Source organism: Pinus tabuliformis, chromosome 3_2 (genome assembly GCF_031772625.1).
Source record: "Pinus tabuliformis cultivar Carrire ecotype Pingquan chromosome 3_2, CPIR1, whole genome shotgun sequence".
Lineage (NCBI taxonomy): Eukaryota > Viridiplantae > Streptophyta > Pinopsida > Pinales > Pinaceae > Pinus > Pinus tabuliformis.
In genome coordinates this window covers 754,984,633-755,272,990 of record NC_142302.1, presented here as the reverse complement: position 1 = coordinate 755,272,990, position 288,358 = coordinate 754,984,633, and the positions used below count along the sequence as shown (strand labels likewise).

General features: G+C 37.4%; 1 long non-coding RNA gene and 3 pseudogenes across 1 annotated transcript; 2 read left to right on the top strand and 2 right to left on the bottom strand.

The window, feature by feature from the left end:
- Positions 1-92,316: 92,316 nt before the first annotated feature.
- LOC149182807 (uncharacterized) lies at positions 92,317-98,003 on the bottom strand (annotated as a pseudogene).
- Positions 98,004-98,031: 28 nt separating this feature from the next.
- Positions 98,032-224,005, bottom strand: LOC149182805 (disease resistance protein Roq1-like; annotated as a pseudogene).
- LOC149182806 (uncharacterized) lies at positions 147,109-182,687 on the top strand (annotated as a pseudogene).
- A 10,327-nt stretch (positions 224,006-234,332) lies between the features above and the next one.
- On the top strand, positions 234,333-235,936 carry LOC149182804 (uncharacterized). Its single transcript, XR_016257159.1, has 3 exons — positions 234,333-234,737; positions 234,843-234,909; positions 235,319-235,936. It is a non-coding gene; the product is annotated as an uncharacterized LOC149182804 (long non-coding RNA).
- Positions 235,937-288,358: the final 52,422 nt, after the last annotated feature.

Here is a 288,358-nt window from a genome sequence, read left to right as displayed (position 1 = left end):
ATTATTTCGAAAATTTGTTTCGCTATTTAACTGATGTAAAAATTAGTTTCGCAGTTTAACAAATATTGAATGTTATACTGTTGGGCTAAAGTAAGATTGTTGAAGTGCCAATGAGCTACTCCATGCATGTTATTCTGTCTACAAGTACTTCAGCTAGCTACTGCATGCATGTTGTTGTGTCTACCAGTCCATATCTGCATGTAATCTGACCTGTGCGCAAAACACCTTGGAGGTATGGCGTGTTGTAGGCCTGTGCGCAGAACATATTGGAGGTATGCACACCAACTAACTGCTTTGGAAAGCATTACCTTTCCATTTAAGTTGATCTAGCAAAGCGCCAGTTCCTTTTTATTTCTACGAACTTCCTCTTCCTATCGCTTCCCTGATCTTAGCCTCCGTATTGACCTGACCTGAACCTCTGGCCGTGAACTGAATTTGATTTCATGCTTGTAGAGAAAGCTAACATGCTTGCATGATTCCAAGATGCTAACGCCTCAAATAATTTATGGCAGTGTTGTGGTTCTTAATTTCCCCCAAAATCTCTGAGCTGCCCCAGCCTGCAGCCTTCTGCAATGACAAATCTAAACCGTGTCTAGTGCTCACCTATAAAGACAATAGATGGGTAGCTCAAGTGCAATGACAACTCTGAACCGTGTCGAGTGTTCACCTACGAAGACAATAGAGGCGAGATAACAACATTAACAATCTTTACCAGATGGAACCATCTTGTAGATTTGTAGTTGAAAGCAATTTGAAAGCAATTTCAAGAAAGCAGCAACGGTGCAAATTTGATTTGTAGGTGAAAGCAACGGTGCAAATTTGTAGGTGAAAGCAATTTCAAGAAAGCAGCAAGGAGTATAGTGTTTCCAGATTTGCAAAGAATGCATATGTACCTAATCTCAATCCACCCAATTGGATTTCTCTTGAAGGGGGGATTGTAATGGTTATAATTATGGGGATTCTTCCTATGTGCCAACTTCAGTCCCCTAAGGATGAATAGAATCACTGAGCTAAGCGTTCATCCAGAGTATCACGCTCTTCTCTTTCTTGACAGAATCACTCTCTCTGATTGACCCAGTTCCGGTGTTGTGGAGGTGTTTATTTCGTTGTGATGTTGTGTCATTTTACGAGCAGAGCAATGACTCCATTTCCCGCCGGTTGGTAGGATTTCATAAGCAGTTCCTCTTACACCCTGGCCAACTCAGAACCAGTCAGTACGCTCATCTGCTACGCTCCCAGCTCAAAGAAGAACCAATATGGTTATGCTAAGCTCATCCTCTTCAAGCTAAAAGAACCAACTATGCTACGCTTCGAGCTTCCTTCATTCAAGATAGACAGAACAACATCATTCCACATGACCAGCATTTCCACACGACCAACAGTAGAACTGGCACTATGGCTCCCCAACCGCTTATCTGCTATGCAAATAGGGAGATCTTCTATTATTCTCATGAGTATGGACTCTGGAATCACCCATTCCCCTAACTACTTACTACACCCATTCCAGGTTTTCATGACAGCCGAGAGAACCTCAGCTCATGCTTCTTGCTACTACAAGTACAAACCAAGCTTCTAAGCCTTTTCACTCAGCTATCCAACATGCAAGATTAATAAAGAATGGTACATGTTAGTGTTGTCTTGCTCTTCAACCACATTTCGATCATGCATTATGATGCGTTATGTTCAACCATGTCTCTGTGGTGCTTGGCTTGTCTCTTGTGGTGGGGCCAAAAACCCGGTTGGCTTGCTTTAGGCTACCTTCGGAACAACTTGGCTTCTTTAGTTTACCGTTCCAAATCCTCCAACATATGTTTAGATACTATTTTGGAAAGATCTGAGGCTTGTCTCTTGTGGTGGGGCCAAAAACCCGGTTGGCTTGCTTTAGGCTACCTTCGGAACAACTTGGCTTCTTTAGTTTACCGTTCCAAATCCTCCAACATATGTTCAGATACTATTTTGGAAAGATCTGAAACTCCATCTTAAGTGATAGAAAGACTGAATAAATGTTCCTGGGGTTCTAGCATATTTTATATTATTTTCTAGTTTAATTAGTTCTAGGAATATTTCTCTACTTAATAAACACTTCCATTCCACTATTTCATCACATCATTTTATTGAAGATGTATGTCACCCTCTTAGAAATCGGGTACCGAAGGGAAGGTTCGCGAGCTTTTACTTGTGTCTTCATCCATGTATCATCAAATTACTTTATAAAACATGCACTTTATAATTAAGCTGATAGATGTCACCCAGTTAGAAATCGGGTAGAGGATATATTCTTTTCATTTGGAGAATATGGTGTGTGACCCCTGAGCCAATTTAATTAAAAATTTATAAACACGTTCACTTTGTAATTGGCCTAGAGAACCGTGGAACCACCATACTCTACACTGATGCAACCACTAATCATTGATCGTATTTTCACTGTTGTCACTAACCTGGAGACCCAGTACAAACCACTCCATATGTTTTACAATCACATGAAGTAAGGCTTGCTTCCCGACTTGCTAGGACGCGAAAGATAGATATAATTTGAAGGCATTCATTCATACGTCGGCGGCGATAGATCTCAATCAGCAGGTATGACACTATATATTTACCTTCAGTGGCAAGGATTCACACCACGAGCAATGGGGGTGGTATATCAAAGTAGGTCAATGCATTCGGTTCGATGTTGTTGTTTTGGCAGACTCATCATCTCTCAATCAATCATCGGTGCTCTTGTCTCACAAAGCATCATCCATCATCGTTGGATGAGTTCGATCAGCTTCGGGTTTGACCATACTAAAAGAAAATGATGCCATCTCACCTATCCGTGTTAAACTTTGTGAAATGGCACTATTCCTCAATAAAACAAAATCACTTTCATGGTTAAGTTGGACCTCATATTATAAAAGGTTTCAAAACCGCGTGTTCCATTTTTCCAACCATCTCGAGGAAGTTGGCCTCTATGGTTGGCCCCGCTACCTCCCAACACCCCACTTCCAAATTTACAACCCTCAGATGAGAGGACACCAAAATTGGTGGGCTTCGCTACATCTCCTTCTGGCACTGGACATGGAACTAGTCCACTCACATCTGCTTTTAACTATTCAATAGTTGAATTGATTTCACTTATGAATGATTCTTCCACTCTTTGTAACTACCTAGTTCCCCGTTAGTGGTTGTCTCTCATCAAACTACCAAACTGGATATGTGTCTATAAATCAAACCCGCCAATGATACTACACACAGCTGGTCGTATGAGAGGAGTTTGCTCTATTTGTGTGGATTAAGAAACCAAGTTAGGATTAATTAGATTGCTTGGTGGGATGGTCAAGAGAAACTGAGCAAAGGCTTGCTTGCCGATTTGCTAGGATGCTTGTCTAAACCTGACAACCATGCAGTCCTCAACCACCTGCTTATTGCGCTTAAAGCAGGGACTAGCTACGGTGTAACCCCTCTTGTTTAGGCAAAGAAACTGACTTTAAGAGGCCCAACACCTTCTTATCTTAGAATCTTAAAAATTTAAGACCGCAATATTTGAAAAATCAACATTTTAGTTAACAAACCTTTTACTGAAGTATATACTTAATTTACCTTTTCATCTCAGTACACATCACCTATGGTTGGTGTAGTGACCCAACTTGAGTTACTAGCATGCTTACGAGACGTGTCTATGATAGCTACATACACATGCATCATAGGCATTGCACTAGTATACATACTAATTTAATTATATAAATGTCTATGTAAGAAAATGAATTAGATTTTAAAAGTATTAATTAATACCTTATTTAAAAAGTAGTACAATAAAATATATTAATTTATTTTATTAATAAAATTTTATGTAAATAATTATTATTACAATGGACAAGATTTATTTTACTTCATAAATCTTTGGACAATTCATGATAAGGTACTTAAAAGAAAATGCTCTTCTTGAGGTCGGTTGAGATGATAAAGTTAAAATTTCATTTAATGTATAATGACCAATTCAAGTAAAAATATCTTAATGGATAAGGTTAAATCTTAAGAATAATGGGAGGAAAGGGAGGTGGGGTTTCTTGGGAGGGAAGAAACCTTCCCTATATAAAAAAAATTGAAAGGAGAAGCGGGGGGAGGAAAATTTAGTTTTTGGGAAAACAGAGGATTGCTTTCACTTATGGAATATAGCGTAGAGAGGAGAAAATATGAAGAATGGTGATAGAAAATCAATATGTTTGAGGGATGAGCTAGGGGCTCGATTTTGAATTGAAAATTGAGAATTTTGAGCTGTTCTTGGAGTTTTAGGCATGGGGCCAATGGACTTCCATTTTGAAGTCCACTGGATCTAGGAACCACATAGGTTGATCCCAGATAGGGAGGGAGGAATTGGTTGGTTTGGTAAACTCGTAGCAACATGGACCGACACCAGATGGGAGTATCAAGGATGTAATTACATTTGATTTGATAGCATTAATCAGATAGAATTTTACAAAAAAATATGTGTCCATTTAGTTTAATCTTAACTTCAATCCTTACATTTGGTATCAGAGCCAGTTCAAACTCTCAGATCTGTTAAGTCTGTTAAGAAGGTTACTTATCTTATTGCTGAAAACTCCACGATAATACATACAGGGTTTCAGGGTCTCATTAGAGGTTCTTATGTTGTTTAATTCAAATATCAGCTAGTGTGAGAATCTGTCACTGTATTGATTTATTATCTGAGATATTTGTCCCTGTAATGATATAACTCATACGTTATGTAATATATGTACACCAAAGAGAAAAAACAAAAAAAATAACAAATCACTGTACAAAAAAAAAAATCATATATATAGTAAGTCAGAACTAGTAATACAAGTTTATTTAAGCTTCATAAAAAATTATGTAAGCCTCCTTGGTATTATTAATGGCACATTGATAGAGACTTTAGAAGATGATTACCTCAGAAAAGAAGCCAAGGTCGGTGATTTGCATCTGATTTAAGTCCTTGCTGATTTGAAGTCCTGAATGAATGGAAGGCCTCACTGACAGGTGTGACTAGACCCACAGCAGATTTGAGTTCATCTTCTGTTCCCAAATTGATATTGACACTTCTAGCAACCTTTGGACCAACATTGTTTGCATCTTATTTACAAATACCATTTTTAGCTGTGTAAGGATAAGCTTCATCAACGTCAAGCCCTTCGTTAAATATGCTCAAATGCTTTGGATGGAAGGCCACCAAGATTTTGTCGTTTCTCCATAAGTAACTTAATTATTGTAAAACTAATTAACATGAAGTTGAGCATCTATTTGAATTTCCAGTAGGATCCACACTTGAATTGACCATTGAAGAGACTTGTATGCTTTCTTCTCTCCATTCTCTAAGTAGAAACAGGAACACCCATTATTTAGGTAAAACATAGATAAAGGTATTCAAACAACGTTGTTCCTCTGCTTCATCTGTGATAGCTTTGTTTGGGGCCTTCTGCGCCATCTCAAAGAGCTCCATGAGCTCCTTTTCCATGACCGTAGATGAGCCCATTGCTCTGCTGCTGCTATTGCCTAAACCTAACCGACAGCCTCAGTATCAAAAACCCTACCAACACTTTTGTTGGCAGCCTTGAAGAAGATTCACCATTGTTATAGCAGTAATAAAGAGTAGTAATGCACCACACCACATGAATTACTCAACCCATATATGACAATCAAAGAATGGGTCACATTGAATTCACGAAATATAAGGTATATGGTCAAATTCTTTTGAGGAAACATTATGGCAGTGTTCGACCAGATCATAACAACTCCCTCAAGTTCATGTTTGCAGTTAGATCGTGGTACAGGCCGCCTGCAATACGCTCACTGTTGGGCTGTCACCAATATTCACAAGAGACGAAGATCAAAGATAACCGTTCCTTTACACTGGAGGATGCACTTGATATGCCGAGATACCAAGTGTTGGGTATTTTTGATGGAAAAAATACCAAAAACCAAGATTCAAACACACAGAGGCAATGCTCTGTTTTACTTTACTCCAGGGTCTTTTGTGCACAGAGAAGCTTAAAAAAAAATTCACTGAGGAACAGAGTATTTCATCATCATAAAAACATTTCTATTAAAAAAAACTGATACAAACTTCATCCTCTTTTACTGAGAGGGATTTACCACTGTAAAATCCTTTTTATATTCACTGCTGTGAAAAACAACTTACTGCTGTAATAAAATTTACATATGCATTCAAAGATGCGCTCCACCATTTTCTTTATACACTGCTGTGTAAAACCACACATGGTTTTTCTTACACCTCTGTTTTACAAAAATGCCACTCAACACATTACAACCCTGTTCTTGTCTTTTTACACACTGCTGTGTGTTTCACCTTTTACTGCACCATCATCCTTTTACGCTGCTGTGAATACATCTCTATATTTCCTCCCTTGTGCCATACACATAATAATAAGTCAACACACAAACATGAACATATTACATACGATTTTTGTATTTTTTAATACATGTCGTAAAAACAACATAGACATCTATTAAAACGTGCCCATACCTATGTTTAAATGCACCATACCTTGACATAAAAAAAACTTAGGTGCTCTACATAAGAAACTTCAATTTTCTACCTACCACTATGACATTTCATTAATTTAAAACGCATGGTCAACCAAAACTTAGATTTACTCCACGCAATGAAATTAATATTTGCCGTATGCAGGTTTGGAGCAGCTTCGGACAATCAACGGATGAAAAAGGTGGAGCAGATCCGACGGTGGATAACGATATCGGAAGGCACTTTGTTGCAGAGCTTTACCACGCGAGAAAATTACATTGGCTTACGTCAGGGGTGAACCACGCGTCAGCTCCAAAATTTCTCGGGTTCAAACATACGGAAAATCCCTTGACGGAAAGCGACCCGAGAACTCTCCGGCGGGTTTGTTGACCGGTTTCTGGCAATGTTTCCAGCTGCGTTGAAATTACATTTTCAACACTCCCCTTTAATTTCAACAGCTGGGCATTCGGTCATACCAAGACACTTTCTCAAAAATTCAAAGCTCTTCTGATCAAGTGGTTTTGTCAAGATGTCTGCAACCTGTTCTTGAGTCCTGCAATGTTCTAGGACAATTTCTCCATTGTTCACCAATTCTCTGATGTAGTGAAACCTTGTATCAATGTGTTTCGTTCTCTTATGAAACACTGAATTCTTTGACAACGCAATAGCTGAGCTATTGTCACAAAAGATCACTGTCGCTTTTGCCTGCTCTTGGCCTAAGCTTCTCAACATTCTTCTCATCCAAACTGCTTGACATGCTGCTGCTGTAGCTGCCACATATTCAGCCTCTGCTGTAGACAATGCTACAATGGACTGCTTCTTAGAAGCCCATGAAATGGCTCCTGAACCCATATTAAAAACATAACCGGAAGTGCTCTTCCGATCATCTACACTTCCAGCCCAATCACTGTCAGTGTATCCAACCAAATCTGAATGTTCTGAGGCATGATATAAAATTCCAAACATTTTGGTACCTTTGACATACCTCAAAATTCTCTTTGCTGCCTGCCAATGTGCCTCCTTTGGCCTCTCCATGAATCTGGAAATTAAACTAACAACATACATAATGTCAGGCCTAGTAGCTGTTAAATACATAAGGCTGCCTACAATACTCTTGTACAAACTAGGATCAAAATCCTTGCTGCTGTCCTCTCTGCTGAGTTTTAATCCCATTACTGTGGGAGTGATGGCTGCCTTGCATTCTTGCATGTTAAATCTGCCCAATACTTGATTTACATATCTTGCTTGAGATATAAAAATTCCTTTTTCATTTTGATCTACTTCTATGCCTAAGAAGTATCTCAACAAACCCATGTCAGTCATTTCAAATTCATCCTTCATGACTGATTTAAAGTTCTCAATAAGATAAGTATCATTTCCAGTGAAAATAACATCATCTACATACAAGACAACAATTAAAATTTTACCATCCTTTTCCTTGATGTAGACTGTGGGTTCTCCTTCACATTTGTCGAATTCATTATCCAATAGATATGAATCTATCCTGCTGTACCATGCTCTTGGCGCTTGCTTCAACCCATAAAGAGCTTTCTTCAATTTGCACACTTTGTGCTCTTCACCTTTCTTCTCATATCCGAGACGCTGTTCCACATAAACCTCTTCCTTTAACACTCCATTTAGGAATGCTGAATTCACGTCCATTTGGTAGACTTTCCATTTGTTTTGTGCTGCTATGGACAGCACTGCTCTCACGGTTTCCATTCTTGCAACCGGTGCGAAAGTCTCCTCATAATCTCTCCCATATTGCTGCTTGTACCCTTTGACAACCAGCCTTGCCTTGTGCCTTTCTATGTTGCCTTCAGCATTGCTCTTGGTCTTATAGACCCATTTCACTCCAATGACTTCTTTGTCTTTTGGTAGCTCAACCAAATCCCATGTTTTGTTTCTCTCTATGGCATTCATCTCCTCATCCATAGCTTCTATCCATTTCCTATCTTTAATTGCATCTTCGAAATGAATAGGATCATCAACATGACAATACAAGGCAAATAAGGAATTCATTCCTTCATCATAAATGTCACTTAGATTTCTAAATTTCTTACCTCTTTCACTTGGTGTGCAAGTGCTTGAAGATGCACTTGAATTTCCTCCTTGTGGTGTGCTTGGAGAAGCACTTTCATTTGTCCTCAATGGTGTCCCTTGTTGTCCTTGTGTTGGCGCTGCTGTTTGGGGATGCATTTCAGCCACCTCCTCTTCATCTTCATCATGAGATAAACAGTTCTTGATATTCACTGTTTTCTCTATGCTTCCATCCCAAGCTTCTTCCTCAATGAATTGAACATCCCTGCTTACAAAGAACTTCTTGGTAGATGGGATGTACAGCCTGTAGGCTTTGGATTCATCATTGTATCCAATGAAGATGCATTTCTCCCCTTTGCTGTCCAACTTCCTCCTTAGCTGATCTAGTATGTGTGCATAGGCCACACACCCAAAAACTCTCATGTGGGTGACTCCTTGCTTTCTCCCACTCCATGCCTCTTCTGGCACTTTGTTCAAGACTGCTTTTGTAGGATACCTGTTCAATATATAAACTGCACAATGTACAGCTTCAGCCCAATACTCATTTGGCAAATGCTTTGCCTTCAACATGCTCCTTGCCATCTCCATGATGGTTCTGTTTTTCCTTTCAGCAACTCCATTTTGCTGCGGAGTGTACCGAGTTGTGAACTGTTTATGTATTCCATTTTCTCTACAAAACTTCAAGAATTCATTTGAGATATACTCACCTCCTCTATCAGTTCTCAATACTTTTATGTGCAGCCCGCTTTGGTTCTCCACAAGTGCTTTGAAATTTTGGAATTTCTCAAAGACTTCACTTTTGTTCTTGAGGAAATATATCCAAGTCTTTCTTGTAAAATCATCAATGAATGTCAAGAAATATAGGCTGCCAGCTAATGATGGAGCTTGCATTGGTCCACACAAATCTGAGTGGATAATCTCTAAGGGTGTCTTTGCTCTTATGCTCTTCCCTGATGGAAAACTTTCTCTGTGTTGTTTTCCCAAAATGCAGCCTTCACATAGGCTGTCCGGTTTCTCTATCAATGGTAATCCCTTTACCATTCCTTTTCTTCTCAATAAGTTTAGACCTCCAAAATTTAGATGCCCGAATCTCAAGTGCCATAACCAGTTCTCATCCTTTGGCACGCTTTGGAAGGCCTCTTGGGTGACTGCTGCCATTTCCCTTTTGTTCTTCATGTCTGCCCTGATCCGGAGAGGGAACATCCTGTTCCTTGTCATCTTCACTTCAACAATGCATCTTTTGCTGGGTGGTATATCCATGATGGTGCATACATCATTTTTAAAGAAAACATTGTACCCCTTATGGACAAGCTGTCCAATACTCAAGAGATTACATCTCATTCCGGGGACATAGTATACATCTGCTATGGTTTTCCTTTCTCCTTGCTTTGAAAATATTTTTACTTCTCCTTTTCCCATAACAGACACTTTACTATCAGTTCCTAGTGTGACTTCTGATTTCACATTTTTATCTAGGGCAGAAAAGAAGGCTATGTTTCCGGTCATATGGTTGCTGCAACCTGAGTCTAAAAACCATATGTCCTCACTATGTGTTTCAGCCATGTTACAAGCTAACAGGACATTTTCTTGACTGTTGTTTTCTCTTGTAACATTTGCATTTTGTCTGCTGTTCTTATCATGTTGTTTCTTTCTACAATCACTAGCATAATGTCCATACTTTTTGCAATAATAGCATTGAACATTAGATTTATCATACCTTTGTCCTTGAGCCTGATACTGATCTCTTTGTTGGCTGCTGCCTTGACCTTGGTTCTGATTTGGATTGCTGCCTCTTCCTTGTGCATTTGATGGGTTGTTCCTTCCACCTCTGTTCTGGCTTCTGCCTCTTCCTCTTCGGTTTCCTCTTCCTTGACCTCTTCCTCTTCCAAAGGACATCTGGGTCTTGAAGGCTTGCTCAAGAGATGAGTTTTCATTCCTACTCAACCTCTGCTCATGTGTTATCAGTGATGCATGTAGCTCATCAACTGAATAGTTTGAGAGATCCTTTGTCTCTTCAATGGTGGTGACTATGGCATCAAACCTTGAGGGTAAGACCCTCAATATTTTCTCCACAATCCTTCTGTCTTCAATGGTTTCTCCATGAGTTCTCATTTGTGTGATTACACCAATCACATGAGTGAAGAATGAGTCAATGTTATCTGACTCCTTCATGCACAGATTCTCAAAATCCTTTCTCAGCAATTGTAGTTTTGCTGTCTTCACTCTCTCCATGCCTTGATAGGCTGTCTTAAGGGTTTCCCATGATTCATTTGCTGTCTTAGCTGCTGCTAACCTTGGAAATATACTCTGGTCTACTGCTAGATACAACAACACACGGGCTTTTGAATCATTCTTCCTATTGCTCTTCAGCAGATCCTTCTCTCCCTGAGTTAATGCATTGAACTCAGTTTCATCTGCTGGTTCTTCAAAACCATCTTCAACTATTTCCCATAAGTCTTGGGAAGCAAGAAAGGCTTTCATAGTTATTGACCAGTAGTCATAGTTCTTCCCATTAAACTGTGGGAGCTGGGTGTTAAACATACCCATACCAGTGCTTGTGCTGGCCATTCCTTGCATTCTTATTTATGCCACTAAATCCTTGACTGTGTGTTTTAAAACAACTGACTGCTTCAACAGTAACAAACAAGATAGCTATGAAAAAATACCTGAATCCTTCGTTGTCTGAGTCTTCTGTCTGCCTGAGAAGTTTTGCTGCAGCAACAACCTTCTCCCTTCAGCTTCTTTGTCACCTTCAAAGAGCCTAAGCCTGCTCCGATACCACTGTTGGGTATTTTTGATGGAAAAAATACCAAAAACCAAGATTCAAACACACAGAGGCAATGCTCTGTTTTACTTTACTCCAGGGTCTTTTGTGCACAGAGAAGCTTAAAAAAAATTTCACTGAGGAACAGAGTATTTCACCATCATAAAAACATTTCTATTAAAAAAAACTGATACAAACTTCATCCTCTTTTACTGAGAGGGATTTACCACTGTAAAATCCTTTTTATATTCACTGCTGTGAAAAACAACTTACTGCTGTAATAAAATTTACATATGCATTCAAAGATGCGCTCCACCATTTTCTTTATACACTGCTGTGTAAAACCACACATGGTTTTTCTTACACCTCTGTTTTACAAAAATGCCACTCAACACATTACAACCCTGTTCTTGTCTTTTTACACACTGCTGTGTGTTTCACCTTTTACTGCACCATCATCCTTTTACGCTGCTGTGAATACATCTCTATATTTCCTCCCGTGTGCCATACACATAATAATAAGTCAACACACAAACATGAACATATTACATACGATTTTTGTATTTTTTAATACATGCCGTAAAAACAACATAGACATCTATTAAAACGTGCCCATACCTATGTTTAAATGCACCATACCTTGACATAAAAAAAACTTACGTGCTCTACATAAGAAACTTCAATTTTCTACCTACCACTATGACGTTTCATTAATTTAAAACGCATGGTCAACCAAAACTTAGATTTACTCCATGCAATGAAATTAATATTTGCCGTATGCAGGTTTGGAGCAGCTTCGGACAATCAACGGATGAAAAAGGTGGAGTAGATCCGACGGTGGATAACGATATCGGAAGGCACTTTGTTGCAGAGCTTTACCACCCGAGAAAATTATGTTGGCTTACGTCAGGGGTGAACCATGCGTCAGCTCCAAAATTTCTCGGGTTCAAACATACGGAAAATCCCTTTGACGGAAAGTGACCCGAGAACTCTCCGGTGGGTTTGTTGACCGGTTTCTGGCAATGTTTCCAGTTGCGTTGAAATTACATTTTCAACACCAAGTCGTCCTAGATAAGCATCCAAATGACAAGGAACCTATTGAATTGAGGAGAATAAAGACCAGCTTTTCTATTAGGCATCACAAGTTTATAGCTGCGGTACCTAATGGAGGTGATTTGATCAAGTAGGATAAAGCAAGGATCGGGTAGATATTACAGATGGCTCAGTGGCGTTTGGTGTTGAACGATGACAATAATAGTTTAAACATATGACGTATGTCAACCACCACCTGTTAAAGATGCCACACAACGATGTATTGATCTGGATTTAAACAAGAACGCAATAGATTACAGAGATAACCATAAAAACAGAGATGAAATAACCATAAACACAGAGATGCAGCGGAAATAATGCTTCATTTCATTAATGGAAAATACTGAAATATGCTTACAACCAGAAATGGAAATAAACCAGCTAGGGCAATGGTAGCTTATCTCTGAGAAGAGATGTGCGGCTACATGCCTCTGAACTGTTCCGAACTGTGTTACAATGAGGCTCGAAGGCCTATTTATTGTTGAGAAACAATGGAAAACCCTTCACATCCCGAAACCTAACCCTAGAAGATGAAACGCCAAATTGTGGGCCCCGTTTGGGTAAATTGGTACATCAATTTCCCGGGGTCGTAACTTTGGCATACGATCTCCGTTTGACGCGTACGATAGCTCGTTAGAAAGATCTATCCGAGTACTACCACTTTGGGAGGCAACATCGGTCCATGGACCCATGTTGCCCCAGAATCCCAAAAAAACGTCGTTTAGGGCCTCAAAACGGCTCCGGAAGTTCAGGACCCGAAAAACTGCTAAAAATAGTAAACTGTGCTACAATTTAGGAAACTGAAAAGACTGAAAGAGACAGTTGTGGGGGTCCAAATGGGTTGGTGGGTGGCCACCAACATCCACCTGGATCATTCCTCCCCCCTTAGGAAGCAATGGTCCCCATTGCGTTGAGTTCCTCCATCTGCTGAACTTGTCCTGCAATCTCTGATGTGTCCAGTGATGGTGGGAAGCATGGTTGACGATGGTCCACATAGAACATTTGGTGCAAGCGAAGGAATGGAGGAATGATGTGCTCCAAAGCATTGTTCCCCATAGCCTTGGTACTGCTGTGAGGACCATGTCGGAGTGATCGGAGCTTCTGATGGGCTCTTGTAAGGTGTTCTTTTTGCAGATGTAACCAAACTTTGTTGCCCACCTGAAACTTATGTGGTACCCCTGTGGGTGAGGAGAAGTTTTTCCTGTGTTCTGTCATGACCGTATCCCTTTTTTGCTGCTGCTGCGTGGAGGAACCCTTTGCAGGGGTCATGGATGTAGCAACGATCTTCCCCTTACTTTGGTAGTGAACCAGACAAATGAATTTCCTGGTCTGTGATATGAGCTTGTTGCCTTTCTTGGTAGTAGTCAAAGATGTGGCGGTAGGTGGGGCTACCTCCGGTATCCTGTATAATGAATTATTCAAAGAAATAATGACAGCACGAGGCCTGGACTCATACACAGCATGTCGCCTCCACAAGTATGGTTGGCCTAATAATACATCACAAACATCCAGAGGTGTAACATCACACAATACCTCATCTGTGAAGGGCTTGATGCTGTAGGGAAGGCGGCACTGCTGGCGAACTTTGAGATCTCGTCCTTCATGAAGCCACCCGATACTGTACGGCTGTGGGTGTGGTGTAGTCGGTAGGCCCAACCGCTTCACGACCTCTGCTGAAACCAGGTTCTTTTGGCTGCCACTGTCGACAATGAATTGCAGCGGCGAACCCTTCACCCACATCTGTGAGTGGAAAAGACGCTCCCCCTCTTCTGGATCTGCAGGTTCATTCTTCTGGATCTTGGCGGTGGCAACAGTGGCACTGGGATCCGCATCAATGATCTGCTTCCCTTTGCCATTACCCTTGTCGGGTTCTAGCTCAGGGTCAGAACATGCATCTGATTCGGAAGCCTTCAACTCGGCCACCAGCGACTGCTTGGTCCGACACTCACTTGTGTTATGAGTGGGACTTTTGTGGAACTCACACCACTTTCCTGTGTCCTTCTTCAGCTTCGTGGTGTTGTTCTTTTCTTGTGGCTTCGATGGGTTGTCTTGGGTCACCCCACCTTGGCTTTGTCCTTTGGGCTTCGGATTTGCAGATCCAAAGTCTCGCTTCTTCTGTTTGAACTTTTGCTCGATTTTGACAGCATATCGGTATGCCGTGCCGAGCGAGGAGATGTTCAAGAACACCATCTCTTCCTGGATGTATCTGTGCAGGCAGCCACGATATTTGAGTACCAGATGCAGCTCAGAATCTTTGATACCCAACTGTGTGCGAAGGGTATGAAAAATGTTTGTGAACTCCGGCACATCTTGGTCTCGTCCCTGCCGCAGTGTGGTCCATTTGATGTATTTGTCCTCATAGCTTCCGACAGGGTAGTACTGCTCCTTGATGGCATCCCGGAAGTCATTCCAAGTGGGTGCGGCTGAAAATAGTGAGCTTGTACTTTCATCCTTCTGCTCGCAGTAGGTTTCCCACCAGTCCTTGACGTGGGGGGCTGCTTTGAGAAGAGCAAAAACAATCTTTTCCCGATTTGAAAATTCATGAACAGAAAAATACCCATCTAGCAGATTTAACCATTTATCTACGGCATCTGCGTCTATTTGACCCTCAAAGATGGGGATTTCAAAATTAACTTGTACCTTGAAGGGTGTGGCATTTCCAGAGTCGTTGTTGGAAGCCGATGCGTCGCCTCTGGGTAGCCGCTGAAGGATCTGCGCAAAGCTATCCATCATCGCGTTCCTTTGCCGCTCGAGTGCTTCTTCGAGCAAGATTTTGATAGGATCTCCTGCCCCCTCGTCTTTCTTCTCATCCGCCATGGGAGGCCGTCGGGATTTGCGAGGCTGGTCTTGCAAAGGTTCGACCAGTTCAAGCCCTAACTCCTTATATCCCAACCTCGTTGGGGACATGCAAAGAAAAACAGAGAAAAAGCAGACCCCTCTGATACCACTGATCCGGATTTAAACAGGAACGCAATAGATTACAGAGATAACCATAAAAACAGAGATGCAATAACCATAAACACAGAGATGCAGTGGAAATAATGCTTCATTTCATTAATGGAAAATACTGAAATATGCTTACAACCAGAAATGGAAATAAACCAGCTAGGGCGATGGTAGCTAATCTCTGAGAAGAGATGTGCGGCTACATGCCTATGAACTGTTCCGAACTGTGTTACAATGAGGTTCGAAGGCCTATTTATTGTTGAGAAACAATGGAAAACCCTTCACATCCCGAAACCTAACCCTAGAAGATGAAACGCCAAATTGTGGGCCCCGTTTGGGTAAATTGGTACATCAATTTCCCGGGGTCGTAACTTTGGCATACGATCTCCGTTTGACGCGTACGATAGCTCGTTAGAAAGATCTATCCGAGTACTACCACTTTGGGAGGCAACATCGGTCCATGAGTCCATGGACCCATGTTGCCCCAGAATCCCAAAAAAACGTCGTTTAGGGCCTCAAAACGGCTCTGGAAGTTCAGGACCCGAAAAACTGCTAAAAATAGTAAACTGTGCTACAATTTAGGAAACTGAAAAGACTGAAAGAGACAATTTTGGGGGTCCAAATGGGTTGGTGGGTGGCCACCAACATCCACCTGGATCATGTATCCTTTTTAAGTCAGCGATACATCTATGCACCCGCAAGTCGACACACGGATTAAAATCCATCGATGAGGTTGGGTTACACCGCCATTCGAGATATTAAAAATTTTGCGGAGATGGTTTACGATGGGTTTAATGTACAGGGTTTTACATCCTTCAGCCTTCGACTCTGCACTGAAAATCCTCCTTACGTATAGCGTTATCCAGTGCTCGGCTCCTTTTCAATTCAAGATGACGGGCGGAATCGTGAATCACCGCTAAAGGGTCTCATAAACTATTTATCGTCGTAGTAGTTGTTTCTTTGAGAGAGTATGTTTCTCGGGTATCCAATAAATCTCCAAACGCGTCGTCGTATCGGGGTCAAGGGGAGGTCAGTTTGCAGATAAAGGTCGACTCGGAGACCAGAAAGATTGTGCATTCATGCTTTAAGACCTTCAGTTGTGGCTCTGCCATTGCTTCGTCTTCTGTCGCAACTGAATGATATCCAATAAATTAATCCAAAGACCGTGGAATGATCATACTCTAGGTACCAGCCCTTCTCCCTATTACCGGAAGAAAATTTCACATGAAAATAGAACTGATTGTTTGACTTCAAGGTCTGTCTTGCCCAAAATTCTCCTTGAACTCTCATTTTTGAAACAATTTAGCAAGCTGGTAATAGAGTTTTGTATCTATTTTTTTGTATTTTTCAATTTGTTTTGCAGCTTGTCTCACAGTTGCAGTACTTCTCTCACAACCTATGGTATCATGGATTTTTCCTGCCCCAATAACATGGATTTGACAACAGTAACATGGATTCATAGGCCTCTTGTTGTGAATTTCTGGACAGATTCCAGTTGTGGATTCAACATACAGTAACCATAGATTGAACTTGCGGTATTGCCAACACGTGATTCTTCACTGATGGAACCTAAACTGCAAGCTTTGCTAGCAATACTGAAAAAATTTGTTTTAGTTTTGCAATGTCTCTGTTTTTGTTTTTGCATATTGCCTTGTTGTGTTCTATGAGACTTAGTGTTCCCAAGACGTTAGTATAATTCAATTGTTGGGAGAGAAGATACAGGAACAATACCAATAGAGCTAGGTTATAATGGAAAAACTTCTTGTCAAAAGGCAACAACAAAATGCATTCCAAGCTAAATTGATGCAAGACATGATATCCATGTTCCAGTCACCAATTACCACACAACAAGAAGCTCTATAACAACACCTACCTCCATCTTGTCGTCAATGCAATACACGATGTATTTTTCCTATTGCTAATGAATGCTTCAAGGTGTACACAAATATCTTAGTCCCAAAATTTGACAGATCCCATAATGGGAAGCGCTAGAGTGATGGCCCCATAGTCTTGAAGCCTCTTTCCAAAGCCTGATCCAATTTGGCTAAAGCTCAAAGGATATTGGTGTTTGAAGTACATATGGAGTACTGCCTCACTTGGTGGCAGACACACTCAATGACCAATAATGAATGACCAAAACCCCTCACAGATTTCATTCTTGACTTCCTGATTAATCCAATTATATATATATAGAGAGAGAGAGAGAGAGAGCATATTTAATAAATGTCATGTTAAATTTACAAAGCTGCTAAAATTATTTTCAGTGCTTACATTAAATTGATATCATGCGCTAGTGTATTTGTAGTGCATAGAACCTGTAAATGACCTTTTAGAAAAAGGCCTTCAACAAGGTTTCTATCATTTAAATAAAGACTACCATTGTGATACCCTACACCACATGATTTGTTTATCACTGCTTGAAAGAGCAGTTGATTGTAGTTTTTCAAATTGGTCCATTGACTTTATAAAAGGATTTGAAAATCCAAAATTCTTTATTGTTTGAGAGAGAGATGGAATGTTCCTTCCTGAGCTCCTTTTCTTGTAAAGAAAAATACAAGAGCTGCTTTTCCTCTAGAATATTGTATGAGCATATCATAGAGGAAATTTTGAAGGCGCTGAGTAGATATAGGATCATCATCAACCATACAAGACACTATAGAAAAAGAACAAAAGTATGAGAGAAAATTCAAAAGTTCAACCAGAATAGAATAAATTAAAAAAAAATACTATATGAAGTATCAGAATGTGTTGTGAACACAGTAAAAGGTAAGATGCAGAACACAGTCAATTGTAATATTCAATTGCTGGATTGTCAAATGAGAAATTTATTCATGTTGCTTACGTCCAATGTGCAACAAATTATATATGCTCAAGCTCAACAACAACAATGGATAGTGAACAATACCTTTTCAAAGAGAGTCATTTTTGGCTGAGGCATATCCTGTCCAGTGAATAATAGTTGTAAGAATGAATAAGATTAGTATTAAAAATAAATAAATAAATAAATAAAAATCAAGAATCGACTTGGATAAGAATCAACTTGATATGTTTTGATAAGAATTCATTTCAGAACATGAAAATGAAAGCATGTTTTAAGGTTGTTGGAGCTGACTGGTTGGATGAATATGATGCACGAAGTTTACAAAAGCTATCAATTTTCATTCTAAGTTATTGTCTAAGCAGTCAACTGTGTTAGGATTGAACAAACTTATCTGCTATAGATTTGAACAAAATTGTTATATATAGGTTTGTTCAAATCTTCTTAATGTATGAACAAAATAGTGGCAGATTTGAAATATCTGCTAAGGGAAATGTTACTGCAAAATCTAGCAGTCTAGTGAAAAGTAAGGTCATTAAGTTTCCAAAGTAAGGTCATTAAGTTTCCATGGCTGGGAAACCCCTGCAGACTTTACCACTATTGATCAGAAATAGGGGAAAAATGGAAACAAATCCCAATACTAGTAGAATGTATTGAAAGTTGGAACAATCATAGAACTTTTTGAGCACCTCTATGAAACATGGTTTGCAACACCAATTACTCATGGGCCTATTGTCGAAATTTACAAGTGGTTTGGAAGTCTTCTTCTCCACCATCTTTTAGTAACTTCCAAATCTCATCTTCTGTAGAGATCCTTTATAAAATCTTGATTCTTTGGAATTTGAATTCAAGATAAACAATGGAACTAAAATATTGTGAATGTCTCAATAGTAAAAACTGCTTGTTAACCTATCCCTTGCTTATATCTTCAAGAAGCCTCAAGCCTTTGTTGAGATTATCTTTTATAGGCTTTTCTTTGGCTGTTATATGCTTTTGTAGGCTGTAAAATTTGCATATCATTGAAACCCTAACTTATAACAACTTTCCTTTAGTTTGTTGGGGGTGGTGAAAGGAGTACTTGAATATCTGTAAATCTTATCTTGGCCTGCAAGGCTTTGCTGAAAGGTTCAATGGTGATAAGCGTTTAATGCTTATGGAAGAATGTAAACTAAGCTGATCTCTCAATCTTTTCAGGTTCATCTATCAATGGATAAGTCTTATCAATACCTCCATCCTCTGTTTCCATACTCATTTTGACTATCTGCATAATATGTCTACAAGTGTCAGTTGCACTTATCCACACATTCCATACTAATTCATTAAACTACTGTTTAAGATGAGGCTTCTAATCCGTGTCAATCTGTGAAGAGCCCAATAAAAGGAGAATGAGAAATGCTTTCCCTCATTTTATATTTAGACTTGTAATAACTCACCTTTTGGAAAGGGAAAGGTTCTATCGAATTAGATTTTTTTTTTTTTAGTTTCTGAGTTTTCACTACATCACTTTCACTCAAATTAGCAATGACAAAATTGTTAAATTTCTTTGATTCTGTCAATTACGAAACCTTCAGATCCTCAACGTTTTGGAGCATAATAATATCAGTACCAAGTGTTTTCTTCCAAACAAACTCATTATCATTCTCCATTTCTACATCTATGACTGCAAACTCCTCTTCCATGACAAATTGAATTTTGGTCAGAGATTTCCATTTGGTAAGCATGTGAGCAGTCTGTAAAAAAATTAAAAAAAAAAAAAAAAAATCCATCAAGAATTGACAATTGTTTGTTCATTGTCATTTCCTAACAATTGTAATCCATCCAGGTGACTCTCCTTTAAACCCTTAATTAAATTCATGTTTAGGAGGATTCTCATTAATGTGAACCAGAGGTTTTAAAACCTCTTGCAATCCAACCTTGTGATGTCTAGTTCAACAATCTCCATGGCATGCATCTCTAGAATAGCTTGACAATTTTTATCCAAAAATGAGCTATAAAAAAAAAAAAATCCTCACGTTTGAGTTCTAAAATTCTATGACTCAGGCATATTGATAACACCTACAAATTCTACTATGCTTTGGATTTATCATTTCTCTGATAATCGAGCCAGCATTTCTCCTAATTCCTCCATAGAAACTTCTTAGAGTTTCACTAAAATTAGTTATTTATTTATTATTAGACATACAATGGCAATCTTTGCAAATATGTTGTTGCGGAAACTTCATCCAGAGCATATGTAACATGCATTCTTACATCATTCTGATTGGATTCATCGAATGACAAATATAAACTATTCTCTCCCCTATGATATGCTTCACTGCATTATCGATGTTAATTTCACTGACCACTGACATTAATGTCCACTGGGTTTTGCACATTCAAAAATAGCATAAAATTGGACTCTGAACAAACTACCTCAGTTACTGCATTCTTACTGTGATCAAAGCACCAAAGGAATGGCACACTCACAGATTCTTCACTATCATCTTGGAACACACTACCTAGTGAGAACCCACATTCTCCAATTGTAATGAAACAAATTCAACGCCAATCTTTAAAATCTTGACCTTGAATTTTTTTTCTTTCTCAATCTCTTCTTCGTCTTTGTTAGCAACTTTTTTAGTCACGCATGGCACATTTGAGCCTACTATTGTTGCTTCCTTGATGTCCTTTCCGAGGTTTTCAATGATGAAGTTTTCCTCCACATTGTGTACTCGGAGTCATTTCAATGTTATTATTCGTTCACTACTTCAACATCCTTGGAATTTCACAACTAACAGCTATACCTATGTTTAACGTTAAGCATGTAGGAATGAAAGCCATAAGTTTCATGCATAATAAATACGCGAAAGAATGATTTCTAATTATTATGCTTAACGTTGCTGGTACATGGATACCTATATAAATCATGGCTTATGTTATGGATGTGATATTTATAATTTTTTTTTTTTTTTTACATATTAACATGAATGATGAATACACTTGACTAGTAGATGTGAAAATGAACTTACAAAGATACTGGTTAGACATAGCCAAGTATGTTATATGAACTCAAAGATCAATATCATAGATGAAAGTTTATTAAAATGCATAGAAAATCATTATCTGAATACAATTGATTTTGAATATATTGATGCATATGTTATAATTTGTGGGCAAATGTTTACATTGCAGATAATATCATTACCAAACCAACTACGTGATGACAAAACTCCAAGAACAATTGAGGTTCAATGAGATTCCATGATAGGGTATTGACCCTAATTCTACTAGGAAGGGTGGAGGTGTTGCCCACCGATGATCCTCCAAAACCTGGAGTCATGGGAGGATTGTGTGAGTCACTCTCCCCTCGATGTGTGATGATGACTGCCGCATGCCTATGAGGAAATCAGGTCAATATAGTCGACGCTGCCATCCTTAGAGTTATGAATGGGTAGGTTAGTATAACTGACGCCATGACATACTCTAGTAGAGGACGGATAAGATGGGAGTGGAGGAGATTAGGAAGGATAGGATGATTTTAGAATATCTTGGGAACCTAGTTGGGACAAGGTACGACTATTAAAGTTGTAAACTTATAGATGTTTAAAAAAAAAAGAAAATTATGGGACATAATCCTTACACAAATTATATTAATCTTTAAATTAATTACTAATATACTATATAAACTCAACTTCAGGACAAAGTTTTCTTTGAAGGAGGGGTGTATGTAGTGACCCAACTTGGGTTATTGATTATTAGCATGCTTACGAGACGTGTGTATGATAGCTACATACACATGCATCACATGCATTGCACTAGTATACATACTAATTTAATTATATAAATGTCTATGTAAGAAAATGAAATAGTTTTTAAAAGTATTAATTAATACCTTATTTAAAAAGTAGTACAATAAAATATATTAATTTATTTTATTAATAAAATTTTATGTAAATAATTATTATTACAATGGACAAGATTTATTTTACTTCATAAATCTTTGGACAATTCATGATAAGGTACTTAAAAGAAAATACTCTTCTCGAAGTCAGTTGAGATGATAAAGTTAAAATCTCATTTAATGTATAATGACCAACTCAAGTAAAAATATCTTAATGGATAAGGTTAAATCTTAAGATTAATTGGAGGAAAGGGAGGTGGGGTTTCTTGGGAGGGAGGAAACCTTCCCTATATAAAAAAAAAATCGAAAGGAGAAGTTGCGGGGGGGAGGAAAAATCCGTTTTTGGGAAAATAGAGGATTGCTTTCACCTTTGGAATATAGTGTAGAGAGGAGAAAATACAGAGAATGGTGATAGAAAATCAATATGTTTGAGGGATGAGCCGGGGGCTCGATTTTGAACTGAAAATTGGGAATTTTGAGCTATTCTTGGAGTTTTGGGCATGGGGGCCAATGGACTTCCATTTCGAAGTCCACTGAATCTGGGAACTGTAAAGGTTGATCCCAGATAGGCAGGAAGGAATCAGTTGGTTTGGTAAACTCAAAGCAACATGAAAAGACACCAGATGGGAGAATTAGGTATGCAATTGCATTTAATTTGATAGAATTAATCAAATAGAATTTTACAAAAAAAATATTTGTCCATTTAGTTGAATCTTAACTTTAGTCCTTACAGTTGGTCTGAAAGAACATTTTTCTTCTTACAGTCAAGATATCATGGATGACCACTGACATGGTTGGACCTAGGACATGTCATAATTTCGTCGATAAGACTCGATGCGTTTTTTCAGGGAAGTATATTTCTGCAAAAATGGCAAGGAAACCAATTAGTTGACTGTGGAACATTGGAAGCATCGAGGCCAATGTTTGGCAATTTTATTTAGTGGAGGTGTACTGTCATGACTGACCATACATGACACGTTGAGTACAGATGACATGTGGTTTGGTTTGCTCGAACCCTTTCTTCTTGTCATCAGGATATAGTGGATGATAACTGGTAGGTTTTAATATGAGGATTTACTCAAGAGTTGTTTATCTGAGATATTTTCGAATATTTGGTGGATTTATGGTAAATTTCAGTTAAAAAATTGTGGTAAAATTTTAATTTGTATTATTTAAATTAATTTTTTAATTGTATATATGGATTTAACACTCTCAAAATCTCATGGGGCACTTCTATTGTGAAGAGTCTACTTATCAAATTTGTGATGTCAATAAATCTTTATCAAATTTTAGACAAATTAAATCTAAAAATAAACCAAATTTTTTTTCAAAAAATCTCACATACAAACAATCAGATTTATTCATAACAACTAATGTAGAAAAAAACTTTTAAAAACACTTAACAATTACACATAGGCATTTTTTTGAATTTTTAATTTATTTTAATATTATAGGATGATTAATTTCAGAAGGGGTAAAACCAATTAGTGGAAGTTACAATGGGAGTGGTGGGCATCTTCATTTAATGAAGCCGTCTTGCTTTGAACCATCTTACTGCGGAATCGCGACATCGACCACGAATTACGGATGGAGTAGAGCTCACATATTTAAAAAGTGTGGATTCATTTGGGCACTTTCCATGAACCTTCTCTTCTCATATTATGGAGAACAAGTGGCATGGATGGACATAATAATGAAAATTAATGTTTTCACAAATATTTTGATGTGACATTGATGATGTGGCATTTGAGCTAAGCAGTTTTCCATAAGGCATTTACTGTCCCTATGGAGGCTGGTTCACCATACATGGCCATATGCAGCCATAGGAATATTTAACAACAATCTGGCAGCCTCCGTGAGATGGTCAAACATTTTCTGGCTTCCAACACCTTCACGGCTCTCCCCTATTTCCCGGTAGCCTCGCAGCTCTAACTCCCGCATTAATGCAGATCGCCTGGATATGTTAATAAAGAATGTCATAGTTAAAAAGAAAATATGTCCATCGAAAACGTGTATGTTTTTAATTATTTAACATAATTTTTTATATATTTTTTAATAATTTAATTTCTAAAATTAATATATATTTTTAAAAGGTTATTTATCAAATATAAAATAATTGTTTATCATCTTAAGTTATAAATTAGGTCACTCGCTACCCCATACATATATATATATATATTGGTTTTTATATTGTATTATTTCTTTCTATATATTTTTATTGATGCATCCAGAGAAATATAATAATATTTGAGAAACTTAAATTCGAAATCTCTATAAAGAATGAAATAGATACCAAGTTACTTTGCACCCAAGTTGTGCATGACCGCTTTTTTAGGAAAGAGCTTTTAATTCATTAGAGTGAATGATCACGTAAAGCATATGGTAGTCTATGTTACATTCAAGTAGAATAAGTCAATATTCGCATTCAATTTTGTGACTGATCTTAAAAAAAGATTTTGCACAAAGATGTTGATTTAGATGATCATTATAATAATATTGGACATCAAATTTAGATTACAAAAATAATCAAAAGCATTTCAAGAAAACAATCGATATGAATAAATATGATGTAAAGGTTGTACTTGATTTACTTGATCAAATTTAATTTTATCATTTTAAAAATCTTATTAATATATATATATGCAAAAGCAAATTTCAATATAATTTTTTCTATATTAAATATTCTTTAGTAGTTTTGTATTATATATATATATATATATATATATATATAACTTAAACCTATTGATGTAAAAATACATCATGCAAAATATATGACACTATTAAATTAACATAATTTGTCACTATACTAAATAGTCATAATCAAATTTAACAAGCACTTAAAAACAACATAATTTTCTAGTCTTGGTTTATTAAAATTATATTGAAGTAGTTACGTATACTTTTCAAGGGTTCTCAAATTCTTGCTATTAAACTTTGAGGCTATATAATAATCACTTTGTGGAGAGGATTTAAACCTAGGTTGGCTTATTCAAACTCCTTGGATTCTTTCTAATTTGATTTTATTTTGACCCTATGTGTTTAGTGTTTGATTTACTTTGGATTTGAGTCCCTTTGTGTATATCCCCCCCGCCCCCTTACCCCCTCTCTCTCTTTATCTCTATCCAACACACACATACATTCCCTAACATCTTGTTAGATGCAACACTTAACAAGTCCTTGAGCTTTGGTAAAAAAATTGGTTATAATGGTCTCTAGTTTTGGTGCTTTGCTACCCTAGGGGATAATTTTGGTTTTTTATAGCCTTTTTTCATTTGTTTCAAGTTTCTTTATCTTAGAATTTGTTTGATTTCATAGTTGAAGTTATTGAATATCAAGATAAACAATAAATATACAAAAAAATTGCAAGCACATGTGAAGGTGATCAATAATACAATGATTGTTCTGAGCAACATTCATGAGTGTTATGCAAGGGGGTTTTAGGGAACTCACTCCAATTTCCAATGTATTTTTTTTTACTTCCCATTATCCTTATTTTTTCTATGACCTAGGATGGTTGTCTTGAGGTCGGATCTCTTTACTTTGTCCCTATTAGAAAGTGTAGCAATAAAGGCTCAATTTGACTTTAGCCTTAGTCAAATTGAGTGAATTGAATTTCCACATCAGTGGGACAACTGGGAGATGGTTATCTAGTTGACATGATTTTTGTCATTCAATTAGATTAGTAAGTTCAATTTATAGGCTTGGATTTTAGTCATGCATGTCTTGACTACTAAATTTTAGCAATCTAGTTAAGTTATTTTTAGTTGTACTCAGTTAACTGAACTTTAATAATTAATAGAGTTAGTTGAAGGTGGAGATCTTAATACCTTTTGAATGATCAACTCTTCCTTGACTTCCTCACCAAGTCCTCTAATCATATGAACTACTTCTTCAACTTTGAGGAAGTAATCAACTATGATTTCATTCTCAGACATCTTCAAGCTTTCAAACCTCATTTTGAACGTCTAAAGTTTTGCTTGCTTCAATTTGTCATCTCCTTCATGACGTTGGTTAAGCTTCTCCCACGTCTCATAAGCAGACTTACAGTGCATAACCATTGCTCGGATACAGTTTTTTTCCATATTCATTTGTGGGGGGAATATCTGGGACATTGTAATTTACTAGTACTGAGGATCAAACATCTATCGCCAAGGACATAAGATATGCCTTTATTCTTAATTTCCAAAAGGCATAATTAGCTCCATCAAAGATTGATGCCCTACTCTAGTAAACTTCTTGATTCTCTTGCCTATTCATAGTTCCTGTAGGATCTACCTTCCAGTGGTTAAATTGTTACTCAAGGAACTTGGCTCTAATACCAATTATTGGAATTAAGGAATTGTTGAGAGGGGTGGTGAAATAGTAATTTAAGAAACGCTTTATTTTATTTTCTTACTATGCTTATAGTTCCTTCTCATGTTCTTTCATTTGTGAAATCATCCATTCATAAAGAAGTAAATCTTATAAACTTTCAGAACACATACTCAAAGAACAATATCATGACCATCATACATTTGACACAATGTTTTCATGTGGAAACCCAGAGGGAAAAAACCACCAATTTTTTGTTTGTTTTATGATGTAATTTAAGCACCAACTTAATTACATTTGTTTGTTTGTGAGCACCCACTCACTGGAGGCACCAACCCCATTTTGTTTAGCAAGAACCAACTTGCCAAGAGGCACCAACCTCTTTTGTTTAGCAAGCACCAACTTTCCTAGAGGCACCAACCTCTTAAGTGTGCAAGCACCAACCTGTCACTGCCACTGTTTTACTATTTCATACAATTTTCATACTGAAAATAAAGGCATACAAATTACAAGTAAAATACCAACTTAATGGTTGTTTGTAGATTCAACTTCTGCACTCTGCTTTCTGAACACTTGTGGTAGTCTTCCTCTTGTTGCCCACTGCAACACTTGCTTTATGCTCTGCTTTCTCTACTTAGGAATCTCCATCGTTTCACCACAACACTACCCTTGCAACACTCCGCTCCAATTCAGAGATCACCGCTCTGCTCTCTCGCAAGAATGCTCACACTCCCCATTAGCTCAATGGAGGTTCACACTTTTGTTCCTATGCTGCTCTTCACTCGATGTAGTCAATGTCATCACCAATTCTACCCATGCATGTACCCCAGTCATGGCACCCCATTCTTCTACTGGTTTATGCAAACTCCAGTTCAATCATTGCATTAAACTCACAAGGATGGGTGACAATAATTTCTCGGTCATACAACTCACTCTCCATGTTTCGTATTAACTCTTAGTCCTCCTTACATATTTCACAGAGGCTCCCCATGCTTCTTTATGGTTCAAAAAGATCTACCTGTAAATCATCATGCAGTGTTTGTTTTGCATTTATTTACAATGTGTGCATGGGAGGTCTTTGGCCATCAACCTTACGGTTCTGCATTCAAAACCACAACTATTGATTCATACATCTTAATGGCACTCTGTACCATCATATAAAAGCTTTTCATCACAGTGCTGTGCAGTGGTCTAACACAATGAAATAGCCAATTGCCAACCTTTGATCAAGTCTGGCCCCTTTTTCATTAGACCCTTCCTATATCTCCACAATAGGACTTGGTTCGGTGACCTAGCGCCAACCATATCAGAGCCTACTATATCGACATTTTTTTCATTTGTGGCCAATGTGCCAGCAACCACAAACATGTGATCGTTTATCTTCAATTTTTAAGCTCATTATGCTCAGATCTTATCGAATACTTCTCACCATAAGAATGAGGGTGGTGACCAGGGTCTTGGCCTTAAGGCGCTAAGACCTCCAGACCCTCGACGGGGGCTATATTTCCTTTGTTATCCCTTTTGCCTTTGGTTGCATGTTTGTTTCAAACATGGGCTCTTAATACCAACGAAGCCCTTTTATCAGGGATTTCTACCTATTTCTCCTTATGCCAACAACCATAAAGCGTCGTTTGTCAATTTCCTATAGGCTCCTCTGCTAAGCCCTAGCCTAAGAATTTCGATAAAGTCGACAACCTAAATTTCAGCGCTAAAAAAAATAATAAAAAAAAATGTGGAATTACGTTGACGTAATGATATTTGCAAAGCGTGTCACGGGTAAGTATGAGGTTAAATCATAAATTTATCTATCATCATCAGTGTATGGTTCGATGAATAATCATGGGTTAAAACCTGTCTCCTCCAAATCGTAATCATTTTTCAAAATCAAAATGATTTCCCTTATCCATTGTTAAACTCATTTGAATTTTGTAAATTCGTATTTCCATTTGTAAGTTTCTTTACTGTGTTGTTTATTTGTTAACAATTGGCAAGATATCATCTCATTTCTCTGTAAGGATCTAGAATCAAATCCCAAGGCTTTCAATTTCTAGCTAAAGACTACGATGGGGAAAGGTGGCAAAGCTAACCGGGATGAGCCCAAAGCTCCAGATTTGTTGGACATATATCCCGATATACAACAACAATTTCGGTAATATGGTTGGAGTGAGTTTTTCCGCCGTTGCACTGACTACCACGATGTTATGGTTTGATCTTTCACTCAAAATTTCGATGGGAACTAGGTGGAAGTCTATGGGATCTCCTTTCTAGTTACAGATAAGCTAATATCAAAGGCCACAACTTTGCTAACAGATGGAGAATGAAATATTAGAAGCCATGTGTTGGTAGGGGTCGATGTGCCCTTCTTTCTAAAGGAGGAATTCAAGAATCACAATTAGAGAACCAGGGTTCAGAGGGATTGGATACAAGACAAATGGCATGGCCTGCTTCTCTTCTCTTAGTAATATTTCACTTGTGAAGGAATATTAAATGGGGTAACTCTTTATCATTTACATTTTCTTGCACATTTAGATGGACAGGTTATAATGAACGATTGTTTCTATCTACTGGAGAGTCTCAGGGATATGGCAACAAATTTCAAAGATAGAACCGATCCTTTTCCCCATTTTACCTACCATAAATTCCTCATTAAATTGTTGATTGAAAACCATTTGGACAAGATAAGGATAACCTAGAGCCACTTCCTATTTTGGGGAACTTTTCAACCTCAACCCCCTAAAAAATGAAGAGGAAGGCCAATGACTGCGAAAAATGGGAAACAAACTCAAGAAAAAGCCCCTGATGAGCCAACAATTAGCCATAAAAACATAAAGGTCCCTTCTACATTCTCTAGCCCTAAAATCCCCAAAGTATACCAAAGAAAGAGTCTCATGCTCAGTAAACCAGACCCTGCATCTCATGTAAACTTAGCTTCTGATATTAGTCCTCCCTAGGTCGTGAGTCCTCCTGTTGAATTCTCCCCTGCAGACACAACTACACCAGAAATTATTTAAGGCAAGGACGTCGAATTTGAGACCCAAGATGAGGAAATACAGTTTGAAACTTTTAAATGCAACAAAATACCCCATACAAGGCCAACAAGCAAATCAAGGTATAAAATTAAATTGAGAAGCAACCTAGATTTAGCCAAGGAGGTGATTGATGTAGATAATATGCCATTGAAGGACCTTATCATCAACAGAAAGAAGATTGTAGGCTCTAAGAAGAGCAGGACAAAGAAACTATAAGAAGAGGTCCTTCAAATACAAGACAAAGTAAGGAACAGAGGTTGGAGAAGGTCGATGTGCTTCTTGAAGCAGCGAAAACCCTTAGCTAGTAGGCTTGGGGTCATTTCGAAATTTTTTATTATGAACTTAAGAAACATCGTTTTAGCCTTTATTGCTAACAACATGCTTAATAACGTTTTTATATGCATCAGAACAGGGAGGAGCTAACATTTAGTCTCTCAACAATTTTTAAAGAAGTAGGGAGCGCTGACATCTTTGTTGTCAGTGAAATTTTGACAAGTGAAAATGTTGGCATTCCAACTATTAGCGAATTCTAAAAACAAGAAGATTGGAAATGTTGATGGTCAATATATCAAGGAAAGCTTCAACCTAGAAAAACACAAAAGTTGACAACAATGGTATGAGTGTTTTTCAACAAAAACCCTGATGGAAAAGAATGACAACACAAAAATAGTTTTTGTGAGGATTCAACTTGTTTGCAAAGGGACCTGTTTGCCAACAAATATTTGGTTTTATTAGTTAGGGACATGTTTCTATTTTCAAGGAAGATATTCTAAATATACTTTTCTTTGCCTATATGATAGCATATATTCTAGCAAATATTTTATTTAAAAAAAAAAATTGTGTAATTAAAAATATTTTCCACATGCATTAAATTAGAATATTTGGATATTTTTGGATTGTTGTAATTAATATTGAGACTATACTCTTGTAATTAACAAAGATTATCTTCAAAAGAGCAAGAAAATTGGGTCAAGAAGGATTTTCTTTTGGGATGGCCTTAAATCTGATATTCAGAAGTTTGTGGTAGAATGTTTGGTTTTCCAACAAAATAAAGTTGAGATAATTAAGACCCCAAGTCTATTACAACCCTTAGCCATTCCAAGTCAGCATTGGGAGTAGGTCTCAATGGATTTTATAATAGTTTTACCCAAGTCTAAAGGAAAGAGTGTCATCATGGTGGTAGTTAATAGACTTACCAAATATGCCGACTGACAACCTAGAATCTTTGGCATCAAAGATTTTGTCATATCAACCTACAAGGTCTCATGCTGCAACAAAGAAAAGGTATGGTTGATGGATTACCTGCTTTTCAGAATGTTCATTTAGATTGTGAGGGATGTGCATTAGGGAAAATGCATAGGGAAGAGCTTCCTTTGAATTCTGATACAAAGGAAAGAGATATTTTGGAGCTTGTGCATACAGATATATGCGGACCTATGCAAACTAGGTCGCTAGGTGGTACATATTGTTTTCTACTCTTTACTCATGATTGCACTAGATTCTCTTAGGTATATTTAATTAGAAATAAGAGTTAGACATTTCAATGCTTTAACGAATTCAAGAATACGGTGGAAAAGCAGACAGGGAAATTCATCAGTATTCTCCGCTTTGATTAAGGGGGAGAATACAAGTTGGGAAAGTTCATGAAATTTTATAGGTATCATGGGATTATTTAATAGTACACAGTACCTCATGCTCTGCAGCCGAATGGAGTTGTTGAATGAAAAAACAGAACCCTTGTGGAGTGCGCACAAAGTATGCTTCAAGGTAAGGGTCTATCTAATGGTTTTTGGGCTGAAGCCATCAACACCGCAGTATACTTGAAAAATGGGAGTCCAAACAAATGTCTCAATTTTAAAACTCCTTTTGAAGCACTTTATGGATATAAGCCTATAGTGAATCACTTAAGGGTTTTTGGGTCCAAATCCTTTGCCCATATTCCAAAGGATGATAATAAGAAGTTAGATCCTAAGGCCACGAAATGCATCTTTGTAGGATATTGCACTAGGTTTAAAGCTTATAAATTGTTTAATCCATTGACTCATAAAGGTTTTGCAAGTCGAGATGTGCTATTTCATGAGTAGGCTAAGGAAGAAAATAAGGAGAATAGCCTTGAAGAGTGGAACATTCCATTGTTGATGGAAGAAACCAGTGAGGACATTCAGCAGCAGGCAGGTGATGTAATCAGTAAGTCGAGCCCATTAAGATCTGAAGTAGAAAGATTTGAGGTGAGTCTCTTACCGAGAAGATCAGGTAGGCAGACTCAACTACCAGCCAGATTGAGAGACTATGATTTAATGTTAAACATTTTAAGTGTTATACAGCCTGCAAATTATAAAGAAGCTAGTTAATCTCATGAGTGGCGCTCTGTAATGAAAGAAGAATTTGAAACTATTATCAGAAATAATACTTGGGAACTAGTTGAATTTTTTGAAGGAAAATCCCCATAGGTTGCAAGTGGCTTTACAAACCTAAATTTAATGCAAATGGGAGCATAAAAAAGTTTAAAGCTAGACTAGTAGCAAAGGGTTATTCACAGAAAGAGGGAATTGACTATGAAGAAACCTTTGCTCTGGTAGCCAAACTGAATACTATTATAATGTTAATTGTTGTAGCTACAGAAATCAATGGAAGCTACACCAATTAGATGTCAAGTATGCATTTTCAAATGGTGATTTAAAGGAAGATGTTTATTTGATGCAGCCTGAAGGGTTTATTAAACAAGGTCAAGAGCATTTAGTTTGTAGATTGAAAAAGGCCCCTTATGGTTTAAAACAGACACCCAAGTCTTGGTACGAGAAAATTGATTCATTTTTCTTACTGCGTGGTTTTCATAGGAATAAGAATGATCTAAATCTATATATAATGGATGATGAAAAAGGGAAGATAATTTTGATTTCTTTATATGTGGATGACATGATTATAACAGGTAATGCAGATCCATTAATCAAATAAATCAAATTGCAGATGTCACGGGTTTTTCAGATGAAAGATATCAGAAGTTTAGATTATTGTCTAGGTTTGGAAGTGTGGAGAGACTCTGGGAAGACTTTCCTTACTCAAGTATGTCAGAGGGCTGCTCAAAAAGTTCAGAATGGAAAAGTGTAAGATAACATCAGTACCTTTGCAGCAGAATGAAAAATTGTGCATTGCCGACAGTTCTAAGGACGCAAATGCTATTTTGTACAGGCATCTAGTTGGTAGTCTGATATATCTGACTACAAGTAGACCAGACTTAGCATACGTTGTTAGTGTGCTAAGCCAATATGTATAAACCTCTTGAAAGTCATTGGGTCGCAACAAAGAGCGTACTGAGGTATCTACATGGTACTAGTGATTATGGTATTTTATACACTAATACATTTGATGTTACTTTAGCAGGTTTTTTAGACTCTAATTGGGCAGTTAACTTGGATGATTGACGATCTTAATCACGAGTTATACATTCAATATTGGATCTGGGGTCATAGCATGGAGCAATAAAAAGCAGAGTAATGTGTCCTTATCTTCAACTAAAGCTGAGTACCAAGCATTATGTGCAGCAACACGTGAAGCTATCTGGTTGAGGAGGCTTCTCCATGATGTAGGAGAAGAGCAGAAAGAAGTGGCTATCATTAATTGTGACAACCAGAGTTCCATCAAGCTGGCGAACAACCCAGTGTTTCATAAGAACATGAAACATGTAGATACTCATTTTCACTTTGTTAGAGAAAAGGCCCAGTCAAAAGAAAATTTTGTTGAATATTGTAAAGCATGTGACAATGTGGTTGATATTTTTACAAAGCCTCTTGGGAAAGTGAAGTTTGAATTGTTTAGGGGGGTGTTAGGACTTCAAGATAATCCTTTCGCCATTAAGGGGGGGGGGGGGTTGAAAATAATTAATATTATATTGTATTAATGGAGAAATGGTTACATGGTTGTAATGTAACTCTTTAAGTTAGGATTAGTTCCTAGGTTATAGGAGTTGGTTCTCACCTCCCTATTCTTTTGAGTTGTATTTGTTGTATTATCTTTGGTTAATTGATTGGGAGAGTATACGCTCCATATTGTGCAGTCTACAAGTGCAACTTGCTCACCTATAAGCTGCTAATTAATTCAATTCATATTTTTCTTTCCAATTTTCTAACACAAATAAAATTATAATATTTTTTTTAGTATATAAATAACTGTTACTTATTTATATAAATATAATTAATCCTTCAAATTAATTCCTTATCTTCTTAATATTAGGAAATTATATAATTATAATTTATCATCAATATTATAAAATTTTATATAACTATAATTTATCATTAATATTATAATTTATTTTTCAAATTATTTAAAATATAAATAAAATTAAAATTTCCTCCCAATAAAAATAAAAACCCCACATTTATTCGATTTCTTTCCCTATCAAAATAATATAAGATGAGGTATTTGACTTCTTTCACTATCAAAATAATATAAGATGATGTAATATTTTGGTATTGAAATATTAAACCATAAATGTATAATTTTTTCGGTCTCCCAAATATCCTCACAATAAACATAAAATCACTCTCATCATTTTGTATGGGCAGAGTCAAAACCCAAGCATAGACAAACATCATGATTGTTTGAAATAGAAACTATAAATTTGTATTCAATTTTAATAATGTGAAGTTCGATGGAAAATTATTAAATCTAAATTAAAATTAAGTGTTCAGACACTTTTAACTTTGTTTATGTATTTAAAATTAATTTTAAATAATGAAAACAATTATTTAAGAAATTTTACTATTAGATTTTAATAAAAATATAAAAAAATATAAATATTTATTTTATTTTAAAAAATATATAATTATATATATAATATAATATAATAATAAACATAAAAAGTTTTTTTTTACTGATCTTAAAACTCAATAAAGTGTAGGACGATCACGGTGAGGATAGCGGAAGGAGCGAAATCGTGAGCGCATACAGGGTTTCTGAGGAACGCGAAGGTTGATCCAAATGGAGCATAGCAGAGGAGGGAGCTCCACTCCCTCCTACAAGGAAGCAATGGCTGGTAGAGGCAAGGCTTCAGTGGGTAATGTCAGAGGCTCTGAAGAAGAAGGAAAAAAAACAATGAGAAGGATTCAGATGGGGCCACAAAGGACAAAGAGGAAGAAGATAAAAGTCAGGGAAAAAGGACAAAAACCAAAAGGGTCAATGCAAACCTAAAACATATACTATTCCGAGGGTTGTATTGAATGATCCTTCTCTGCAGGAGCATAGGGATCATATGGGGACGTATGCCATAATCTGCAAATTCATGGGAATTTGGCCCTCGGAAAAGGCATTACAGACATGGATCAAATACCATTGGAAACCCAAAGGCAGTATTGAACTCCATCTGGGGTCGAAGGGGATTTTTACTGTGGTATTTACTAACATTGAAGATAAAGATAGAATATTTAAAGGAGGACCCTACTTCTTTGCAGCAGCAGGCCTCTATATGAGGTCGCTGAAAATGAACTTCATCCCAGAAAGGGAGACATTCACTTCGGTTCCTGTTTGGGTAAGGCTCTATTCCCTACCGCTCAATTATTGGCAACATGGGTCGCTTGCGGCCATTGGAAATAAGCTAGGGTAATTTATGAAAGCTTCGGAAGCCACTAGAAGGGGAAAATATACTTCCTATGCTAGGATTTGCGTAGAAATGGATCTATCAGGTGCTCTCTCAGATGAATTAATCCTGGAAGTTTTTGATGAGGAATGGGTTCAAATGGTGGATTATGAACATATACCATTCAGATGTCATAGATGCCATGAACATGGGCACCTGATTAGAGACTGCTCTCTTAGTAAAGAAAACAATAACGGAGCACCTAGAACTGAGAAGGATTCTGAAAGTTTTCAAAGAGTGGGTGATAAAGGAAAAGGAGGTAGAAAAGGATCAAAGCAACAGCGCAACGATGGACAGAAGAACAATATGAATAGGTTTCAAATATTGGAAGAAAAGGAAGAAACAGCAAATGAAGACCAAGCATTGGAGGACGGACCTAAGGAAAAAGAGATGGAAGGAAAAGACAATATTACACAAGAGACTAGTAACAGGAAAGAAACCATGAATAGTGAAGCTAAAGTAGAAATGGATCTGGAAATGACCCAAAGTGAAACAGATCTGGAAGAGCATGAACTACAAGAAATTCTAGAAAAGGAACATCTAGATCTGGAAGGGTTCTTGATGCAGGGAACCACGGGAGGGTTAGATTCACTACCCCAAGAGGACTGCAACAGAATACAATAGTTGTTTTTATGGAAGACTCAAGTAGGAGAGTTAGAAACAAGAACAACCACTGAAAAGCTGGAAAATAAAGGAGTGAAAACAATGAAACCATCCCTGGGAGTAGTTCCTATAAATATGGGTAAGAAGAGAGGCCGGAAAAAGCAGAAGGAACTGCTGATGGAATGTGGAAAGCTAATGATAGATTTGGGTAAGATGAAAGACCTAACCAGTTACTCCTTTACAAGTCTTTAATAATGAAATTTACATCTTGGAATATCAGAGGTCTAGGAAGTGGAAGGAAACAAAGAATGCTTAGTCATAGAATGAAACAAGAAATGCCGGACATGATTTTCATACAGGAAACAAAATGTTCCATTCAGAAAATAAGACTCATACACAGTAAATGGCTCATGAGATATGAGTTTCTAGAGGTGAAAGCGGAGAAAACAGCAGGGGTAATTCTCACTCTCTGGAATCCCCAAAGGATTAACATCATGGATGCAAAGGCATCAAGAAATTACCTATCAGTGGTCATTCAACCTGTAGGGGTTTCGGAAACCTTTCTGGTAACAAATGTTTATGGTCCTCAAAAAGTAGAAGATAAACTCAAATTATTAGAAGCCCTTAGCGATTTCAGGAGCAGACAGTTCAGAATGCGTTGGATCTTGGGTGGAGATTTTAACATGATCAAGTCTCTCTCGGAAAAAAAGGAGGTACTAGGGTGCTTAGTAAAGACTCCCTAGCATTTCAATCATTTTCAGACAATATGAATTTGGTTGAGTCTGATTCACACAAAGGCCTTTTTACTTGGAACAATAAAAGAGGGGGGGAGGCGTTGGTAGCGTCTAAGTTAGATAGGTTCATGATATCGGAGGATTTAATGTTGCTAAATAATGAACTCACAGCCAGAGTGCTTCCTTTTGGAGGTTCAGACCATTGGTTGGTTCAGTTAGAAATCAAGGGTATTGATGCTCCCAAGAATAGACCCTTTAGATTTGAAAACATCTGGCTCTCCCACCCAGAATTCATCAGCAACATTGAGAAATGGTGGGCAGAAGACTTGCAAATTCAAGGATCTAGGATGTACATTCTTCATAAAAGATTAAGGCACATCAAGTTTAGACTAAAGGAATGGAACCGGAAGGATTTTGGTAACATTTTTGAGGAAAAGCAATTGGTGGAAATTAAAATCCAAGAACTCAACAAGGCTCTAATCAACGATGGATTTGACAAAGCCAAAAGTGAGAACGCTGATAAATACCATCTAGTTTGGGAAAATTTATGCAAACAAGAGGAAATATTTTGGAGACAGAAATCCAGAATTCAATGGCTCAAGGAAGGAGACAGGAACACCATATTCTTTCATAGATCCACTATGGCCAACAGAGCTCACAACAGAATCTCCATGATTAAAAATGAGAGAGGAGAAATTCAAACCACTCATAAAAATGTAGAAGCCGTTTTGGTCCAACATTTCAGTAATATCACTAAGGAAAACTCTTCAGATAGGGATCAGGCCATAAAGGGAATCACTGGGCATATCCCCAAACTGGTATCCAAAGAGGATAATTTTAACCTCAATAAACCAGTTGAGGTGGAGGAGGTCAGTGAGGTTCTCAAAGAATTGCAGAATGGAAAAGCATCAGGTCCCGATGGTTTCAATGTGGATTTTTTCAAAACATGTTGGCATATTGTTAAAGAGGATATTGTGGTTGTTGTTGAGGACTCCAAGAGAAATAAGACTATCCTAAAAGCTCTCAACACCTCCTTTCTTTCCCTAATTCCCAAACAGGATAGAGCTCAAGCTGCAGATAAGTACAGGCCTATTGCCTTATGTAATGTGGTTTACAAGATAATATCCAAAGTAGTAGCTAACAAACTCAAACCTCTCCTTCCCTTGCTAGTGTTTGAGGAATAGTTAGGTTATGTGGAGGGAAGACAGATTCTAGACAACATTATTTAAGCGCATGAGGCGGTGCACACTCTTACCACCAAAAAAAATGCAAGGATGTTAATGCAACTGGACATTTCCAAGGCGTATGACAAGGTGAATTGGAATTATATCAAGAAGGTTCTCCACGCCTTTGGGTTCAACCATAACTGGGTCAGATGGGTTATGGCGCTGGTATCCTCCTCTAGTTTTTCCATTCTGGTCAATGGATCCCCCTTAGAAATCTTCAATCCCTCTAGAGGCCTCAGGCAGGGAGACCCTCTTTCTCCCTTCCTCTTTATTCTTATGATGGAAGGACTTGGGCGATCCATTAAGCATGCTAAAGATATGGGTTATATTAGGGGTCTTCAAATTTCCGAGAACGGTTTTGTGTTGACCCATCAACAATTTGTGGATGATACCTTACTGCAAGGCGTTCCAATAGTCAAAGAAGCTTTGGCCTACAAACAAATTCTTAAAGATTTTGCACTAGCGTCAGGTATGGAAGTCAACCTCTCTAAATCTAAAATCTTCTTCTTTAGCACTAACATAGCTATCCAAAGAAATATCTCGAGAATTCTTGGATTCCAACGTGAGTCCCTCCCCTCTAAATATTTAGGAATTCCTCTTACTGCCAGACCCATGCTTAAGAGTATTTGGGAACTGGTCCTTAATAAGATGCAGGATAAAGTTAAAAATTGGACCTTCCAGGCCTTGAACCTGGCCAAAAGGTTAGTTCTGACTAAGGCTGTTCTCCAATCCATCCTTGTTTATATGTTATCAGCTCTCCCAGCCCCAAAAGGTGTCTTAGAGAAAATCAGAGACATTCAGAGAAACTTCCTGTGGGGAAAGGAGGAAACAAAAAAAAATGGGCCCTGGTTTCCTGGGATAAAGTATGCAAACCCAAAAGTCAGGGAAGCCTTGGCCTGGAGGATCAAAAAATTCTTTGTAAAACTCTAGGAGCCAAAATCTGGTTGAGATGGGTGCAGGAGCCAAAAGCACAGTGGGCCAAGATATGGAAAGAGAAATATGCCAGCTTGTGGTACTATAATGACCTCATAAGAATGTCTGGAATCATAAAAGGTTAATACATATGGAATAGAGCCTCAGGGAACAAAAGTCTTGTTCAAAATAACAGTTTCAGGGAAATCAGAGCAGGAGATCTTGCTCTTTTTTGGGAGGACAAATGGCAACAGGAACCAACATTGTTAACTGAGAATTTTGTTTGCCTCAAGCAAGTAACAGACGCCCAAGGATTATGCAGAGTTAAGGATTTTTGGGATCTCACGCATACCTCTGAGAAATGGAGAAGCTGGAGAACTATTGATTGTGGAGAGGATAACCCCCTAAAAATAAAAGTAGTGGCTCTTGGGGACTTGCTCAAGCAAAGGATGATCTTGAAAATGGAAGGGCAAGATCAATTGAGATGGGGTAACAACAAGCACGGAGTCTTTAATCTCAAGGAGGCTAAGGGTTATCTTCTAGGGCTGAATTACAGTGTTCCAGACAAGGCCTGGAAGCATCTTTGGAAGCAACAAATATGGATGAAGATCAAGATTTTTATGTGGCTGGTTCATCACAAAAAAATATTGACTTGGGAGAATATTGGAAAAAGGGGAATTATGGGACCCTCCAGATGTCAGCGCTGTGAGGAACAGGAGGAAACGATGGAACATATTCTCAATAGTTGCTCTTATACTTCTTGGTTGTGGGAGTCGTTCTTTTCAGTTTTCCAGCAGTCTCATAGAGACAGAGGAAGTATCACAAAAACCCTAAGTCACTCGAGAAATAATTTCAAGGAGAACGAAGCCCTTAATTTGGGCTGGTCCTTCCCACCCGACTTTATTATCTGGAACATTTGGAAAGAAAGAAGTAAAATAATTTTCAAACATGGTAAGTCCCCAGCAGAAAACCTTCTTGACCTCATCTTGAAACAAATCAGAGAAACAGTTAGATCTACTGTTAGCAATATCCCCTCGAACCCCCCCACGGATGAAGAGCAGAGAATTCTCAAGCAACTGGGAATGCTAGAGATAACTCCTCAAGGCAGAAACAAAAAGGATAAAACCAGGGTTACAGAGAAGGACTACTGGCAACCCCCTCCGAAAGGCTTTCTAAAATTCAACATTGATGGTGCCTCAAAGGGCAATCCAGGAAATGCAGGCTATGGAGGAGTTTTAAGGGATGACGAGGGCAATATTATATTTATCTTCCACTATCATTTAGGCAGAGCTACTAATAACATGGCGGAAGTGATGGCGCTAGAGCAGGGTCTAGAGTCTCTATCTCAGAATCATCTCTCAAATGTCATTATGGAAGCAGACACTGAGATTACCATTAATGTAGCAAAAAGAATCAGTGGTGGTTCCAAGTCGGAGAGAGTCTCGAATCATTGGAAACTTATCCAAGTTTATCAAAGAATACAAATGCATCTAAGAGGCCTTCGAACCATCAACTTCAACCACGTTCGACGTGAGGCTAATAAAATGGCCGACTTACTGGCCAATCATGGAGCAAACAGTGCTGAAGGTGGAATGGCCAAAAAGTGGCATGAAATTCCTCTAAGTCGTGCAAAGGCTATCTGGGAAGAACAAGCTAAGGAGGACAGGGAGGTCACCAGACACCGTGCCGGGTGGAATCCCATGATGGGGTGATGTAGGGGGGTTCCTTCTCAGTCCAGCAGGCAGCACCTAAGATGCAGATTGTCAAGTTCGTACTCATCTCCTCCTGGATCTTCTCGTCCAGGTCTCACTGGTTTTTTGGTGGCCCCCAGGTGGTTTTTTGGTGGTTTTTCAAGTTCGAAGGAATACCTCTAAACTTCCCGAGGTTCCAGGTTCAGAAGACGGAAATTATCAGGCGCAAGAGGAACCCTATTTTATCCGCCAGTCGGTTTGCTCTAAATTTGAGCTCCCTGTACAGGAAACCACCTTCCAAGCGGTTTTACGTTGATCGCACCGCTTTTATGTGGAGATTGGTTTCGGTGAATTCACAGCGATTCCAATCAAGTGTCAACACGTGGCAGAGGGAGTGTTCTGAATACCACCCCTTATCGCACATTAACTCCAGTTCTAGTTGACCAGTGCGAAATCACTCTCACCCATAGATCTTGGTTGTCAATGATCAACGGTTGTTTTTGTTCGTGCTTTTGGTGGGGCTTTGTCGCTTATCTCTAGGGCTATTTGAGCCAAGTGATTTCCCCTAAGCCGTCGATCTTCTTGCTTCTTTTGGACGGTCCCGATTGCCCGGATCTTCAGTGTTCGAGGGGCAAGTTGTGCGTGGTTTCTTCCTTGCGTTATAAGCTTTTTGTTGTAATGCTCATTGGTTTTGCCCTTGATGTCCGAGGCTTTCTTTCTCTATCCTCAACATCGGACTAATGTTTGTAAAAAGTGTACATTAATTTTTGTTCTTTGAAATAGAAGGTTCCACACTTGCTTTAGCAAAAAATAATAATAATAAACATAAATAAATTTAATTTTGATAATAATAAAAAAAATAAAAATAAATAAATAAATTTTATAGGAATGTTATATATGATGCGAATAGAGTTATTATATTATTATTTTTTATTTATTTTGATGTTTTATGAGTAGAAAATTGGAATGAATTTATAGGTAGTGCTTTAGTCTGAAGAATCATTGTCTCAAATTTTTTAAAAGCATTTTGATGCTTTAAATGATTTTTTTTAAGGAAAGTTCATGATCTTATTCAGCAGTGAGATATCTTTCCAATTGTGACATGAAGGGAGTTCTTATGCAAAGTGAGATACCTTTCTAATTGTGACATGAAGGGGGTTCCAATGCAAAGTTTATGCTTCTTGAAAGTTAACCTATAGTGATTTCAACACTAGTTACTCATGGAAAAATGGCTAGCCACATGAACACTATGAAGAAGACTCTAGAAGGGTTGAAGTAGTAGCTCTAATTGAGAGTTGGAGTTAAACCTCTAGTTGACTAGAGGGTCGTGTTATAACCAAGTCACTACAAAGAAAAGAGTTATGTTCATTTTGTTTGTATCTTGTTGCACAATAAAGCATTGGGAGTGGAAGTGAGGGATCATAACAAAGTGGGGTTTGGCTTCCATAATTTCGTTTGTATCTTGTTCCACAATAAAACATTTGGAGTGGGAATGAAAGTGAGACATCATAACAAAGGGGTGGGAGTGAGATTGTAACAAAAGGGGTTCCATAATTTTGTTTGTATCTTGTTCCATAATAAAGCATTTGGAGTGGGAGTGAGATCATAACAAAGGGGTGTTTAGTGTCTCTAGCCATCTATGAGATTCTGCATGGATCATAACAAAGTGGGGTTTAGTGTTTGTAGTTGCCTATGAGACTAGAGACTTATGCCTATCATACCACAAAAGAGGTTCCAAAATTTTGTTTGTATCTTGTTCCACAATAAAGCATTTGAAGTGGGAGTGAGAGATCATAACAAAGGGGTGGGAGTGGGAGATCATAACAAAAGGGGTTCCATAATTTTATTTGTATCTTGTTCCACAATAAAGCATTTGGAGTAGGATTGAGAGATCATAACAAAGGGGTGGGAGCGAGAGGTCATAACAAAAAGGTATCAATTGGTATACACTTTATAGATGCATAAGTTTGGAGACTAAACTCCACACAAACCAATTAATCTACACCTCATAAACACATAAATTTAGTATTATTATATATTGAAACCCTAAATTAAATATATAAATAGAATTAATATTTACTATTCATTGAAAAAAAATGGAAACTTATACATTAAAAAAAATATTCATACCAACTCCCTGGAAAATTTCTCTGGAAATTTTCTAAAATAGCTTAAAATTTGACTTTAAAACTTTTACACATAAAAGGAATTTCTGAAACCAACTCTGTGCGGTTAAAGGATTCGCTAGATATTCAATAACAATGAGTATTAAGCCAACCCTTTGAATTGTGACATTGTTTATTAGAAACGATTATGGTAAATCAAATCCGTTCATACACACCATTCAACTGGAAATGTCGTTAGATGGTTGCAGAGCATGTGTGGTTTCTCAGAGCTATATTATTTATAAAACAACTAAATATAATTGATTGAGTTTTAGGGAAAAGAAGATCATTCTTTCCCAGAAGCACAACAGATCTATACAGATTACAGACTACTACTAGATTTAGTATTGTAATACAGGTAGTCCCTGAATCTGTTCCGGCTGGTCTGCGTTGAATATTGATGCTAGCAAAACTGCTCAATATTCGACTGCAAGAGATCCCAAAGCTTTGGCCGGAACTCGGTAATGGTCTCCAACTTTGGCTTCCAAGACCTGAACGTGCTCAATCTTCGGCAGGACAACTCTCGAACGTCCTCCAAATTTAGCTTCGGCAGGACAAAGTCCTTCAGAGACGAAATATCTTCCACATGGTCGTCCGTTTTCATTTCTGGCGGCAGGGGATGCATGAGGAGGTCTCCAAATACGGGGAGTATTTTGGCGCTGGAGCTGCGTCTGGCTGCAGCTTTCATGGCGGAATTGGCTTTGAATGTGACTGAGGCCATGTCTGTTGCAGAGAGCACAGAATGAAGATTGGTCATTGGCAGAAGAAAATAGAGATGCCCCAAATCCAATTCTTCGTCTGCCGTCAAAGGATTGATCCGACGCCCAATCTGCAGGTCGTTGGCGTGACAGACGAAATGTTCAGGATTGTCCAGCATCAGCTCTGCTGCCTTTATGTGCCGCTTAAGCTTTAAAGAAAAAGGAAGAAACACATCAGGAAGCCAACCTCCCGGGCTTGGGCATTCACGTAACGCTTTGCTCCGCGCTCAAAACTCAAATTTGAAATTTGAAATAGAGGGACTGTTGCCGCGTCTCGAAGGTAAGGCAACAAATATCCAGGCGATGTGCATTAATGCGGGAATCGGAGCTGCCAGATAATAGGGGGGAGCCGTGAAGGTTCGCACTGAGGCTGCCAGATTGCTGTCAAATCTTCCTAGGGCTGCCTATGGTCATGTAGGGTGAACCTAACTTCCATACAAGCTTTTATAAGAGCATTAAATGTCCTATGACAGGCTGGTTAGTTCTTACTTTTGTATTTCCCTGCAATTGTATGTTTTGGAAAAATTGTAACATGTTGCTCTATGTTTGGTGTTTTATAGTTAATTTTTAGTCAATATAATTTTTTATTTTTATTTTTTTTATATGAAAATATAAGTAATTGATATCATATTTTTTTTATATTGGAGGGTTGAAAATATAAGTAATTGATATCATGTTTTTTTATATGGGAGGGTTGATATGTTAATATGATTAGGTCTGAGGGTATGATTTTATAATCATTTTTATTCGGTTAAAAGATTTTTCCCTTCTAAAAGGTAATTGGCAGTGCTTTCATGGCAGACTAACTAATCATTTTTTTAAGACTAACTAATCATTTTTTTTATCGTGTAGGTGACTATTTTCTTTCTTTTTATCTTTTTCCTTCTTTTTTTTTCTAAGAAAACCAATTTAAGGAGGTCAAACATCTTCTTTCACACATTTCCAAGCATACTTTATTTGTTGAGAATTGATTATAAATTTTTGGATTGGATTTTTTTGACAAAATGATAATAAAACATGTGAGTATTGTCGGCTTACCTATTTGGATTGTTAGAGATTTCTGAATTTCCTTTTATGTGAGGAAACCACACACATGGCTCTACTCTTGTTGAGGTTTAAACCTAAGTTGTATCTATGTCTAAACCTCATCCCTACCACTAAACCATAATGTATATATGAATTGATAAAACTTAAACCCCATATAAGACTTCCAAGGAATTCAAACATATCTTGGAAGTTGAATAGGGTAAAAATTAAAAAATCAAGATTTCACTTAACACTTTTAATGAAAGGTATACTTAGTTTACCATTTTAATTGAAATACAATTATTTTTTGCAATTTTTCATCATTGAAAAGCTGTATAAAAATATATCTTTCAACATAAAATTAATTTTTTCTCTTTAAATTTTATTGTTACTTCATGTGTTCTAAAATCACAACACACTCTACAAACATAAAAGTATAGAATTTTTGTAAGATGTATATCAACGATTAGCATTTGTATTCCATTTCATATTTAAATGATAGAGATACTTCCATTTAGTTTTAGAATCAATGACCTTATTATAGGTTGTGCGTGTTGTAAAATCACAATGGACTTTAAGAAGATAAATGTAGAAAATCTATGTAAGTGGCAAGTTCATAATTATTGCTTGCATTACATGTCATATTGAAGAAAGAGACACTCTCATGCAGTGTTAAAATTCGATTATCAAAATCTTGGTCATAGGATGTTTTGGCCATAGTGTGTGTAAAACTTGTTCATTGAAGGGCTCAAGATACCAATGTCTATTTGATACCTAAATGTCATATGCATGAACAAAATTTTGTATCATATGCAATACACATCATAACATATTATCTCACATCATGTATAACACATATCATGGCATGCATTCTTGTCTCATGTACAATAGACATCACAATATATGGTCATGTCTCATGTACAATATATACCATAAACTATGGGTCTCACACATGATGCAAACAATATCCTGCAATTAAACATATCCTATGGTGTGCCTATGTGCTTGTCATTTGCTAAGCATAATCATTCAAGGATGCATAAATTTTGACATGCACATAAATTCCACACTACTTAGAACTCGAATAAACTAGATTTAGCATTATCCCATGTTATAAAAAGTAACTTAAATGTATACATGCATTTTGACATTTGAATAAACTTCAAAATATTTTTAATATGATAAATAACTTGACGCCCAAAGGAGAATACTTCATATCCATTTTGTATGTGATTATTTACCATCATCGTACTTTGATATCATATCAATACCATACATACTTTATCTTAGTATTATCGATTCTTGCTTTGTAATATATCACAGTGTGCTTTTGATGAGGAAGACTATAATAGAAGTTGAAATTAATATCTAATCCAAGCTTTCCAATTTAGATTTAATCCTCAACTAGTTGTAAAAATGCATCATAATGCAAACTCAATTGACGAGTTATTAATGGTAGGATCAGTGGTCTTAAAAGGAAAGAGCTAATGTTGGAATATTCAACCATAGTGGTGGGTGTGAATCAATATTAACAATTTTTAGCTTCAAAAACTTGTAAATACATGACAAATATAAAGCAAAGCACATAAATTTGTGAAGCGCGAGGAGTTTTATGTGGAAGCACAAAGCGAGAGAAAATCACAAAATTATTTTCTTAATATATATAAATAGTACAATAAAATTTATCAACACCAATTGAAAGGAAGCAACAACTACTTGGTTTATTAGCACCAACTGAAAGGAAACAACATCCCTTTGATATATTAGCACCAGCTCCCTAATTTATCAACACTAACTCCCTAGTTTTGTCAGCACCAACTCCCTAATTTATCAACATTAAAGCTTGTACAAGAGTCAATATTAGTAAAAGAAAAATTGTCCTCCTAGGAGTTGCTCCTATGTTCTTCATATGAGCATTCAGTCTGGAAACCACAATTCCAAATGAATGAGTGCTTTGCATGAATACAAGAAGTCTTCTTAACCTTGATTTTGTCTCACATTACGTGGATGTGTGTTATATTCATGAATGTGTATTTGACAGGTATAACGATTGGTTTCAAGTTATGGTTGGATTCGTCAAGGAATTGGAGTCCCTTGAGAGATGATATATGTACGTGTTCAGTTACAAGTGTGCCTAGCACAACAAGGTAAACTAACTGGTGTGTTATATTTATTTATTCATTGAAAATTATGTATTTATGACAGTATGATGCAGAGAATTGCATGGCAAAAGAGACTGCCATGACATATTGAAGAAGGCTTTGGTTGAGATTTCCCTTGGAAGCATTGGGAACCCAAGGACTTGAGTCATGGTGTTTGATGCTAATCTTGTGCTTTCAGTGTCTACTGATTTGTTTGTGCTTGATTTGCAATTTTATTCAATTCTGGTGCATGGTCATGCCAATTTGTTTGTGGTGTCCTATTGCTATTAGTTTTTCATGGTTTTATTCTTGTTTGTTTCTTTTTCTTTCCTTTTATGTTTTGAGGGTCTTGGGAATTGATTCGGGAAGAGGAAAGTTAATGGAGATCGGGGAGAGATGAATGAAACTCAACAGGTAATGTAAGACCCGGAAGAAGCCTAATGCATGTGTAAGGGCACTTGAAGGAAAGGATATGACAGTGGACTGGATTGGTTGGGCCCATTGGTGTAAATGGACAGTGGAAAGATAGCCACTAGAAAGGTAACAGGAAGAAGTAAAGTAAATGGATTTGAGGTGCCAGAGGCCTTGGCTATGTTGGGAACTGTTGTTCTCAATGTTGTGCATGTTGTGTACGAATAAAGGGATTTCTCTTAACATTGAACTTATGATATCTGTTAATTATGTTGTGATCATGATTATGTTGATGTCTATATATGTATACATGTATGTATGTATGCCATTGTCTGACAGGGTCGTCAAGGATCATGATTGTTTTATGCTAATGTTTATATATATATATATATATATATATATCTATATATATATATATATATATATATATATATATATATCTATATCTATATCTATATCTATATATATATATATAGATATATATGCCATTATCTTACAAGGTCGTTAGGGATCATGATTGGTTTATGCTAATGTTTATATGTATATATGTATGTATCTATGTCATTTTCTAACAAGATTGTCAGGAATCATGCTTGTGGAGGGATGATTTCTTATGTAGGTGAATGACATGAAGAGGTTTTTGGTTTATGAGGAAACAAGTGGGAAGAGTATCCCTGACAGGTCTATGAGGTTAGTATCGTGTGGATATGAATTTATATTATGTGCTTATACTATGCCTATATTTATGCTATGGACAAGTTATACTAATTGATACATCATCAGAATGAAAGCAGTGCAATCTACGACATGCTCGGATAGGAATGGATAGTGGAAAGACACTAGAAGAAAGGATGCTTGGTAGAGATGATGTGGTCTTTGGATGTGCAATACTGGTATTGGGTACATGTTGCATATGTGGTGTTGTGTGCATGTTGTACATGCAGTGTTGTGTACGAATTTTTCTATAAATGAGAGGCCTCTCTCCATTATTTGGATCCGATTTTTCAATCGTGTACTTGCTCTAAGAAAGCTCTTATAACTTTCTCTGGTTAATAAAACACGCAGACTTTGGGGTTTCAGACCATGGTGTTCCTCTTTCATATATATGTGGTGCTATGTACATGTTTTGTGTGCATGTTTTACATGTGGTGTTGTCAACATAATTGTACATGTGGTTTTATGTGCATGTGGTGTTGTGTACATGTTGTACATGTGGTGTTTTGTGTAGGTGGTGTTGTGTACACGTCATGCATGTGGCATTGTGTACATGTGGCGATGTGTACAGTTGTGTAGGTGGTGTTGTGTACATGTGGGGTTGTGTATACATTGTGTAGGTGGTGTGGTGTACATGTGGTATTATGTACACATTATGCAGGTAGTGCTATGTACATGTGGTGTTGTGTACATGTTGTAAAAGCAGTGCTATGTACATGTGGTATTGTGTGCTTGTCATACATGTTGTGTTGTGTATATGTGGTACTTTGTTATGTGTATTGTGTAGTCGTTGTGTCGCAAAATGTGTGTTCGTTGTATTGTATGATGTGTACATACATGTATTGTGTGTACACTAGGTGTAGGTGTATGTGATGTGTTGTACAATGTGTATGTGTATGTGTTGTACAACGTGATGGGACAGGCAGGTATCAGATTGTCTCAACCCTTTTTGCTGATATTTAGGGTTGAGGCGGTTTAGTCTCTAGATGCACTTGTTGTTGATATTGAGGGTTGAGGCAGTTTAGTCTTTGGATGCCCTTGTTGTTGATATTGAGGGTTGAGGAGGTTTAGTCTCTGGATTCCCTTGTCGTTGATATTGAGGGTTAAGGTAGTTTAGTCTTTGGATTCCCTTGTTGTTTCTATTGAGGGTTGAGGAAGTTTAGTCTCTGGATTCCCTTGTTGCTAATATTGAGGGAGGAGGCAGTTTATTCTCTGGATTCCCTTGTTTCTTGAAGAGAAGATAAGACATTGGGTGCTAGCTAGGTTTGGCAAACCAAACCAGTGTGTATACGTGGTTAAAGAGAAGAGAAGACATTGGGTGCTTGTCAGGTTTGGCAAACCAAACTAGTGTGTATACGTGGTCAAAGAGAGGAGAAGCCACTGGGTGCTTGGCAGGTTTGGAAACCGATTCAACATGTGTAAGAAAAGGACAAAGAACAAGGGCAAAATAAAATAATCATTTGAAAGATAAGTATTGGTATTTTATTTCAATTTTTTATTATGCATATGATTCTGATTTATGATGGTTACATGTGATCTATGATTCTGATTTATGGTGGTTACATGTGATCCATGATTCTGATTTATGATGGCTACATTTTGAGCTAACTGGATGTGATATGTTTATACATGATGATTTGATTGAAGAGATAATTTGACTTGTTGTGACAGGTAGTAAAAAGAATTGCAAGTGTACCTTATTGACAGGTCATTAATCAGGCATGATTTGAATTTATTTCAATTCCTTTTTAGTCTAATGGAAATTATGTGCTTGGTACAGGAAGGTAGCGAAATACATGGTTTGGGTGGTTGAAACTGATAGCAAGGATTAGCAACAACAACAAAGGAATTGGAACAGGCAACAATATGTTAGTAAGCATTCAAGAGTAGGGCCATTATGGGACACTGGTACCCAATAGTGTCCATTGATTGCCATGGGCATGATATGATCAGTATGATGGTTTTGAGGAAGGGATATGCCTTGATTTTTGGACCTTTCGATGTGAGGAAACCTTGCCAAGGGATGGATCGTCTAGGGAAGGGAATATTGGAGAACTTGGAAGGTGAGTGACTACATGAAAGGGAGTGACTAGATTGCCCAACGGACTGTGTAGTAGAGAAGGGAAGGTCGGGGAATGGATTTGTTTTGTTCATTAGCATTACATATGGAATCAGAAGCACATTAGGATTGTGCCCTGGAACAATGAGTTGGTAGCTGTTCACTTAGAGAAAAAGTAGCGTAATGATCATAGCATTGGACATTGGATGCAGGTTGACTTTGACAGTGGATTTTGGACTTCCTGGGAAGGAGGTGAATCCTAGTACTAATTTTAGGGTGGAGGTTTGAGCGTCTAGATTCCCTTGTCGACTAATGCGAGCACAATATCCTTTTATTTGTTGATTAGAGAAAATGTGCATATGTATATGTGTATATTATTGTAAATATTGTATTGCGCTGGTTTATAAAGCTCCATAAACAATATAGTTATTTGTTGGTTGAAGCAAATGTGCATAAGTATATGTGGTTTTTATTGTAAATATTGTAATGAGTTGTGTTATAAATCTCCAGTAAACAATATGATTGCCATGTTTTTAGCAAGATGTCATTGTAAATACTACAACGAGCTATGTTATAAAGCTCCATGGGTAGTATGTTTTTATTTTCAACGATCTTGCGAGTCATAGGTGTCATAGAACACTGAGGTCGATGTTCCCCCATGATCCGTAAACTGTCGTGGATATTCCACTGGATAGTTCTTCACAACAGATCTGATAATATTATATTAAAAATATGAGATTCTACACTAATATAGTTTTATTTAATTTCTAGATTTGTAGATATCGTTGTAATTAGTGCATGCATATAAAAGTAAATTATGCATAAAAGAAGAGAACGAAAAAATAATCTCACACACATATAAGACACGAGATATTCTCTCTGGGAGACCCTTTTGGGAGAAAACCCAGCTGGAAGGTGAGGCTACTTCACTCTCTTTCTCTGTCTAGAAATATGGATGCATATACAAAGAAGTAATGGATGTGGCCCGTGGGCTACTACAATGCAAAAATCCTCTATGCGTGCTCTACCTCCTATCCCTCTTGGCTATCTTTTCTCATCTGGAATGCCTCTTCCTCCTAGTGGCCCGGTTATAACACAACCCAATAGCCTACTAGTGGGTAAGTTTGACTACATGAACTCTTAACTAGAGTTACAAAAGAGACTCTTCTACATCACAAACACGTGGATAGCCCCTCTTCCATGAATAATGGGGGACGATGCAGTATCCTCCCGAACTATAGGTGTGAAAACAGGAAGGTCAACTTTTGAGTGGCATAACTTTCTCATACGGACTCCGATTGACGTGATTCTTGTGTTGCTGCAAATATTTCCGTGTGTAAAATAGCATAAAAATGTGTGGCACTTGTGAGAAAAAATTTTACCCCCAAAAAACGTCATTTTATGCCTCAAAACGCTCCCGGAAGGTTTCAGGCCCTATTTCACCAATCTAGGTCTCACTGGTAAAAATGGTCTCGTGCGCTGATTCCTCCACTTTTTCCACTCCAAATGCATCGGGATGGATGAAAATAATATAATGATCCAATTCGGATCACCCCAAGGAGGAGGGTTTGTAACAACCTCGGGTTAGATTTCATGTAATAAAGTTAATAAAGGAAAAATAATACCAAGGTCATGAGACACATATTCCAAGATGAATGTTGGGAAAAACATCCTAGTGGGTGTTCATTTAAGTTTATTATGGCTAAGAAAATTTACAAAGGAATTGACAAAGGAAAAGAGGCATTAATTGGCATTTATTTATGAAAATTCAGGAAAATAGGAGAAAAGGGAGATGAAAGGTCACAACTTTGCACAAGAGAAAAATTGAAGGAAAAATAAAGGAAAATGAAGAAAATTGAGGCTTCAATAATAAAAAGGAATATGAGGATCAGTTCATAGTCTTTCGTTAGTTTGGATTTAGAATTATTCTCAAAGAGAGAAGAGCACCAAGAGGAGAAAGCAAACAAGAAAGAAAAGGAAGGCAAAGGAAGGACAAGGAAAGCAACTGACAAGTAAAGAAAAGTTGGATTAAGTAGCTTCAACAGGAATACTTGCAAGTAACAGGTTGCATGTGTGATTTCCTAGCTTGTTTGTGAATGCATGGTATATGCATGTATGTATTTGGATCTCTTGTTGTCTGTGGGATGGGTTTTTCTAGGTGTGACAGTGGTTTCAGGCTTGTCTTTCCATTTCTGAATAACCATGGTGTGATAGGGTTCTTTCATTCGGTTGAAATTTGAATTTTTAGATGTTTTGGAACAGGGTGACGTGGTCTCAGGAAAATTCCCATAGGGCCTAGGAATCCCTAGATCGCTTTTGGTGGGATTGAGATAAATCCAAAGGGTGGAGATAATAAAATTCCTCAAGGTGTTGGTGAAGAAATTCTAAGGCATCCAAGCTTGTTTTGGACCTAGTAATCCCTTGACCAATTTTGGCGAGATTACAATAAAACCTAAGGGTGGAAGTGGCATAATCTCGGGGAAGCCCTAGCTGTTTATGTGCTTCTTGTGGGCCTAGTGATCCCTTGACCTTTTTTGGTGGGAATGAGATAAATCCTGAGGGTGGATGTGGTTTAACCTCTAGGAAGCCTTGTTTGTTTTGTTTCGAGTCTCACATTCATGCTTGGAACATGGCATAGGGGGTTATTGGCTGAAAGAAATATTTGATTCAATGCAATCTATGGTTGGGCGGTATGTGGAAGTCCTGACTTGGTTATCTTTTTCATATGTTAATAATATCCCTTTTCCCATTTTTTTCATGAGTATTTTTACTTGATATTTTGTGGCTTGATGGTTGTTATATCATGAATATTATTCTTGTTATATGTTGGTTATAAGCATGGTTTCATAACAGGTTCTAGCTACGGCTCTTGACATGTTTTGATTAGTTGATGAATGGTTATTGAATGCATGATCTAATAAGTGTTATTGAAACTATTATGAGAGGGCATTAGACCTTCATTATGATTCTTAGATAAGTATCATACCCCTATGTTTAGATATGCTTTCATGACCAGTATATTACATGTTCTCAATATGTTTGACAAAATAACTGTCATGGTTAGGACAGTTTAGGTCATGTTTTTGATCAAGTTTGGTATGGATGTCTTTGTCTTGATGTTGTTTATCATTCTGGAAATTTTCACTGAGTTCTAGACTATGGTATGGAGGCTAACTTGGAATTTAGGCTCAGAATCTGGGACTACACCATATAAATTGAAGAATTTGGGTAATAATCGCAACCTGTTAGGTTTATGCATGCGGTTGGAGGACCTCAACCGTATGGAGGCCTTTTTATGCATGCGGTTAGGAGCCTAGGTGAGAAGAAAGTCATTTCAGCTTAGGATTTAGGCACTAGGAGTGGTTGATTAGCTCATTGGTGTCTTGTAACTCCTGAGGAAGGTCAGTAAGGTTCCATTTTGTTGATTCCACTTCCTTAACGATACTTAGGAGGTTGAGTCATGTCATAGTAGCCCTAAGCTCATGTTTACCCTGGGGGGGGGGGGGCGGTGAAATTGGGTAAATGTGGGAGGGGTGGTTACAATGTATAATTTCTTACTAGTGGTTAACACACGAGTTCTAAATCATAAGTTGATAGAAATAGAGTCATAAAGAAAAAAACATGTGATTTTAACGTGTCCAACCATAAAGGTTTAGACAGAGAGAATGTAAAACAAACATCTCATTTCTCTATCTTCAATGGACCTAAGCACCTAAGAATCCAAAAAAAAATGTCACATAAACTTGAAATTTCAAATGTTTTGAATCAAAACATAGAGAAAAATGTAGTATTCTAAAATATCAAATATAAACCTAAATATTAAAGTTCTCATTTACTAATATCTTTCATCATATAAATATTTTATGATTTATCCATCTTTTATTAATTTTATAAGAAAAATCCTTCCAAATCTTTTTGAAATTATAAACAATAATATTTGAAAAAAGATTATTAATATTGAAATCAATACTAAACATGAAATGAAATTTATTACAAATTTTCTACTTAAATAATTAAATAATTTTCAATTTAAATCTCCTATCCAAATATAAATGCAAAGGCAATACATGTAACCATTAACAAAGAATTAAGAAAGATTAATTAGAATATGTAATTATATAAATGCAAAGGCAATACATGTAACCATTAACAAAGAATTAAGAAAGATTAATTAGAATATGTAATAATATAATTTATTATATAGATGGTATTATTTAATTTTTCTTTCAAAAATATAATTAAAAAAAAATGTAAATTTTAAATATTACATAACTTAATATATGTTTTAATGTGTAACATAATCTTTATTGAATATGGTAAGCTATTTATATATCTCATAGTTACATTATAAAATTTAAAAACAATATATTTATCATATTATGATAAAAAAAATTATTATATTTGTAATTCATAAACTAATATTTGTAAGATTTAATAGTACATTGTAATAAAACAGTTAGATATAAATTGTTATATTACACTACTAAGTGTTGATATTATATATATTTTTTCAAATTTATATTTTGTATTTATAATAATTTAGAAATAAATTTCACAAAAATAATTTAATCATTAATTTTAACTAATCAAAGATAAAAATTTTGAATTATAAAAATAATTTTAATTTTTAGAAAATTTATTTTAATATAATAATTTTTTATTAACCTTATTAAAATTTAAAAAACAAAAAGTCAAAAACCTTTGACCAAAAATGATTACAATATAAATCTATTTATTGGCCGGTATAATAAATATGTTCGGTCGGTCATCTTAGAATTTGATGTTATTATTTTATAGAAGCAGATTAATTTATAAAATAATGAAAAAGGAAAACAAAATTTTAAAAATAAAAATAAAAATAAAATTAATATAGAAGCAGATTAATTTATAAAATAATGAAAAAGGAAAATAAAATTTTAAAAATAAAAATAAAAATAAAATTAATGATGTAAGAAATTTAAAAAATTTAAATTTATTAATTTTATAATTCTAAATAAATGTAGCAATAAAACAATATTCATTTTTATTTAGGTTATTATTTAATTATTTTTAATTTTATCTTGATTTTTTTAATTTTTATAGTTTTAATTATTTTAAATTAAAATTTATTAAAAAAAATTAATTATATAAATGGAAAATTTAAAGTTTTTAAAAGATAGAGAAAACATAAGTTATAATGATATGTAAATCTTTACTATATTATTTATAAAAATAAAATTTAAAATAGAAAAATATACTTTGTTTAAACATTATTTAAGAAATTCTAATTGTATAATTAAATTACAAAGATTAAATTTAGTGGGCATAACGTTGTGGAAACCTTATTCAATAAAAGTACAATTGAGATATTGAAATTTTTTATTTTTCTTTTTTTAAATAAATGTATATTGATTTTTTTTAATGGTAACTAGTGAATTTTTAGTTTCCCAAGAATGTTTTGAGCAAGATCTAAGATCGAAATATAATTGTAGTCACTATTCACCTCAATATTAAGATCTATCTATCTCTGGATCTATCTAATTCTGGATCTATCATGTGCTGAGAGTGATCAAATCCCTTGAGGTGCAAACCTTTCCTCGAATTCTACTCTCCAAAAAGAAGGTTTGCACCTCGAGGGATTTGACTTGTCTCGACACATAGTTAGATGGATCTAGGTTGATCCCAACTAAGGGAAGCAATGCCACATTTTTATATTATCATAATTATGTATATGTTTGAGATAACTTCATACTTTGAAAATTACATTATGTTTTCTTTGCTTCACATGATCGTATCATTATTTTCTTTAATTTAGTTTATGTTGCTTGCCTTGAATGGTTTCTATGTTTGTGTTTGGATTCTTTGAGTGGTTTGTGTGTTTTAGTGATGCAGGACCATCCAGACTTAGCCAACAATGTGATTCTCTGTTCATATGTTGTGGCTAACAAGAGATGAGTTTCATTGACCTGAGTGGTCAAAATGAGTTTTGGTAGAGAGGGTTGGATCTCTCGAATTTATCTTTGCTTTAATTATGCCGTAAGGCATTCCCCTCTGAAATAAATTTCCCAAATTACCATGTGTCTTTGGAGCGTTAGATTAGATGTTAGACAATTAAAATTGTTTATGCCCTTGGATTAATAGTTAGTTAAGAAAGGAAAACAATTAGGGAAAAATACATACAACCTTTGGAACAACACTCTAGTAACAAATCCAGTAATTGATCCATTCATGGTTGATCGAGAGGTAGCCTTTATTGCATGGTAGGCCAGGACCGATTCCCTTTAGTTACCAAATGCATAGAACAAAGAACTTGCAGACGAGTCTTCTAGAGGCATTTCGAAGAATTCCTTGACGATTCCCATAATTCTTTTCATGACCTCCAATATTGAGCAGATTGTGCCTTAGTCTCAGTGCCTTCTTTAAGCTATGCCCATCTTCGGCTTCATTGAGTCGGCCTTTCAATTTTCCTGGGGACAACTGTAGAAATGGCTGGAGGAAAGTCCTCGCAAAGGTCGCAAAATTGACGTATATGGTAGATCGGGAGTGGGAAAGACATCGCTGCTCAAAAGCTTGTGCGGCCAACAAGGTCTAAATAAGTATCCAAGAGAAATGAATCGGACCCAAGCCAGGTTAGTGACATATCACCTTTACACTTTGTGAAAAAAACCCAAATCAGTTTGGTGAGAGATATTAGATTTTTATATGTATGTGTGAACCATACCTAAATGAGGTTGATGGCCAAAATTAAATTTTTGGTCTCTATGTTTGTGTAAATAAAGAAAACACAAATAATGTTGGTGACATATCACTTTGACTCTCCCTGAATAAAACCCAAATAAGTTTGGTGAGAGAGATTATACTTTTATATGTATGTGTGAACCATACCCAAATCAGGTTGATGGCTGATTTTAATTTTTTTCTCTCCATGGTTTTGTAAATAAACCAAACATAAATAAGGTTTGTGACAAAGGTTAGTGTTTGTTGCGTGTATGTGAAATGATTGGTCAATTATCAAATCTTGAAAAGATTTCAAACCCTCTTGTATCATCAAGGTATAACACTATCCACAACTTTTATGATAAGACTTTCATGGTGTTCCTCAGACATATTAATATTTCTAAAGAGAAATTGAATTTTTCTTATTTCCATGTTAGAAAATTTTGTGGAGGTGATTTTAAATTTGGATAGTTGAATTTATATTGGAGTTGCTGGTAATTTTTGAAAAAGTGGAAAAATAATTTTTTTGTTAGTTTTGGGGCTTATATTTGTACGAATCAGTGAGGCCTGCTTCTGAGATCCAGTCTTTCCTTTTGGGACTAGAGGCAAAGAATGTACATTCTTTGCTTTCAAATGCAACTAGTTATCTTTCTCATGGCTAATTAATGGTATCCTTGATTTAGCTCTAATGCCTTTGTTTTTACAAGCCCCTTGTAAATACAAAGATTGCCATTCATAGCCTGCGATAGAAAGAAGAGGCCCTGGGTGTCTAGTATGGAGCCCATAGATAGTTTCCTTCTATGTAAACCTCCAGTTTCCAAAGCCCTATTATTTGTTTTGGGGACTCTATTCGGTGTTCTCAGATTCCTATCTAGTGAACTCCCTTTAATGGAATGAAGCAAGCTTCCTACAAAAGAATACCCAGGGAACAATATTTCATGGGAATAATTTATGGATGCATCTTGATCAGAATTGATTGCACAACAAGAAATTTGGGCTGCCACAGATCCTTATCAAAATAATTAGCCCTTTGATTGTGCTAATAGAGATGTGTATAAATGGAAACACCATTGGAGAATACTTGCACAAAAAAATTGATCTGGAACCATTACCATATGAGGGTGAATTACGACGTTTCCTTTGCAACATTTGGTGCAAATGCTAGTTATTGTAATAATTAGATCACTGTATTATTTTTAGACTAAGAGATAAGTTGTTAGTATAGGTGTGTACTAGAGCTTGAGAATAGGGATTTAATTGTTAGAATAATAAAAATAGAGATTGAGTTGTCAATGCAGTTAGGATAGGATTTGATTCATAAAAGGAAAAAGAATGTAATGACAAAGAGATGAGATGATCGAGAATAGAGTGAGTAAGTGAGAGGTGTGACAGAGATAGGGTTTGAGATTGAAACAAAGGTCAAACAAACTGTTGTAATCGAGCCGAGAGGGCCAAGACTTTGTACTTTCCATTTTGTTGAATAATTGATTGAAGTATGGTGTGGACGCACTGTTCTGGCGCAGAAATTCTCTTATGACTGTGTATCGGCATTCTAGACCCTAATCGGGTATTTTTCTCTATTCATACATTTTATTTATAAATCACAGTCAATTAGTGTTAAGCATTAATATTGAGTTTAAGTGTTAAACCTTTCCTTAAGCGCCTTTATTAAAAGTATGAATTAAGCACATGGATGGTATTGATAAGTGGGAAGCGGTATCTCGCACGCCCTAAAGGCTGTAAACGGTATGCCTAAAATTCTCGTGATTAACCTTAGCGGGCAACACGTTGTTGGGTGTGGAGCCTGATTATCTTCTGTATTCAAAGGTTTCAGCCGGATATATACCCCAGGAAGACTGTACACCCCTCCACGCGGGGGGAACTTGTCCCCCCCGCAGGGGTCGACGGGGGCTAATCCCCCTAGGCTGGGGGATCCAGGGGCCAGCGGTCCCCCAGCGGGGGTTTGGGGGCAGCGCCCCCGAAGCTAAAAATAGATATAAAATTGCCTTGTAAAAGTCTAGTAATTTCTAGTCAATCTAGGCCATTCATTAGGCGGATGATCTGAGGGTAGAAGTTGTGTTTAATTTAGGGTTTTCTGCCCTAGAAGGCAACCCCTCACTATATATGAGGGAATTGTATTGCGTCTATGTACATCTGTATTCTGAGAGGAAGAGAGAGGAGATTGAGAGCGAAGAGGGTGTTACAGCGGATTTACTGTAGGTTGTATCTCTTCAATTTGCTGGATAATATAATAAAAGAAGGACTGGCTATTTCTCCGTGGATGTAGCCCAATTTGGGTGAACCACATATATTTGTGTCTCTCTTGTTTTATGTGTTTTCTGTGTTTATATTTCTGCAATATTTTATGTGTTCCATTGCTCTGTAATATATAATTTCCTAACACACGTAGCACGAGAAAACCAATTTTCTTGTGTGCTCTCGACTTGATATTGGTCGTGCAATATTTCACGTGAGATTACGCGACAGCCATTCGATTGGACGGATCACATCGATGGTGGAGATCGTCCAAGTTAGTTGGTGAGCGGAGGATGCAATATCCATTAGATCTGGAGAAGTGAGATCAACGGCGTGGATTGAAGCACTTGATGAAAGGAGAAGTCAACAAGGTACCGATAGTGATTGGTCAGACAAGCGGGACCCTCAGGGGGAAAATCCATGTACAGAATCTGTTTGTGCGCAGCCGATTGGTTTCAAAGTTAACCAATAGTCGAATTATAGAGTACCACCTCATTTTCGCTAACCTCCTACATCATTTTTGGTATTAGAACACAAATATTAAGTTTTGATACAGTAAACATCCCGCTAAGAGAGAAGGAGGCATAGGTTGGGGGAGACCTGTAGCAAATGCAGTTCTGCTAGATGAGATTCGGAATCTGCGTACATGGATGGAGACAATTGAGACTGCTCAAAGGAGAGCACCTGATGAAGGAGATGTCAGTGCCGCAGAAGAATCTTCTGAGGAAGAAGAAGAGGATGAAAGTGAAGCTACCAAAGTTCTCAAGATATTGGCCAAAGCAAGTGGAAGTCCAAAGGTGGAAATACCTTTGTATGATGGGAATCTCAATGTAGAAGAGTTGATGGACTGGATCAGTTCATTGGATAAGTATTTTAACTACGAGGAGGTTGATGATAAAAAGAATGTGAAATTTTCAGTTACCAGATTGAAGGGTCATGCAGCTATCTGGTGGGATGAACTACAAACATCCAAAGCAAGAAAGGAAAATTCTAAGATTAAACAATGGGATAAAATGGTGAGTAGATTGAAAGCTAAATTTATGCCAAAAGATGATCAGTTAAATCTTTTCAGACAGTTATAGAATTTGAGGCAAAAAGGAATGACTGTCAAAGAATATACATAAGAGTTTTATAAGTTGAATATTAGAGCAGGACATGTAGAGGATGATGTAGAGAAGGTAGCCAGATACATCAATGGGTTGAGGTATGAAATACAGGATGAAATCAGCTTGCTGAGTCTGAAGACAATTGAAGATGCCTATCAAGAAGTTTTAGGCCCCTATACTACTAGCGTAACCCCTTGTTGTTATTAGTACAACCCCCTTATTATATGATTGTACCCATGTAGTCCCCATATTGTTATTATTGTGCCCCATAGAAGCCCACTATTGTTATTATTGTGCCCTTACATTATTATTGTTATGTTGGCTCTGATTATATTATGACCCCTTAGACTCCTATATATAGAAAGGAGGTTTTGTCATTTGCATCATCAAAGAATTGTTCATTTATGTAATGTAAAGGAGGTTGCCCCCTCGAAGAGGCTAAATTCTAAGGCATTGATCTATCTTTTCTATCTTGTTGTGAGTTGGTTTCATAACATTTGGTATCAGAGGATAATCTTTGTTCTAAAAAGTATTTAAGGCTATCATCATCCGTTTTTACCTTGAAGTGTCTTCCCATTAGGTAGGGTCGCCATTTCTTAAGTGCATGTAGTATTGCCAACATTTCCTTCTCATAAATAGCTTTGTGTAAATACTTTCCCTTGATTGAACGACTTTCAAAAGCAATGGGTCTTTCATCTTGCATTAAAACGGCACCAATGGCATTTCCTGAAGCATCAAATTCCACAATAAAGGTTTTTGTGAAGTCTGGTGTAGCTAAGACCGGTGCTTGGAACATTGCCTCTTTAAGATGTTCGAAGGCCTTTGTTGCTTCTAGAGTCCATGAAAATGCATATTTCTTCAATAATGTTGTTAGAGGTGTTGCTATTTTCCCATAATTCTTAACGAACTTGCGATAATACCTGTCAACTCGAGAAATCCTCGCAAATGCTTTATTGATGTGGGGATTTTCCATTCCTTAATGGCTTTAATTTTGCTAGGGTCTACCTTAACTCCTTCATGAGATATAATATGACCTAGATATTCCACCTCTTGTACTCCAAAGAAACATTTGGATCTTTTTGCATATAATTGTTTCTCCTCCAATAGTTGTAGCACCCTGTCAACATGTTCAACATGATCCTTCCAAGACTTGCTATAGATTAGTATATCATCAAAAAATACTAACACAAATTTTCTAAGGAAGGGTTTGAAAATGGAATTCATCAAACCTTGAAATGTAGAAGGTGCATTGGTAAGGCCAAAAGGCATGACCAAAAATTCATAGTGATCCTCATGAGTTCTAAATGTTGTTTTCAGAATGTATTTAGTCTTCATTCTGATTTGATGATATCCTGAACAAAGATCCAACTTGGTGAAGTAAATTGATCCATGCAATTCATCCAATAATTCGTCAATGACAGGAATGGGAAACTTATCTTTAATAGTGATCTTGTTGAGCTCCCTATAATCCGGACACATGCGCCATGATCCATCCTTCTTGTGCACCAATACTATTGGAGCAGAGAAGGAACTTTGGCTAGGTTGAATTATACCAACCTCTAGCATTTCTACAAACATACGTTCAATTTCACTCTTTTGGGAATAGGGATATTTGTACGGCCTGATGTTTGGAGGAACACTTCCTGGAATCAAATGAATAGCATGATCGTGATCACGAATAGGTGGGAGACCTTTGGGAATCTCAAATACCTTGGAATGATTGTCCAAGAATTTTTCGAGATCTAGAGAAATAGATGATTTCGATGTGGAAACATCTAGCGAACATAATTGTGCAATTACACCTCGTTGTTCGTTTTCTAGAAGCTTTGTCATACCGTTAGAGCTGATTATCTTTCCCGGTTTCCCTGCAATACCCCTTAATTCAACTTCATTTTCTTCTGCATAAAATTTCATGAAAAGTTCTTGAAAGTTAAAAGCTATTGTACCCAAGGATTGTAGCCATTGAACTCATAGTACAACATCAACACCTCCCATTGGAATGGAAAGCATTGGGCTATTCAATACATATTCTCCCATGGATAGCTTGATATTATGGCACTTTCCAGAGCAATTTATCGTTCCTCCACTTGCAACCATAACTTGACACTCTGGTGCTAGATATAGGAAGCAATTCAATTCTTTTTCTATCTTATAATGAATAAAATTGTGGGTACTTCCTGAATCAATCAATACTATTGCCTTTTTCTTCTTGATATGTCCTTCCATCTTGATGGTTTGAGGAGTGGTAATTCCAGCCAATGCATTACAAGATATGGTCGGATTCATTTCTTCTTTATCTAGGCTTTGTTCCTGGAGTATATCCTCTTCTTTTGACATTTCTTGTTCCTTTTCTTGTTCCTCTTCACAATCTATGTAGAATAATTTCTTCTCAGCACACTTATGACCTTTAGTGTATTTGCTATCACAACTGTAACAAAGCCCTTTTGCTCTTTTTTCTTCCAATTGTTGTGGTGTCAACCTTATAGGTTGTAGAAGGCTAGGGGCAACAACACTTCCATCTTTATAGTTGTGAGTGGTAGGCTTCCTGGTTGCCATAATTTTTCTTTCCATTTTTCTTGCTAACCTGAATGCCTTCTCCAATGAATCAGGTTCCCAAAGGTGAACATCATGTTGGATATTCTCCTTTAAAGTCCCTATGAACACATCAATCCTATGCTCCTCTGGAATATTTTTTACCCTTATGTTCAATTTTTGGAACTCCTCAATGTGCTCCATCATTGAACCCTTTTCTTTGAGACTTATCAATTGTGCAATTATCAGATACATCAATGGGTTGTCATTGTTTATCTTGATGATATTCTAGTTTTCAATAGAAGCAAAGAAGAACATCTGGAGCATCTTAAGTTGGTTTTAAGAACTTTGTAGAAAGAGAAACTACTGATAAATCTGAAGAAATATAGTTTCATGAAAGAAGAATTAGTCTATTTGGGACTTGTAGTTTCTAAAGAAGGTTTGAAACTAGATCCAGAGAATGTCCAAGCAATTTGGAACTGGCCTCTTCCAAGAAACATATTTGAGGTAAGAATCTTTCATGGTCTTGCAAGTTTTTATAGAAAATTTATCAGGAATTTTAGTCAGATTTGTGCACCAATTATTGAAACAATAAAAGAGACTAATAAGCCATTCAAGTGGACAGAAGCAACATACTGAAATTTTAAGTTGCTGAAGAAGAAATTTACAGAGAAACCAATTTTAGCTTTACCTGATTTTGGAAAAGTTTTTCAAGTTGAAACTGATGCTAGTGGAGTTGCAATTGGAGCATTTTTGAGTCAGGAAAAGAGACCAATAACATACTCTAGTAAGAAACTAAATGAAGCTAAGAATAAATATTCTTCTTATGATAAAGAATTTTATGCTATTGTACAAGCTTTAAAAAAATGGAGACATTGCTACGAAAGGAGTTTGTATTATATTCTGACAATCATGCATTACAGTTCATAAACAACCAACCAAAATTGAACTAGAAATGTGCCAAGTGGGTAGAGTATTTACAGATCTTTGCTTTTGTGATAAAACATACAAGTGGTAAGTTGAATAAAGTTGTTGATGCTCTAAGCAGGGTAAATTTTGTTGTGCAATAATTAAGAGTTGGTGTTGTAGGATTTGAAGAAATGATTGATATGTATAAAGATGATGCAGAATTCAAAGATATTTATGCAGTTGTACAAAATCCAATAGTTCATAATAGAAGCTAGTGGTTGGATTATCTTATCCAAGGAAGTTTACTGTTTAAAGGTAACAAATTGTGCATTACCAAAAGTTCTATGGGGAAAACATAATTAAGGAAAAACACGATGGAGGATTATTTGGTCACTTTGGACAAGGCAAAACCTTTGCTCAGGTAAATTCTTTTTACTATTAGCTAAAGATGCAAACTGATTTTAAGAAATTTGTTGAAAAGTGCAGAATGTGTCAGCATTCTAAAGGGAGAAGCCAAAATACAGGATTGTACCAACCATTGCCAATACCAGACCGACCATGGGATGCAATTAGTATGGATATTGTTTTGGGGTTTGTTGTACCTTAAGAAACCAATTTCCCGGCTGTGTAGAAATTGTGCTTAAGACATTAATGTTTATAATTATTATCACTTGTTTGTCACTTAATTGTATGTTGTATTCTCAAATGAAGGACTTGAAAGAATTGGTTTTAAACCATCAATACTTAGGTGACATGAAAATCTCAGAATGTCATTTGATTGCTAAATATAAATGATGAATGAAGAAAGCTTGAAGAATTCATAAACAATATGTTGTTTTACACAAAATCTACTATTTGTGACACGTTGAGAAGTTAAAGATAATATGATGTCTTACACAGAAACTACTATCTGTAACTTTAGGAGAATTGCAGAGATGGGAACTTCAAGTATAGGAGCGCTCTTTTAAGGGATCTTAACTTCATTTACATAAGCAAATAAAGACCTGTAGTTTCATTACCATACTTAAAGGAAGAAAACATTTGATGACACATAACAGAGAAGTCACAAAATCATACCCAACAATGTATGGAAAACTTCTGATTCTTCATTAATCAATAGTTGTATTAGGAATACAGTGGCCTAACCTCCAGGTTCTCCAAAGTTTGAACCCCTTTTTTCTATAATCTTGCCTCTTTATACATCATAGGATAGTTAATAACTACCCAAAACTGTCAAACTACCTAACTATCCTCTAACTGCTTTGAAGTAAAAATTATTACAAAATATTACATAGAGGGTAAAAGACGCCTCATTCTCAAGAAAATAAAATAACAGGAAGTAACAAAAATTAGAAGGTGATGGTTGTTCGATGTTCGAATCTGTAGCTTGAGCTTGCAGTTATGTTGATGTATCTCTGTGTTGCTCTACCATCCATTAATGGGGTATGAATGATTGAGGAAGAACTTACTCGCTTAGTCATGGAATTTGGTGGGTGACGTGGGCAATTAATAGATGAAAGCAGTGGAAGATGTGGAATGAGCGACGTGGGGCGGAAAGCTTTGGGAGCTCACCGTGGGGGTAAAGAATGTACAGGAGCTTCAACGAGGTTGAACCCCCGCAATAATTTTTGGCCACACATTACGGTCAACCATGCTAACATCACGGTCAACTGCGGGGGTTGAGCTTTAATTAATCTCCATGCTCATTGTCGCCCCGCAACACACCTCAACGTACATATCAAGCTATCGCTTGATCGCGCCTCTTGAACCTGCATGACCTTTAGCATATGGAAAATCTTTGGTTACTGCAAAACTCAAAGAATCAAAACTCTGGTTCATAAACCTATCGCATTCGCCTTTTCAACGCCCCTTTGACTCCCATACGGACCTGATAGGAAACAAAAACTGCCAGTTAATGATTTATCGGATTTGATCTTAAAGATAAAACCTGAGTACTTACCGAACCGATATCCGTCGGTGTCATACAGACACGATAGGAAATAAAACTGCCACTTAATGATTTATCGGTGATCTAGGTGGATGTTGGTGGCCACCCACCTATCCCATTTGGACCCCCACGACTGTCTCTTTTAGTTTTTCAGTTTCCGTAATTGTAGCACAATTTACTATTTTTAGTACTTTTTCGGGTCCTGAACTTTGGGAGCCGTTTTGAGGCCCTAAACGACGTTTTTTGGGAAATCTGGGAGCAACATGCGTCCATGGACCGATGTTTGCTCTTCCCAAAGTTATAGTTCTCAGATAGATCTTTGTAACGAGCTATTGTATGTGTTAAACTGAGATCGGGTGCCAAAGTTACGACCCCGGGAAATTGATGTACCAATTTACCCAACTGGGGTCCACAATTTGGCGTTTCATCTTCTCGGGTTAGGTTTTTGGATGTTAAGGGTTTTCCATTGTTTCTCAACAATAAATAGGCCTTCGAGCCTCATTGTAACACAATTCATAGGCATGTAGCTGCCATATCTCTTCCCAGAGATAAGCTACCATCACCCTAGTTGGTTTATTTCCATTTCTATTTGTAAGCATATTTCAGTATTTTACAGTAATGAAATGAAGTATTATTTCCGATGCATATATATGTTTATGGTTATCTCTGTAATTTTTTGCATTCTTGTTTAAATCTGGATCAATCGGTCTGATTTCAAATATAGAACCTGATTACTTTCCGACCCGATATTCGACCCGATATCCGTCAGATCCCATCTCTTTCGATGGATGGTTGAGATTGGCTCGGAATTCAGCGAATTAAACTGTATTTGATACACCATCGCATACAATCTCCAAATTAAACCCCATTCTAGTTAACTACATGATTGTCGTTGGATCTGTGGCCTGTTGATCAGACAACGCAGATCTTCTTGTGGGTTTATCACTTTCATATTTGATTTTTCTTTCATATTTTTTTATTTTTCTTTCATTTTGTGATAAAGCTGTAAATATAACTTAAATAACAATGGATGCTACAACATCTGGCTCCACCTGCGAATAGTGCTTTTGCCACAGAAGCACTAGAACTACAAATCAGTGCCTTCACCTCGGGCATGGAGTCATATATTGCTTAACCAATTCAAATTCTATGGCATTTGTACACTGAATTCACTCTGTTATCTACAATGATAGGATGTTTATGCTTCAGAACTGGAAGTAATGCTTGAGGTATTTCCCATTGACAGGAAACTGTAGAGTTCCACCATCAAGATTCTCTGTAGTAGTTTTCTTAAGGATTCTCATCAAAGTTTTGTTAGTGGATTCAGCCAATCCATTTCCCTGTGGATGATAAGTCGTTAAATGAGATAAAATAGCATTATGCTTCTGACAAAAGGCAAAAAACTTACTTGAATTGAACACTTGAGCATTATCTGTTATGACTTTGACAGGGCATCTAAGTCTGTTGAACATGCTTTCCTCATATGTCTTGAGATCCTCATAGTACCAAGCCAAACCATCATTGTATTGCCTAAAAAGCTTAATATATCTCTCCTTATAATTAAGTGAAACTTCCTTGAACAATTTAACCAGTGTGGGCTCCTTCTCGGTTCCAATATTATGATCTTGAATCTGTTCATCCTGTGAAAGGAAACCATCACCTATTCCTTCTTTAGAATATACTCTATTAAAGAAGCACTTCCACAACCCTTCTGTTTGCAGCTCTGTATTTACACAGGCTGAAGTAAGCCGCCTCTGGTTATCTTCAGCCAATTCTACATTGTCATGCAACATGAAGCAAGAAAAGTCATCTTTTTCCTGGCTATATATAGGTGAATTACTTGCTCCATTATTTGTGATTGTTCTAATAAATATTGTTTCTCTGTACAACTTCCTTTGTTCCCCACAAAAATTGGTATGATAGCAAAAGAAAAGTGTAGTTTCAAAACACCACCCAATTTAGCCCCCCATGACCTAGATAGTAACATTCCAAACCTAGCAGGGATATCTACTACCACTACATCCATTACCAAACTTTTGGCTGGAATCTGGACTAGTGACACCATCATATCTTTAATGCCCCCCAGACACTTGACTTTATGTGAATCAAAAGAATACAAGTCTCTGTAAGGTCTAGTAACTTGTAGATTTAGTTGTTTCATCACTAATAATGGCATAAGGTTATGTGAGGCTCCTAAATCAAACATACAATTGTGCAAGAGTAAATCATGAACCAATAAAAAAATGTAGAAAGGAGGTGTTGAAGAATCTACCTCCTCCACATGTGAACCAAAAACCACTACTGGTTTATCTTCTTGCAAATTCACAATGTCATTTATATTCACATTTTGAGATGGATTGATAAACTTTGTAATTTCTCTTTGATAAGTTGGTGTTTTGACTAACTCTGCTAGGGGCATTTGAATTCTAATTTTTTCTAATTCATTAGTTAAACTATACACATGACCTTGTTTAGTGTTCTTTTCATCTTCATCTTCACTTCTCTTCATGACTGAAATCTCTTGTGGAATGGAAACAAGTTTTTCTAAAGGAATTTTTTCACTTTTGTCTTGAGAAGGCTCACCTTGAAGCATTTGAGTCTTGCTACGTGTATTCTGCTGCTGCTTTCCTTTATTCATTTTTTTTGCAGGTTATGGTTCTTGTTCTTGTGGAGTCGCCTTTTGTAAGGGAGATGGAACTTGTTGCTCACCTTCATCTTCTTGACTTCTAGATCTTTTCCTTGATCTCAAGTCATATTTCTTATGTAGTTCTGCCTGCATAAAATCAGAAAACCACTTCCAACATTCATCAATTTCATTATCATCATAGATGACATTTGTTTCACTATATTCTCCTCCCTCAACATCTAGTTCATCTTCATCTACTACATACAATGTGAAAATATGGTCATAATGATCCTTGGAATGCTCTGGTACTCCATCAGGATCTGCCTCTACTTACAGTGGTGCTTGGATCTGATCTTGATCTTTTCTCTTCCCCTGTAAAATTTGTAGAGGTTGTCTTCTATATTGAGGATTAATTATTTTGATGTACTTGTCTCTGAGAATTCTTACTCTCTAATTCCAATTTAATCAATTTATTAGACAAATTTCTAATTACATTATTCATATCCTCTAGTGTTTGATCTTGAGAGGATTCTACTTTAGTCTTTCCCTTACCTTGGATAGGTTGTGCATCTAGGGTTTTACCTATAGCTACCAGATTTGCTTCTATCTCTAATGCATCTGTTTGGACCTCATCAAGGGTTGGGGATCTCCTCTCCCTCAATGTGAATCCAAAATTTGACTCAAAATCCCCTGCAAAAGTTAATTTTGCACCAGCAGGATGGGGCTTAATGTCCATTGGAAGACTATTATACAATTTATTGAACCTTCTGATGAATTCAACTACAGTTTCATCATATTTCTTCTTTATAGCATTAAACTCTGTGGGTGAATACCCATGGTCTCTTTTTTCTCCCCATCTCTGGGTGAATAGGCATTCCATCTCTTCCCAAGAAAGAATAGAATTATTAGGAATCCCTTTAAACCATTTTCTTGCTTCTCCATCCAAGGATTGAACAAAAAGTCTTAGAAAAACATCCAGATGTTCAACATTTAGGTTTCCTGCAAAATTAAAAAAATACTGATATATGATTCTCTGTTGTTTGTTCATCCTCCCCTGTGAAACGAGGAAGAATCTTCAAGTATTCTTATGGCATTTGATTCAACTATTGTGGAAATTGAATAGGTACATACCTATTCATCAAAAATGCAGGTGCTGCCATATTTTCTCCTGAATTTACTAAACCTTGATTACCAGCAAATGTGGAACCTGACTAAGGAGTAAATGGAGTGTGCAAAGATGGTAATGTAGTTATAGGTTCAGGTTGAATAACTATAGTAGATAGTGAAAAAGAAACAGATTCTAAAGACTATTCCTGACAATTGGGTTCTTGGAATGAATTGGATGTAGAAGGTGACTCTTGGTCAATAAAAGATGAATGTGAAGGATGTGATGAACTGCTACCTGGTGCAGACTATGTAGGACTTGGTGTAAGTGGAGTTTTATGTCTTCCAACCCTCTTGGAAACTATCCTCTCAGGATCTGAAAGGGCTTGAACTTTCTGTTGTGAGGTATCTGACCTTGTATGGGGTCTCTTTGGAGCCAAAGTTATTGATTTTGTTGAAAACAACAAAATATTTCCTCCTCACTGAACAATAAGAGGAAAATATTGAAAACCCAGTGAAAAGTGTTCTAGTCTTCTCTCCCCGGCAATGGTGCCAATTAATGTTGCACCTTAAGAAACCAATTTCCTGGCTGTGTAAAAATTGTGCTTAAGACATTAATGTTTATAATTATTGACACTTGTTTGTCACTTAATTGTATGTTGTATTCTCAAATGAAGGACCTGAAAGACTTAGTTTTAAACCCTCAATACTTAGGTGACATGAAAATCTCATAATTCCATTTGATTGCTGAATATAAATGATGAATGAAGAAAGCTTGAAGAAGTCATAAACAATATGATGTTTTACATAGAATATACTATCTATAACACTTTGAGAAGTTAGAGATAATATGATGTCTTACATAGAAACTATTATCTGTAACTTTAAGAGAATTGCAGAGATGGGAACTTCAAGTATAGGAGCGCTCTTTTAAGGGATTTTAACTTCATTTACATAAGCAAATAAAGACCTGCAATTTCATTACCATATTTCAAGGAAGAAAACATTTGATGACACATAACGGAGAAGTCACAAAATCATACCCAACAATGTATGGAAAACTTTTGATTCTTCATTAATCAACTGTTGTATCGAGAATACAGTAGCCTAGTCTCCAGGTTCTCCAAAGTTCGAACCCCTTTTTTCTATAATCTTGCCTCTTTATACATCATAGGATAGTTAATAACCACCCAAAACTGTCAAACTACCTAACTATCCTCTAACTTCTTTGAAGTAAAAATTATTACAGAATATTACATAGAGGGTAAAAGACACCTCATTCTCAAGAAAATAAAATAAAAGGAAGTAACGGAAATTAGAAGGTGATGGTTGTTGGTTGTTTGAATCTGTGGCTTGAGCCTCTAGTTATGCTGATGTATCTCCGTGTTTCTCTACCATCCATTAATGGGGTATGAATGATTGAGGAATAACTTACTTGCTTAGTCATGACATCTAGTGGGTGATGTGGGAAATTAACATATGAAAGCAGTGGAAGATGTGGAATGAGCGACATGGGGTGGAAAGCTTTGGGAGCTCACTGCGGGGGTAAAGAATGTACGGGGAGCTTCAACGAGGTTGAACCCTCGCAGTAATTTTTGGCAACACATTGTGGTCAACCATGCTAACGTCACGGTCAATTGCGGGGGTTGAGCTTTAATTAATCTTTGTGCTCATTATTTCCTTGCAGCACACCTCAACGTACTTATCAAGATATCACTTGATCGCGCCTCTTGAACCTGCATGACCTTTAGCATATGGAAAACCTTCAGTTACTGCGGAACTCAAAGAATCGAAACTCTAGTTCATAAACCTATCGCATCCACCTTTTCAACGCCCCTTTGACTCCCATATGGGCCCGATAGGAAATAAAAAGTGTCAGTTAATGATTTATCGGGTCTGATCTTAAAGATAAAACCCGAGTACTTGCTGACCCAATATTCGTCAGCGTCACACAAACTGGATAGGAAATATAACTACCACTTAATGATTTATCGGGTCCAATTTCAAAGATAGAACCTAATTACTTTCTGACCTGATATCCAATCTGATATTCGTCGGATCTCGTCTCTTTCGATGGACGGTTGAGATTAGCCCAGACTTCAGCAAATTAAAATGTATTTGATACGCCATCACGCCAGATCTCTAAAATAAACCCCATTCTAGTTAACTACGAGATTTCCGTTGGATCTATGGCCTGTTGATCGGACGACCCAGATCTTCTCACGGGTTTATCACTTTCATATTTGGTTTTTCTTTCATATTTTTTTTATTTTCATTTCATTTTGTGATAAAACTGAAAATAAAACTTAAATAACAATGGATGCTACAACAGGGTTACCTAGAACTCAAGGAGGAAATGATTCCATTTATGTTGTGGTAGACAGATTTTCTAAAAAGGCACATTTCATTACATGTAAAAAGACTAGTGATGCAACACAAATTGCTAATATTTTTTTTTCAAAGGTTGTAAGGTTACATGGATTGCCTATAAGTATTGTGTCTGATAGGGATACAAAGTTTGTTGGGCATTTCTGGAGAACTCTTTGGAAGAAACTAGGTGCTAACCTTAGTTTTAGTTCAGCATATCACCCTCAAACAGATGGACAGACCGAAGTGGTAAATAGAAGCTTGGGAAACATATTGGGAAGTTTAGTGTATCAAAATCCTAAGCAGTGGGATTTAGCACTTGCTCATGCTAAGTTTGCTTATAATGACACTCCAAACCAAAGTATTGGAATGAGTCCATTTCATATTGTTTTTGGAATGAATCCAAGAGGTGTGTATGAGCTCAGAAATTTGGGTAAACGGTGTTAGCGCTTGAATCTGCCTCAGGCTGAATGAAGGCGAGGTTCAAGGCAACATCAGACCAAGCTCAGCCTCGTAGCTAGCCCTACGAGGACAGGAGAGGGCTCTCTCCAAGTCACACTCAATCAATAAGTAAAGGAAATGGCCTGAGATGACTTACAATGAACTATTTGTCTTAGGCTAGTAAGTGAAAATGAATATAAAGAGTGATTTTTATGAGTGGCTTTGTTTCTGGGATGTTATGGGACCACTGGACCTCAATGAATAGAGAATTTAACATAAAGGCATAGATTGTTTCGTGAGGCAAGGTAGGCGGAAAGCATAGCAATTTAGTTTTAAAATATGGCGGAATGGAGAGATTGATTAAGAAGGTGAAAAGGGCATAGGAGATGAATCCTTTTCAACAGAAGAATGAACACTATACATGAAGTTTTCCTCTAGGTAGAGCAATAAAATTGAATTCTACCTAATCTCATTCGAAAAACTTCACTAGAAATGAATATGAAATGAACTATGAAACATAACAAGATACATATGAAACATAAGAGACACACTTGCTACACTCACAACCACATGAATCTCATGAAATAGAGCTATTGTCTCTCATTAATTCTCTATAAAAATATACAATGTAAAGTTTCTTTCCCATAGTACCCCAGAAGTTACAAGCCAACCAACCCAAATTGCTTTTGCAAATGGTTTGCGTACAATATATAGAATGTGCCATGAAGAGATAGAACGCCCAAGGGTCACAAAATGAAGGTGGAGAGCCAAACATCAGCTATAGGTGCAGCTCCACAAACATGAAAAATGGCTTGGGTGACCCTTTGCCTTCCTTTGCCACTTGTATAACTGACCATATGGAGTGAAAATATTTATAAAACCGTCGCGCTCCTCCTCCTGTGCATCGCACACTTTTCAAGGTGACTTTTGGAGGCCTTCCTGGTGTCCAAATTGAGTGAAGGATATCTCATTGGAAAGATATTTGAGTCTACTTTCAAACCCCACCGGCATTTTTCAATTTGGATTTCATTTGCCTTGTCAAAAATCAAATCTCACAATACTAGTCGAACTATGTCAAATGAGGCTTCCTCAAGGAAGAGTGCTGTTGCGGTCAACTTTTGAATGCCTTCCTCAACCCCAAATTGAGCTCATGATAGCTCATTGGAAAGGTATTTGAGTCTAATTTCCAACCCAATCAGAATTTTTTGATTTGGAGTTCATTTTCCCTGTCAAAAATCAAATCTCCCAAGACTGGTCGAACTGTGCCAAATGAGACTGTCTAAAGGCAGAGTGCTGTTACAGTCAACTTTTGAATGCCTTCCTCAACTTCAAATTGAGCTCATGATAGCTCATTGGAAAGCTACTTGTCTCTAGTTATCGTTTGGATCATCAAGAAAGTCATTTGGCCAACCAAGCTAGGAGAAAATTTGATTTTCCCGAGGTCGCTCCAGAGGTGCATCAATTCTCCCGAGACAATTGTATTTCTGACATTTCTTCAAAACCATGACACCTGTGTAAAAAGTGAAGGAGGTTTTTCTTCCTTGGTCTGTTTTGGACAAAAAAATCTCTCAGTTTTCCCGAATTCATCTTTGATTGCTCAGAAACATCATTTGAGTGAAACATATCCCGATGTGTGGGACAAGGGATTTGCCGAAATGAAGCGAAATGAAGGGGATTGGGAGCTTCTAAATTCTTGAGGAAATTTTGGGAGGTGTGGAGGGATGTTAGGAAGTAAGGGAAAGTGGAATATCAGAAATTGAGTGAGGGGAAGGGGTCCAAAAAGGCAAAACACAGGCCCAACCATAGAAAATTGCCCGGTTGTAGCAAGAAACTAGGGTTTGTGCGAAAATGAGGAATTTGGGGAATCTCAGTGAGGGGAAGTGTTTGATAAGGTATTTTAAGGATAGGGGAAGGTGTATGAACATCAGGATACAAGTTTTTCCCATTATTTGACCATCCAAGAGAAAGTAGCTTCAAAACCTTAGGAGAGGGAAATGAACCTTGCTTAGGCACAACTGAAACATGAACAAGGTGTGAAATGACCCAATGGAATTTGACATGATGATGACAACCTTCTGAATGATGTTAGACTCAACTGAATGGTGACATTGACTGACATCTAGACAACTTTGAAAGGAGTGAAAGCAAACCCTAGACCTAATGCATAGTGACCAAATTTTACTTGAAGACTCACTGAAATGATAAAATTTGACCTTGACACCTTAAAATCACTTGTGTAAGAGCATGTTTGATCACTAGAGGAAGGCTGCAAAGACTGACACTAACAAACGGGAGACAAGAAGTGCAAAAGATGAAGAGTTTGCAGAGCAGATGCAAAGACTACAAGAAGATGTCAAAGACAAATTGTAGGAAATCAGTGGAAAATACAAACAGAGCGCTGATATGAGGAGAGAAAAATAATTCCAAGTGGGAGATCTAGTGATGGTATACTTGAGAAAAGAAAGATTTCCTGTTGGGACTTACAATAAACTAAAGATAAAAAAGATAAGGCCATGCAGAATTGTGAGGAAGTTTTCAACTAATGCTTATGAAATTGAATTTCCAGAAGGGATTGGAATATCACCTATCTTCAATGTGGCATATTTGTATCCATACAAAGAGACAGAGACAAAGCTATAGAAGGAACCTACAGAAGATGAAGTTCAAAATTTAAACTGGGAAGAACAAATGCCAAAGACAGTCAAGAAAGAGGTGGACGCTATTTTGGAGAAAAGAGTATCCAAAAGAACGAGAGGACGGGTTTATTTTTCAGTATCTAGTCAAATGGAAGGGACAACCAGTGGAGGATGCTAGGTGGATAACAACAACAGAATTACAGAAGTATGGAGTAAATCCTGAATTTTGATGAATAATTATTTTCTTCCCCGGGAGTCTGTTGCAAAAGCATCCGGACTTAGCCAACAATGTGATTTTATGTTCACATGTTGTGGCTAACAAGAGATGAGTTACATTGACCTAAGTGGCCAAAATCAGTTTTAGTAGAGAGTGTTGGATCTCTCGAATTTATCTTTGCTTTAATTATTGTAATAATTAGATCACTGTATTATTTTTAGACTAAGAGATAAGTTGTTAATATAGGCGTGTATCAGATCTTGAGAATAGGGATTTAATTGTTAGACTGATAAAAATAGAGATTGAGTTGTCAATGCAGTTACGATAGGATTTGATTCATAAAAGGAAAAAGAATGTAATGACAGAGAGATGAGATGATCAAGAATAGAGTGAGTAAGTGAGAGGTGTGACAGAGATAGGGTTTGAGATTGAAACAGAGGTCAAACAAACTATTGTAATCGATTCGAGAGGGCCAAGACTCTGTAATTTCCATTTTGTTGAATAATTGATTGAAGTGTGGTGTGGACACACTGTTCTGGTGCAAAAATTCTCTTATGACTGTGTATTGGCGTTCTGGACCCTAATCGGGTATTTTTCTCTCTTCATACATTTTATCTATAAATCACAGTCAATTAGTGTTAAGCGTTAATATTGAGTTTAAGCACTAAACCTTTCCTTAAGCGCCTTTATTAAAAGTATGAATTAAGCACGTGGGTGGTATTGATAAGTGGGAAGCGGTATCTCGCACCCCCTAAAGGCTGTAAATGGTATTTCTAAAATTCACGCGATTAAACTTAGCAGGTGACACCTAGCACGGGAAAACCACTTTTCTCGCTCGCTCTTGACCTGATATCAGTTGTGAAATATTTCACGCAAGGTTGCGCGAAAACCGTTCGATTGGACGGGTCACATCAACGGTGGATATCGTCCGGGTAAGTTGGTGAGAGGACGACGCGATATCCGTTGGATCTGGAGAAGTGAGATCAATAGCGTGGATTGAAGCACTTGATAAAAGGAGAAGTCAACAAGGGACCGACAGTGATTTTTCAGACAAGCAAGACCCTTAGGGGGAAAATCCACGCATAGAATTTGTTTGTACGCAGTTGATTGGTTACAAAGTTAACCAGTAGTCGAATCACAGACTACCACCTCATTTTCGTCAACCTCTTGCGTCATTTAGTGTTTGGATTTATATGGTAATGTTTGTGAATGTTACATTTGTTGTGTTATGTTAGTGCCTAAATGTATCTCAGGTTGAAGAAAGGCAGGTTTAGGGTAACATCAAACCACGCTTAACCTGGTAGCTAGCCCTACTAGGTTGGGAGACGACTCTTTCCTTGTCAATCTCAACTAGAATATAGCAACTAGGGCTTGAGATGACTAAAAATAAATGCTGATTTTAGGCTAGGTATATTATGTTAGAGGATTTTGTTTAATTTTGATGATTGGTTGTTGGATCAAATGAAGAAGGCAACTTTGGGTCTGGGAAATCAACTCAGATTTCTAGGAGGTTCTATAGGGCGAGGTAGGTAGGTGTTTTGGCACTTTGAATTGGGTGTGATGGCAAGTCTAAGACCAGTGAGGAGTTGGAGATGGCATGCACAGTTCATGAGTTGTCTTCAAACAGCAGAAAACATTAAAAACTAAATGTACCCTCAAGGCAGAGCACTGAACATTAATGGATTACACCTATTAATCTTGATTCATTTAGTTATGCAGAAAAAATATATGATGGCACATATACACATAAGAAAAACACTAAATACAAAGGGAGAAACAATGCCAAGACACATGACCACAAGAATCCCACAAACTGCTGCAAAACCCTGTTTCATTTCCTTGCCAAACTGCAAAAGTGATTTACAATAGTGCTCAATGCATCCACAAGAGTCCAACCTTGACAAATGACTAAGAAAGTACAATATATAGGCATCAAACCACCTATGCTAGCCATCAGGGGTCGAATCCATGAGTCAAGGAGTTGTTTCAACAACATCTAAACTAGGAACTCGAAAATAGGCAGTGGAACAGCTTGCCTCTAAAACTATGGAAACTGATTCATTCATCCTCAAACCAATTCTAACTGATGTATCTACCCCCTCAAGTCATTTTTCATCATATTTGCATAATAGTACATCATGTTACATCATATTACATCATTAATTTAGCAAAAAGAGAAGAAAAAGTCAACTGACAGCAAACTAAGCAAAATTCTGAGTTTTTAGGCAAAATTAGCAAAAATTTGCCGAATGCGCAGCGTCACTTCAAGGCTGAATTTGGGGGCCTTCCATTTCACCAAATCAGGCCCAAGATAGCTTGTTGGAAAGCTATGTCTGTCTACTTTCTGGAACAACTATAATTTTTGGATTTGGAGTCCATTTGCCCTTCAAAAATCATTTCTCCCAAGATTTGTTCTTGTGGGTCCAAAAAGTGGCAGAGAGGGCAATTTTTAGGTGTTTTTTTCCCATTAGGTGATCCAGATCTCCTCCAAATCTTATGAAACTTTCTGGGTTTCATTATTTTTCCATGAGGAATCCAAAAATGCAAGCTTTTTTGCAAAATACTGAGCAAAATCAATGCGCAGTGCCGGTCTGATGCGCAGTGCCAAGCCTCTAATGCGCACCGCTAGGAAAATTTGCTACAAAAACAGGGTTTTCAACTTCTTTTGCTTGATTTTCCTCCAAATCGCGATTTTAGTTCTTCAAGGATGTTTTGCACAATGAAATGGATGACTAGCATAATTCTACTTTATATATGGATGCACTTTTAAATTTTCCTCATTTCAAACCCACTTCTATAAAGTCTTAGTCACTTTTTCTCAAAAACTCTGTTTTTCATTTGAAGTGTGACTTTTCTTGATCAATTGATGACTGATGCATTCGTACTTTTGTTTTTTTCAGTGGCTGGATTTGGCAAGGTGACCAAGAGCAGCTGCTAAACTTATTACATATAGAAACACTTTAAATTACATTAAATTTGTACATATAATGAAAAAAAAAAGACTCTGTTTTCTAAGCATATCATCAGTGAATTTATGATTCTATGAACTTATAAAACCTCCTCATGTGCCTGTTGACCTTTTATTGAGCTTTGGATGACCATAATGGAAACCCTAGACCTAGTGAGACTAAAACCCTAAAACTGACTTTTGTAAATGAAATGAAACCAAATGACAGTAAATGACCTAAAACATGTGAAAACAAGCTCGTAGCTAAATGTCATGAGGGAAACTAACATGAACCACTACCATCAGTTGATGCATGACCTAATGGAATGTAGCTGATCGGATGGGACACCTAATATGCATGTAAAAATAAAAATTTGATCACTGATGGAGGGATGAAGATACCGACACTAACATTGGCTCCAATGGGGATGGTAGCTCCTGGGAGGTGCCAAGAACCATACATTTCTGGAAAAGCAAATAAGTGCCTTCATCCATTGGGCAATATGGAGTCAATAACTTTAGAACACCAAACAAATACCTCAACTGAAAATTGAATCAACTATGACTCAAACAACTGACACTAAGTAACCAAAGACTGAAACCAAACATTCAGTTTTATAGCCTTCACTTCGGGCCCCAAACTGAATGAATGATGACAGTGCAAAATTTGCAATGAAAGAAATAAAATGGTATGTACAATGACAAAATGTGACAGCAGAAAACTTCTCAAAGATAGTATCGTTTTAGAAGCCGACCATTTACCGGCCCTCCTGGACAATCTTCCCCGTTCATTTCTTTGAGTAGAAAAGCATTTTGACCTCGATATGCAGCAATTCTATATGGTCCCTTCCACAGGTTCTCGAACTTGTCATGCTTGCCTTTATCCTCGTTTCTAGCATCCCACTTTAGCACTATGTCTTCAATCTGAAATTTGTCTACCTTTGCCTTCCGATCATAAATCTTCTTAATTCTCTCTTGCAGCCTGAAGGTATTCTGAAAAACTTCCTCTCTCGTCTGCTGTAAATGGATCATTTGGCTTATTCTCCACTGAAAATGATCTTCCTCGCTGCCAGCTTCCTGCAGAAGTTTAACAATCGGGACTGCGAGAGATGTCGGGAACACCATGTCAATACCATATACAATCTCAAACGGAGACATGCTGATTGACTTCTTTTGACTTACTCTATCCGCCCATAGTGCATTAACCAATTTTTTATGCCAGCTCTTCTTATTGGTTTCCAACATCTTTTTAATGATGTTGACCAATGATTTGTTTGAAGATTCAACCAATTTGTTACCTTACGGATAATATGCAGTGGAATGTCCCAAGGTAATTTTGTATTTGCTACAAAAGTCAATCATCTTTTTGGATTGAAAGCGGCTGCGTTATCTGTAATTAGTTTGTTTGGACAATCGAAACGTGACAAAATATTATTTTCAAGAAACTGAATTATTACCGAGTCTGTAACTTGCCGAGTAGGGATCACCTCAATCCACTTTGTGAAATAATCTATTGCTGTTAAAATCCACTTGTGTTGAGTTGAAGACATGGGATGAATCTCTCCAATAAAATCTAGGCCCCATTGCTGAAACTGTGCATCAAATTCAACCTGCTTGAGAGGTAGAGGCTGCAACTTTCTCCTTCCCTAAAAAATTGGGCATTCATGACAGCTTGTGACAGTTTTATAAACATCAGAAAACAAGGTAGGAAAATAGTACCCTGCTCTCAAAATTTTGTTAGCCGTCGTCTTGCAAAATAAATGACCTTTGTAGTCTCCCTTATGAAAATCACTCATGACTTGTTTTGCTTCCTCTTCGATCAAACAATTTAGCAAAATGCCTCCAGGATCCTTCCAATAAAGTGCATTGTTCAAAATACAAAATCTAGCAGCCTTCAGTTTCAGAGTTCTACCTTTATTTTTAGCCATCCCCGGTGGCGGTGAAAGGTGCTGGAGCACATATACAATATCTAAATACCAAGGAGAATGGAGAAAAATTTCAGATACCTGAATCAACGAACTATCTTCATCTTCTTCAGACATGGCTGCAATTAGGTTTATGTCCAATGCATGTAAATTAGACTCTGCCATCAACTTTGCTAGAGCTTGCCCCTTGATTAGCTTTGTTGGCTTTATCTCCAAGTCGTATTCTAGCAATGCTGCGATCCATTTGCCTCGCCTTCCTTCCGGATCTGTTTGTACCAAAACATATTTGACTGCTGCATTAGGGACATAAGTAGGAATATGAAAATGTAGAATATATACTTGGAAATATTTCAAAGCTTTCACCAAGGCAAGAGCTTGCTTCTCAATAATGCTATATTTCAAGGCTAAGTCTCTTATTGTCCTGCTGAAAAAGGTAATCGGTTTTTCAAGCTAATCTCTTTTCTGCATTAGCACTGTTGCCATAGTATGTTCAGAAGCGAATGAAAATAATATGAAATCCTGTGAATAATTCAGACTAATTAAAATCGGAGCTGAAGAAAGAGCCAACTTTACCAGGTTAAAAGACTTCATGGCTTCTTCGGTCCACTTGACCACACTATCCTTCTTCAACATATTTGTAATTTCCCTCAAGTGTTCAGCTAGATTAGGCACAAAATGATGCAAGAATTTCATCTTACCGTTAAATTCTTGGACCTCTTTCTTATTACGAGGAAAATCTATTTTCTGAATAGCTTCCACTCTAGCAAGATCGATGCAGATTCCTTCTTTTGATATTATGTGACCAAGAAGCTTCCCCTCATCCATGGAAAACAAGCTCTTTTTGGGATTGAGTGATATTCCATATTTTCTGCAACGATGAAATTTTTTTTCAGATGGTAAAGATGCTCCTCATCTGAATTTTAAAAGACAGTCAAATCATCAAGATACACTACTAAAAACACATCTTTTTCATTTGCGAAGGTGATGTCCATGGTCTGCTGGAATGTTGCTGCAGCATTCTTTAAACTGAATGACATCTTGGCATAGTGGAATGTCCCCCACGGAGTGGTGAATGTCTTGTCCTTGTCATCTTCATGAACCAAAATTTGATTGTAGCCGGAATACCCATCGAGCAACGACATACGGGATGCCCCAACTACTCTTTGGAGTATGTGGTCCATTTTCAGCAATGGGTAATTATCTTTCAATGACACTTTATTCAAATTTCTGAAATCTATGCACAATCTAATCTCACCTGTCTTCTTCTGCACAGGTACCAAATTGGCGATCCAATCTGAAAATCTAATTGGAATGATTATACCAGCCTTGTACAATCAATTCACCTCCTTCTCTATTGATGTCAACAACTTCAGATTTATCCTTCTCAACTTTTGGTGAAATGGCTTCTGATTTGGCTTAATTCGAATGATATGTTGAATTATACTTTTGTCGTACTCCTTCAAATCTGTATAGTCCCATGCAAATACATCAGAAAATGAAGACAATAAACTAGTGTATTTAGCTTTACCTAAGGAGGTAATGCCTTTGACAACTTCACCATCTTTTGATTTTCTGCTGTTCTGATATTTACATCTTCAACACCCTTCTTGGTTGGCACTAAGCTTGGCTTCCGAGCTACATCATCTTGATCAAATAATTCCTCTAAAGGTATAAGGCGTTTAGGAATGACATTATCTTTCAACTGTAAGACTTCCATCTGATTTACCTCCATTTCTGGTTCACCATCATCTTGCTCACCATCTATAGAAGTGTCTTTATATTTGCCTTCATTTTGCAGAAAATCTTCAATCTCTTTGTCGTCCTGAAACACCTACCAATATCTTAGATTATTAGGGATAGCTAGGCAATGCTTCACATGAATTTCAAACTTATTGTTTGAATTCATTGGGATCTTTAAGTTACTTGCAGCTGTAGCAAGAGAATCTGCAATAACATTTTGTGTACAAGGGACACATGTCAAAGTATGATCTGGAAACAACCTCAAAATATCTAAAACTGCATTACTGTAAGCTTGCATTCGAGGATGTTTGGCTTGGTATTCACCCTTGACTTGTTTGATTACTAATTCGGAGTCACCATAAACTGAAATTCTCTTTGCATTCAACTTCTTGAGTATTTTCAAGCCTAAATCAGTGCCTCATACTCGGCTTCATTATTGGAACAATCAAAAGCCAATTTATATGAACAAATTATTACATTATTTGGGACTTTATTTGGTAGGAAAATAGGGCTATGTATCCAAATCCCAATTCCTCCACCATCCTTACCTACTGCTCCATCAAAATCCATACTCCACAAACCGGCCTCTTCCTCCAAGTGCTGAAAGTCTGCCTGCTCTTCTACCTTTGGCTGTTGTCCATCAATTTTCTGCTATTGGCGGAATGTAGATTGTTCAGCAGTACTTTCAAGCCTTTATCTCTCTTGATCAAGTACTGCCCTGAAACTTTCTGTTTTCTCTGGAATATCTTCGACTTCAACTAGTTGACTATTTACATCATTAAAACCACTATCAGAATAAAGAACAAAAGATTCTAAATCTGTATGTACATAAGTAATCAGATGATTCAAAGGTTTCTCCTTGCTTGTGATCATATACTTCATCTTTTTCTCCCTATATAATTTTCTCAACTGACCAAACACGGAAATAGTGGCATAGGAGAAATCTAACTGCAATGTCCCTTTGAGTTTTGCACCCCATGACCTAGATAAAAGCATGCCAAACCTAGGTGGAATGTCGGCCACAACTACATCCATGAGAACATTCTTTGCTAGAATCTGATCTAAAGTCACAACCAAATCCTTAATGAGACCAATACATCTGACCCTACCGGAATCAAAGGAATAAAGATCATGATACTTGTGAGTAATGTCCAAACCCAATTTTTTCCATAATTACCTTTGGCATCAAGTTGTGAGATGCTCCTAAATCAAACATGGCATTATGCAAGACATAATCATGCAATCTAAGGCTAATGTAAAACGGGGCTACTTCACTATCTTCATATTGATCTTCTAATGCCGGACCAAAAATAAGCTCGGGTTGGTCATCTTCCACATTAACCATATCAGATAGGGGATCTACATTCAAAATCTTTGACACTTGACTCTTATAACTGCTATTCTTCATTAATTCAGTCAGAGGTATCGACACTTTTAACTTAGAAATCTCATTCTCTAAGCTAAAGGCTGTAGTTTTATCTACCTCTTTGATTGAAGGATCCTTATTTTCAGACTTTTCCTTTGTTGCACTTGGCTTATTTGACTTCTCGTTCGCAGATTGTACTTTGCTGGAAGTAGGATTTGCTGGCTCCTTTCCTTTTTTCTGAACATTTGGAGAATCATTCTTTGGTTGTGTTACTTCCTTCTGCTTTTGAATTGGATTGATTGGTACATCCCTGCTCCTGAGTGAATACTGTCTTTGTTGCGCTGTTAGTGCATTCATATATCCTCTCTGATATTCATTTGATTCTTCCTCCAAAATTGTTTCATTGGCTAGTATAAAATCCTCATCTTTCTGTACAGTCGAGCTTTCTGAATATTCTTCATCCTCCATGATATAAATAGGCAAACCATCTGCTGTAAAAAAGTGATTCTCCTCTCCTATTGGATTCTCATCATCCTTTGACTTCGGGCCATGCACATAGTTCTGCTATAAAGGTGTCTTGACTTGTTGCTGTGCTAATTGATGTTGCACTCTTTTCTCCCGCTGTTTAATCCTGAACTGTGGCTGCTGGTGACCATGGAAATTTGGATTTCTGATTTGTGCCTTGGGCTTATCTGCAATTGTGAGTCTATCAAACATTTTCTCAATTTTATGAAGCAAATGATCAGAGGAAGATGATTATTCCTTTATGGTAACTTTCTTCTTGATCTTTGTCCTAGATCTCTTAGCTAGCAGATTTGCCTCCACACTCACTGCAATTTTCTGCATATCCTCCAATGTAGTAGGGTCTCGTTCTCTCAATTGGTATGCCATGTCGGGATCAAAACCATCGGGGAATTTGATCAAAGCCAACCCCATTGGAGGCTTGATATCAGCTGGAATAGCATTATAGACAGTATTGAATCTTACACAATAATCCTGGACACTTTCACCAACATTCCTCTTTATATTTTCATACTTGGAAAGAATTTGGAGTGGATTGTTCTTTACCTCCCAATGATCTAGAAATTGTCTCTGAAGAACCTGCATTGTATTGATAGTTCCCGCGGGTATTTCTCTGAACCACTTTCGTACCTCGCCTCCAAAACTTTGCACAAATAATCGCATGGTCACATTCTCTTCATCTATCTCATGAAGATCAAAGAAGTCACTCATCCTATCAACATGTTGTTGCACTGTGATACCTTGGGTAGCATCAAACAATGGAATTTTACTTTGGTAATCAACAGGCATAGCATCCACGTTCTGTGGCAAAACGAAAGGTGCATATCTGGCAACCATTGCTCGAGGTGGATTGGAAACTGGCCTTGGAGAAGCAGGAGGATTTATAACAACCTCGACAGTCGATGCTATGGGTGTATGAGGTGTCGTAGGAGGTGAAGAAATGGTAGATGTCTAAGGTGTTGAAGGGGGAGAAGAGATAGCAGATCTTTGATCAGATATGGTGGGTTGCATGGGAAGGGTGGGGATAAAAGGAGGTTTAGTAGGAATTTCAAAACTAGACAAAAAAACAGATGAACCAAGAGTAGCAGATGCAGATTCTAAGAGTTCAGGAATATTAGTAGCCACAATAGATGTTTGAAGTGAATTCAAAATATAAGCATCAATTGATCTATTTGCTCTTTCAGTTTCAAGATATTGGACAAATTCCAGATTTAAAAAAATATCACCAATTGCACTTTCAGATTTAGTTTCAAACAAATATAGACCAAAATGTTCATCAAACAGGAGATCTTCGAGGTATTGAAAAATGACTGGGCATGAATGAGGTCTGAAAACCGGTGTTGGACTCAAAGAAATTTCTTGTCTGAAAATTCTTGGAATGAGATTTGGCTTTTCATACATGGGAGGAGGATCACGATTAGGATTTTCCTTGGTGTATCGTCTGGAAGCTAGTGTGTTGAATTGTCCTCAAAATTCAAATGGACATTACAATCTTTTCAGCCTACTGAATTCTAAACCTATCATCCAAAGTCTAGAATTGTTTTTAATATACTGGGGTAATCTTTTTCACTTTCTTCCCTAGTGGAGTCGCTATTATGTTAGGGCCTAAATCTACCTCAGGCTGAAGAAAGGCAGGTCTAGGGTAACATCAAACCACGCTTAACCTGGTAGCTAGCCCTACCAGGTCGGGAGAGGGATCTCTCCTTGTCAATCTCAACTAGAATATAACAACTAGGGCTTGAGATGACTGAAAATAAATGTTGATTTTAGGCTAGGTATATTAGGTCAGAGGATTTTGTTTAATTTTGATGATTGGTTACTGGATCAAATGAAGAAGGCAGCTTTGGGTCCGGAAAATCAACTCAGATTTGCAGGAGGTTCTGTGGGGCGAGGTAGGTAGGTGTTTTGGCACTTTGAATTAGGTGTGATCGTAAGTCTAAGACGAGTGAGGAGTTGGAGAGGGCATTCATAGTTCATGAGTCCTCTTCAAACAGTAGAAAACATTAAAAACTAAATGTACCCTCAAGGCAGAGCACTCAACATCAATGGATTCCACCTATTAATCTTGATTCATTTAGTTATGCAAAAAAAATAAATGATGGCATATATACACATAAGAAAAACACTAAATACAAAGGGAGAAACAATGCCAAGACACATTACCACAAGAATCCCACAAAATGCTGCAAAACCCTGGTTCATTTCCTTGCCAAATTGCAGAAGTAATTTACAATAGTGCTCAATGCATCCACAAGAGTCCAACCTTGACAAGTGACTAAGAAAGTACAAGATATAGGCATCAGACCACCTATGCTAGCCATCAGGGGTCAAATCCATGAGTAAAGGAGCTGTTTCAAAAACATCTAAACTAGGAACTAGAAAATAGGCAGTGGAACAGCTTGCCTCTAAAACTATGGAAACTTATTCATTCATCCTCAAACCAATTCTAACTGATGTATCTACCCCCTCAAGTCATTTTTCATCATATTTACATCATAGAACATCATGTTACATCATATTACATCATTAATTTACCAAAGAGAGAAGAAAAAGTCAACTGACAGCAAACTAGGAGAAATTATGAGTTTTTAGGCAAAATTGGCAAAAATTTCCCTAATGTGCAACGCCCTGAGCCTGATGTGTAGCGCCACTTCAAGGCTGAATTTGGAGGCCTTCCATTTCACCAAATTAGGCCCAAGATAGCTTGTTGGAAATCTCTATCTGTCTACTTTCTGGAACAACTAGAATTTTGGATTTAGAGTCCATTTTCCCCTTCAAAAATTATTTCTCCCAATACTGGTTCTTGTGGGTCCAAAAAGTGGCAGAGAGGGCAATTTTTAAGTGTTTTTTTCCCTTTAGGTGACCCATACCTCCTCCAAATCTTATGAAACTTTCTGGGTTTCATTATTTTTCCATGAGGAATCCAAAAATACAAGCCATTTTGCAAAATATTGAGCCAACTCAATGCGCAGTGCCAGGCAGATTTGCTACAAAAACAGGGTTTTCAACTTCTTTTGCTCGATTTTCCTCCAAATCGTGATTTTAGTTCTTCAAGGATGTTTTGCACAATGAAATGGATGACTAACATAATTTTTCTTTATATATGGATGCACTTTTAAATTTTCCTCATTTCAAACCCACTTCTATAAAGTCTTAGTCACTTTTTCTCAAAAACTTTGTTTTCCATTTGAAGTGTCAATAATAAAAATGTAGCCAATTACAAATATCCTTCATTGTGATCAATCTCAAACTATTTTCTTTTACTATTCTTCTTGTCACCCTTGTTAGTTTTTCCATCATTTTACATCGATTATATGAAAATGGCAGTTGAAATTGTAAACCATTCAAATATTTAACCCAAACTATTGTAGTAAATATCTTACCTTCTCTCTCTTTCTCTCCAATATTAATAGGTTGAATTACTATAACAAAAAAATCAATGCACATTGTTAATCATTTTTTTGTGCTTACATTAAAATCAATCACATTGTTAATCCAATCATTTTAAAATTAATGTACCATCATACATTGAGTTACATCAAATCAGAAATCGACATCTACACTAAAATCAATGCATCTAATTCAAGCAATCAAATAGGATTTGATAAAAACAGCTACACTAAAAGCAATGTATCTAATGCAAGCAATCAAATAGAATTAGAAAACAACATCTACACTGAAATTAATGCATCTAATGAAAGCAATCAAATAAGATTAGAAATCAACATATAAACTGAAATTAATCCATCTTGTGCAAGCATTCAAATATAATCAGAAATCAACATCTACTCTAAAATCAATACATCTAGTGCAAGTAATCAAATAGAATTAGAAATCAACATCTACATTGAAATCAATGCATCTAGTGCAAGCAATCAAATAGAATTAGAAAGCATCTACACTGAAATCAATTCATCTAGTGCAAACAATCAAATAGGATTAGAAATCAACATCTACACTGAAATCAATGCATCTAGTGAAAACCATTAAATATCATTAAAAATCAACATCTACATTGCATCTAGTGCAAGCAATCAAATGGGATTATAAATATCCATATATAATGAAATCAATGCATCTAGTGCAAGCAATTAAATAGGATTATAAATAACCATCTACACTTAAATCAATGCATCTAGTGCAAGCTATAAAATAGAATTAGAAAACATCTACACTGAAATCAATGCATCTAATGCAAGAAATCAAATAGGATTATAAATAAACATCTACACTAAAATCAATGCAAGTAGTGCAAGCAATCAAATATCATTAGAAATCAATATCTACGCTGAAATCAATGCATCTAGTGCAAGCAATCAAATAGGATTAGAAATCACTATGTACACTGAAATTAATGCAGTGAAAAAATATTCTTCTCCCTCGCCCCCTTCCATCTATATCTATATCTCCCTCCATCTCTGTCTCTCTATCTCACCCCTAAACATACACACACTCTCCAACTCTCCCTTGTGACTCCCTCCCTATCTCTCCACTTTTCTTTCTCTTGTCTTTCTTCTTCCCTCCATCTCTCCCCTTACAACTCCATCCCTTTATCTCACCCTCTATCCTCCTCTCTCTTTCCCTTCCTCTTATCCCTTTCTCTCCCACCTCCCTTTCTCTCCCCCCATCTCTCTCTCTCTCTCTCTCCCCTTTGCCCTCCAACACTGTCACTTTATCCCTCCCTCTCTCCTTCTTTCTCTCCCTCCTCCATATTTATGTCTTCGTCTCTCTCTCTCTTAGCCTTATCTCCCTCCCTCATTCCTCTCCTTCTCTGTCTATTCATTCCTCATCTCCCTTCTAATTTAGTTTATCTCCTCCAATGTAAGAAACGAAATAGGATTAGAAATCACCATCTACACTAGAATCAATGCATCTAATGTAAGAAATATTCTTCCCTCCCCCCCTCCATCTATATCTGTATCTCCCTCCATCGCTCCTTCTTTGTCTCTCTATCTCACCCCTCCCAAATGCACATTCTCTCTCTCTCTCCATATCAATCTATATCTCCCTCCCTTTATCTCTCTCTTCTTCCCTCTCTTCACCTTCTTCTTCCCCCTCTTCCTCTCCCTCTCTCTTTCTCTTCCCCTTCTCTCCCTCTCTCACCCTTTCTATCTCTCTTCCCTCTTGATCTCCTCTCTCCGTCTCTCTCCATCTCCCTTATTGCTCCCTCTCTCTCTCCCTTCCTCTCTCCTTCTCTCTCTCACGTCCTCACTCTCTTCCTTCCTCTCTCTCCCTTTCTCTCTCACCTCCCTCGGTCTCTCCCCCTCATCTCTCTTTCTCTCTCTCTCTCTCTCTCTCTCTCTCCATCTTTGTCTCTCTATCTCACTCCCAAATACTCTCTCTCCATCTCTCACTTGTCACCCCCTCTCTCTCTCCACTTTTCTCTCTCTTTGTCTTTCTTCTTCCCTGCTTCTCTCTCCTTCCAAATCCATCTCTCTATCCCTCTCTTTCTCCTCCTCTCTCTCAAATCTTCTCCCTCTCCTTTCCTCTCTCTCCCTTTCTCTCAATCCCTCTATCTCTCCACCTATATCATTCTATGTCTTTGTTCTTCCCTCCGATATATATCTATAGGAAATATATATCATGATATATCATGATATATTATAATATATTATAATATAACAAATTTAATATTGTATTAATTAAAAGTTATTAAGTTTAATAATATTTATATTATAATATATTAATATTAATATTAGATTTAATAATAATATTAATATGAACATTAATCTTTCAATATTAATATTAGATTTAATGATGTTTTTTACATGGCATGATAACAAAATTTATAATAAAACTACGTCAAATGAATATTTTAATATTACGAAATATTTATGTCTATAGAGATTTTAATATATCCATCGGATATGGTTTTCCTTTTAAAGATTTGTTTTCTAAATAATTAATGAAAAGAAATATTAAAATATTTTGGATTCTTTGTGTTGAATTAACTTTTTTACTTTGATTTAAGAAATGGTAATGACTTTAGTAAACAATAAAGATGTTTAAAATTTTACCTAATTTGGAATTTTAATATGGTAAAAAAATTGTTGAAGGTAAATTTATGATTGATTCAAATTCAATGTATATGATAAAGAATGAACTATTAAATGCATGAGATAATTGTATTGTAGTTTTTTTTCCAATATGATTATTTCATTTTTGTTTAGGGCATACATTATTTTTTTCTATTTTTGTTATTATTTATTAGATGCATGGACATAAACATATTTAGATTTCTAATTTTTTATTTTTATGTTGGCCGACATTAGCTAAAATTTAGCTTTGAGCACAGACATACTTACACATTGGGGTCATACTGGGTTGTAGAATGCCCCCGACGCAATAAGATATAAAATAGGATATATAATGATGATGAGCATGATTAACTTCAACTAATATTTCTATGGTATATAGGACCTTAAGAAACTAAGAAATTAATTAAAATTCTTTAATATTTTATTTCTATGCTAAAATAGAAGTAAGAGAAGTCCTCCGAGATCACCATAGTATTAATGAGTTAAAAGGTCATGAAGGTTGGTAGTTTAACAAATATTTTGAAAATTAGATCTAATGTGAGTATAAGAGAAAATATTTTTCAACTTCAATCCTCCTAGGAACGCATAGGTGAGAAACTCTTTCATCCCATGGTGTTTTGGGAATTGACCAAACTCAATTTCACTATGAAACTCATGAGAATTAGTTCTAATCTAGTTCATTTTCTTCTTGACACTAACATAGAGATAAATTTGGTTTTGGAGATTTGGGTTTATCGCCTCCTTATAATACACTAATTTCCTTTTTCCCTATAGCTCTTTATTTTCCTACAATTCCTCCTTGAATTAGAAAGTAATAATATTTTTAATATTATTTGAATTTTGTAAGATGATCTCCTCCTTTATTCCCTAATGTTCTAGGCAAGACTGGGCATCCTTAAGCCACCCTCCCTTGAGTTGAAAGTGGAGGTTTTTTCTAGAGTTAGAAGCAATTTTTAGAAGCCTCTTGACATCCAATGTTCTACAACTTCTTATATATATGATATCTAATCATAGCCATATTTTCAATGGGGTAAAGGCTTGCTTCAATTAGGAGGATAGGAAAGGGAGCATTCCCTTTAATCTTGAGGTTGTAGCTTATACACTCCATTTGGATTTGTTGAATCTTCCTTCACAACTCTTTGGATATAGTGCAATCCCAAGTTTGACATTCATATAAAATAACGTGAGTGACATCTCAAAGATGAGATTCTTTATATCATAGATCTAAAGACATGGGCACTTGCAATTATTTTGAAGCCCACAGTAAGCTTTCCGAACTCCATTTATCATTTTCTAAATGTCAATTCCCAAATATTTGTATAAAAGAACTTTCTCCAAAGAATTGTTTTCATAAATAAAAATATCGTAAGTGATTATTTTGAGCTTTAATTATCATAAATGTAGTTTTGTCTATATTTAGAGTCATATCTATTTTGGAACATAAATCATAAAAAATTCTAACTTATTTACCAAAAAACAATATTATCGATATAAAAAAATCTATTAAAATTATTTATATGTTATTTAAGTATTAAAAAGTAAAATAATATATAATACTTGATAATAATAATAATAAAAAAATTCAAACATCCCATTATAAATTTATTTTAAGATATAAAATATTGATTACTTATTATCATAATAATATATATTTTTAAAAATAAAAATGAAAATATTAAATTATTTAAAAATATAAAAAATTAATTATTTTATAAAATTCAATTTCTAAAAGACTATGTACATATAAAATTATGATCATTTAAAATATGATGAAATTTAAAAATAAATACCTAAATATTAATTAAATTAATTAATTAATTAATTTTAAAATAAAATATATATCAAGAACCATTTAAATATATAGTTAGTGAAGAAAACCTAAAGATTGAACAATTAGCTGAAAGTATATACACTCGTTAAAATCTTGACTACCAGATTGTTGGGTAGTTTTCTCGTGTTTGCAATTGGATTAATTTGTTCAAAAATTAAATTACAAATGTCATTTTAAAGCTTCGGTATTTGGTTTAACTCTTCTGTGTATTTGCGTTAAAATGTATTGGGTATCTACGTTAAAATATTTTTAATTAATAATTTAAATTCTTAAGAATGTTTATTTAATTTTATTTTGAATTTGAACTTTAGACGTGTATATAAAATTCACAAAAATTACAATCCTACCCGGTAGCCGTTCATGTGATCCACAACCATACAAGAAAACCACTTAAACCGACATACCTTTATCTATAGAAAAAATATCCCCGGGACTGTAAAGCAAGATGTTAAAAAAAAGCACTCTTTTGGACATCCAGAGGCATAAAGTGTGTCCAACGATCCCAACTGTTCAAGACCTGCCAGGTGTTCTAACTCAGAGCACTCCCTAATATCTGTCAACTGCGCCAAACCCTCTATAGTCTTCAGTTTGCAACACTTACGCGCAGCCAACCGCTGCAGAGATACCAGTGTTTCAATACATGGCAGCTCCTCCAATCCCATGCACCCGTCAATGTTCAGCGTTTGAAGCTTTGTCAAATGCTCCAACCCCTGTATGTTCTTAAGCTTGACACAATTAAATGCCCACACCTCCTGCAAAGATACCAATGTTTCAATATTTGGCAGCTCCTCCAATTCTATGCAGCCGTTAATGTTCAGCGTTTGAAGATTTGACAACGGCTCCAAACCCTGTATTCTTTTCAGCTTGACACAATTAAATGCACACAACTCTTTCAAAGATACCAATCTCTCAATACTTGGCAACTCCTCCAGTTTTATGCACCTGCTGATGTTCAGTTTTTGAAGCTCTGTCAGCCTTTCCAACCCATGTATGCCCTTCAACTTGACACAATTAAATGCACACAGGTCCTCCAAAGATACCAAGGTTTCAAAACTTGGCAGCATCTCTAATTCCATGCACCAGCTAGTGTTCAACGTTTGAAGTTTTCAAACACCAAAAAACCCTCCTATTTTCTTCAATGTGCCGCAACCCTCCAACTTTAGGGTTCTCAGGCTTGTTGGAAATGCTCCAACCTCCTCCAACTTTAGGGTTCTCAGGCTTGTTGGAAATGCTCCAACCTCCACCAGACCATTACAGTCCTTAATTTCGACATCTTGACGGTTCGCTAACTTACCAAAGGAGTGTGGGAGCATCTACAAATTGGAGCAGCTAGACAAGCCTGAGAACAAGCATCTGCAAATTGGACAAGCCAGACAAGCATCGTGATGTTGCAAAGGAAGTCTTGGAGCGTCTGCACATGGAAGAAATCGAACAGCCCGTCAATCTGCAAAAGGAATCTGGTAGGCTCTGCAGCGGGGAGTAGCCGTCCATGCCGAGAGTTTTTAGGCTCGTCAACCCGCCAAGGGATTCTGGTAGGCTCTGCAGCTGGGAGCAACCGTCCAAGTCGAGAGTTCAAAGGCTCATCAACCCACCAAGTGATTCTGGTAGGCTTTGTAGATGGGAGTAGCCGTCCATGCAGAGAGTTTCGAGGCTCGTCAACCCGCCAAATGATTCTGGTAGGTTCTGCGGTAGCCGTCCTTGCCGAGAGTTTGGAGGCTCGTCAACCCGCCAAGTGATTCTGGTAGGCTCTGGAGCTGGTAGCAGCAGTTTAGGTGGAGAGTTTGAAGGCTCGTCAACCCGCCAAGTGATTCTGGTAGGCTCTGCAGCTCGGAGCAGTCGACCATGCGGAGAGTTTCGAGGCTCGTCAACCCGCCAAGTGATTCTGGTAGGCTCTGTAGCTTGTCAACCCGCCAAGTGATTCTGGTAGGCTCTGCAACTGGGAGCAGCCATGCAAGCCTAGAGTCTTAAGGCTAGTCAACCCAACAAGTGATTCTGGTAGGCTCTGCAACTGGGAGCAGTCGACCATGTGGAGAGTTTTGAGGCTCGTCAACCCGCCAAGTGATTCTGGTAGGTTCTGCAGCTCGAAGCAGTCGTCCAAGTTTAGAGTTTGGAGGAGCAGTCGTCCAAGTTGAGAGTTTGCAGGCTCATCAACCCGCCAAGTGATTCTGGTAGGCTCTGCAGCTGGGAGCAGCGGTACATCCAGAGAGTTCAGAGGTTCGTCAACCCGCCAAGTGATTCTGGTAGGCTCTGTAGCTGGGAGCAACCGTCCAATGTTGAAATCGTAATTTCAACAGCGGGCTGAGTTGACCCGTGGAGCAGCCGTACCAACGCCCAAACCGCGCAGCAAAACCACAAACCAACTTAAGATTTCTCGGACCGCCTTCCTGCAGAGAGTGGTTTCCGTATTTTTGAACCCGATGGAATATGGGGCAGACGTGTGGCTCTCCCCATACGTAAGCAAACGTAATTTTCTCGGGTGCTAATGTTCAGCATAGTGAGGCCTCCCGATATCCACTCCAGCCGTCCGATCTGATTGCGTGTTGTCAGCCGTTGTTTTCCTGAAGGTGCACGGGCCTGCGTCAATTTAAATTTTGCGTGGAGTGAAAGACTTTCTCCCGTTGACCGCCGTAGAAGAGAATTTAATGGAGTTGGTGGTTGTTCGTAGTTTTTGGTGGAGACGTTTAATATGGTTATGGGCATATATTATTATATATTTTTTTTATATATGTTTTATATATGTTGTAGTGTAAAGATTACGTGATATAGTTTTATGGGCATGGTGGCTGCGCACGATGTGTGTTATATTTTTTATATTACGAGCCATGAAACATATGCTCGGGTGTGTTGTTCATGGAACATGCAATGAAACACACAGCAGTGTGTAGAAAAAGAACAGGGGCCGTGTGTAATTTTTTTATGGAGTTGACCATTGTAAATGGAACGAAGGAGCAGTGAAAAACGCGCTCTGTAATTTTTGTTGCAACAAAGAAACAAAAGGTGTGTGGCTGAAGCGAAAAGGATGTATGTAGTGTGAGAGCTAGGGGCGCAGCAAAATGAAATAGAAGTTTATGCACAGCAGTGCGTAGTGTGAAGCAAGGAGGGTATAAAGAAATCAGTTTTTTTTTTAAACCAGAAATGCAACGTAAGATGAAGCCAAGTCTTTGGTATTGTGTTTGAAAACATTTTGTGAGATGTTGTAATGTGCAGAAGCACATAACGTTTTTTTTGGAGCTACATATGTAAAAGTTTGTTTTACAGTAGTATGTGTAAAATATTTTTACAGCAGTATGTGTAAAAATAGTTTTACACAGTAAATGTAAAAAGGGGTTTTACAGCAGTAAACCCAACAGTGTAAATTCTCAGGAGAAGACAGAGTAAATAGTTTGTTGGATGAATGTTGTTTTTTTGGTGAATCCCTCACAGCAAAGAGGATGAAGTTTGTATCAGTCTTTTGTTTTTAATCAATAGAAATGTGGTATGGCTGTGTAATGGTTTGTTCTGAGATAATTTCTTTTAAATAGCTTCCCTGTGCAAAGATCCTGGACAGAGGAAACAGAGCATTGCCTCTGTGGTGTTTATTTGTTTGGTTTTGGTATTTCCCATTGAAAAATACCCAACAGTGGTATCAGAGCTAATCCAGGCTCTTTGAAGGTGACAAAGAAGCTGAAGGAAGGACTCTTGTTGCAGCACTGAAGGTTCTCCAGCAGTGTGAAGCCACAGCCAAAAGGGTTAAGGTATTTCTCAAAGCTTTCCTTTGTGTTACTGTTGAAGGAACAGTCAGTGATTTAAAATAAAACACAATCAAGTATTTAAAGCCTAGATAAGAATGGCAAGGTCAAAGAAGAAAACCTCCAAGCCTGCTAAAAATGTGTCTCCCTCCTCTACTAAACTAGAAGGCAATCTATTTGAAAGCATTGTATTTGAGGTTCCAAGGTTCGATGGGAACTTTGATGTATGGGAAATAAAAATGAGGGCTTTCTTACAGTTTCAAGGGAGTGAAATTTGGGAATCAGTGATTGATGTTAGCAAGATGGATAAAGAATCCATGGAGTATGATGCACAAGCAGCAAATACTATCTTGGATGGACTGCCTGATTCTGTGAAGAAGAATCTAGGAAAATACTCATCAGCAAAGGATATATGGGACAGACTACATGACCTTCATGCAAAGGGAGCACTGACCATGACAATGAGTTAAGAAGAACCCATCATAGAAGCTGAGAATGAAAAGCTTGACCTCATCAAGCTTCAAGTAAAAGAAAGGAATGAAGAACTTGCCAAGCTTAAGAAGGAGCTTGACCAATGCAAGAGGAAACATCATGAAGAAGGCATATCCATGACAAATCAGCTGAATGAAGCAAATAAGCAGGAAGATGCCTTGACAAGTCAACTTGAAGAAAGACACAAGAGAGTGAATAAGCTTGTGGAAGAGATTGGACAGTACAAGGCAGAGGTCTCCTCCCTTAAGTCTGAACTACAAGAAGCCAGGAAGCAGGCACAAGAAGCTGAAAAGAAAATGAAGAGCAGTCAAGCAAAAGATGAAGAAATCTCCAAAATGAAGACAGATATTATCTCCTTCAAAATAGTAGCAGCTGAAGCTACTCGTAGCAAGGAAGAAACTGAGGGACAACTAGCAAAGAAAAATAATGTATGTGAAAGATTGGAAGAAGAGATTGTCCTCCTCAGGAAAAAGGTTGAAGGGATGAACAAGATCATGAAGAGCTCTCAAGCTTTGGATGACATGCTCAGCTATCACAGATCTCCATTTGATAAATCAAGACTTGGGTATGTAGGTGAACCCTCAAACAAGGATGAAGATGCTTTAAGCAAAGGAGATGTGAAGAAGCCAGAAAGAAGTTGTGATGCTCCTAGTTCCAGCAAAGGCAAGGAGAAAAATGAAGGCTGCAATAGAAGAAATCCTACTCCAAGCAGAAAACCAGCTCCAAGAAGAAATGTAGCTGATGTCAAAGAGGCAAGATGCAATGGTTATCATCAAAGGATCTCAAGGCAGCAAGGCTTCAGAAGTGCATCAAGAAAACCTCCATCTCCCAGGTACCAAAGTTCATTTTATGGTTATTGTTATGCTTGCTCAAACTTTGGTCATATGGCAAAAGACTGTAGAGCATTTCATGGAGATAGATGTTGTGGTCTCCGACAATCTCCAAGAAATAATTTCACAAGAAGAAATTATGAATTCTTATTCATGAATAAAGTTGAATGCTTCAAGTGTCATAACATTGGGCATATGGCACATGACTGTAACTTAAGATGGGCTCCTATGCAAGCTAGACCCACACAAAAGAAGAAAGTTACACAAGTATGGAGAAGAAAAGAAATACAGTGTGAAAGCCCCTTAAGCAACGCAGCTGATCTAAGTTTGTTTTGAGAAAACTTGCCAAAAGAAGACAAGCATACATTAAAGGGGAGCTTGTAATTTTTTGTTTGCTGAACTGTATTAACAGTCACTCTTTGATGAAGACCTTTTCATAAGGGAAAGATATGAAGTTAAATCTGTCATAGAAGCAGAGAAGAAAAGTATGCAAAGCAAGAAGACCCTCACAGCAGTGGGAAGACAGAACATAAAACAGCAGTTTGGAAATTTTTTTTTGGAGCACATGGATTAGAATGAACAACAGTTTTGAATTTTTTTGTTATGGAGCACATGCATTGAAATGCATAGCAATGGAAGGTAGTTTCCTTCTATGTAATGTGAGAGAACACACAGCAGAGTGAGTACAATACACAACAGTGAAAAATGTAATGTTTTTCTTCATATGCAATGCAGCATGCAAAGAAATGCATAAAGAAAAACAGGGATAGCAGATTTTTAATGCACATGGGTGAATGATAATGTGTGGCAGCAAAAAAATGAAAGGAACTGCACAGCAGTGCATTGTGTAAATAAAAAAAATGAAGATGAAGATTGTGTGAAGCAAGGGTGTAAAAAGAAAAGGCAGCAGCCCGTGTTAATTTTTTTTGTTTTGTTTGTTGTGTGGAGAATGCAGCGCAAAACAGCGTGAGCATGATTTCTCTCTATGTGCAAGTAATGGAGAGTAAAGAGTTAGTGTATGGGCACACAACAGTATGATGAAACAAAAGGCAGCCACAGTGCAAATTGCAGAGGCAACGCAGCAGCAAATAAAAACCCAGGGATGACAGTCTATGGTTATGGGTATGGACAGCAGTGAATATGAAAAATGCAGCAGCAAGAAGTTATGGACAGCAGCATGATGGCAAGAAGGAGAAGCACACAGCAATGCAAATAAGAAAATGCAGCAGCATGAAGTTTTTTGTTGAAGAAATGAAAGGTAATGGACAGCAGCAGATGTAAAAGAATTTTTTTTTTCTTTACAGCAGTAAATGTAAGTATAGTGAATGTGTTGTTCATTGAATTGAAATGCAACATATGCAACAACAGTGAATGTAAGAAATGTTTACACACAGCAGTGTAAATTTGTAAGGTGGGACAGAGTAATTGTTCCAGAAAAGACAGAGTATTCTGTCTTTGAAGAATGCACAGCAATGCAGAGTTTGCAAAGAAATGTAAGTGAAGTGCAGCAACACAACAGCAAGTGTAGACACAGCAGTGTGGGGTAGACGCAGCAAAGAAGATGGCACAACAGTGCAGCAGAGAATATGCAGCAGCATAAAAGAACAGTGCAATGATTGTTTGTTTTTGAAACTGCATGTAAAGCAGTGTCTGTTTGTAATCCCTCTGTTAATGAGGAAGGTGCTTTTCAGCACAGTCATTTGGTGAAACCCTCTATTAAAGAGGAAGGTGCTTTTCAGCACAGTGTCATGGTAAATCCTTCTGTCAAGAGGAAGATGCTTTTTAGCATACACATGGTAAATCCCTCTATCAAGAGGATGATGCTTTTCAGCATAGTCACAGGTGAATCCCTCTGTCAAGAGGAAGGTGCTCTTCAGCACATTGTTATGGTGAATCCCTCTGTCATGAGGAAGGTGCTCTTAAGCACAGTTTCAGGTTAATCCCTCTATTAAGAGGAAGACAACTTTGTTTGTTTATGAACTGCATCAGAAGCAGTTGGTGAATCCCTCTATGTGAGGAAGATATCTTTGTAACAGCAGTACTAAGGAATCCCTCTACGAGAGGAAGTGTCTGGGTATGACCGAATGCCCAGCAGTTGAAATTAAAGGGGAGTGTTGAAATCGTAATTTCAACAGCGGGCTGAGTTGACCCGTGGAGCAGCCGTACCAACGCCCAAACCGCGCAGCAAAACCACAAACCAGCTTGAGATTTCTCGGACCGCCTTCCTGCAGAGAGTGGTTTCCGTATTTTTGAACCCGATGGAATATGGGGCAGACGCGTGGCTCTCCCCATACGTAAGCAAACGTAATTTTCTCGGGTGCTAATGTTCAGCATAGTGAGGCCTCCCGATATCCACTCCAGCCGTCCGATCTGATTGCGTGTTGTCAGCCGTTGTTTTCCTGAAGGTGCACGGGCCTGCGTCAATTTAAATTTTGCGTGGAGTGAAAGACTTTCTCCCGTTGACCGCCGTAGAAGAGAATTTAATGGAGTTGGTGGTTGTTCGTAGTTTTTGGTGGAGACGTTTAATATGGTTATGGGCATATATTATTATATATTTTTTTATATATGTTTTATATATGTTGTAGTGTAAAGATTACGTGATATAGTTTTATGGGCATGGTGGATGCGCATGATGTGTGTTATATTTTTTATACTACGAGCCATGGAACATATGCTCGGGTCTGTTGTTCATGGAACATGCAATGAAACACACAGCAGTGTGTAGTAAAAGAACAGGGGCCGTGTGTAATTTTTTTATGGAGTTGACCATTGTAAATGGAACGAAGGAGCAGTGAAAAACGTGCTCTGTAATTTTTGTTGCAACAAAGAAACAAAAGGTGTGTCGCTGAAGCGAAAAGGATGTATGTAGTGTGAGAGCTAGGGGCGCAGCAAAATGAAATAGAAGTTTATGCACAGCAGTGCGTAGTGTGAAGCAAGGAGGGTATAAAGAAATCAGTTTTTTTTTAAAACCAAAAATGCAGCGTAAGATGAAGCCAAGTCTTTGGTATTGTATTTGAAAACATTTTGTGAGATGTTGTAATGTGCAGAAGCACATAACGTTTTTTTTGAAGCTACATATGTAAAAGTTTGTTTTACAGTAGTATGTGTAAAATATTTTTACAGCAGTATGTGTAAAAATAGTTTTACACAGTAAATGTAAAAAGGGGTTTTACAGCAGTAAACCCAGCAGTGTAAATTCTCAGGAGGAGACAGAGTAAATAGTTTGTTGGATGAATGTTGTTTTTTTGGTGAATCCCTCACAGCAAAGAGGATGAAGTTTGTATCAGTCTTTTGTTTTTAATTAATAGAAATGTGGTATGGCTGTGTAATGGTTTGTTCTGAGATAATTTCTTTTAAATAGCTTCCCTGTGCAAAGATCCTGGACAGAGGAAACAGAGCATTGCCTCTGTGGTGTTTATTTGTTTGGTTTTGGTATTTCCCATTGAAAAATACCCAACATCCAAGTCGAGAGTTTCGAGGCTTGGCAACCCGCCAAGTGATTTTGGTAGGCTCTGCGGCTGGAAGCAACCATCCAAGTTGAGAGTTTGGAGGCTCGTCAACCCGCCAAGTGACTCTGGGAGGCTCTGCAGCTGGGAGCAATAGTTCAAGCCGATATTTTGGAGCCTTGTCAACCCACCAAGTGATTCTGGTAGGCTCTGTAGCTGGGAGCAGCCGTCCATGCAGAGAGTTTTGAGGCTCGTCAACCTGCCAAGTGATTTTGGTAGGCTTTGCAGCTGGGAGCAACCGTTCAATTTGAGAGTTTCGAGATTCTTTAAATTGCCAAAGGAAGCTGGCAACGACTTAATATCTGAACAACACGGTAACTTCAAGTAATTCGAGCACTGTAGGCTACAAAATTCATCTGGCAAGATATTCAGACCAACCAGTTCATTGTTGTTGTTGTGCAAGATAAATTTTTCGAGATAATTCAACCTCCCAATGGACTCTGGAATATTGAGAACGCGACCATCAATTTCCAACTCCCTAATCTGCACAGGTGCCTGCAATTTCATATTTTAAATTGGGCTCGACACTGGATGGCACAATTTCTATAAATTGTGCGTAAATTTTTATAATAAACGTCAATTGAAAAATGCAAAACTTTAGACAAAGAAAAAAAAATCACATAATTACCTGGCATTCATCTTCCCAGATTGTTTCAAACTCCTTCCCCTTTATTTGTAAAACTCTTAAATTTTTCATTAAAATCCATGAAGGCAGGGAGGAGTACGGACAGTTAATCCAGTAGAGTCATATTAGCTTTGGTGGCTGAGCAACATTCAATATGCTTTCCACATAATCACCTTCAGCCGTAAGAAGCTGCAACCTGCCCGTTAGATCCACAAGGCTTTTGAACTGTTGTGGAGACCATTCCTCGGGGCATCACTCAGAACAATCCTAACTCCACACACCTAAAACACGATTGATTGATATTTTTGCAAATTAGATGATAAACTCAAAATTTACAGACAATTCACACCATAATGGCATTTCAAAATTTGATATCATAACATTATTTTCAATGTCACTTTAGAGCTTCAAAATACGTACAGGTGAGTGCTAATAAAGAAGGTTGTCAGTTGGACGCCAAAAACAACACCAAGAGTCTGGAGGCTCTTTCTCTGCCAGGTCTCTCCCCATATCCCTAAGGTGGTCGTGCATTCTTATTTGATTTTCTTCGTCTACCTCCACAAGACCCCTGTTTTGTAGATTCCGAAAACCTAGCTCTCCTTCCCAGCCAGATCCGTCCCAGATTCTTATCGCTGTGTCTCTGTCTTTGTGTAGAAAGAAACAAGAAATGTCTAAGAATATGTGCTTCTCCTCTTCCTCTAGACCGTCATAGCTAATTCTGAGTCTGCTTTGGATATCTGTGGGAAGTGCTTTGGAGATTTTGCAGAATTGGGCATGCCAATACTTCAAATGTTTTTCACCATGCAGATGCGCCCCAAGCACAGTGAGAGATAGTGGCAATCCCTTACAGGGTTCCAAAAACAAATTAACTACTTCTTCAAAATCCACATCTGGATAAGATTTGTCAAAGCCATGAGAGCAGAAGAGCTCTTTCGACTGTTGCGGATCCAGTCTTGTGAGCTTGTATATGCACGACTCTATAATTCCCCATCTTATAAGAACATCCATACTACGAGAGGTAACTAAAATCAAGCTACCGGATGGAAGGACATCCTTAGCTAGTGAAAGTAATGCATTCATTTTCTTAAGATCATCTACATAATCTAAAATGATGATAGCTTTAGAAGCTGCAAGATACCTACTCAGCATCTCTATACCTTCATCGATGTTGTTTATCTGCCCATTCCATTGGGCCAAGTCCTTAAGACGCTGACTCTACAAAGAAATTAAAGATTTGCCTCTAACATCAAATAAAAAAAAAGACCTATTGTATTATTATGACATCTGACTGTTAAAGATTTCTTTTGCAAGGGTTGTTTTTCCAACCCCACCAAATCTCATTGTTCCTATAATTCTAGTCTGGCCGCTTTTGTCATGCCCTTACACCTGCAGTAGTCTTTCAACTGCTTATAGCGAGGTGTGGCACCACCGAACACTTTCTTTTTACCAATACTTATGTTCATGGACTACGCTTTAACATTCAATACTTAGTTTATTTTTTTCACCAAGTATTATTATTATTCCTTTATACTAATGAACACCCATACACATTCATTATCCACAACAATTATACATAAAGAACACAATTGCACAGTATAAAGGGAGGGGCAACTCCCTGAATAATGAGTCTGCCCAATTTCAATATATTATACAACTGTAAAATTTTACAAGTATACTCGGGAAACCCCAAGTTTCATACTTAGCCAAATTTCCACTCGGCAACACCTTTGTGCAGCCAACCGAGTTCATCGTTTTAACACACGAGTTGCCTAGCTCGAGTCGAGCAGGCACGCCCTCACACGGACCATCAACTAAAACTCCACAATCGAACTTCGCGTCACCCGACGGGCGGGCGCCTTCGTGCACCCTCCACCTGCACTTACGATTGTCGGGAGAGCGCCTCACCACACTCTCCACCCGAGTCTCCAACCGGTGGGCGGGTGCCAACACACACCTTTCCACCCGAGTCACCAGCCAGCGTTTACCTCTGCATGGCGGGCGGGCACCTTTGTGCGACCCACGACTCGCGTTTCCTCCGAACGGTGGGCGGGTGCCTTCGTGCAACCCACGACCCATGCCTTCCCCCGTCACCAAGAACTCATGCCTATCCCGTGTAGATTTGCCCGTAGAGCGGGTGCATTACCTGCGCTTGTTGCGACTCTCCTCCACTTCGCACTTCTCTTTCTTGATGATCGAATGACTCTGTTTGTTGATCTTCGAATGATCCTTCACTCCTCCATTTGTCCAACAATATATACGGGCGGTGGGCATGGTTAGCTCGCCAGGCCGACCCATGCCAAAATCGCCTAGCCGACGTGTTCATGTCGTGTGGCTCGCCTATGAGGCGGGTTGGCCCACCCAACACATGGGACTGTCCCCTCAACTCGTCCAACACTTTGCCAACGTTCAGTCGCCCCGTGGGTGACTCGCTCAACTCGTCCCCACGGTATAAGCTTGCCAACAAACTGTCTCCCATGTGCATTTTCACTTCGCACACTCGCTCGTTTACCTTGGCTCGCTCGCACTTCGCATGGTGGTAGAAACTCGGACCGCAGGTCCTTACATCCTCCTCCACCTGAAGTCATTGTCGTCCTCGACAATATGTCATCCTGGTAACCAACCTGCCACCAAGATCTTTTTATCCAAACAGTCTTATCCATGATATCAACTAGTCCACATACTGCAAACATCCATGCAACATATGTAGAACAACCATCTCCATCATGTCTCATCCCTCCGTAGGCTGCCTGTCAAGATACTCTGCATGATACTAATATCTGTCTGTACAAACATTAACTCACGCAGATCCAACTCATGCCAACATCTTTCTGTACACTGGTACCCCTCATGGCTCGAACTAGTTGGGTAGCTAATCCAACCATACGTCCAACCCATAAGAATGCACATCCTTATGTCACCATCAATCTTTCTCTAAATTCTGCTACATCTCGGACTCATCAAGAATCTATCCAATTCCCATGCTCAGGTCCATGGAAATTCCATCCCATCTGCAACATGTCCAGTCCATGGTCTTGTTGCACAAGAATGTACAACACCCTTCCACTGGCTCATGCATCTCCATGTCATAACAGCATCTGCACAACATCCCTTGCTTCGGCATTCCCCATAGGATATCATGAATGACACCTCTACACATGCTCCTGCATAATGTCCCTGCATAAACAATCATGCTCCATGTCTCCCAACCTGATGTCCATGACTCTAGTTGTCCATGATATCTAACTCAAGTGGACTCCATCTCAACATTTGTTCATCTGCATCCATGTCTACAATTTGTCAAAAAGAAGCCTCCTTCCAAGGCCCCTTTCTAAGTTGGTGCAGCCCCTTCCGAACAAGGTCCCTACACCAACCCTTCTCCAAGGTTGTCTATAGAGAAAGGAGGGCCAGGAAGTTTCCTCCCTGACTCTCATCCACCCATGTATCAGATTGATGTTGTGTCCTCAAGTATCTGTGCACAGCCTCAATCTCCTCACATGTACATCCAAGCTCTCTAAGCTTGTCTTTTGTCAACTGAAAGTCATATATGCCCATGGCATACGACAAAACTCCACTATACTAGCCAGATCTCTACCTGCATAATCTTCTCCAACCACTGCTTCTGAAGTAGTACTTGGACTCCCTTCTTCTGCAACTCCATTGTGGAGATCATCAATAGAAGATGTTTCTGTCAAGTGCTTCAAGGTTCGTGAGATTGACCTCTCACTTACTTCCTTCTTCCTCGCTCTTGCAACGAAGTCAATCAACTTCCCTTCCTTCGTTGTTTGAATCATACTCCCAAGTCCTCTTTGCTCCACATCCTCATGCTTCACATTTGGATCTTTGGGATACAAAGTCATAGAATTCATCCTCGGTCTATACCCCAAGCAACTCCTTCTATTCATCGGAACCGTCATGGTTCTTCCATCAGTGGTGATCAAGAGAATGTCCCGATCCACCATCGGTATGGCTTGTGCAAGTCCGATGAAATCTTGCCCCAGCACAATAGAATGATCATCCATGTCCACGATCCTCAAGTCCAACTTCTAAACCACGATCCCACTCTTACCTGAGTGTTCTTCTTCACACCAGTAACAACGTTCATGGTAGAGCTGACTGCTTTGAAAGCACTCCACTCTCTCTCCATCTTTGCTTTCTTCCCAAAAGACTTGCTGCTTTCCTGTTTAAGAAGCTATGAGTAGCCCCCGTATCCACCAAAGCTACAAATCTCTTGCCTTTCACGGTCACCTACACAAAACTCAGCTTCAAGGTATCACCTCCTTCTGTCGGCTTTATCTTGTGTCTCACATCAACAACCTTCTTCAAGAATTCGGCCTCAAAAGTGTCAATTGGCTTGTGCTCCAATTTGAAATTCCTCCTAAGGTACTTCACTTCCTTGTTTGGTTCTTCTAAGCAACTCGATCCTGGTTCAGCTTGATTCCCTTCAAGCTTGTTCTTCATCATGTTCTGCTCAAGTACACCAACCAAGTGTCCATTGACTACCTTCATAGAACTAAGCTTCCGAACATCCTCTGGATTGTCACGGTAGTGAGTTCCCAGCCTGTCAATGTAGTCGAGCTCTTCCTGCTCAATTACAACAATCTTCTTACCAAGAAGCTTCTTCTTTATCTCCTCCTCAATTTGCTTGATTTTGGCTTCCACCATGGCACTTTTCTTCCTTAACTGGGCTCTTTCATCCAAGAGCTCTTGAAGACCAAGACCACTTTGTCGGATCTCCTCATCAAGTTCCTTGAGTTCACCATCCATCGTACTTCTGCATTGGCTCTTGAGTTCTTCAAGTTCCTTCCTTAGTTCCGAATAGCCTTCCCAAATCTTCATGTTCTCAGCCTTCATCGAAACCTAGTTAGAACTCCATCGACCCATTTGTTCCAACACTTTGTACCAGAAGACTTCACTTGCATTATGGCTGGATTCACCTGTCGTAGGTTCATCAACCATCTTTGCCTTTCAGCGTTCTCCAAGTTCCTTGCAAAAACCAAACCAGCGCTTAATTCCACTTGTCAGTGAGATCAAATTCCTTCACCTGCAAGTACCTGTTTCCACTGTCACTTCGTCACGAGCAACCCTGCTCAAACACCAACTGTCAAGATGATACACACCTTCTTCTTGTCATACACCGGCTTCACCCACTGTAAACCTGCTCTGATACCAACTGCACTTCAGTGTAGTTGTGTAGCAGCTTCAGCCTTCAATGCCAGAATCAGTTGCTCTGATACCAACTGTCACGCCCCTACACCTGCGGTAGTCTTTCAATTGCTTATAGCGAGATGCGGCACCACTGAACACTTTCTTTTCACCAATACTTATGTTCATGGAGTACGTCTTAACATTCGATACTTAGTTTATTTTTCTTCACCAAGTATTATTATTATTCCTTTATACTAATGAACACCTATACGCATTCATTATCCACAGCAATTATACATAAAAAACACAATTGCACAGTATAAAGGGAGGGGCAACTCCCTGAACAACGAGTCTGCCTAATTTCAATATATTATACAACTTTACAATTTTACAAGGATACTCGGGAAACCCCAAGTTTCATACTTAGCCAAATTTCCACTCGGCAACACCTTCGTGCAGCCAACCGAGTTCACCATTTTAACACACGAGTTGCCTTGCCCGAGTTGGGTGGGCGCGCCCTCACACGGACCGCCAACCAAAACTCCACAACCAAACTTCGCGTCACTCGGCGGGTGGGCGCCTTTGTGCACCCTCCACCAGCACTTACGATCGTCGGGTGAGCACCTCACCACACTCTCCACCCAAGCCTCCAACCGGTGGGCGGGCGCCAACACGCACCTTTCCACCTGAGTCACCTTTGCCCCTTGTGCCGCAGAGCATGATAGGTGCCCTCGATTCGAACATCAAGACAAGCTCCTTCAAACACCAACAGGATTCGGCATATTTAGGAGAGAAAAAGCTATGTGCACAGAGGCTCTTTGGATAGCACCTTCGATTTGAGGTTCTAAGCCATCTCCCTGTTGCAATTCTTGATTGTCCAGGAACACTCGCAATCCGTGCTTGGTGAGGCGACCGTAGAGATAGGTGGCCAATGTTTTCTTGCAGTCAGGACCTCTGTGGTTGATAAACACATCGTACACATAGGAGGTGGAGGAGGATGCCATATTACCACAAGATTGGAGTTATACGATAGTCTGCTTTCTCTCAGAACAACTGCAAAAGGCTACCAGAAGATGACCCAAAATACCAATCGTTCACTCGGCCTTTCTTGCACTGTGACTCGCAGCGGGTGACCCCAAGTTACCACTAGTTCACTCGACTTTTGTTGCGTTATGTGTCTCGCAATAAGTTGAGAACAAAACCGCTCTGAAATCCGGTAGGCTTCTAGGTGCCTTCTCTGGTTCAGCAAACAGAGTCCTCGCTTTACATTGAACGACTCTTTTACTTTTCTTATTGTTATTTGAACGATGAAAGTGACAAGGGCCCAACAATTTCCTCGCTTAGGACCCAAGACCTGTAGTTTGGTGTGGACGAACGTTTTTCTTCTTCCAGTCAATGGAATGGCTTGACATAAAGACGCGTCATAATTCACACAAACGTTCTTCCCGAGAAATTATTTTCTTAATGTTATAAGTTGATTATTTTGAGAGAAATTATTTTCTTATATTGATCAGTTCGAGAAGTTGTTGGGAAGTGACCCAGGATGAGAAATTATTTTGTTATATGGATTACTTCGAGAAAGTGGAAGAGAAGTGACACGGGAAATGGTTTGAAATAAAAAAATATTATTTTTTTTTACTTGGCATTCGTAAGCATTTGTTTGTAGTTACCTCCAATTTAAATATAACATTTTTTAATAAATAATTTTTAATTTTTAATGTTAAATTTATTATTTTGTTTTTTAAATATTTTTTATTGATTACTCCGGGAAAGTGTATTTTTTTTTTTTTAATTCCGAAGGTGGCAAAACCAATCAAACTCAGGTGTGAAACCAATAGGGACGACAACCATCTCTGGCTGCTATCCACGAATGTTGGTTTGACTCATCACTGTTATCAAGGAAAACAACGCCACCTGTAATAACTTGCTGGTGGTCCGTAAGGGAGCAGGCTTTCACTCCTGCTAGATGCCTCTGGGTCTTGGGCCGTTAACCTGTTTCCTTACGTCCGAGGAAGACGAGCTCTTAACCAAATCCGGCCCGGGAAAGTGTATTTTGCTTAATGTTAAATTCATTATTTTATTTTTTTAATATTTTTTTTATTGATTAGTCCGAGAAAGTGGAAGGGAAGTGACACGGGAAATGGTTTGAAATAAAAAAACATTATTATTTCTTACTCGGCATTCGTAAGTGTTTGTTTGTATTTACCGCCGATTTAAATATAGCTTTTTTAATAAATAGTTTTTTACTTTGCTTAATGTTAAATTCATTAGGAGTTGTCTATAATGCGACTTTTTGGAGATTCCGGTGACGGAATCCGGTGGAAGAAATTGAGGTTAAATCTTGATTTGTTGCAGTTAAAATGGTTTTTTAACTGCATATTTGGATTCAGCACCCTGGAAAACCCATGGGACGCTTTCATTGTGCAGAAACTAGCTATCAAACTTGCGATTTCAATAAATTCCTGCCGGATTTCGACCGGAAAAACCCGCCAGAAAGGCTTTCAAAAAATCGCGTTATAGACAACTACAATTCATTATTTTCTTTTATTCATTACTTCGAGAAAGTGGGAGTGAAGTGACGCGGGAAATGGTTTGAAATAAAAAATGTTATTTTTTTACTTAGCGTTCGTAAGTGTTTGTTTGTATTTACCTCCCATTTAAATATAACTTTTTTAATAAATAATTTTTTACTGTTAAATTCATTATTTTGATTTTTTAATATTATATATATAAAATATAAAATAACTTTTTAAATATATATATATATATGTATAAAATAAATGTTTTAACCTATAAAATATGTCAATAATTTAATGTGCAATTTTTTTTTAAGTAAAAGTAAGAATCTATTTATTCGAGATCACTAACATAATTTAATGTGCAATTTTTTTTTATGTAAAAGTAAGAATCTATTTATTCGAGATCACTACCTAATCATTTCAAGTGGTGTAATCTTGTTTTCATTATTTATTGTATTAAAAAAATAAAATAATATTTTTATTTTAATAATTATATTTTTAAATTTTAATTAAATATTAAATCACTAACATGTGAATAAATAATTATAATTAAATTAAATTAAAATAAGCACATTCGTTAATATTTTAAAATAATAAATAATTATAATTAAAATAAATTAAAAAGTCAACACACTTGTGAATACTCCTTTAAATAATCAAGTTAAAATTATAGCTTCAAAAAAGTTTTATTTTATTTTCAAGTTTTTAATGTTCAAGTTTCTAATGAAAAAACATAATCAAATAGTAATTCAAATAATTAAATTAAAACTCAGTATTAAAAAAATTCATTATCATTTTCATATTTTTAATGTTCAACTCTCTTAATTACCCTACTTAAGATATTTGTTCAACTCTCTTAATTACCCTACTTAAGATATTTCATTCTTTCAATAACAAGACATAAAGGAATAATAATTATTTGAAGATGGAAGAGTGTTCCATGTCCTATAAATTATAAGAATAACATTTAACATTTTTTTTATTTAGTTTAGGTAAACAATTATTTCAAAATTATTTTTTTAATATATTTTATTGGTTGAAGGTTATAAATTTTAGGTTTAGATGTTTTAATAAAATGATAATAAAAAATAAACTATATGTCAACTTTTTTATGGAAGATAATTAATTTTAGAAGATGAAACATCTTTTTTACACATTTTTCGAGATATACTTTATTTGTTAGGATTAATTATAAAAATTTTAATTGAGTTTTGGGATAAAATGATAGTAAAGTATCTTATTAAAATTTATTTATCAATTTAAAATGTTAAAAATGTATGAAGCTTATTTATGAAAGGAAATTAATTTTAAAAGGTCAAACACCTTCACTCACATATATAATGGTTCTATTAAAATTTAAACTTAAATTGTGTTCATTACAAAACTTCATCTCAACCACTAACCACAATGTATATATGAATTGACAAAAAATAAACCCATATGAAATTTTAAAGGAGTTCAAAGTTAAACACTGTAAAATTTTGAAAATCAACATTTTAATTAACATTTTTTTTAATGAATGGTATACTTAATTTACCTTTTCATTTTTAGTATCACTTGTGGTTGGTTTGCACAAACCTACGTTTTCTTCTTGTAGTCAAGATATCAAGGATGACAATTGGCATGGTGTTGACATAAAGATGTGCCATAATTTACATGAGGCATTTTTTTTTTTCATTATATTTTCAGGAAAACATAGCTTACAAAATCAGTCTCAACAGTCCCCTCTCTTTCATTTTGACCAGACTTCTTGAGACTAGGGGCTAGAGAATACAATAGAAGACACTTTACATTCATTATTTCTGGGAGGCATTGTAGTCATAAAAGATGAGTAGTAAACAAAAAGGAGACAATAACTGACAACAACATATCAAGGAGGGGGATGAGCGGTAGTACAAGGGAGCTGCAAAATAACCAACACAATCATGCATATGGAAATCAATGTGTTCCACCAGCACTTCTAAGTTTCGAAGGTGGTCATTTGTGCGACAGTTATTGTGCTGAAGTTTGTCCAACTATTCCATGATTTCGTTTTGACTATATTGGATATCATTGAGTAGGCCACAATTCTTTTGTGGTATTCATGCCTATGATCCCTAAGAATGTCCTTATTGATTTGGATATTCCGAAGTTACTCTGCAATGGATTCCATGGTAGCAAGTGTTATCACTCAGAATTTTCCTTAGAAATTATTAGAAGAAGGGAAAGATTGAGGTAACCACAAACCAATCTTTTAAGTATAGGCTCTAGCCAACCTATGACTAAGAGAGGGCTCTCTCTATATAATTTAGCTTTCTTTTACTGGGATTTTTGGCTAGTTCTTAATGTTCATTGGGGTTTTGAATTGAAGGTTGGGTGGTAGAATTCTTGGAACAGATGGATAGAGCAAGGTCTTTAAGCCATTGGGCTATGGAGTCAATAAATGGATAGCAAAACTGGATCAATTCATTAAAGGGAATGTTCACAGGGCAGGCTAGCAAAGTAAAGTGCAAATCTTTAGGTCGAATGGGTGAAATGATCTTAACCAGGGTGAGAGAGCACTTAAGAATTCTCAGACCGTGATTAAAATGAAGAACAAAGGATCATCATGAACAAAGGGCAATGAAGAAACCTTTGTTATAGATCACAAGGAACTACCTAAACTAAGGAGCAATCAAGAATTCCTTAACTTAGATTTATGAAGAAAACATTCAATATTCATAACAGTCAAGACAAAGTGCAGCTAAGCAATTTCTGAGATATCATTCCATGTTATAGCATTCAGATTTTTAGAGATACGAGTCAAAACCATGGAACAATTTTAAAGAAAAATAACATTGAACGAGAGAAAATACATATTTGAACTTTTCTTTACACAAGAATACGATGAAATATCTGATCTTCATTCCTTGATCCAGCTAGCTGATCCAGTCATTGATACAAAAGAATTTTAGACTTAAAAACAAGAAGTCTATAGAAATGTTTTGGAATCCACCCTCACATACTTCTATTTGTGAAGTATTTATACAAAAAAATATTACAAAATATCTCAAAACAACTTGAGATTTAATCTAGGAAATACAAATATATTCTTGCAAGAAGATAGAGACAACTATTGAACTGTTTCATGTTGTTCCTTTTATTATGGTTGTGCTGGCCTTTATGGTTGGATTTGTAGCCCTTTATGCTGGCTTGCAGTTGTGGTGTTTCACACTAGAATCTTTTTCAACTTTTACCTTTCAGCTGATACTCTTTAACCCTGATACTTGTTGACCCTGATGTGCTATTTTCACCTGTTTACTTGGTTGTTATGCTTTTACTGTGCAACAAATTTTTGCTTGTAAATTTATCATAGTAAATCAATCAGTGTCTCCCACCATTCTGCATCATGTAATTTTACGTTCATCATTCTCCTGTAGATTTCATCGGCTTCAATATACTTGGAAAAATTGGGCTTGGTGAGGAATAAATGTTTGATCTCATGCTCGAGGAAAAACAAGTTTTCAAATGTGTCATACAAAACTTTGCCTGTTGGCAATGCTTTTATGGATGAAGAGCTGGCTTGTTCCTTAGCCAACTGTCTGAGTCTATTACCATAGTCCAACTGTGTCATGAGTTTGTCATTGATAACCATAGGACTGGGCAGACCTTTCTCCCTCAAAATCTGGAATTTAGCCATGAACCTATCAATGGCTACCTACATATTGTGGCACTTTTCTTCTAAGTTAAGCATAAGGTTCCGTTTGGAAAGGACCTTCCTTATTTCTAAAATAGTCTCAGTCCTATCTTCTATATTTAGCTCATGGAGTTCATATCTATTTCCGATGTTGAGGAAGTGGATGAGTCTATTAGTATCCTCAGGCTTATCTCCCAACTTCTCCTTCACTTTCTCGATAGCTTCTGTAGCTATTTTTACTAAATCCCTTTGTTCAAAAATAACTTAGATTGATGGCCAAACATCATTGATAGAGTCAATGATATTGGCCCACAACATTTCCTTGGTTTGCCCAAGTGGTTTCTCTAGTGTTAAGTCTTTCTCTAAGACTTTGATTCTTTCACTCATTCTTTTAGCCTTTTGTGATTCTTCTTTTTGCTTAAGTTGGGCAAGTTTGTAGTCATTTTCCAAACTTGCAACTTTTTTTCATAACTTGTTCATTTCAGTAGCCTGGATAGATATCTCTTCCATGGCTTTAATTAGTTATGTTTCTTTCTCTCCTGATGCACATGCTGCTAATGTAGATTCTGTTGTTGTTGGTAAGGCTCTTACAAGTGGCGCTGTAGGTGCCAAAGATGTTGCTAGTGTGGATGGCACTGTTGTGGAGATTGTAGGGATAACATTTGTTGAACAAGTGGCCACATCCACTTTTTTTAATTGGATTAGAGCATCCAATTCCTTTTTTGTCTCTTTTAGTTGATCATTCAGCTTTAAGACAAAGTCCATGAGTTCTTCATGCCCCTGTTGGGCTTCTAGGACTTCCAATGTTTGTGGATGCTGCAGCTGAGGTATTTTTAGCTATTTCTTCAATGCAACTATATCATCATTCTTCTTTTTAATAAGTTGTTATGTGGCTTTTATATCCTTGGGATCGTGTCCCAATTCAATCATTAAGTCCTCTAAGGACTTGATCCTGGTATCCTTGGCCTGTGAGGAGGCCTTCTCTAATTGAAATTGTGTTGAAATGTTGTTTAAAGAGTTTTGTAGCTGGTGAGCATCTATGGATTTACCTGTCAGGGTGGAGTATATCATTTCTCCAGCCTGTTTGTGCAGTTCAATCTGGTCTATGGGATGAATATCCCTTACCAATACTTCAAAGTCTACCTATTTGAAATTAGATGCTACCTTTGGCTGCTGGGCTGTAGGTTTGATGAATGGCATTTGCAGCTTCCCCTCTTTAATGTCAAAGGCTGACATTAGCCTTGTTTGATTGGTAGGAGTTAGCTTTAGGTACTGAGCATAGTTTTGGGCCTTGAAACTTTCGTTTGTTTCTTTGATTTCCCTATATCTTTCCTTGATGTCATGGTCTCTGTTAGCAGGCCTGCTGAATGAAGACAATTCCACACTAAGTTTCCTTTCCAACATCTGAGTTTGTGATGTGGAAGGCTCTTGCATGCCTTCAGATGGGGTGGTAGGCCTGCTTATGTTTCCTTCTGTGTTTGTGACCTCAGTTGAGCCCTCTGTATCCTCCTGTTCAAAGACATGATTCACTTTCTGCCTCTTTGCTTGGCTTGTTTCGGGCTGAGCATATGAGGTTCTCTTGTTGATGTAGTGGCCTCCTCCCTACTTCTCTTCAGGTTCTTCTTCTCATTTTGAGGAGTCCGCATAATTGGAGGGGTACTCATGGTTATCTCTGGTTGGTCTGATTGCTCTAACACCTATAGGAAAGAACCCTCATCAAGTTGTCTTTCTAGATCAATGAGAGTATTCTCTATGTCTACCCTGGTGCTGTTTTGGTCCACTAGGGTACCTTCCACCCATTCTGTTTTATTGGCATAGCCTTCTATTTCAGGTATGGGATGGTGAATGAAAGGTCCTAGCTTGACCTTTTGTCTCTTCTTGGTGATGAATTCCAAAGGATCATATCTCCAAACAAAACTTCTTTGGAACTTCATGTTCTGTAATATCAAATCTGCTTCTTTGCTTGCATCCCTAGAGTTGCATATGAAGGGGCCTAGTTGGTCTTTTATTTTGAAATTGGCCTTCTTCTTGGCATTGACAAATTTTACTTCATCTTAAATGATGATTTGTCTATAGTATTCCAATGCAAACAACCTCATTGGGAGGTATCTTGGTAGCTTGTATGGTGCCAGCATGTAACCGTAAATTCTAATTTTGGTGTGGTTTTGGTACAAGTACCAATCACCCACTTTAGTCTACTTGGAAAATTGGAGGACTCTCTTTATTTCTGGACTGATTCTAGGAGGAGGGCTTCTAGTCAACATTGCCATGACTGGGTGTACAAATAAATCAATGAAATCATAATAAAAGTATGGAGACTGATATTGGTGGATCAATGGGGTCCAAAAAATGACTAACCTAGGCTAACCCTTGGTGTCTAGCCTTTGAAGGGTGAATGGGAACTTATCAGGTTGATAATATGAGAACATATGGTATAAGACTAAGGAATACTTGAAAACTCTTTCATTGCTCATTCTAAGGAATTGTTCATGCATCCTATCAGCGATAAATTGGGCATATTCATAAATGACAGCAAGAGGTTTTCCTAGAGTGTAGATGGACATGAAGGCAAGGATTAACTCATCAATATATTCACTAGTGGTGTACCCGAAAATACAGGATATCATGGCTACAATATTCTGGCCCCATGGAGAGAAAATGAAATATACGTATGGAGGGGAGTCCTTAGGGATGTGTTTTTCCTCTCTGATGAAGATTTGGAACAATTGGGCCAATTTTGCAGAACTAAGCTTGGGGTACTGGTCCAATAGGTCTCCAATTGAGAGGGGAGTTAGGTTTGACCCTGGTTGGAGCTACAACATTTTGTTTATGGACTCAGCAATGATGGTGAAAAGTATGGTTTGGTTTGGGGACATGACTACTCTCTGACTAGGGATGTAATTAGCATGACAGTAGTGGACAATCTCTGGGAAAATGTGGACTTGGGGGAACTAGTATTTGGGAAAATTTGACTCCCAAAGGCCAATCTCATCAGCATGGTTGAGGTATCTGTCCCTACTTTGGCAATGTACTTTGAGCAGGGGCTCTAGGGCAGTGGTATCTTTTATTTGGAAATCTTTATCAACTAAAGGAAGGTGGTCCAGGTTTAAATGAGGTGTAGAGATGGGCCTTACATCCATTGCAATTGGGGCAGCCATACTCAGTTCTTTTGGATTTGAGTGTGGGGGTTAATTCAGAGTTTTTAGGGCAACGACGGTTTTGCAGATGGTTATGGCTCAGAGTGTAAAAATCAAAGTAAATTTGATATTTTTTCCTTAATTAATAGTGTTATGAGGGTCAATTTACTTGGATTTTGACAATGGAGTTGGTTTTCCACGGTTAAATACTTAGAATTAGGCAAAATTGGCTGTAACTGGTGGTTGATGGAGGCTATAGAGGTCCGTACGGTTCTGGTATGGAGTGATGAATGAGCTGGACTTTCTACAGCATCTGTGGAGCAATGGTAGAGGTCTGTGCACGAATTCTCAGTTGTCGCAATGGCTTTCTGAGTTCTCACTAGAAAATGCACGAAAAGAGTGAAAAGAGGGGTAATTGGACTTATATAGGACAAGACATTAATTTTGGCAGGTTCATTAAATGATGAACAATGGGCAGTTTTTTCGGTTAAATGGGGGAAGCGGTTTAGGAGGGCCATCGCATCGCTTTTGTGGTGCGGGCGGTATTTGGGAGAGGTCGTCTGATTCCATTCATCGTTTGACACGTAGCGTTAGGGGTCAGGGGGAAAACTGCCTTATCAGGCGGTTAAAGGACGGACATCAAGCGTAGCCGATATGATCACAGGCTATTGGATGAGGGGGAGCGAAGATCAACGGTGGTCGGGATATGGAGCTACACGGTGATTTACACACAAAGTTTTCGGGGGGCCCATGGGTCTAATCACCGACGGTATAGGATTAGATTAACACTTAATCTCATTGGGGGTGCCTTAATACAGGATTAAGGACTAAGGGCAGGATTTTAATATATTTTGTGGGATATGGGGTAGTCATATAGTTTATAACTAAACTAAGGGGTGGGGTTATTTTATATAAAGGAGTTAAATATATATGGGCTAATGGGTTTTTCTGGAGATTTTATATATTTAATTAAAAATTTAATATGAGGTGAAATGAGTGGAAGGGGTATTGTACTTAGGTATAGAAAATATTATACGCTTTCCATACATTTAGTACTTAGGATAAATGTAATTTGGTGGGTTTTTTGCATAAAATATGTTTATCATGGGGTTTTCCTAGGCAAAAGAATTTAACCTTAGGAAAAGGGGTTTTGTGAGGGGGATGAATGAATTGCAAGGGAATTTAACACCTTTCCTTCTTAAGTCATCAAGCCAAGGGTCCGGTCCCACCAGAAGTTAGAGAAATGCTCTGAGCCTTTTTGACTTAAAGAACTATAGGTATTAATATTTTTATTATGAAAGGGAAGTTAGTGAGTGTCATAGGGGTTAAAATGAATGATGGGGATGTTAACTAAATCATATTGTGAACCATTGCCTTTGCTTTGTTTACCACTTATGCATATTTAAAAGATGCATTTGGAACAATGACATAAGTGTTTTTTATGTAATCACATGATATTTCTGCAACCTTTCTACTACTTACCCATCTACTTACCCTACCATTTTTTCTTCACTTTATTTGGGTGCATTTAGGCTAGCAAACCCTTATCAATATTTTTCTTTTCTTTACATAGAAACTATCTAAATCTAACCTTATATCATCCAAGGGCTCAGATTAAACTGATGAGCTCCTTTTATTCACTCTACCTATCTAATGATCTGCCAAGATTATACTGTTTGGTCAGATTTTATTCTCTAACTATAAACATAAAATTTAAAACATGAAATAGCCAAGTTTAAACAATTTGACTATCATGGATTGTGGCATGAGTAACAAGCTGCACACAATCATTTATTATGCAACAAAAGTAAATAGTAGTGGCATTTTGACTTGCACACTTTCATGGTCTCTTTTTTTCTTTTGGGGTTCATATATTTTAATTTTTTTAATCTTTTCATTCTTTTTGTCCTTTGTTTCTTCTTTTAAGACATACCCTCTTTACATTTTTTAATTTTTTAATATGGAAAACATTTGTAGAAAGAAAAGGTATGTACAATATTACAAGGCTTAACCTTAGTCATTCAACTTTGTAGATCAATAGCCTTTGAATTTCTGTTGATGTTACCTTGCAAACTGTTCCTCTGAACTTCTGCGTTTTTAATACTTATGACAGTAAATCCTTAAAGCTTAGGACCTTCTCTTCAGGATTCAACTTCAAAAATCACCATCCAATCTAGACTAGACTTTTTGAAAAATGAAATATGTACAATGGGAAATAAAAATCAGTAGTTAGGTTCAAAATAATGTTTGAGCATTTGACCATTCACTGGTCCACCTTTTGTGTCTGTACCATCCACTTCCCTTAGGAAGAAAGCATTATTACCTCTGAAAGCATAAATGACATATGGGCCTTTCCATAGGAAATGAAATTTCCCATGTTTACCTTTATCTTCCCTCCTTGAATCCCACTTTAGGACTTTGTCACCAAGGTAGAAATCTTTAGCCTTGGTTCTCTTATCAAAAATCTTTTTAATACTTTCATGTACAACCTGAGATTTGATATATACTTCCTCCTTGGTTTGTTGAATATGAATTGTTTGGTTGATTCTTCTTTGGATACTATTTGGTTCAACTTGCAATTCTTGAAGCAACTTCATCACTGGTGTTCCCAAGGAGGATGGAAAAACAACTTCCATCCCATAAACTAGTTGGTAGGGAGAGGTACCAATTGATTTTTTAGTGGTTAATCTGTCTGCCCATAAGGAATTGAATAGCTTTTTGTTCCATGTTTTCTTATTGTCCTCTAACAACTTTTTGATGATGTTTACTAGACTTTTGTTTAAGGATTCTGCGAGTCCATTCCCTTGAGGATAATAGGCTATGGAATGGCCCAAGGTTATATGATACTTGTTTCATAAATCTATCATTCTTTTGGATTTAAAGGTTGTTGCATTATCAGTAATGAGCTTAGTTGGACATCCAAATCTTGATAGAATGTTGGTTTCAAGGAAGGTTACAATAACAATGTCAGTGGCTTGCCTTGAAGGTATGGCCTCTATCCATTTTGTAAAGTAGTCGGTGGCAGTGAGGATCCATTTGTGTTGGGCGAAGGAAGGTGGGTGAATTTCACCAATGAAGTCTAGACCCCATTGTTTAAAAGGTGTCTAATCAGATATTGGCCTGAGGGGTAAAGGTAGAAGCTTTTTCTTTCCCTAAAAAAATTGACATTTGTGATAGGAGGTCACATATTTCTTTACATCAGAAAATAAGGTTGGCCAGTAGAAAGCAGCTCTAAGAATTTTATCAGCAATGGTTTTCTAGTAAAGGTGTCCTCCACAATCACCTGCATGAAACTCTTGTAATACTTTGTCAGATTCATATTTCAATAAACAATTGAAAAGAATACCTTCATGATTTCTCCAAAACAAAGCATTGTCTAATATATAAAATTTTAAGGATTTCATCTTCAAAAATCAGTTTTTGGTCTTAGATAACTCAGGAGGAACTTGTAAATTCAGTAAAACATAAATGATATCAGCATACCATGGTGATTCAATAAAGGCCTGGCTAATTAGTGGAGTCACCATCTCCTCTTCATTATCTATTTGTGCAATAAAGTTTATATCCAGGGTGTGACAGTTTGATTCATCCATAAGCTTGGCTAAACCTTGGCCCTTGATTAACTTAGTTAGTTTAATTTCTATATCATATTCTAGAATAGTAGCAATCCATTTTCCCCTCTTTCCATCTGGACCATCCTGAGTTAGGATGTCTTTGACTACTAAATTAGGAACATAGGCTACTATACGACAATATAAAATGTATACCCTAAAATCCTTGATAGCCTTGACCCAAGCAAAGGCTTGTTTTTCCATTATGTTATATTTTAAGGGGGCATCTCTCAGGGCTTTGCTAAAGAAAGCAATAGGTTGTTCATAGCCCTGGTCATTTTTTTGCAGTAGAACTGCAGCAATTGTGTGCTCAGAAGCAAAGGAAAATAAGATGAAATCTCTGTCAAATTTTGGATTGATCAAAACAGGTGTTTTAGTTAAGGCTAGCTTGATATCTTCAAAGGACTTCTTAGCCTCAACAGTCCATTTTATGGTCGAATATTTTTCCAGCATATTGTTTAGTGATCGAATTAATTCTGCCAAGTAAGAAATAGTTCTTCTAAGAAAGTTAATTTTCCTTAAGAAAGATTGTAATTCTCTAATGTTCCTTGGGTGTTGTATCTGTAAGATGGCTTCTATTCTTGCAGGGTCTATTCGGATACCATCTTTTGAGATTATATGACCTAATAACTTTCCTTCTTCTAACCCAAACAAAGACTTTTTGGGGTTCAAAGAAATTCCATACTTCCTGCATTTAGTAAAAACCTGCCTTAGATGATCCAAATGTTGACTATCAAATTTTGAAAACACAGTAATGTCATCTAGATATATCACAAGGAAATCATGAATTTCTTTGGCAAAGGCTATGTCCATAGCCCTTTGGAAAGTGGCTCTTGCATTCATTAGTCCAAAAGACATTTTCACATACATGAACGTGCCCCAAGGAGTAGTAAATGCAGTTTTGGCTTGGTCATCAGGATGAACTAAGATCTGATTGTAACCAGAAAACCCATCCAATAATGAGATTTTGGTTGATCCAACTACCCTTTGTAGAATATGATCCATTTTGGGGAGAGGGTAATTGTATTTAAGTGATACTTTGTTCAGGTTCCTAAGGTCCACATAAAGTCTGATCTCGCTAGTTTTCTTCCTAGTTAGCACCAAATTTGAAACCCAATCAGAAAATCCGATTGGTACAATTATCGTAGCATCATACATTCTCTAGATTTCCTTTTTAATTGAAGGTAATAGGACAGGATTAATCCTTCTAATTTTTTGTCTGAAAGGTTTTTGATTTTCTTTTATAGGGATTGTGTGTTGTATGATGTTGGTGTCATAGGATTTGAGGTCCTCATAACTCCAAGCAAAGACATCTTGAAATTCTTTTAATAACTCAATGTATTTCACTTTTTCAATTGGAGGTAATGACTTCGAAAGTTTGATCAATTTTCGATTTTCATCAGTGCCTATATTACACTCCTCTATATCAGGTTTCAAAGGTTCCATTTTAGGCTTCCTAGGAACATCATTTGAATCAAACAAATCTTCCAAAGGGGTTAATCCCTTAGGTAAGAAATTGTCTTTGAGATGAATTACTTCAGTGTCTTCGTTAATTATTTCATCAATCTCAACTTGCTTTAGGTTCTTTACATCTGATTTTGTAAACTTAGTGGGATGAAATCTATCTATTTCTTCACTTTCTATCTCATTTATTTCTATTTCATATTTAGTGTTAGAATCTATTGATGTATCAGTATCGATATTTCTATTTACAAACTCTTCTTCTAAGATTAAAAAGTTTTTTATCTGTTTGTCATTAGAAAATATTTACCAATTCTTCAAATTATCTGGGATTGCAGGTCTATGCCTAACTTCAGTAGTGTACTAATGGTTAGGTTGAAAGGGTAACTAGTAGGTGCTAGCAAACATTGCTAAACTATGAGTCTGCATATTATGTTTTCTAGGAATTATAGCAAGCTTGGTTTCTAAAAAAGTGTTTAGTATTTCTACAATGGTTCTTCTATAACAACTTAATCTAGGGTCTTTGGTCATATATACAACATCAATCTATTTTATCACTAATTCAGAGTCTCCCATGACAGAAACTCTTTTATCTCCTAGATTCATAACTAATTTAAGACCTAAAATTAGTGCTTCATACTCGGCCATATTGTTAGTGCATTTAAAATTTAGTCTGTATGCATGGACTTTTGAGTGATTATTCTCCAAATTGTATATCCAAACTCTTGCTCCTGCTCCAAACTTATTTACTGATCCATCAAATTCAATATGCCACAATATCTCATGTTCATAATTTCATCGTCTGGTGCAACAAACTTTTCCTTACTTGTAGCAATTTGACTATCTTGTTTAGTGGAAAGTTCTAAAGTTTGGATAGTTTCTTCTTGTTTTGAAACTACAATTTCTTTTGGTTCTATATCAATATTGTCTAAAATAGTTTCTTGTGTTTGATCAGCATTATACAGGATAAAGGAATCAATGTCTGAATGTACGGAGTAGATAGGAAAGTTTTGAGGCCGATCCTGGCTACTTACCATGTATTTCATTAAAGTTTCTCGGTACAACTTCTTGGGTTGTCCAAAAACAGAGATTGTTGCATATGACATATCAAGTTGTAAAGATCCTTGAAGTTTGGCTCCCCATGATCTGGATAACAACATGCCATACTTCGGTGGGATGTCAGCAAATACAATATCCATAAGGATGCTTTTGGTAGGATATTGAACTAAGGTAACACAGAGGTCTTTAATCCATCCTAGACACTTCACTTGACTTGAGTCAAATGAGAATAAGTCCTTGTAAGGCTTTGTAATATCTAGGTTCAATTTCTCCATTATTGATTTGGGCATTAAGTTGTGGGAGGCCACACAATCTAACATTGCATTATGTATAATTTTGTCATGGATGCTAAGGCTTATCTAGAAAGGTGGTATTCCTCCTTATAGTCGTTTTCCATTAATATCAGGACCAAATATAAGTTGTAGTTGGTCATCAAACAGGTTGACCAAATCCTCATTTTCAACAATGTTTAAAGTCTGCTTTATCTGTGTCTTGTAGTTTTCATTCTTGATTAGTTTTGTTAAAGGGACTAAAATCTTTAGCTTAGCTACCTTTGCTCCCAAATTGAATGACAAAGGGGCTTTTTCTATTTGAGGGTTTTGAATTTTCATAGCAGGGATTTGAGTGGGATGGTCTTCTTTTCCTCTATTGTGGACCTCTTTTTGTTGGTTTTCAAGTCTGGTGTTTTGAGGTGTGTCCACTGGTTTTTTAGGGGGAATTGAAGTGGAGGGCTGATCATCAGAAGGTCGATTAGGGGTTATATCTACAATGGCAGGGCCAAAAGGATTCTCATTTTTTCTTGGGAGAATCTGGAGGATTTTAGAAACCGAGGCTTCTTTGATTTTTCTTGGGTTGATTTGACATTGTTTTCTTGGTTTGATCAGAGGCATCAGTATTCTTTTTACTCCTTAGGTTATATTATTTATGCACTTCAAAAATGGCAGAACCATATCCTTGTTTCTAATCAATTGACTCTGGACTGGATTTGCAATTGCTGCAACATATGTAGTTCCTACTCATCTTGGGTTAGAAAAACAATATCTTCATCATCTAATCCCATTAGGTTTATTTGTGTATCTTGTTCTAGATCATCTAGTTGGGATGTTTCTGCATAATTCTCTTGAAAAGAAAGCCTAATATTCTGATCAGGTCAATTTTTCCCAGTGTTTTGGTTTTTCCTAAAATTTGGGTTTCTAACTGGAGGTGCTTGTTGGTTATCCCATTGAGTTTTCCTCTCCATATTGTCTATTCTATCCACTAGTTTCTCCATACTTTTGGATAAACTATCTATTTTGAGGTCAGATGGTGAAGCTTCATCTTTTGAATATCCTCTTCTTTCATTCCTAACTCTAGCTCTTTTAACTAACAAATTAGCTTCTACACTAACTGCCACACTTTTCATTTCCTCTAAGGTTAGGGGGTTTCATTCTCAGAGTTGGTATGCCATGTCCATGTCAAAACCATCAAGAAACTTTATTAATGCTAAGTTAGGAGGGGGTCAAAGGTTAACTGGAATTGCATTGTATATATTATTAAATGTAGTGCAGTAATCATATAGAGTTTCGTTAGGTCCCCTTCTAATATTTTCATATTCTGAAAGGATCTGTAAGGGGTTATTTTTCTTCTCCCATCTATTTAAAGATTGTTGGTAAAACACATCTAAATTGTCAATACTATTAGCAGGCAACCCTCTAAACCATTTTCTGACATCACCAGCTAAAGTATGAGAAAATAGTTTAATTTGAACATCACCTATATCAATTTCATGTAATTCAAAGTAATATGTCATCTTATTGACATGGTGATGTGCAGTGTAGGGTCATATGCCATCAATTTGAACAATTTTTCTTTGGTAGTCTGCAGGCATAGCACCGAGTGGGGCAAGTAAAACAAGAGGAGCATATCTATTTGCCATGGATATAAGCTGGGAGGGGCTAAGATTTGGGGTTGAGGTACTAGGAGATGATGCAGTAGTGGAGGGTGAACTAGGACTAGTAAGTGGTGAATGAGCAGTGCTAGGTTGGTAAGGGAGTGAGGGTATGAATGGTGGTGGGGAAGGGACTTCAGAAGCTGAAGGGAATAATGGTGAACTAAGAGTAGTGGACAATTGTTCAGAAACATTAGGGATCTTGGTAGTACTAAGGGATGATTGTGGTGAATTTAGAATGTACTCATCAATTGATTTGTTGGCTTTTTGGACTTCAAGGTCTGCAAAAAAATCAGGATCTAGGACAATATTGTATATTTGACTTTGAGACTTTGATTTAAATATTGACAAATCAAATTTCTCATCAAAGGGAAGATCTTATGAAAACAACCACTCATCAGGACATGAATTAGCTTTAACTAAAGGTGTGTGACTAACTGAACTTTCTTCTTTTTTAGATTTTCTTGAAATCAGGTTCGGATTATCAACTACTAGGGCAGGGTTTGGATCTGGGTTAGCCCTAGTATAATGAGTTCTCCTTGAAGCCAAAATTTCAAACTTTTTGATTGTTCTATGTGAGATTTTTTAAAAATAACTTCTAATAAATTCCTTTAAGAGGCTGAAAATCTAAATTTAAAAATTTCTTGAAGTTTTATTAGGACTGAGGATTTGAGTCCCCAATATGGTCGCCATTATGTTATCAATCAGAATTTTCCTTAGAAGTTATTAGAAGAATGGAAAGACCAAGGTAACCACAAACCAATCTTTTAGGTATAGGCTCTAGCCAACCTATGACTCAAAGAGGGCTCTCTCTATATAATTTAGCTTTGTTTTACTGGGATTTTAGGCTAGTTATTAATGTTCATCGGGGTTTTGGTTTTGAATTGAAGGTTGGGTGGTGGAATTCTTGGAACAGATGGATAGAGCAAGGTCTTTAAGCCATTGGGCTATGGAGTCAATAAATGGATAATAGAACTGGATCAATTCATTAAAGGGAATGTTCACAGGGCAGGCTAGCAAAGTAAAGTGCAAATCTTTAGGTCGAATGGGTGAAATGATCTTAACCAGGGTGAGAGAGCACTTAAGAATTCTCAGACCAGGATTAAAATGAAGAACAAAGGATAATCATGAACAAAGGGCAATTAAGAATCCTTTGTTATAGATCACAAGGAACTACCTAAACTAATGAGCAATCAAGAATTCCTTAAATTTTTATGAAGAAAACATTCAATATGCATAACAGTCAAGACAGAGTGCAGCTAAGCAATTTCTAAGATATCATTCTATGTTATAGAATTCAGATTTTTAAAGATACAAGTAAAACTATGGTACAACTTTAAAGAAAAATAACATTGAACGAGAGAAAATACTTATTTGAAATTTTCTTTACACAAGAATCCAGTGAAATATCTGATATTTATTCCTTGATCCAGTGAGATGATCCAGTCATTGATACAATAGAATTTCACACTTAAGAACAAGAAGTGTATAGAAATGTTTTGGAATCCACCCCCACATACTTCGATTTGTGAAGTATTTATACATAAAATTATTACAAAATATCTCAAAACAACTTGAGATTTAATCTAGGAAATACAAATATCTTCTTGCAAGAAGATAGAGACAGCGATTGAACTGTTTCATGTTGTTCCTTTTATTATGGTTGTGCTGACCTTTATGTTTGGATTTGTAGCCTTTTATGCTGGCTTGCAGTTGTGGTGTTTCACGCTGGAATCTTTTTCAACTTTTACCTTTCAGCTGATATTCTTTAACCCTGATACTCTTTGACCCTGATGTGTTGTTTTCACCTATTTACTTGGCTATTATGTTTTTACTGTGCAGTTACTTTTTGCTTGTAAATTTATCACAGTAAGTCAGTCATTGTCTCCCACCATTCTGCATTAGGTAATTTTACGTTCATCATTCTCTTGTAGATTTCATCGCCTTCAACATACTTGGAAAAATTGGGCTTGGTGAGGAATAAATGTTTGATCTCATGCTCGAGGAAAAACAAGTTTTCAAATGTGTCATACAAAACTTTGCCTATTGGCAATGCTTTTATGGATGAAGAGTTGGCTTGTTCCTTAGCCTACTGTCTAAGTCTATTACCATAGTCCAACTGTGTCATGAGTTTTTCATTGATAGCCATAGGACTGGGCAGACCTTTCTCCCTCAAAATCTGGAATTTAGCCATGAACCTATCAATGGCTACCTACATATTGTGGCACTTTTCTTCTAAGTTTAGCGTAAGGTTCTGTTTGGAAAGGACCTTCCTCATTTCTAAATTAGTCTCAGTCCTATCTTATATATTTAGCTCATGGAGTTCATATCTAATTTTGTTGATGAGGAAGTAGATGAGTCTATTGGGATCCTCAGGCTTATCTCCCAACTCCTCCTTCACTTTATGGATAGCTTCTATAGCTATTTTTACTAACTCTGTTTTTTCAAAAATAACTTGGATTGATGGCCAAATATCATTGACAGAGTCAGTGATATTGGCCCACAACATTTCCTTGGTTTGCCCAAGTGGTTTCTCCAGTGTTAAGTCTTTCTCTAAGACTTTGATTCTTTCACTCATTCTTTGGGCCTTTTGTGCTTCTTCTTTTTGCTTAAGTTGGGCAAGTTTGCAGTTAGTTTCCAAACTTGCAACCTTTTCTCTTAACCTGTTCATTTCAGTAGCTTGGATAGACATCTCTTCCATGGCTTTAATTAGTTCTGCTGCTTTCTCTCCTGATGCACCTGTTGCTGATGTAGATTCTATTGTTGTTGGCAAGGCTGTTGCAAGTGGAGCTGTAGGTGCCAAAGATGTTGCTAGTGTGGATGGAACTGCTGTGGAGATTGTAGGGATAACATTTGTTGAAGAAGTGGCCACATCCACTTGTTTTAATTGGATTAAAGCATCCAATTCCTTTTCTGTCTCTTTTAGTTGATCATTCAGCTTTAAGACTAAGTCCATGAGTTCTTCATGCCCCTGCTGGGCTTCTAGGACTTCCAATGTTTGTGGATGTTGCAACTGAGGTATTTTTAGTTGTTTCTTCAACGCAGCTATATCATCATTCTTATTTTTAATAAGTTTTTATGTGGCTTTTATATCCTTGGGATCGTGTCTCAATTCAATCAGTAAGTCCTCTCAGGACTTGATCCTGGTATCCTTGGACTGTGAAGAGGCCTTCTCTAACTGAAATTGTGCTGAAATGTTGTTTAAGGAGTTTTGTAGCTGATGAGCATCTATGGCTTTACCTGTTAGGGTGGAGTATATCATTTCTCTAGCATATTTGTGCAGTTCAATCTAGTCTATGGGATGAATATCCCTTGCCAATACTTCAAAGTCTACCTTTTTGAAATTAGATACTGCCTTTGGCTGCTAGGTTGTAGGTTTGATGAATGACATCTGCAGCTTCCCTTCTTTAATGTCAAAGGCTAACATTAGCCTTGTTTGATTGGTAGGATTCATCTTTAGGTACTGAGCATAGGTTTGGTCCTTGAGCCTTTTGTTTCTTTGTTTGATTTCCTTGAATCTTTCCTTGATGTCCTAGTCTTTGTCATCAGGCCTGCTGAATGAAGACACTTCCACACTAAGCTGCCTTTCCAACATCTGAGTTTGTGATGTGGAAGGCTCTTGCATGCCTTCAGATGGGGTGGTAGGCCTGCTTATGTTTCCTTCTATGTTTGTGACCTCATCTGAGCCTTCTGTATGCTCTTGTTCAAAGACATGATTCACTTTTTGCCTTTTTGCTTGGCTTGTTTCTAGCTGAGCGTATGAGGTTTCTCTTACTGATGTAGTGGCCTCCTCCCTACTTCTCTTTAGGTTCTTCTCCTCATTTTGAGGAGTCTGCATAATTGGAGGGGTACTCATGGTTGTCTCTGGTTGGTCTGATTGCTCTGACACCTATAGGAAAGAACCCTCATCAAGTTGTCTTTCTAGATCAATGAGAGTATTCTCTATTTCTACCCTAGTGCTGTCTTGGTCCACTAGGGTACCTTCCAACCATTCTGTTTGATTGGCATAGGCTTCTATTTCAAGTATGGGATGGTGAATGAAATGTCCTAGCTTGACCTTTTGTCTCTTCTTGGTGATGAATTCCAAAGGATCATATCTCCAAACAAAATTTCTTTGGAACTTCATGTTCTGCAATATCAAATATGCTTCTTTGCCTGCATCCCTAGAGTTGCATATGAAGGGGCCTAGTTGGTCTTTTATTTTGAAACTGGCCTTCTTATTGGCATTGAAAATTTTTACTTCATCTAAAATGATGATTTGTCTATACTATTCCAATGAAAACAACCTCATTGGGAGGTATCTTGGTAGCTTGTATGGTGCCAGCATGCAACCGTAAATTCTAATTTCGGTGTGGTTTTGGTATAAGTTCCAATCACCCACTTTAGTCTACTTGGAAAGTTGGAGGACTCTCTTTATTTCTGGACTGATTCTAGGAGGAGGGCTTCCAGTCAACATTGCCATGACTGGGTGTACAAATAAATCAATGAAATCAGAATAAGAGTATGGAGACTAATATTGGTGGATCAATGGGGTCCAAAAAATGACTAACCTGGGCTAACCTTTGGTGTCCAGCTTCTGAAGGGTGAATGGGAACTTATCAGGTTGATAATACAAGAACATATGGTATAAGACTGAGGAATACTTGAAAACTCTTTCATTGCTCATTCTAAGGAATTGTTCATGCATCCTATCAGCTATAAATTGGGCATAGTCATAAATGATAGCAGGAGGTTGTCCTGGAGTGTAGATGGACATGAAGGCAAGGATTATCTCATCAATATATCCACCAATGGTGTGCCCCAAAATACATGATATCATGGCTACAATATTTTGGCCCCATGGAGAGAAAATCACTGATACATATGGAGGGGAGTTAGGTTTGGCACTGGTTGGAGCTGTAGCATTTCGTTTATGGACTCAACAGTGATGGTGAAAAGTATGGTTTGGTTTGGGGACATGACTGCTCTCTGACTAGGGATGTAATTGGCATGACAGTAGTGGACAATATCTGGGAAAATGTGGACTTGGGGGAACTGGTATTTGGGCAAATTTGACTCCCAAAGGCCAATCTCATCAGCATGGTTGAGGTATCTGTCCCTACTTTGGCAATGTACTTTCAACAGGGGCTCTAGGGAAGTGGTATATTTTATTTGGAAATCTTTATCAGCTAAAGAAAGGTGGTCCAGGTCTAAATGAGGTGTAGAGATCGGCCTTACATCCATTTCAATTGGGGCAACCATACTCAGTTCTTATGGATTTGAGTGTGGGGAGTAATTCAGAGTTTTTAATACAACGACGGTTTTGCAAATGGTTATGGCTCAGAGTGTAAAAATCAAAGTAAATTTGATTTTTTCCCTTAATTAACAATGTTATGAGGGAAGCCCCAAGGGTTAGCTCAATCGGTCAAGTCGGGGCCTCGCCATTTGGGAGGTCACAGGGTCAATTCCCGAAAGCTCTTGGGGTCAGGTCTTGTTATAGGCTGAGGGCGTCAGCCCTAGATATTTCCCGTGGAAGTAGCGCCACCCGCTGACCATAGGTGTCCATGAACCATGCCCAAAAAAAAAAACAGTGTTATGGGGGTGAATTTACTTGGAATTTGACAATGGAGTTGGTTTTCCATGGTTAAATACTTGGAATTGGGTGAAATTGACTGTAACTGGTGGTTGATGGAGGCTGCAGAGGTCCGTACGGTTCTGGTATGGAGTGATGAATGAGCTGGACTGTCTGCAGCGTCTGTGGAGAAATGGTGGAGGTTTGTGCGCAAATTCTTAGTTTGCAAGGGTCATAACGGCTTTCTGAGTTCTCACTAGTGAATGCGCGAAAAGAGTGAAAAGAGGGGTAATTGGACTTATATAGGAAAAAATGTTAATTTTGGTGGGTTCATTAAATGATGAACAATGGGAAGTTTTTTCGGTTAAATGGGGGAAGTGGGTTAGGAGGGCCATCGCACTGCTTTTGTTGTGCAGGTGGTATTTGGGAGAGGTCACCCGATTCCATTCATGGTTTGACACATAGCATTGGGGGCAAGGGGAAAACCGCCTTATCGGGTGGGTAAAGGACGAACATCGGGCATGACTGATATGATCACTGGCCATTGGATGAGGGGGGAAGGTTGATCACGGTGGTCAAGAGATGAAGCTGCACAATGATTTACACATAAAGTTTTCGGGGGGCCATGGGTCTAATCATCGGCGGTATAGGATTAGATTAACACTTAATCTCATCGGGGGCGCCTTAATACAGGATTAAGGACTGAGGGTGGGATTTTAATATATTTTGTGGGATATGGGATAGTCATATAGTTTATAACTAAACTAAGGGGTTGGGTTGTTTTATATAAAGGAGTTAAATATATACGGGCTAATGGGTTTTTCCGGGGATTTTATATATTTAATTAAAAAGTTAATATGAGGTGAAATAAGCGGAAGGGGTATTGTACTTAAGTATAGAAAATATTATATGCTTTCCATACATTTAGTGCTTAGGATAAATGTAATTTGGTGGGTTTTTTTGCATAAAATATGTTTATCAAGAGGTTTTCCAAGGCAAAAGAACTTAACCTTAGGAAAAGGGGTTTTGTGAGGGTGATGAATGAATTGCAAGGGAATTTAACATCTTTCCTTCTTAAGTCATAGCGTCGAGGGTCTGGTCCCACCAGAAGTCAGAGAAATGCTCTGAGCCTTTTTCACTTAAAGAACTATAGGTATTAATATTTTTATTATGAAAGGGAAGTTAGTGAGTGTCATAGGGATTAAAATGAATGATGGGGATGTTAACTAAATAATTTTGTGAACCATTGCCTTTGCTTTGTTTACCACTTATGCATATTTAAAAGATGCATTTGGAACAATGACATAAGTGTTTTTTTATGTAATCACATGATATTTCTGCAACCTTTCTACTACTTACCCATCTACTTACCCTATCATTTTTTCTTCACTTTATTTGGGTGCATTTAGGCTAGCAAACCCTTATCAATATTTTTCTTTTCTTTACATACCAACTATCTAAATCTAACCTTATATTGTCCAAGGGCTCAGATTAAACTGATGAACTCCTTTTATTCACTCTAACTATCTAAAGATTTGCCAAGATTATATTGTTTGGTCAAATTTTATTCTCTAACTATAAACATAAAATTTAAAACATGAAATAGCCAAGTTTAAACAATTTTACTATCATGGATTGTGGCATGAGTAACAAGCTGCACACAATCATTTATTATGCATAAAAAGTAAATAGTAGTGGCATTTTGACTTGCACACTTTCATGGTCTCTTTTTTTCTTTTGGGGTTCATATATTTTCATTTTTTTATCTTTTCATTCTTTTTGTCCTTTGATTGTTCTTTTAGGACATACCCTCTTTACATTTTTTAATTTTTTAATATGGAAAACATTCACAGAAAGAAAAGGTATGTACAATATTACAAGGCTTAACCTTAGTCATTCAAAATTATGACTCCTATTGTTATAGGAACCTAATAGCAGGAGCCACTATGTGACCCGGAGAGTGAGCTCGAGAGATAGTTGCAACACCCTCGGTTTCCCTACTATCAGAGTTGGTAGAGAACGAACTTTGGCCTTACTCAGGACACCCTGCATGAAAATGTTGACTCCCCCCTCGTCGAGGCCAACCCCGTTTGCGAGGCATATCGAATTTGGCAGGAGGTGATTTTCGGCTGAGAGGGAAGGCCAAGGGAAAACCTTTACAGAACCTACAATAAAAATTACAATAACCAAGACTAGGAACCTAATGCCCTGAATGGGTACATACTAGAACCCAAAACCCACAAACTTTGAAACATGAAAGTCAAGCGTACACCCAAACTAGAGAGCTGTGTAGGGGAGACACTGCCCACCACCCAATTGACCCGCTAAAATAAACAACACATCCCCAATTGTGCAGAGAGACAAATTCAGTAACACCGACCTAGAATGGTTACCCAAACCACCAACAGAAACCATAGACCGAGGAAGAAACACCACACAAGTAAAACCCAGATGGAATTTTTGACAAGGAACCGACAATGGAGCAACCATTAAAAAATAGTGACAGAGCCCTCTAACTACAATGACATGCAGAAGAAATTATAAAGACAAAGACCTTACCCCACGCAATAGAAGGGAGTTCCGGGAGCTTTTGTCTTCTAGGTGAGGGCCTGTTGCACGCTATCAGGAAAATGGTGTGGAGTCGACTCGATGCCTCGTCCGCTCGGGTGCCTGGATCCCAGGGACATGTCAGAAGGTCGAACCCAGCCCAAACCGAAATAAAATTGGCTTTCACTTTGCCACCCAACCAAGGCTGAGACCTTAGTGAGTTGCCATGGAACCTGTCACACACACCTCTATTCTCCTCCCGACCCAAATTCATCGCCCAAACTTCCAGACTGGAGAAAAGCATTCGCCAACTCTTGAATTTATAAATTGAATGTGCGAGATATATCGTCACACGAGGGAATTGAATGCAAGGATGACGCATGATAGAGGTTTTAATGACTGTGTGGAGGAGCGACAAGCCCCAATGGCCTCTCATGTGATAGGTGTATGTGCGTTTAGTCACCAATCAGGGGAATTATGTTCTAAAGGTTATAAGTTGATTATTTTGCAAGAAGGAAAATGACAAGTTTAATGCTTTGAAATTTCATTTAAAAAAGGTATTTTATTTAATCATCTCACCAAGACTGTCTTTACTTTTAGTGGGTCTATCATGTATTAAGTAAATATCACATACTTCAATAGTGGATACCTTTGGTGAAACAAGTCTCACAAATCCAAATTAAAAATATAAGTTTAAAAAAATATATATTTTTGAAATTATTAAATCTGTAATATAATATAGACTTATTCTAGTTTTTTAATAAAGTTTTAATAAAATTATTTTATTTCAACTAACTAATTAAAAACACAAATTAATTTGACCAAGTGGATGTAATCAAAAAATCAATTTTGTTTCACGAAGTGGTAGGTATAATAAGTATTTTAATATGACATTTGCTTTTAGTTTTTTAAAGGTTAAAAATTAAAATCAAATTTAGTTAACCAAGTGGCAGGTATAATAAGTATTTTACAAGACATTTGGTTATGGTTTTTTTAAAGGTTAAAATTTTAATTTAAACTAAATAAATAAACAGATATTAATTTTTTAAGTTGTAGTTTATTATCTTGCAGTAGGTAAAGGATTCAAACTATGAATTAATTTTCAAAGAACAATTTACAATTTTAAATATTATAAATGAAATTATTATTTTTTTTCAAATATTTTAATTTTATTTATTTAAACTGTGATTTGTTAATTGGTATTGAGGCTTATTATATCATGATGATTTCAGGTTTATTAGGTTAATGACTTTGATGACGCCCAACGTATAGGGTTTACGCTGTTTTAATTAGAATTGTAGTTTGTCTATGTGTTGGGAGCCACATGGCAACCCCTCCAAGAGCCAGGACTACCATTTCAATAGCCAAGATTTTTTTGATAATTAAATTTTATTTTTGTAGTTAGTTTTTGGAGAAATCACATAGGCATTGTTTGATGGTCAATGTTTCGAACCTACTAATGGGATTCATCTTCAGGACCAATGTAAAAAAACCGATTTGTCAATAGGATTAAATAACAGTGAGATGCATCAAGTTCCGGACTTAGTTGTTAGGATAATAATAATATTTTTACAATAACGACTAGTTTTTAGTCAAGAACTTTTAACTAATTTGGTCAATGTAAGATAAATAATTAAATTAGTAGAAATTCAAAATAATTTTTACTTGATAATTAATTAATTAATTATTATTAAATAAAATAGTATTAATGACTATATAAAAAAAATAACAATTATATCAATAGGTAAGAAACATTAAATTACTAAAAAAAAAAAAAAAAAAAATTATAATTAAATTCTTAGTTATTAAATAATATTTTTTTTAAGATCAAAATGAAGGGGACAAAGACACACACACACACACACACACATATTAAAAATGTAAAAAAAATAAAACCATCACAAAGAAAGAGTAGGAATCCAACTTTTGCTCAATTTCCAACCATCATCTCTGTTGAGATTTTTGTCCTTTTCAATTTCAGTGGTCTCTCTCAACTTCCTATGGTGGAAATTATCAATCCTCGCAATGACTATGGAATATTCAATGCATATATGGTGCTTCGTTTTCACCGCATGTTCAACAATAGCTGAGGAGCAGGAACAATTATGTAGAATTTTCTCTACAAATAAACTAGCTCACTGATATCATGTAGAAATTTCACCTGCAGATCAAACTGATATATGCTTTGTACTAAAGCATAATACTAGATCTACATCTACCATAAACTTTGCAGAAGCTTAATTGAACATGAGCAACATCAAGCATGAACAGATATAACTGAGAATGAGAAGTAATCAACCATAACATAGAAGATATAACCTGGGGAAAGAACCAACCTAAAACCCCATCTCTGTGTTATCAATCAAGTGGAAATCCTCAACAACATACAAAAAGAATCAGCTCAAAAGCTATCCTGCTCTCTCTGTACTCTGACGATGTAGCTCATGGACTACCTAGGCCTGTATATATAGGTTGCACAAGTCCTCCAAGCTCCTATTTCCTTGCATGGTTTTGATTGGGGTCCAATGTCATAACATGTGTGAATTGGCCACATCATACCTCCTGTAACCTCAGATCCAACTACACAATCCATAAGGAATAATATTCCTTCTGCATGCAAGGAATATTCCTAAGGAATATCCTAGCAACTGATAGTACACTGTCCCACCATCTGATATCATCTGGTTCTCTATCTAAACTGACATGCATGAGTTATCCATGAGTGAACCTTCAGTTATCTGAAAATACCAGTTGTTACATGCATGCAAGCATTAACTAACTGAACTCTCATTAATTTAACAAACTGTTAAATTAATCTAACTGGACTTGACTCAGTTAACTGAGCCAACTAATTACAACTCATCCTCATCTTTTAACTGATGGTTAAATCCCTCAATCAAAGGAGAAATTGTTGCATGTCCTCACATAGACTTCAAGTTCAGAATTCCTTAACTAATTAACTCAAACTGAATTAATTAATTAATATTCAAACTGCTGGTAAGACCAAATTCAAATTTTACTTCCTATTTTAGACCAGGGACTGCCTAAAAATAGGAATCCAACCAGAACTGCTAAAAATAGAACTTCCATTTTTAGCACTTACATTTTTCATTCCTTGTTGCCCAATCCAGCGCTGATACCCAAATTGCTAATTTTAGCATTTCTATTTTTAGCAATTTCTTGTCACCAATTTTCAACACTCCCTCTCAACAAGAAAGGCTTCCTCTCAAACCTGATCCTGTACCTCTGGAACATCCTGCATGCAACACATCTACCAAGTGTGGTTGCTCCAGCAACTCTCGGAACAAAAAAAACTCCCAACTGACCTCTCTATTGGGCTAGAAACATACTCAGATGCTAAAGCTCTACCTACTGCTGACAAGTGCTCCCACTCTGACCTCTGCACTACCGCAATATCTCCATGCATCTCGCACTATTGCACCCTTCTCTATGCTACCCTGCACTGTCCAACACACTTATGCCTCTCGCATTGTTGCAGCCTGCATGCTCTGCGTTGTCCTGGGATTCCCTACATTGTAGCTCTCTCTGCCGCTCCATCTGCATCTGTCTCTACCCAATTAATCAGTTCTACTACGCACTGGGGTTCCCATAGCAAAGTCGAATCAAAGAGGTTGGGTACCTCAAGGATCTTGCCCCTCCTCCTTGGGATGATCACTCCACATCACCCCACCTCCTACCTAGAGGTATGGCTGCATGTGATCCCTCAGCCCACCTAGCTCGAAGTTTCCCCCCACTGGAGGTCTCTGCATGAGTAGATGTCTCTACTCGATCTGCTCTCAACTTCCCTTGTTGTGGCTGCTCCACAACCTCCGAAAGCTGCTGCACCAATTGTGGCTCCCCCACGATCGTCTGAGACTTATTCTATCACTGCATGTTGAGAGGTACTATACCCTCCCTCTCAACCACCAAGTCTAGATTAGTTGCCTTGCTGCTCAAGGCTTTGCATGCATCTTGAACCTCAAGAGCATACAAGTTCTTGACCCGTGAACCAATCTGCTTCACCTGTTTAGTGATGATGTGTTTAAGGAAAACCTTTCCCTTACTGAAGACTACATCATAGCCTTTATCTTCTAGCATCGCGATCGACACCAAGTTTCTCTTCAATCCTGGTATATACTTGACATCGGTCAAGGTAAGGCGAGCTCCATCCTCCCTCTGAAAAATAACCGTGCCTACACCTGAGACACTATATTTTTCATCATTACCCATCGGTATGAGTATCTGGAGATCTTTCTCCTCCAAAGTACTGAACAAACTCTTGTCATCAGTCATGTGGAAAAAAGCTCCACTGTCAAGAAACCAACCACTTCCCACCATGGATGAAACCATGCATGCGAAGAGTGTGAAATCCAACTCGAACTGTGAAGCAAGTGCCTCACCTTCAGATCCTTCCCCGGATCCCTTCTTGGATTTCCTTAGTGGACAATTTGTAACAAAATGTCTCACCTCATGACAACGAAAGCATTGCACTTTCGATTTGTCAAACTTCTTCCCACCATGGGAAGAATTGGATTCGGAAAGAGAAACCTTCTCCTTCCCCTTCTTTTCCTTACTCGCTAAGGCACAGTTCTCTTCATCCTCCATGGATGAAGAACCGTCTCTGGTGCTCACACTGATATCCTCCTACATCAAATCCGACCATAGTCGTTCCTAATTTGGCAGTTTCTCTCTTCGATTAACTGAGTTCTGGTAGCTATGCCAGCTCTTAGGAAGGCCAAGGAGTGCTAGACTCACCATATCATCATCTGCTATCACGATCCCTACACTTCCAAGCTCATCCTTGCATGAGGTGTGCTTGTTCAGATACATAGAGATCGTGTCATCCTTTTCACACTTGATCTCTCGAAGCTTGTCCTTCAGTGCTAGATTCCTCTGATCACTACTATTCTGATAAAGATCTTTCAATGTTTTCCAAATCGAAAACGGAGTCTCCTTCCCATGGAGGCTCGAAACTATGTGATCTCGAACTTCCTCCAGGATGATTCTCCTAGCTCAAGCCACACACTTCCTCCATTCCGCCAAATCTTGGGAATTAGATCCTGAGGGCTTGGGGACTTCTTGATCAATGAAGTCCTTCACCCCGTTATCCTCTAATACTACCTTCATGTGATCCTTCCAGGCTATATAGTTTGAGCTTCCCTCCAGTGCATACTCAAGCCTCAAACCATAGAACGCCATTGATGAAATCTAAAATGTGATAAGAACTTGATATCTATATCAAGAACACTAAACTTCGTACTTCTCTCTCACTCTGTATACAGTTCTCTTCTTGATCACCTGTGCTCTGATACCATGTAGAATTTTCTCTACAAATCAACTAGCTAAGTGATATCATGTAGAAATTTCACCTGCAGATCAAACTGATATATGCAATGTACTAAAGCATAATATTAGATCTACATCTACCATAATTTTTGTGGAAGCTTAATTGAACATGAGCAACATCAAGCATGAACAGATATAACTGAGAATGAGAAGTAATCAACCATAAAACAGAAGATATAACTTGGGGAATGCACCAGACTAAAACCCCATCTCTGTATTATCAATCAAGTGGAAATCCTCAACAACATACAAAAAGAATCAGCTCAAAAGCTATCTTGCTCTCTCTGTACTCTAATGATGTAGTTCATGGACTACCTAGGCCTGTATATATAGGCTGCACAAGCCCTCCAAGCTCCTATTTCCTTGCGCAGTTTTGATTGGGGTCCAATGTCATAACATGTGTGAATTGGCCACATCATACCTGCTGTAATATCAAGTCCAACTATGCAATCCATAAGGAATAAAATTCCTTCTACATGCAAGCAATATTCACAAGGAATATCCTAGCAACTGATAGTACACTATCCCTCCATCTGACTGGGTCTCTGTTTGAGCTGACATGCATGAGTTATCCATGAGTGAATCTTCAGTTATATGAAAATACTAGTTGTTACATGCATGCAAGCATTAACTAACTGAACTCTCATTAATTTAACAAATTGTTAAATTAATCTAACTGGACTTGACTCAGTTAACTGAGCCAACTAATTACAACTCATCCTCATCCTTTAATTGATGGTTAAATCCCTTAATCAAAGGAGAAATTGTTGCATGTCCTCACATAGACTTCAAGTTCATAATTCCTTGACTAATTAACTCAAATTGAATTAATCAATTAATATTTAAATTGCTGGTAAGACCAAATTCGAATTTTACTTCCTATTTTAGACCAGGGACTGCCTAAAAATAGGAATCCAACTAGAACTGCTAAAAATAGAACTTCTATTTATAGCACTTACATTTTTTATTCCCTGTTGCCCAATCCAGCGCTGATACCCAAACTGCGATTTTTAGCAGTGCTATTTTTAACACTTCTATTTTTAGCAATTTCTTGTTGCCAATTTTCAACACTCCCTCTCAACAAGAAAGGCTTCCTCTCAAACCCAATCATGTACCTCTGGAATATCCTGCATGCAACACATCTACCAAGTGTGGTTGCTCCAGCAACTCTAGGAACAAAAACAAACTCCCAACTGACCTCTCTGTTGGGTTAGAAACATACTCTAACACTGAAGCTCTACCTGCTGCTGACAAGTGCTCCCTCTCTGACCTCTACACTACTGCAACATCTCCATGCATCTCGAACTATTGCACCCTTCTCTGTGCTACCTTGCACTGTGCAACACACTTGTGCCTCTTTCATTGCTACAACCTGCATGCTCTGCGTTGTCTTGGGATTCCCTGCACCGTAGCTCTCTCTGCCACTCCATCCACATCTGTCTCTACCCAATCAGTCAATTCTGCTACTCCTCATTGGGGCTCCCATAGAAAAGTCGAATAAAAGAGGTTGGGTACCTCAAGGATCCTTCCCCTCCTCCTTGGGACGATCACTCCACATCGCCCCACCTCCTACCTAGAGGTATGGTTGCATGTGATTCCTCAGCCCACCTGGCTCGAAGTCTCCCCCCATTGGAGGTCCATGCATGAGTAGATGTCTCTACTCGATTTGATCTTAGCTTCCCCTGTTGTGGCTACTCCACAACCTCCGGAAGATGCTGCACCAATCATGGCTCCCCCACGATCATGTGAGACTTATTCTAGCGCTGCATGTTGGGAGGTAATATACCCTCCCTCTCAACCACCAAGTCTCCATCAGTTGCCTTGTTGCTCAAGGCTTTGCATGCATCTTGAACCTCAAGAGCATACAGGTTCTTGACCTGTGAACCAATCTGCTTCACCTGTCTAGTGATGATGTGTCTAAGGAAAACCTTTCCCTTACTGAAGACTACATCATAGACTCTATCTTCCAGCATCGCGATTGACGCCAAGTTTCTCTTTAGTCTTGGTACATACTTGACATCGGTCAAGGTAAGGCGAGCTCCATGCTCCCTCTAAAAAATAACTGTGCCTACACTTGAGACACTATACTTTTCATCATTACCCATCGCTATGAGTATCTGGAGACCTTTCTCCTCCAAAGTACTGAACAAGCTCTTATCGTTGGTCATGTGGAAAGGAGCTCCACTATCAAGAAACCAACCACTTCTCACCATGGATGAAACCATGCATGTGAAGAGTGTGAAATCCAACTCTAACTGTGAAGCAAGTGCCTCACCTTCAGATCCTTCCCTGGATCCCTTCTCAGGTTTCCTCAGTGGACAATTTGAAACAAAATGGCCCACCTCATGGCAACGAAAGCATCGTACTTTCGATTTGTCAAACTTCTTCCCACCATGGGAAGAATTGGATTCAGAAAGAGAAACTTTCTCCGTCCCCTTCTTCACCTTACTCGCTAAGGCATATTTCTCTTCATCCTCCATGGATGAAGAACCGTCTCTGGTGCTCCGTCTGATCTCCTCTTGCATCAAATCTGACCATAGTCGTTCCCAATCTGGCAGTTTCTCTCTTCCATTAACCAAGTCCTGGTGGCTATGCCAGCTCTTAGGAAGGTCAAGGAGTGCTAGACTCACCATATCATCATCTGTTGTCACGATCCCTACACTTCCAAGCTCATCCCTACATGAGGTGAGATTGTTCAGATACATAGAGATCGCATCATACTTTTCACACTTGATCTTTCGAAGTTTGTCCTTCAGTGCCAGCTTCCACTGATCACTGCTATTCTGATAAAGATCTTTCAATGTTTTCCACATCAAAAACGGAGTCTCCTTCCCATGGAGGCTCAAGACTATGTGATCTAGAACTCCCTCCATGATGATTCTCCTAGCTCTAGCCACACACCTCCTCCATTCCGCCAACTCTTGGGAATTAGATCCTGAGGTCTTGGGGACTTCTTGATCAATGAAGTCCTTCACCCTGTTATCCTCTAATACTGCCTCCATGTGATCCTTCCAGGCTATATAGTTTGAGCTTCCATCCAGTGCATACTCAAGCCTCAAACCATAGAACACCATTTATGAAATTTGAAATGTGATAAGAACTTGATATCTATATCAAGAACACTAAACTTCGTACTTCTCTCTCACTCTGTATACAGTTCTCTGCTTGATCACCTACGCTCTGATACCATGTAGAATTTTCTCTACAAATCAGCTAGCTCACTAATATCATGTAGAAATTTCACCTGCAGATCAAACTGATATATGCAATGTACTAAAGCATAATACTAGATCTACATCTACCATAAACTTTGCGGAAGCTTAATTGAACATGAGAAACATCAAGCATTAATAGATATAACTGAGAATGAGAAGTAATCAACCATAACACAGAAGATATATCCTGGGGAAAGCACCAGCCTAAAACCCCATCTCTCTTTTATTAGTCAAGTAGAAATCCTCAACAACATACAAAAAGAATCAGCTCAAAAGCTATCCTACTCTCTTTGTACTCTGATGATGTAGCTCATGGACTACCTAGACCTGTATATATAGGCTGCACAAGTCCTCCAAGCTCATATTTCCTTGCGTAGTTTTGATTGGGGTCCAATGTCATAACATGTGTGAATTGGCCACATCATACCTGCTGTAACCTCAGGTCCAACTACGCAATCCATAAGGAATAATATTCCTTCTGCATGCAAGGAATATTCACAAGGAATATCCTAGCAACTGATAGTACATTGTCCCTCCATCTAATCTCAACTGGTTCTCTGTCTAAACTGACATGCATGAGTTATCCATGAGTGAATCTTCAGTTATCTGAAAATACCAGTTGTTACATGCATGCAAGCTTTAACTAACTGAACTCTCATTAATTTTACAAACTGTTAAATTAATCTAACTGGACTTGACTCAATTAACTGAGACAACTAATTACAACTCATCCTCATCCTTTAACTGATGGTTACATCCCTCAATCAAAGGAGAAACTGTTGCATGTCCTCACATAGACTTCAAGTTCATGATTCCTTAACTAATTAACTCAAACTAAATTAATAAATTAATATTCAAACTACCGGTAAGACCAAATTCGAATTTTACTTCCTATTTTAGACCAAGGACTGCCTAAAAATAGGAATCCAACCAGAACTACTAAAAATAGAACTTCTATTTTTTAGGACTTACATTTTTCATTCCCTGTTGCCAAATCCAGCACTCATACTCAAGCTGCTATTTTTAGCACTTCTATTTTTACCAATTTCTTGTTGCCAATTTTCAACACTCCCTCTCAACAAGAAAGGCTTCCTCTTGAAGCCGATTTGTACCTCTAGAATAGCCTACATGCAACACATCTACCAAGTGTGGTTGCCCCAACGACTCTGGGAACCACAAAAACTCTCAATTGACCTCTCTATTGGGCTAGAAACATACTCTGATGCTGAAGCTCTACCTACTGCTGACAAGTACTCCCTCTCTAACCTCTATGCTATTGCAATATCTCCATGCATCTCGCACTGTTGCTTCCTTCTCTGTCCTACCCTGCATTGTGCAACACACTTGTGCCTCTTGCATTGTTGTAGCCTGCATGCTCTGTGCCTAGGATTCCCTGCACTGTAGCTCTCTCTGCCACTCCATCCACATCTGTCTCTACCCAAACAGTCAGTTCTACTACTCCTCATCGGGGCTGCCATAACAAAGTCGAATCAAAGAGGTTGGGTACCTCAAGGATCCTGCCCCTCCTCCTTGGGACAATCACTCCACATTTCCACACCTCCTACCTGGAGGTATGGCTGCATGTGATCCCTCAGCCCAACTGGCTTGAAGTTTCCCCCCATTGGAGGTTTCTGCATGAGTAGATGTCTCTACTCAATCCGCTCTTAGCTTCCCCTGTTGTGGCTGCTCCACAACCTCCAGAAGCTGCTGCACCAATCATGGCTCCCCCACGATCGTCTGAGACTTATTCTAGCACTGCATGTTGAGAGGTAATATACCCTCGCTCTCAACCACCAAGTCTCCATCAGTTACCTTGTTGCTCAAGGCTTTGCATGCATCTTGAACATCAAGAGCATATAGGTTCTTGATCCGTGAACCAATCTGCTTCACTTGTCTAGTGATGATGTGTCTAAGGATAACATTTCCCTTACTGAAGACTACATCATAGCCTCTATCTTCCAGCACCGCGATCGACACCAAGTTTCTCTTCGTTCCTGGTAAATACTTGACATTGGTCAAGGTAATGCGAGCTCCATGCTCCCTCTGAAAAATAACCATGCCTACACCTGAGACACTATACTTTTCATCATTACCCATCGCTATGAGTATCTAGAGATCTTTCTCCTCCAAAGTACTGAACAAACTCTTGTCGTCGGTCATGTGGAAAGAAGCTCCACTGTTAAGAACCAACCACTTCCCACCATGGATGAAACCATGCATGCGAAGAGTGTGAAATCCAACTCAAACTGTGAAGCAAGTGCCTCACCTTCAGATCCTTCCCCGGATCCCTTCTTGGATTTCCTTAGTGGACAATTTGTAACAAAATGGCCCACCTCATGGCAATGAAAGCATCGCACTTTCGATTTGTCAAACTTCTTCCCAACATGGGAAGAATTGGATTCGGAAAGAGAAACCTTCTCCTTCCCCTTCTTCGACTTACTCGTTAAGGCACAGTTCTCTTCATCCTCCATGGATGAAGAACCATCTCTAGTGCTCCATCTTATCTCCTCCTGCATTAAATCCGACCATAGTCGTTCCCAATCTGCAAATTTCTCTCTTCCATTAACCAAGTCCTGGTAGCTATGCTAGCTCTTGGGAAGGCCAAGGAGTGCTAGACTCACCATATCATCGTCTGGTGTCACGATCCCTACACTTCCAAGCTCATCCTTGCATGAGGTGACCTTGTTCAGACACATAGAGATTATGTCATCCTTTTCACACTTGATCTTTCTAAGTTTGTCCTTCAGTGCTAGCTTCCTCTGATCACTACTATTCTGATAAAGATCTTTCAATGTTTTCCACATAAAAAATGGAGTCTCCTTCCCATGGAGGCTTGAGACTATGTGATCTCGAACTCCCTCCAGGATGATTCTCCTAGCTCTAGCCACACACTTCCTCCATTCCACCAACTCTTGGGCATTAGATTCTGAGGGCTTGGGGACTTCTTGATCAATGAAGTCCTTCACCCTGTTATCCTCTAATACTGCTTCCATGCAATCCTTCCAGGCTATATAGTTTGAGCTTCCATCCAGTGCATACTCAAGCCTCAAACCAAAGAACGCCATTGATGAAATCTGAAATGTGATAAGAACTTGATATCTATATCAAGAACACTAAACTTCGTACTTCTTTCTCACTTTGTATACAGTTCTCTGCTTGATCACCTGTGCTCTAATACCATGTATAATTTTTTCTACAAATCAGCTAGCTCACTGATATCATGTAGAAATTTCACCTACAGATCAAATTGATATATGCAATGTACTAAAGCATAATACTAGATCTACATCTACCATAAACTTTGTGGAAGCTTAATTGAACATGAGCAACATCAAGCATGAATAGATATAACTAAGAATGAGAAGTAATCAACCATAACATAGAAGATATAACCTGGGGAAAGCACCAGTCTAAAACCCCATCTATGTATTATCAATCAAATGGAAATCCTCAAGAACATGCAAAAAGAATCAGCTCAAAAGCTATCCTACTCTCTCTATACTCTGATGATGTAGCTCAGGGACTACCTAGGCCTGTATATATAGGTTGCACAAGTCCTCCAAGATCCTATTTCCTTGCGTAGTTTTGATTGGGGTCCAATATCATAACATGTGTGAATTGGCCACATCATGCCTGCTGTAACCTCAGGTCCAACTACGTAATCCATAAGGAATAATATTCCTTCTACATGCAAGGAATATTCATAAGGAATATATTAGCAACTGATAGTACATTGTCCCTCCATTTGATTTCAACTGGGTCTCTGTCTGAACTGACATGCATGAGTTATCCTTGAGTGAATCTTCAGTTATATGAAAATACCAGTTGTTACATGCATGCAAGCATTAACTAACTGAACTCTCATTAATTTAACACACTGTTAAATTAATCTAACTGGACTTGACTCAGTTAACTGAGCCAACTAATTACAACTCATCAACTAATTACAACTCATAATTACAACTCATCCTCATCCTTTAACTGATGGTTAAATCCCTCAATCAAAGGAGAAACTGTTGCATGTCCTCACATAGACTTCAAGTTCATAATTCCTTAACTAATTAACTCAAACTAAATTAATCAATTAATATTCAAACTGTTGGTAAGACCAAATTCAAAGTTTACTTCCTATTTTAGACCAGGGACTGCCTAAAAATAGGAATCCAACCAGAACTGCTAAAAATAGAACTTCTATTTTTAGGACTTACATTTTTCATTCCTTTTTGCCCAATCTAGCACTGATACCCGAACTGTTATTTTTAGCACTTATTTTTTTAGCAATTTCTTGTTGCCAATTTTCAACACTCCCTCTCAACAAGAAAGGCTTCCTCTCGAACCTGATCCTGTACCTCTGGAATATCCTGCATGCAACACACATACCAAGTGTGGTTGCTCCAGCAACTCTCGAAACAAGAAAAACCTCCCAACTGACCTCTCTGTTGTGCTAGAAACATACTATGATGCTGAAGCTCTACCTGCTACTGACAAGTGATCCCTCTCTGACCTCTGCGCTACTGCAACATCTCCATGCATCTCGCACTGCTGCACCATTCTCTATGCTACCCTGCATTGTGAAACACACTTGTGCCTCTCGCATTGTTACAGCCTGCATGCTCTGCGCTGTCCTGGGATTCCTTGCACTATGGCTCTCTTTGCCGCTCCATCCGCATCTGTCTCTACCCAATTAGTCAGTTATGCTACTCCTCATTGGGGCTCTCGTAGCAAATTCGAATCAAAGAGGTTGGGTATCTCAGGGATCCTGCCCCTCCTCCTTGGGAAAATCACTCCACATCGCCCCACCTCCTACCTGGAGGTATGGCTGCATGTGATCCCTCAGCCCACCTGGCTCGAAGTTTCTCCCCACTGAAGGTCTCTGCATGAGTAGATGTCTCTACTCGATTTGCTCTCAGCTTCCCCTGTTGTGGCTGCTCCACAACCTCCGGAAGCTGCTGCACTAATCGTGGCTTCCCCATGACCGTCTAAGACTTATTCTAGCGTTGCATGTTGAGAGGTAATATACCCTCCCTCTCAACCACCAAATCTCCATCAATTGCCTTGCTGCTCAAGGTCTTGAACCTCAAGAGCATATAGGTTCTTGACCCATGAACCAATCTGCTTCACCTATCTAGTGATGATGTGTCTAAGGAAAACCTTTTCCTCACTGAAGACTACATCATAGCCTCTATCTTCCAGCATCGTGATTGACACCATGTTTCTCTTCAGTCCTGGTACATACTTGACATCGATCAACGTAAGGCGAGCTCCATGCTCCCTCTGAAAAATAACTGTGCCTACACCTGAGACATTATACTTTTCATCATTACCCATCGCTATGAGTATCTGGAGATCTTTCTCCTCCAAAGTACTGAACAAACTCTTGTTGCCGGTCATGTGGAAAGAAGCTCCACTGTCAAGAAACCAACCACTTCCCACCATGGATGAAACCATGCATGCGAAGAGTGTGAAATCCAACTCGAACTGTGAAGCAAGTGCCTCACCTTCAGATCCTTCCCTGGATCCCTTCTTGGATTTCCTCAGTGGACAATTTGTAACAAAATGGCCCACCTCATGACAATGAAAGCATCGCACTTTCGATTTGTCAAACTTCTTCCCACCATGGGAAGAACTGGATTCGGAAAGAGAAACCTTCTCCTTCCCCTTCTTCGCCTTACTCGCTAAGGCACAGTTCTCTTCATCCTCCATGGATGAAGAGCCATCTCTGGTGCTCCATCTAATCTCCCCCTGCATCAAATTCGACTATAGTCGTTCCCAATCTAGCAGTTTCTCTCTTCCATTAACCGAGTCCTGGTAGCTATGCCAACTCTAAGGAAGGTCAAGGAGTGCTAGACTCACCATATCATCATCTGCTGTCACGATCCCTACACTTGCAAGCTCATCCCTGCATTAGGTGAGCTTGTTCAAATACATAGAGATCGTGTCATCCTTTTCACACTTGATCTTTCGGAGTTTGTCCTTCAGTGCCAGCTTCCTCTGATCACTACTATTCTGATAAAGCTATTTCAATGTTTTCCACATCGAAAATGGAGTCTCTTTCCCATGGAGGCTTGAGACTATGTGATCTCGAACTCCCTCCATGATGATTCTCCTAGCTCTAGCCACACACTTCCTCCATTCCGCCAGCTCTTGGGCATTAGATCCTGAGGGCTTGGGGACTTCTTTATCAATGAAGTCCTTCACCCCATTATCCTCTAATACCACATCCATGTGATCCTTCCAGGCTATATAGTTTGAGCTTCCATCCAGTGCATACTCAAGCCTCAAACCATAGAACGCCATTGATGAAATCTGAAATGTGATAAGAACTTGATATCTATATCAAGAACACTAAACTTTGTACTTCTCTCTCACTCTGTATACAGTTCTCTGCTTGATCACCTATGCTTTGATACCATGTAGAATTTTCTCTACAAATCAGCTAGCTCACAGATATCATGTAGAAATTTCACCTGCAGATCAAACTGATATATGCAATGTACTAAAGCATAATAATAGATCTACATCTACCATAAACTTTGCAGAAGCTTAATTGAACATGAGAAACATCAAGCATGAACAGATATAACTGGGAATGAGAAGTAATCAACCATAACACAGAAGATATATCCTAAGGAAAGCACCAACCTAAAACCCCATCTCTCTATTATTAATCAAGTGGAAATCCTTAACAACATACAAAAAGAATCAGCTCAAAAGCTATCCTGCTCTCTCTGTACTTTGATGATGGAGCTCATGGAATACCTAGGCATGTATATATAGGTTGCACAAGTCCTCCAAGCTCCTATTTCCTTGCGCAGTTTTGATTAGGGTCCAATGTCATAATATGTGTGAATTGGCCACATCATACCTGCTGTAACCTCAGGTCGAACTACACAATCCATAAGGAATAATATTCCTTTTGCATTCAAGGAATATTCACAAGGAGTATCCTAGCAACTGATAGTACATTGTCCCTCCATTTGATCTCAACTGGGTCTCTGTCTGAACTGACATGCAGGAGTTATCCATGAGTGAATCTTCAGTTATATGAAAATACTAGTTGTTACATGCATGCAAGCATTAACTAACTGAACTCTCATTAATTTAACAAATTGTTAAATTAATCTAATTGGACTTGACTCAGTTAACTGAGCCAACTAATTACAACTCATCCTCATCCTTTAACTAATGGTTAAATCCCTCAATCAAAGGAGAAATTGTTGCATGTCCTCACATAGACTTCAAGTTCAGAATTCCTTAACTAATTAACTCAAAATGAATTAGTTAATTAATATTCAAACTGCTGGTAAGACCAAATTCAAATTTTACTTCCTATTTTAGACCAGGGACTGCCTAAAAATAGGAATCCAACCAGAACTACTAAAAATAGAACTTCTATTTTTATCACTTTCATTTTTCATTCCCTATTACCCAATCCAGCACTGATACCCAAACTGCTATTTTTAGCAGTGCTATTTTTAGCAATTTCTTGTTGCCAATTTTCAACAAATTATGCTTGATGTCTGATGCATTTTCTTGAATCCTTAGATTAATGGAGCGACTAGTTTCTCCAATGTAGGGAATCCCACATGATCATGGGATTGAATGAACACATTTCATGTTGTTAGGATTCACAGGGTCCTTAACAGATCTAAGGGAGCTCCTAATAGTATGAAGGGGTTTGAAAAAAGTAGAGACATTATTTTTCTTGAGAACATGAGAAATATTATCAGTTGTTCCATGGATGAATGGAAGAAGAACATGTGAAAAATGTTCACCATGAGACTTTTTAATCGAAGAAACATTATAGGATTTTTGAAAAGCTACAAGACCTTGATGTCTACTATAACCGTTGCTTTTAAAAAAATTTAGAAGGTAGGATTTCTCATCTTCCAGGTGATTTTCGTCAGATACCCTCAATGCATGAGTAGAAAGACTGTTAAGGACCCTGAATTTTTGTGCTGGGAAATGGTGAGAATTAGCATGAAGATGGTATCAGAGCTTGGTTCAGGGCGAACCGAGCTTGATTAAAATCGTGAAGCAGAGATACATATGCCACTTCGTGATAGATGGTACCAGATCCCATTTTGCAAAAAATGGGCTTTACAGAGATTTGGAGTTTTGAAGATTGGCAGAGGCACATCATGGGGCCAAGTCAAACTGAAAAAATATTGGAAGATATTGAACGAAAATTGATGGAATTGAAGGAAGCGTTTCATGTGATAGGAAAGGCTCTTTGTGCATTAGCTAAGGAAGGGATATATAACATGAATAGAAGTGAATTCTATCAACTCATGGGGAAAGTGGACCTTAAAGAAGTAGGAATGAGAAAGTTGAAAGAAGAGCAAGGTGTGCTACAGAAGATGGCAACCGAGCTTGGAATAAAAAGGACTCTTGAGAAAGAGCAAGTCGTAGCTATTACTCATGTTGAGAAGGAAGTTGTGATACATAACGAAGAGGAGCTTGGTGGGATAGAGCCTACTATAGCTGAACCTAATTTGGAGGATGTTGGAGATGTGCCAAAGAAAGAGGAGGAACTTAGGGTGATTGAATTAGCCCAAGTTGAGCTATATTCGTGCACATTGCAGACATTGGAGCAAGGAGGCACTCACATGGAGATACCTCATAAAGATGCAAGTATATTGTTACTTGAGTTTCATTAGAGATTTTGGAGGATGGGCCCTATGCAGGGATGGGAAAAGGAAGTTTTCCAATGCAATGGAAAACATTTCCATGGATGACTACAATGAGACCTTGTGCATTGAGGAAGGAAAGAGCATTGGTTGTTGCAAGAATTGTTGGTGAAATTTGTGACCTTATGGCAGAAGGTGCAAATTCCCATGACAAGGGAGGAACATGATGAGCTTTGCGAGGGATGAGTCATGCTTAGCCAAGTGGAGAATTGGATAAGTCCCTGACATGACTCATGGAAATATTGGAGAAAGGGCACACCAGAGTTATGATGATATGATACTTGGGTGGACTTCTTCATGGCTGAGACAAAGAGGCAGCCTTAATGGACCTTTAGTTGGGGAGGCGACAACGATGGAAGGAACCTATGATATGATGTGATATGAGGTTTGAGCGACTGAGGGCACTAAACCTGATTGAGAATGAGGATGTGATGACCGAAGTTGTGATAGTTCTACTAGGGTGGAAAAGATGGGCAATAGGAGTCATGGACATCGAGTTGGATAGTTGAGAGCATGACAGACTTTGTGTAGGGACATTATATAGGAACAATTATAAAGATGTCACTTATGGGCATCCAAGGAGGAGTGCCAAGGAAGGGATGTTGTGCGGATGGACTTACTGATGCGACATGGAGATATTTTGCAGATGAGCCAATGGGGGATGTTGTGCACATTTGTACAACAAGGCCATGGATAGTCTTTGGAGATATGGGCAGCCTATGAGAGTATTCATATGACTGAGAGGGAAGGGACAGCTTGCGATGGCACTTGAGACCAATTCAAGTGTGCTTGCTGAGGAGTTGGATGGAGATGGGTCATGGGAGCTCATGATGACTTTAGAGAGTTGCAGTTGATGAGGAATTCATATTATGGTGGTCTTGGAGTATTTGGTTCATTGAGGAGTTGAGGTCAGAGGTGTACTAGACCTTGATGCAGTATGGGATGCATAACTTGGACACATTGTGGGGTGTGTTCGTGAGGAGTGACTTAATGGATACGATAGAGACGAGACACTTTGGAGTTGATGGAGTTACAACTATGGAGATGCCTTGGTGGGAGCACTTGGGCATGGGTTGAGTTGATGAGACTTAACCGTTTTTGAAGGACATGGTGGTTGATTGGTCTATGACCATGGGCAGCACATGGATGAGATGATGAGGTAGGTGTAGAATTTCCCCTTTGACATTATTGATGGATATCATACCGCATATGAGATGGAGGTTTCTTCATGGACTTGGATATGGCACATTGAACATTGGATTGATGGGAGGAGTCCTTGATTGATTTGAGGAGAAGGGCCTCTCACACATGGATGATGATGCTTAGATGGATGTAGATGATTGATGAGAAGCACATAGACATTAGCATCGATGACAACATGTTGCAGATGAGATGCAAACTGCTTCACTGACATGGACATGGCTTACTTTGCACTTGGCTAGAGATGGGATGGATTCTTGATTGAGTTGATGTTGCGACAAGATCTAGAGAAATGACCAACAGTGACATGAGGACGTGCATTCGCATGGTTTGAGCATGATAGTTGGACTAATCACTGACTAGTTCAATTCATGGGGAATGTCATTGTATTGATATGTGTTTGACTTGAGTTGGAGTATCATAGCAGAAATTCACATGATGATGATACATGGTGCATTGACATGACATATGTTGCAATGAGAGAATGTAGCTAAGTTGGAGGGGCCCACCTTCCATGGTGGGGAAGCACGTGGAGATTGCGACAAATGATGGTTGATGATCATGGATTTAGGATACTTTCCATTATGGAGTCATGAGCCTTGATGGAGGTTCATACGATGGTGAGAAGGGAGTAGCGTAGCATGAGCATCTGATGTTGGAGCTAATGACACTTTTCACATTTTGGTCTTGGGGATGGAGTTTTCCAAGATGATGTGTTGTCAAAGACGAAATTTTTTTTATAGTGGGGGAAGATGTCAGGGCCTTGAGTTGCGCGAGTGCCCGTGATGACCACCAGTGGGCGAGAGAGTCAAAAACACTGACGATGCGGTAATGGGCATGTCGGAGTTGTGAGGTGGGCATGCAGACGTAGTGGTGGGTGTGTTGTAGTGATGGGTGTGTGTGTTCGGTTCAAGGTGACTCGTGCTCAGTTAAAGGTGCATGATGGAAAAGTTCTTTTAAAGGCGTGCAGATGGTGAGCTCGGTTAAAGGTGTGCATACAGACGTGGGGATGGGCGTGTGGATGGACATCCAGACAGGCGTGTAGATGATGAGTGTGATCGGGCATGTGGACATGCGAAGTCATGAAAAGGCGTTGGAGGGTGTCCACCTGAACACACCAAAAATATCGTGTCAGGGCATCCGTCCAAACGAGTCACATGGGTTCAGCACACGGGTCGGTCGAACGAGTTGAGGGTGTCTGACCAAACGAGTCACACGGGTTGGTCAGGTGGAGCACACAGGTCAGGTCGGCTGAGTGGAGTATACGGGTCGAATAGACATGTCGGTTCATCAATCGTTTGCACAACAAGCATGTATATTGAATGAAGATATGTTTGTTCAAGGAATCATCATCTCAACCAAGTTTAGTAGGGAAAATGAGTCTGAAGCGTTTGGGTCATTAAGTGAGTTGCAGGGTGTGCAAGGCCATGGCAAGGCATGTGCTCCCACAAACAGGCAGAACGAAGTTCTGAATTTTTTTTTGCAAGAGTTTGGTCTAAATGAATTTTCTGAACGAGATTTTGGAACGAGTTTCAGCACACGAGTTTGGAAACGAGTTGTTGAACGAGTTTCATCACACAGGTTGGAAACAAGTTGTTGAACGAAAAGATGACATGGGTTTGTCAAATGAAGTTCTTGCATGACTCGGGTATGTCACACAACCCGAGTGGGTTGCACGATTGGGGTGGGCTACATGACTTGTGCGGCTTGCACGACCCAAGTGGGTTGTACAACCCAGGAAGGTTGAACAAAAATTGTGCATGGGTTGCATGATTGGTTCAGTGTTCGGGTGAATAGTGCAGAGGGTTGCACAACATGGGTAGATAGGTGGGAAATCCTTCATGATAGGCTGCATGGTCTGGTGTTTTTTGAAAAATTGTCGCATAGTTGTAAAACATTGTGAACTTGTAAAATAACTTGCAGCTCTTTATAAGTATATTGGGTATAATGTTCAGTAGTTGCCCCTCCCTTCATAATCTTGCATACAATGTCATATTTTTGTTTTGGATGAAGTCATACATGTTATGAAGTAGATGTTAATGAAAGTTAAATGAATGTATTTCCACTGCATTTATGTGAATAAGTGAACACTTAATGAAAAATAAAATAAGTGTTGGTGATAGGCATATTTCATTAACTATAGTAGTCTTGAAACGAAAAGGTTGGGTGGTGCCGCACCTTTCCCACAAGTGGAAATTGAGTCACCACTATTGTGGAGGTGTTATAGATTGATTATACGTATATGGATTACATGTGATGTTTTGATGATGAAGGTGTTGTTGAGAAAGAGAACCTTATTTAGAGTGGGGGAGGATGTCAAGGTTTCGAGTCAGGAGCGCCTGAGAGAGTCGAAAAATTGAACCCGTAGTATGGGCACACCTTGATGTGTGATGGGCACCTGCTTTTAGTTTTTCGACTCTCTCAAGCACTCCTGAATCGAAGCCCTAACATCCTCCCCCACTCTAAATAATGTTTTCGTCCTCGACAACACCATCATCATCAAAACATTGCAAAATTTCACTAGCTCCAACATCCAATGTCCATGCTACCCAACTCTGCTCTACATCGCGTAAACCTCTATCAAGGCTCATGACTCCACAAAATGAGAAAGTCTCCTCAATCCATGATCATCAACCACACCTATCGCTAAGTGTTGGAGGCAACCCATGGGTGCGACGATGCACACAAACGGACACAAGTCGTGTGTCTTTGGAGGTTAGTCAGGCATGTTTTATGGTAGGTCGACCCATGTTAAAATGGAACGACGTGTCCCTTGGATTAAACACACTTGGGGAATTCCCACTAGTGGTTAATTTCTTGATTAATTAATTATCTGTCACGTCTATCACACCCCTATCCTAAGGGTAGTTTTTCAACCACACATAGGCAGGTGTGACACCACCATACTTTTTCTTTTCACCAATAAACAAGAGCACGAACTACACATGCTTTCAACACTTAACCAATTTATTCACCAAGTGTTCATAATGCAGTGGAATAAACATTCATGTTATCTTCTTCAATTAATCTTTCATCAATATGTAGTGGAAATCATAACACAAGTATACACATATACTTGGGATGGGAAACTCCCATAAAGTTTGCCCAACAGTTATATAAAATATTCAAGTAATGTACAATTACAATATTATACAAATTTTCCCAAGTTCGTCTAGCCATCTACAAACATTTCCAAGTTTGCTCGACATTTGTGCCCGGGTGGTGCAGAACTACAACTTGTCCACGTTATCTCTGTTAGAAACCCATAAATAGTGCTGCCCGAAGTTGTGAAACACCTTACTGTTCAGACATGCCCAACTCCATTGTTCAACCCTACCCAAGTCTTTCAGTTGTGCCCAAATTCTACATTCGACCATGCCTAACACTTCATTCAGCCATGCCTAGATCATATGTTCAACTATGCCTACCTCATTCTTCAACCGTTGTGCCCAACTTCATTCCATTGTGACCGCACCAAACTTTCATTGTGCATCGTTCCTGTTCACTCCACCATGCAACATTGCTCGTCAAGCAAGTGCATTTCCCGGGCCAGTGTCAGCGGCATCGCCTTCCCATGCCATGTTGTGGCCTACCTTCTTGCCGCTACTTGAACCCAAACTTTGTTGCCTCTGCCCTGTGGTCCGTCCCCCTGTTTGGCCCCTTCACTCTGCATCTATATCCTATTGCTTCACAATTTTTCTTGAGTGTCTAATCATTGGATGATGTCCCTTGGTCGAATTCCCTCTGCCTTTGCTTATACACGTTCTCCAAGTGTGGTTAATACAAGGGGCACTTCCTTCCATTTGAACATTGGTTGAACTACCATAAAACATGTTTGGTCGACTTTCCAAGACACACGACTCACATCCATTCCTGTGCATCATCTCACCCATGGGTCGGATCCAACACTTAGCTGATTACACTCATCGTCTCATGTCGAACACCTACCAAAGTTGCCTAACTCTCCCGCACATGGTCACCTCGTTCACCTAGGCAAGCGCCCACCTGGACGCCCAACATGGGTCGTTCACGCGTCCTCAGCCACTGACTCGCCCATCGTGCACATATCAAGGGAAGGGCACCCGACCAAAACAATGCACCCACTATGTGTGTGCCCATCACCATTGCACATAACTGAATGTCATGGCAAGTCGTCACACATAACCAAACACTCCACCCGAGTCACCTTTAACCCAATGCGGGTGCCTGTCGCACATCTAGGCATGCCCGTACTATAGGTTCAGTCTTTCAACTCTCTCGAGTGCTCTTGACTCGAAGCCCTGACATCCTACCCCATTCTAAATAAGTTTCTCATCCTCGAAAACACCATCATCATCAAAAAATCGCAAAGTGTCTCTAGCTCCAACATCTAATTTCCATGTTACCCAACTCTTCTTTACATCACATAAACCTCCATCAAGACTCATGACTCCATAAACGAGAAAGTCCTCCCAATCCATGATCATCAACCACATCTGTCTCAATCCCCTCAAGTTGCCCCATCATGGAAGGTTGGTCCCTCCAACTCAAGCTACATGCTCTCGCTTCAACATATATCATGTCGACTCACCATGTATCATCATCATGTGAACTACTGCCATGATACTCCAACTCAACTCAAACACGTCTCAGTACACTATTAACCCCCATCACTTGAACTAGTTGGATGGCTAGTCCAAACATCATCCAATCCATGAGAATGCACCTCCTCATGTCATCATGATTTTTTTCTCCAACATCATGTCACAACATAAACTCAATCAAGAATCCATCCCATCTCTATCCAAAAGTAAAATAAGCCATTTTCAGGTCCATGAAGTGGTCTGCATCTCGTCTGCAACATTTTTCATTGATGCTAATGTCCATGTGATTCTTGTCAATTAGCTACATCCATCTAAGCATCATCATCCATGTGTGAGATTTCCTTCGAGCAAGAACTCCTCTCATCAATACAATGCTCAATGTGTCATATCCAGGTCCATGAAGAAATCTCCATCTCATTTGTAATATGTCATCCATCAAATCTGTCAAAGGGGTAAGTCTACACCTGCCTCATCATCCCATCCATGTGTTGCCCATGATCATACACTAGTTAGACACCATGTCTATCAAAATTGGTCAAGTCTCATCAACTCAACCCAGGTCCAAGTACTCCTACCAAGGCATATCCATCATTGCAACTCCATACAACTCTAAAGTGTAACGTCTCTATCATATCCATCAATTCACTCCTCACGAAAACACCCCGTAATGTGTCTAAGGTATGCATCCCATACAACATCAAAGTCAATTACAACATCTGACTTGATTACCTCAACGAATTGGACACTCCAATACCACCATAATATGAAGTCTCCATCAGTTGCAACTCTCTCAAGTCATCATGAGCTCCCATCACCCATCTCCATCCAACACTTCCACAAGCATACCTGTCTCAGATGCAAATGCCATCGCAAGATGCCTCTGCCCTCTTGATTGTATGGACACTCTCATAGGCTTCCCATATCTCCAAAAAAAACCATGGCCTTGTTGTAAAAATGTGCAAAACATTCCCATCAGCTCATCTGCAAAACTGTCTCCATGTCACATCAAAAATTCCATCTGCACAAGATCCCTACCTTGGTACTTCTCCTTGGATGCCCATAAGTGACATCTCTATGAGGGCTCCTGCATAATGTGTAATAACCTCCTCCCACATCTACCCAAGCAACCGGACAGACAGGGTAAACATGCGACGAGTGGCCACTATGATATGATTCGACCTCATAAGTCACGTTAAGGAAGTGGAACTGACGGAAACACACCATACAAGCATTCAACATCAACTACAGGACCGTCAGAAGCCAATCCAATACTTTAGATAGCTTGCCCTTGTGTCCCACTGAATTTTTGGACAACATAAGCCTCAGTCGATCTCATGCTATAGGCATGACAGGGTCTAGAAACCCAAAGTCACTCCCACAGGCTTGCCTACCAGCGACTAGAGACTACATTTGTCAGTACTATGCCAACAACCCTAGGATTTGAGCCACTTTTTCAAGCCCTGAGCCTAGGTCACTTCCCATAATTGAACCATCTCTTTAGAATAGTAAAATAACCTGGAAATGATAGTATTAAAATAAATACTTATTTAAGACCTTGATTGGACCCCTACTATACGCGATAGGCATTTCGTAAAACATATCACAAATATGTAATCTATAGGTGTAAATAACAGTTCTGAGCATAGGGATCTCATACTTAGCTGAGAATCGCTAAGAACCATTGATGCCTCAACACATCAACTTCCATTCCATCCATTCGGTCATAGATACATTGATCATTCAATTACAAGTAAAAACATGATGAAATCCATACATGGTTGTTTTCATAAAACACATACATAACCAACATAATAGCAATATAAATACTCATGAAAGTAGAGCCATATAGACCACATATAATCCATCAAAATGCTCATATAAATACAAGGAGAAATAACCTTTCATTAAAGAAGCAAAACCAAAACTTGGTATGGGACTTCCACATTCCACATGACCATAGAATGGCTAAGCCAAATCTCTCTTCAGCCTTTCACCCCCGTGCCATATTCCAAGCATGAATGTGGGATCTCATATAACACATCAATCAAAACTCATCCAAGGATTCTAGAGGTCATCCACCTCAACCGATGAAATATTGCTTCCACCTCACGGTCGAACATCATAAAACCATCATCAGATTGGTCTCCATCCAAGCCTTGCAGGCCTTCTAGCATTTGTTCCAACCAAGGCTTCCAGGACTAGTAACTCAACCCACAACTTTCATCGGGCTTCCAGGGAATTTGTCCAACCAAGGCTCCTAGGACTAGTAACTCAACCCACCAAGGGCTTCCAGAGAGTTTGTCCAACCAAGGCTTCCAGGACAAGTAACACAACCCAAGTTGTTATAAGGCTTCCTGAGCGCTTTTCCAACTAGGGATTCCACGAACTTATAACTCAACCCAAGCTAAGGAAACATGAGAGCCAACAAAAAAAAATAATGAAAGTATACCCACAATCACCATGGTTATCCAGGAGATGGCAAGGCTAGGCAAATCCACTATCAATCTAGGAAATCCTCCATGCTAGTGACAAATCATAACCAAGAAACCACATGCATGTGCCATGCATGCCAAAACTAGTGAGGAAAACATAAATGTAACTTGGTACCTACAAGAAAAACTATTGTAGTTGCTGATTCCGATGCCCTCTTGCACTTTCCTGCCCTTCCTTTTCCTTCTTGCTCCAAAAATCCTAGTATGCCACACCCTCCAAGAGTGCTCCAAGAAAACTCTTAGTATCCAAGATTATGAGAGAGACATAATAGAAGAGAGCTCCACCAAAACATGTAAATCTTACCAAATGATCCTCATAATCCTTTTTATGAATGAGGCCTCTATTTTCTTAATTTTCCATTATTTTCCTTCAATTTCCTCCCCACATGAAACCTGTGACTTTTCACCTTCCTTTTCTCCTAATTTCCATTATTTTCGTAAATAAAATGCCAATAAATGCCTTATTCCTTTCCAAAGACTTAGCCATTTCCTTAGCCATAATAAACTGAATCAACACCCACTAGGATGTTTCCCCCACCATTCAGATTGGAATATGTGTCGCAGCAATCGTGGACTTAAATATATTTTACATGAGTTTTTAACCAGGGTCGTTACAGAACCCTCCCTGTTGGGGGAACACCGTCCTCGGTGTTCAATGACACCTATAACCAAAAAGATGGTTGAAAACAAAATGTACTGCCCATGGAGCTTTGTAACATAGATCGTTGCAATATTTACAATGACCACTATTGAAACATGACAATCATACCATTTACTGGATCTTTATATCATAGCTCATTACAGTATTTACAATAACCACATATACACATACACATTTGCTTCAACCAGCAAATAACCATAATGTTTATGAAGTTTTATAAATCCATCTTGATACTGTATTTGCAATAATACACAAATATACACATGCACATTTTTTGAACCAAAAAATAAAAGGATACAATGCTTGCATATGCAACAAGGGAATCCAAAGGCTCACATCTCCACCCTAAAATTAATACCAGCACTCACCTCCTTCCTAAGAAGTCGATAATCCACTACAAAGTCAAATTTGCATCCAATGTCCAACACTAAAATCCAGCGCCACTTGTCCTCTCAATGAACAGTTACTAGCTCATTATTCTAGGGCACATTCCCAATGTGCATCTGATTCCATCTAGAAATGCTAATGACCAAAACAAACATATTCACTACCTTCCCTTCTTTGCTACACAGTCCCTCGGGTAATCTAGTCACCCCTTCCATGCAATCACTCACCTCCCAAGTTTCGCTGGCACCCCCATTCCGGGAAGTCCATCCCTTGGTAAGGCTTCCTCGCATTGGAAGATACAAAAACCAAGGGATATCCCTGCCTTAAAACCATCATACCGGTCATAGCATGCTCATCGCAATCAATGGACACTGTTGGATATCAGTGTCCCACAATGGCTCTACTCCTGAAGTGATTTACCAACATACTACTGCATGTTCCAATTTCTTTCATTGTTGCTGCTAATTCTTGCAGTCGATTTTGGCCATTCAGCCGGGCATGTTCATGCATTCCTATTCCAAGCACATAATTTCCATTATATTCAAAATAAATTGAAATAACTTCAAATCATACCTCATTGGTATCTCGATAATAAGGTACACTTGCAATCTTGTCTACTTCCTGTCACACGAGTCAAACTAGCATCTTTGACCAAATCATCATGTATATACATATCACATCAGGTTAGCTCAAAATACAACTATCATAGATCAAAATCATAAATCACATGTAACCATCATAAACCAAAATCATAGATCACCTATAATCATCATAAACCATAATCATAAATCACATGTATAATAAAGCTGAAATAAAATACTGATACTTATCCTTCATCGATCCTTACTTCTGCATTTGTTCTTTCTATACACACACCAGATCGGTTGCCACACCCAACAAACACCAAGTGCCTTCTCCTCAACCAGGTGCACATACGCATAGTGTACATCACACACATACAACCACACACAACATACACATCATGCAATACATGCGCCTACACCTGACACACAACACATACACCTACACCTAGTGTACAACACAACACAATACATATGCCTACATCTGATGTACAACACAATACATACACCTACACCCGATGTACAACATATCACAAATACTTATCTAGAGTGCAACATAATGAATTCATATGTCACAATACCATGATTGCACAATGCACATACATAGTACCGCATGCTCGCAACACAACATGTACGATATGCACTCAATCCCACACGTACACCAGTACCACATGTACCAAGCACCACCTGCACAAGATGTTCACAACATCACATGTACATGACACCACTTGCACAATGTGTACACAACACCATATGTACATTGCACCACTGTACAACGTGTACACAATACCACATGTACATAGTGCCACACACATGACATGTATGCGACACCACATGTACACAACGCTACATGCACGACATGTACACAACACCACTTTCACATAGCGCCACTTGTACAACATGTACACAGACCACATGCACAAAACACCACTTGTACAATCATGCACAAAATACCATATGTACATAGCGCCACATGTACAACATGCATGCAACACCACCTATACATAGCACTGCATATCCAACACGTACATAGAAACATATGTACACATCACTGCATATCCAACATGCGCACAACATCATATGCACACAACACCACATATCCATCATGCACACAGTACAATATTTACACAACACTGTATATCCAACATGTACATGGCATCATTTATACCCAACACTGAATATGCAACATTCATACAACACTGTTTGTACTAACACCATGTACATAACATTGCATAAACAACATGTACACACGCTATATATACACAATATTGCATGCACACAACATCACAGATGCAACATGTAAAACATATACAACATATGCACAATAGTAGTAACACACATCCAAAACCACACTATCTCTACCAGGTAACCTTGCTTCTAATGTCTCTTCACCATCCATGCTTATCCTAGCATGTCGCAAAGCACATTGTTTTCATTCTGGTGATGTGCCCTTCAACATTACCTATCACAACATAAACATAGGCATAATAAAAGCATATAATATCAATTCATATCTGCATGATACTGACCTCATATATTTTTCAGGACTACTCTTCCCACTTGATTCCTCATAAACCAGGAATCTCTTCATGTCATCTTCCTGCGTAAGAAATCATTCCTCCACAAGAATGATCCTTGATGATTGTGTCAAACATTGACATAGATACATGGATACATACATACATATAGCTAAACATTAGAATAAACAATCATGATCCTGCCATACAACAATATGCATACATACCTATAAACATCAACATGAAATAATAACGATCTAGTCAGTCAACGACATACATACATACATATGTACACATATAGACATTAGCATAATCATGATCACAACGTAATTACTAGATATCATAAGGTCAAGGTTAAGAGAACTTCCTACATGCAAATCACTCATTCGTCTGGAATTAGGGTTTCCAAACATAGCCAAAGGAATTTTTTCCCAACTCCTTTCTTTTACCTTTTTAACTTGTTTCAATTGAGTCTTAGTATGTGCTATCACATCATCCAACTGTTAGTTATATAAATAAATCAATTTTTAGCTTTTTACGCTAATACCAAGCATATTACCCTGCAACTGCTCACACATGTCGATCACATGTTCCAATTATGAAGACAATCATATCTATCAATTTGAAATCAACCTTTACCAAGACTTAAAATCATGTTATAATCCATAGTAAAATCATAGTCATTAGACATAATGCTACAACTATCACCTACTTAAACTCAAGTACATATCAGTTGTCTCAACACATATGTATTAGTACAATCATCTTAAAACAAGATCATTCAAACACATACTCATATTATGAAATTCATCAAACATTGAAACAACTGTAAATATACCATGTTAGATCAATCGACTAGATGAAATAATAGACACCAAACATGCAAACATCAAATAGATGACATAATCAAACAACCAAGCACAAAATATACGACATAAGCAAACTCATACCTTAATTTATCTTAGGGGAGACTATCTTTTCTGCATAATCAATCTAGTTAGCATGATATAACCTCACAACATATCAACTCAACCATAAATAAGGTCATGATATCCATAACAGTAACTAGTTAACATGTTCACATCATAACTCATAAGCATTTATCGTTCATGCATAACAACCACGTGTGCAAATTCATCACATATATGTTGCCTCATACCTGAATATCATAACCATAACCATCTGCATAGTCCAATCCAATTTATCATGATACATATAACATCAAGATAATAATTTTATAACCCTAATCTTCAAGTTAACTAACATATAACAACAATTAGTTAACATATAACATGCTCATCAACAACATATGACATAATCATCAATCTAACAATCATATAACAACAAGTTAACCTATAACATACTCATCAACAACATATAGCATGATCACCAAGTTATCTAACATAAAAACAAAAATAGCAATGCATACAACCACATGTTACTATCATTCATGACTATCCGACACATGTGCTTGTCACTATACTAATCAACTATCATCTATCATGTATGTAACCATAACATCAAAAAAAATGTACATAAACCTAATGCATATGACAATCCTTAACTTACATACCTGCATGCCAAACATACAATACTTGTATGATGATATGCTCTTATCCCAAAGTCTAACACTGTAACCTCATTATGATGATCTGCATCTCCTGCTCTATCTCAGTGAAAACTTTAGCATCATAACAACCAATATCATCATGATGGCCTAAATTGTATACCATAACTTCACAAGGCATGTTTGACCTACTATTCATGCATAACTATAACCAAGACCATACATGCATAACAAATGCATATAGACATATAACACATGAGTACCCAACCATATACACATCATTCTAGCTAGGGTCCAGTCATCAAGGCATGACCATGTCAACTACACAAACCATGAACTAATGCATGACAACAACAACCACACAACGTGAATTTGATAACATGTGAACACTGACGTGCACAACAATGTTGTTGGGTTGTGTTATATTCTTTCCACGACTAGCCTATGTAGTTAACCGGGGTTTAAAGGGGGGCAGAGACCCCATCGTTGCGCCAATTGTGTAGAGGGGGGAGTCATAAGGGGTTTGAGGGGTAGAGGTAACCCCACTCTATGGGGTCTAGGGCAGCACCCCGAATTTTTTTTTTTTTTGGACCCTATATTAGGTTGGGTGGACCTACCTACGGTTTTGTGCATGATTTTCGCACATGGTTTTGGACCGATGGTTTTTGGTCCATGGTTTTGGACGATGGTTTTCGGTCCATGGTATTGGATGCTTCGGCATGTATAAATATGTATTGTAACATTGAAAGGAACATAATGAAAAATCAAGCTGGTAGACCTGGTTTTGGGATCCATGGGAAAATCTCTATGTATATGTGTTTTATGTGTTATGCTCTCGCATTGTTTATTTTCTATGTTTTAGAATTCATATGCAGGTAATTTCTGTACGGGGTTTAAACCTACATTTGGTATCATAGTTGTTTTGGCTTCAAGGAGACACCTTTGTTGCTGAGGGGTTTCTCTCGGGCCTATGGTAGACCCTATTCAGTGGGAGATCTGCGAGATCAATTCTAGTGGTGAAAGAAGATGGCGAGTAGTGGAAAGATAGAGAACGAGAAATTTAATGGTCAGAGTTTCGAGTTGTGGAAATTCAATATGGAGGATCTGTTGGTGGATAAAGATTAGTGGATCGCGATAGATCCAGGTACTAAACCAATGAGAGTGTCTGATGAAGAATGGAAGAAGTTGGATCGGAAGGCAAAGAGCATAATACAATTGTGTGTCTCAGATTCAGTATTGTTGAATGTATTAGGGGAAGCCATGAGAAGGCTTTGTGGGACAAGTTAGGGACTTTGTACCAATCTAAGTCTCTGGTGAATAAACTTTTCCTATGGAAAAAGCTGTATAACCTGAGGATGAAATATGGAGACTTGGTGACAGAGCATTTGAACGCATTTAATACTGTGGTAAGTCAGTTATTATCTGTTGATATTAAAATTTCAGATGATGATAAGTGCATCAGTTTGTTGTGTTCTCTACTAGATTTGTGGCATAGTCTGGTTATTGCAATAGGTAGCAATGCAACTGCCTTGCAGCTTGATGAAATAGTCTCATCCTTGTTGATGGAGGAGATGAGACGGAAAAATATGGAGAGCTAGAATGGTGATTCCTTGTCTGTATGAGGATGGTCCCATAACAAAAACAAAAATAAGTCATTGAGTGGGAGATCTAAATCTAGAGGGAGATCTAAATCTCTAGGAAAACATGTAAAGGTGGTGTGTTGGAAATGAGGAAAGGAAGGGCACTACAAAATGGATTGTAAATCTAAAGCTCCTGACAAAGGAAAGGGATCTGATGATGCTCCTTCTACGGTGGCAAAAACGACTTCAGATGAAGGTGGGGATGTGCACTTGGCTTCTTCAAGTACACATGTAGATCATGAAGCATGGTTGATGGACTTAGGTGCATCCTTTCACTTCACTCCCCATAGAGAGTGGTTCTGCGAGTATGAGAAATATGATGGTGGTTACATCTTCTTGGGGGATGATAGGAAGGATAGAATTGTTGGTCGCAGAAAAGTAAAGTTGAAGTTGCAAGGTGGAAGGGTTAGAACACTTCTGAGTGTTCTGCATATTCCTGCATTGGCTAGAAATCTGATTTCCATAAGCATGCTGGATGATGCAGGTGTAAAAATATTGTTTGATAAGGATACTTACAAGATGGTTTGGGGAGAACTAGTATTGATGCGGGGAGTTTGGATTGGAACTCTGTACAAGCTGTAAGGTAGCACTGTTGTTGATGGGTGCAATAGTTCTATGGTTCCTGAAAGTGGAGCAGAAAATCTAGTGGTCTCTGGAGAGAAGACCATGTAGTGGCATCAAAGGCTTGGAAATTTTGGAGAGAAGGGCCTTCGAATACTTCACGATAGAGGTATGGTAGAAGGTATGAGTAATAACTCTCTGGATTTTGATTTCTGTGAAAATTGTGTATATGGGAAGCAGAATCAGGTGAGTTTCCCCTCTGGTGAGCACAGTGATGTGTTTGGACCTGTGAAGGTTCCATCACTGGATATGTTTGTGTACTATGTATCATTTGTAGATGACTTCTCAAGGAATACATGGATATATTTCCTTAGGAAGAAATATGAAGTCTTTGACAGGTTTAAAGAATTTAAGGCTCTGGTGGAAAACCAAACAAAGAAGAAGATAACGGTGTTGAGGACAGATAACGGTGGAGAGTTTTGTAGTAAGGAATTTGAAGATTTCTGTAAGAAGTGTGGTATAGCATGACAGAAGGCTAATCCATATACACCTGAGAAAATTGGAGTTGTAGAAAGAATGAACAAGACGTTGATGGAAAGGGCAAGAAGCATGCTCAGTGGTGTCGGGTTAGGACAAGAATTATGGGCAGAGGTGGTGGAGACAGCATGTTACCTGGTCAACAGCTCACCTTCATCAGTGTTGGAGGATAAGACTCCATAAGAGGTATGGAATGGTAAGAAACCCTCTATTTCACATATGAGGGTATTTGGATGTGATGCATATGTACATGTTCCAAAGGAGAAAAGAACCAAGTTGGATAGTAAATCTGAAAAGTGCATCTTTATTGGGTATAAGGATGGTTTAAAGGGTTATAAGCTTTGGAACCCAGTAACAAGGAAGGTTGTGTACAGTCTAGATGTGGTGTTCAGAGAGGTGAAAGATGTTATTAAACATGAAGTCCCATCAAAGGAACCTGAGAAGATAGAGTTTGAGCTAAAGGAGGAAGAATCAGACTCTACAACAGAGGAGGAATCAGAAGATGAAGAGCTACAAACTCCGGGTTTGATAAGATTAGTTCGAGAAAGAAGGCAGCCAGAAAGGTATAGTCATCTGCTTTTTGGTCAAATTTTGCTTTATCTTTTACTGATGATGATCCCAGAATTGTGAAGGAAGCAGTAGATTCAGAGGATGACAAACTCTGGAAAGAGGCCATGGTTGATGAAAGGACATATTTGAACAAAAATGAGGCTTGGGATCTGGTGGAGTTGCCGGCTGGAAGTAAACCCATTGGCAGCAAATGGGTGTTCAAGAAGAAGACAAATGCAGAAGGAAAGGTGGAGAAATACAAAGCTCGGTTGGTAGCAAAAGGTTATTCCTAGGTGCCAAGAATTGATTTTGGTGGTATTTTTCTCCTGTTGCCAAGCTAACTTCTATTAGATTACTTCTATCTATTGTTGCTGCTTTTAATTTTGAGGTAGAACAAATGGATGTGAAGAAAACATTTCTTCATAGGGATATGGAAGAGGAGATCTACATGAAGCAACCTGAAGGTTTTGCAGTGAAGGGTAAGAAAGAAATGGTATGCAAGTTAAAGAAGTCTCTGTATGGGTTAAAATAGTCACCAAGGATGTGGTATCAGAAATTTGAGACATTTATACGGGGACTTGGCTTCACCAGAAGAAAAGCATATCACTGTGTATATTTTAAATTAATTGGTGACTGTGTTATTTATCTGGTCTTGTATGTGGATGATATGTTGCTGGTTGGAAATGACAAAGAAATTATCCAGGATTTGAAGACCCATTTGTCCTCCAAATTCGACATGAAAGATCTTGGTGTTGCAAACTATATTTTAGGCATGGAAATTAAAAGAGATCAGACAAAGAGGAAGCTCTGGTTAAACCAGAGGAAGTATGTCGAGACAATACTATAGAGGTTTAATATGCAGGATAGTAAACTGGTGAAGGTTCCTATTCCTGTAGGTGTAAAGTTATCTATTGAACAGTGTCCCAAGGCACAAGAAGAGGAAGAGGACATGTCCCGTGTTCCATATGCAAGTGTAGTCAGTAGCGTGATGTATGCAATGGTCTGTACTAGACCAGACATTGCACATTCAATGGGAGTATTAAGCAGGTTTTTGTCAAAACTAGGGAAGGAGCACTGGACAATAGTGAAGCGGGTTTTCAGGTATTTGTGTGGCATTGGTGATTATGGTTTGTGCTACCAAGGAAGACCATGATTGGAAAGAGTGTTGGATATTCATGGATTTGTTGATGCAGACTGGGCTGGAGATCTGGATCAAAGAAGATCTACAAGTGGGTATGTGTTTAACCTATTTGGAGGTGTAGTCATTTGGATGAGTAAGAAACAATCTATAGTGACACTATCAATTGCAGAGGCAGAATACATGCCAACCACTCATGCAAGCAAGGAAGCAGTTTGGTTGCAAAGATTGCGTTCAAGTATGGGGTTAGTACAGGGAGCTATAAAGATATACTGTGACAGCCAAGGTGCAATTTTCTTGGAAAAGAACCCTGCATATCATTCAAAGACAAAGCACATGGATGTTCAGTATCACTTTGTGAGGGATATGATAGAAGACAAAAAGGTGTTGCTAGTAAAGGTGGAAACTTTGAAGAATAATGTAGATACATTGACAAAATCTATGAGCTCTGAGAAGTTCTCTTGGTGTAGAGAAACAATGGGCGTTGCAGGGCTAGATAAATGACTAAGCTCTCTTGTGGTCCCCTGTGGAAAGAAAACAACAAGTGGTAGAATGTTAGGTTGTGTTATATTCTTTCCATGACTAGCCCATGTAGCTAACTGGGGGGTTAGAAGGGGGGCAGAGCCCCCCCTTTGTTGCGCCGATTGCGTAGTGGGGGGAGTCACACGGGGTTTGAGGGGTGCAAGTAACCCTACTCTATGGGGTCTGGGGCAGCGCCCTAGAAAATTTTGTTTTTTGGACCCTATATTAGGTTGGGCGGACCTACCTATGGTTTTGTGCATGATTTTCGCACATCTTTTTAGATTCAATGGTTTTCGGTCCATGGTTTTGGACACGATGGTTTTCGGTCCATGGTATTAGATGCTTCAGCATGTATAAATATGTATTGTAACATTGAAAGGAACATAATGAAAAATCAAGCTGATAGTCCCGGTTTTAGGATTCAGGGGAAAATCTCTGTGTATATGTGTTTTATGTGTTATTCTCTCGCATTGTTTATTTTCTGTGTTTTAGAATTCGTATGCAAGTACTTTTTTTACGAGGTTAAAACCTACAAATGCATAATCAACCATACACACCTAAAGACATACTCCATGACAACACCTTCAACCTTCACATGGTGAAATCACTACAATCATGATCAACACCATGTAAATGCAACAAGCACATTGACTACAAGCATAAGGAAAAAATTTGAAACCAACATGAAAGCATGATCAACACATAGCCCAAGGAGAGCACAACTATGCTCTGATACCAATATGTAACACCCTCCTCCCACATCTACCCAAGCAACCGGAAAGCTAGGGTAAACATGCGACAAGAGGCCACTATGATATGATTCAACCTCCTAAGTCACCTTAAGGAAGTGGAGCTAACATATAAACGCACCATACAGTCATTCAACATCAGCTACAGGGCCCTCAAGAACTAATCCAATACTTTAGACAACTTTCCCTTGTGTCCCACAAAACTTTTGGACAACTTAAGCCTCGATCGCTCTCATGCTAAAGGCATGATAGCGTCCAGAAACCCAAATTCGCTCCAACAGGCTTGCCTGCTAGCAACCAGAGACTAAATTTGTCAGTGCTATGCCAACGACCCTAGGATTTGAGCCAATTTTTCAGGCCCTGACCCCAAGTCACTGGCCTGAATTGAACCATCTCTCAAGAATAGTTTAATAACATGGAAATGACATTATTAAATGAATGCTTGTTTAAGACCTTGACTGGACCCCTACTAGACATGAGAAAAATTTCGTCAAACATATCACGAATATGTAATCTACATGTGTAAATAAAAGTTCTGAGCATAGGTGTCTCATACTTAGCTGAGAATTGCTAAGAACCATTGATGTCTCAACACATCAACTGCGATTTCATCCATTAGTTCATAGATACATCGATCATTTAGTTACAGGTAAAAACATGATGAAATCCATACATGATTGTTGTCATAAAACACATACATAACCAGCACAATAGCAACATAAATACTCATGAAATTAAAGCCATATAGACCACATATAATCCATCAAAATGCTCATAGAACCTTTCATTAAAGATGCAGAATCCAAACCTGGGATGGGACTTCCACATTTCACCCGACCATAGAATGGCTGAGCCAAATCTCTCTTCATCCATTAACTTTTGTGTCGTATTCCAAGCATGAATGTGGGATATCATAGAACACATCAATCAAAACTCATCCAGGGCTTGCGGAGGCCATCCACCTCAACCCATTAAATAGTGATTCCATTAAATTTTCTATAACGCCCTCCTCCCACATCTACCCAAGCAATCAGCCAGTTGGGGTAAACATGCAATGAGAGTCCACTATGATAAGACTTAACCTCCTAGGTAACCTTAAGGAAATGGAGTCAACAAAACAAGAACTTACAAACCTCCCTCAAGTGCTTCAAGATCCCCAGGAGCTGATCCACTACTACAGGTTCCCAACCCCTAAGTTAACCTAATATTTCAATGAACTAAACCCAAAGTCGCTCCCATCACAAGGCATGCATGCGACTAGAACCCTATATTCACTCCCACAATGCGTATAAGGGAGAGTCTGCAGTCTTTTTCAGCTAGTTTTGTGCCAGAGACAACAAGATTTAAGCCCTTTTTCAGGGCTAGTCTCCAAACCAATGCCTAGAACTTGATGAGACTTTTCAAGACAATAAATGACAACATGGAAAATCCTCTAATACAAAACTTCATCAAGGGCTTGAACTAACCAAGCCTAACCATGATAGACATTTTGTCAAACACTTAGTAAATATGCAACCTACAGGTGTACATAATAGATATGAGCATAGGGGTCTCATACTTATCTGAAATTTTCCATGAAGCATTGTTTCCTTATCACTTTAACTGCCATTCCATCCATTAGGTCATGGATACATTTTTCATTCATTTACAAGTAAAAACATGATGAGAGCCATACATAAATGTTGCCATAAAACATATACATAACTAGCATAATATGGACACAAATATCAATGAAATCACGACCATATACACCACATATAATCCATTATAATACTCATATAAATACAGGAGAAATAACCTTTCATTAATGATGCAAAATCCAAACCCGGGATGGGACCTATGTGTTCCACCCGCCCGTAGAATGGTTGAGCCAAATCTCTCTTCAGTCATTCAATGTCATGCCATATTCCAAGCTTGAATGTGGAATCACATAGAACACATCAATAAATACTCATCTAGGACTTCCGAAGGCCATCCACCTCAACCCATCAAGCAGTGATTCCACCTCACAGTAGGACATCACAAAACCATCATCATATTGGTCTCCATCCAAGCCTTCAAGGGCTTCCAAAGAATTTGTCCAACAAACACTTCCAGGACTAGTAACTCAACCCACAGCTTATACAGGTCTTCCAAAGCATTTGTCCAACCAAGGCTTCCAAGACTAGTAAGTCAACCCACCAAGGGCTTCCAGAGCATTTTTCCAACCAAGGATCCCAGGACTAGTAACTCAACCCAAGCTAAGGAAACATGAGAACCAATAAAAAACAAATAACGATAGTAAACCCACAATCACCATGGTTATCTAGGAAATGGAAAGGCTAGGAAAATCCACTGTCAAGCTAATAAATCCTCCATGCCAGTGAAAGATCATAACCAAGAAACCACATGAATGTGTCATGCATGCCAATACTAGTGAGGAAAACATACATGCAACTCGGTACCTGTAAGAAAAAATGTTGTAGTTGTTGATCCTGATGGCCTCTTGCATTTTCTTGCTCTTCCTTTGCCTTCTTGCTCCAGAAATCTAAGTATGCCACACCCTCCAAGAGTGATCCAAGAAAACTCTAAGTATCCAAGAGTATGAGAGAGAGAATATAAGAGATCTCCACCAAAACTTGTCAAAAGATTACCAACTAATGCTCAGAAGTCTTTCTATGAATGAAGCCTCTATTTTCTTCATTTTCCATTATTTTTCTTCAATTTTCTCCTCACATGAAACCAATGACCTTTCACCTTCCTTTTCTCCTAATTTCCGTTATTTTAATAAATAAAATGACAATTAATGCCCCATGCCTTTCCAAAGCCTTAGCCATTGCCTTTACCAATTTCCTTAGTCATAATAAACCGAATCAATGCCCACTAGGATGTTTCCCCCACAATTCATCTTGGAATATGTATCGCATCAACCGTGTCCTTATATATATTTTACATGGTTTTATAACCAAGCCTGTTACATAATGTCCCTTTACAAAGACTGCCATGCTCCATCTATCCAACTCGATGTCCATGGCTTCATCTGCCCATCTCATCCACTCTAGTAGACCCATCACAACTTCGGTCATTACATCCTTGTTCTCAATCAGGTTTAGTGCCCTCGGTCACTCTAACCTCATAACATATCACATGTTCCTTCCATCATCGGTTCCTCCCCCACTAAAGGTCCACCAAGTCTGCCTCTTGGTCTCAGCCATGAAAAAGTCCACTCAAGTATCAGATCATCTTAAATTTGGTGTGCCCTTCCTCCAATTTGTCCATGAGTCATGCCGAGCACTTAGCCAATTCTCCACTTGGCTAAGCATGACTCATCCATTGCAAAGCTCATCATGTTCCTCCCTTGTCCTGGGAATTTTCACCTTTTGTCATAAGGTCACAAATTGCCCCAACAAATCCTGCAACAATCGATGTTACTTGCCTCTCAAATACACAAGGTCTTGTCGTAGTCATCCATGGTAATTTTTTCCATTTCATTTTAAAACTTCCTTTACCCATTCCTACATATGGCCCATCTTCCGAAATATCCAATGAAACACAAGTAATATCAATACTTACATCTTCATGAGGTCTCTCCTTGTGAGTGCCTCCTATCAATGTCTACAAGGTACATGATCCTGGTCCAACTTGGTCAAGTGTCATCACACCAATTTCCTCTATCTTTGCCTCACCTGCAACATCCTCTTCCTCATATATCATGTCTTCTTCTTCCTCACCGCAAGCTGCATCTTCATCCTGCTCTATTGCCCAACAAAGTCGAAGAAGCTCTCCCTTAAGATTCTCCTCCAAGACTTCAAGTTTAGCTCAAATTGGTGGGTTCTCTTCTTTCATATGCCTCAACCTATATAAGGTCAACAACAGCCTCCCATGGAATTCTTCCAAACTTTCCATGTCTTTTCGTTCAACTTGGCCCAAGCTCAAGGCTTCACCCCTACTCAACTATGTCGCACTACGAACAAAACCTAAGTAATCAAGGTTCAATACCAACTGCAACCACTATCATCATATCTCTGCTTCGCAATCACAAATCAGCTCGGCTCACCCTGAACCAAGCTCTAATACCATTTGTCACACCCCTATCCTAGTGGTAGTATTTCAACCACACATAAGTGGGTGCGGCATCGCCATACTTTTTCTTTTCACCATTACTCAAGCACATGGACTACACCTACTTTCAACAGCTAACCAATTTATTCACTGAGTGTTCACAATGCAACAAAATAAACATTTATTTTATCTTCTTCAATTAATCTTTGATCAATATGAAACAAAAATCATAACACAAGTATATACATATACTTGGGAGGGGAAACTCTCGTAAAGTATTCCCAACGGTTATATCAAATATTCAAGTAATGTACAATTATAATATTATACATATTTTCCCAAGTCCGTGTAGCCACTTGGACACCTTTCCAAGTTTGCTCGACAGTCGTGCCCAGGTCATGCAACACTGCCACCAGTCCACACTATCTCTATCGGAAACCCCAAAATAATGCTGCCCAAAGTTGTGCAATACCTCACCATTCATATGTACCTAGCTCCACCTTTCGAACCTGCCCAAGTCGTTCAACCATGCCCAACTTCTTCATTCGACCGTTCCCAACACTTCGTTCAGTTGTGCCTGGGTTGTCCATTCAGCTCAGCCCACCTCATTGTTCAACCATATTTTCCAACTTCGTTTAGTTGTGCTTGCACCAAACTACCATTGTGTAGCGTTCCTATTTAGTCCGCCATGCATCCTTGCCCGTCGAACGAGCACGTTTCCTAGGACAGTGTCGATGGCACTACTAGGCCACACCTTATTGCAGCCTGCCTGCCTACAGCTACCCGAACCCAAACTTCACAGCCTCCATTCTTCAGTCCTCTCTCTTGTTTGGACCCTTCACTATGTGACTATCTCCTATTTCTTCGCACTTATTCTTGAGAGTCAAACAAGTGGATGATCTCCCTTGGTTGAATTCCCTCCTCCCTTACCTATACGCATTCTCCAAGCATGGTTAATCCAAGGGACGCGGTGTTCCTTTTGAACATAGGTCGGCCTACCATAAAACATGCCTAGACGGCCTGCCAAGACAAACGACTCACATTCATTCATGTGGATTTTCGCACCCATGGGTTGGCTCCAACACTTAGCTTATTACACCTGTCGTCGCACGTCACACACCATCCTGAGTTGCCTAACGCTCCCACACATGGTCACCTTGTTCACCCCCATGTGCACCCACCCAAGTGCCCAACATGGGTCACCTGTGTTCCCTCGCCTAGTGACTCGCCCATCATTCATGTATCAAGGGGCTGACACTCGACCAACATGGCACACCCACTATGTGTGCACCCACCAATGTCACACATAACCGAATGTTCCACCTGAGTCACCTTTAACCAAACGAAGGCATCTCTTGCACATCTAGGTGTGCCCATTCTACAGGTTCAATTTTTTGACTCTCTCACGTGCTCCCAACTCAAAGCCCTAACATTGAACTATGTCAGAGATATATAGAGGCTTTACTAAGATGTGTTTTGTTGGGATGGAGTATCATGGCAGATATTTCACATGATGACGATACATGGTGAGTCGAAATGATATATGTTGCAATGATAACATGTAGCTTGAGTTGGAGGGACCAAACTTCCATGGGTGAGAAACATGTGGGGATTGTGACATATATGGTTTATGATCATGGATTGAGGAGACTTTCCAATTTCATGGAGTCATGAGCCTTGGTGGAGGTTTGTGCAATGGAAAGAAGAGTTGAGCAGCATGGACATTGGATGTTGGAGCTCATGTGTGATAGGCGCTCATGTTGGACCAACTCAGGTAGAGTGCGCATGGTTAGTATGATACAGAGGTGACATTCAATTAAGTGCAATGGTTGGGCACACATAGTGGGTGCACCATGTAGGTGAGTGCCCACCTTTGGGCAATAGTGGACACAGTGGGTGAGTCATCGAGAAAGGTTGCGTCGAGCGACTCGAGTCAGGCGCCTGGGTGAGCGTGAGCCCAGGCAGGTGAGGCACCCATGTGTTGGCCAATTTGGACAGTCAGGCGGTGAATGTGAATAGACGGTTAACTTAGGCAGTCGTGTGGAGGCAAGTCATGCGGAATGGGTGAACAGGCCGAGTCATGGAGAAGTGCGACGAGCTGGATGATGCGGTAGATGAATGGACGTGTCATGAGATGTTGATAGGTTGGCTGGGAAGAAGTGGTAATGGGTCAACCCATTGCCAAACTAGAAGACGTATCAGTTGGTCAGTTGGACTATGATGGAAGTCGTATAAATATGGGGTAATTCCATTTGATCCAAGGCATTGTTCGTTCGTCCAAATCTAAAGAAGTGAGAAGGAAAAGGGCCGAGAGAAGGAGTGAACCATAGGTTTAGTCATGAATAGGTCAAGTCAGTCGATCACTTTAGGGCACGTTCAGGGCGGGTCACAGTTTCTAGAAAAGTCGAGTTTCTGGGCAGAAGGTCATTTAGGCCAATGAAAGAGAGTTGTGTTCTAGGGGCAGAGCTGTGGGTTGCACGTATTGGCAGCAGGTCATGTGCCTGTACAAATGGGTAGGTCGGGTTAGTATTGAACATATTTGTTGGGCAGAAACTTGGAGTTTCCACCATAGGCAAAATTGTTGGGCCATAGTGCGACAGGATTGTGCAACATGCAGGGAAGTACGATGATAGGCAGAAGTGTGATAGAAGGCTGTGACACGGTTCAGGAAAATCATGCAGGAAGTGTATATAGGTGTTGGGCAGTTCGATGAATGAGTCATGGGAAGAGTGTGACGGGCACATGCTACACGACTATGACACGACTGTCATAAGTTTTGGAAGAATTGTGCAGGGAAAGTATTGAAGGCTGCACTCCTATAAACATTGTAAATTGTAAATTATATTTTGATACTTGTATAAGATTTTTGGGCAGACTTTATAGGAGTTTCCCCTCCCAAGCATATGAGTATACTTGTGTTATGATTTCCGTTGCATATTGATGAAAGATTAATTGAACAAATATAATTGAAGAATTTATTTCTGTTGCATTGTAAACACTTATTGGAAAATTGGCTAAGTGTTGGTGATAGGCATAGTTTTTGAACCGTAGTAGTGAAAATGAAAAGGTTGGGTGGTGTTACACTTCGCCCACAAGTGGGAATTGAGTCACCATTAGTGTGGGGGCATGAAAGATAATTAATTAGGAGTCACACCACTACCCACCATAGTGAGTAAAGTGCCTTGCCCAACCTTCATGTCAACATACTCCAATTTTTTCTTCTCAGGATCATGCCTTGGGATAGCCTCCGTTGTTGCTGCAGCTCCCAAAATGGTACCAGAGCCCATTTTCCAAATACTTAGCCAATTTTCCAATAAGTGATTACAATGTAGCATAAATAAGTTCTCTGATAAGGTTGTGACATATGGTATCAGAGCTTGGTTCAGGGTGAGCCAAGCTTGATTAAAATCAACTCTCATATGCCACCAGATGCCCATCCTACAAGAGTAATCCCCCTATCGCAAAATTTGAAGCATCTGTGTGCACCTCAAATGGTCTCTCAAAGTCAGGTAGTCTCAATATCAGTGTTGTAACCACCCTCTTCTTCAAGATGGTTACCGCCTTCTGTATGGTTGGCCCATTATGCCGAACTTCCACATAATATCCACACTACAATCCGCCTGCCCTTGTAATACTCAAAATATCAAAAAATCGTGCCTTGGGACGACCTTTGTTGCTGCTACAACTCTGAATCCAAGTGCCACAACCCTATCCTTGTGGTACTATTCCAACCATGTATAGCGAGTGCGACACCACTATTCTTTTTATTTTTACAAATACTCAAGTATATGGACTATGCCTAACTAAACACTTAGTCAATTTTATCTTCAATTGTTATAAATGCAGCAGAAATAAACTTCTTCAATTAACCATATAACCAATATATATGCACAACATAAACCATAAACACATTACCATATGTGGGAGGGGCAACTCCCATGTAATTGAGTCTACCCAATATCAATATATCAATTTCTGTAATTCAATTGTACAAAAATACTTTACAATGTCGTGCAACTGACAATACTCGGCCTATACACTTCCTTCATAAATCAGACCTACAAAAATACCAAGTCGTGTCTCTCATGCACTCTCTACCCGGATTGTCGAACTGCCTTGGCACATCGTGCTCGCCCCGTTCTCCACCCGCAGCTTGCTACACACTCGACTCGCCTGTATCAACTCTGTATGTCCCCTCACTCAACACCGAGTGCCCTACTCACGCACTTACCCATTCCACTGAACTCTGCAACACGTTTCACCCACCCACACACTCGCCGTAGCAGTATCAGTTCACCCGGCCGCTACCACCCACAGTTCATGCTGCTCAACTTTCAACATATTCGGGTCGCCATACTTCGGTTCCGCACAACACACAACCAGGTTATACCCGACCCGCCCGGCACACACTGTAACAGTGACCTGCCTTCAACTTAAGCGTGTATTGCGGCCCATCCTACGACACGCTCCTCCATTCAACTTGTATGTGGAAACCCCAAACTCGACTTGTGGCTATACTTCGGCCCTACAATTTTCACTTTGCCCGTATGCCCGGTTCATTGCTCTTCCTTCCCTCTGCTCCTTGTTCGATGTTGTTATGTCGAATGACTTGATGCCTTTAAGCTCCCACACCATATCCAATATATGTGGGTTGGTGCAGACCCATTTCCACCCAACTGTTGTGTCACTTCACCTTCAAAAGGTCAAATCAAGTGTCATGGTCATAGAGGCCTGCACATAATATATCATTTCACCCCAACTCCATAATTATCATGTCGCTGCCCTTCTCTTGGCCCGTCGCTGCCCCTCAAGTCAGTTGCACCACTCGCTCACCCAACTCCAAACGAAGGTTCTACACATGGGCACCTTACCCGTCTTGGGTGTGCACCCACCTAGGCACTCGACTCGTGTTTCCCGGAGCGCCTTCATCCAACGTGCTCACTTGCCCACCATGCACATCTCCAACTCGTCCATCGATTTCCGGTTGCAGGACTCATCCATCGTAATGGGTGGGAACTCGCACAAGATGGCATACTCGTGTGCCCGTCGTCGCACATAACCAAACACCACCTCCATGTCACCTTTAATGGAAGGCTCTAACCTGACTCACCTTTAACCAAACATAGGTGCTCATCCCACATGTCAGACGCACCCACACACCTTTAACTGCGATATTTGGTTTTTTGACTCTCTCGGCCACTCGCTAACTCGAGGCCCTGACATTCTCCACCACTCTGAAAAATTTATCACCCTTAACAACACCATCTCAGCAACCTCTATTTCTAAGACATATCCATTTATGTGGACACCCACATAGCTCCACCCATGACCTACTCCATGGTTGAATCTCTTCAAACTCTGTAAGAAAATCATGCTTTACATCCCCCTGTGATGGTGATTAGCTAGGTATCTAATCCAACCGTAACATCGCCTCCACTAGAATGCATGCTGCTCACATCATCATGAATGTATTCGCATCCTGTTGTCAATCGTGTCCATATCGCCCCAAGTGCTTGCTCATAAAGTCATAGAGATGAATGATTTCCATGAGCAGAAGACAATGAGCCTCATCCCCATGTTAGTCTAGAAAGAGGGAGGGGATGGGAAAGCGAAAGGATCTCCATCATCCTTATCTAATAACTCAATTCATCTATCCAGATCTTCCTCCTCCAGTATCTGAATGTATTCTTCCCTACTCTCCTCTTGAGTTTCTAGTCTAGCATCTCTGTTCCCTTACATTGCCTCTAGCCTGGTTGTCAAATCTAGGATACTATCGAATAATTCCCTGATAACTTGTGTTTTCTCCATGAGTTTTGTCTCTGCAATGGAAAACCTGTCATAGAGTTCTTCATCCCGCTTGATGTCCTCCACATTCCTCACTTTCAATTTACACCCGACTGACATAGCTACCATGGTAGGTACCCCCAAAGGTTCATCCTCCCTTCCATCATAAATGTACAACTTCTTCATATGTGACAACATCATAGTCTCATATTGCTTCAAAAATTCCATTCACAATACCGCTTCATAGTCATCCATCCACATGATCGTGAAGACGATCTTCCCAGACTACTCACCAATGCCCACATCAACATTCTTTGCAATGCCAATGACTTTATCTGGTGGAGAGTTCACTGCTTTAAGACGAGCTTGCATTGGTGAGAACTTCAACCCAACTTTCCTCACAACTTTATCTTTGATGAAGTTATGAGTCGCACCATTGTCCAACATAATGAGTAAAGTGCCTTTCCCAATCTTCATGTCAACATACTCCAATTTGTTCCTCTCAGGATCATGCCTTGGGATAACCTCCATTGTTGTTGCAGCTCCCAAAATGGTATCAGAGCCCATTTTCCAAATACCTAGCAAAATTTCCAATAAGTGTTTACAATGCAGTGGAAATAAATTCTCCGATGGGGTTGTGATAGATGGTATCAGACCTTGGTTTTGGGTGAGCCGAGCTTGATTAAAATCAACTCTCATATGCCACCGGATGCCCATCTTGCAAGAGTACTCCCCCTATTGCAAAATCTGAAGCATCTGTGTGCACCTCAAATGGTCTCTCGAAGTCAGGTAGTCTTAGTATCAGTGCTGTAACCATCTTCTTCTTTAAATCCTCAAATGTTTCTCAACGCTTCTCTATCCAATTCCATCACTTATCCTTCTTCAAAAGGTCCGTCATTGGTGCAATCACCTTGGAGTACCCCTATAAAAACTTTAGCTGGTAGTTGGTCATCCCCAAGAACACTCTCATATAATTCTAAATATTATTATAATTATTTATTAAATAATTAGCCAATTTTACAGTAAGTGTTTACAATGTAGTGGAAATAACTTCTTCAATTATCTTTGTTCAATTAATCTTTCATCAATATGCAACATAAATCATAACACAAGTATACACATATACTTGGGAGGGGAAAATACTGTAAAGTCTGCCCAACAATATTAGACAAGTATAAAAATACAATTAACATTCCCCCACACTAGTGGTGACTCAATTCCCACTTGTGGGCGAGGTGTGACACCGCCCACCTTTCTGTTTTCACTACTACGGTTCACGAACTACGCCTATCACCAACACTTAGCTAGTTTTCCAATAAGTTTTACAATGCAGTGGAAATAACTTCTTCAATTATATTTTTTCAATTAATCTTTCATCAATATGCAGCGGAAATCCTAACACAAGTATACACATATACTTGGGAGGGGAAACTCCTGTAAAGTTTGCCTAACAATATTATACAAGTATGGAAATATACTTTACAATTTACAATCTTTACAGGTGTGCAACCTTCAATACTTGACCTGCACGACTTCCAAAACTTACGAATTCATGTCACAGTCGTGCAGCACATGCCCATCACATTGCTGCCCATGAATCGTTCACCGAAATTCCCAACACCGATATACACTGCCTGCACGATTTTCCTGAACCATGTCACAACCTTCTGTCGCACTTCTGCATATCGTCACACTTCCCTGCCTGTCACACAATCCTGTTGCGTTGTAGCCTAACACTACTGCCTGTGGTGGAAACCCCAAGTTTCTGCCCAACAAATACGTTCAGTACTAGCTCGACCTCCCTGTCTATGCGAACACATGACCTACTGCCAATACGCACAGCTCGCAACCTTGCCCCTGCAACATGACTCTTGTTCGGTGTCCTTAACGACCTTCTGCCCATAGACTCGACTTTACTAGAAACCGCAACTTGCCCTGGACTGCTCGATTGACTCAGCCTATTCATGACTCAAGCTACGACTCATTCCTTCGCACTTCTTTAGATGCTTGGATGACCGATTGATGCCTTATCTCGAATGTCGTTACCCATATTTATACGACTCCCATCGAAGTCCACCCAACCAACCGACTAGTCTCCTCGTTTGGCCATGGGTCGGCCCATTACCATTTCTTCCAAATCGACATATCAACATCTCACGACACGTCCATTCATTCCTCACATCGCCCAGATCGTTACACTTCTCCACGGGTTAGCTTGTTCTCCCACTCTACACGACTCGCCTCCACACAACCACCCAAGTTAACCGTTTGTACGCGTTCATCGCCTGACTGTCCAACTCAACCAACACATGGGTGACTTGCCTGCCAAGGTGTGTGCTCACCCTAGCACCTGACTCAGGTTGCCCAACAGGCCCTCGTCCGATGACTCACCCACTCTGTCTGCTATCGACAAAGGCTAGGCGCTCACCTACATGACGAGCCCGCTATGTGTGCCCAACCGTCACACTTAACCTAATGTGACTTCTACGTTATGCTAACTGTGCGTAGTCTACCTGAGTCGGTCCAACATGACACCCATTGCACATGGGCGCGCCTAATATGACTCAGTCGCACGACTCCTCGACTCGGAGTCCTGACATCCTCCCCCACTCTAAATATTATTATAATTATTTAATAATTAACACTAATTTGAGAATTAAGAATTTAATTTATTTATTTTTTCACTAATTTAATGTTTCTTACCTATTGATATAATTGTTATATTTTCTTATATAGTCGTTAATACTATTTTATTTAATAATAATTAATTAATAAATTATCAATTACTTCTTCTTTTTTAAATTCTACTAATTTAATTATTTTCTCACATTGACCAAATTAGTTAAAATTTCTTGACTAAAAACTAGTTGTTATTGTTAAAATATTATTAGTATCTTAATAGTTAACTCTGGAACTATTGACAAATCGTTTTTTCACTTTTATCCTGAAGATAAAACTCATTAGTAGGTTTGAAATGTCGACCATCAAACAGCCTCTGTGTCTATGTGATTTGTCCGAAAAATAACTACAAAAATAAATATGGATCACAAAAATATGAAATCAAATAAAACAAATAAATTTTAATTAACATATAATTAAATTTGAAATTAAAAACCCTCTTTTATCCAATTACTCCAAAACCCTTCCAACAACTAAAACCTGTACAACGGATTCTCAGACCAACCCAACAAAATGGTTAAATGCATATTGAATACAAGAGCCACAAATTGCGCATAAACAAATAAGAATTTGCGGCTTTAAAACATTCAATCTAAATATTATTTTTATATTAATTGGCGGTACCCCTATACAAATGCACTTTACACCTTGTGAAAAAGTTATTAGTATTTATCATCCGTCTCAATAACAGTAACAGATCATTAATAAAATAGCTTCATTATTTATCTTCTTAATATATCTTTATCTTCATAAAAAATAAAAAACTAAATCTCAGGTTGAATTAAATAACGATAGTTAAAATTTAACTATAATTAAAATAAGTATTTAAAATTTTAAATAATATTATTAATTAATTTAAAATTATATTTTTATTATTAAAATATTTATCAAGTTACATTTTATATATATATATATATATATAATTTTGCTTTATCACTGTAAAAATATTGTTATATTTTATTTTATATAGAAATTTATCTTTAATATAAAAATTATATTTTTATAATAATATTTACAAATAAAGTAAATTGATAAATATTTCCACTTAATTTTTATGAAGCTTATTAATATATTTATTTCAAAATACTTTTTATTTAAATAACATTATATTTTTTTAAATTATTTTGATATATTTATTATATATATTTAATTTAAACAAAAATATTTATAGAATATCCCAAAACCATTATTAAATAAGATTTCTGCCCCACTTCATTAATATGATATTTCATCAATAAGATATTTATTTTATATCTATTTAACATAAACATGATATTTCATTTATTATATATATTTTTTATATCTACTTAACTTAAACAAAGGTTACTATACATGATCCTCAAAATTTTATTAATAAAAATAAAAACAAACTATAAAAATATAATAACAAATAATTTTATTTTCAAATAAAACCAAAAATATTTAAAAAACATGTTTCTATTATATACTAATATAGTGTGATTATACTTAATTCTTTTACTATGAGTCCAGATTAATTATTTTGAGATTTATTTTTAATGTTAATAAAAATAAAAACAAACTATAAAAATATAATAACAAATTATTTTATTTTAAAATAAGACCAAAAATAATTAAAAACACATTTTTATTATATACTAATATAGTGTGATTATACTTAATTCTTTTATTATGAGTGTAAGATTAATTATTTTGAGATTTATTTTTAATGTTTGTGATCATTTTTAATAATTTGAAATTTAATTTCAATAAAATATAAATAATTAATTATAGATAAAAATTAATATATGTGACAAGGATCGCTGACTTGAAATGAAACATAGTTTCCGTACTTTAATGAAGAAAACAAAATAACTTCCATAAAAGGGGAATCACAAACTCTCATAAATTTATATACAAAACGCTCAGATTAGTATTATGTTAAAGAATCATAAACCATACATCTTTTCAACCATATTTTTACGCCATAAGGCGTTTCCCTCTTAAATGGACTCCCCCAAATGCCTTTCTATCCTAATCGTAGCCGTTAGATCTTTTGTTAGACGATTGAACAAAAATCAGCCGTCTAATTTAATAAAAAAATGTTTTAAAACATTAAAAAACCTTAAAAAGCATTATTAGGGCAATGAACAATGCCCTCCGCTTGACATCTGTGCGCTTTTTACGGAGGAGTTCCAGATAGAGTCCGTTTGAATTCTTAGTGGAGTTTATGGCAATGAACTCCAGCGCCGGCGAAGCCTTTTCGTGGCCTCAAGGATGGCGTTAAAGTCCCTTTTGTTGGCGAAATCAGGTGGGTATTTTTGAAGGAGGCAGTGAAAGTATGGCTGCGAAATCCGAAGAATTTGGCACTGTTAATATGGGGTATTGCTGTGGCAGTATCTGGAGCTATTCTTTTTTTGGTTCTGGTTGGCTTTCTTAACAGGGTCGTGCCTAAAAAGAGTGAGAGGGATGCCTGGTTTGAGGTCAATAATCAAATTCTAAATGCGCTTTTTACCATGATGTGCCTTTATCTACACCCACAACGTTGTTATCATCTTTTACTTCTCATTAGATGGAAACCAGAGGACATTGTCAATCTTAGAAAGGTCTACTGTAAAAATGAGACTTACAAACCTCATGAGTGGGCACACATGATGGTAGTTGTGCTACTTCTGCAAATAAATTGTTTTGCGTAATATGCGCTCTGCGGTCTGAATTGGGGCTATAAGAGATCACAACGTCCGGCTATTGGAGTGGGTTTGTGCGTTTTTGTTGCAATAGGCGCCCCTGTTGCAGCTAGTCTTTATCTTATCCTGAGTCCTCTTGGGAAAGATTACGAAGCCGAAGGTGATTTGGAGACTACGGTTATAAGTATCACTGATGCAGATGCAGATGCAGATGTTATTAGGATAGATGATAACTCTGTGAAAAACAAATCTACATACGCGTGGCTTGAGAAGAAATACTCTCTTCTTAGAAGAGGTAGTAAAAGAATGGAACCTAAACCGGAATGGCAGGGAGGTCTATTTGACTGCTGGAGTGATCCTTCTGTTGCATTTTTTTCAACATTTTGTGGGTTCTGCGTTTTTGGGTGGAATATGGATAGACTAGGGTTTGGGAACATGTATGTACACATAGTGACCTTCATTTTGTTGTGCATGGCCCCTTATTGGATCTTCACCTTAGCTACTGTCAATATTGATAATGAGAATATTCGGGAAGGTCTTGGTATCACTGGGATCATTCTTTGCGTGTTTGGGCTTCTGTACGGTGGGTTTTGGAGGATTCAAATGCAGAAGAGGTTTGGCTTACCTGGAAATGGCTGCTGTTGTGGGCAACCTAATGTGACAGATCTAATGCAATGGCTTTTCTGCGGTGTTTGTTCTCTCTGTCAGGAGGTTCGCACTGGAAATTTCTATGAGGTCTGTGAGGATAAACTCTATTCTAAAAAATATCTTGGCCAAGATTCACAAGACCTGAGAGATGCTTCACCGAGTTTGGCTCCGTTGGGTCATGAACCAGGATCACCACCTTTGAATTCACCCTCTTGGGTCAAATCAGACATGTCACCAAATTTGAATGCTCAAGCTTCAGTGTCACCAGTTTTGAGTCCAATGCATTATTCCATTGAAAACTCTCTTCCTCCACAGGGTATGCCCCTTGTGCGGGAAGGGTCGACATTTCCTTTGTCTAACTTTCTTTCAGCGGAAACTCATATTACGATTTCTCCAGATTCAGAATCAGTGTATGCACATAACGTGGCAGCTCAAACAGAAAATGTAAAGAGGGACGGCTATCCGATGAATGCACCCATTCCCCAGAGACTCGAAAAATAAGAATAGGGCATCAACGCAATCATACTCTTATGGTTGATGACTGGAAGGTTAAATTGAATTACCCTGGAAACTTGTCCAGTATTAAGATGCATCTAGACATTGACTTGTTCTGTAGCTTTCTGCAGTGCCCATTGTTATAGTTTACACTTTAGGTTTGGTTGATTATTTTCTTTATTCGATACAGTGGTTAGATAGAAACGTTCATTGGCATTGTTCTTTAGTCCATGAAACCTTACCTTACTTAGAAGGGGTTGATTGGTGCAGGAACAACATTTCGAGCTTTACAGATCATCCATCCGTCTTTTATGTTGCTCCACGGACTGTGAAAGTAAGAAATGTGAGATAAGAGCAGTCAACAGTTCCTCACTGATGTATATTTGTCTGCAAATACGCAGAATATGAGATTCTGATTTTTAACTGTGTTGATGCAATTTAATTTTGCTTTCTCATCTAAATTATCTGACTGAATCCTCTGTAGTGAGTTAGTAATATATTTTGGGACAAATTGCATTACCTGTACTGAACCACATCCTAACATGGAATATTGCCCGTGTATGGTTTGTATTTATGTTATGTACATTCAAATTTACATGATTTATGGTTCTATGGACAAAGCTGGATAGTTCTTTCTAATTCTTGATCACTATGTGGATCCAATACATTGAACTTGGAGCATTACTGATAAATGAAGAGGATTTTAAAAGAAAAATTATGCCTTCATCTGATCTACAACCTGTGAGGGAAATTTTACTTCTATCTAGCTCAGGCTGCCACTCCATAAAACACCACCTTTTGGTAGCAAAAGTGGAAAAAGGCAAACCTATAGAGCTGGAGGCGAATGAAGAGGAGCAGGGCAAACTTTCCAGAGCTGGGAGGGAATGAAGGGGAGCAGTGGGAGTCTAACACAGGTGGACTAAAAGTGAGTCATGTTCGACTCAAGGAGACAAGGATGAACTGGTCTGGTGATTCTCTACCCCCAGACTCAGTTTCAATGCAATGCAATGTTTGTTAACAGATCGGCCTGATGGAGTCTAATGGTAGTGGAAACCACTTTGGAAAATCAAGTCCCCACTAAAAGCATGAAGCAAGGATCTTCATGTGGCTGGCCATATAGAACAAGGCCCTACTCTGTGTAAGTACTACATGGTACAGAAGAGGATTGGACATGGGCCAAGTCGATGTACTTTATACAAGATGGATGAGGAAGCTATAGGAGATCATCTTGCCCATATTCTTCCCCATTGTCGGCTGGAATGGATAGCCTGATACGGGTAGGAGGTGCTGGGCAAGGTGAAACTAAAGTAGTAAGTTTTACACAGTGGCAATAGAAGCCAGGTTTAAAAGAATTCAAAGCTTTACTCTTGATAGTTGGGAATTTGGTTTGCAAGGAACATTGATGCTTTTGAAGGGAGATTCATCCCACCTTTCCAGTGTGCATCCCAGCACAGATTTATATTTTCTAGTTATATAACTCTTCCCAAAGCAATGCTTGAGAGGCAGCGTTTTCACGATTTTGACGGAGCAAGCCAAGGATCTCCTCCCAAATATAAATATAAAGCAAGTGGCATAAAAAAATTTTAAGACACCCACTTTTTCAGGGTCAAGGCCAGATTGGGAGAGGAATTTGACAGTTATGCTGAGCTCCTTGCTTTGAAATTGCTTATTAATATACTTTGTAAAAAGGGGTTCAAGCTTCAGATTTTTGGTGGTAATAAATTCGATGAAGGGTGAATTTACGGTGGGGAAATGGTCTTAATTCTGATTTTTGATGAGTTAAAAGGTCGATTTCTGACTCCATTTCTTTTTTCATCATGCCTATAGAGAACTCAACTCTGAAATTGATCTCTGGTGACTCAATTGGTGGTAATAATTTGGATGAAGGATGAATTTAGAATGGGGATCTGGTCTGAATTCAATCTCTGGTGACTCAATTGATGGTAATAATTTGGATGAAGGGTGAATTTAGAATGGGGATCTGGTCTTAATCCTGATCTTTGATAAGTTAAAAGGTCAATTTCTGTTTTTAACTCCATTTCCTTTTTAACAAATCATGTTTATGGAAAACTCCACTCTGAAAATGATGTCTTTCTAAAGCAGGACTATAGATTTTCATAGCTGGTCTGTTTTAGAAGTTAAGGATGGGAAAGCTATTTCAAAATGCATTCTTTCAGTCTTGTGACTCACAGTAGCTAGAAGTCGCTTCCAAATTGGTCCTGATCCTCTGTTATATATACTCGTGGGCAAAAGCTCCTGATATTATTTAATGGCTCATGTTTGACAACTTAATTCCCTTTGTTACAAGATGAATGCCATATGCTGGGAGAGTTATGATTTCTCTTTTTCAAAAGTTATCCTTTGCTTTGGATGTTATATCATGGGGATATTAATGTGATTTTGATGAGATTTTTGAACTTGTTTTGACAATTTGTGATTTTTATGAGCAATATTAGGATCACACTGTAGGCTCTCTTTGGACAGATCTTGAGCCTACTCGGGGATAAAATTCTAGCAGGGAATACTCTTGAAATGATTTGTGCATATGCATAAAGTAAAGCTAAGCTATTTTAACATTTGACCATTTATTCATGGAACAGATTTACTAATTAATAGTTGGTCCTTATTAAGGAACTTCAATCAGGATGACACGCCTTCCATCTCTCACTACACTGTTAATGCCCACTTTGGCCTAGGAGATTATATTTCACAACATTTCTAGCTTCATAGGGCAAGGAAAAAATTACATCTCTTCCTTCCTTAAGAGCTTAAACCACCTGCCTGGTTGCATGATATTGTTCACGCGACTGATAATCTCCATAATCATTTGACAATCTTATTGTCCAAAATCAATTCTTTGTTGAAGGCGTAAGATAAGATTCATATATTTTCTTGATTTTCCAAATATTTTAAAAATGATCAAAAGATATATATTTTTAATTTTTTATTTCTTAAATATTTAAAAAAAAATCAAAAAGTCAAATTTTGATTTTCTAAATATTTAAAAAATATCAAAAGTCAAATTTTGAGGTAAAGAAATCTTTTACTTTACAATGAATTTAATGCACAGACATGCACAGACAAATATGATGTCTTTACAATGAATCCCATCTCTTTTATTATAAAAATATGATGTCTTTACAAATGAATCTCATCTCTTTTATTATAAATAGGATTTTTTTATTATAAATAGGATATGTCTATATAAATGAATCTTATCTCTTTTTATTATAAATAGGAGAATATGAAAATATTTTTTTATTATAAATGAATTTAATGCAGAGTTAGGAGAATATGAAAATATTTTTTAGTATAAATGAATTTAATGCAAAGTCAAATATGATCTCTATACAAGTGAATCTCGTTTACTTTATGGTCTAAAATCAATTTTTTTTGTTCTTGTTGTTGAAGGCATAAGAAAAGATTCATATATTTTTTTGATTTTCTAAATATTTTAAAAATATCAGAATATATATATTTTTTATTTTTTAAATATTTTAAAGAGATGGAAATTCAAATTTTGATTTTCTAAATATTTTGAAAATATCAAATGGGAAATCTTTTTTTACAATAAATTTAATGCAAAGACAAATATGATATTTATATAAATGAATCTCTATCTCTTTTATTATAAATAGGAGAATACGAAAATAGGAGAAATGAATCTCTTTTATTATAAATAGGAGAATAGGAGACAGCGCCACATGATGTAACCTATCAGTAGGTCAATTTAGTCCTAATAAATAAAGTAATAATAAATGCTTATTAGAGTTTTAACCATCCTCATCTTTTAAAAATGTTTGGCCTTTAGAGTTTGTAATTGAGATTGTGTCTTCAACTTAATCATAATAAATAAAGTAATAATAAATCTTTATTAGAGTTTTAATATAGCCCTCATCTTTTAAAAATGTTTTGCCTTTAAAGTTTGTAATTGAGATTGTGTCTTCATGAACCGTTCATTTTCCATTTAGCCTTTTCAAAATGCATGTTCTTCCACTGATTTTAGCTTTTCAATTCTATTCTAAAGTGATATAGAATGCTGATCTATAACTTTTTCTAATCTAAGATCAATTTTCATTCTTCATACAATTTTAGAAGTTTTGTTTGCACTAACATAGTTTATCCCAAAACCTTTTTTTAGACAATATACATCCTATGAATGTGGGAACACAAATCTAACTGATATGCCACTTGTCCAATCCTATGAATAATCTTGTAGATTTCTATTAAATTTTGTAGCTATGTTTTTTTTTCTTCTTTTTCTTGAATATAAATTGTTTGTAAGGTTGTAGTCTCAAAAATACCCAATCAATTTTCTAAAATTTTTCTTCATTTACATGTTGATTTGCTTCTTGTTTTGCGCTATTTGAAGCTTTTACTTGAGAATTGTTAAAGTTTCTAGTCTTTTCCATTTGTAACTCTATTGCATGTACTTTGGACTTATCTTGCAAAAAGTATGGGATACTAGGAGATGTATATCTATAAATGACCTCAAATGGGGACATTTTAGTAGATGTGTCATAGGTGGAATTATATGACCATTCTACCAAAAGCAACTATTTCATCCATTGAGTTTTCTTATCTAAATCATAACATCGTATATAACTCTCTAAACATGTGTTAACTATTTTTATTTGACCCTTTGTTTGTGAATAAAACTTTGAACTCATATCTAGTGTTATTCCACTCATTTTTCATAATCCTTTTAAAAAGTTAATGAATTTTGGGTCTCTTTCACTTACTGTTACTTTCGGAAAACCATGAAGTTTATGAACTTCTTTCATGAACACTTTCATTGCTTGGCTTGTTATATATGTACTTTGAATTCCAAAAATGTGCATATGTTGTGAGTCTATCAACAAGCACAAAAATGATGCCCTTGCCTTTAAATTTTGGTAACCTTGAAATGAAGTCTATTGATATGTCTTCCATCTTTGATTAAGTATGTGTAATGGAAAAAGTAGCCTTGGAGATTTTATTGTCTCCCCTTTATTTTTTTACAAGTTTTTGAATATATTTCTTTATTCATTAAAAAAAATGATCTTTTGATATGTTTTAAGAAACCCTGCATGTCTTGGATCTTGGATCATGTAATTCTCTTAATATTTGTTGCCTCAACTATGATTAAGGGTATGAAAACATTCTACCCTTGTATACTAAAGTATATCTCCCCTCCACTCACAATGCTCCATATAGTTCATCCCTTTATCCATTGTGTTTTTTGTTTAGAACTGTTGTCAGTTTTCCATTTATGGTGAGCTTTTGCTAGCCACTTATGGATAGAATGTGTATTAGAATATGAACTTGAGGTTTCTTTTATTTTATAAAGAACATTTGCTACTACATTGTCCTTCCATTTTCTGTAGATTATTTCAAAATCAAACCCTTGTGCTTTTGCTACTCTTCTACTGACAATATTTGCTCCAAAAAGTACTTTAGGATATCATGGTTTGTCTTGACTTTAATGTTATCCTAATGAGACACTATCATCATTGTTTATTGCATGTAAAATTGCTTCTATTTCTACTACACGTTGATTTCACCAAGTCTTTTCCCTTGAATTTTTTGCTTTCAAAAACCAATAGTCTTCCTTTTGTGTCAATATTTCTCTAATTTCTTGTCCTTATGCATAATGTTTTTTTGTGAGTGTTTTACAAAAATTAGGCATTGCCAATATTGGTATAGAAGACATGCACTTGATCTTAAAAAAAGATACCACTATATCAAATTAAGAAAAGAAACCATTCCAAAAATAACTTCTAGAACACAAATAATACTGTGAGTTCTTGGTCATGCCTTTATGGTTGACTAATGCTTCTACTTTTCAAAGCCTTATGATCAATTTTTTTTGACCCCATCTTGAAAAAATTGTGTTGGTTTTCTTTGATGATATACTTATCTATAGAAAATAATAGGAAGACCACATTAACCATGTGGATAAAGTTCTACAAATTCTCAAGAACAATTAAATGTATGTAAAAATATCCAAATGTCCTTGTGGGAAACAAGAAGTAGAGTATTTAGGTCATATCGTTTCAAAGGAAGGAGTTAAAGTGGATCCTCAAAAGATCCAATCCATTACAAAATGACATTTTCTCAAGAACATCAAGAGTCTTAGGGGATTTTTGGGACTTGAAAGATATTATTAAAAATTTGTTAAAAATTATGCACACATTACAAACCCACTCACATCTCTCTCGAAGAAAAAACATATTTGTATGGAATGATGAGACTACTTTGGCATTCCATTTAACTTTCATAAAATAAAGTTTAACCACAACTCCCTTGCTACCCTTTATATTTTATGATAGTTGATGGCTTGAGAAGGTTTGGATTTTAACTCTTTGCCATTCATATTGAATTCCTCTCAATTCAAATCTCATGAATAATTCATTGTAGTTTATAGAAATTTTCCCTGATGTTCACAACCATGGAATCCATAGAACATCTACACTTCCAATGGAAATGGCATACATTGGGCTTACCAAATTATATTCTCCCATACTTAGTTTAATGTGGTGGCATTTTTCCCATGCTTAATAGCTTGGATATACCAAGCTATTGAGACACTTTGCTAATATTTTATCAATGAAGTGATAGTTACTTCCTTAGTGAATAAGTGCCATGACCTTTTGCTTCTCAATGTAACCTACAATCTTCAAGGTTTGAGGTGATGACAAACTTGTCAATGCATGCATAGATATTTCACACATGGATAAAACAATATTGTGCACAATTTCAACTTCTATGTCTGCTTTTTTAAGTTGAAAAGTTCTTTTTCATTTCATTGTGTAGATGTTTCCATTTTCTCTCTATCATTAGTTTTGAAGGTCAACACTTTTGTTTCTTGGCATTTATGCTCTTTTGATCCTTTGCTATTACAACCAAAGGCTATACATTTTCCTCTTATTTCCTTTATTTTCTTCTGTGATATTCAAGTAGGTTGAGTTAGGGTTGTCTTATGAATCTCAAACAATCTTTGCTTCATGCATATGGTCCCACCAGTAGACTTGTTTGTAGCGTTATTCTTGGCTTGAATATGACTATTCAATTGCATAGCTTCCATAATATTTTCATGATGTTCTAGGAAAAGCTCATGTTTAATGTCTTATTTTAATCTAGCCATGTAAGCTTCCAACAAATGTTCATCACTTATGTTATCCATCCTTGTGGCCAATACTCAAAATTTTGAATTTTAATTTTCGATATCACCTAAGTACTTGATTCTTGTCAATTGACTAAAGTAGTCTTGTTCCCAAACTTTTCCATATTGTGCTTCTAAGTCTATTGTAAATAAACCCAAAGTATAAGAATAAAAAAAAGGCTTTCTTTTAACTACCCATTTAGACCATTGATAGCGTTATCAAAATTCAAAGTTGTTATGTGAATCGTTTGTTTATCATCTATAATATTATGCAATTCAAAATATTTATTTATTTGTTTCACCTAGGTAAAGATATTTGTTCCTTCAAACTTCTTTAATTCAACCTCGAGAAATTTCATACTGTTTGGAGACAATCCATAAGTAACTCCACTTCTTAGAGTTAAATCTTTCTGACAAATGCTTATTTTTAGAAACTTTAACAACATGGATATTACCTTTATTTTCATGAATCACTTCAAACATTATCAATTTTAGGGAGCCTTTCATAGAGGGCTTGTACGATCTTATGTTCCAATTTTCCATCTTTTTCTCCATTTCCTTATTTTCATCCATCTTTTGTTTCAAGCATTCCACCATTTTTTTTGTTTTTTTGTTTTCATTTTTTCCATATCCTATTTAATTTATTCTTTTATTTGTGACAATTCAACCTTTCTTAACATAGTGTCAATTATTTTCTTAATTTGAATATCTAAATTGAATACTTGATGTTGTACGTCTTCTATTTCTTCATCAGTCATGATTAAGTTTTCTAGAAGTTTAATTGGTGAAGTAACTCTTGGGTGTTTCTTTGGAGCCATGTGAGAAAAATAATGCTCCTCTTTTATCTCTTTATCACAACTATGGTGAGCTCACTGGAGAAAGTTATTGGTTCTGAGCGAAAAGGAGTGTTAGGTGTTATAGTCGTTTGATATACATGAGTGGTTCAATAGTAGTGCTTGGTTCAATCATGCCCTTAGTTGTACTACTCAACTACCTACGCACTAAAGATTGGCCTCACCAAACATTGTTCTCAATGTACTATAACAATTAGGTGTTGAAAATTGCAACAAGAAATTCTCAATTTGATTTTTCCTTGATCAAATTGAATTTGAATTTCCACATCAACAAACAACTTGAATGATGTTAACTTGTATGACATGGCTTATGTCACCCAGCTTACTCATTAAATTCGAGTTGGAGGAGTTAGAGTTCAATTTTGCATGTGTGATTGCTAATTTGTAGAAAACAAGGCCATTTATCTCATTTCCAGTTAAACTAGTTCCAACTGTTGGACGAACTAGTGGAGGGTCAAGTTAAGCAGTGGGACTTCAATCAAACTTAATGATCATCCAGTAACTGATCAATCATCCCAAAATATCTAGTGCATCCAGAGAATTCGAGTTACCTAGTTGAGGTGGAGATTCCAAGGCAATGTAACATTAGTAGTAGACTAGTCTTGAGTGTATAGGTGTTGCATGCAGTCAAATTATCAGCCTAAGGAGTTGCACAATTTAATTAGAGGAATTTCCTAAATAATGGGGCTTAATTCCTCAAGGAACAACACAAGGAAGTATGAGCTCAAGACGAGGCAAAATGTGACCTAGTCTGGGTTAGATGGCTTCAATGAAGAATGAAATAAATTGTGCACTTGCAGGGTGAGATCAGTTGTGCAAAGCAATTGTAATACATCTCTATTCATTTGATTAATGCAAGCAAGCATTGGGTCTTTTAGCAAATTTATTTCCCCAGATAAAAATACTTGTTGCATGTGTGTTATTTCTTCTTGTATGTCTGAGATTTTTGCTATAAATTTTAAATTAATGTCCTCAAAGCAGTAGAGTAGGTTTGTGTCTTGTGATTTTGATTAAAACTTCATGAGCAATTGCAAATATACAACCTAATTTCTACATGGTATCAGAGCAGGCTTCACATTAAAACAACAAATTTGAAGTCGTTTCTCAGAGGTTCAAATTTGAAGATCAGTGTAGCGAGATTTATTCAGAGCTGAGAAGATGGCCTTCAATGGACTAAGGCTAGAGTACCCAAAATACTGAATGCCTGGGTACCCAAAATACTGAAGCTTGACCGCTGTAGTTGACATTTTCAAAAAAATTAGCTGGATTTTTTCAAAATCATGTTGTAATTTCTATCATTTTCTATGCAAAATTAAGGCACTCAAAATTCTAAAACTTGACAACTATAATCCACTTTTTCAAAAAATTTAGCTAAATTTTTTCAAAATCATGCTGGAATTTTTATTTTTATCATGATGGCTCCAACAATTTTTCATGCATTTTCAAATATGGAACGACGACCATGATGTTGTTCACAATGTCGTATCATTTCTTTCACCTCTTCCATTACAATATAATAGTATTTTCTAATAACACCATAAATAGGTAGCATATGGAAAAATTACATCTCGGAAGACAAGAAAAAAAAAAAATGTACAAAAACATGTTCACATAAACAAAAACAACTACATGGATAATAGATAACCTCTACATGACATTACTATTATTTACCAAATAGCCATATTCGAATACACATAACTAATCATTTCAAGTATAACTCATTATCATCCACCCTAGCTTTTAACAATGTCCATTCACATGTTGTTATTTTTCCACACACTACTATTATTTACAAAATATCCATATTCAAAATACACATAACTAATACTTTCAACTCTAACTCATTATCATCCACCCTTTCTTTCAACAATGCCCATTTACATGTCACTATTCTTTCACAAACTATTATTATTTACAAAATATTCATTTTCAGAATGCACATAACTAACTATTGCAATTGTAACTCATTATGATCCACCCTTGCTTTCAACGATGTCCATTCACATGTCCCTATCCTTCCCCACTCTATGCTATTCTTCCCCACTCTATACATGTCCCTATTCTTCCCCACTCTATGCTATTCTTCACCACTCTATGCCTTACGACGTTTCCTTTGCAACATAAGGTGCAAATGCTAGTTATGTTTACTATAAATTTTTAAGTTTTTGATCTTACATTTATTTCCTTGATATCATACTAAAAATACTTTTTAGTCGATTTAAAATAATTTTAATTTTATTTTACTATAAGTTTTTGATCTTGAATATGTTTCCTTAATATCATACTAAAAATACTTTTTAGTTGATTTAAAATAATTTTAATTTTAATTTTTAATTAATTTTTTTTATATAAAAATATTTAGAAAATAGTAAATAATAATATTGCTTTAGTTATTATTAATTTAAATTAAATTGCGAATTTATTAATATTTAATTTTAATCTATATAATAATAATAATAATTATAATTTAATTTTGTATTTAATGTTTTAGTTTTTTATTTTTATTTTCTGATAAATTCTATATTAAATTATTTTTTTATTTAAAATGTGTTTTAGAAGTATTAATTTTTAATAAAAAACAAAATTACAATAATTAAATCACAATTTTGAATATCTACCAAAATCTACCAACTCAAGACAATACCTTTATCGTGAGTTTCAAGTGTATCACACTTGTCTGTGCTCAAAATTCCTAACAACAGGGTTCAAAACCTCCATTACATACTATTTTGCAGCAATTAAAAGAGAGACAATTCCTAACAACAAGGTTCAAAACCTCCATTACATACTGTTTTGCAGCAATTAAAAGAGAGACAATTCCCAACAACAGGGTTCAAAACCTCCATTACATACTATTTTGCAACAATTAAAAGAGAGAGAAGCACTTCGATTTGAAAACTTTCTTATGATACCAAATATACACATTCATCAACTTAAAAATATGTTTTTTAACACATATATAAATTTAATTCTTAACCCATAAAAGGTTACGCAAATAAAAAAAATTAAAACTTAATTTTTTTTCAAATTACTTAATGTTATCCACAAATGTAAGCTGACTCATCATTGTTATTCAAAGAAAATCACACTACCTAAAATTACTTACTAATAGTCTCTAAAGGGCAGGCTTTCACTCATGCCAAATGCCTCTGAGTATTGAGTCCTTAACCTATTTCCTTAGGTTAGAAAACAAGCTCTATACCATATCAGGAATCATTACTATGTACTATTCTCTCATCACAAATTACATGGACGGTGAGAAATGTGATAAATTAAATTTTTAGGATATGTTATTTTGGAATTTATGTAATATGATAAATTAATTTTTTTACGATATATTATTTTGGAATTTATGTAAGTCACGAGGATAATGAAATATTAGGATTTGCATTTGGATGAATGTGATACTTTATTAATTCCATATTCACTTAAATTCATGAATGTGAAAACTAATTACAAAACGACAAACAACTTGTCCATCATTATTCACTTAAATTCCGCAAATGTAAATTCACCAACTTTATGGTGCATGGAGAGCACCACTATATATGCAATTCTCTATTACATTTATTAATATGCTTCATTAACGTTTTTTTAGTCATCCAATTGTTTGGATTAACTATGGTTTATTAAACATTATACTTTTGAGAGGATTTATTTGATATTGATTCATATTACTTCGAGTTTAAATATATATTAATTTTACCAATTTTTAATGTATAATTTACAAAATTATAATTATAATTATAATTATATATATATATATATATATATATATATATATATATATATATATATATATATATATTAAACTAAGTTGCAGGGAATGCTAGCTATGCAATTTTGTTTGTTTTATGTTTTTGAAGATTTTGTGGTATATTTTCCAATTTAATTTGTTTAAAGTTCAATAGAGATTTTTTGGAATTACAAATCTAGGTTGTAAACTCTCCATAATTCGAGTGCACCTAGGGGTTTTTGAAGGTGTTTTATGTAGGTTTTAACCCTGTACAGAATTTACCTGCATACGAATTCTAAACTACCTACATACGAATTCTAAAAACAAAAAATAAACAATGGCAAGAACATAACACATAAAACAAATATACACAGAGATTTTACCCTGGATCCCAAAACGAGGACTCCCATATTGATTTTTCATTATGTTCCTTTCAATGTTACAATATATATGTGTGTGTGTGTGTGTCGAAGTATCCATAAACCCCAATCCATTAACCCTGGATTAGAACATAACGGTAGTTCCCTTGACCGGATCTACAAAATACCATGGATTGAAAACAATCACGCCCAAAACCATGTGCGAAATCCATGCACAAAACCATAGGTAGGTTCGCCCACCTAATATAGGGTCCAAATAAAATTCCCTGCCCCGGAACCCATAGAGGGGGGCTACCGCCCCCCTGAAACCCTCACATAGTGGGGGCTATCAACCTTCCTGTGAACCCCCCGATGCACCCGGTGCAAGCCCCTCAGCTTAGCTACTGGGGCTAGTCGTGGAAAGAATATAACACAACCCAACATTTTATTTTATTTGTAAATTGTTACATTTTGTATTCATTATTAAAATGAAAGATTACATTGATATCATTTCCAGATCCCTTAGGAATACAAATGAACCCATAAGTCTATTATCACCCATATCAAATAGATATCAAAGACAAAATATGCTCACTTTGTTCAGCTGAAATCAAAGCTACATGAGAATTTCAATCTATATATACCATCATAACATAGAACAAATTAACTGAAACCACATAATATTTCACAAAGAGTTGCGAATAGGAAAAGAGATGTCCAACAATAACTACAGGAAAATTTCAATCTATCAATACAATCAAACCATAGAACCAATTAAGGCAGAAATTTTTGATGACTAAAACGGCATAACACTTGTCTAAGAGTTGCAAACAAGAAAATAGATCTCCAGCAAGAACTTGAAAACACTATCCAGAGCTGACTCCAAACAATTTTAATCAACATCTTCAAAAAAATACCATTACCCCATAAAAACCAAACTAGAAGCATCTATAATGTGCACAAAATGATAAGAGAATACAACGTGTCATTGAGAGCCCAAGATTTGCAAGAGTTTCAATGCCAAGAGGAAAGAATAAACAACAATAGCCCCCGAAACCAAAAAAACTGTGTTGATAGGGACTTTTCAAGGTGTTGAATCCATATATGTAGTGAAAAACCATTTTAAACAACAAAATTTAAGATTTGGCAAAAACAATATTGCCATATTCTCGCCAAAAACTCAAAAAATGTAGCGCCTTTAAACTAACTTTTTTTACTTAACATGTGAAATGTTTATATTTATTTACCATATATATAAAATATAATATTTGTTTAACAAATAATTTTTTAAATAGAATTTATTTATTTATTTATTTTTATATTTTGAAAATATAAGTGTTTTTTTAATATAAATATATTAATAATTTAAATTTCAAAGATATTTAATAAAAGTAACAGTCCACTCCCAAATCATTTTAAGTGCGATAAATTTTATTAATGGTTATTTTCTTATTTTTGCTAATGCAAGAGTCGTGCCTTCTATTCAAAATAACCAAAAAGGATTAATTACATAAATTACAACCAACCTAAAGGAAATTGGGGATATAGAATTAACTATCCCCCAGGGTATGGGGCAACAATCCAAAGACTAAACAGTTGTGCCATAGGTACATTCCCCTAACTAAAAGTCCTTCCCAAAACAGATACAATTTGTTCATTACAACAAGCAAAAGAAAAACATACAAGATGGAACAAAAACTGGACTCGAAAAGAAATTAAACCCCAAACTATTCAGATATTGATTCCAAAAAAGGGGAATAAACAATGCTTAAGTGGTACTCCCGAAATTCCTTGATGCCCGCCACGAAGCTGGACAAGCACGGAAGATAACCAAGAGACATGCCTCAGACCCGGACCCACCAACATGCATAATGCATATGGGTCATTGATCCGCATCGCAAGATCCAACGGTTGAGGAACATATCGGATGGAAAAGAAGCCCGAGGAATACCCGCCTGATGACGGTGGTATTCTCTCTCCTACTATAGCCATGTGTTGCATGTTGAGTGGAGTCGGGCTCAAATCAGTGAAACCACTTCTGGTGTTGAGAGCTTCCGATAATCCGTAAACCACCTTGAGGGCGGTATTAGCACTAAAGGTTGTTATGAGGAATGTTTCGAGTCCGCTGAGGAAGCAAAGACTCTGGCTTGAACCCCTCGAGCTGCAAATTGGATCTCCACCCTTGATCCTCAGTCGCTTGATCCAACTGATGAGTGGAGTCTCCTTTTGAAGAAAACTAGGAGGGATTCCCGCCGTCCAAGCACCTGAAAACCTGTAGACCAACCCCGCCGGTTCACTGTATCCATTGCTTACAAATATATACCTATTGTGTGATTTTGTTGTACCTTCTAACTAAAGGCTTTTCGTCCCCTCTCCTTAATGGTTATTTTCACTATCCATTATGTTTTATTTATTTTATTTGAAAAATAAAATAGTATTTCTACTTTAATAATTATACTATTAAATAAATTCAACTAAAACTTAAGTCAGTTGTATCTAAATGAATAATCCTAACAAAATTAAGATAAACACAATTGCTCCTTATTGATCAATATTGCTCCCATTAAATATTTAAGTTAAAACTACACCTTCAAAAAATTTAATATTATTTTCAAACATTTTAATATGCAAATTTCTTCATTCTATCTAAAATGTTTCCTTCCTTAAATGAAAAAATATAATCAAATAATAATATAAATTATTAAATCAAAATCTAATTTTCTAAAAATTCACATTCAACTTCAGATTTTTAATTTCAAACTTTCTTAATCATCTTGCTAAAAATTCACATTCAACTTCAGATTTTTAATATTAAACTTTCTTAATCATCTTGTTAAAATATCTCATTCTTAGACCTAAGAAAATAATAATATAAAATTGTTTAAATAAAAGAAAAAGAATATAATTGGCCCCACATTTTTATTATAAATCATTTTTATTTATTTTTTAAATGAGAACGCTGGTATATCTTTAACAAAATAAAATTACAAAGTTTTTTATTTCAAAACTCACCTCCCATTACATATCATAAAAATAAACAACCTAAAAAACCAAGTACCAAAAAAATCACAGAAATTCAACACTAGGGCATTAATGTTCAACTCTCTTAAGTATCCTACCTAACAATATTTCATTCTTTCAAGACCAGACATAAATACCTAAAAAACCAAGTACCAAAAAAATCACAGAAATTCAACACTAGGGCATTAATGTTCAACTCTCTTAAGTATCCTACCTAACAATATTTCATTCTTTCAAGACCAGACATAAATGAATAATAATAATAAATATTTGAAAATGAGAAAAGGAGCGTTGTTGGTCAGTCTTATAAATAATAAGAATAACATTTTTAATAATATGTTTTTTATTTAATGTAGGTAAACCATTATTTCAAAATTATATTTTTTTAATATTTTTTATTTGTTGAAGGTAATAAATTATTGGTGGGGGTGTTTTAATAAATTGATAATAAAGAATAAAGTATATAGCAATTCTCTTTTATAGAAGAGTGCTTTAATAAAATGATATTAAATAATAAAATATATACAGATTCTTTTTTATGGAAGAAAATTAATTTTAGGAAATGGAAAAAAAAATTCACACATTTTTTTAAATATACTTTATTTGTTAGAGATTTATTATAAAATTTTGATTTAGGTTCTGTGATAAAATGATAATAAAATATCTTATTAATGTTTACATATTATTTATGAATTTAAAATGTTAGAGATGCATGAAGTTCTTTTTATAGAAGAAAATTAATTTTAAGAAATCAAACACATTCTCTCACATAGATAATGGTTCTATTCAAATTTAAATCTATATTATGTCCATTATAAAATTCCATCCAAATCACTAGATACAATGTATATATGAATTGATAAAAATTCAACCCATATCAAATTTAAAAAGATTCCGTCCCCAACACTAAACACAATGTATATATGAACTAAACACAATGTATATATGAATTGATAAAAATTAAACCCATATCAAACTTTAAAAGAGTTCAAACTTAAACACTATAAAATTTGAAAAATCAATATTTTAATTAATGAATGGTATACTTAATTCACATTTTCATTTTTAGTATTCATGAAATCTACCTTTTCTTCTTGTAGTCAAGATACTAGCATGGTTTTGACATAAAGACCTGTCATCCTTTTACACATGAAGCGTTCTTTTAGAGAATTTTTTCCTAAAGTGTATAATTTGATTTGATTATTTTGAGAAATTATTTTCTTAATTTTGATGATTTCGAAAAGGAAAATGACAAAGGTAGTGATTTGAAATTTCATTTAAAAATTGTATTTTATTTAATCATCTCACCAAGACTTTTACCTTTAGTGGGTCTGTCATGGATTAAGTAGACATCACATATTTCATATTTCAATAGTAGATACCTTTGGTCAAATAAATGTCATTGATGGAATTAGTCATATCAATATTTTTACTCGAGCAAAATTAAGAATATAATTTTAAAAAATTTAATATATTTTTGAAATTATTAAATATTTAATTTAATATAGATTTATTTCAATATTTTATAAAATTATAATTAAATTATTTTATTTTAACTAAATAATTAAAAAATAATAATTTTACCAAATCGATGTAATTAATATTTATATATTTAATATAATTGAAATAAATTAATCCTTAACAAATACTTTATAAATTAATAATATTTTGTAGCAAACTCCTAACTCATATAACTAATCCTAATAACTATTTTTTAATTAAATATATAATATTTTAATAGATAATTCCTAACCACCAATTATAAAATAGTATTTTAATTACTTTATTAACTAATTTACAAACGGCTAATTTTCAATAGCTAATTCTCGCCAATGATGCATACATGATATTTATTCATGAAGATCGATTGCTTTTTCACCTTGTCATGATGATGAATCACATTATTTGGTTTAAAACTGATGCAGGGTTACCCTGCACATACCCACAGTATGCATGAAATGCATAGATATAATTGTCCCAGGTGTTTAACTCTCCCATGGAGTCAAAACTTCAAAGCATGAATGGTTAAACCCTTCATAAATAGTTCCTTTGTATCGGAACACAATCACCCTGCCAAACCCTATATATCGGGACTATTTACCCCCTCAAAACCTTCATTAACCATAATTCACATAAATAATACCTTTTCCCCCTTAAAACCACAGAAAAACCATATATCGACGCTTAATATGTTTGTAACCCAACTGCAAAGGAAATCCCCACAAAAACATCGTTTTACGCCTTTTGTATGACCTCCGCACAGAACCCGAGGTTGTACCTTATCGCTGATCGCTATCGGCCCTACCGCGGGTCTTTAATACATATGTATATGACTCTCCAATCCTCAAACTCTGATCTCTGCATTTACACGGAATTACAAAGGAATCCGCCCACAAACGCGTAGGTCGGACCTCAAATAATATTCACCCGCATATATAAATATATAGGGTCCGCCTTAAGTCGCTCCACTCCACTGATAAGATGAACTCTGATTGCTCGATCACTGATCGCTTTATCGCTGTCGGCGTATTACATATCTGCGGACCGACCACTCCACTTGAAACAGCCGATAATGTGATTTGCGATTAGATCTAGACCATCGATCTAATCCTTGATCCGACAGTCCACGTTTAATCGCAGGATCGCAATCGCTCCATTTCAAAGGTTCGCTCTGATGTCTTAAAAAGGCTTATGCCGCCACGACTTAATCCTGGTCGTTGATCTAAATGATCTAATTGCTGCTGTGCCTCATTTCTTCAATTTTCCGTTGTTCTATTTACACCATTTCTTTAACATTTCTATGGGTTCCAGCTTTCTTCAAAGCTTGGTCTCTCAGTATTTTTAGTTGCGTTGTCCCTCCTGAGCTTTGGTTTGATCATTCTAATGGATTTAACAATTCATTATAACCCTCGTCGTCATGTTCCTCTCTATGTATTCATCGAACTCCGCTTCTCTGCGTTCACGCACTCCGCCTACACACACACACAGATATATATATATATATATATCCTCGCAAAAACACCATTTTATGCCTTTTGTACGACCTCCGCACAGAACCTGAGGTTGTACCTTATCGCTGATCGCTATCGGCCCTAGTGCAAGTCTTTAATACATATGTATATGACTCACCAATCCTCTAACTCCAATCTCTGCGTTTACACGGAATAACAAAAGGAATCCGCCCACAAACCTATAGGCCGGACCTCAAATATTATTCACCCGCATATATAAATATATCGGGTCCATCTTAAGTCGCTCCACTCCGCTGATAAGCCAAACTCTGATTGCCCCAATCGCCGATTGCTTTATTGCTGTTGGTGTATTACATATGTGCTAACCGACCACTCCACTTGAAACCGCCGATAACGTGATTTGCAATTAGATCTGGATCGTCGATCTAATCCTTGATCCGATGGCCCACGTTCAATCGCAGTATCACGATCGTTCCATTTCAAAGGTTCGCTCCAATGTCTTAAAATGGCTTATGCCGCCACGACTTAATCCTGGTCATTGATCTAAATGATCTAACGGCTATTGTGCCTCATTTCTTCAATTCTCCACTGTTCTATTTACGCCATTTCTTTAACATTTCTATGGGTTCCATCTTTCTTCAAAGCTTGGTCTCTCAGTATTTTTAGTTGTGTTATCCCTCCTGAGCTTTGGTTTGATCATTCTAATGGATTTAACAATTCATTATAACCCTCGTTGTCATGTTCCTCTCCGTGTATTCATCAAACTCTGCTTCTATGTGTTCACGCACACCACCTACACACACACACACACACACACATATATATATATATGCAATCCTCTGATGCATTCAACAATCATTCGACACTCAATCACACATTATACAGTCCTACTCAATTACTGTATATATAAATACAAATGAATAATTACATAATGGAATCTCTATTCCTCAGGCCTGATTCCTCTTTACAGTGGCCTTTTGTTTACAAATCTACCCGTAGGCTGAAAACCACTCCAAATATCTAACCTCTCTCAAAACATCGACCTATCTAACCTATCCAACCCCTGAATTATACAAGAAAATCATAATTTATACAAAAAATGGATTCATGAACCATTTTTGGTTCAGAACTAGAAATCTCTCACCCTATCCTAAAAAGTCTCTTCACTCCACTCACTTTTAAACAAACGCTAAATCAAGCTTTTAGTTTCTTCATTTTCTATTCAAACTAAATAAATCTAACTGTCTGGCCTGATCTCCACACAGGGAGGATCAATAAGCCACTATGCCCCTCTTTAATCGTTTTGACAATAAATAAACACTCTCACACATTTTAAATAAATAAAATTAACTAAACTCTTGTCTTCCAACCCCTTGCTAGTCACAACATGTGATCATGCTATCACATTGCTGACTAGGCCTGAATGCTCCTGCATCAGACTCCCAAAGTTGAAAGTTTCCATGGACTCCTGTTCATGAGTCTTTCTACTTCCTCTATTGTAAACTTCATCATATTTCATTTCCCAACTAGCTACCTGATCCCTTTCATCTGCAAGTGTATTTACTACCTCCTTTGTTTCTCTTGGTTGCCAAACTTTGTGTTGTGGATGTATTTTTGCTCTGCATTCATAAGCATCTCCTTTGCATAATGTTTTGGTGCTGATACCCTGTATAAACACCTCCTCAAACAACATAAATCTCTGTTTCTCTATTTGTTGTTGTCCTGACATATACCAATAGAATTGATATCCATCTTCATGTATTCGCTCCTATCCTGTACCTGATTGTTCCTTCTAATTTCTGGCTTGACCACCAGCATCTCCTTCTGTCTATAAACCAATTTCTTTATGTTGTTCTGTATATCCTTCCATCTTCCCTTGATTCGCTAACTTTGACAATTCCTTGTACTCATTATCTTTGTAGTTTTCATCATCCATCTATAAAATAGCTTAAGTAGAGTCCTTCCAATCTCAAAAGAAGTTTGGGCATTGTTTAATACAAGAACACATAGCCTTCCAACTATATATTGTTCTCTAGCTGCAAATATTTTAATTATTGAACTTTGTTCACCTTCCTCCAATTTCCTATTAAACTTAGTTGAACTGCTCACCCAATTTCCCAATTGCATCCTCAAGATAAACTCTTGACATTTAAGCCTTCTTTGTATTAAAAACGAAATTTGTGGACTGTACTGAACCACATCCCCTGAAATCTTCTTCCTCTTCTGCAATAACTTGTTTAAGAGCTACGCCAACTTTCTTTCCTCTATTCCAAGCTTCTAAGTCAACTCGTTGCTTACTCTCATCTTCTTGTTTCCATAAGGAAAATTTACTTTCTGTAGCTCTAGAATTTACACCGTCCCTCAGATTTATTTGTGCCAACATATCTCCATGAGTAGTTTGTCCTTCATTCTGAAAACCACATTTAATGATTAATAATTCAAAGTCAGAAAATATATTACATTTTCCATTTCTGTCCTCATTAATTATGCTCCATAAGTTTTCTGATTTGTCATCCTCTTGATGTATATATGACATGTCAAACTTGTCACGTTGTCTTGTCTTGAAAAAATCTTCTTTGTCTTCACTTTGTTCTGAATGCTGTCTAAGTTCTGAATTCTGTTCTCTACTCTTCTCCTTGGCCTTCCTTCCTTTCACACTCCTTTTCATTCTTCATGTTCCTTCCTTACAAATCTGTAAGCCACTGAGTTGCCTTTTCCATTCCTTCTTTGTTTCAATTAAAATCTTCCAATCTCTCAGTTTAGAACCTAAAGTCTTATTTGTTTCCATACAAGAAACAAAATCACAATATACCATAGGTTTTCCATTCCACTGTTGAGTTCCTTTTACAACAATGAAAATTAATGTCAACACCATGAATATCACTTCCCACTGCTTCCCTGGGTTGCTCACTGCATATGCATAGTTCACAAAAGCATCCTTACCTTCATCCTCTAAGATTGCCTGTCTATTTTCAGTTTGTTGTTTACATTCACCTTTACTCTTTTTGCAATTTGTACAAATAACACTGTCTTCATTTTCTAGCCGTGCATCAATGTCTACCAACCTCTCTTTGAGTTCCTGTTTATCCTCTTTTCCTTTCTTCTTCATAACCTTGAATGGATTAACTGTACCTCCTTGGGTTAAATTTTCTTTATAAACCTTGGTTCTACCATTTTCCATAATACACTCTTTAGTAAGAGTCCTTTCCATTAATGATCCATTATGTCCTTTCAAGATAATTTCTTGTCCATTAACTATCAATACATGTTCATAATTTTTGAATAAAAATTGGAGAGATAATTCCATTACCTCAAATGTTTGTACTGCATCTACACTCTTGTTTGCTCCTTCCATAAGGTTGTCTTCATACCTCTTTTCTACTTCTCCTTTTGCAATCTGCAACTTCCTTTTATCTTCAGACTGTCTGCCATCTTTCTGCCAAGTCTTACTGGATTCATCATCTTCATCTTCTTTAGTAGTCTTCAACATTTTTCCATCTCCAGTGTCCTTGAACACATATTTAGCCAAGAATTGTTCTATTACATCCATTTCTTCTAACAGTTTCATTTCTTCAGCAACCTGCATAAACATATCTTCTAAAGGTTGTTCATCACCTGCATATATGCACAAATCATTAGTTTTAAAAATACTAGGCTCCTTTTTCTTTGATGTTTCAACCATCACATCTCTCTGCTAATTTGAATTTGTCCAACAGTTCAGGAAATCATCAATGATTCCTTCCTCAGTAAGGTAAACCTCTTGCTTGTGTCTACAATAGCTGTCTTCCATCTCTAACTCAGTTGCTCTGAGTTCTCCCCTTAATTTGATATACTTTCTCCTCTTTACCTATTTCTGCAGCAACTTCCATTTTATCTTCTTTCTTTTCATAGTCCAACCATATCTTTGGTTGCCTTCACATTTTTCTAGCAGCACTATCATGTTATCCATAATTATCTTCAATTCTGTAATTTCCTTGTCAAATATCTCTTGAATCATCTTCTCTCCTTTGCCTTTTTCCTTGGCATACTCCTCTCCTCTGTTGTGGCTTCCCTCTGAACCCATACTATGACTATTAGTAGTCATTTCCTCGTTATCTCTATGAGATTCTCACTCACTATGAGCTCCACTAAGCCTATGTGACAACAAGTCCTTCCTGTTGTCACTTACCTCACCAATCCCTTCTCTCGACTTGGTCTTTTGGCAAGCACTGGTTCTTTATCTCTGGAAACTCCTGAGAATTCTCTTCTACTCTCTTTAGGCTCGAGTCCTCAACTCACTTTCTCTTGAGAACATTGTAACTATTCTCCCTGTCCAAATTTTAGCTGGAATACTTAGGTTCACTGCCACTAACACAACTCCTCTCTTTCTTTACATAGTCTGCTACTGTGTGTTGTTGCTACCACTCTCTTCCCTTTATAAAAACAATTCAAATGAACCAACCATCAAAATACAACTCATACCTACTGATCTATCTCTTCCATCTTTCACTGGCTGGACAATACACATGTTGCTTTACCTTTCGTTGTCTGCACTTCAATCCTTCTTTCAACCAAATTTATGTTCTTGCTGAGTACCTCTATATTCACTTTCTTTCCTTATAATAGTTTGCATATTCATGACCTGCATTCACCTACGCATACCTTTAAAGCTTTAAAACTTACCAGAGCCTTTCCGATCCTAGCTTCCTCAAGCCCCTTTTTCCACAGTCTCTCTTGAATAACCAACTGAAGTCTTCATTACCTGTAACATGTCAAAATTCTTCTATGCATGAATCTTGGTACTCTATTCTCCCTTTGTGTCAGATCTATTACAATGCCAATGATATATATACTGGGAATAAAATTCAATCCCTTACTCAATCTCCACAGAGCATTGATCTTGCTCTGATACCAAAAATGGTGCAGGGTTACACCGCACATACCCACAGTATGCATGAAATGCATAGATACAATTGTCCCAGGTGTTTAACTCTCCCATGGAGTCAAAACTTCAAAGCATGAATGATTAAACCCTTCATAAACAGTTCCTTATTATCAGAACACAATCACACTTCCAAACCCTCTCTATCGGGACTATTTATCCCCTCAAAACCTTCATTAACCATAATTCACATATATAATACCTATTTCCCCTTAAAACATTGATTCATATGTATAAACCACACAAAACCACATATCGGCACTTAATACCTTTATAACCCAACTACAAAGGAAAACCCTGCAAAAACACCATTTTCCGGCTTTTGTACGACCTCCGCATAGAACCCCAGGTTGTACCTTATCGCTGATCACTATCAGCCCTACTGCGGGTCTTTAATACATATGTATATGACTCACCAATCCTCTAACTCCGATCTCTACATTTACACGAAATTACAAAGGAATCCACCCGCAAATGCATAGGCTGGACCTCAAATATTATTCACCCACATATATTAATATATCGGGTCTGCCCTTAAGTCGCTCCACTCCGCCGATAAGCCGAACTCTGATTGCCCTGATCGTCGATCGCTTTATCGTTGTCGGCGTATTACATATGTGCTAACCGCCCGCTCCACTTGAATCGTCGATAGTGCGATTTGTGATTAGATCTAGATCGTCGATCTAATCCTTGATCCAACGGTCCATGTTTGATCGCAGGATCGCAATCGCTCCATTTCAAAGGTTCACTCTGATGTCTTAAAAAGGCTTATGCCGTCGTGACTTAATCCTGGCCGTTGATCTAAATGATCCAACGACTGTTGTGCCTCATTTCTTCAATTTTCCGTTGTTCTATTTACGCCATTTCTTTAACATTTCTGTGGGTTCCAACTTTCTTCAAAGCTTGGTCCCTTGGTATTTTTAGTTGCGCTATCCCTCCTAAGCTTTGGTTTGATCATTCTAATGGATTTAACAATTCATTATAACCCTCCTTGTCATGTTCCTCTTTGTCTTTTCATCAAACTCCGCTTCTCTGCGTTCACGCACTCCACCTGCATATATATATATATATATATATATATATATATATATATATATATATATATATATATGCAATCCTCTGATGCATTCAACAATCATTCGACACTCAATCACACATTATACAGTCCTACTCAATTACTGTATATATAAATACAAATGAATAATTACAAAATGGAATCCCTGTTCCTCAGGCCTGATTCCTCTTTACAGTGGCCTTTTGTTTACAAATCTACTCGTAGGCTTAAAACCCCTCCAAATATCTAACATCTCTCAAAAATTAGACCTATCTAACCTATCCAACCCCTGAATTATACAAGAAAATCACAACTTATACAAAAAATGGATTCATGAACCGTTTCTGGTTCAAAACCAGAAATCTCTCACCCTCTCCTAAAAAGTCTCTTCACTCCACTCATTTCTAAACAAACGCTAAATCAAGCTTTTAGTTTCCTCATTTTCTATTCAAACTAAATAAATCTAACTGTCTGGCCTGATCTCCACACAGGGAGGATCAATCAGCCACTATGCCCCTTTTTAATCATTTTGACAATAAATAAACACTCTCACACATTTTAAATAAATAAAATTAACTAAACTCTTGTCTTCCAACCCCTTTCTAGTCACAACATGTGATCATGCTATCACATTGTTGACTAGGCCTGAATGCTCTTGCATCAAAAACATTGACCAAATTCTAATGATGTGATTAATCTGAAAGACATTTATCTACATTATGGATCACAAAAGTCTTAGATCTAACAAGTGGATGTAATTAAAAAATCAAGTTGATTTCCCCAAGTGGCAGGTATAATAAGTATTTTAATATGACATTTGTTTTTGGTCTTTTAAGGGTTAAAACCAAAAATCAAATTTATTTGACCAAGTGCCAGGTATATTAAGTATTTTAATAAGACATTTTTTAATAAGACATTTTTTTTTGGTTTTTTAAAGGTTAAAACTTTAATTTATAATTTTTAAAAATATATTAATTTTTTAAGTTGTTGTTTATTTGTTTTATGTTTTGGGAGATTTTGCGGCATATTTTCCAATTTAATTTGTCCAAATTTCAGTAGGGATTTATTGGAATTACAAATTTGGGTTGTAAACTCTCCATAATCTGAGTGCCCCTAGTGGTTTTTGAATGTTTTTTTTTTGTTGTTTGTAAATTGTTACATTTTGTATTCATTATCAAAATAAAAGATTACATCAATATCATTTCCAGATCCCTTAGGAATACAAACTGTCTAGTCAATTTAACGTCTTAAATTGCTCTACATAAATTATCAATCTGGGTATCGTAAACTGATGAAGTGTGGTGCACCATATGTGCTTAGTTAACCTTTCTCTTACTTCGTTGTTTTATAGTTTATGTTGTTTTTGGGGTTTTGTTCTTGTTGGTTTTCTAAAGTGTTTAATGCAAATGGAAATCCTATTCTAAGGTCTTAAGAATACTTTTAAAGGACAAGTATGGATAAAGATTTCAAGACAAGGCCTATGTCCCTAATGGTAACTTCCAAAACTTAGCACTTCAAAAGAACTTAAAACATGTTATTGATAGAATTAGTATTTAAACAAAAGTGTAAATATACAGCTAGTTCAATCAAAATAAAATGCAATAACCAAACAATGAGCTAGTGACTATGAGACCCAGTATCCTTGCTGCTTCAGCAGAAGGACAAGATGATTCTATCATGTCATTAGTCATTAAAAGGCTATGTGCATCACTAATCTACAATCAACCGGTTGAACACACTTGCATGAATTAAAATTGCATGAATGAAAAATCTAATCTATCAAACTTGAAAGCAATTTATGTACAGCTAATATACAGAAGCATAACAAAATTAATGTAAAACAACAGTAATCAAAACAGCTTGTTATGTACAGCTAATGTACAAAAGCATAACAAAATTAAATGCAGAATTAAATGACAACTATACAAGGCTTTAGTGTGCAGGGGCCCTCTGCCACTTGCATGAATTAAAATTGTATGAATGAAAAATCTAATCTATCAAACTTGAAAGCAATTAAATAACATAATGAAATCAAAGCAATATTTACAAAATGAAATCTACTCTACCTTAAATTCTACAAAGCAATATTTACAAAATGAAATCTACTCTACCTTACATTCTAATATGCTCCATGACATCTACTTCACATCTCCTTCCATGTTGAGAACATCAAAGCTTTATTCAATTTCTTCAAAAGTACAAAGTACAACAAAGTTCTCCAAAGCTTTCAAAAGCCATCAAGGAAGAATTACAAACTTAAGAACTAGGGACTAACAAGCTTAAGCTAAAATAGACTAACAAATGAAGGAGAGAGATCTCCTATTTATACAAAAAGATGAGAGCTATATTATTAATGAGAGCCCATGAATCTCTCCCTCTACCTCTAGAGTCCTAATCAAAATAGGAACTGATAAGACACATGTCTTCTTAGAGTTACAATACAATTAGGAGATGTGACACATATCCTCATGATCCCATGATTCTTTCCAACCAAATTCGAATTTAGCCTTAGAGTGCCACATAAGGGTCTTCTAGAAGTCTCCTTTCAACCTACACATGTCAACAACCTCAACCCATTTGTTAGGTATAAGCATATGCACATTATTTTCTAATTTTTAACCACAAATTCACTTAAAAGACTTAGAATTAATAAAGATTGGAAAAACATAAATGTGGCCCAATGATAATGAAAGTGGGATGAATGTGGTGACATAGTAGTGAAGTGGAGGTGATATAATGGACATAATAGTGAAAGTGTAATGGAAATGAATGACATTTTCAAGGCTCAACACAAACGAACCCATAAGACGAGTCTAGATCCATCTTGACTTTGGATCTATCAAGTGTCGAGAGGGATCAAATCTCTCGAGGTGCAAACCTCTTTATTGAGTACAAAACTTGAGGAAAGGTTTTCACCTCGAGAGATTTGATCCCTCTCAACGCTTTATAGATCCAGAGTTAAGATGGATATAGACCAGTTTCAATCATGTGCGGCCAAGGAAAATCTATTGAAGATATGATTAATTTTATCAATAATATGTAAATACATCTAATATTAATATAATCATTTTGAATATGCTAAATATGTCTAAGATTAATTTGGTCATTTTAATTTTAAATTTTCTTAGTTACCTAAGCTTGTTGAGATGATAAATATTTTTAATAACTTTAATGATGCAAAATGACAAAATAAAACTTTAACTGCAAAGTGACAATGCAATAGTATTGGATGATAGAAAATGTGAATAACAAGAATGTAGTCAATTACAAATAGTCTTCATTGTGATCAGTCTCAAACTATTTTCTTCTACTATTCTTATTGTCACCCTTGTTAATTTTGTCATCTTTTCATATGATTATATGAAAAGGATAGTTGAAATCGTAAACCATTTAAATATTTAGCTCGAGTTGTTGTCGTAAACATCATACCTTTTCTTTCTATCTATCCAATATTAATAGGTTGAATTACTATAAAAAAAAATCAATATACATTGTCAATAAAAAAAAAATTCTTACATTGAAATCAATGCACATTGTTAATCCAATAACTTTAAAATTAATGTACCATCATACATCCAATTACATCAAATCAGAAATCAAAATCTACATTTAAGTCAATGCATCTAATGCAAACAATCAAATAAGATTAGAAAACAACATCTACACTGAAATCAATGCATCTAATGCAAGCAAGCAAATAGGATTAGAAACCAACATCTACACTTAAATAAATGAATCTAGTGCAAGTAAGAAAATAGGATTAGAAACCAACATCTACACTGAAATCAATGCATCCAGTGAAAACAATCAAATAGGATTAGAAATCACTATCTACACTGAAATCAATGCATTTAGTGCAAACAAGCAAATAGGATTAGAAACCGTCTACATTGAAATCAATGCATATAGTGTAAGCAATCAAATATAATTAGAAATCAACATCTACATTGAAATCAATGCATATAATGCAAGAAATCAAATAGGATTAGAAATCACCATCTACACTAAAATTGGCGCATTTAGTGTAAACAAATAAATATGATTAGAAATCATCTACATTGAAATCAATGCATCTAGTGCAAGCAATGAAATACCATTATAAGTCAACATCTACACTAAAACTAATGCATCTAGTGCAAGAAATCAAATAGGATTAGAAATCACCATATACACTAAAATCAATTCATCTAGTGCAAGAAATATTCTTCCCTCTCTCCCCCCTCCATCTATATCTATATATCCCTCCATCTCTCCTTATTTTCCTCTCTATCTCACCCCCCCCCCCCCCACAAACATACACGCTTTCTCACTCCATATCTATCAATCTCTTTGTCCCTCTCTCCCTCTCTCCATCTCTCTCTTCTTCTCTCTCTTTACCTTCCATCTATATCTCTATATCCCTTTGTCTCTCTATATCACCCCCAAAACATACACTCTCTTCATCCAATGTATCAATATACCCCTTCCTCCTCCTCTCCCTCTCCCACTCTCTCTCTTCCTCTTATCTCCCTCTCCCACTCTCTCTCTTCCTCTTATCTCCCCCGCTTCTATCTCTCTTCCCTCATGTTGTCCTCTCTCCCTCTCTGTCCATCTTCCTTATCACTCCCTTTCTCTCTCTCCACCTTTATCTCTCTATGTCTTTCTTCTCCTCTCCCTCTCTCCCCCTCCAACTCCATCTCTCTTTCCCTCCCTCTCTCCACTCTCTCATGTCCTCTCTCTTACTTCCTCTCTCTCTCTTCACCCTCGAACTATGTTACTATATCCCTCCCTCTCTTGTGCTCTCTCCTTCTCTCCCCCCTTATCTCCATCTCTCCTTCTTTGTCTATTTATCTCACCCCCAAATGTACAAACCCTCTCTCCATCTCTCCCTTGTCACTCCAGCTCTCTCTCTCCACTTCTCACTCTCTATGTATTTCTTCTTCCCTCCCTCTCTCCCCCCCCCAACTACATCTCTCTATCCCTCCCTCTCCCCCCCCCCAACTACATCTCTCTATCCCTCCCTCTCTCCTCCTCTCTCTCATCCTTCCTCTCTCTCCTTTTCTCTCCTGTCTCCCTCTCTCTTCCCCCATCTCTCTCTCTCTATGCCATCCAATCCTCTCTCTTCCCCCATCACTATCCTCTATCTTGTCCTCTCTCTCTCTCTCTCTCTCTCTCTCTCTCTCTCTCTCTCTCTCCAACTACATTACTATATCCCTCCTTCTCTCCTTCTCCCCCCCTTCTCTCCATCTCTCCTTTGTCTCTTTATCTAACTCCTAAACATACACACTCTCTATCCATTTGTCCCTTGACACTCCCTCTCCCTATCCACTTCTCACTCTTTATGTCTTTCTTCTTCCCTCCCTCTAACTCCCCATCCAACTCTATCTCTCTATCCCTCCCTCTCTCCTCTCTCTCTCTCGTCCTTCTCTTCTCTTCCTTTCTCTCCTACCCCCCTCTCTCTTCCCCCATCTCTCTCTCTCTCTCCCCCCTCCAACCCTCTCACTATCTCCCTCCCTCTCTCCTTCTCTTTCTCTCTCCCCCCCATATTTGTGTCTCCCTCTCCCTCATCTTACTTAAGATATCTCAGTCTTAGACATAAGAAAATAATAATGCAATTTTTTTTAATAATGGAAAAGAGTGATGTTGGTCCCTAAATCTTTATCATACATTTATTTTTTTATTTTATTTGTAAATTAGAACACTTGTATATCATTAAAAAAACAAGATTACAAACTTTTTCGTTTCACATCCCACTCACCGTTACATATCATAAAAATAAAATAACTTAGAAAACCAAGTACCACAAAAAACAGAGAGCGGAATGCTCAATCCAGATCAAGAAAGCATAACACCACTAAGCCATTATTGACATAAACACATAAGTAGCAAAATGAAATCAAGCTCACAAAAGACATATCTTCTTTGATCACATAGTTGTGAACCACAGAGTTGAAGCAAACATATTAAACTGAAATCAACATAATAAAGCATAATATTCAGTTAACGAATGGTGAACACACCATCAAGAGCATATATCGTCACCGTCAAAGACCATAACCCAAAGAACAATAGAACCTACAGTCCTCATGATTGAAGATGACATAATGCACATAGAACCATAACTAATAAGAAGGAAGACATAATCCACTAAGCAATTTAGAATCCATAGTAACCAACATGAACATAGAGCCAACCATCTATGCACAGAACCATGTATAATAGCAATTAACTTCCAGTTGTATAAAAAAAACATAAGAGAGAGCCATAACCTCACCTCCTAAACTTAAAACCAACATAAGAACATGAACTCATCCATAACCGCACAGAGCCCTCAACAGTATCATCAAATGCACAAACATGTTCAAAAAGTGTACCAAAGAAACAACTCTCCACATTATAAACCAAACTTACTGGTCACATAACAAACTGACCCCAAAAAGGACATGAAATTCCACCATCTCTAGTCATGATCAGAAGAGGATATTATAGTCTGTGCCTGAGCACTATAACCTGGAGGATCTGTGAGGTCACCAAAAGCATAATTTCTCACAAGAAAGCCCTCAACATGAGCCAAACGAGAATCCATATTGTCAAAGAAAAACTTTTGATTATGAAGCATGTGTTTAATGTCCTCCAATCATATGCTATATCTTATAATTAATAAAAATATTTTTTTTATTTTTTTATTTTAATGTGTAAACAAATATTTCAAAAACAATTACTTTTAAAATATATTTTATTGGTTAAAGATTATAAATTTTTGGGTTGGATATTTTTTATAAAAAATGATAATAAAAAATAAAATATTTGATTAATTTGTACATATCAATTTAGATTGTTAGAGAAGTGTGAATTATTTTTTTATGGAAGAAAACTGATTTTAGGAGTTGAAACACCTTCTCTCACACACTTTTCCAAGCATGTTTCATTTGTGGAGGAATATGATTGCTTATAAATTTTTGGCTTGGGTCTTTTTGATCGAATGATATTAAAGTATCTTATTAATGTCTACTTATCAATTTGGATTATTAGAAATGTGTGAAGTCCCTTTTATGGAAGGAAACCAACTTTAGGAGGTGAAGCACCTTCCTCAAACACACATAATAGTTGTATTGAGGTAAATACCCTTCATTAAAAAAATGTTAAGTAAAATGTTGATTTTTTTTTTAAATTTTATAGTATTCAATTTCTAAGATAGGTTTGAACTCCATGGAAGTCTAATATAGTATTTTGGCCATGACTGTAAATCTCCATTGAAGGTTAAAGATACCAATGTCTATTCAAGACCGACATGTCATTTGCATGACCAAAATCATGTCTCGTGTACAACACACATCATAGCATATTATCTCATATCATGTATGACACACAACATATCCTACATTCTCTTCTCATGTACAATGGACACCATGATATATGGTCATGTCTCATATATGATACAGAACGTAGCATATAGGTCTCACACATGGCACAAACCGTAAGTTATAATTAAATATATCCTATGGTGTGCCTATGTGGTTGTCATTTACTAAGAATAATCATACAAAGATGCATAAATTTTGATATACTCATAAATTCCACACAGCTCAAAGTTGAAATAAACTATATTGAACACTAACCTCTGTTAACGACAAGCAAATTAACTTTATACATACATTTTTGACATTTAAATAAATTTCAAAACATTGTTACTATGCTAATAACTTGATGCCCCGAGGAGAACGCTTCATAATAATTTATCATGTGATGATTTTCCATTTCCATACTTTGATATTGTATCATGGCCACACATGCTCCACCTTAGCATTAGCAAATCTTATTTTGTCCTATATCACAGTTTGTCTTAAGCTTTCCAACCAAGAGTTAATCCTCAAGTAGTCGTCAAAACTCATTGTAATGCAAACTCAAATTCATGGGTTATTAATGGTAGGACTAATTTCCCCAATTTAAGGAAGGAGCTAGCTCATCCAATCCTATTTGGGCTTTACTTTACCCCATTTTTCAATGATCCTATGACTTAAATTTTGCACAAACTCCCTAAAGTGGATCTCAACAAATTTGATAGTTCTGACCCCATAAGTCGAGTCACTCAAATGGAACATTAGTTTTCCTTACATGGCATCTCAAATGACTTAATCAAACTTCATTTTGGTGTCTTACATTTATACCCGAAACATTGGAAAGGTTGGACATAATATAGGGTCCATTTTTTTTTAATAGTAGAACATTATTTTCAAAGTCACTCTAAAGCTTCCAAATATGTGCTGGGACAGATTCAGAAGGTTGTCAATTAGGCACAAAATATGAAGCCAACAGTCTGGGGTTCTTTCTCAGCCGAAAATAAATAGCTTGTTATAGGGCATTAATGGAGCGGGGTTGTATATGTCCACCGTTTTGATTTTTGCCTTAGCAAAATCGGACAATGAGCATATACAACTGCCACTCAATTAATGCCTATAACATGCTAAATATTTGTTGCCTTCTTTCTTCGCCAAGTCTCTGGCCAGATCCATGAGGTGGTCATGCATTCTTATTATACATGCCGTTGGCAAGATATAACGTATTCAATTTTTCATTGACTTGCTATTAGTTTTTCTTTGATTAAAAAAAAATAAAATCTATCCAAAGCTTAACATTATGAAATTAAACTTATTTTTTTTCTTATTGTGTAATGATGACAATAATTGGCTTTTGTATACTCTATTATTAATTACTATGTATTATATCGCTAATTACTATGTACAATAAATATAAAATATTTGAAAAATAACATATTATATTAATTACTATGTACCATAAACACAAATGGTTTGTAATTAAATTTAAAAATTCCATTTTCTCATTGGTGTAAAGTATTGAATAGACAATTTTTATAGGTTTATTTTTTAATTCACAAAAAAACAAAAAAACAAAATTTAAATATACATTTGAAAAAAATATATAAAAATAACATGTGTACAATTTGTACAACTCTCATTATATCAATTTATACTCTAATGACATGACGTGTACTATAATATGAACATTATATATAAAAATTGCCATCGTTCAATATTAAATAAATAATTATTAACTTTTTATCATTCTCTTCGCCATCAATTATATATATATATATATAAAACCTTTATCTACCAAAAAAATGTTTAATTATATTAAAAAATTAATAAAAAAAAGCTAAAAAAATATTTATATAACTCATTTTATATCTTATTATTGTTTGGAGTACATAAAACACATCATGACATTAAAATATTTTATTAAACTACGCTGAGGGAATGCTAAAGATGGGGCCTTATTAAATTATGGTCATATACCTCTATGAGACATCTGTTTTCTAGATTCCTAAAATCTAGCTCTCCTTCCCAGTCAAATCTGTACCATATTCTTATTGTTGTATCCTTGTCTTTTCCTATAAAGAAACAAACAATGTCTAAGAATATGTTCTTCTCCTGTTGGTCCAAACTGTCATAGCTAATCTTGAGCCTACTTTGGATATTAGTGGGAAGTACTCCGGAGATTTTGCGCAGTTCGACCTCCCAGTACTTCAAATGTTTCTCACCATGCAATACAACAATCCATCGCAGGTTTTCGAAAACAAATTAATTACTTTTTCAAATCCTACATCTGGACGAGATTGGTGAAAGGCGTGCCAACACAAGATATGTTTGGACTGTTGCGGATCCAGTCCTGTCAGCTTGTATATGGACGACTCTACAATTCCCCATCTTATAAGAACATCCTTATTACGAGAGGTACCTAAAATCAGGCTACCGGAAGGAAGGAAATCCTTTGCTGGCGAAAGTAATGCATTCAACTATTGAATATGGTCTACATAGTCTAAAATGATGATAGCTTTAGAAGCTGCAAGATACCTTCCCAACATCTCGATTCCTTCATTGTTGCTGGCTATTTTCCCATTCCATTGAGTCAACTCCTTAAGAAGCTGACTCAAGGAAATTAAAGGTTTGTCTCTAGCATCAAATAAAAAACAAGATCTATTGTAATGTGATCTCTGACGGTTAAAAATTTCTTTTGCAAGGGTTTTTTTCCCGACCCCACCAAGTCCCACAATTCCTATTACTCTAGTTTGGTCGATTCGCAGTTTTAAACACAATTCATTCCCTTTCAAAATATTTTATTTTCTGCTCCAAGACGATTCTTGGATATTTGGACACATCGAGCTTTCTTGGAACTTTTTTCAACACTCCTTCCATGATGTTTTCGAGGAGCTGTTGCTCGTCACTGAACAAGATTAAGAGTATAATTAATAGTCATAAATGCATACATAGAATGCAATAAATGTACCAATCCAATAAATTAAAGACCATATTATTAGGAAGAGTAGGAGGCCTAACCCATTATACTACTCAAGTTCAAAACCGCTTCTATCATTAGCATGATAAAGAACCTGCCTCCCATTTCTAATGGTGTCGGACTTGTATCGTGGATTTTTATCTTGATGATGGTCAAGCATTTTCTTCTCTTAGAGCATGTCTAGAGCTCAATCATACAGTCCATTACTCCACCTAAGATCAGATGGCTTGACACCGTAGAAGACAAGAACGATAGATGCTCTTGAGTCGAACATCAACATGAGTTCTTTCAAACACCACACTGATTCTACATATCGGGGAGAGAAAATAGCTATGTGCACAGAAGTCGTTCGAATAATCCCTTCAATTTGATTTGAGAAGTTAAGCCATCTCCCTCTTGAAATTGTTCAATGTCCAAAAATGCTCTAAGACTGTGTTTGCAAAGGCGATTGTAGAGATCAGTGGCAAAGGGTTTTGTGGAATCAGGACTGCGATGATTAATAAAAATATCACACATTGTAGTTTTTGTTTTCATAGGTGGCTGATGCAGAGGTGGATGAGGATGTCGTACCATCACATATTGAAATTACAAGATGGTCTGGTTGTTCTCATGATAACTGCGAAAATGGTTACCAGAAGATGACCCAAGATTCAACACTTACCCCTATGAGCTCTTCAATTTTCCTATTCCCCTGTAAGACAATGTCTCAGATTGTCTAGACTCTCTACTTCAACATCATAAGATCTATGTTGCAATGCATGATATATGCAGGATATTTTCCTAAAAGTCCTCTATTGGCAATTTTGGCGCCGTGCTAAATGCTTATGTATTTGTCTGCACTAGATACTCAACTGTCATAGCTCTAACTTGAACCTTTGACCGACTCTCTAGAAATAGCTCATCCTGCATACTATATTTGTCATGTTTCCCCTCATGATCACGCTAATCATGTTGGTTTATTAACACTGGCTACTCACTTGAAGCTCCTTGAAAGTATTCTTTTTGGCCTTTTCCTCATGTGGGGACAATATGTTGTTCACCCTCTCTGGTTGTCAAACATGGATGTACTAGTGGACTGTTATCTACACCTAATTTCTCATACTCTTCATGGACGTCCTCTTGGATATCTATGGACTCAATTGTACAAGAGTCTGCCACATCGTTACGAGGAATTACCTCCTTCCTTTCCCCATGTACTTTGTCAAGCTCATTGATTATCATTGGCTTGTCATGCAAGTCTATTTGAAAAACATTGTGTTGTTGCTCACCATCTGTACTTAACTGCTCAGATCCTTCATGGGTGCTCTCTTGAAAACCGATGAACCCAACTATGGATGAATCCCCATGATCTAAAGAAGTCTCCAACTGTTTTTCCCTTGTTGCCTCCTTACCTCTTAGACATGAATGGTTAAGTGCCCAAGGTCCCTTGTAGAGAAACCATAGTCCTCTCCTTCTTAGTTCATTCTTGTTGCAGGTTTTACTACCTGTGTTCTTGCTTCCTCCACCAATCATTTTAAGCTCCTTCTTAGTTAACACCCTTCTGAGCAATTTTATGTTTTGCATGACCAACTTCTCAACTAGATCATAGGCAGCGAATGATACAATTAGTTCTTTTCTCCAAATGGTCAACAATTTGGATCTTAGTATCTTGTAGATGTCAGCATCTCCTTCTAAAAACAAGGACATAATCTTTTGCATGCTTATTTTGATACTGTTTGGATGAGTTGATGTAATGTTGGTGTAAAAGTTCTAGAACACGTGAAAGATCAAGTCCTCACATTCCAGATTTAGCATGAATGTGCCAAAGCTAGACTCTGCCATGAGTTCTAAGATTTTGTGCCGCTTCTGAAAGGTAGGAAGCTTGATGTTGTTCAACCCCTGGAGGTCTTCTACCATCAACTGCAATACCTCTCTCATGATATCATTATTGAAATCCAGTAGTGACGATGTTAAAGCCATGATCTTGCTGAAACAAGAAGCAACTGTGAGTATGACCTCTTCACAAGGATGCTCCCAGAGTTTGAGTCGTATTAATGCGAGCATAGATGGCTTGAGAGCCCAACTAAGTTTCTTCCACTCTAGCTGCCCCATTCTAGATAGAGATGTGTCTAATTACTCCAACTTATGAAGGTCTATCACTTACTTTGTTCATTGTAGCTCGGATCCAAGTGTGAAGAGCTTGGCCCCTCTTCTCTCTCCTTCCTTCACTTCCCATGGGCACTTTTGTTGCAAAATGGCATAGAATCTTCTCGAGAAAGGTCTATTGTTTTGGTCTAAAGTGGTATTGCTGCGAAACAATCCATGTTTCTTATAGTTCATCTAGAATTTTGTCCAGAATTTTATAGGCATTTTATAGGGAAAGTCTCATCTTCAAAGAAAGAATTTTGTGATATCGCTTAGATCAACCATTCAAAAAAATCACAAAAGCTCCATATAATACCTTTGCTCGACCCTATGGAGTCTATGTAGCTATTCTGCAAATTATGTTGGCCTTCTGATGGTGCACAGAAAGGATGACCAGTTGACCATGAAATTTAGGTGTATGGAATGCTATGGTTACCCAATGTTGCGCTAGAAGATACGGACTATCGGCCTTACCACCCACGATAGATAAGTCTCCTTGATGACTGCAGAGACCAGTGATCTCCAGATATGCAAGGCAACTTTTAGTTTGAATCATTAGTTGTATCAATCATTCCATGCGACGAGTCGTATGGTACCACTTCAACACAACTATGGTATGACCATCGATCTCGTGCAATGAACCCTTCATATTATTCTCCAATCTCACAATCTTGTCTCCACTGTTGGCTCCCCGTTAATGGCGGTGTAGAAGGTCAATGCTCCCCGTGTGTTTCATGGCATGTGCTTAACACTAGCGATGTGTCTGTTTACTAACACCTGCGGGTTTTGGTGTAACGGCAATTGTAACTCCAACAAGTGGTATTAGAGCCAGAGGTCTCGAGTTCGAAACACACTGGGCTCGTGTTGGGGGGAGATTGTTGGCTCCCTGTTAACAGGGGTGTAGAAGGTCAACGCTCCCCATGTGTTTCATGGCATGTGCTTAACACTAGCGATGTGTCTATTTACTAACACCTGTGAGTTTTGGTGTAACAGCAAACGTGGTTATACCATCTACAGCTCCTATGATTCCACCGTTCATAAATTAGCGTGACATGGTTATTTCCTGCTCGTGTATGTATGGCTTCACGACTACCACCCGGAGAGCAAACTTGTTACCCCTGTTGAGGTAGGATCTGTTGAGTTCTGCAATTAAATAATTTTAGTTTTTGTTGTTGGAGAATGCTTCCACGCTCTCGAAGGGGTCGCTTGGTTTAGTGGGTCCTGACACGAAATTGGTGAACAACCGGCACCGGCGTTGGAAGATCCGTGTGCCCAACTACCAGAAAAATCCACTGTCGCTCCTCTGCACCAATTTGCGAACTGATGTGTTGGCTTTCGACTCACTGTTCAAAATTACAGAGTTGATATGTTGCCGCCCTTGAAGTTCGACAGATGGTTGAACAAGGCCTATCAAACTTTCGCGCACAGGAGTATGGCTATCGGCCTAGATCTGGTGTCTGGTGCTTTTCACTACGTTCAGACCTTCACTTGGCAATGAATAAACCCACGAGTTTGTGGTGTGTGGGGACTTCAACCCACGACCTTAACAACAAGATTTGATTTTGATCATACTCGTGACCTGTTAATTAAGATGATAATTAAGATGAAAATAGATCTCAACGTGATCGGGGCAAATCAGACCTCGGTGTGAACGAGCAGATCGGTGGCTTCTTGATCAACGGTATTACCCTCACTGCTGATAAGCATGGTGCTTAGTGGCTACAAATTAGTAGATGGCCTTTGGCTTAAAAAAATAAATAACAAATTAATTGGGATTCACATGCCATGACCTTGATTGGTCTCTCGGTGGTAACAATACCTTGCAGTGATGAGAATCGATCGCCATTATTTCGATGTCCACCAAATTCCTGCAATGCGGTGAACCAAATTGACCAACTAGGGTGATATCAAATATACCACCGAAGAGGGACACTCCCGAATAGGGTGAAATAATTCACACTTAAGTTACGGCAAGAAAATTTCAATTTCTTGTTAAGAACTTTCCAAGTGGGCACTATGCAAAATTCTGATAATTCTGATACCATTGTAAGATTTTAAATTTTTTAAAAGATCTAACGCACTTTAGTGTTTTAGTTAAAAGTGCTCGCAATCAAAACAATAATACAATTAGATCTGAAAATGCAATTTTATAGTACAAACTCATACACTAATATCAAGCTTTAAATTTTTTAAAAGATTTAGTACACTTTAATGTTTTAGTTAAAATTGCTTGCAATCAAAACACTTAATACAATGGGATCTGAAAATGCAACATTATTTATATTATTCACTGAAGAAAATAGTACATGTTCATACAATAATATCGGATCCACTCCTGCAATGGTATTATGCACGACTGTTCATCAAAAGAGAAAACAAAAAAATTGAAGTACAATCGTGAATCCTCGATGGATCCACCACATAGATTACACCCACTAGGTTTTCTTTCCTGGGATCAAACTAGAACTGCACCAAGTTCCCAACAAAGGCAAAATAGATAGTAACTAAGGATGATCCAAATGCTTAACTCCTATCTGTTTTATAGAATTGATGAACTTTCTAAAAACCTTATTTTATTATTTTCCCTATTTTCTCTCGAAAACCAAAAAAAATACTATAAAAAAATACCACATGAAATATCATGAACATTTTGACCATATCAAAAAAATATTATATTATATGAATGCCCAAAATGACAAAAGCCCATCAATTTCCACTTTGTGGACCCATGACATGTGGTTTGGTGTGGACAAACCTTTTTCTTCATGTGATCAAGATCATGGATGACCCCTAGCATGGTTTGATATAAAGATGCGTCATAATTTACACTTGCATTGTTCTCGATAAATTAAAAAATATTATTTTACGTGTGTTATAAGTCGATTATTCTGAGAAAGTGGAAGGAAAATGAGAAGCAAAGTGGTTTGAAATTTTATTTTAATAAAATTGTAATGCATTATGCATCTCACCAGTACCACCAATTAGCTTTAACGCACCGACCACTCTTAATGGATCCGTAACGGATTGGCCAGACATCACATGTTTCAAAAGAGAAATTCCTTTTGTCCCATAAACCTTTTTTGGTTGTATAATGGAGAACAAGAGCCATGGATTCACATAAAGATGAGCACTAATGTTTTATTGAGTATTTTGATGTGACACTAATTTGGAGGATGAGAGTTACATGTTTTTGGTTTTTTGAAAGACTTGTTTTCAAAAAAATATTGTTTTTTTATTTATTTGGCTTGTATTTATTTAAAATATAAAATATAATGTTTTAATAAATAAATGTTTACTTTTTTTAATGTTAAATTTAGTTTTTTTATTATTTAATTTTAGTTTTTAAATTTTTTTATTGAAAAATATATAGTGTTTTGCCCAATGTGCAGGCATATATTAAAAATTTAATATTAAAGTATGTGGTAAAAAGTAAAAGTTTATTTCTTATAATTTTATTTTTATTTTTTATTTTTTATTTTTTTATTTTCTAAATTATGCTAAATTCTATTACTGAAACATAATGGTACATTGAGGCTTTGGCCTTTGCATGTCCATGCCATAGTTTAAGGCATATAACAACAAAACAAGATTGTGACTGCCCATAACGGGAAACCAGTCCAGTTCAAAAATGAAATTGCAAATATTATCTTGCTGCCCATGCAAGGGAAACTAGCAATTAAGCACAGTATCTAACTAGTTTTTCAAAAAATCATCAAAGAAACCAAATGAAAACAAGTTTTCCAAAAAAGCCCTAAAAAAACCAGATAACATAATTCCCGGAACCTGAGACTCGAAGACACGTGGCATGTTGTGTGGCTGGTCAAGTGTCATGCTGGCAAGTCAAGTGTCATGTTGTAGCGACGGGTGTTCCTCAACGATGAAACACCTGTATGCATCCATGTCGTCTTCTTCTTGCTGCGTTGCTCCCGTGTCTTCTTCTACCTGATGGTCACGGTCCTTCTCCTCCACAATTTTCTTGTCCAGAGGAGTGTCCTGCTTCGCCCCTACGCACTGTGATCTTCCTCAACCCTGGCGGGCTCCTCACTAGTAGGGCGTCCACCTTCGGTAGCTGGCTCCTCGTGGAAGGAAATGGAGATGGTGGCGGTTATGATGGGTTGGTTCAGGGAGTGGTGGTAGGTAAACTGGGTTGCCGTGGACTGGAGGGGATTTCAATGGGCGGAGAGTCAAAATGCGTCGGTTGGAGGCAGGGAGCTCGTGAGCAGTGTCTGCCGCTACGAGTATTTGGAAATCGGCTGGTGGTCAATTGAGCCGAGGGGGAGGAGGTGTTTGAGGCACGAGACGATGGAAAGCGAGGCAATCTACCTCTGTTGCTCCCTCTTCTGCTTCGCATTCTGTGGCCAATCCTAGGCATTTTGACACCAGTGGGAGGAAAATGTCTGCTGGTAGAGTGATGAGAGGGCGTAGCAGGTTCAAAGGTCAACTCAGAGGAAGGAATAGCAGCAGACGTGGGGTGGAGAATAAAATTGCAAACCAAGCTCTGTGTAAAATGATTTCCCAGGCCAATTTCAATGCAGCATAGAATGTTGCAGCGCCTGCCCGTGGCAGTGCGTGAGGTTGGTTCCGCTGTGGCCAGTGGGTAATGGCATTGCAGAGGCGAGGGATTAGAGATAAGGGCGGTGGAGTTAAAATTACCAGAGGTCGCCATTAAGCCAAGCCGAGGCAGGTAGATGCAGTCGGATTGATTACAGTGCCAACTTAATTGCCATTTATGGCCGCTGTTAAGTCGTTTTATGGTTTGGTGTGTGGGATTATGGAGGGCCATGTGGCGAGGCCACTTGCCGTCCCATTCTGCTGCCAGCGTATTAATCTTGACGTACACCCGCATCCGGGATTATTTCTTATAAATTATTAATGAAGTAAAAATCAATTTTATAAATTTCTAATAAATCATTTCAAATATCTTACTTTTTTTAATAATTTTTTTTTTTTATCTATTATATTTGAAAGATAAAGTGATGTTTTTATTAAAACTGCATTATTAAATAAATTTAATTTAATTATTAAATCACCAACATGTAAATGGATTGTTACAATTTACAACTAAATTAAGAGATATATATTTGTTCATTGTTAATCAATAATCAGTTTAAAACCATATTATCTTCAAATTTGTAATGTTCAAGTTTGTTCATCATATTTAAAATATTTTTCTTTGAATAAAAAGGCATACTTAAATAATAATACAAATTATTAAATTAAAATAAAATATTCAAAAAATTCACTATCATTTTCAAAATTTTAAAGTTCAATTTTTTAATCCTCTTACATAAGATATTTCATTCTTTAACATAAAGGAATAAAATACAAAATTATTTGAATGATGGGAAAAGGGTAGGTTGCCTCCAAATTTTGATGATAGGTGATGTCTTATAAATAATAATAGGTGTAAATAATTGTTGTCAAAATTAATTTTTTTTAAATATAATTTATTGGTTAAAGATTATAAATTTTTGTAAGTGTTTTGTTTTTATAATAATAATAAAGAATTAAATATTTAATTAATGTCTACATATTAAGTTAGATAGTTAAATGGCTTGGAGTATGCTCTAAAACTATTTATTATTTTTGCTTAACTAAAAGCCTGTTTTCCTTTCCTCTAAGGAGACAAGTTCATGGCCCAAGATTCAAAGGTATTTGGCAAGAGTGAAACATTGTTGAAACATTGTTCTTTAACGGATAATTCTAAGTGAAATGGCTTGGCGTATGTTCTAAAACTATTTACTATTTTTTCTTAACTAAGAGCCTGTCTTCCTTTTCTCTATGGAGACAAGTTCACGGCCCAAGATTCAAAGGTATTTGGCAGGAGTGAAACATTGTTCTTTAACGGGTAATTCTAAGTGGTGTGGGTTTTATTGAATAACAATGATGAGTTACCCTGCATAGATAGTAGCCAGTGATTAGTTGTCTTCATTGTTGGTTTGACAACTGAGTTATGATAGATTTTCCCACTGTGTATTAAAAAATAAATTTAAAATTTGTTAGAAATGTCGGATTTTTTTTATGAAAGAAAACTAATTTTAATACACACTTTTCCAAACATATTTTATTAAAAATAATTTAATTATAAATTTAAAAATTAATTTTTGTGATAAAATAATAATAAAGTATCTCATTAATATCTACTCATCCATTTGGAAGGTTAGAGATGTATGAAGTCCTTTTTAGAAGGTTAGAGATGTATGAAGAGATGTATGAAGTCCTTTTTAGTCCCTGTCATCTGACAATGGCATGGGGCTATAGTAATCTTTTTAGTCCCTGTCATCTGACAATGGCATGGGGCTATAGTAATGTTTGTTTATTATTGATTGACTTGTTTATTATTAGTCGGGATCACTTATAATCTGTTTCATCTGTTGTTCTGAATAAGAGGGGAGGCTCATCCCCCCAACTTCCCACATACACAGTTGCTTTTATAAGATCACACTCCTTCCACTAACATGGACAGATTTAGAACTACCTACCACCCATGCCAAGGAAGCTGAGGTACACTTCCCAGGAGGGATTAAAGCGCTTACCTTACTCGTTCTGTGGGGCCTATAATATTCCTTCACTCTACGGGAAGCGATTGGTTACACCGGTTAGCTTTATTCTTCTGGAGGAATTGATATCTGAATAAAATGGGGTAGGGACAGGGAATTGAAACTTCCTTCCACGGTAATATATATTCGGGTTGAAACGGTTACCTTACCCAGTGGGATTAACCGGCCGGCGTGGGAATATATAATATATATATGGCACACTTAACTCTACGGGTGGGGTTGAACCGGTTAACTCCGGGCATATATATGCACCGCACCTTCCCCAATATATATTGGATTTAAACTACATTACGTACTTCCCTTCGGCGGGATTGGTACTACCTTCCACTAACTAGCGAATTGCGTAGCTAAGGGATTCAACTTATCGCCGGGGCTTCGATGATGGAACAACTGGCATGGGCCACCATACAACGGTTAAACAAAGGCATGTTTGAACCAGTATCATTCATTGATTCCTCCAATCATTAATATTGAATGTTATACTGCTGGGCTAAAGTAAGATTCTTGAAGTGCCAGCCAGCTACTGCATGCATTCATGTTGTTGTGTCTACCAGTACTTTAGCTAGCTATTGCATGCATGATGTTGTGTCTACAAGTCCATATCTGCATGTAATTTTATCTGCATGTAATTTGACCTGTGCGTAGAACACCTTGGAGGTATGGCGTGCTATAAGCCTGTGGGCAGAATATCTTGGAGGGTGTCTTAGAGGTATGCACGCCGGCTACCTTCTCTGGAAAGCCTTACCTTTCCCTTTGAGTTGATCTAGCAGAGCGCCACAAATTTCCTCTTCCTGTCGCTTCCCTGATCTCAATGTCCATACTGACCTAACCTGAACCTCTGGCCATGAACTGAATTTGATTTCATGCTTGCATGATCCCAAGATGTTAACGCCTCAAATGATTTATGGTGGCACTATGGTTTTTAATTTCCCCCAAACCCTCTGAGCTGCCCCAGCCTACAGCCATGTGCAGCGACAAATCTGAACCATGTCCACTATTCACCTACAAAGGCAATAGAGGGGCAGCGCATGTGTAGTGACAAATCTGAACTGTTTCCAGTGTTCACCTACAAAGACAATAGAGGCGAGATAACAACGTTAACAATATTTACCAGATGGAACCATCTTGTATATTTGTAGTTGAAAGCAATTTCAAGAAAGCAACAATGGTGAAAATTTGTAGGTGAAAGCAATTTCAAGAAAGCGGCAAGGAGTACAGTGTTTCCAGATTTGTAAAGAATGCATACATACCCAATCTCAATCTACCCAATTGGCTTTCTCTCGAAGGGGGGACTGTCATGGTTACGGTTCTGGGGATTCTTCCTATGTGCCAACTTCGATCCCCTGGGGATGAATAGAATCACTGAGCTGAGCATTCATACAGAGTATCACGCTCTTCTCTTTCTTGACAGAATCACTCTCTCTGATTGAGCCGGTTCCGGTGTTGTGGAGGTGTTTCTTTCATTGTGACGTTGTGCCACTTTACAAGTAGAGCAATGATGCCATTTCCCACCAATTGGTAGGATTTCATAAATAATAGGTCAAATCCAATAAGTAATGAGGAGCATGTCTCTGACACCTTTAGCCATGAACAACCAGGCGCCCACCTCTGGAAGTAATTCCTCTTCCACCTTGGCCACCTCAGAACCAGTCAATACGGTTACGCTACGCTCATCCACTACGCTTCGAGCTTCCTTCATTCAAGATAGACAGAACAACATCATTCCACATGACTGGCATTTCCACACGACCAACAGTAAAACTAGCAATATGGCTCCCCAGTAGCTCATCTGTTATGCAAATAGGAAGATCTTTTGTTATTCTCATGAGTATGCACTCTAGAATCACCCATTCCCCTAATTACTTACTACACCCATTCCAGGTTTTCATGACAGCCGAGAGAACCTCAACTCATGCTTGCTCCTACTGCAAGTACTAACCAAACTTTTAAGCTTTTTCACTCAGCTATCCAACACACAAGATTAACATAGAATGGTGCCTGTCACCATTGTCCTGCTCTTCAGCCATGTTTCAATCATGCATTGTGATGCATTATGTTCAACCACATCTCTGTGGCGCTTGGCTTGTCTCTCGTGGTGGGGCCAAAAACCTGGCTGGCTTGCTTCAAGCTGGCTTCGGAACAACTTGGCTTCTTCGGATTATCATTCCAAATCCTCCAACGTCGGTTTAGATACTATTTTGGAAAGATCTGAAACTCCATCTTAAGTGATAGAAAGACCGAATAAATGTTCCCAATCCCGGGTTCTAGCATTTTTTATATTATTTTCTAGTTTAATTAGTTATGGGAATATTTCTATACTTAGTAACCACTTCCATTCCATTATTTCATCATATCATTTTATTGAAGATGTACGTCACCATGTTAGAGATCGGGTACCGGAGGAAAGGTTCGCGAGCTTTTACTTGTGTCTTCATCCATGTATCATCAAATTACTTTATAAAACATGTACTTTATAATTAAGCTGATAGACGTCACCTGGTTGGAAATCGGGTAGAGGATATATTCTTTTCAGTTGGAGAATATGGTGCGTGACCTCGTAGCCAATTTAATTAGAAATTTATAAACACGTTCACGTTGAAATTGGCCTAGAGAACCGTGGAACCACCATACTCTGCACTGATGCAGCCACCGATCATTGATCGTATTTGCGCTGCTGTCACTAACCTGGAGACCCAGTACAAACCACTCCATATGTTATACAATCACAGGACGTAAGGCTTGCTTCCTGACTTGCTAGGACGCGGAAAGATAGATATAATGTGAAGGCATTCATTCATAGGTCGGCGGTGATAGATCTCAATCAGCAGGTATGACACTGTATATTTACCTTCGGTGGCAAGGATTCACGCCACGTACAATGGGGGTGGTATATCAAAGCGGGTCAATGCATTCGGTTCGGTGTTGCTGTTTTGGCAGACTCATCATCTCTCAATCAATCATTGGTGCTCTTGTCTCACAAAGCATCATCCATCATCGTTGGATGAGTTCGATCAGCCTCGGGTTTGACCATCCTAAAAGAAAATGATGCGATCTCACCTATCCGTGTTAAACTTTGTGAAATGGCAATATTTCTCAATAATAATAAAAAATCACTTTCATGGTTAAGTTGGACCTCATATTATAAAAGGTTTCAAAACCACGTGTTCCATTTTTCCACCCATCTCGAGGAAGCTGGCCTCTATGGCTGGCCCCGCTACCGCCCAACGCCCCACTTCCAAATTTACCACCCTCAGAGGAGGACACCGAAGCTGGTGGGCTTGGCTGCATCTACTTCTGCCACTGGACATGGAATTAGTCCACTCACACCTGCTTCTGACTATTCAACACTGGAATTGATTTCACTTATGAATGATTCTTCCACTCTTTGTAACCACCTAGTTACCCGGTTAGTGGTGGTCTCCCATCAACCCGCCAATGATATTACGTACAGCTGGTTGTATGAGAGGAGTTTGCTATATTTGTGTGGATTAAGAAACCAAGTTGACAGATAAGGGAAATCCGGGCTAGCTGGCCTGTCTAGCTAGGATTAATTAGATCGCTGGGTGGAGTGTCTAAACCTGACAACTATGCAGTCCTCAACCACCAGTTACTTGCTTATTTGTAGGAAGCGTATCTAAACCTGACAACCATACAGTCCTCAACCACCCCCTTGCTGTGCTTAAAGTAGGGACTAGCTGCGGTGCAACCCCTCTTGTTTAGGGAAAAAAACCTCACTTGAAGAGGCCAAACACCTTCTTATCTTAGAATCATAGAAATTTAAGACCAAAATATTTGAAAAATCAACATTTTAATTAACAAATCTTTTACTGAAGTATATACTTAATTTACCTACACATCCCCTGTGGTTGGTGTGAAAGAATCTCTTTCTTCTTATAGTCAAGATATCATGGATGACCATTGATATGGTTGGACCTAGGACGTGTCATAATTTTGTCGATAAGACTTGACGCATTTTTTCAGGGGAAGCATCTTTCTGCAAAAATGGTAGGGAAACCAATTAGTGAACTGTGGAACACTGGAAGCATCGAGGCCAGTGTTTGGCAATTTTATTTAGTGGAGGTGTACTGTCATGACTGACCATACATGACGCATTGAGTACAGTTGACATGTGGTTTGGTTTGCTCGAACCCTTTCTTCTTATTGTCAGTATATAATTGGTAGGGTTTGATATGAGGATTTATTTGAGAGTTGTTTATCTGAGATATTTTGGAATATTCAGTGGATTTATGGTAAATTTCAGTTAAAAAATTGTGGTAAATTTTTTTTTTTTTTGTAAGCTAGGGAGAGACCATTCTTTTTCTATTACTTCGAATTGAAACTACTACATAATCATGGTGGCCTCAACCCGCCCCGAGGGGAAACCGGGTTTATTGGCCACCTTAAGTTTTTAATAGCCATCCAAAAATAGAAGGTCCTAATTCTTTCTATCCATGCTTTATAAACTAAACATTCATAGAGATTGCTACAGTGTCTTGTCTGCATTCTAAATTTCAAAAAGAAGCTACAGGTAACTATCTATAATTCAAAAAGATTTTAAAAACCTCTGATATACATATCTTCATCTACTGGTCCAATGTGCCTGCCTGCTGATCCATCTCTTTCTTCATACCGGGGCTGCTTGCTTTTATCTGCTGCTGTATTTCCTCCATCTTTTTATCCTGCATTAACAAGGTGATTTGAATGTTCCGTAATTCCTTCTTCAGATTTGGGATTCCCTGAGATAATTCTGCCATTTCCATGGCTACTTGTTCCATTGCCTTGGCTAGCAGTCTCTTCATTATCCAGTAGACATGAAGGGTCTGTTTGTATAAAGTCACGCGTCCTCGCGTGTTACCTGGATCCGGGAGGAGATATTCCCAGTCTTCCATTTCTGAGTCTGATTGTCCCTATATTGCCTCCTCTTCTAACTGCTGAATTATCCTTCTGATATCTTTGTTAGTGTTCTCACAGTAGGCTCATTCAGCAAACTGGATTTTCTTCCCTATGGATCTCCTTGATTTCCTAACAGATCCTGTTGCATGCTCTTCCCTATTTCCGGACGCTCTTCTTCCTCCTCTTCTGCACTGTCCGCGTCTCCCTCCTGCGCCTCCCCTGCTTCTATAACTTCCTCTGCCTCTCCTACTTTTCACTCCTGAAGTGCTTCTGAATTCCCCTTCTCCTTCTCGTCCTTGGTTGCCCCGGGCGTCGTCTTTCCTGTTGTCCTGGACGTTTTCCCTCCCTGACTTTGCCGACCTGCTTGTCCGTTCGCGCATTTGTTCTCCTTCCCCCTGGTCTGAGTCAAACATTTCTACATCATCTTCTGAGTCGTCTTGGACAGTGAGGATTTCCTCTGCTGTGTCTCCTTCCATTAATCCTTTCCCTCTCTTCTCCTGGTCTCTTCAACCTCTGTTAGCTCCTTCCTCATCGCTTCTCATCCATCTCCTCGTTGCCATTCTTTTCTCCCCTTCTGCGTTGTCTCTTCGAATTTTCGATCTCCTCTGTCCTGTTGTTCTCCTTTCCAGAGCCCTGGCCGCCTTGTTTCTTCGCTCTGTCTCCGCCAAGTCGCTTCGAATTTGACTCGTCCGGCCGCATGAACCTTTTTTATGCCGCCGTCTCCTCCGATTACCCTCTATTTTACTTACCCTTTTCTCTCGCCGCTTGCTGTCTGCTTCCCTGCTCGCCTCTCTTCTCCTTTCCTCCGTACTGCCATACCCTTGTCTGATCTCTGACATCCTGTCATATCCACCCTCCTCCGTCAGTATTCTATCATCTGTCTGCCTTGAAATGATATCCCTTGCGGTGATCCATTTGTCCCTGATCATTATTACTTGAACTTATCTTGCTCTGTCGTGCTCTCTTACCTGCTTTGCATTAAGTGTCCTGTACGCCGCCACTATCATCCCGATCGGGAGTCTCTTGATCTCATTTTTATTGGGTTGCGGATTCATTATGGTCTTGAGTAATAATGGTTTTAAGTTCTACCCATCTCGGGTTATTCAATATTGTAGACCAGCTGTTGTCAATTTTCCTTTCCGATTCCTTACTCCCCCAATTAGCCAGAAGATCTGCTGCCTTATTTCCCCTTCGCCTAACATGATTAATAATTTTGTATTCTATTCTCTTTAGTAATTCTGCCACATCTTGGATAATCCCAGCTGTCCGCCAACTTCTAGCTACCTGCTCCCAGTTTCTCCCGTCATTGAGTTTGCGGAGCATCTCTATTGTTACCTGCGAGTCGCCTTCTATCTCCAAATTCATATATCTGTTCCTCACTGCTATCCTTAATCCTTGATGCACCGCCCATAGTTCTGCTTCATTGTTAGTCATTTCTCCTCCCCATTCCGCATACACCCATCTTGTATGTTTCTCACTGTCTCTAAAGATTCCCCCAAAACCTGCCGGCCCTGGGTTTCCTTTGGAGGCCCCGTCAAAGTTCAACTTAATAAAATTCTCCCTGGGGTATCTAAACTGATCTGGACTCTGAATTTGGGTTCCCTGCTGTTTCTCTTTTCTGGGGTAGATCATGTCGAATCCCATATTTAATTTAGATACAATTTTCCCTTCCTCCTGGTTTGTTTTCCAATCCTCCTCTTCCCAGGCCTCAGCCAGAACTGTTTCTCTAATAGATTTAAGAATTTCTTTCTAAATTCTTGCTGGTTGATTGCTTTTATCCCGAAAAATCCTTCGATTTCGTTCCTTCCACAGAGACAATATCACAAAACCTACTGACAGGTTCCAGATTCTCCTCACAACTTTACAGGAGAATTGTCCTTTGCCCCATTGAAAGATAGTTTTTTTTGTCATTGGGGTCTCTATTTGACTTGCCAAAGAGTGTTCTAATCTCTTCCCATTGATGCCGGGCGAATGGGCAGTTGTTCAGGATGTGTTCCTGGGTTTCAATTCCCATGTTACAGAGACTACATCTCGATGGTCCATAGAAACCCCTCTTCTGGATTTTATCCCATGTTAGGATTCTTTCTTTTCCAACTAGCCATGCGAATATGGTTATCTTCGGCCACCACTTACTGTCCCAAATAGCTCTCCAATCTGTAGTTTCTTCCATCCTTTCTTGATGCATTGTCAGATAATAGGCTTCTTTAACTGTAAAGGTTCCTTTCATTGCTTTTCCCCATCTGAGAATATCCATCCCTGATCTCGCTTTTATCTTCCTCAATTCTAGTTCTTTGGTGTATATTTTCCCCAGCTCTTGATTTATGTTTTCGTCCCATTCTTCTGGCTTTCTCCATACTCTCCAAATTTCATTTGTCTCTCCTTCTTTCCAATAGTCTCTTACATATTCTCATCCTTCCCTGATCGCTTTTTGCTATACTCCTTGCAGAGCTTGTATATTGATCAGTTTGTCTCTTTGTTGCCACCCCTCTTCCCAGAATCTAGCACTACCTCCTTCTCGTATTTCCCAGAAAGCATGATTATTTGCTATATTCCTGTTCTGACTTGCCAGTTCCCAGATTGAAGATCCTTTTGGGATTTCTTCAGCTCTCAGTATTTCCGCCGTTGTTGCAGGCATGTTATATTTCTGGGTCCAAATTCTCTTCCATAGGTCATTTCCTCCCTTCATCCACTGCCACCACAGTTTTGCTCCTAACACCTTGTTTAACATCTCCGAGTCTCTTAGTCCTAGACCCCCTTCCTCTTTTCTTTTCATTAGGTTTTTCCACGAGACCAAAGCCCATTTTCTTTGTTGACTTGGCCCGCCCCAAATAAATTTTCCAAATATTTCTTTCATTTTTGTGAAAACCCCTTTGGGGGCTGCCATAATGGATAAGGGGTAAATAGGTATCGCTTGAAGGACAGATTTCAGGAGGACGACTCTGCTAGCAATGTTTAGTGATCTGAATGACCAGCTTGCCAATTTGTTCTTGATTTTTTCTATAGTATTCTGCCAATTTCTCATTCTTGTGGGGTTTGTATCTAAATTGTGGTAAAATTTTGATTTGTAATATTTAAATTAATTTTTTGATTGTATATATGGATTTAACATTCTCAAAAACTCATGGGGCATTTTTATAGTGAAGAGTTTACTTCTCAAAGTTGTAATTTCAATAAATCTTTATCAAATTTTAAATAGATTAAATCTAAAAATAAACCAAAAAACTTTTCAAAAAATCTCACATATAAACAATCAGATTTATTCATAACAACTAATGTAGAAAAAAAACTTTTAAAAACGCTTAACAATTACACATACGCGTTTTTCTGAATTTTTAATTTATTTTAGTATTATAAGATGATTAATTTTAGAAGGGGTAAAACAAATTAGTGGAAGTTACCATGGGAGTGGTGGGCATCTTCATTTAATGAAGCATTTAATGATGAGTAGAGGTCACATATTTAAAAAGTGTGGATTCCTTTGGGCGCTTTCCACGAACCTTCTCTTCTCATATTATGGAGAACAAGCCTGGAATTTGACGTCCCACAAACATATTTTGATTTTAAAACGTATTTGACGGCACGGAGAAAATCTTCCACGTCAACGTATTTGACGGCACGGAGAAAATCTTCCACGTCAGGTTAGACGCGTGGTATACCTTCCCAACCCGTCGTTTTGACGTTTAATTTCATTAAAAAAACGTAAAAATCTATAATATCTGTAATAGGTATTAGGACTCTGAGCCTATCTCTTGAAGTCTGTGACTACTGTCAGTAAGTACTAGGTTGAGTCATACGGGCCTATGGCTTAATTAATTCCTTGTGTGCATACCAGCCTGGAGTATACGATGCGTTCTCCAAATCAATTGTTTTTTCTTTTCGCCGTTCAGCCTTTATCCTCGATTCGGCCACGTTTACTGAAATTAAGTGCCTCAGGTTTCATCACTGTAAAATTCTGCATTTCTTGTCAAGTCAAGGGTACGTTGTGAGAAATTCCTTTAATTTCGTTGTGCCGTGAGAGTTAATCTTATCTACAGTGTTCTCAAATTCGAAAAAGCTATGAATTTTTCATTAATTTCATCGCTTGGTTTGCGTTTGGGTTGTAACTTGCGGGCCGCGGCCATACCGGTATATGTCTTCCCGCAAATGGTATTTTTGTGTTTGTTTTTGAACTTCCCCACACTATACTATACTGGTCTGTGGATGCTCCTTACTGTGTTGTTACTATTTTAGATGAGCTGTTTCGATATAGTTACTGTTTGGACGCGACCCAGAATCTGCTACCGGTCACTATCTGCAGGTATGTCAATTACTCACTGGCTTTTTTTTTTATCAGTAGTGGTATGTTCGAATGTCACAGGTCCCTTGAAGGTTGTTGCTTATTTGTCTGGGAAGCAATTGTTTTGCCGATTGTTTAACAACTATACTGTTTTTATGCCTTGTTTTGGGAATGTTCCTTAAATTCTGTGAGTGGTTTTTGTGGTCTGAGCTTGTCCATATTCTGGTGCTTACTGTTATATGCATCTATATTTCATGCTGTATTTTTACTATCCATTTCTGGACCACTCAACGGCGCTCACATGCATCCGGATATTGAGTACTTTCTCTGCCATTGTTTTTCTTCCTCACTTGAAGGTTGTTATGGTCTGGTGTCTGGAGGGAATTCGCCCTGTTCATAATTAATTAATCCTTTCTATATCACACAACAGTGCTCGCAGTTTAGATTTCGTCGGGGGAACTTTTGGTGGACCTGCAAGGGCTGTTTTTGCCTTTGCTGTTGTGATGGTGTAGTATTTAACAAGTATGATCTGTCTGCACTGGATACTCTGGTAATTTTCTCCATTTCTGAGCAGCGGCACTCGGCCAGCCACCCATGTCATTATGGTGGATTTGATAGTTTAAGATTGTTTGACAGTTTAAGGACAGAGGCTCTGCTGAACAGTGCACTGTGACTCTTCAAAAGCGTATACCTTTATTAATCCAGACTCTTGTATCCGTCGAAGAAATTAAAAAGAATTTCTGTATCCAGTTTTAGCATTAGGTGGATCTGAAAATTTTATGATTAAGAAGGAACCCACCTATACAATTTAATTGCATTGTTTTCCATCATAGTTAAGCTCATTTCCTGAACCCAATTTTAGCATTATATGTTATTAAGAAGGAACCTACCTATATAATTTAGTAGTAGCGTTTTCCATGGTAGTTAAAGCTCGTTTACCAGTTCAGGAACTTTAGGAGAAACCAGCCACTTAGGTGTCAGCTTTCAGGGATATAATTTTTGGAAATTGTTTTAATTAGTCAAATTTTATGCACCTTAATGTGACTGTGTAGCAGACTCTCCAAGTCAATATGAGGTGCAGTAAACAGTAAAATCGCATTAAACAAAATAAAAATTGCACTGAGGTTTAACCTCTACTGATTGTGATTTCTGACAGCACTTGACTATGGGCAACTGGATCAGTGATCTACCACATAATTTACATTCAACAACATAGAAACAGGTGTTCTGGATGTTGACGAGCTATAACAGCATTGAAGTGCCTATATTAATTGAGCTATAAATACATTACTTTGATTCCACACTCAGATGATTTTGGATGAGACTTTTTTCTTTTAAAAAAAATGTTTTCAAGCGTTTCTTGGTTCCCTAAAATATTGCAAGTCGGAATGAGAGGAGATGATATGACAGTTAAAGCTCAGTTTTTTTTTTCCTGAAAAAAACCCAATTCTGAACATGATACAGTGCAAAATCCAATGAAAGCAGTTATAAAGCTAACGGAATGCACTTTCTCCCCTGTTTCTTGTTTTCAATTTTTTTGGAATACAACTGGATTTTTCATAACTGGAATGGTGAAATTCATTGTTGAGATTACCTACTGCTGAGTTTTTAATGCCTTCTACATCAATCTATAACACCTAATTTAACTCCTTTCAGGTGTGTTGGGCTTCTACAGCCTATATCAATCACCTTTCAAGCTTTTTGCACTGAATTTGACTTGTCCAGTTGCAGCAAGGCCTCATGAAAAATGATGCATTTTGTGGGCTAGTCATCCTGCTCCCTTTGACAGGAATGAGCTGATATACTGCTTATCATTCCTAACCATTAATTGTGTTACATTTTGCCTGATCTAGTGCTAGACCACAGCCCAGGAGTTGTGTTAAACATTCACAGATCTGCTAGTAGACCACAGCCTAGTTTAAAATCCTGCAGGTCTACAACTAGACCACGGCCCATCAGAACAAACAGGGAAGCTCAGTATGCAGGCCAGATAGAGTACAAATCTGCAATTTCAATCTAACAAGAATCATTATAAATAACAGTCATTATCAGCCTCCATTTGATGACTTATTGTGTGTTGTGGAATAAATTTACAAAAATTGTTAAAATAGAGTTTTCCGTGACACTCACATATTTAGTTAAAACGTAAAATGAAAGGTAAAAAAAATACAAAAACGTCGTCAAATTTTAATTTGACAGGCAAAAAGAATTTGAAATTCCAGGCCTGATGGAGAACAAGTGGCTTGGATGGACATAATAATGAAAATTAATGTTTTAACAAATATTTTGATGTGACACTGATGATGTGGCATTTGAGCTAAGTAGTTTGTCCTAGGGCATTTAATGTCCCTATAGAGGTTGGTTCACCATACATGGCCATATGCAGATATAGGAAGATTTAACAGCAATCTGGCAGCGTTCGTGAGATGGTCAAACATTTTCCGGCTTCCAACACCTTCACGGCTCTCCCCTATTTCCCGGCAGCCCTGCAGCTCTGACTCCCGCATTAATGCACATCGCCTGAATATGTTAATAAAGAATGTCACAAAATTAATATATATTTTTAAAAGATTATTTATCAAATATAAAACAATTATCTATCATGTTAAGTTGTAAATTAGGTCACTTATTTTATATACATATATATAAAGTGATTTTTATATTTTATTATTTCTTTTTACATATTTTAATTGATGCATTCAAAGAAATATAATAGTATTTGAGAAACTGAAATTCGAAATCTCTATAAAGAATGAAATAGATACCAAGTTGCTTTGCACTCAAGTTGTGCATGACCGTTTTTTAGGAAAGAGTTTTTAATTCATTAGAGTGAATGATCATGTAAGCATAAGGTACTCTATGTTATAATAAGTCAATATTCACATTCAATTTTGTGACTGATCTTAAAAAAGGATTTTGTTGAGAGATGTTAATTTAGATGATCATTATAATAATATTGGACATCAAATTTGGATTACAAAAAAAAAACATTTCAAGAAAAAAAATCCATATAAATAAATATGATGTAAAGGCTGTACTTAATTTACTTGATCAAATTTAATTTTATCATTTTAAAAATCATATTAATATATATGCAAAAGCAAATTTCAGTACTTTTTTATATTAAATATTCTTTAGTAGTTTTGTATTTTATCTATATATATTATGTATCTACAAATTTTGATTTAACTTAAACCTAATGATGTAAAAATACATCATACAAATTATATGACTCTATTAAATTAACATAATTTGTCACTATACTAAATAGTTATAATCAAATTTAATAAGCACCTAAAAACAACATTTTCTAGTCTTGGTTTATTAAAATTATATTGAAGTAGTTACGTATACTTTTCAAGGGTTCCCAAATTCTTGATATTAAACTTTGAGGCTATATAATAATCATTTTGTGGAGAGGCTTTAAACCTAGGTTGGCTTATTCAAACTCCCTGGATTCTTTCTATTTTGATTTTGTTTCGACCCTATGTGTTTGGTATTTGATTTACTTTGGATTTGAGTCCATTTGTGTATATCCCCCCCCCCCCCGCTCTCTTTATCTCTATCCCACACACACATACATTCCATAACATCTTGTTAGATGCAACACTTAACAAGTCCTTGAGCTTTGGTACAAAAATTGGTTATAATGGTCTCTAGCTTTGGTGCTTTGCTACTCCAGGGGATAATTTTGGTTTTTAATAGCCTTTTTTCGTTTATTTCAAGTTTCTTTATCTTAGAGTTTGTTTGATTTCATAGTTGAAGTTATTGAATATCAAGATAAGCAATAAATATACAAAAAAATTGCAAGCACATGTGAAGATGATCAATAATACCAAGTCTACTATTTGCACTTTTTAAGTGAAGGTCCAGGACAAGTAACCTAAAGACAAAATGCACCATGTTAAGGAATTTGGTTGTTCCTCTAAGCAACAATGTCAACTCAAGGACCTCAAATCAAATAACTCTAGACAATTTAGTACAAGGAGAACTCAAAGGGGAAGATATTGTGGATATCTCTTTGAAGTTATAAATCAATGAGTAAGAGCTAGAGCTCCTTAATAAAAAACCTAATGAACTTATGAGCTACAACATGTTCTATTTAAAGAATTTTTACTAGAGTTATGAGACTCAAGAGGATGAGACTCAATGAGTAACAATGACACTAGACGATGAGACTAAGGCTAAAGTAACAATGACACTAGAAGGATGAGACTCAGGCAACATGTTAATTTCCACATATACGGTTGTCCTAAAAGAACATCACAAGCTTTGAGTGGGGAAACATCGAACAATACCTCATCTTTGAAGGGCTTAATGCCATATGGCATGTGCCATTGTTCGCTAATGAAAATGTAACATCCATGTCTCAACCAACAACTAGTGTATCACTAGGGATGTAGCACTATTGACAACTTCAATATATTGATTAAATCAATTGAGATTAGGTTCTTTTATCTTCCACTGTCAATGATGAAATGTAGTGGGGTCCCCTACCCACACTGGAATAGAAGAGTTGCCCCCCCTCTTCATGCTCCTCTGGCTCTTCTAGCTATATCTTCATGATTGAGATGGTTGTATTGGGTTATACATCAATGAACCACTTTCCAATATCCTATTCTAATTAATTATTATAAGAACCAAAGTCTATTCCTTTTCTTTAAGGTTCACCAACAATGATTGTTCTGAGCAACATTCATGAGTGTTATGCAAGGGGGTTTTATGGAACTCACACCACTTTCCAATGAATTTTTTTTTACTTCCCATTATCCTTATTTTTCTATGACTTGGGATGGTTGTCTTGAGGTTGGATCTCCTTACTTTGTCCCTATTAGAAAGTATAGCAATAAAGGCTCAATTTGCCTTTAGACTTAGTCAAATTGAGTGAATTGAATTTCCACATCAGTAGGACAACTGGGAGATGGCTAACTAGTTGACATGGTTCTTGTCATTCAGTTAGATCAGTAAATTCAATTTATAGGCTTGGATTTTAGTCATGCATGTCTTGACTTCTAAACTTTAGCAATCTAGTTAAGTTATTTTTAGTTGTACTCAGTTAACTGACCTTTAACAATTAATAGAGTTAGTTGAAGGTAGAGATCTTAATACCTTTTGAATGATCAACTCTTCCTTGACTTCCTCACCAAGTCCTCTAATCATATTAACTACTTCAACTTTGAGGAAGTAATCAACTATGATTTCATTCTCAGACATCTTCAAGCTTTCAAACCTCATTATGAACGTCTAAAGTTTTTCTTGCTTCACTTTGTCATCTCCTTCATGACGTTGGTTAAGCTTCTCCCACATCTCATAAGCAGACTTATAGTGCATAACCATTGCTTAGATACAGTTTCTTTCCATATTCATCTGTGGGGGGAATATCTGGGACATTGTAATTTACTAGTATTTAGGTTCAAACATCTACCCCCAAGGACATAAGATATGCCTTTATTCTTACTTTCCAAAAGGCATAATTAGCTCCATCAAAGACTAGTACCCTACTCTAGTAAACTTATTGACTCTCTTGCCTATTCATAATTCCTATAGGATCTATCTTCCAGTGGTTAAATTGTTACTCAAGGAACTTGCCTCTAATACCGGTTGTTGGAATTAAGGAATTGCTGAGAGGGGTGGTGAAATAGTAATTTAAGAAACTCTTTATTTTATTTTCTTACCATGCTTATAGTTCCTTCTTATGTTCTTTCATTTGTGAAATCATTCATTCATAAAGAAGTAAATCTTATAAACTTTCAGAACACATACTCAATGAACAATATCATGACCATCATACATTTGACACAATGTTTTCGCATGGAAACCAAGAGGGAAAAAACCAACAATTTTTTGTTTGTTTTATGATGTAATTTAAGCACCAGCTTAATTACATCTATTTGTTTGTGAGAACCTACTCACTGGAGGCACTAGCCCCCTTTTGTTTAGCAAGAACCAACTTGCCAAGAGGCACCAACCTCTTTTGTTTAGCAAGAACCAACTTTCCTAGAGGCACCAACCTCTTAAGTGTGTAGGCACCAACCTGTCACTGCCACTATTTTACTATTTCATACAATTTTCATACTGAAAATAGAGGCATACAAATTACAAGTAAAATACCAACTTAATGGTTGTTTGCAAATTCAACTTCTGCACTCTGCTTTCTGAACACTTGTGGCAGTCTTCCTCTTGTTTCCCACTGCAACACTTGCTTTGTGCTCTGCTTTCTCTACTCAGGGATCTCCATTATTTCACCACAACACTACCCTTGCAACACTCTGCTCCAATTTAGAGATCACTACTCTGCTCTCTTGCAAGAATGCTCACACTCCCCATTGGCTCAATGGAGGTTCACACTTTTGTTCCTATGCTCCTCTTGGCTTGATATAGTCAATGTCATCATCAATTCTACCCATGCATGTACCCAAAGCATGGCACCCCATTCTTCTATTGGTTTATGCATACTCCAGTTCAATCATTGCATTAAACTCATAGGGATGGGTGACAATCATTTCTTTGTCATACAACTCACTATCCATGTTGTCTATTAATGTTATACAACAAATTGACCTCCTCACCAACTCAGAGGGGAAAGACATGATGACTGAAGCAAAGACCACAATTACAGGCCTTGATTCCACACTAACGCTGGTTAGACACTGAAAACCTGCTTTATAAAGCTTGTTACCGAGCCTAAGGGTGCGTTAGCGACCCTGCTAACTCAAGTTGTTAGGCAGGGGACAACGTTAGTGAAACTAGATGCAGTTCCAAGGGTCAAAGGAACGATTTGACTCACAAATATCTAGATATTTGTTCCTAAAATTACTCAAGAAAAGCAAGGAAACATCCAAAATCGACCTATTAGGATAAATTCTAATCTGAACGAAGGAGGCAAATGGGAAAGAGTTGAAAATCAGGGCAAGTTCATTGCTTTTTCCCTAGTGAACTCTATGAGGAACTTGGAAACCCTAACTCGATTGCTGCATAAGCAAGGTGAGGGTCATTATGAAACAGGTCAGAGCATTTGAAAGGATAGCCTACTTGACTGTTGAGCATTGTCTCATATCATCAGAAGTGAGCAAGAAGGGAGAGAGAGAGAGAGAAGCAGAAGGGGTAGAGGAAGGTTGATGAAACAGATGGTTGTAATCACTCTTCCATTATAAATACAAAACTGCAATTGTACTGTCTACTCGTGGTGTTAATACTATCATACATTTAGTTGTTTGTTCAATGCCTATTAGCATGGGTAGCTTAGTTATATGCAAATAGATGTTCTTTTATATATTCATGTATTAGTTATCAGAGTTGTATGCTGTGATTACACTTGTCTCTTCTATGTGCAGGACTTGATTTGGAGCCAGCTTTGAGGGAGTTTCACTTGGCTGCATTGTGATCTCCAAACAAATCTACACGGAGACTTGAGGTAATCTACTTCTAATGCTTTCATAGTTAGTTATTGTCTATGAACATGCATGTAACTTTGTGCAATTGCAAGATAATCTTACAGTCTGTCGAAGGTCCCGAGAAGGCCTTTGAGGGTATCTACATTCTCCATACACTGTGAATTTTACCCCATAGCAGAATTGGCGACTCCACTGGGGACTATACATCTAGTTCCTGGTTTACCCAGACTCTTCTTTGTTTTCTCCTCCTTCTAAAAGCTCCCTATACTTCTGCAATCCCTTTTTGACCCACCAAAAATCTTGCTGCATCTTGCCTACAAGTATTCATCTCTGAATCTGATCTTGAAAGCCCTTTGTTTGACTGATTTCCCACACTAACGCAGGTTAGCAGGCTACACAGATCTTTATAAAGCACTATGCCTGTTCACAGGGAGCGTTAGTGGACCTATTAACTCTCTGTAGCCACTATTATAGAGCATTAGTCTCCCAATACCTTGATTTTTAGCTGTGTCTAGAAGCCAAAAGGGATAGGAAGCCTTCTCATGGACTGAAAGAAGATCTGTAACTGCATTTTGCTAGCAAAATAGGTGTCCTAGAAATTTATTTTTAGGAAAAAAGTTTTGTTTTTCTTTCTTAAAAGATTTTTTTACGAAAGAAAGACTCACATTTTTTATTCATCCTTCTGTTTAGCTGGTTAAAAGCTGCTCTATTTTGGTTTCAAGTAGTTGTTAAGAAACATTGGAAAGAAGTATTTTGGTTATGCATGTGTTAAATGACTAAGATGCATGGAATGAATATGAATATGTAGAATACAACTTGTTTTCATCGAATTGAAAATTTTTCAAAGCATTGTTTTGTGCACGATTTATCGAGTCAGAGTCTCATCACATTTCATACGTCAACTCCCTTACCAAAGACAATAATCAAGTACACATAAAATTCACCTAAAATCAATCAGTAACTCTTTATTGAGCAAACAAACATTAGTGCAGGCTAGGATTTTGGGCTAAGCAGTATGAATAAACTGCCCAGGGTCGAAAACCAAACTAGTGTCATTAAAAGAGAGAAAAAAAATCCTTCTGCACTCATACTATTGGGACCACTCCAGTAAAAGCAGAGCAAAATACGAGATAAGATCGAACTGTAAGTGAACGTAGCTCGCCTTCTCTTACAACTCCATTGGGTATTCTGTGTATTGGGGATCCCTTCGAGGATTTCAGAACTGAGTCAGGGACTTAGGTATCTTACCCACACAGCGTGCTGTCTATGACTATGTCCCCCCCAGTGGTGTTTTTGATCTGAGTTATCTTTAGTGGCAAAACTTTTAGGAAGTTACACTAGGACGGGCTGTCCTAGTACCTAACACAGACGGATCTACTCTGTCTTTAGTTTTTGGGAGGGTGCTCATCTTCGTGAGAGTACTTGGCCCCTCAATCTGACATTCGGGCAAAGCTTTAAAGTAACCGTAACCATACATTTGGCCATCCTTCTCTGTTATTCATTGATATACTAGGTTTCATCTCCAGTGATCAGTGCTTATCAGACAAGGCAATTTCCCTCTGTTTGCTGATTGATCCATTTAGTGTTTTTTTTATATTTTTAGGTACCTGAGTGTTATCATTTGAGACTTTAAAGAATATCATGATAAAATTTATTGATAAAAATTAACGGTCATCGTGGCTACATTCGGCCCTCGTCGTCACTCTAGACGATTGCTAGGCCTTCCTCCACTCATTGTGGAAGATTCGCCGAGTTCCACTGAACCAGATTCCCCATCTTCGAGGGATCAGTCTCCTAGATCTCACACGAGATCTGTTTGGACAACCGATGATTCAAGTTTGCCAGAGGATTTCTTTACCGAAGGATTCCTTCCTCCCTTTAACCCTCCGCTCACGAATCCATTGGAACTTGTCTTGGCTCCCGTGGTACCTGTACTTCCTGCTTCGGTAGTTGGAACATTTCCATCTATCCCATCGACGACTAACGGGTCATGGAACTTTGTGGACGCTTTCGGTCCTCCACCACTTCCCCAGTCAACAGTCATCACAACATCGTCGATGGTGAACCTCGCTATCCCATTTGTCCCAGGTACAACCACTCACATGACACCCTCTACGAGCGGGACCCAACTGATGCCGGGTTCCACTCCTTTTGTGTCAAACTGCATACCTTCGACAAGTGCCACATACAACACTCCCTATAACGCTCAATATGGCACTATGGGCATGGTTCCCGTCTACCAACAACATGGTCGACCACCGTTGTACAGTTCAAACCCCCAGATCCATATACCTGGGGGGGTTCCCACTATGCACATGCCGGTAGGGAACGTAACAATTCCCCCTCCATTCTCAGGCATGCATGGTCAGTCGCTAATTGACATGAGCATTCCCTCTGTCAATCAAGGACAAATGGTTAGTTTTGTGTCGGGCGGGAATCCTCAAGGGATTCCCTACCAATCCATGGGGGCACCCTACTCACATATTCAAATGAGTCAAGGGGGCACCGCTTATCCTGGGGGCAATTCTATACCCCAGTATCAAAATCCTCATGGAAATCCACTCTACAACACCATACCTCAAAGCAACTGCTACACCACGCAACCCATGTATAATATTGGGAACCAAATGATGGGAGGAGCATAAAGCTCCCCAAGTCATCCGTCATCACCATGGTTCGAGTCGAGGGCACCAAACTCTCTGCCTTTCTTGGCAATGTTGGATATGCCCAAATTATACAAGCTAATGAACAACCCCATCTATCACAACTTACAATGGCCTTCGATCCCGCATAAGATACCAATGGACATCCCTAAGTTCGGTGGAAAGCAAGGGGAGGATATGGGCACCCATATCACCACCTACCATTCTTTGGAGTGTTTCTAACTCTATGGTGGATGATGGTGTCCGGTTACGTCTTTTTCCCCGCACCCTCACTGGCAACGGAGCAAAATGGTATATTGAGTTACCACACACATTAGTAAATACCTTCGACGCTTTAGCGATGGAATTCATAAAGCACTTCTAGCTACCCATCCGCTATGAGACTGGGACAGAGCTCCTCACTTCATTTCATCAGGATACCACCACCCAAATCTCTGATCATATACATGAATGGAAACGTAGGTAGATGTTAGTCAAGCTCCCCTCCTAGACTTTCTCTTAACAGACTAGTTTTGCAGATCCTTACTCCCGTAAATCGCTAGAGATGTCGCTTTAGGTGGTGCGGTCACAGAAGACCAATCCATACGTCGTGCCCAACACTTCAATTTGATATATTCTTAGTATGGCACTCTTTACGACATAATCCTCAATGCCCCTGGAAACCCCAATGATTCCACGACTACCAAATTGACTGCTCTTCCTACCATTGCGATAAACTCTGTGCAGTCTACACAAAATCTCGGTGGTAAGAAAAAGAAGAATAAGAAAAAGACCGCTCCTTCTGAAGAGCAGTCAATAAAGCAGCAAAACCCAAAACAAAAGGCCGTTGTGCCTCCTGATGAGGGAAAGGATAAACCTGCCATATTTCCTTGCAAAATCTGTGTTGAAGACCACATGACCTATCGTTGTCCACGTCTTCAGGAGTGCACAGAATACATTGCTCAAAAGGATACTGGTAGGACCATCGTTGTCCTGAATAATCCTTTCCCCACTCAGCAGCAACAAAACCTTATTGCAAACCAACCACAACCCCTGCAAAGGGGCAATGATGGTTCGCAACATCCTTCAGCTGGTGAAGGGTCTTCTACCGTTTACACATTTGAAACGATAGATCTACAAACAAGACCCAAATCTTATGGAGCTCCTGTCGCTCATGTAGTGGAACCTTCCTCAGGTCAAAACCCACTGCCACCCAATGATTTTCATATCGAAAGGCCGGTTGCGGACCTTGTAATTTGACCCCCAAAAGGGGCACTTCGACACACAACGCACAAAACATCTGCACATGCCGCCCAAAACTACAACATTGTAGAAGATTTGGTGCAAGCACCGTCAACTATGTCGGCGCTTGAAGTATTACAAACATGCCCAACACAATGAAAAGATTTGCTTTCGGCTATTGGTGGTATCAACCCAGAGGATTCCATGCTTGCTATTATCGACATGGACAAGTGTAAACCTCCGCTTTCTCACCAGCTTGCATTTCAGGTGCATATAACTTCAAAAGGTAAAGGTATACACAGAACTGTCATCGATGAAGATGCTTCTATTTGCGTCATGTCGGCTTTATGTTGGCTCACCCTGGGTTCTCCAACCCTAACCCCGCCATCGAACTCCCTTAAAGCTTTTTCCGACCACACTTTCACGCTAAAATGTTACCTAGCTAGCTATCCCATCACCTTGAGTGGGAAAATGGTAACGGTAGATATTGAAGTCGTGGATCATAAACTCGACTATAATCTACTTTTGGGCCGCACTTGGACTTATGCGATGAAGGTTGTCGTGTCTTCAGTCTTCCGTATCATCCTCTTTCCCTTCGATGGAAGGATAGTCATAGTACACCAGTTGTCCTTTTACACCCCAGATTACTCTCCATTACCTAGCAGCTTTGTACCCTTAGTGGGTGGTGTACTTGACTCTTACGTCAGTATCGGTACTGGTCTACTGAAGGCTTCTTCCCTCATGGGTTGTTTCCCTCTTCGACCACCCAAGGTTCCACAATCGGTCAACATGCTTTCATCTATTCCTCATGAACAAACCGATCCATGGATCCTACTGACTCCTTCAGACATTGACACATACGGAGAACAAATGCCACTGTCACCAGCTGAATCAGCCTACCAAGCCATTCAATTTGCATCCGAATCTCCGGTCACTTTGGTTTCGGCCAATGGTACCACTGCCCCTCCCACAAAAGCTCCTTCTTTCGATCTACTCGATCAAGTCCTACCTATGGACGAAGCTATTAGAGAGATCACGAGTTTAGAAGAGCGACCTTGGGAGGACTCGCACCATCATGTTTCGACATCTAATTCGGACATGATAGCTCTTCAAATCCTGTCACTTGACGCACCAGAAATAGTTTCCTCACCATATACGACTATCCACACTTTGGACTCGGAAGGAAACATGGGCAATATTTCAAAAACATTGCTCATTGACACTCCTGTCATGACAGGCATTGTGGAAAACATACAGATTGGAGTTAATCACAATCTTGAGGACATTATGAGCTTCACCTACCCGTTTAGGGACTTCGCAATGTTTTTCCTTGGTCTTATGAGGAAATGCATGGCATAGACCCTTCTAATGTCAAGCATGAGATCAAGGAAGATCGAGCATTCTTTTTATGGTATTTTTTTTGCTCGTTAATTCGAAAAATCCTTGAGTCTCCTTCTTCATGCTCATTAAACTACCACGAAGAAGATCGAGTGTTCTTGTTATGGTATTTTTCTTGCTCGTTAATCTAAAAAACCTCGAGTCTCCTTCTTTGGGCTCATTAAACTACTACAACGAAGATAGAGCATTTATTGAGATATTTTATTGCTCTTTAAAAAATAGAAACATCTCCAAGCTTTCTTCGTCGAGCTCGTTAAACATATATGATGATGATCTGAGCAACTCTTTTTTGATCTTTTTCTAGCTCATTAAACTGAAAAAGACCAATTGAGCATTCTTTTTAGGTGCTTTTTCTCGCTCGTTAAACTAAAAAAATCCTGAGTTTTGTCTTTAGGCTTGTTAAACTTTATAAAGATAACTCGAGCATTCTTTTAGGTACTTTTCTCACTCGTTAAACTGAAAAATTCTAAGTTTTTGTCACTGGGCTCGTTAAAAATATACGGAAACAACTAGAGCACTTTCTTTTTTGGGACCATTTATTGCTCTTAAATCAAAAAATCCTCGACTTTTTTCTCCTCCTTCGCTTCGTTAAATCTACAAAGAAGGAATGAGCATTTCTTTTACCTCTTTTTCCTCGCTCACTAAACTGAAAAAGATACCTTGAGTTTCCTTCATTTGACTCGTTAAAATTTGATGAAGGTATTGAGTTTGTCGTCGCGTGACTCATTAAAAATTCACGATGAAAAATGAGTTTAGTCTGTCTCCTCGTACTCGTAACAAAATGAGGTCGACATCTATTGAACATAGGTTTCTCTTTATCTGGATTCAATAGATTAACTTACGGAAAAGTAACCGATCCGGGTATACTATTAACCTTTTGTCGCACCCGGTTAACAACTATGACAAAGGGACCACCATGGAGTTGCTCTTTATGATCTTTTCAGACTCTCTAAATATGAAAAGACCACTGAGTTGTCTAGTCTAGACTCTTTAAATTACACAAACAAGATATAGAGTCACTCTTTTTATGATACTTTTCAGACTCTTAAAACATGAAAAAATCGACGAGTTTGCCTGTCTGGACTCATTAAACTAATCAGATAAGGCAGAGAGTCGCTCTTTTTGCAGTCCTTTTCAAACTCTTTAAAATATGAAAAGATCGATGAGTTTACCCGTCTAGACTCATTAAACTAATCAGACAGGGAAATTGGACAGTACAACTATATTCCGTATTAGAAAGCGTGGTTTGGCAGCAATCATTCCCTTGAACATGGCACTCCATCAGATAAACCCTCCCTATGGCAGCCTCTCAAATATGGATCCTACCATGCTATGAGTTTAGCCTAAATACCCTAATGTAATTGCATCTCTATATCCTAACACTCTATAGTATTCATGAGTCTAGTGCTGCATGGTTAAAACCATTGTCGTGCCTTCTATTGTTCAAGGGTTAACCTTTTGTTTCCTCCATCAACCCATCAAGCATATTCTTTCATCATGCCCTCTGTTGTTTAGACCCAAATGCTCAAAAAATTCATCAAAAAACAAAATCATTCTTGTCCCGTTTCGTGTCGACTGATGTAGGACACATTATTGCCTACCTTTCGACAGGTTTCTTCCTATCGACTTCAACACTCTATCTAGGAAGATAACCCAGAAACACATTCAGTGCCTTGGTACTTGCAGACATTAGTGGCAGTTTACCTTGTGTTTGATCAGGGGTTATCATTATTGGCTCTTGGTTAAGCGATTCTAACGGGTGTTCAACGACAAAGACATATTTCACACTCTTTGGATTGTACTGTGCATCTTGGAGACCATCACCATTATCGGTGGCCTTCCTTGCGTCTGTTAACGGTCTCCATTATTGACTGGTAATCAAATGATTTCGTGGATGTTCGACGTCAACGCATTAATTTACATGTATCGATCTATGCTGTTTGGTGAAGTGGAAATCAAGACCTTGGGTAGAGGCTTGCATCATTCAGCCTTGTTTCCTCTCCCAAGCTACGGATGTTGTTTTTTGGAGACAGTTGTTTCAGGATGATTCTATTATGACACCGAATTCGCATTGTGCTTATTAGCGGCCAGTATCGTCATATCTCTTTGGAGAACATCACTCTTACATAGCTACTGAGCATGGGAATGCCCGACTCAGGACATGATTTTAGCAGTTTTATATATATGTGTTGTATCAGGTTTCCATTACCACCCGAAGCTTCGATCCTCTCTCTCTTGTTGAAAGGAAATTACAGTAAAAGTAAAGTGTTTCGGCCATCATCGCATCCTTTGATCTCATACTTTAGGGGGCATCTGTTATACAACAAATTGACCTCCTCATCAACTCAGAGGGGAAAGACATGATGACTGAAGCAAAGACCACAATTACAGGCCTTGATTCCACACTAACGCTGGTTGCACACTGAAAACCTGCTTTATAAAGCTTGTTACCAAGCCTAAGGGTGTGTTAGTGACCCTACTAACTCAAGTTGTTAGGAAGGGGACAACATTAGTGAAACTAGATGCAGTTCCAAGGGTCAAAGGAATGAATTGACTCATAAATATCTAGATATTTGTTCCTAAAATTACTCAAGAAAAGCAAGGAAACATCCAAAATCGACCTATTTGGAGAAATTCTAATCTGAACAAAGGAGGCAAATGGGAAAGAGCTGAAAATCAAGGCAAGTTCATTGCTTTTTCCCTAGTGAACTCTATGAGGAACTTGGCAACCTTAACTTGAATGTTACATAAGCAAAGTGAGGGTCATTGTGAAAGAGGTCAGAGCATTTGAAAGGATAGCCTACTTGATTGCTCAGCATTGTCTCATATCATCAGAAGTGAGTAAGAAGGGAGAGAGAGAGAGAGAAGCGGAAGGGGTAGAGGAAGGCTGATGCAACAGATGGTTGTAATCACTCCTCCATTATAAATACAAAATTGCAGTTTTACTGTCTACTCGTGGTGTTGATACTATCATTCATTTAGTTGTTTGTTCAATACCTATTAGCATGAGTAGCTTAGTTATATGCAAATAGATGTTCTTGTATATATTCATGTATTAGTTATCAAACTTGTATATTGTGATTATACTTGTCTCTTCTATGTGTAGGACTTGATTTGGAGCCAGTGTTGAGGGAGTGCCGCTTGGCTGCATTGTGATCTCCAAACAAATCTACATGGAGACTTGAGGTAATCTACTTCTAATGCTTTGATAGTTAGTTATTGTCTATGAACATGCATGTAACTTTGTGCAATTGCAGATAATCTTACAGTCTGTTGAAGGTCCCAGGAAGGCCTTTGAGGGTATCTACATTCTCCATACACCGTGCATTTTACCCCATAGCAATTAACTCTTAGTCCTCCTTACATATTTCACAGAGGCTCCCCATGCTTCTTTATGGTTCAAAAAGATCTACCTGTAAATCATCATGGAGTCTTTGTTTTGCATTTATTTACAATGTGTGCACGGAAGGTCTTTGGCCATTAACCTTACGGTTCTACATTCAAAACCACAACTGTTGATTCATACATCTTAATGGCACCCTGTACCATCATATAAAAGCTTTTCATCGCAGTGTTGTGTAGTCGTGTAACACTATGAAATAGCTAATTGCCAACCTCTGATCAAGTCTAGCCCCTTTTGCATTAGACCCTTGTTATATCTCCACAATAGGACTTGGTTCGGTGACCTAGCGCCAACCATATCAAAGCCCCCTATATCGACATTTTTTCATTTGTGGCTAATGTGCCAGCAACCACAAACATGTGATCGTTGATCTTCGATTTTTAAGCTCCTTATGCTCAGACCTTATCGCATACTTCTCACCATAGGAATGAGGGCGGTGACCAAGGTCTTGGCCTTAAGGCGCTAAGACCTCCAGACCCTTGACAGGGGCTATATTTCCTTTGTTATCCCTTTTGCCTTTGGTTGCATGTCTGTTTCAAAACACGGGCGCTTAATACCAACAAAGCCCTTTTATCAGGGATTTCTACCTGTTTCTCCTTATGCCAATAACCATAAAGCGCCGATTTTCGATTTCCTATAGGCTCCTATGCTAAGCCCTAGCTTAACAATTTCGATAAAGTTGGCAGGCTAACTTTCAGCGCTAAAAACAAATTTAAAATTTAAAATGTGGAATTACGTTGACTACGCCAACATCAATAATGATATTTGCAAAGCATGTCATGGGTAAGTATGAGGTTAAATCCTAAATTTATCTGTCATCATCAGTGTATGGTTCGATGAATAATCATGGGTTAAAACCTGTCTCCTCCAAATTGTAATCATTTTTCAAAATCGAAATGATTTCCCTTATCCATTGTTAAACTCATTTGAATTTTGTAAATTCGTCTTTCCATTTGTAAGTTTCGTTATTGTGTTGTTTATTTGTTAACAATTTGCAAGATATCATCTCATTTCTCTACAAGGATCTAGAATCAAATCCCAAGGCTTTTAGTTTCCAGCTAAAGACTACGATGGGGAAAGGTGGCAAAGCTAACCAGGATGAGCCCAAAGCACTAGATTTGTTGGACATATATCCCGATATACAACTGCAATTTCGGTAATATGGTTGGAGTGATTTTTCCACCGTTGCATTGACTACCACGATGTTATGGTTTGATCTTTTGCTCAAAATTTCGATGGGAACTGGGTGGAAGTCCGTGGGATCTCCTTTCTGTTGTAGAGAAGCTAATCTCAAAGGCCACAACTTTGCTAGCAGATGGAGAACAAAATTTTAGAAGCCATGTGTTGGAAGGGGTCGATTTGCCCTTCTTTCTAAAGGAGGAATTCAAGAATCACAATTAGAGAACTGGGGTTCAGAGGGACTAGATACAAGACAAATGGCATGGCCTACTTCTCATCTCTCAGCAATATTTCACTTGTGAAGGAATATTCAATGGGGTAAATCTTTATCATTTACATTTTCTTGCACATTTAGCTGGATAGGTTATAATGAACGATTATTTCTATCTACTGGAGAGTCTCAGGCATATGGCAACAAATTTCAAAGCTAGAACCAACCCTTCTCCCCATTTTATCTACCATAAATCCCTCATTAAATTGCTGATTGAAAACCAGTTAGACAAGGCAAGGTTAACCTAGAGCCACTTCCTATTTTGGGGAGCTTTTTAACCTGAACCCCCTAAAAAATGAAAAGGCAAATGACTGCTAAAAATGGGAAACATACTCAAGAAAAAGCCCTTGTTGAGCCAACTCTTAGCCATAAAAACACAAAGGTCCCTTCTACATTCTCTAGCCCTAAAATACCCAAAGTCTACCAAAGAAAGAGTCTCATGCTCAGTAAACCAGACCCTGCATCTCATGTAAATTTACCTTCTGATATTAGTCCTCCCTAGGTCGTGAGTCCACCTGTTGAAGCCTCCCCTGCAGACACAACTACACCAGAAATTATTTAAGGCAAGGAGGTCGAATTTGAGACCCAAGATGAGGAAACATAATTTGAAACTTTTAAAGGCAACAAAATACCCCATACAAGGCCAACAAACAAATTAAGGTATAAAATTAAACTGAGAAGCAACCTAGATTTAGCCAAGGAGGTGATTGATGTAGATAATATGCCATTGAAGGACCTTATCATCAACAGAAAGAAGATTGCAGGCTCTAAGAAGAGCAGAGACAAAGAAACTATAAGAAAAGGTCCTATGGAGACAAGACAAAGTAAGGAACAGAGGTTGGAGAAGGTGGATATGCTTCTTGAAGCAGCCAACACCCTTGGCTAGGAGGATTGGGGTCATTTTGAAATTTTTTGTTATGAACTTAAGAAACATCGTTTTAGCCTTTATTGCTAACAACATGCTTAATAACATTTTTATATGCATCAAAACAGGGAGGAGCTAACATTCAGTCTGTCAATAATTTTTAAAGAAGTAGGGAGCGTTGACATCTTTGTTGTCAGCGAAATGTTGGCATTCCAACGGTCAACAAATTCTAAAAACAGGCAGATAGGAAATGTTTATGGTCAATATATCAGGGAAAGCTTCAATCTAGAAAAACACAAAAGTTGACAATGATGGTATGAGCGATTTTCAACAAGGAGCCTGATGGAAAAGAATGACAACAAAAAAATAGTTTTAGTCAGGATTCAACTTGTTTGCAAAGGGACCTGTTTTCCAACAAATATTTGGTTTTATTAGTTAGGGACCTGTTTCTATTTTCAAGGAATATATTCTAAATATACATTTCTTTGCCTATATGATAGCATATATTCTAGCAAATATTTTATTTTTAGAAAAAAATTATGCAATTAAAAATATTTTCCACATGCTTGAACTTAAAATATTTGGATATTTTTGGATTGTTGTAATTAATATTGAGACTATAATCTTGTAATTAACAAAGATTATTTCAAAAGAGCAAGAAAATTGGGTCACAAAGATGTTGGGTCATGATTTTGAAATCATCTACAAAAAAGGGAAGCAAAATGTTGTTGTAGATGCACTCTCAAGAAAGGATGAGGATGTGGAAGCATTGTTTTGTTCCATTTCTATTATCCAAACTAATTGGATAACTAAAGCAAAGGATGCATGGAAGAATGATGAATAGGTGTGGACACTCATTCAAAAGTTGTAGCAAGATCCCAGTAAATCTAATACCTTTAGCAATAAAACTTATTCATTATGGTACAAATAACACTTATATATTTGTAAGAATTCCCAACTCAAGAAAAATAGTTTTTTGGAATTGCACACGTCCCCCTTAGGAGGGCACTCGCGATTTTTAAAAACTTACCACAGAGTCAAGAAGGATTTTTTTTTTGGGATGGCCTTAAATCTGATATTCAGAAGTTTGTGGTAGAATGTTTGGTTTTCCAACAAAACAAAGTTGAGATAATTAAGACCCCGGGTCTATTACAACCTTTAGCCATTCCAAGTCAGCGTTGGGAGGAGGTCTCAATGGATTTTATAACAGTTTTACCCAAGTCTGAAGGAAAGAGTGTCATCATGGTGGTAGTTAATAGACTTACCAAATATGCCGACTGACAGCCGAGAATCTATGTCATCAAAGGTTCAGTCATATCAACCTACAAGATCTCATGTTGCTACAAAGAAAAGGTATGGTTGATGGATTTCTTGTGTTTCAGAATGTTCATTTAGATTGTGATGGGTGTGTATTAGGGAAAATGCATAGGGAAGAGTTTCCTTTGAATTTTGATAGGAAGAAAAGAGATATTTTGGAGCTTGTGCATACAGATATATGCGGACCTATGCAGACTAGGTCGCTAGGTGGTGCATATTATTTTCTACTCTTTACTCATGATTGCACTAGATTCTCTTGGGTATATTTGCTTAGAAATAAGAGTTAGACATTTCAATGCTTTAACAAATTCAAGAATACGGTGGAAAAGCAGATAGGGAAATTCATCAATATTCTCTTCTTTAATCAAGGGGGAGAATACAAGTTGGGAAAGTTCATGAAATTTTGCAGGAATCATGGGATTATTAAATAGTACACAGTACCTCACACTCTGCAGCAAAATGGAGTTGTTGAACGAAAAAAGAAAACCCTTGTGGAGTGCGCACGAAGTATGCTTCAAGGTAAGGGTCTATCTAATGGTTTTTGGGCTGAAGCCATCAACACTACAATATACTTGAAAAATGGGATTCCAAATAAATGTCTCAATTTTAAAACTCCTTTTGAAGCACTTTATGGATATAAGCCTATAGTGAATCATTTAATGGTTTTTGGGTCCAAATCCTTTGCCCATATTCCAAAGGATGATAAGAAGAAGTAAGTTCCTAAGGCCACAAAATGCATCTTTGTAGGATACTGCACTGGGTTTAAAGCTTATAAATTGTTTAATCCATTGACTCATAAAGTTTTTGCAAGTTGAGATGTGCTATTTCATGAGCAAACTGAGGAAGGAAATAAGGAGAATAGCCTTGAAGAGTGGAACATTCCATTGTTGATGAAAGAAAGTAGTGAGGACATTCAACAACAGGCAGGTGATGTAATCAATAAGTCGAGCCCGCTAAGATCTGAAGTAGAAAGATTTGAGGTGAGTCTCTTACCGAGAAGATCAAGTAGGCAGACTCAACTACCAGCTAGATTGAGAGACTATGCTTTAATGTTAAACATTTGAAATGTTATAGAGCCCGCAAATTATTAAAAAGCTAGTTAATATCATGAGTGGAGGGCTGCAATGAATGAAGAATTTGAAACTCTTATAAAAAATAATACTTGGGAACTAGTTGAATTTCTTGAAGGAAAAATACCCATAGGTTGCAAGTGGATTTACAAACCTTAATTTAATGCAGATGGGAGAATAAAAAAGTTTAAAGCTAGACTAGTAGCAAAGGGTTATTCACAGAAAGAGGGAATTGACTATGAAGAAACCTTTGCTCTGGTAGCCAAACTAAATATTATTAGAAATTTAATTGTTATAGCTACAAAAATCAATGGAAGCTACACCAATTAGATGTCAAGTATGCATTTTCAAATGGTGATTTAAAGGAAGAGGTTTATTTGATGTGGCCTGAAGGGTTTGTTAAACAAGGGCAGGAGCATTTAATTTGTAGATTGAAAAAGGCCCTTTATGGTTTAAAACAGATACCCAGGTCTTGGTACGAGAAGATTGATTCATTTTTCTTACAGCATGGTTTTCATAGGAATAAGAATGATCCAAATCTATATACCATGTATGATGAACAAGGGAAGATAATTTTGATTTCTTTGTATGTGGATGACATGATTATAACAGGTAATGCAGATCCATTAATCAAATAAATCAAATTGCAGATGTCACAGGTTTTTGAGATGAAAGATATCGAAAGTTTACATTATTTTCTAGGTTTGGAAGTGTGGAGAGACTCTGGGCAGAATTTCCTTACTCAAGGGAAGAATGTCAGAGGGCTGCTCAAAAAGTTCAGAATGGAACAGTGTAAGATAACATCAGTACCTTTGCAGCAGAACGTGAAATTGTGCATTGCCGACAGTTCTAAGGAGGCAAATGCTACTTTGTACAGGCATCTAGTTGGTAGTCTGATATATCTGACTACAACTAGACCAGAATTAGCATACGTTGTTAGTGTGCTGAGCCAGTTTATGTCTAAACCTCTTGAAAGTCATTAGGTCACAACAAAGAGTGTACTAAGGTATCTACATGGTACTAGTGATTATGGTATTTTATACACTGATACATCTGATGTTACTTTAGTAGGTGTTTTAGACTCTAATTAGGTAGGTAACCTGGATGATCGACGATCTATCATGAGTTATACATTTAGTATTGGATCTGGGGTCATAGCATGGAGCAATAAAAAGCAGAGCAATGTGTCCTTATCCTCAGCTGAAGCTGAGTACCAAGCATTATATGCAGCAACATGTGAAGCTATCTGGTTGAGGAGGCTTCTCCATGATGTAGGAGAAGAGCAGAAAGAAGAGACTATCATTAATTGTGACAACCAGAGTTCCATCAAGCTGGCGAACAACCTAGTGTTTCATAAGAACACGAAACACATAGATACTCATTTTCACTTTGTTAGAGAAAAGGTTCAGTCAAAAGAAAATTTTGCTGAATATTGTAAAGCATGTGACAATGTGGCTGATATTTTTACTAAGCCTCTTCGGAAAGTGAAGTTTGAATTGTTTAGGGGGATGTTAGGACTTCAAGACAATCCTTTCACCATTAAGGGGGGAGTTGAAAATACTTAATATTATATTGTATTAATGGAGAAATGGTTACATGGTTGTAATGTAACTCCTTAAGTTAGGATTAGTTCCTAGGTTATAGGAGTTGGTTCTCACCTCCCTATTCTTTTGAGTTGTATTTATTGTATTATCTTTGGTTAATTGAATGGGAGAGTATACGCTCCAGATTGTGCAGTCTCCAGGTGCAACTTGCTCACCTATAAATTGCTAGTTAATTCAATTCATGTTTTTCTTTCCAATTTTCCAACACAACTAAGATTATAATAATTTTTTTTATTATATAAATAACTATTACTTATTTATATAAATATAATTAATCCTTCTAATTAATTCCTTATCTTCTTAATATTAGTAAATTATATAATTATAGTTTATCATCAATATTATAAAATTGTATATAACTATAATTTATCATAATATTATAATTTATTTTTCAAATTATTTAGAATATAAATAAAATTAAAATTTCCTCCAAATAAAAATAAAAACCACATTTATTCGATTTCTTTCCCTATCAAAATAATATAAAATGAGGTATTCAATTTCTTTCACTATCAAAATAATATAAAATGAGGTATTCGATTTCTTTCACTATCAAAATAATATAAGATGATGTAATATTTTGGTATTGAAATATTAGACCATAAATGTATAATTTTTTCGGTTTCCCAAATATCCCCACAATAAACATAAAATCACTCTCATCATTTTGTCTGGGCAGAGTCAAAACCTAAGCATAGACAAATATCATGATTGTTTGAAATAGAAACTATAAATTTGTAATCAATTTTAATAATGTGAAGTTCAGTGGAAAATTGTTAAATCTAAATCAAAATTAAGTGTTTGGACACTTTTAACTTTGTTTATGTATTTAAAATTAATTCTAAATAAGGAAAACAATTATTTAAGAAATTTTACTAATAGATTTTAACAAAAATATAAAAAATATAAATATTTAAATTTATATATATATATATATATATATATATATATAAAATAAATATAAATAAATTTAATTTTGATAGAATAAAGAAAAATAAAGAAAATTTTATAGGAATGTTATATATGATGCGGATAGAATTATTATATTTTATTTTATTTATTTTGATGTTTTATGAGTAGAAAATTGGAATGAATTTATAGGTAGGCTTTAGTTTGAAGAATCATTGTCTCAAACTTTTTAAAAGCATTTTGATGCTTTAAATGATGTTTTTTTAGGAAAGTTCATATCTTTCCAATTGTGACATGAAGGGGGTTTTTATGCAAAGTGAGATATCTTTCTAATTGTGACATGAAGGGTGTCACGCCCCCAGGCCTACGGTAGTCTTCCAACTGTACTTGGCGAGGTGCGGCACCACCGAACACTTTCTTTTCACCAACACTTATGTTCATGGACTATGCCTAATCATTAGTCTACTTAGTTTGTGTTTCTAAACCAAGTAATTATTATGTTTCCTTTATACCAATGAACACCCATACACATTCATTATCATCAACAATTATACATGAAGAACACAATTGTACAGTATAAAGGGAGGGGCAACTCCCTGAACAATGAGTCTGTCTGAATACAATATATCATTCAACTTTACAATGTTTACAAGCTTTACAAGTATACTTGGGAAACACCAAGTTTCATACTTAGCCAAATTTACAAAGGCCACACCTTTGTGTGCCAACTAAGTTCCTTGCCCGAGTTGGGCGAGCGCGCCCTCACACGGACTGCTAACCGCACTCCTCAACCGAACTTCGTTTCGATGGGCGGGCGACCTACCTGAGTCACCCTTCACAACTTTCGCACGGCAGGCAGGCAACCTCACCCGAGTCCCCATTCATCACCACCGTGTTTCGCTTTGCACGCCGGGCAAATGACCCACCCGAGTCTCCACCCGCACCTTCACCTGAACGTCGAGCGCCTTCACCCGCGCCCTTGCCTTTCTTCCCAAGTCCGCGTGATACCGTGTGGAGCTGCCCAAGGATGGGCGCATTAGAACTGCGCCTTTTCCTTGCTATGGCTAACACTCCCTTCGCACTTCACTTGCTTCACGAAAGACTTCGCTCGAATTGTGATGTCCAAATGCTTCACCATTGCACATAATATATATGCTTCATTGAGCGGTCGTGCCACTCCTTGGCTGACCTATGTTTCTTCTCCAGCTGACGCCTTTGTTGCCTATTTGATAGGTTGGCCTTTCCCAACCTTTTCTTGAATTACACTCTTCCATTTTCGGCTTTGTTTCATGAATGCCCTTGCTCATCCTTTTATAAATAAATGACTTCGCTCCTTCACTTTTCGCACGCACGCTCCAAGTGACCGCTTTTCCATTTGTTCAACTGTGCACTCGTTTGCCTTCGCTAACTCGTCGCACATCTCGTGGCGGTCATGCCTCGGACTGCAGGTCCTTACATCCTCCCCCAGTTGAAATCATTGTCATCCTCGACAATATCTCATCCCGACAACCATCTGTCACCAAGATCACCATACCAAGGCATACAAACCATCGGTATGTCATATATCAGAGACCATCTCAATCCATGATCATCAACCATCTCGTCGCAATCTCCACATGTTGCTCCCCATCGTGGAAGGCTGGCCCCTCCATTTCAAGCTACATGCTTCCTGCAACATCTCATGTCGACCCCATCATGTGTTGTCCTCGTGTGAACTGCTGCTATGATACTCCAACGTAATGCTAACACATCTCTGCACACTACGCGTCCCCATGTTTGAACTAGTCGGGTGATTAGTCCAACTGTCACGCACAAACCATGAGAGTGAACATCCTCATGCCATCATCAGTCGTTTCTCAAAACATCCCATCACATCCTCAGCTCGATCAAGAATCCATCTCCATATAAGTAAGCCATGCTCAGGTCCATGAAGTAGTCCTCATTTCATCTGCAACATGTTGTCCATGATGTTTGTTGTCAATGTGTTGCATGAAATTAGCCGCATCTATCCCAACATCATCATCCATCTGCAAAACATCCATCTCCTCAAAGTGAAGAGATCGTCTCATCAAACTTCGACTCTCGATGTGCCACATCCAGGTCCATGGAGCAACCTCCATCATCTCTGTTATGTGCCATCCCTCAAGTCTGCCATAGAAACAAGCATACACCTGTCTTATCTATCCATGTGCTGCCCATGATCATTGATCAATCAACTCCCACGTGTGTCAAAGTGGTTGAGTCTCAGCTCAACCCATGCCCAAGTGTTGCCACCAAGGCATCATCATCGTTGTGACTCCATCATTCTAAAGTGTCTCATATCGATCCTCCTCATCAAGTCACTCTTTCAAGCCACACCCATACATGTACTTGTAAGTATGCATCCCATTTTGCATCAAAGTCTCTGACCTCGGCTCCTCAATGCATCAGATCCTCCAAATCCACCATATATGAAGTCTCCAAAAGTCACAACCTCATGTCATCATGAGCTCTATGTGTCATCTCCAACCAACACTCTAGCAAGCATACAAGTCTCGGCCCAAAGGTCTCTGCAAGATTCCTCAGCTCTCCATGTAGTAGGAATGCTCCACAGTCTGCTCACAACTCCATCCAAGTCCATGGCCTTATTGTACAAGAGTGCACAACCTCTCCATCGGCTCATAAATAATAAGTCTCCATGTCATACCAGCAAAACCACCTGCACAACATCCCCGCCTTGACACTCCTCATTAGATGCCCATAAGTGACACCTCTATAAGTGCTCCTGCATAATGTCCCTACATAAGACTGTCATGCTCCATGTCTCCAACCTAATTTCCATGACTAAGTTGCCCATGTAGTCCAACTAAGTAGACCCATCACAACAATCGGTCATCCTCATCCAAGTCTACAATCTTCGGTCTAGTGAACTCGGTCACCCGACCATATCCTCATCACATGAGTCTCTTCCACCATAGCTCCCCCACTAAAGGTTCCACCAAGACAATATCTTGGTCTCGGCCATGAGAAGTCCACCCAAGCATCGCCATACTCAAGATTGTGCCCTCCAATGTGTCCAGGAGTCATGCCGGGCACTTAGCCAATTCTCCATATCGCTAAATCATGACCCATTCCTCATGCAGTGATCATCATGTTCCTCCCTTGTCATGGGCCTTTGCACCTTCTACCATAAGGTCACAAACAACCCCAACAAGTCCTGCAACAATAAAAAATCCTTGCTTCTCCATACAAGGTCTCATCATAGACATCCATGGCAAGATGCTCCCTTGCATCGACAAACTGACTTTGCTCTTCCCTGCATATGGTTCATCTACCAAATGCTCAAGTGAAACACAAGTATCAATAGTAATTACATCATCATCATGAGGCTCCTCCATGTGAGTATCCTCATCCACCCATGTCTGCAAACTAAACGATCTTGGTCCAACTTGAATGATCTCAAGTTCATCCTCCATCCCTGTCACATCTGCAACATCCTCAATCATCACAACTTCCTCTTCCTTGTTAGCACAATCTGCAACTTTATCCTACTCCCTTTTCCAACCAAGTTGAAGAAGTTCATCTTCAACATTCCTTTCCAAGACTTCAAGTTCCCTTCGAATCCGGGGATTCTCTTCTTTCATCTGCTTCAACCTGTATAAGGTAAGAAAGAGCTTCCCTTGGAATTCTTCCAAAACTGCCATATCTTGTCGTTCATCTTGGCCCCAGCACAAGGCTTCACCTCTGCTAAACCTGTTTCACCATTCACCAGCTTCGACAAGTTCCCTACAATCATGAACCAGCCCTTGTTCCACTTGTATGTAAAACCAACTTCCTTCACCTACAAGTACCTGCTTCCACTGTCATCAACTGTCAAGCTTCTTCAACCCTGAATTAGTGCCAATATCACCTGCACTTCATCACGAGCAACCCTGCTCTGATACCACTTGTCATGCCCCCAGGCCTACGTTAGTCTTCCAACCGTACTTGGCAAGGTGCGGCACCATCGAACACTTTCTTTTCACCAATACTTATGTTCATGGACTATGCCTAATCATTAGTCTACTTAGTTTGTGTTTCTAAACCAAGTAATTATTATGTTTCCTTTATACCAATGAACACCCATACACATTCATTATCATCAACAATTATACATGAAGAACACAATTGCACAGTATAAAGGGAGGGGCAACTCCCTGAACAATGAGTCTGCCCGAATACAATATATTATTCAACTTTACAATGTTTACAAGCTTTACAAGTATACTTGGGAAACACCAAGTTTCATACTTAGCCAAATTTACAAAGGCCACACCTTCATGTGCCAACCAAGTTCCTTGCCCGAGTTGGGTGGGCGCGCCCTCACATGGACCGCCAACCGCACTCCTCAATCGAACTTCGTTTCGACGGGCGGGCGACATACCTGAGTCACCCTTCAAAACTTTCGCACAACTGGCGAGTGACCTCACCTGAGTCCCTGTTCACCACCACGGTGTTTCGTTTTGCACGCTGGGCAGACGACCCACCCGAGTCTCCAACCGCGCCTTCACTCGAACGTCGGGCGCCTTCACCCACGCCCTTGCCTTTCTTCCCAAGTCTGCGTGCTACCGTGTGGAGCTGCCCAAGGATGGGCGCATTAGAACTGTGACTTTTTCTTGCTGCGGCTAACACTCCCTTCGCACTTCACTTGCTTCACGGAAGACTTCGCTCAAATTGTGATGTCCAAATGCTTCACCATCGCACATAATATATATGCTTCGTTGAGCGGTCGTGCCACTCCTTGGCCGACCTATGTTTCTTCTCCAATCGACGCCTTTGTTGCCTATTCGATAGGTCGGCCTCTCCCAACCTTCGCTCGAATTACACTCTTCCACCGTCGGCTTTGTTTCATGAATGCCCTTGCTCATCCTTTTATAAATACATGACTTCTCTCTTTCACTTTTCGAACGCATGCTCCAAGTGACCGCTCTGCCATTTGTTCAACCGTGTGCTCGTTTGCCTTCGCTAACTCGCCGTACATCTCGTGGCGGTCGTGCCTCAGACCGTAGGTCCTTACAAAGGGGGTTCCAATGCAAAGTTTATGCTTCTTGAAAGTTAACCTATAGTGATTTCAATACTAGTTACTCATGGAAAAATGGCTAGCCACATGGACGCTATGAAGAAGACTCTAAAAGGGTTGAAGTAGTAACTCTAATTGAGAGTTAGAGTCAAACATCTAGTTGACTAGAGGGTCGTGTTATAACCAGGTAGAAAAGAGTTATGTTCATTCTGATTGTATATTGTTGCACAATAAAACATTGGGAGTGGAAGTGAGGGACCATAACAAAGTGGGGTTTGGCTTCCATAATTTTGTTTGTATCTTGTTCCACAATAAAACATTTGTAGTGGAAGTGAGAGATCATAACAAAGGGGTGGGTGTGAGATTGTAACAAAAGAGGTTCCATAATTTTTTTTTGTAGTGGAAGTGAGAGATCATAACAAAGGGGTGGGAGTGAGATTGTAACAAAAGAGGTTCCATAATTTTGTTTGTATCTTATTCCACAATAAAGCATTTAGAGTGGGAGTGATATTGTAACAAAAAAGTGTTTAGTGTCTATAGCCATCTATGAGATTCTGCATGGATCATAACAAAGTGGGGTTTAGGAATTTCTGAAACCAACTCTGTGCGGTTAAAGAATTCGCTAAATATTCAATAACAATGAGTATTAAGCCAACCCTTTGAATTGTGACATTGTTTATTAGAAATGGTTATGGTAAATCAAATCTGTTCATACACACCATTCAACTGGAAAGGTAGTTAGATGGTTGCAGAGCATGTGTGGTTTCTCAGAGCTATATTATTTAGAAAACAACAAAATAAAATTGATTGAGTTTTAGGGAAAAGAAGATCATTCTTTCCCAGAAGCACAACAGATCTATATAGACTACAACTAGATTTAGTATTGTAGTACAGGTAGCCCATGAATCCGTTCTAGCCGGTCTGCATTGAATATTGATGCTAGCAAAATTGTTCAATATTCGAATGCAAGAGATCCCAAAGCTTTGGTAATCGTCTCCAACTTTGGCTTCCCTGACCTGAACGCGCTCAATCTCAGGTGTTGAACAGCCATGGACAACTCTCGAACGTCCTCCAAATTAAGCTTCGGCAGGACAAAGTCCTCGGGAGACGAAATATCTTCCAGATGCTCCGTTTTCATTTCTGGCGGCAGGGGACGCATGAGGAGGTCTCCAAATACTTTTGTATTTACCTGCAACTGTACATTTTGAAAAAATTGTAATATGCTGTCTTGTTCTTTTTTTAGTGTTTTATAGTTAGTTTTTAACCAATATAATGTTTTTTAAAAATAAATTTATTCATTTGGTTTTTTTTTGTCTTAATGTTATATACATGAAAATATAAGTAATTGATATCATGTTTTTTTATATTGGAGGGTTGATATGTTAATATGATTAGGTTTTAGGGTATGATTTTACAATCATTTTTATTCGGTTAAAAGTTTTTTCTTTCTGAAAGGTAATTGGCAGTTCTCTTATGGGAGACTAACTAATCATTTCTTTATCGTGTAGGTATTTTTTTAAATAATAATTTAATAATTTCTAATAATTATTTCAGTATTAATTTAATAATTAAATTATAATAATTTGTTTTTAAGTTTTTGGAAAAATTGATGATGATTATGATTAACATCTATTAAGACCAATATTATTTACTGGATTTTAAGAAAAAAATTAATTGAGATATTTTAATAGTTTATTCATATGATAAAAATGAAGAGAGAAGCATTTTTAGATCACTATAGTTTTGTTGACTTAACAATTCAAGACGGTTGGTAGTGTGGCAAATGTTATGGAAATGAGAGCAGGTGTAAGTAAGAGTCATAATCCAAGAGAGACTATTTTTCATCTTCAACCCTCTTAGTATCACAAGGTGACAACTCTTTTGTCCCAAAGTGTTCTGGGAATAGACTAACACCAGGTTTCGCTTCGAAGTTCATAAAAAATAGTTTTTATCTTCATAATGTTCATTTTCTTCTAGTCAAGACATAAATATAATTCTAATTAGAAATAATGGGGTTAATCACAACCTTATAATACCATAGCTTCATTTTTCCCTCAAACTCCTTATTATCCCACAACTTATCCCTCAATTTGGACATAATAGTACTTTTAATATTCTCTTTATTCTCTAAGATGATCTCCTCCTTTATCCCCCAATGTGGAACCAAGACTCGACATCCTTATGCCAACCTCTCTTGAACCAGAGGTGGGGGTTTTGGCTAGAGTTAGAAGAAATTTTGGGGAGCTTCTTGTCTTCCAAGTTGGAAAGCTTCTTCTTATACATTAGATACTTAAACATAGACATTTTTTCAACAGGGAAATGCTAGCTTCAATCAAGAGGATAAGGTAGATAGTATTTCCTTTAATCTTAAGGTTATAGGTTATAAATAAAATAATGTTTAGTGTCCAATAATTATATTATCGAATAAATTCAACTAAATATTAAACCAGTAACATGTGAGTAGATAATCACATCAAAACAATGATGAACGCACTCATCAATATTGCTCCCCGAATATGATTAAGTTAAAACCAAAACTTCAAAAAATTCAATATTATTTCTGAATTTTATATTCATGTTTTTTACTCATTAAACCTAAGATATTTAATTATTGGAATGGGATGACATAAACAAATAATAATACAAAATTATTTGAAAGGATGGGAAAGGAGGATTGTGGGCCTTCAAATTCTTATCAAAAGTTTTGTCCTGTACATAATAAAGATAACATTTTCATTTATTTTGTGCGAAAAAACCATTTTTAAAGGCCATATTTTTCTAAGTATATTTTATTTACGAAGGATTGATTATGAGTGTTTGGGTTAAGCTTTTATTGATTTGGATTGTTAAAGATGTGTGACCAATTTCTTTCTTTCTTCTTCCTTTTTTTTTTCTAAGAAAACCAATTTAAGGAGGTCAAACATCTTCTTTCACACATTTCCAAGCATACTTTATTTGTTGAGAATTGATTATAAATTTTTGGATTGGATTTTTTTGATAAAATGATAATAAAACACGTGATTAATGTCGGCTTACCTATTTGGATTGTTAGAGATTTGTGAATTTCCTTTTATGTGAGGAAACCACACACATGGCTCTATTCTTGTTGAGGTTTAAACCTAAGTTGTATTCTTGTTGAGGTTTAAACCTAAGTTGTATCTATGGCTAAGCCTCATCCCTACCACTAAACCATAATGTATACATGAATTGATAAAACTTAAACCCCATATAAGACTTCCAAGGAATTCAAACATATCTTGGAAGTTGAACATGGTAAAAATTAAAAAATCAAGATTTCACTTAAAAGTATAGAAGATTTGTAAGATGTATATCAACAATTAGTGTTTGTATTCCATTTCATATTAAATGATAGAGATACTTCTATTTAGTTTTAGAATCAATGGCCTTATTATAGGTTGCGCATGTTGTAAAATCACAATGGACTTTAAGAAGATAAATGTAGAAAATCTACGTGGCAAGTTCATTATTATGGCTTGCATTACATGTCATATTGAAGAAAGAGACACTCTCATGCGGTGTTAAAATTCAATTATCAAAATCTTGGTCATAGGATGTTTTTGGCCATAGTGTGTGTAAAACTTGTTCACTGAGGGGCTCAAGATACCAATGTCTATTTGATACCTAAATGTCATATGCATGAACAAAATTTTGTATCATATGCAATACACATCATAACATGTTATCTCACATCATGTATAACACATATCAGGGCATGCATTCTTGTCTCACGTACAATAGACATCACAATATATGGTCATGTCTCATATAGAATATATACCATAAACTATGGGTCTCACACATGATGCAAACCATAACCTGAAATTAAACATATCCTATGGTGTGCCTATGTGCTTGTTATTTGCTAAGCATAATCATACAAGGATGCATAAATTTTGACATGCACATAAATTCCACACTACTTGGAACTCGAATAAACTAGTTTTAACATTATCCTATGTTAAAAAAAGTAACTTAAATTTATACATGCATTTTGACATTTGAATAAACTTCAAAATATTTTTAATATGATAAATAACTTGATGCCCAAAGGATAATACTTCATAGCCATTTTGTATGTGATTACTTACCATCATCGTACTTTGATATCATATCAATACCATACATACTTCATCTTAGTGTTATCAATTCTTTCTTTGTCATATATCATAGTTTGTCTTTTGATGAGGAAGAGTATTAGATAAGTTGAAATTCATATCTAATCCAAGCTTTCCAATTTAGATTTAATCCTCAACTAGTTGTAAAAATGCATCATAACGCAAACTCAATTGACGAGTTATTAATGGTAGGACCGGTGGTCTTAAAAGGAAGGAGCTAATGTTGGAATATTCAACCATAGTGGGGGGTGTGAATCAATATTAACAATTTTTAACTTCAAAAACTTGTAAATACATGACAAATATAAAGCAAAGCACATAAATTTGTGAAGCACGAGGAGTTTTATGTGGAAGCACAAAGCGAGAGAAAATCACAAAATTATTTTCTTAATATATATAAAGAGTACAATAAAATTTATCAACGCCAATTAAAAGGAAGCAACAACTACTTGGTTTATTAGCACCAATTGAAAGGAAACACCATCTCTTTGATTTATTAGCACCAACTCCCTAATTTATCAACACTAACTCCCTAGTTTTGCCAGCACCAACTCCCTAATTTATCAACATTAAAGCTTGTACAAGAGTCAATATTAGTAAAATAAAATTTGTCCTCCTAGGAGCTGCTCCTATGTATTTCATACGAGCATTCAGTTTGGAAACAACAATTCCAAATGGATGAGTGCTTTGCATGAATACAAGAAGTCTTCTTAACCTTGATTTTGTCTCACATTATGTGGATGTGTGTTATATTCATGAACATGTATTTGACAGGTATAATGATTGGTTTCAAGTTATGGTTGGATTCGTCAAGGAATTGGAGTCCCTTGAGAGATGATATATGTATGTGTTCCGTTATAAGGAAGTGTGCCTGGCACAACAAGGTAAACTAACTGGTATGTTATATTTATTTATTCATTGATAATTATGTATTTATGACAATGTGATGCATAAAATTGCATGGCAAAAGAGAATGCCATGAAATATTGAAGAAGGCTTTGGTTGAGATTTCCATTGGAAGCATTGGGAACCCAAGGGGTTGAGTCATGGTGTTTGATGCTAGTCTTTTGCTTTCAGTGTCTAGTGATTTGTTTGCACTTGATTTGAAATTTTGTTCAATTTTGGTGCATGGTCATGTCAGTTTGTTTGTGGTGCCTTATTGCTATTGGTTTTTCATGGTTTTCTTCTTGTTTGTTTCTTTTTCTTTCCTTTTATGTTTTGAGGGTCTTGGGAATTGATTAGGGAAGAGGAAAGTTAATGGAGATCGGGGAGAGATGAATGAAACTCAACAAGTAATGTAAGACTTGGATGAAGCCTAATGCATGTATAAGGGCACTTGAAGGAAAGGATATGATAGTGGGCTAGATTGGTTGGGCCCATTGGGGTAAATGGACAGTGGCAAGATAGCCACGAGAAAGATAACAGGAAGAATTAAAGTAAATACATTGAGATGCCAGAGGCCTTGGCTATGTTGGGAACTGTTGTTCTCAATGTTGTGCATGTTGTGTACGGATAAAGGGAGTTCTCTTAACATTGAACTTATGATATTTGGTGATTATACATGTATGTATGTATGCCATTGTCTGGCAGGGTCGTCAAGGATCATGATTGTTTTATGCTAATGTTTATATATATATATATCTATAGTGTACGTATGCCATTATCTTACAAGGTAGTTAGGGATCATGATTGGTTTATGCTAATGTTTATATGTATATATGTATGTATGTATGTCATTGTCTGACAAGATCATCAGGGATCATGCTTGTGGAGGGATGATTTCTTATGCAGGTGAATGACATGAAGAGGTTCTTGGTTTATGAGGAATCAAGTGGGAAGAGTATCCTTGACAGGTCTATGAGGTTAGTATCGTGTGGATATGAATTTATATTATGTGCTTATACTATGCCTATATTTATGCTATGGACAAGTTATACTAAGGGATACATCATCATAATGAAAGCAGTGCAATCTATGACATGCTCAGATAGGAATGGATAGTGGAAAGACACTAGAAGAAAGGATGTTTGGTAGAGATGATGTGGTCTCCAGATGTGCAGTACTGGTATCATGTACATGTTCAATATGTGGTGTTATGTGCATGTTGTACATGCAGTGCTGTGTACATATGGTGTTGTGTACATGTTGTATATGTGGTGCTATGTACATGTGTTGTGTGCATGTTTTACATGTGGTGCTATGTACATGTGGTGTTGTGTGCATAATTGTACATGTGGTTTTGTGTGCATGTGGTGTTGTGTACATGTTGTACATGTGGTGTTTTGTGTAGGTGGTGTTGTGTACACGTCATGCATGTGGAATTGTGTACATTTGTGTAGGTGGTGTTGTGTACATGTGGGGTGTTGTACACATTGTGCAGGTGGTGTGGTGTACATGTGGTGTTATGTACACGTTATGCAGGTAGTGCTATATACATGTGGTGTTGTGTACATGTTGTGAAGGAAGTGCTATGTACATGTGGTATTGTGTACTTGTCATACATGTTGTGCTATGTATATGTGGTACTTTGTTATGTGTATTGTGTAGTCGTTGTGTCGCAAAATGTGTGTTCATTGTATTGTATGATGTGTACGTACATGTATTTTGTGTACACTAGGTGTAGGCATATGTGATGTGTTGTACAATGTGTATGTGTATGTGTTGTACAACGTGATAGGACAGGCAGGTATCAGATTGTTTCGACCCTTGTTGCTGATATTGAAGGTTGAGGTGGTTTAGTCTCTAGATGCCCTTGTTGTTGATATTGAGGGTTGAGGCAGTTTAGTCCGTGGATGCCCTTGTTGTTGATATTGAGGGTTGAGGAGGTTTAGTCTCTGGATTCCCTTGTTGTTGATATTGAGGGTTAAGGTAGTTTAGTCTCTGGATTCCCTTGTTGTTTCTATTGAGGGTTGAGGAAGTTTAGTCTCTGGGCTCCCTTGTTGCTAATATTGAGGGAGGATGCATTTTATTCTCTGGATTCCCTTGTTTCTTGAAGAGAAGATAAGACAATGGGTGCTAGCTGGGTTTGACAAACCAAACCAGTGTGTATACGTGGCTAAAGAGAAGAGAATGCATTGGGTGCTTGTCAGGTTTGGCAAACCAAACTAGTGTGTATACGTGGTCAAAGAGAGAAGAGGTCATTGGGTGCTTGGCAAGTTTGGCAACCAATTCAACGTGTGTAAGAAAAAGACAAAGAAGAAAGGCAAAAGAAAATAATGATTTGAAAGATAAGTATTGGTATTTTATTTCAATTTTTTATTATGCATATGATTCTGATTTATGATGGTTACATGTGATCTATGATTCTGATTTATGATGGTTACATGTGATCTATGATTTTGATTTATGATGGTTGCATTTTGAGCTAACCGGATGTGATATGTTTATACATGATGATTTGATTGAAGAGATAGTTTGACTTGTTGTGACAGGAAGTAAAAAGAATTGCAAGTGTACCTTATTGACAGGCCACCAATCAGGTATGATTTGAATTTATTTCAATTCCTTTTTAGTCTAATGGAAATTATGTGCTTGGTACAAGAAGGCAGGGAAATACACGGTTTGGGTGGTTGAAACTGACAGCAAGGATTAGCAACAACAACAAAGGAATTGGAACAGGTAGCAGTATGTTAGTAAGCATTCAAGAGTAGGGCCATTGTGGGACACTGGTACCCAATAGTGTCCATTGATTTCCATGAGCATGCTATGATCAGTATGATGGTTTTGAGGAAGGGATATGCCTTGATTTTTGGACCTTTCGATGCGAGGAAACCTTGCCAAGGGATGGATCGTCTAGGGAAGGGAATATTGGAGAACTTGGAAGGTGAGTGACTGCATGAAAGGGAGTGACCAGATTGCCCAAGGGACTGTGTAGTAGAGAAGGGAAGGTTGGGGAATGGATTTGTTTTGGTCATTAGCATTACATATGGAATCAGAAGCACATTAGGAGTGTGCCCTGGAACAATGAGTTGGTAGTTGTTCACTTAGAGAACAAGTAGTGTAATGATCTTAGCGTTGGACATTGGATGCAGGTTGACTTTGACAGTGGATTTTGGAATTCCTGGGAAGGAGGTGAATCCTAGTACTAATTTGAGGGTGGAGGTGTGAGCCTCTGGATTCCCTTGTCGACTAATGTGAGCACAATATCCTTTTATTTGTTGGTTAGAGAAAATGTGCATATGTATATGTGTATATTGTTGTAAATATTGTATTGAGTTGGTTTATAAAGCTCCATAAACAATATAGTTATTTACTGGTTGAAGCAAATGTGCATAAGTATATGTGGTTTTTATTGTAAATATCGTAATGAGTTGTGTTATAAATCTCCAGTAAACGATATGATTGTTATGTTTCTAGCAGGATATCATTGTAGATATTGCAATGAGCTAAGTTATAAAGCTCCATGGGCAGTATGTTTTTATTTTTAACGATATTGCGAGTCATAGGTGTCATAGAACACTAAGGTCGATGTTGCCCCATGATCCGTAAACTGTCGTGGATATTCCACTGGATAGTTCGTCACAACAGATCTAATAATATTATATTAAAAATATGAGATTCTACACTAATACAGTTTTATTTAATTTCTAGATTTGTAGATCTCGCTATAATTAGTGCATGCATGTAAAAGTAAATTATGCAAAAAAGAATAGAACGAAAAAATAATCTCACACACATATAAGACACAAGATATTCTCTCTGGGAGACCCTTTCGAGAGAAAACCCAGCTGGAAGGTGAGGCTGCTTCACTCTCTTTCTCTGTCTAGAAATATGGATGCAGATACAAAGAAGTAATGTCTGTGGCCCGTGGGCTGCTATAGTGCAAAAATCCTCTATGTGTGCTCTACCTCCTATCTCTCCTGGCTATCTTTTCTCATCTATGGAACAAATGCTCTCAAAAGAATGGAATGCCTCTTCCTCCTAGTGGCCAGATTATAACATAGCCCAATAGCCTACTAGTGGTTAAGTCTAACTACATCAACTCTTAACTAGAGTTACAAAATAGACTCTTCTAGAGTCTTCTACATCAAAAACACGTGGATAGCCCCTTTTCCGTGAATAATGGGGGATGACACAGTATCCTCCCGAACTATAGGTGTGAAAACAGGAAGGTCAACTTTTGAGTGGCATAACTTTCGCATATGGACTCTAATTGACGTGATTCTTGTGTCGTTGGAAAGATTTCTGTGTGTAAAATAGCATGAAAATGTGTGGCACTTTTGAGACAAAGTTTTACCCCCAAAAAATGTCATTTTATGCATAAAAACGCTCCCGAAAGGTTTTAGACCCTGTTTCACCAATCTAGGTCTCGCTGGTAAAAATGGTCTCGTGTGATGATTCCTCCACTTTTTCCACTCCAAATGCATCGAGATGGATGAAAATAATATAATGCTCTAATTCGGATCACCCCAAGGGGGAGGGGTTTGTAACAACCTCGGGTTAGATTTCATGTAATAAAGTTAATAAAGGAAAAATAAGACCAAGGTCATGAGACACATATTCCAAGCTGAATGTTGGGAAAAACATCCTAGTGGGTGTTCATTTCGGTTTATTATGGCTAGGGAAATTGACAAAGGAAAAGAGGCATTAATTGACATTTATTTATGAAAATACAAGAAAATAGGAGAAAAGGGAGATGAAAGGTCACAACTTTGCATGAGATAAAAATTGAAGGAAAATAAAGGAAAATGAAGAAAATTGAGGCCTCAATAATAAAAAGGAATATGAGGATCAATTCATAGTCTTTTGTTAGTTTAGATTTAGAATTATTCTCAAAGAGAGAAGAGCACCAAGAGGAGAAAGCAAACAAGAAAGCAAAGGAAGGCAAAGGAAGGACAAGGAAAACAACTGACAAGTAAGGAAAAGTTAGATTAAGTAGCTTCAGCAGGAATACTTTCAAGTAACAGGTTGCATGTGTGATTTCCTAGCTTGTTTGTGAATGCATGGTACATGCATGTATGTATTTGGATCTCTTGTTGTCTGTGGCATGGGTTTTTCCAGGTGCGACAGTGGTTTCAGCCTTGCCTTTCCATTTCCAAATAACCATGGTGTGATAGGGTTCTTTCATTCGGTTGAGATTTGAATTTCCAAATGTTTTGGAACAGGGTGAGGTGGTCTTAGGAAAATTCCCATAGGGCCTAGGAATCCCTTGATCGGTTTTGGCGGGGATTGCGGTAAATCTTGAGGGTGGAGACAATCAAATTCCTCAAGGTATTGGTGGAGAAATTCTAAGGCATCCAAGCTTGTTTTGGACCTAGTAATCCCTTGACCAGTTTTGGCGACATTACAGTAAAGCCTATTGGTGGAGGTGGCCTAATCTCCGGGAAGCCCTAGCTGTTTATGTGCTTGTTTTTGGCCTAGTGATCCCTTGACCATTTTTGGTGGGATTGCAATAAAGCCTGAGGGTGGATGTGGTTTAACCTCCAAGAAGCCTTGTTTGTTTTGTTTTGAGTCCCACATTCATGCTTGGAACATGGCATAGGGGGTTATTGGTTGAAAGAAATATTTGGTTCAATGCAATCTATGGTTGGGTGGTATGTGGAAGTCCCTGATTTGGTTGTCTTTTTCATATGTTAATAGTATCTCTTTTCCCATTTTTTTTCATGAGTATTTTTACTTGATATTTTGTGGCTTGATGGTTGTTATATCATGGATATTATTCTCGTTATATGTTGGTTATAAGCATGGTTTCATAACAGGTTCTAGCTATGGCTCTTGACATGTTTTGATTAGTTTATGAATGGTTATCGAATGCATGATCTAATAAGTTTATTGCAACTATTATGAGAGGGCCTTAGACCTTCATTCTGATTCTTAGATAAGTATCAGACCCCTATGTTTAGATATGCTTTCATGACCAGTATATTACATGTTCTCAATATGTTTGAAGAAATAACTGTCATGGTTAGGACTGTTTAGGTCAAGTTTTTGATCAAGTTTGGTATGGATGTCTTTGTCTTGATGTTGTTTATCATTCTGGAAAGTTTCATTGAGTTCTGGACTGTGGTATGGAGGCTAACTTGGAATTTAGGCTCAGAATCTGGGACCACACCATATGAACTGAAGAATATGGGAAACCACCGCAACCTGTTAGGCTTATGCATGCTGTTGGAGGCCCTCAACCACATGGAGGCCTTTTTATGCATGTGGTTGGGAGCCTAGGTGAGAAGAAAGTCATTTCGGCTCAGGATTTAGGCACTAGGAGTGGTTGATTAGCTCTTTGGTGTCTTGTAGCTCCCGAGGAAGGTTAGTAAGGTTCCATTTTGTTGATTCCACTTCCTTAACTATACTTAGGAGGTTGAGTCATGTCATAGTAGCCCTAAGCCCATGTTTACCCCCAGGAGGGCGGTGAAATTGGCTAAATGTGGGAGGGGTAGTTAAATGTATGATTTCTTACTAGTGGTTAACACACAAGTTCTAAATCATAAGTTGATAGAAATAGAGTCACAAAGAAAAAAAACATGTGATTTTAACATGTCCAACCATAAAGGTTTAGATAGAGAGAATATAAAACAAACATCTCATTTCTCTATCTTTAGTTGGACCTAAGCATCTAAGAATCCAAAAGAAAACGTCACATAAACTTGAAATTTCAAATGTTTTGAATCAAAACATAGAGAAAAATGTAGTGTTCTAAAATATCAAATATAAACCTAAATATTAAAGTTCTCATTTACTAATATCTTTCATCATATAAATATTTTATAATTTATCCATCTTTTATTAATTTTATAAAAAAAATCCTTCCAAATCTTTTTGAAATTATAAGAAGTAACATTTGAAAAAAAATTATTAATATTGAAATCAATACTAAACATGAAATGAAATTTATTACAAATTTTCTATTTAAATAATTAAATAATTTTCAATTTAAATCTCCTATCCCAGTGTAAATGCAAAGGCCATACATGTAACGTTAACAAAGAATTAAGAAAGATTAATTAGAGTATGTCATTATATAATTTATTATGTGGATGATATTATTTAATTTCTATTTTTTTTTATATCTTTAAAAAATATAATTAAAAAATAAAACATGTAAATTTTAAATGTTACATAACTTATATTACAAAATTATTAATATAATTCAAATGAAGTATCAACCTTAAAATTTACATAACTTATATTACAAAATTATTAATATAATTCAAATGAAGTATCAACCTTAAAATTTACATAACTTATATTACAAAATTATTAATATAATTCAAATGAAGTATCAACCTTATAATATATTATGAAATATATGTTTTAATGTGTAACATAATCTTTATTTAATATGGTAAGCTATTTATATATCTCATAGTTACATTGTAAAATTTAAAAACAATATATTTATCATATTATGATTAAAAAATTTATTATATTTGTAATTCATAAACTAACATTTGTAATATTTAATAGTACATTGTAATAAAACAGTTAAGATATAAATTGTTATATTACACTATAAGTGTTCATATTATATATATTTTTTTCTAATTTATATTTTGTATTTATAATAATTCAGAAATAAATTTTACAAAAATAATTTAATCATTAATTTTAACTAATCAAAAAATAAATTATAAAAATAATTTTAATGTTTAGAAAATTTATTTTAATATAATAATTTTTTATCAACCTTACTAAAATTTTGAAAAACAAAAGGTCAAAAACCTTTGAGCAAAAATGATTACAATATAAATCTATCTATTGGCGGGTATAATAAATATGTTAGGTCCGTCATCTTAGAATTTGATATTATTATTTTATAGAACCAGATTAATTTATAAAATAATAAAAATAAATAGAATTTTAAAAATAAAAATAAAATTAATGAGGTAAGAAATTTAAAAAATTTAAATTTATTAATTTTATAATTCTAAATAAATGTAGCAATAAAATAATATTATTTTTGTTTAGGTTATTGTTTAATTAATTTAATTTTATTATGATTTTTAAAAATTTCATAGTTTTAATTATTTTAAGTTAAAATTTATTAAAAAATTTAATTATATAAATGGAAAAATTTAAAGTTTTTAAAAGATAGAGAAAAAATAAGTTATAATAATATGTAAATCTTTACTATATTATTTATAAAAATAAAATTTAAAATAGAAAAATATACTTTATTTAAACATTATTTAAGAAATTGTCCCGAAGACCTGAGCGATCATCCAAGCTGCCATGGCGCTTCTGAATCCTCCCCGTGGTATTGGCAGTGTAAATGGCGTGAATCTGAAGCCAAGGAAGGGTGTAAAGTTCCAGGCGAGAAGAGGATTCCTTTCAGAGCTCTGAAAAATGGAGGAAGAGGAGGATTTTGGGAAGCGGAAGGTGGCGTTTTCAGGCGTGTGCTCTCCCAGCTATCCTCCCTCGCGGATCTAGGTTAGGCCAACATATCTCGGTGTGCCCAATCCCTCCGGGTGCACAAGCCGGGTAGGAGCAGCGCTCGCTGCTTGTGAATTAGCCAGGATCTGCCTCGCGCCCATATCTACAAAAACCCTCGACGGAGGATGGGAGGGTTTAAATCATGGGTTAAAAGATGCTGCAGTGCCCATAGCCATTGCAGAAGGGGCTAAGGCAAGCCTCCTACAGTGCTGCGCATAAATGCTGAGCTACAAGCGAGGTGAACTCAGGGTTATCAACGCCGTCAGCAGTGGATTCGCAGGCCAATATTCCGGATCTGCTACTACAGCCCCTGGGAGATTGCTGCAAGGAGCTGGGTTGCTCATTTCCACTGTGGAAAGGCATAAAAACCCCAGATCTGCCATTGATCTAACAGATCTGGCTCTCAATAGACAGATCTGCCAATAGACAGATCTGCCAAGATCCAGCAGGCCTGATTCCCCGGATGGAAAGATGGAAAAATGTCGACGGAATAGGGATGAACTAGGGTTCTACAGTAGTTTGTCCCAGGCAACAGAAAGAGGTCAGCCACAGACGGAGACAGATCTTATAATCACGGACCTTACATAGATCTTTATCAAAACACAGGCACCATTGCCTAAGGCTATGGCAAGGTTGCAGGATCCGGGATCTGCGATTTAAAATACAGACCTGCCTTGGCATACCAGCCCATGCACAAAATCTGATTTATATGGGACATAGTTTACAAGACAATCATACTCTTCAGGACTACAACATAATATCAGATTCAACCATCACCATCAACCTTCGTCTGCAGGGCAGATGTTCTGGAACTAGCTCGAAGAATATAGGGTCTTTCAAGGACGTAGTCAAGGGCAAAGGGAAACCATTCCCACAGCTACCATTGAGTCCCCAGGGCCCTACATTGTAGAACAAAAACCTAAGAGCCCATCTCTCACCATCGATATACCAGAGGTAAAAGCTATATACTCAGATCTACACACATCTGCAGTTATTTGCAGATTTAATGGTTTTTGGCCCAGATCTGACTTATTGCATCAATGGATCCATACGATCTGGACAAAAAAATGCGAAATCTACTTATACCCCAAGGGGTTCTTCATAGTAAGATTTCACATAGAAGAGGAAATGGATATTGTTCTCAACCAAGGGCCATGGTTCTGGGGCAGTGCTGGACTATTCATCACCCCATGGTTTCCAGATTTCGATGCCAACACAATGGTGGTATCAAAGATGCCAGTCTGGGTTAGGTTGCATAACCTCCCTTTACATTTCTGGCATCAAAAGGCTTTAATCGCTATTGGAAATACCTTGGGAAAATACATAAAGACCGATTCAGAGAGACATAAAAGGAATATTTACTTTCGCCAGAATATGCGTCGAAGTAGACCTCAGCCAAGGCCTACCAGAAAGTATAATCCTGAATTTCAATAATACACAGTGGACACAACCCTTGGACTATGAAAACACAGCATTCCGATGCTGTGGATGTCAGCAAACAGGTCACTTGCTTAGTGCATGCCCACGCGTTAGCTCCAATAGAAGCAAGCAACAACAAAGGAAACCAAAAGGATGGAAAAATACAGAACCTTTGGTGAGAAAGGTAGACACAACAAAGAAGGTAGAACACAATGCAGAACAAGATGAACAAAAGAGAACAATTTGGCACAGAAACAAGAACTTCAACTGGAAGTAAGTGGCGTCAAACGAATTCATGGCTCCAAAGGATCGAAATCAGACAAGGAACAACCAACAAACATAATGGAAAACCAGCTTGCCACTATTGACTCCAGCCCCAACACTGGTGGTTGGCGAAGAGTGGAGAAGAAGAAGGACATGAAAGCTTAGGCCAGCGGGATTATTTGGTTCTTTTCTTCTTGCTTTCCTGATTTCAGGAACAACACATTTTTCGTTTCTTCTTTTGACAGGATTGTATTTCATACATCTTGGTGGCTCTATGATCTGCAATCATATAGCATAATGAATGCTTAATTGCATATACTATGTAACTTTTTATTTTTGTTTAATAAAAAGTTCGATTTTTTCTATTTAGTGGGCATGACGCTGTGGAAATCTAATCTTATTCAATAAAAGTACAATTGAGATATTGAAATTTTTTCTATTTTTTTTTAAATAAATGTATATTGATTTTTTTTAATGGTAATTAGTGAATTTTTAGTTTCCCAAGAATGTTTTGAGCAAGATCTAAGATTGAAATACAACTACAGTCACTATTCACCTCAATATTAAGATATTCAAATTTAAATATTTCTTTAAATAGTAAACTAAAATAAATTCATTATATAAATGATTTAGTTTTTATTATCAAGTTTATTTTATCTTTTATAATTATTTACAATAAATATTAAAACTTTTAAAAATTAAATAATCACCAGCCTAGATCTATCTAACTCCGGATTTATCATGCATCGAGAGGGATCAAATATCTCGAGGTGCAAACCTTTCCTCAAATTCTACACTCCAAAAAGAAGGTTTGCACCTCGAGGGATTTGACCTGTCTCGACGCATAGTTAGATGGATCTAGGTTGATCCCAACTGAGGGAAACAATACCACATTTTTAGATTATCATTATTATGTATATGTTTGAGATAACTTCATACTTTGAAATTTACATTATGTTTTCTTTGCTTCACATGATCGTATCATTCTTTTCTTTAATTTAGTTTATGTTGCTTGCTTTGAATGGTTTATATGTTTGTGTGTGGATTCTTTGAGTGGTTTGTGTGGTTTAGTGATGCAGGAGCATCCGGACTTAGCCAACAATGTGATTGTTTGTTCACATGTTGTGGCTAACAAGATATGAGTTTCATTGACCTAAGTGGTCAAAATCAGTTTTAGTAGAGAGGGTTGGATCTCTCGAATTTATCTTTTCTTTAATTATGTCATAAGGAGTTCCCCTCAGAAATCAATTTCCCAAATTACCACGTGTCTCAGTATGGAGCGTTAGATAAGATGTTAGACGATTAAAATTGTTTATGCCCTTGGATTAATAGTTAGTTAAGAAAGGAAAACAGTTAGGGAAAAATACATACAACCTTTGGAACAACAGTCTAGTAACAGATCTAGTAATTGATCTATTCGTGGTTGATCGAGAGGTAGCCTTTATTGCGCAGCAGGCCAGGACCGGTTCCCTTTAGCTGCCAAATGCATAGAACAAAGAACTTACAGACGAGTCTTCCAGAGGCATTTCGAAGAATTCCTTGGCGATTCCCATAATGCTTTTCATGACCTCCAATATTGAGCAGATTGTGCCTCGGTCTCAGTGCCTTCTTCAAGCTATGCCCGTCTCCGACTTCATCGAGTCGACCTTTCAATTTGCCTAGGGACAGCTGCAGAAATGGCTGGAGGAAATTCCTCGCAAAGGTCGCAAAATCGGCGTATATGGTAGATCGGGAGTGGGAAAGATGTCCCTGCTCAAAATCTTGTGCGGCAGGGCAGGGTAGGACCAGTTCCCTTTAGCTGCCAAATGCATAGAACAAAGAACTTATAGATGATTCTTCCAGAGGCATTTCAAAGAATTCCTTGGCGATTCCCATCATGCTTTTCATGACCTCCAATACTGAGTAGATTGTGCCTCGGTCTCAGCGCCTTCTTCAAGCTTTGCCCGTCTCCAGCTTCATCCAATCGGCCTTTCCATCTGCCTGTGGACAAATATTTTTGTTATATTATAATTAGTTATGTAAACTAAATCTTTAAAAACTGGCAAAGCAAAGCATCCTCAATGTTTCTTAACTAGGTTTATTTTGTAATGAGACTTAAGAAATCGTTTTGATAAACCTCAGGGAAGAAGGTTACAACTTCCAACTTCTAGAGGTTCAAAAGTTTGCCTAATCTCTGTTTTTGTTGTTCAAAAACCTTTCTATCTTTTGAAAAGCGTATCGATGGAAATTCAAGTAATCATCCAAGGCACAGATCCAAACTGGGTAGGCACTTAATCTCTGAGATATAACTATTAGATTTGAAGCCTATCTTCAAGATCCATTCGGTTGGATACAATGGGCTAAATAATGGTAAGCTCGCATTCATAAGACATTATCCATAAAAGTAGAGAGGGGGTTTCGCTTGCAAGGTTGATTGCAGAGAAGCATTCCTGTAGTTCTTCATACCAAGAAGTTAATCTACCAGATCCTTTTAATTCGAATTCGCTTATGTGCTTGAAAATGGCAGGGTCTTTGCATGGTTGATAGCAGAGAAACATTGTTGTGGTTGTTCATATGAAGAAGCTCCAACTCTGTTTGATCGCAGGAAACATTGATGTGGTTGTTCATATGAAGAAGCTCTAACTCTGTTTGATCGCAGATGGATAGAATATTCGTAGTCTATGGAATCCTTATACTCAGATTTCGGAAAACATAATAAGGGTACTTACAGTTGCTCTTGTGTAGATATGGATTATTGCCCATGTTTCTTATTTTAGAAAACTATCACTAGAAGTCATAGTTTGAAGAATATGGTAGTGGAAGAATTGAGTGTGAGTTTGATTATTTTATATTTTGGAATATTTAGTTGAAATTAGATAATAAAAAATTCATGTTAAATTTAGATGTTTTGTTGTTGAAAATGTTGTTTTTCGAAACATGTCAACTTATTTCACTGTTATTCCACTGTGTGTTTCATTGTTATTCCTAGTTAACTCCCCATTGAGAAAGCAAATGTATTTTTCAGTCTCTAACCCTTTTAGGTAGAAACAAGTGTTAATTACAATTACAAATACTCCCAAAGACGATAATGGATTAAGACGTTCATATTGACTTGAAATTTTTCTATTCAATTTCCATGATGGACAGATGGTGAATAAAAGTCAATATTGCTTCAAGGTAAGGTCTCTAGTCCCAGATTACAGCACCAGGTGTTAGATGCAGTAGCCTTGTAGACATAGTGATTCCTCAATTATCATTGCCATTCTTCAGTTGTCATTAGAAGTTCCCATGGTCCAACTTCTAACTTCCAAAATTATCAAGAGATATCATTCTTTCATATGTAAATAATCTTCTTTCTTTACTATCTCATGCACGCTACAAATACTCAGAAAGTGAAGTAACATTGAGAATGAAAATATCAAAACATAAGAATGTACAGTAAGACTTTTTTACAATTTGAAATCGAATTAATGTTATCCTGTACAACTTCACTGCTAGTGAACAAAGGTTTTTTGGCAGTGATATTATCTCATGCATGCTACATATACTCAGAAAGTGAAGTAATATTGAGAATGAAAATCTCAAAACATAAGAATATACAAACATAAGAATGTACAATAAGACTTCTTTACAATTTGAAATCAGCTTAATGATATCCTATACAATTTCACTGCTAGTGAACAAAGGTTATGTCACTGTGGTAGTGATATAACTACATCATGAATCTATACCAGTAATATTATGGATACCCCCAGTAGTATTATGGAACTTAAATGGGATCTTTTATAATCAATTAAACTTTTTATTTTAACCGTTTTTCATTGGATCCTTTATAATGGATTTTTTTCACATTAGTTTTATTTTTTTAATCTTGTTTTTTTATAACAATAATTATAAAGTGTATAAATAGTATTGTTAAATGATCTAAAATAAAATAATAAAAATAAAAATTGATTAATTATATAATTAAAATTAGAGTTTAATTTGATTCTTTTATGTAGAAACACAACCATATCTCATTTATTAACTTTTCTATTTATATAAAAACTGGATGAAGAATATCTCTTCTTCATTTAATCTCACCTATCCATATAATTAAAATTGTTCAATTATATTTTCTAAATATAGATGTCATTGTACATTGCAAATAGTTTTAAATTGAAAAAAAAATTAAGAAGTCTGTTTGATCATGTCAGTTATGAGAAACAAAAATAAATGCATGTAAGTCTAGTAGGTTTAGCATAGACTTTTTAGAATCACTACAACAAGAGAGTGCCAAATATTTATTAACTTTTCTATTTATATAAAAACTGGATGAAGAATATCTCTTCTTCATTTAATCTCACCTATCCATATAATTACTCGTCGTCGTCCACCTGACATATGTAATTACCTCCAAAGAAGCAATCTTCACAATGGCACTTGGCTGACAGGCATTGATCGTGCACAGATAAATGATGTGGCAATCGATCCCTTTCATATCGGCGCTCACAGGAGCACCTCCAAAATCATTTCGCGAAATGCTCGATCCCTTTGCTTTGTTCAAGAGTTTTTTGGCCAACAAGGTCTAAATAAGTATCCAAGACGAATGAATTAGACCCAAGCCAGGTTAGTGACATATCACCTTTACACTTTGTGAAAAAAACCCAAATCAGTTTGGTGAGAGATATTAGATTTTTATATGTATGTGTGAACCATACCCAAATGAGGTTGATGGCCGAGATTAAATTTTTGGTCTCTATGTTTTTGTAAATAAAGCAAACACAAATAAAGTTGGTGACATATCACTTTGACTCTCCTTGAATAAAACCCAAATAAGTTTGGTGAGAGAGATTATATTTTTATATGTACGTGTGAACCATACCCAAATCAGGTTGACGACCGATTTTAATTTTTTTCTCTCCATGGTTTTGTAAATAAACCAAACACAAATAAGGTTTGTGACAAAGGTTAGTGTTTGTTGTGCGTATGTGAAATGATTGGTCGATTATCAAATCTCGAAAAGATTTCAAACCCTCTTGTATCATCAAGGTATAACACTATCCACAACTTTTATGATAAAACTTTCATGGTGTTCCTCAGACATATTAATATTTCTAAAGAGCAATTGAATTTTTCTTATTTCCATGTCAGAAAATTCTGTGGAGGCGATTTTAAATTTGGATAATTGAATTTATATTGGAGTTGCTGGTAATTTTTGAAAAAGTGGCAAAATAATGTTTTTGTTAGTTTTGGGGCTTATATTTGTATGAATCAGTGAGGCCTACTTCTGAGATCCAGTATTTCCTTTTGGGACTAGAGGCAAAGAATGTAGGTTCTTTGCTTTCAAATGCGACTAGTTCTCTTTCTCATGGCTAATTAACGATATCCTTGATTTAGCTCTAATACCTTTGTTTTTGCAAGCCCCTTGTAAATAGAAAGGTTGCCATTCATAGCTTGCGATAGGAAGAAGAGGCCATGGGTGTCTAGTATGGATCCCCTAGATAGTTTGCTTCTATGTAAACCTCCAGTTTCTAAAGCCCTATTATTTGTTTTGGGGACTCTATTCGGTGTTCTCAGATTCCTATCTAGTGAACTCCCTTTCATGGAATGAAGCAAGCTTCCTACAAAAGAATACCCAGGGAACAATATTTCATGGGAATAATTTATGGATGCATCTTGATCAGAATTGATTGCACAACAAGAAATTTGGACTGCCACAGATCCTTATCAAAATAATTAGGCCTTTGATTATGCTAATAGAGATGCGTATAAATGGAAACACCGCTAGAGAATACTTGCACAAAAAATTGATCTGGAACCATTACCATATGAGGGCGACTTACAACGTTTCCTTTGCAACATTTGGTGCAAATGCTAGTTATTGTAATAATTAGATCACTGTATTATTTTTATACTAAGAGATAAGTTGTTAGTATAGGTGTGTATCAGAAATTGAGAATAGGGATTTAATTGTTAGATTGAGTTGTAAATGCAGATAGGATAGGATTTGATTCATAAAAGGAAAAAGAATGTAATGACAGAGAGATGAGATGATCGAGAATAGAGTGAGTAAGCGAGAGGTGTGACAGAGATAGGGTTTGAGATTGAAACAAAGGTCAGACAAACTGTTATAATTGAGCCGAGAGGGCCAAGACTCTGTAATTTCCATTTTGTTGAATAATTGATTGAAGTGTGGTGTGGACGCACTGTTCTGGTGCAGAAATTCTCTTATGACTGTGTATCGATGTTCTGGACCCTAATCGGGTATTTTTCTCTGTTCATACATTTTATTAATAAATCACATTCCATTAGTGTTAAGCATTAATACTGAGTTTAAGCACTAAACCTTTCCTTAAGCACCTTTATTAAAAGTATGAATTAAGCACGTGGGTGGTATTAATAAGTGGGAAGCGGTATCTCGCGCGCCCTAAAGGTTGTAAACGGTATTCCTAAAATTCATGTGATTAAGCTTAGCGGGCGACACGTAGCATGAGAAAACCAATTTTCTTGCACGCTCTCAACTTGATATCGGTCTTGCAATATTTCACGCGAGATTGCGCGACAACCATTCGATTGGACGGGTCACATCGACGGTGGAGATCATCCGGGTTAGTTGGTGAGTGGAAGATGCAATATCCGTTGGATTTGGAGAAGTGAGATCAACGATGCAGATTGAAGTACTTGATAAAAGGAGAAGTCAACAAGGTACCAACAATGATTGGTCAAACAACTGGGACCCTTAGGGGGAAAATCCACGTACAAAATCTGTTTGTGTGTAGCTAATTGGTTACAAAGTTAACCAGTAGTCGAATTACAGAGTACCACCTCATTTTCGTCAACCTCTTATGTCATTTTTGGTATCAGAGCACAAAGATTAAGTTTTGCTACAGTAAACATGCCGCCTAGGAGAGAATGAGGCATAGGTCGGGGGAGACCTATAACAAATGCAGTTCTGCTTGATGAGATCCGGAATCTACATACATGGATGGAGACAATTGAGACTGCTCAAAGGACAGCACTTGATGAAGGAGATGCCAGTGCTGCAGAAGAATCTTCTGAGGAAGAAGAAGAGGATGAAAGTGAAGCTGCCAAACTTCTCAAGATATTGGCCAGAGCAAGTGGAAGACCAAAGGTGGAAATACCTTTGTATGATGGTAATCTCAATGTAGAAGAGTTGATGGACTGGATCAATTCATTGGATAAGTATTTTGACTATGAGGAGGTTGATGATAAAAAAAATGTGAAATTTGCAGTTACCAGATTGAAGGGTCATGCAGCTATCTGGTGGGATGAACTTCAAACATCGAGAGCAAAAAAAGGAAAGTCTAAGATTAAACAATGGGACAAAATGATGAGTAGATTGAAAGCTAAATTTATGCCAAAAGATGATTAGTTAAATCTTTTCAGACAGTTACAAAATTTGAGGCAAAAAGGAATGACTGTCAAAGAATATACATAAGAGTTTTATAAGATGAGTATTAGAGCAAGACATGTAGAGGATGATGTAGAGAAGGTAGTCAGACACATCAATGGGTTGAGGTATGACATACAGGATGAAATCAGCTTGTTGAGTCTGAAGACAATTGAAGATGCCTATCAAGAAGCTTTGAAGGCAGAAGAGAAGATGTTGAGGAAGCAAAATCAAGATACAAAGGGAAACGTTCAGCAAGAGGTAGAGGAACTACCAGAACAAGATTTCAGCACCATCAGAGTGAAGCAGGAAGTTCAAGTAGTAAACCACCACAGAGAGGCGACTTTAGTAGAGGAATATTTTCACCCAGAGGAAGAGGCTGAGGAAGAGAAATTCAGCGTTATACATGTGGAGAATGGGGACATGGATCATGGGACTATCCTCATAATAAAGTAACAAATCAGAGAAATGTGAATGTGGCTGAGGCAAAGGAAGAAAAACCTCAATTTGCAAACAGGGAAGAACCACCTGAAGTAGGAGAATCCCTGTTGTTGAAAAGGGTATTACTTAAGGCAGAGAAAGAGATAGGAGAACCAGCTCAGAGAAAGAGTTTATTTAGAACTACATGCAAATCCAAATGAAAATGTTGTAAAGTGATAATTGACAGTGGAAGCACTGATAACCTTGTTTCTACAAAAATGATGGACAAGCTAGGATTAGTGAAAACGGTACACCCTACTCCTTAGAAAGTGTCCTGGATGCAAAAAAGACATCAGCTTATTGTGACAGAATAATGCAAAGTAGAAATCCAGATTGGTACTTATAAGGATGTGATATTGTGTGATGTAATGCCAATGGATGTATGCCATGTGTTGCTGGGAAGACCTTGGCAGTTTTATCGAAAAGCTATTCATGATGGGAGAAGAAATACTTACACTCCAGGGAAGGATGGAAATAAACACAAAATGCTGCCATTGAAGGAGGAAGCAAGCAAAGAAGCGCTTGGAAATAGTGTTATGTTAATGAGTGGGAAAGAATTGTTGTAAGAAGTCCAGAAAGATGAATAGATACATTTTGTTGTCATAAGGAGACCTAAGGTAAATTTGACTTCTACAAACTTATATGATTTACCTGAAGAAATCAAAACTCTGTTGAATGATTTTGTTGATATTATTGTGGATGAGCTGCCAAATGCATTACCACCAATCAAGAGTATCATTCATCAAATTGACCTGATACCTTGGATCAAGTTTGCCAAACAAAGCAACATACAAATTAACTCCTCAAGAGAATGCAAAAGTTGGAAGACAAGTGCAAGAACTGATGGATAAGGGACTAATCAGAGAGAGTCTTAGTCCATGTGTTGTACCAATAGTACTCAGTCCAAAGAAAGGAGGTGAATGACGTGCATGTACTGATTCCAGAGCCATAAACAAGATTACTATCAGGTATATATTTCCTTTACCATGCATGGATGATTTGATGGATTGTTTAAGTGGGTCAAAGTATTTTACTAAAATAGATCTAAAGAGTGGAGACCATTAAATAAGGATTAGAGAAGGAGATGAATGGAAGACTGCATTTAAAACAAACAGTGGGCTGTATGAGTGGTTAGTGATGCCTTTTGGACTCACTAATGCACCCAACACATTCATGACATTGATGAATGAAGTCTTGAAGGAATATGCAGGCAAGTTTGTCATTGTTTATCTTGATGATATTCTAGTTTTTAGTAGAGGCAAAGAAGAACATCTGGAGCATCTTAAGTTGGTTTTAAGAAATCTGCAGAAAAAGAAACTACTGATAAATCTGAAGAAATGTAGTTTCATGAAAGAAGAATTAGTCTATTTGGGATTTGTAGTTTCTAAAGAAGGTTTGAAAATGGATCCAGAGAAATTCCAGGCAATTTGGAACTGGCCTATTCCAAGAAACATATTTGAGGTAAGAAGCTTTCATGGTCTTGCAAGTTTTTGTAGAAAATTTATCAGGAATTTTAGTTAGATTTGTGCACCAATTATTGAAACAATCAAAGAGACTAATAAGCCATTCAAGTGGATAGAAGCAACAGACCAAAATTTTAAGTTGTTGAAGAAGAAAATTACAGAGAAACCAATTTTAGCTTTACCTGATTTTGGAAAAAAAATTTCAAGTTGAAATTGATGCTAGTGGAGTTGCAATTAGAGATTTTTTGAGTCAGGAAAAGTGACCAATAGCATACTTTAGTGAGAAACTAAATGAAGCTAAGAATAAATATTCTTCTTATGAGAAAGAGTTTTATGATATTGTGCAAGCTTTAAAAAAATGGAGACATTATTTTCTACCAAAGGAGTTTGTATTATATTCTGACAATCATGCATTACAATTCATAAACAACCAGCCAAAGTTGAACTAGAAACATATGAAGTGGGTAGAGTATTTACAGAGCTTTACTTTTGTGATAAAACATACAAGTGGTAAGTTGAACAAAGTTGTTGATGCTCTAAGTAGGGTAAATTTTGTTGTGCAAGAATTAAGAGTTGGTGTTGTAGGATTTGAAAAAATGATCGATATGTATAAAGATGATGCAGAATTCAAAGAT